General features: G+C 40.3%; 2 protein-coding genes across 6 annotated transcripts; one reads left to right on the forward strand and one right to left on the reverse strand.

Moving 5' to 3' along the window:
- Positions 1-74,057: 74,057 nt before the first annotated feature.
- EEA1 (early endosome antigen 1) lies at positions 74,058-149,608 on the forward strand. Of its 5 annotated transcripts, none has more exons than XM_035551564.2 (30): positions 74,058-74,198; positions 81,006-81,098; positions 84,053-84,175; positions 94,591-94,718; positions 98,783-98,837; positions 98,964-99,029; positions 99,873-99,912; positions 100,756-100,863; positions 100,944-101,065; positions 102,912-103,067; positions 108,432-108,548; positions 112,947-113,285; positions 117,753-117,902; positions 118,872-118,991; positions 119,223-119,426; positions 120,001-120,201; positions 122,193-122,306; positions 123,518-123,673; positions 125,433-125,572; positions 126,184-126,514; positions 127,690-127,791; positions 129,178-129,372; positions 130,176-130,358; positions 136,550-136,735; positions 137,207-137,338; positions 138,776-138,961; positions 139,262-139,500; positions 140,958-141,078; positions 141,375-141,473; positions 142,538-149,608. In XM_035551564.2, the coding sequence occupies exons 1-30, from the start codon at positions 74,175-74,177 to the stop codon at positions 142,658-142,660; spliced, it is 4,353 nt and encodes a 1,450-aa protein (XP_035407457.1). In that variant the 5' UTR covers positions 74,058-74,174; the 3' UTR covers positions 142,661-149,608. The 5 variants fall into 5 exon arrangements, with proteins under 5 accessions (XP_035407457.1, XP_035407458.1, XP_035407460.1 ...); XM_035551566.2 differs by lacking the exon at positions 74,058-74,198 and adding an exon at positions 78,316-78,331; XM_035551565.2 differs by lacking the exon at positions 84,053-84,175.
- A 2,055-nt stretch (positions 149,609-151,663) lies between these two features.
- On the reverse strand, positions 151,664-183,215 carry PLEKHG7 (pleckstrin homology and RhoGEF domain containing G7). The gene is made up of 16 exons (XM_035551904.2): positions 182,511-183,215; positions 180,808-180,827; positions 176,033-176,160; positions 174,063-174,103; positions 172,100-172,189; positions 171,441-171,590; positions 169,847-169,942; positions 167,284-167,379; positions 166,552-166,665; positions 165,046-165,220; positions 163,394-163,509; positions 162,526-162,619; positions 159,041-159,120; positions 158,400-158,559; positions 155,422-155,519; positions 151,664-152,398 (listed from the first exon to the last, which is right to left on the reverse strand). Exons 1-16 carry the CDS (start codon positions 183,213-183,215, stop codon positions 152,291-152,293), a joined length of 2,271 nt encoding a protein of 756 aa, XP_035407797.1. The 3' UTR covers positions 151,664-152,290.
- Between the last annotated feature and the right edge of the window lie 105,143 nt (positions 183,216-288,358).

A 288,358-nucleotide genomic window follows, 5' to 3' on the forward strand; every position in this document is an offset into this window, starting at 1 on the left:
GAGGTTAAATTTCTTTAAATCCCTTTGGGTGGAGGTAAAGCAAGTGCACAGCTTGGGCTGTGTGCTGTGACCTGTAACAGGATCTTGCTGGAATACACTAGCATGGGTGGCCTTCAGGAAGGAAGGCAGATGTTTATTGATATGAGGGGAGCGCAGGGGGGAGTAAAGGGAAGTTTAAAAATTAACAGAAAAAAACTTCAACTTTACAATTCCAAATAAGACCTTTCAGCTGTGACTGTCGGAAAAAAAAAAAAAGAAAAGCAGACCCACTGTAAGCCATGTGAAAAGCACATGGAGAGTAGTGAAGCTGGAGCATCCTGAAGTCTGAACAAAACAAGTCTGCATGCACTGAACTGCAGTATGTTCATATCAATAAGAAGCACGAGGTGGGTGTAGCACAGCAGTTGTTCCACCCACCAGCAATGCTGGTGCATGGAGACACCTCTCAGGTGGGCATGGCAGTGGTTCTGGGAGCAGTGTGGCTGGCAGGTGAGGCAACAGTGGGTTATGGGGAGAAGCCACATCCTGGCAAGATCATCAGACAGGATTCCAGTGGGGTTATGCTGCAGCTTTTGTGGGAGTGTGGCTGTGACTAATACAAAGAGTCCAGCCCTCGACAAAACAGCATGAAACAAGATGGTTGTAGGTTGGCACGCAGTGACTAAGAATAGTGTGCCTGGACATCTGTCCCAAATCGTAGTAGGCCTAGTTCTTGAAAGGAAGAGCGTATAGCTGTGTTAGGGCCTTTTCTTCCTTCTTCTGCTCCCTTGTCCATCATTTTCAGGGATCTTGGTGCTGTCAAGTCAAAAAAAAAAAAAGGCACAACAAAACAAAACACTGAAATAGTCACTTTTCAAGCAGAAGAACAAGGCATGCTGCTGGCATCACTTCGGTACGGCTGACCTTTCCAATTTCCAGATCGATTTGTTGCTCCCAGGAAGTCTAGAGACACCTGAAGAGTCTGGTCCATGTGCTGATGGGATCTTGTGGCTTGTCTACTACTAAATACAATTTAGTTGTGTGACAAGAAATTATCCCAAACCCCAAACCACTTGTGTGTTTTTTTTTGTTTTTCTTAATCTGATTAAGTGCAGTTGGATTAATATATTTGGTGTTAGAGAGATCTAATGACACTAAGCTGCTCATATGGGACACCCCATCCTTTTATAGGACATATCTGTGTGTCTGTAATGCCAGAGCACAGACTGGATGTTTGCTGTCACTGAGGGTAGCTATCTGCTCAGTGTCCCAGGCAGCAGGCAATATTGTTCTTGAAAATGGGTAGGGATGAACTGGTGGAGCCCAAGCAGGGACAGTCTGCACAGCTTGACCTTCTTCTTCCTGGTCTCCCTCTAAGCTTTCTTTTTCTCCAGTGGACAGAAGTCATTGCATTTTGACTGTGAATACAAGTTGCTGGTGCCCTGCATGTGGGTCCCTCACTTCTGGAGCAGAGCCTGGCTTTTAAACACCTTAAATGCCAGCGTGATGGGAGGTTAGAGGACCCTGCACTTTAAAGTGCTGCTTTCCAAACCCTGTGCTGCAAATATCAGCTCTTGGCAGAGCCAAATCATTTCTCTTAACTGAAGGACTGGGAATGCATCTTGCTACTCTTATGTATGGGAACAGCAATGAAAGAAGTCCCAAGAATACTAGGAAATGCAGCACAGGCATCCTGCAACAGGATGGCCAGATAAAAGCTAGAGTCCAGCCAGCCCTCTCAAATTATCTGCTTTTGATGGGAAATCATGAGGTCTTCTTTATTAAGGGCTGACAGATGCCAAAGGAGTGGAGACAGAAGGCTTTCATGGGTAGATTAACATTAGGAAAGTCTGGTTATAATCTGGAGCAGAGACAGTAGACTACAAGGCTTGAGGGCCCTTGCAGATAGTGTTGGTAGAGAGCTTGATCTGAATAAACTGTGGCTAAAGGACTGGCAAGATTCTGTTGTGGCTGGACTGATGAGAAAGGTTGGCTGCATTGTGCACAGGCAGGCAGGCTGTTAGACTCCCAGTCACTGCTGATTTTAAGGCTGGCTTGTCAGACACAGCTTCTGAATTGCATTTGTTACGGAGGTAGGCTCTTAGACCTTGGATCTTGTGTCTCAAGACTCTGATGCTGTCCTTCTGCATGCAGCTGTAGCCCTGCAGCAACTTTGTGGGCATCTGATCAGGAATTTTGCTCCGAAGAGTCATCACAGTGGGGAAGAGTATCTGTCTGTGCAGCTGCTCACCCAGGCACTGAGGAAACAAATGCCTGTCTTCAGGTTCTGCTGTCTCTCTTTCTCAACATTTTGTCTTTAATGTTTGTCAAAGAGATTCTGAGAAATGGAGAATAAGATTAATCCAGAACAAGCTGGGAGAGTACCTGCCCCATTGCAAGGCTGGCAGTGCGGGGCATGTGGCTGCGCAGAGCCCAGCGAGCTCACCTGCTGACACCCACTTTTGTTGCCTTCTCACGGATACATCCCAGTTTCACCCAGCACTGCCAGGTTTCTCCTACTCCTTGGCTCTGTGCAGGTTGTCCATTCAGGTGTTGCTTGCTTGCTGGCTGTGTTTGCCATGTGGCAGTAGCAGGTGGAAAAGCCTGCAGGATATGCATCTCCAAGCCAGCGACTGTGCGTGCTCCTTGTTTTTCAAGGACCCCATCCCATATAGCAGTCTCCAGTGCCACTGGCTGCCCTTTCCCCCCACCGCTGTCAGTGCTGAGATGGAGATGGCATTATAGAATCATAGAACCACAGAATATCCCAAGCTGGAAGGGACCCACAAGGATCATCGAGTCCAACTCCTGGATCCCCAGAGGACCAGCCAAAAAAATAAGACCATGAATGCTATGTTACTCTAAAATGTGAGGATTGATCAGAAATGATGTTCAAAAGTTAATACTTTTTATATAGACAGAGAGAGAATTGCTGTTGAGCAGAGTACTAGGTCATGCTTTCCTTGGCTAAAGAAGTTTTGGATTTTTTTTTCAGTAGCTGGCAAATGCTCCTTACTTGCCCCCTGCTCTTAATGTGAAGCTGGCTTCTTTCCATCTTGCACAGAAGTTTTATTAACAGGGGCTTGGGAGCAGAGAAGATGTGATGCACTGTGAAAAGCTGTGCAAAAAACCATTTTTTTGTCTAGGGAAACTGAGGCACAGACAGACTCAGTGCTAATGGTTATACAGTGAATCATGTAGCAGAACTAAAATTAAACATGAGCTTATGATTTTAAGTCTTCTGCTTGCCTATCAGCTCATACTGCTGTTTTGTAATGTTGATAACACCAGGATGATGGTTTTGGTTGTTTAGAGCTAAGGCATTTGCATTTTCTATGGTTACTTCAACCAGAAATATGTACCAAAGTCGAGTTGCTTGGACTGCACATACATCCGCCACAGACTGATGCAGTATGGTTGGTTAGTATGATCACTGACCTTAGGGGGAGTTCGCATCCTTGTACACAGAGTTTTACAGGATGCTTTTTAGTCATTTGCTGGCTACAGCCTTTTTCTTCAATATATAACAACATTTTTAAATAAAGAGGTCTTCTGCAGCTAAGAAGATCAGAAGGAATTACTGTTCTTAACCAAAAAAAGACATTATCCAAAATAATTGTATCAGATGCTAGGAGGAAAACGATTCAGGGAATCCTTTGTGAAATAATTAGTCATATAAATCAAACCTACTCGATATGCATATGCAGGATGGATCCCTAGATAGAAAATGTATTTCAGACAACCTAAATGCTGACAAATATAATCAGCTTGATGAAGTTTCTTGTGCAGTATGTGTGCTTAATTTCAAATAGTTTTAATCAATATTTTTATTTCTGGAAGGGAACTTTCATATAGTGCTTGTGCTACTGCTTTCAATCAAGTCCCACAATTGTTATGCCAGTCTTGGTAACATCTATCAAGACAACTTAATCTAAGAGTTATTAATTTTGAATATAAGTGTCTTGTAGTTGATTTCAGTGAAGCATCAGGACAGTACTTAGGCACATGCTTAAACACTTTAAAATACTATTTTTACATCCCGGTCAGTAAGGTGTTATATATATACTTTTTTTGGAATGTGTGTTTGTTTCTTTATTTGGCATTCTGTATGATGTATATGCACTGTGTGTCTAGTAAAGGACAGTATTAAAAAAATACTGTTTTGTTTAATAGAATGAGAATGGCATCTGGTAGGTATTATCATAGAATCATAGAGTGGCTTGAGTTGGAAGGGACCTTAAACACCACCCAGTTCCAACCCCCTGCCATGGGCAGGGATGCCACCCACTAGATCAGGTTGCCCAAGACCTCATCAAGTCTGGCCTTGAACACCTCCAGGGATGGGGCATCCACAGCTTCTCTGGGCAACCTGTGCCAGTGCCTCACCACTCTCTGAGAGAATTTCCTCTTAACACCCAATCTGAATGTCCCCTCTTTTAGTTTAAAACCATCCGTCTTTGCCCTGTCATTATCTGCCCGAGCAAAGAGTTGCTCTTCATCTTTTTTGTAAGCCCCCTTTAAGTATCGAAAAGCTGCAATATATTAAAGAAGCTGTCTTCTAGTTCATAGAAATTAGAGATAAGAAGGAACAGTTAATTATTTCTGACAAAAGAGTGTCCTATAATGCATTTTCTAGTACTTCAGGACAGAATTCAAGTGGTTGGTAATACTTCATATTTAGCCGAAGCTTCTTGTGGATTAATTTCTTTTCAAAATTCAGTTTTCTTATTATGCTAAATAACTGTTTGATTGTCATATGCAATCCATGGGATCTCAGAATTGTCTCACAGGGACTAAATGAGTTTTCAGTTCTGCAAGTATACAATGGTAGTGCGATATCTGGGCTATTGGACCGCTGCAACATCATTCAGAATTCATGTTTGAAGTGTATTTAGGCCAGCTTGGGTGTCACTTCATGTTGTAATTTAGATTACACAAAAGGGTGATTTTGCAGGGTGGGGAAGCCAGATGTCTAAATCCCACTGACTTTCAGAAAAAGTTGTGAACATAACTTCCTTTTGTGCTTTTTTACAAACACAAATGTGGAGTTCATGTAGTTTTGCTTTCTTTGTCCCATGCTCATGTGATCTGTTTCTGGTGTTAATCAGAACTATTGTTCTCATCTGGGCTGGTCCTGCAGAGTGGTGAGTTGTTAATCAAACAGTGCATGCCATCTGCTTTAAACCATGTACAGTATTCCAGGGGTAACCAAGGATAAGTGCTCTGGAGTCTGAACTGGTTTCCTGTTATCCTCTCTATTTTATGAAATGGACAGCTTCCCAAGCCTGTTTAAATAAACAGAGTTGAGAAAGAAAAATGCTTGTTTTCATGACTAGGTGTTGGAGATGTATGTACCAGGGCTTGTTTTTCTTTCCCTGGGCATGATGAAACAGTACCTCATAGCCACCTTATTTTGCTTGGCCCTGCTCCTTAGTTTCCAGTTTTATATGGATGCAAAACAATACAAAAGAACCTAAGCCAGATCATATTTGGGAACTTTTCACTTAAAACAAGTCCACAGAGGCACACAGATTTGCACCACACTGTAGAAAATGTGAATTGCAACTACTTTAGCTGTTTTGACATAAAGTTCTATGGGAAATAATTCTTGGACTGAATTTTCCTTGAGGTCCAACAACCCTTTTTAGATTCCTTTTCTTTCTAACATCATTTTTACTCCAGTTGCTGTTGTTGAATCGGTCTTCAGTTCAACTCAGAAACAGCTTGATCAGCCCCCTTGAGGGACAGGCAGTCACAGGAGGGACAGGGACTTCCTGAGATGACTTCATGGCTGGACCTGATGTGTTGTGAGGCTGTGGGATCAGGGTCACAGTATGTGTATCTGTGTGACTGTGCAGGCTTTCTTATCCATCTGGCGTTTTAACTGTTGTGTGCATTTCTTTAGCGCCACTGCCAACTTAATCAACTGCTCCTGGCTTCCCATTCATGTCACTGCACTGCTTCTTCCACTGTACTGTCAGGTCTTTCTGGGCACTTGAACGCCTAATAGTGCTGGGAATGGATCCATCTGCAAATGACCATTTATTTTGCTGGGTTGTTTTACAGATGGATCAGTTCTTTGATCAGGTTCATTACATGGCTGCTCGAACAGCTTGGCTGGCAGAGCAGAGAGGGAGGTAAGATGGAGAAGTTACTGAAACCAGCAGAAACAGCACTGGTGGCAGAGGTGAAACCCATCTGTTATTGCTCGGCCATGAAGTGCTTAGACCACAGGCATATCTTGCTGTCCTTTTCACTAAATCATTTAGTCCTGCATAATGTGCACTGAGTAAAAAATCCTGGTTTATGTTTTTAAGAACACCATTATTTCATCTGCTCCTCCAAAGAACCTTGAGGACTTTTTTACAGCCCCCTTTAATAAACAGCCAAACCATGCCCAAGAGACTCAGGCCAGCTTCCTGCATTTGCTGTTAACAGGAGAATCCAGCCACGAGTGATGAATAAGGGGTATTGGCAGAGGAGCTACTGGATGATATTGATGATTCTGTTTGGATGCAGGCTCTGAATTTTGTGGCAAGTGATAACATGCTGAACGGCTATATCCTCTGTTATTCCTTGGTTTCTCTTGTCGTGCTGTATTTTTCACAGTAAGCAGAACTGAAGTCACTTCAATAATAGCTTTTTGACACTGGAGAATATTTAAGTTGCCGTCTTGCTTTCCCTCTGACCCATAGTCATTATTTGAATTGAAGTAGATGATAGATTGGGGATATCTTCCAACATCAGAAATATGTTTAATCATTCAGATCAGTGGTAAGTTGTTTAAAGATGTGATTATTTTTCAAAACTAAAGAAATTGTTCGAAGTGGAGAGAATAAAATATGCATTTCAGTAGCTTACAATAAATGGAATAGGAAAGAGAGAAGATTGTCTTAAATTTGATTCCCTTCATTGCTCTTTAAATAAGGTACAAATATTTAATTAACTTAAATAACATTTTCTCACTTTTGTCTTACGTGAACACTTCTGAAAGCAATATATTCAGCTGCACAAATTTCATTTGAAAATCTTCTTTTCCTTTGTCATCCTGATCTCTGTGGAAATTTAGACTTCAGATATGACAAGTAAAACAATCATCCTTGAAGTAGTTGCTTCCAGGGTCAAGAGACTAAGCGAATAATGGAAAAGCATTATTTTTCATATATTGTACTTGACGTACAAAAACCCTTGGATTTCTTTTTGCTTGCATATTTTTAGACAAATTTATGTTAGATTGACTAAGAAAAAAGCATCTCCACGAGTAACACTGTTTGTCTCTGCCTACTGCTTGTCCAATTAAATGAGATATTCTTACATTATTTTTAAACAGTTGGTCTTAAGCAACTTCAGACATGTACTTAACACCAGCTACCTCTGCAGGTGCATGCACTACATTTGTTTATACTGTTATTGCATGAACGTGAGACTTATATTCATGGAAGAGGTTGGCATTTGCGCAGTGTGGGTTCTGTGCTCTGAAATTCTCAATACAATGCATTGGCTTCTCAGAAATAAGCTGGTGAGCTGAAAAGGGAGAAAAATGGTTCATGCACAAGCTGGTGGATGTAGTTTCTCTCCTGTTAACCTTGAAAGGACTCCTTATGTTTATAATGGATTATTTTTAAAAGAAATAAGTGGGCTTATGTTTCTTTTTCCCTTTTACATGATCTCAGCTGTTGCAAGTCTATCTAGAAGTCTGTGTCAGAAGGCAGTTTTAAGAAAAATGCTGGTTACTTAGTATTATCCACACTGTTGAGGAAAAACTTGCAACAGCTATGGTGTTCTTCCTGTCATGGCAATGGACTGCTTCAAGTTCAATTTGTGGTTTCCAATAGTCCCAGGTTTTATTTTTCAAAATTTCTGTTCAGCCTTTCCTCACTAAGAATTTGTACAATGAATTATCCCTGAGTATAGCACTTTGAACTTAACCATTACTGAATTACAGACTACCTGTCCTGTGGTTTTTGAAGGTCATTTTGAATTTTGTTTCTACTGCGTGGTGCTTGCAACAGTTTGCAGCTTTGTTTTTCAAACAAACTTTGTTTCGTTTTGTTTTGTTTTTCAAACTTTGTTTGAAAGGTGTCTTCGCCACCTTATCGGCCAAGAGAGTAATAAAACCACAGAATAAGACCAGTATACTTCTGTCTAACACAAAGCTATTTAATGCACTCTTATAGTGTCATAAAGAAGCTTTGAAAATTACTCTTTGAATACATTTTTCCAACATGTTTTGCACATATCATATAAAATCTGTTACGTTTGATCACGTGAATGTCATGTGAGACAGTATCAAAAGCCTTATTAAAGTGATGGCTGTATCATCTCTGCTGTACTTCCTACAGCCATAAAGTATTTTTCCTTCTAACAATCCTAAAAAAATGGATGCTCTTTCCGTGTTGTTCAGTTCAGCTGGCTATTTATAGAAAATAGAAGTATTGACATAGGCAGGTTTTGCTAGAATGAACAAAATGTAAGTTTTTGTTCAAATGCATGTTTTTATTTGCTTAAAATTTTAGGAACAAGCCAAATTGTTCAGTAAATAAAATTCACTTACCACCTGCTGTTCAACCTCGCCATGCCCTCAAAGCTGGTGGTGTTGCAAAATATAGATCTCTCCTGGAATTAAATACTTTGAGGTTTCTGAGAAGACAATATTGGTTGTTTCCTACCAAACAGAAAGGAAGTTACAACTTTAATGAGTGTGTCTGGATTATGGGATGTTACAAGGCAAGTTTAAGTAATTACAAATTCCCTGTTTCAGAGGCATCTTGGAAGAACGCCGAACAAGGATTTTGTTTTCAGTAACTACCAGAATTAGATTTCTCCTGTTGTTTTGATTTTGAATTTTGGATTGTAGAAGAAGTAGATAGTTGGTGTTTCTGACTATCAGGATGTGAGGAGTTTTATGTATATGTAACTTAAAAAAATTTATATTCCTGTTTTTTGAACTCAATGTATTCTGCAATACAGATTAAGCCATAAAATATCAATAGCTACACATTTTCTTCAGTAATGTGAGATTTGTCTGCAACTTTTCTTCATGTGTGAGTAGGCTGATCAGTTTTTTTTATCTGAGTGGAAACAATAAATTTCATGGTGAAAAACTATCTACTGGAAACATGTGAAGTCCCTTTATGGTGGCAGGCTGTGTTAGTTCCTACCTCAGCATGGATAGACTGACCTGGCCACCTTATTTCCTTTTATTTTCTTTTTTTAATACCTCTCCAGACTCTTATGGTGAAAGATTCGTAGTTAGGTCTTCCTAACTTCACATCTTCGTGGGTTCAAAGACATTTTAAATATTTTCATTTGCAGTACATTTAAAGCATAGATCCTTGTATCTCTTCCTCTTCCACTCCAAGCCCTTTGCCAGAAACCTTTGATTTGGTGCCACAACAGCACAGTATCAGGGAGCTGCTGTTATAAAACCCAGGAAGATTTGTTTCTCTGGGTAGTTTTGATTGCTACAGAGCTTGTTTGGCAGTAAAATTAGAGGTTGCTTAAGGCTTTTGCTGTATTGATGAAGCACGCTGATAGATCCGTTGCAACATTTCCTTAGACTAAGGTTATTTTTTAGAACTATGGTCAACTTGAATGCAGTAAAAATGATCAGAAGTCTCTAGAGCACAATCTGTGATGAAAGACTGAGAGGACCAGGTTTGTTCAGCTTGAAGAAAAGGAGGCTGAAGAGGGATATGATAACAATCTTCAAATACGTGAAAGGTTATTGTAAAGGGAAAAGGTAAGGGAAAAGGGAAAAGCCTTTGCTTGTCTCATACTTCTTGTCTTTTAAATCCAGCCCAGCAAAGTTACCAGATCTAAGATTTGTGTTATTACTAGTACTGCTGTGGAGCTGTTGGTGATGTTGTCTGCACTGAGCCAACAGTTATTTTGCCAGCTGAAACTGAAGTCTTGTCTGCAAGCCATTGCTTCTAAATGAGCAACTACAGGAACCTCCGAGTGCTACGTGATTGAGCCTCTGAAGGCAGGTTCTGTTCTCACCCTCTATTAGCATTTTCCTTGCACCTCTCTCTTCTCTCACTCTTCTGGGAACCAGCTAGTGTTGCAGTTAAGTTAAGTTGAGGTTAAGGCTGGCTAAGTTTTAGTGAAAAAATAGATGAGAAAATAGCATAGGCAAGTACTATGGTCGTGCCCATAAGGAACAGGTACAGGTGCAGTTGACAGTTACCAGCTTGTGCTAGAACTCATTTGATGGCTTTCTGCCTGGAGAGATTGCAAAACTGCCCAAGTTTTGCACAGCTGATCGGTAGTAATCTTTTCTTTATTGCTAAAATAAAGAATGACACAACAGAGGGGGACTGATAACCTCTGCTCTTGTGCACAAATGAGGAAAATCCTCCTGTCGGGAGGCACCCACTAATATTTATTTTTCCCCAGCTTCCAGGAGGTAGAGGCATATGCCTCTCCTAAAACCTTCTGGCCCTCATTCACTGCCTCCTGGCAGTTTTTATTCTGGTGAAACATTCCAAGGCAGGAGGCAGATTGCAGGGTCCCACAGGACTCACACCCTGGCTGCCTGTTTGCTGTTATATCTCATTGCTGACCCTGAGGGGTCCCAGCGTTCAGCAGCCAAACTAACAGGAATGTGTTCAAAGATAGTAGACCTCCTTTTATTTTTTTAAACTCACGTATTTCGAAAAAGATCTTTCGGATCCTGAGATAACTTGAGCAATTTTTGTTTTTCCATCCAGTGTCCTTTTCCACATTGTCCCCACTCTGACATCAGCAGTCACCATCAGATTGCTCACATATTTAAGTCAGTCAGGCTGCTGGCTGATCAGTCATTTGGTAGATGTTCAGACATATGCTATGGTTTCAGATCAGCAGGTTTTAGGACAGGAGAAGCTTACCATTATTAGACATTTACAGGAAAAAAGCAGTCTGCCTTTCTTAAAATCCCAGATCATTTCCTTGCAGAGGAAGAGTAAGTTGCAATCATATTGTAAATATTATAGGCTATTTTTGGTGTTCAGACATCTGCTATAGACTCAGCTATGGTTTCACAGTGAGCTTAAGACCACATTGCTGTTGAAAATAGTGGTTCTGCCTTGCAAATATATTGATTAGCCCTCATTTGGATCATCCAGTTGTTATGAATTAGCCCCTGGCTGCATGCATGTGACAGCTGATGTAAGGGCAGGAGCAGACAGGGAGGAAAGGGATGATGGCACCTGTGGAGGACACAGAGCATGGCTTGTCGTGGTGGCTGGGTGCGAGACCTCAGGCTCACGACCTGGCTCAGATCAGGCTGCAGGATCCGTGCCAGCTCTATCTGCTTTGTTCAGTTCTCTGCCCTGCACTGGCAGAGCTGTTTGTCCCATTTGCCCAACACATTGTGAGCTGTTGCTTTCATAAGATCATGGGAACTTGTCCGCCTCATATTTTCAAATTCCCTTTACCTAGGCTAGATCAAAGAACAGCTTTTCCGTCTCTCCTCTTTGCATTTGGACGGACTCCTCTGCCAACTGTGAAGAATTATGTTGTTTTTCAGCAATGCAACTACTTTGCCCTTGCTAATTCTTAGTGCTTTGACATGCCAGGCTGATAGAAGGGCTCTCCTGAATGGTCTTTTCTATCAGCATACTAGGAAACTTTTCCTTGCTTTCCCTCTTCCTGGATTTTAGACAGAGAGATAGTAGCATTAAAAAAGGCAAGAGTGGTGGGTCATCCTCTCAGACTTCATGCAAATTCTGTCTCCTTGTGGATGTTTCTATAGCTGACTTGACTAGATTACCTGATCGTTTTTGCTGACTGAAGTCCATTTAATTACAAATGACCCTGAGCGATAAGGTTCCACAGGTGTCTATTTTCAGAGTGGAAGATCGCATTAGGAAATTATCAAATTAATTGGAAGTGACTGGAGTAAACATGAGAGGTGGTTTATTTATTTGTGGGTTGCTACTTCATTCTATTGCATTCTTGTTGTGTACACAATTAAAGCAAACAAGTGGCTGCATAGCTACAAAGGACAGCTTTGGGCTTGCAGCACTGTAGTTCAATGGCCACACAAACTGGCTAAGCCAGCCTCAGATGGATTCAGTCTTGTGGTTCCTTTTCCCAGGCACTTGCAAGTGCCCTTGCCTTTGTGCATATGAGGTGCAATATGTGGAGGATGCCTCTCTCAAAAACTAACTTGAGCAAAACAAAGGCAAAATCTACTTTTCAGCTGGGTAAGTTCCCCAATCCTGTTTATTGTAAGGCCACGAAAAACATCTTTCTCTGCTAAAAGGAAGTGGAGACTCAGGATGGGAAAGAGCAGGTGGACCCATGATATACGGGACTGCTTCTTGGGGAGGCAGAGCAAGGTAATGCTGAAACAAAGTGGTTTTTGAGCATGAGTTAAGGTATTTGATGGCAAGTCTGTTTAAGCACCTTCTGGGGACCAGCACCATCTTCCAGGCAGCTTATTCTAGTCTCCCAGTTTGCTCTTTGTCCATCTGTGGAATGATCCAGCTGAAAAAAAGCAGGGTTCAGGTGGGAATTGGAGATGTAGTCAACCTCAAACCTGTTTACTCCAGGGCCTCCCAAACCTGCACCCTCAAGAAGAGAATAGCATCAAACTGTGTTTGGTGGGAATTGTTTAAGCTGGCATTGTCACTAAAGATCAGCAAACTAAAGGAGAAATGCATTTGCTCACATGAGGAAAAGCAGTAATTATTGATATAAACACTTTTTTTTTTTTTAACAATCGTTCTAAAACTGCATCTTGAAATGAAAGGACTTCATTTTTCATTGTGAAAGCCAAAGCATTCATTCATATGTGCTGAGAGTCTGTTTCATAACTCACATTTTTAGTCACTGGGCTTCTCTTTACTATTTTTAATTTTCCTCTATAGCTGCTGTGTTTCTGACTCTCTCTACTGAGGCATATGTGAGTCTTCTATTTTATTTTTTTTTCCTACTTTGTTTCATTTGCTGAAACATGTGACCTGTTCTGTTCTGGAGTATTTTAAGTCTCTCATCCATGAACTACAATGATTGGATTCTATTAATCTTACAGGGGGAGAAAAAAGAAAACACATGAAAAGGCCATGATTTGGAAGTGAGGTTTATGTTCTAATATTCTCTCTCCTTGCTTATGTAAAATTCTCTTTGCCAGTAATGGACTCACCATCATATAATGAATAGAGCAGACTGAAATCGAGATCAGAAAAAATAGTTCCCTAATTAATGTTCTCAGTACTTTTCTTTACTAGGTAATCCAACTGCTTTCTTCTTCAGGAAGATGAGCTATCTGTTTTTCAGGAGGCATGGTGCTTTGTAATGACTTGCCATGTGACCTTTCACCATGCAGTAGAAGAGGAGATACGGCTGAGAATTCCTGGTCCCCAGCCCTGGATTTAAACTTCTCCATCTTCAGGCATATTTCTGGGCTCTGTCCTGGAGTTATCTTGCTAACCTGCTGATGCGGTTGGTTAAAATGACAGACTGTGAACAGGGAAAACAAGGGAGGTTTATGGATTAGTGGGATACTTGTGCACTGATCAGTGCACTTACACTTGCTGCTCACAAAGTAATTTGCCTTTTGGCATCCTCTGTGAGGGATTGATTTACACAAACAACATAATTCTGGTCAGCTGAGCAGTTTTCTGTAATGGTGCAGAAGCCAAAATGACACCATTCAATGTGGATACATCCTCTTACCTATCATGAGACCTATTGTGCAAAATACATAACCAGTGTAACCATATACCAGAGTGAGCTGCACATAGCTGGTGTCACACTCTGAAGTCATCCATTATTTTCAGAAGGTCTTGCTTGTCTGGTCTCCTTAGCCTCTCAAAAATAGGTTTATATTAATAACTTTATGGTAGGCATTTTATGTTGAAATATGTTCCTACTATATTAGGATTTTAGTCCATCCAATAAATGTCCACTGCGGTAAACAATAGAACACAGTGTGCGCTAAACTTAGAGGGAAGATTCTTAGTCTTAAGTTATTTGCCAAAATCTCATTTATTTTGGCAGCATCAGCTAGCTTTTAAGTAGTAAATGAATTGCTGAGTATGTCTAAAGAAGAGCCTGTCAAGTGATCGGTATTCGATTCCAATAGCTTCATCAGGAAAGAGATACCAGCACAAATGCAGGAAGTCTTTCTTCATTCATCAGTCTTCATAATCGAGAGTGAAGCAGCTATAAATTACATCTTTCCTCTGGTGGGAGCTGCTCACGGTGGATGAGTGTTACGCTATGGTGTTATCCCTGCTATTGATGGTTTTTCATACTCACTTACTCAGACTTCCTGTGTTACTGATTTTAATTCCTTGTGAAAGTGCAATGGCATAAGAATTGATCTGTGCTGGTCCAGTGAGAAATCTCTCATGAATGGATTATGATAAAGTTGTCCTTTCATAGGAACTAGAGGAGCTATGAAATTAACAATTGATTGCCTCACTTTTCAATTAGTCTGAGCACTGTGACAAGAATATCACTGCTCTGCTCCTCTGTCTTTCTAATGTCGGAAGACTCAGCGACTGGGAGAGATTCTAGCATCAGGTCCTTTCTTCATTATGTGCTAATTCTGCATGTAACCTGGGTTTTCCCCTTCCACATGGGATGCATTGTCGAATCGAATGCCACTGTCAGAGGCCAGAAATGAAAGCACTGTCACAAGCTAGCTTGAGGTGGCTTTGTATCAGCTGTTAGTGCCAGGTGGATTCAGTGAAGGAGTGTACTCACACTGAGGTAATCAGTCTTTTAACACCTTCCAGAAGTCTTCTGACAGTCATTCCTATATACTGCTTACCTGTGCTGACTCTTTTTTTGCATCGTTGGCCAGAAACGGGAGACTTAAAACCTTTGCTTAGCATATATTATCAGGACCTGCCTCTAATCTCTTCATTTTCATTCTTCTCTACATTTTAAGTGGCCCTTAGAAATCCAGAGTTCTGCATACCAGTTGCTTGACTGCAGGAACCCATCAGGTGCCCAGCTGATGATGGTCTGAACTGCAGAGAACAAAAACTGCTACTTTAATAGTGCAGGAGGAACACCAAATATCAACCTGCTCCTGTTTGACCAGAGGGTTGGGGGATCTAAAGATCAGTGTGGAGAAGAGATAAAGGGGCTGAAGGGAAGTGTGACTTTGCTAGGGTTTTAAGTGCTACTTTTTTCTACCTATTTCTGGGATCCCTTTTTCATTTGTGCACTTCAAAATAGCTGGCATATGGAGAAAAAAAGAGGGAATTTGCACTTCTTAGCAGGTTAATTAGTTGTAGACTTAAAACATAGTGGTCACCCCTTGATCAGATCAAAACTGCCAGGTGGTTGCGTGTTGTCCCTACCTGTTCGGACCACTTGCCCGTTTAGACATCATGTGTATTATTGTGCACCAGATTATTGCCTGGTTGATTTTAGTTTCTTTCTGGAGTGGAATAAGACAGAATTTTTCACTTGCTAAGACTTACAGGCAGTAATTCTTCTGTAAGATAAACATCTCGTCTGCTTCTGTAGCTTGCAGTCCCTGTCTAGTCACTCAATTAACTGAGCTCCTTCAGTGTAAAACAAACAAACATTTCCATGATACCAATGGAAGGTGTCACACCATAGATAAATTGTTCTTTCTTCTATTGTTTAAGGATGAGGTCTTGCAGCATGGCTCAGCTGTTGTAATGGTCACTGTCATGTGAAAAAAGACTAGTTTCTTTCACTTCTCCCTCTCTCCCTTTTTCTACTTTACCTCCCATCATGAGCTGCACAGATCCCACCACCTTCTTTTCTGGCACTTGTCTTACCCTTGGCCAGTTCACCTCACCGAGCCCACAAAGAACTAACTCGGCCCAAGAAAGTGAATATTCTTCTGAGGATTTGTTGAGCCAGATCAGCTCAGCTGAGCTGCCAAGCCATGCAAGGTATGGAGCAGGAATGCGCAGAAAGGAATGATGGAGGAGGCAGCCCACCCCCTGTAGCAGCAGTATGCTGTTGGATCAGGCCAGCTGCAAAGTGAAACTTTACCTGAATGAGACACCATGCTGGAAGGTTGCTGAAATCTGGAAAGGGCACAGCGTAACCACCACTGGTTTATTGAGTCTTCTAATAATTGGCCTACCCACCTCCTTCAGCAACTGTTTTGAATAAGTAGAAGTTAAAATTAACTCCCAACTTCTTCCCTGGGAATAAGTCCCTCTAAGAAAAATTCTCAGTAGGCAGAAGATTAATAAAATGAACAAACAACAGGAGCCAATGGACCTCAAGAAGAACAAAGCTAGAACTAATAAGACTTCCAATCCCCAGGAGTGGGTTATTCTCTCTATTATATTTGCACATACTTTGACCAAATTAGGGAAGCTACTTTTTATAACATCAAGGATTTTCAGTGCACGTGGAAAAAAATGTGTTTATTTTTGTAACATGCACATAAGGATTCTATCTGCATACAAAGCAACAACCCAAGAACCGCAGCCCAAACATGCCACTTCATCCTACTTTCCAAGCACTCTGAGCATGTTGGAGAAATCGTATTCCTTGCTGCCTTTGCTCTGGCAGCTGTATTGCCTTCTGTGGCTACATGCAGCCTCAGGGTAGGCATGAAACAGTATGCTAACATTATGAATGTGACCGTACTGTAGCAGGGTAGGCTAAAACACATGGGTAAGCTCTGATTAATTACCTCGAGGACTGGCAAAATAACATACAAGGGTTTTTGCTTTGTGCTTCATGCACTGCACAGCAGGTGCATTATTTCTCTGCCTGAAAGGGATGCTAGGAGGATAAACCCATTAATATTTGTACAGTACTTTTAGTACAATTGCAAAATCTTGAACTGACTAACTCCTGAGGATGAGCCATGAAAGGGGTGAGTATGGGTACAGTCACCTTTCCATAGAGAGGTAGCTCCTCCAAGCAGGAACTAGAAAAGTTTGTTTGCCATTTGAAGGTGTCTGTGTTCCCTCTCCCATACTGTTGACGCCCTTGCCATTTCTGTGGATAAACAGACTTCAGCCATTCCTGTATGAAAACAAAAAGTGCTCATTTAACAGTTAAAATTAACTGTGTTTTACTGTATTCTATAGCACAATTAATCTTTTAGCCTGATGCCCTTGGCAGGTATCGTTTTAGGTTTCTTTCTAACTACAGGCATTTCTCCTCCACTAGATTCTCAACAGACAGGGATTAGGATGTGGTACTTAGCTGAAGCTGTCCTGCTGACAGATTGTGGTGACCTTGCTGTGACTTCTGTTCTGATCTCACTGGCACTGCTGGAATTTGACACACTAGAACATGAGATACTGGCTCCATTATGCTACTAATTGGTATCCAGAGCATTGTGTTCCTGCCTCCTTCACCATCTGATGTAGGTGGCAGATAGTTCTAATTTATCTTTGCCATGTGATTTAGGAGGCTTGAGTCTCTATCATCAACCAGTTGATGCCCTTATCCTTTCATGTGGCTGTCTTTATCATATGCAAGTATAAAGATTGACACGGGCTTCTGAGCGTGGTTGGTCTCCTCCTCTTATTGCTGGGTGCTCTTCTGAAATGGAAGGAAATTGTTTGATCACTGAACATGGATAAAACACAGTAAATATTTTCATATGCACCAGTAGAGGTATATCTTCAAATATTTATTTCTCAAATGTGCAGTAACATCTTTTCTTTTATTTCTGCAAGGCTATGTAATCTTTGGAAAGCACAGATTGGCTTTTATTTTTTGTCTGGGTTAGTGTGAAATGTAACAGTCAAAAAATTCATATCCTTAACCAAAGTATTTCAGTTTGTTCTGAATGACAGTTTTTCTCTGTAATTATATATATATATATATATATTTTATCCAATAATCACAAAGCTAGACAGACAGATCAATGAAATGAACCAGAAAACAACTCCATGTGGGATGATGCCTATAGCACTTTTTCCCATGGACAAAAAAAGACAGTGTTTTTCCAAAGTCCAGTTTTGTCTGTCCTACACACTGGAATTTCATGTTGTTAATTTAATCGTTAGGGAAACTTATGACCCTGAAGAATATGACTTGCAAATGCCTTGGTATCAAAAGGGAACAAATCTGGCCTGGAGGGAGCACAGGGAGTAGCTGTAAGCTACTTGACACAACTAACAGAAAAATAACTTGTGGATTTATTACTGCAGCTTTGCCAGCTGAAAGTAATATAGTCATTTATTTCTGGCACAGACTAGGCCCTGATGGCTACATCTACGGGGAGACTTCAGCACTGTCAAAGTGATGCTTACCTGGTAGGGTCCTGGCTCCCAGGGTGGAATTCACAGCCTGCTGTTTGACCCCATGGCTCTGGTGCAATACATGGAAAGGCACAGAAAGGTGTCTCAGATTAAGATGCAAAGCAGTCTGCAGCTACCTAAAATATCAAACACGAAGTGCTAAATTGCACAGTGTGAACCCCACTTCTTTCTCCTAGCTAATATTGGGTTGCAGGAGTGTGCCTAGACCAAATGAGAATTCATATCCTCTTTCATATCCTGTTTCTAAGTTCACTCTTCAAAAATGGAGTAGATGGCCACTGGTGCCTAGAAATCAGCATATAGGCTGTGGATGGCTGGAGCCAACTCCCTGCAGCGGAGGCTCTTTCTCATCCTTGATTCAAGCACTGTTCTTATATTTCACGCTAGTCTGTCTGCAAGTCTCATTTGCTCCACCTGAAGAGTCCTATGTGGACACAAGAATTTCCAGATCTCAGAAATATGGTCAGGGCAGCTGACAGGAAAATTTGCAGGGCAAACCACAGAGCAATTGTCAGCACAGATATGAAGGCAACTGACAGCCATGTAGTGGGGTTATTGCAACTGTGACACATTTTTCTTTTCTCTGAACAAGGAATGACTGGCAAGGTACAGAGGAAAACTCTTCTGACAATATTGACAAGGTGAATTAATGACTCATAAACTATTCTGACAAGACTGTTACAGAGTGGAGTTCAAGCAGGAATATTCAAAGAATTTAATGCACAGGACATGTTCAGAACACAAGCTCACTCTTTTACACTTTCACTTCCCTGATTATTTTTCAGTGACCTACAAAAACAGACAGGTTTGAACAAGCAGATACTCTTTGTTGGGTAACACTGAAGATTGATTTCCCGGTTTTGTTGTGTTTTTGAATACAGGTGCACACAGCTAAAGGCAGATTTATTTCTTCAATAAAGATGTGAAAGAGATGGGCTGGTGTAAAAATCTTCTCTTTTTTTTGACCTTAGTCAAATGACATACATTGGAGATAGGAAATCCCACAGCAAAATTTATCATCTGCTGAGAGTAGTCATTACAGACCACTGCCTTTTCATAATGACCATACAGCTGAATTCAAAGCTTTAGGCAAACATGATGAATAGTGATAAACTAATGCCCAGTAGTTCTGGGATTTTAGAAAGGACTGTACATGCAGTTTACCTATTTGTTTTTCCTAGATCATATTATGGTTGAAGAGAATTTTGGTCACTATGCTGATTTCTTTGAAGAACACCTACTTGCTTAACAATTTTCTGTTATCATTATTTATTGAAACAAACTTAGGTTTTTATGATCCCCTTTTCCATTGTGTTCAAGCTGCTCCTAAGTATCTCTTGATTTCTCCTCACAATTTCCCTGACATTGCTCCCATTGACATAAGTATTTGTAATTTAGAGAAAAGCTCTTCTTTTACAAAGGAAGTCTTGATCAAGAGACAGTTCTCAAAATCATTACAAATTGGAGGTGTAATTTACCAAGCAACACAGCCAGCAGCATTTAGTAGTTCAGCAAGGGTGCCACATTCAAACCTATCAAGACATCACAAAATGGCATGATTTTTTTTGTTCTTAAGAGTTCCCCCCCCCCAAGAAGTCAGACCTCATAGAGGTTAAGACCTCAGGCTGTGGTTCCACAATATGTGGCATCTGTTGGTAGTGCCACATAAAGGGGTTGCTGTTTGCTAACCCTCCAACCTCCAGATAGAGTTTCCTTCCCTTGTGCTACAGAGAACTAGCCCCTCAGCCAACACAGAAATCACAAACCAGATCAAAGAACTAACACATGTTAAAAAATAACCTTTGTTTTGTTTTTAACTGGGATCGGCTCCTTGGTGGAGGTCACAGCAGGGTCTCAGAAGTCATGGATCAGGGGTAGCATTTCACAGGGCAGCTGTGAAGGACCTGCTTGGCCAATGGGAGGTAAAGGTGGAGTTCTGGATGGGATGTTCCTGCCAAAAATTTGTTACTCTGGAACCACGATCTCAGATTTCCCATCTTGTTTAGAAAGAGCAAGGCCGTTTTCCTGCCTCTGTAGTGCCTTGCTGGCCTTACTTGAAAGGAACCCGAGCCCTGCACAACCACTGCTTAACTGATGCTTTTCTCAGTAAGGCCACTGTGAGAGCTTTCCAGGTGCACTCTGTGAAGAGATTAAAGTATTTTATTCCACTGTTGGGCACTTAGGTCTTGAAAGCAAACTGATTATTCTCTACTTCCTATCTTCAGCTGTTGCTGAAGCAGTCATATTTATTGAATTGCTTAAGCATAGCATGGCCAAAGGTTGGGGAAGCTATAAAGCCAGAGGTAGCTAAAAATTCTCCAACATAAAGACATGTTTGAGGAATGATAACCTATCATCAATAGCTTTGCAAGTGGAATGACAGACTCTGTTAATCATTGTGAGTAGTCTGCTCTGAAGAGTTCAGATATTGTCACTAAGGAGTGGTCCAGTCCACCCCTCATTAGGGTGATGAAACTGCCCTACTTCAGAGGGCTGAGGCCAAACCCTCAAGGTACAACCAGTTAGCCTGCATTGCTGGGGTGCGGGCCCTGCCCTGCACGCTTGGGAGGAAAGCAAACCAAAACTGCTGCTGGGTAGAAAAGCAGAAGTTGCTCCACCAAGCGGCAGTTTCCATGGATCAAGTCATCATCCTGTAATCCGGGGGAGAACCTTCCCCTTCTGTGTGGAGCATGAATTCCCCCAGGCCCTGGTACTGTGGCTGTTCCTGCCCCACATTGCCCCCTGGGTCAGCCAGCAGTACAGACCCGAGCCAGGTGGCGGCTGGGCACAAGACCATGTTTCTGTTGGGCGCTATCTTGTGTGGGTGCTGGCCTCGTGTGTTTGTTCAGGCTTTACTTGGCCATGCGAAGGTGGGTAGAGCTTGATCTGGCATAAAATCTGCCCGTGCAAAATTAATCCATAAAAAATGTTTTACTGCATCTGAACCAGCAGAGTGAATTTATACTGGATGAGTGCCTAATGTCCTATGGCACTCTTTGATCCATTTCCTGTTTGGTCTGATGAGAATTTACCATACTTTTGAAGAAATGTAGACCAGAAAGAGTGGGACTGGGTGAATTTAGGGCAAGGAGTACTGAAGACAATTCTCTGGTAGGTGGAAAGGAGCTATTTTTGGAGCTGATAATCAAGAATCTTCATTAAAACTATGCTGTGAAGAAAGAGAGAGAACAAGGGATCTCTGGATTCAGAAAGGCAGCTGTAAGAAAGTCTCTTATTAATGAATGAAAGCAGAAGCTGAGTCTGTCCTGTATTGCAGTGTGAAGAGAGCTCTTGCCTGCTGTTGAGCAGATCTGTCCCAGAGTAACTCCTCCCGGGCACACTGCACGGAACACCCCACTTCACCAGTTCTATCAGGTCAGGGGTGATGCAGCTCGTGACTGTTACTTGAGTAAAGGGGTGTGTACACCAGCGTGTACAAACACAGGCAGGACCGTGTCATTGTTTGAGAAACTTAATATCTAAGAGTCTAGACAGGCATGATCTATACTTTGAAGGTTCAGATTTGAAGCACTACTCAAAAAAAAATATTAAAAAAAAAATAAAAAATTATCATCCTTGGAGCCTGGTTCTCACTCAGTACCACCTGGTATCAACAGCTGTCTGTTGTCAGCCGTTCCCTGCTCTCTAAAAATAGACAGAGATAAAAGCCATATAAACTGAAGGCATAAAAAGACAAGATTATTTTTCTTTTTTTCGCCAGGGGAAAAATCAACAGATACGTGGACTTTTTCTTACAGCTCTGAGTCTGAACAATAATGCTATACAGTGTGTGGGACTCCAGACAGGCGTAAGGGGGTTGTCTGCATGAATGGCAATGGCAAAGGTGCAGCTTAAAATGCAGGCAGAGAAGTGGAGAGTTAGGCACATTACCTTTACAGGAAAACATTATCAAATGTTTACTCATGGCCTAGATATTTCCAGATATCTTTATCTAGAAAAGGAAGGAAAAATAAAAAATAAAGTCAGAAATAACTGTTTGTAAGTAGGTTAAGAATCTCACGAAGTGACTCAATCTGCCTGGAAAATGTTGCAATCCCCACTTCAGACTTCCCTGCCCCTCCCTCCTGACAGGTGAATGCTCTTGGGAGCAGTGATTTGACCAGCTCCTTTGCTGGGTAAGCAAGGAGCAGCTTGGCTGAGAAAATATTATTCTTAATACTCTGTTTATAACCTTGAGAAGGTCTCCACAGCAACAGAAGCCACTGAATAGAGTTGGTCACGATGTTTTGACAGAAGAAGTTTTCCACTAGAAAATGCTGTTTTAAGGAAAAAATGCTGGGGAGAATGATTTGATGTTGACAGTATTTTGGCCTGAAAAAAATAAGGGAAAAACTGAAAAATGTCTTGGAAGGAAGAGTTTTTTTTTTTTTTTTTCTTTTTTAAGCCCACTGCCTTCCCTCCTGGGACCTTTCATGTGAGGAAACAAGACTACTATCTCTTCCTTTTCCATTTTGGGAATCGTGGTTAATTTCCCAGTTAATCTTCTCTTTTCGACTCTTTATTGTTGATGCTCTTCTGAGAAGACTCTAAATAAAACAGGAGATGGAAGAAGCTGTAAATCCTCAAATATCTAAAGTATTTTGGAAGCTCTATTTAAGGAAAGAGAAACTCTGAAATAAAGGCAAAATAGTCCATTGGAAGAGTGTGCTGTAATTACTTGCCCATTCTGTTTCGAATAGTTGATTTTATACTATATGGCCTAAAATCTCAGATTATAACTCAAGTTTTTCATCTGCTTTGCTCTGAATGAGCTATCTTCATCCCTGCTCTACTCCCAGACATGAATTGCTGGATATAGTGACAGCCGGAGACATGTCATTGCATATAATATCCTCTCACTAGCATTATTCATTTCACTGAGAAAAGGTCTTGGGACCTGCAGGTGCCAACCTAGTGATTTGTCTCTTTTTCCCAGTGATGGCTTTTCTCCTTGTGAAGCCAGTGGAGAAAATGATATGGGTAATAAATGTTTCTGTAGGGGCAGCTTTCACAGTTGTTCTGCCTCATGACTCCTTCCTTGCCCACTTGGTATTAAGAATCTGAATAAAAATGAAGTCATTAATTCCTTGCAGTCAGAAAAGACAGGGAACTACACAACTGTCTTCTTCACTGTCTTCAGCAAGACAGTTATTTTTAAGAGTTTCCCATGGGCTTTTTGGAAATGGATTCGGCACTCGAGATCATTAGTCAAATTTCCTGACTATTTCAGCCACTTGACTGCCTGCTGTCACTAGCTGCCACTTCTGTACCATGTTTCCCCACAGTGCTCTGCTGCCGAGATTACAGTAGCCTTTTCCCCTGTGGCTTCCCCCATCCTCTGTGCCTGCCCGATCCCTGTGAGAACAGTCTTTTCCAGGGCCTCCCAGGTGAAGGTGGGAGTATGGCTGCACCACGCTGTGCCAGGCAGTGCCTGCACTCCTTGGCTAGCGCCAAACGAGCTTGCACTGGGCTCACAAGTCCTGTGTGGTGGGACAGGGGCAGACTGATGTTGGAAACATGGCAGGTCTTCTTCCACAGCAGTGACCTGTCTTACAGACAGGTACCGGTGCAGTCAGCCGCCACCAGCATCCTCGAGCTGGAAGCTGCTAGCAGTACTGCAGCTACATCCAAGTGGTACACATAACAAAACCCAGCCTCCTGTCTGTCCTGGAGATGACTGGAAGTAGATATTTTGGCAACTGTCAGATACCCAGATACCTCCTCCTGCACCTGCCCGTTGGCCAGCACAGAGTCACGAACTGCTGCTGCTGCCAAGGAACAGCACAACTCCCTTTCCAGGAGCCAGCCACCACCACCAAGCTGCACGTGTTAGCATGGCATGGCATTGTCTTGTGTAAATTTGCCATTCAGGTGTGTGCCAAGTCACCAGAGATGATCGTGCCTTGTAAAAAAATGCTGGGAATGGGAACAGGATTGATCAAATAATATATCTGGAGAAAGTGTAAGGTTTCTAACTGGAGTAGCTGAGGTGAACAAAAGGATGGAGGTGAGCAGAAAGACAAATAGCTCAAGGTCAAACAGCATTTTAGGAGCACAGCCGGGGTAAGCATTCAAATTAATCAGGCCATTTTCCTATCACCTAATCCACAGACTCTCTTATGCTTTAGGTTCAGAGGGCTTACATCTGCTTTGGATACATTTTTCCTGGAAAACATCATCTCTGCTTACCTCAAACTACATCACAGCATAGGGTTTGCATGTGCTGTGGCCACTCAGCATCTTGACTCTGGTGTTAAAACTGGCAAAGGGGCAGGTGATATTCCCTTTGTCAAAGCTAACTGACGGAAAAAGGAGCAAAGCCAACAGCAAATGCCAGCTCTGATAGGAGGCTGACGCAAAAGAGGCTGAGGAACTGTATAGGACTGCTGCTCTGGTTATGTAACCTGGAATATTTTTTGTAAATACTCAAACTGACGTGCATTGTGTTTTGGCATGTGTTTGTCAGTGCCCTTGTTTTATAGCCTTGCTGAAGACTCATTGACAGATGGCACTCAAGAGAGTGCTTTTTATAGGTGCCAGTGTCCAACTCAGATACAGTTTCTGAAAGCAAAAGGTGTTTGGGGGCGGAGGAATCTGAAGCACTGCCAAAGTATGTTGTAAAAGGTGCTTTAGTGGTACTTCATGCTCTGCAAAATGTGGAGGTATGTGGGAGATGAATGAGGAACATTGACTCTCATGGATGTTGAGTCACCAGAGGATTCTAGTAGAAGGTGAACAGCATTTATGAAATGGAAGAATAAGAAAAAAAAAAGGATTTTAAAATACCCGGTGTCCCAGGGGCAGTGCCTATGTAACCTTGTATTCAGGAGAATGATTTCTTGTCACAGCTTGACCTAGTTCTTGCCTGGAGACTACGTGTGTTATAAGCAAATCCAAATGTTGGCTGCCTGGTGTGCTTCTTAGCACCGTTCTCCTTTGTGCAAAGGAGCAGCGAGGCTCCCTGGAGGGTATGGGGAGCTTCGGGCTGACAGAGACCACAGTGCAGGCTGTGCCCTCACTGGTGGGGCACTCTCCCATGGGGACAGCATGGTGGGCAGAGCCAGGTGGTGGTACCAGGCTCCATCAACAGCCCCAGAGAGGGGGAGTGAAGACCTGGGTCCAGGGTCAATCCAGGGTGTTCATCCAGGGGGAAAAGGAGAAGGGGCCAGAGACAGGGATGGAGACAAAGCTGCAATGTGGATCTAGAGTCCTTGCAGGAGGCAGGGACAGAGACTGTCACTCCTGTGGCATCACTGGTGCAGGGAGCAATGGCTGAGCTGAGCTGGTGTCCTGTGCCACAGGCAAGGCAGGGGCAGAGGCCCCCAGTGAGGTTCATCAGCACGTATCAACATCGATTGGTAGACTCAGGGCACTGACACAGGCAGAAAAAGGTGTGTTTTTACTACAGGATGACTCATGTGCAATGTCTATCCAGTGTTAGCAGTAGGAGGAAATAGAGGTGATTTTGGCTGCAGGAAATAAGAAGAGTACTTTGTCTCTAGCTATGACTTTGCAGTTAGGTAGATAAAAGTACACAGTGCATTCCTTATTATGGTTTCATAAAGACCTTTACTCACTGGAAGCGTCTGGATCTCAGTGGAGCTACTCTTCCTAGCTCCGGGACTGAAGGATTTGCACGCTCAGAGTAATTCCCACAGTTTCGGGAGGTTGGACATAGCAGTCCAGCCACCTCTGATTCCCAGTCTTCTGGCTGCTGCGTGTTCTGCCTAGCTGGGGCTCAGGCTCTCAGTTCAGGTGTCTGGGAACAAGGCAGCAGGCAGGCTGAAAAACACAGAGTCGAGGGGGTTTATTAACCGCAGGCACTTTGCTCTTTACATGTGCTTGGGAAGTTATACATATCTCTGAAACAACACAGGCCCATAAAGTACCTTTTGTGGAAGTCCGTAACAAAGACAAATATAGAATCCATTTATTCTTGGAACTCATCTGTGGAATGATCCTTTCTCTTCTGGAAGTTATAAATCTACTTTGCCACACACTTTACAGCTTCTGGAGAAAAAGAAGCAAGGCCGAAGAGCCAGTAGTCTCTGAGTTGGGTCTTGTGTGCACAGAGCAAGGCACAGGGTCTTTGCAAAATTAATGTTGTGTGTGCCTGCACCGAAAGGTTATATTGTAGAGCAAATATATTATCATGGGGGGTGGGAGGGGATGAAATAAGGCAATGCAAGCAACTGTGCTATTTCCTAATTCTTTTGTGAAGCATCAGATCTTTTTATTTTATTTGTTTATTTATTTATTTTTTTTCTGTGATACGTTTGTTGTGTGTCATTCCCCAGTGCTTGGAAAAGCAAGTAGAAAATATTTCACAGTATGAGGTCTACTTTATGCAATTTTTAAACACTCAGAAGCTATTTCATCAACATGACAGTGACGCTGATGCCTCTGTAAGCCATTTGAAGCCTTTAGATTAATTGAATATGCTCACTTCCTTAATGAATGCACTCAGAAGAGCTGAGGGGTTTCCTGCAGCAGGAGAATGGTGAGATACCTTCTCTGAAGGGGAGTACGTACTAATAGACTTAGATCCTTCTGCCCTTTGTGGACAATTTTTTCCCGTTCACCCTAACTTTTCTTATGCTGGCCCATTTGTCTTAATTCCAAACTTCAATCCTTAAGATTCCTGTCCCAGCCTACCGTCTTCCCCATCTCCTCTCCTCTCCTCCTGTGTATGTGAAAAAAGGCTCTTCTCTCACACCAGGCTATTCCCTGTTAAGCTTCAAAATCTGTCCCCAAATATGGGCACATAAAGGTTTTCAAAGAAAAATTTAATCTGCATTTTTTTAACATTAGCAAAATATGAGCAAAGCTGGCTTTTCTTTGAATTCATTCTTAGACATTGTTGCTCCATTCTGATTGATAGTTTCTTAAAGCAGATGTCCAGCTGGAAAATTTAAGCTACAGTGATGGAGATCTGGCAAAGTATTCAGAACTAAAAAAAACACCATAGAATGGGAATTGTCAGACAATGCTAACTATAGGTGTGGCAAGCAGCTGTAACAACCAACACGGCAATTTTTGCTGTCTTTCTCTCTGTTTTGCAATTTAATGCTCTTATGCTCTGTTGCCTAATTTTAGAGCAAACACACGTTAGCAGTTCTCAACCAGGTAATGCTTGTTACCATCTGGAACAGAGATTATCTTAAAATGGGAATTAGAGGAAACACTTTTCCATGCGGTTGTGACGCTGCCTGTTCGTGACCTCTCCAATGACTGGAATTTAGGGAAAGCAATCATTAGAGGGAGGAGAGGAAGGAAAAGCAGGGGGAGAAGGTGGAGCAGGACAGAGTGCCAGAGTGTCAGCGCCAGCAGAGTCAGTAGGTGCACAGACAGAAGTAGGATGAAAGATTTACAGTGAGCAAGAAGCAGAGTCAGTGTGTGGATAAAGCCAATGTCAGGGAGTGTAAGGAACATAGGAAGGGAGGAGGATGAAAAAGATGACATTGAAGAAGCAAATATGACAAGAATGGGCAAGAGAAAGTAAATAAGAGCTATGATTTAAGACTAATAAAACCCAACAACAAGCATACATGGTGTTCCAGTTCTGTTCATAGAAGGTGCTATTTATCCCAGAAGTTATGATGAGGAAGATCAGCTGTTACTTTTGAATTACAGTATTTTCTCTGAGTAAAGGGCAGGCAGAGGAAGTCTATCCACAAAGTATTGGACCAAAATCTATGCTCTTCATATAAAAAGAAGAAGATTTGTGTTTGGCCTTTAGTACATGAATCCTGCCTGATCCTTTCACTCAGCCCATCATATCAATCTCTACTTTCTGCATATGAAGTCCATGAGGAGCTTCTGCAGGTTTTTTGGGGAAAGAGACTTCAAAGCTCAAAGATTCTTTGTGTAGCTGCTCATAAATGTCTAACTATGCAAGTTTTAGGATGTAGCAAGAAGAAATAATTTAATATTAGTTCATTGTTTTTAAAATAGTCCTGTAATCAGAACAGTCCTATCACACTGACCAGAACGAATGATAGACAGGGATAGGTTTGGGTCAACTGTTAGTAAAAGTTCATTCACTTTAAAGTCAACACACTTCCAGATACCATAACAATAGGCTGCATTGCATCTGAATGGAGTAAATAACATGCCAAAATTTGTGTGGATGTGTTGTTTGACAGTCACTCTCAAAACACTATCATAGTCCATCACAGCAGTAAGGTAAGGCAACAACATGGTTTGGAGTGGTTTGAGGACAGCCGAGAAGAGGAGAGAGGAAAGGGAAAGGGAGGGAAAGGGAAGGAAAAAGGAAAAGAAAGGGATATAATGTAGTGATCGTTATATTCCTTTCAGGAGCTGCACTGAATTTTGTAGATAATATTTTGAGTGGCAGAAAATCACCATCTCTCTCTCTCAAATATAAGAAACAGAAATAATCCTTAAAAATGTTGATGTTCACAGTCGAACCAGAAAAGAAGTTAGGCAGTACTGTGTGGGAACCTACCCAGGGTCGCAGGCCTTTGACAGTCCTTAGCTGCCTCAAAAATAATGGTGTTATAACAGTTTAGAACAGAAATTTATATCTTGCACATTATTAGAAGAGGACAAATTTAATCATAGTGCAGAAATAAGTATTATAACATTGTTTTTGAAATATGTCAGAAAGGAATGTTGTACAGATCTGAAAAAGTTCCAAACAATGAAAATTTTGGAGAGGAACAATACATAATCAGTTTTGCTGTAGTGCTACAAGAGTCTTATGCTGGTTGAGTTGTAATTCTCCTGTTGCGAAGTTAAACCATGTTTAATACTCTGCTTGCTCACAACATTGTTTTTCAGTCCCAGGAAAATAATTTAAATCAACTTTTATGATTCTGGAAAAAATCTGATATTTAGATTGGCTGAGCAAATGGAGATATTTTTGAACTTGCTTCAATAACTTTCTGTAAGATAACAGTTGGCTTTCAGCACATAAAGCTGGGCAATTAGTCATGACTGAAATCAGAACCATATAGCTGAAACATGTTGTTTAATTAACATTCTCCCACATTTGGAACTATCATGATATGGTAAATAATTATGAGTCTTCTTGAAAAAATAATTCCTGAGCTTTCCATTTAAATGGCTGAATACCTTTAAAGTCCCTTATGTAGCAATAGAGCAGCTGCTAACATTACATTAGCAAATTCGGAGAGCTGGCTTTGCCAGTCCTTTTTGGATTTTCTTGGGAACTTTTCGTCTCAGGCATCTCAGGCATTTCCAGCTGATGATTTAGCTCCCACATTATGTTGGAAGCTTTCATGTCAATGGATTCACTGAAATGAATTAAGTGTCATTCTGAAGTGTTGGGCCTTCTGTTCCTAAAATATTTTATTTTTACAGAGTTTTGGACAGATTGTCTACTATGTTGAGGGATTTATGATCTTTATTCCTACTTTTGACTCTTATATAAGGAGCTTTCATTTCTTCCTTCACAACCTAAGATACATAATGTAAGGCATTTCTCAGCAAGCAAAGCCAGTGCCTCTTCTGTGGAGCATTCCACTTAACAACAAAGGTGCTTTGTAGCACATCTATCAGTTTATCTTTCATGTCTTGAGAACACCTACAGTATTTTTGGTTATGATCTAGACAATTTTATAAATTGCATTTTAGAATTGTGTTTCCTAAATGCTTGTGAAAGCTTCATTTAAGATCACACAATTCTGAATAACATGTAGGTATGAAAAACTCAAGTGATTTCCAAAATCCGTGGGTCTTTGTACCTCACTGTTCCTCCTGTTGCAGTCTTGTTGCTACTCCAGACATGAAACCTGTTGTCTTAGAGCCAGCATCATACCATCGTTTCTGTTAGTTGATCTTGAGATTAGATATAATAGTAGATAATAATAGATTTTTACTGTCTGATTATGTTTGCTCAGCCATATGTTGCAGGCGTTTTATCTCATTTCAGATAAGTTTTTAAGTGGATTTGTAATCCTCTTAATCCAAATCCAGTAATTGGATTTGTGAGTTTGTCTTGGTCACTTTCTTAGTAATTTTGAAACTTTGGAGTTATTTGCTTGCAAATCAAAGCAAAACTCACTCTGTTTTAGATACTTAAAATTTAAACATCCAATTCTGAACTGGTCTTCCTGGGCTTTCTTTGCAGTCAAAAGAGAGAGTTTGCTCTCCAGGGAGCAATGAATCTAACTGTAGATATGTGCTAGGGCAAGAGGGCTTCTGTCTTGAGAACGTACTCGTTTATATTCACTGAGTATGCTTAGATTCAAGAATGACCACCACTTCGCCACTTTGGCATCTGGGTTTTAAACTCCTGGATTAGAATGGGTGAATTCTACACTTCCTGTCACAAACATCTTTTTGTTCTTTTGTGATGACACAAGTATCCTGACGCTTCTCATATTTGTTAGTTTTCCATGAGAAAAACATAGATTGCATTGAAGTCCCAAGTCTTGGTTAAATTTGGTATGTATATGGGAACTGTGTATAACTGAAGGACTGCATCATTCACTTCAGACTAATCAAAACACAAAAAATCATTCAACTGGGATGAAAAGAAAGAATGACCATATTTCACAAAGTTATGTGCTAAGAAAATATTAAGTTGTGGTGGACAAAGTACCTCAGAAATATGAATAAAATGAGGTATTTGGTTTCTGGAGCAGGCAATGGAACAGATAGTATGGTAAGACAAACAACTGTTTGCTGCTGGGAATGTAGGATTTTTCTTTTTTAGTCAGACACTTATTAATTGTTTTTAATGCTTTGAAAATGCAATTTCTGTTCTGAGTTTTTATGAGCTGTGTGTAACTTAGAAAGGAATAGGATTAGGGAGCTGAAACACCTGTAGGTCTCTGAGGCAAACATAAAGCCCACACAGAGGTAACAGCCCATACCAGGCTTTTCATCACACTGGAGACAATCTGCTTTTCTGCTTAATAACCTAAGACTATCAGTTCCTCTTTCCTTCAGTTTCCTGACAAGTGAAAGAAAAATCAAGGAGTAGCTGCTGGCCCACTAGCCTTGAGGAAGATGGAAGTGCAAAATGGCTGTAGGTTATCTGGTCAGTTTGTGCTTTCGTGGAGATTTCACTGGGCTGGGATAATGGAAAAAAGAGAATTGCTAGCTGGGGATTAGCCCAAGAGGAGTAGTGGGATCTGGATGTCTCCCAGATGGAACGTGGGTATCCTGTGGCAGGAATGGGAATGAGAAGCCTTTGTGAGAGGAGGAGGAACAAAAGTCTTGCGGTGGGAAAGCAGTAAGAACACAACAAGAGGACTTACGCTCAGGCTCTACTTCATAACAAAATAAGGAGTGCCTTCACAGCCGAAGAAGAAAGGACCTAGACCTTTCTGCAGCGGAGTTCCTTATCTTAGGGGTACTTAACATTACGTACTGGTTCTTTGTGGGGAAAGAGAAGGACTGGAAACTACAGAACTACAGAAATGTACACCTCACAGGCTGAAAAAGTGGGTATGTATAGACAGTGGCCAGAGGAGTGACTATTAGTCAGGTGTCCATACTTGAGGGAACTGCACTCCGGTTAACTTGTGTGCAGTAGCACCAATGCAGCAATGGTATGGGCTTCACCGCAAGCTGGGTGAGCCAGCCCATGTACCTTGGGGAGTCTCTTCCCGTAGCAGGAGGGATGACCCAAATCACATCCTATCAATCACTGCAGTGGAGACTTAAGCAAATTCTTAGGGAACCAGCCCAGATATAGTAGATAGAGGACTCTGACTATTAGCTTGCTATTTTATAACTACATCACCATTTCCTCTGAGCTAGTAAGGAAAGATGTCTACAGTCCCTGTTGTTACGGTATTTTAGTAAAATGGTAGAAGACGCTGTGATAAGGTGCAGTGCTTGTAGAAAACACTGAAGGATCCCAAGAAAAAAAGGTGGTAATATGGAGAAAGAGAGGAAAAGGAGCTGGATTTAGGGAGTCCTACAGAGGACTTGCTTTTTTTTTTTTTTTTTTTTCCCTGTTATGTGCAAGCTACATTTGTTGGCTGAGTTATTGTAGATTGGGGCCATGTAAATTCATTCTTTCAAATGATAAATTATTCACGACTAGGATTTGGAAAGCCCTGGGTATGGTATTTGCTTCCTTCTCCAGTGGCAGAAGCTGGCTACAGGCACTTTGAAATACCACAGAATTTTTTTGCACTGGACATTTTTTTCAGAGCAGTGTACTTCTAACCAGCCTAATTCCCAGTGGGATGCAGTTATACTTAAATGGGAATTTTTATACTGGCATACTTTATTCTAGTCTGAGAAGAAAAATAAATGCTCCCTGCATAAAGCTCTTTAATGCTGTATGTGGGGTCCATCTTCCCAAATGTAGGCACATACAAATTAATCAGGTATCCTGGGCTTCCTTTTAGTCAAAGCGAGAAATAGCACCTTCAGTAGATGTATGTAAAATATCTGAGACAAATCAGAGAATGCACCCTGGAGATTCCTTCTCCACTGGCTGCACAGGATGCTTAACACAAATCTCATCTGGACGTATAATTTTCAGAAGTCCAGATCTGAATGAGATAAATCTGACCATATGTGTCTGCACTGGAATTTGAATCATTGTGGCCACACCGGTGCAAAACCATGAATTCAAACAACAGAGTTGTATGGGTATGTTTTTCCCCCCCTAACGTAAGCCAAAGCTTACACCCAAGGCACGTGACAAAAGCTTTCATACACTGTGGGTGGGGACTTTAGGAACTGTAAGAACATCAGGCTGAGTGAGCACTTATGTAGGTGGCTTTGCTAACTGTGTGGTAGACGTATTACTGTGATAAGTACCTGGTTGCTTTTTAGCGCACATCCAAAATACAACAGCTGATGACCTGTTTTAAGCTAGTGGTATAGAATTAGAAGCTGCCAAGATAATGCTGCTGATAGTTAAGCTTGCTAAACATGTTCCTTTATAAAAAAACAGCAGTGTGTTTCTTCCCAGTGTAAGTACAATTGATTCTTGACTTGAGTGAAAATATTTCTCATTTTTATGGAATGCAGAATACAGAATTTAGACAAAAAGCATGGGCATTCCAAGAGAACCTCTATCCACCTTCCCCCTCAAATAACAAAGAGATGGTTTACAACAATATTCATCATAGGTTAACTTTCTGTGACTTTTAGAAAAGCTTAGGCTTGGTGTTGGGGTTTTATGTCCATTCCCTGTGTGTGTGAGCATCTTTCTTACAGAAAGCTCTTTGTAGTGCACTTGGTTTTTCCACCTTCACTTGCTGGAAGAAGAGCAACATGGAACAAATGGATTTTACCCATGGTGCAGGCAGCACAGAGAGCACTGGAGAGCTGTGTGTTGAGGCTGTTATATACAGCAGCCTTCACCTATAGCTCAGGTTGCTCAACAGGAGGAAGAGTCTTGCACTCTGCATGCAGAATGCACTGTATGGTTCTCAGCTGGTGCACTGAGCTGAGACCTCTGAGTGCCTGTGCTCTATAAGAGATGATCTAAGTGAGTGGGCACTTCAGCTTTGATGATAATAATTATGAATGCCATTTAAGATACATATCTTAAAGATGTTCTCAGAATTACTGCTTTATCAGTAATCTAAATTTTAAAAATGAACTCTACAACTTGTTGGTGAAAGCTGAAGTGCGGTTTTTATCCCAAAGTGAATGACATTATCCCTAACTTAGCAGTATTGGCACACTTGTACATGTATATCCTTTACGCCCCTGGACACCTAGTCCAGTTTATAAATGGTAACTTGCATGGCTCAAGATGGACATTATTTGTGTCTGAACTCAGTTACTGAGGTCTGGGTTACAGTGGCTTGAAAAGATGCTGTACATCAGAAAACCTTTACTAACGGCTGGTAATTGTCTGGGTACGCACACTTAGCCCCCTGCAGTTGTGAGGTAATGTGACTTTGATTAAGCCTCTGAGAGATATCTATGTGATTCTTGTTACCTCATATTTGGGGTGGTCTAAAAGCATACCCATGGATAGCTGGCATGGTTCATCTAACAGGCTGGATTTTACTCCATTTCTTTTCAGGTGAGTTGAGAGACCTAAATGAGAGCAACTGGCAGACCACATTCTGATGGCCTCCCATGCTCCCTAAATATTTTTTTTTCCTATAGAAAATAGAGTTTATGGAGGAAAAGGGATGACAAGATCTGTAAAGATTGATTTTCCTTGCAAACTGTAATGCCAACAAGTGGCCAAAACATGCCCTGAGCCTTGATATGCCACAGGCCAAGACAAGACATGCCAGGTACACACACACACACCTGGGATTTGCAAAACACTGCTGGTTCCCACTGTATAGACACAACTTGAAAGAATGCTCTGAGCAGATTGCTGAGGTAGCACGAGGGCCAAGAGTAGTATATGTATCTGGACTGAATAGAAGTGATCAAGGGCTGGGGAATAAAAATAATTGTACAGTAAGTGTGTTGTAATAGCAGAAACTGCTTCAGTTCCTTCCTTTTATCCACTTGGATCGAGCTGTCTGAAAGCGTTTTGTGTCTTCTGTTGCATCACATGAAGAAAAAGATGAAAAGAAGTGCTCAGCTCTTGCTCACTGGGTTTATGTTGAACTTACTATGATCTGATGCAGAACTCTTTTTTTGAGTATATAGAATCTGAAACACAGTGGAAGCTATGCTTCTAAATTCTCAGTAAAATGTTAGGCTTATTTATTCTTTTTTTCCAAGCTGATGTGCAAATTTTCTGACAGTTATCATATGGGCTAGATTTTAAACAAATGTTTAGTTTTACTTTTCAAGAGCAAAAATACTTAAATATGTTCACAGTGCAGGCTGTTGATGACGTTTAACATACAGTTTCAATGTTCTGAGTTTTTGCCTAGCAGGCTGAGAGCTGCAATGTAGTTCTTTTTTAAATTGTCTTCATAGCTTAAATGTTAATTGGGGTTTTGACTATGGATGTTGAGGTTTAAATGCTCCTGATATAGCTTTACTTGAAGCAAAGTAAGAATTAGGACAATGTGAAATATGTCCTGGTGTTGCATCAAAATGGAAATATGGAGTGCTATCAACCTTGACTTGTAGAGGGCACTGCAGAAGTGTGTTGTGTAGTATCCATGGAGCAAGATTGTTACCTTGCAAGGCAGACAACAACTGAATAAAACCCACATCAACCCACATTAGCTATTTCCTGTTAGGAAACACTGGATATTGTTTTTCATAGCCACTCTTTATGAAACACATGTTATGATAATTGTCAAGTGCTGTGATACTTCTTCTTATTTGGTAAATCTTGTACATGTGGATGAGATATTATTTTTCCATGGATATGTTTATATGAATTGCAGCCAGTGACTCTACCTAGAAAATTATGTCAATGTAATGCAATGTTATGTAAGTTTTGTTTAGGTTCTTATATGCTGCACGTCACAGGGTCTGAGTGGATTCCAGAACTGAAGTGATGGGATTATCATCTGCTACACATGGTTTTCTCTCTCCCCTTCTTTCCAAAGGTGACTTCTGTGCTCTTTTTATTTTCAGTGTCTTTTAAAATAGTTATTACATTGTCTGAACACTGTTCTGTATGCATTTATGTGACTCACAGAGTAGAAGATTGTGAGCTTTGTGCTGGGGATAATTTCAGTGGGAACTCATCCAAAAGTTTTAGGCTGGCCTACTGAGAAAGCTCTGTTTTCTGCACAGCTTTTCTTGGGACATGGATAATCCTGCTGTGACTGAGCAATGAAACTGCTGTCTATTTTCCCTTGTCCTGTCTCTCTCTGTAGGTGACCATTCATGTAAGTGTCCAAGGTCTATAACTTCTGAGTGCCCTAGGAATTAGGACGCAACACTGAAAGCAAAACTGCAGATTAAATACAGTACTTACACCTGCATTTATTCAGAACTGGTTCTCACAACAGCAAAGGGGTTTCCTTTCACATCTGTAGTGCTTATTCTCTATTCTACTGCAGGGAGGGAGGAGGACAGCAGGACCCAGGTTACAGTGATCCCAGGAGGACCCACAGTTGGCAAGTGGACTGCTGTGAGACATCTGTCCCCACCTTTCCTTTATCATTTCCAGCTTCTTCAGGCTGAAGTCTAACACTGGGTCTTCAAATCTGTGTGTTAAAGCTGAAGCAGCATCTGATATGTGTAACCCAAAAAGAGCGCAAACCCTTTTGGCCAAGTATTACTTCTGTGGTTTTTATTTTTTATTTTTTGTCTTCAGGGGTTTTCCCCAGCTGGATATTGCTTTTGATCTGAAATGATCCGCATGTCTCTTAGGAGCTGAGCTGTCTGGTAAACATTTTGATCAAGTTCCAGCACAGTTTTTCCAAGTGTGTTTCTTTTGCCTTTTGCTAGCTACTTCCTGATGCTGTTTATCCAAAACACCACCTGCTGTCAAGGGCAGTTCTGGCCATTTGAAATGTCCCCATGTCCACGAAGCAGCTGTACCTATTAGGTTTAATTTCTGCAATGAATTACCAAGTGTATGTAATTTAATACCCACTCTTCTTCCCTGCCCTCCTACCACCACCGGTCATCACTTTTAATCTGTGAAAGCAGTGATGGAATTAGGCTGCCAAGAACCTGGAAGGTTTGCTTTCTCTGTAACAAATTTAACATAATACATGCAAGAAGTGGGACAATTTTTCTGGTTTTCTGCCTATAACCCTGGAATCTGTTTTCTTCATGACTAGCAACATTAACTACTAATCTCAGTTCATTAGGAGGAAAAGAAGGAAAAAAAGGGGAAATGAAGACTAAGCTCGGGAGGTGTAGCAATACAAAAGTACAATTCTCTAGTAAATGTTTTAAAATTCCAATAGAATCTGTAAGTTGGGACCGATACACTATGAAACACACAGGATTTCTAGATGGAACAGGTGCCCAAGAAGTCTAAATCAAAGTGGAACTGAGAATACAGTTTTGCATGATAATGGTCTGTGCTTTGGATTTGGATCAAGGGATGAAGGAAGGAAAAAGAATCTGAATTGTTTGTACAGTTGGACACCAACATAATAATTGTTTCTTAATTATTATTATTTTTTTTTTTCAGGAGATTCTTAAGTAAAGATTAATGGAGAAGTGTCAACAGAAGATTGGAACCTTAGCTGCCAGCAAGCTGCTTGCATGATGTGACCATTCCATCCACTGAATGTGTTGGAGCTTTCCTGACAAGGTTTAAATATTCTGCCAGTGTAGACTGATTTTATTTTTAATTTTTAAGAATCATGATATTGGAAAATTTAGAGGACAGCAGTTTTATGTTGAATTTCATGAGCCATGTGATATTATTACTGTCATCTGATAAGATATGCTTATAGTTATAAACTACTTTTTCTTCTTTTGTTCTTCTCTGCTTCCCTCTCCAAGTTCCTGTATCTTTTCTCAACCAACTTTGGCTGCAATAGTAAAACTACTTTTGCAAAATTTTGTTAGAACAGAATTTTGTTATTGGTTCTTGGAATATTTCTGAACAGCTTGTAATGAAGAGGTTAGATATTGAATTCAGTGAGGCAGTTTCAAGCAGGTTTTTAGATTATTTGAATAGATCCAAGACGTGCTTACCTGGCTCCTCTGGAACAAAATAATTGGGACTGTCACTAAATGTTACATCTGGTGTCAAATTCCATAACACTAGCTTATGTCTTTGAAAATCTCTGGACCTCACTTCAATAAACACTTCACAAAAATATACATTGCATATTTAGCAGTGGAGAGATGCCACAGTTAGATGACAGAGCCACTCTATGAAAAGGGTCTCACCACGCATTCCCAAGGGACACATCTTGTTAAAATAAAATACAAGGAAAACAAGAACATATCAAGAATAGTGGTCTGTGTATTTCAAAGGCAACATACTATGCCAAGAAAAACATTGTAGTCATGATTCCAGTTTAAACAATGTTTAAGAAGCATATTGAAAAGCTTTCTACTTCAGTTTCAGTTCAGTGCTAGTTTGAGTTTTCAGGCTTAAAAGACTTTTTTTATATATAATTTGGACACAATACAGAAAGTACAGAATTGAGAAAAAGCATTCCTAATATTGGAACACATTTGTTATCTAGTCTGAAAGTGCATGAAAAATAGGTTGTTTTTTAAGTTGTTCTTGAGAAATAGGTTGCTCTTAAGAACTTGGAGAGATCAGGAAGAATGTTCCAAAAAGTATTTTTTGTTTGCTTGTTTGTTTCTTAAAAAGGAGAATCTAAATTGGAGAAACAAACCAATTACATTTATATGCAATAAAGGATAATGTATTATTAAACTGGTAATGGTTTAAACCTAAGCAAGAAATTAGTCTTTCTTGCAATAGCAATGGCTAAATGGAAAGCTGGTGATGAAAACTCTTGTTTTAGGCATAGTAGTTTCTCTTTAACAACATTACACAGCAGCTTCTACCGGCTACATACTATACGAAATCTGTTCTGCTAAATATTGTTCCTTGGAGCAATTATTAGCAGAATACGAACGGCATAAAATTGGTAAAAACAAATCAAATAGATAGTTTCTCAGAACACATTTCTGTGGATAATCAGTGACAACAGTGAGTAAAACTATCTGGAAAAGGTGACATCTGGCAAAAGGTGACATCCAGAAAATTTAGCTGATTTGGACAGGAATGAGCTACAAACTGGCCAAACTAAGTAGCGCTCAGAAGGGAATATAAAGGCTTGTGTTTCTGATCATTCCTGTGTTGCCATCTGTCCCTGCTCTAAAGAGCATAGCAACCCTTAGTGGCTCTACATGGTTGCCTGCTTAGGCCATTACCTGAGCATCTGTTTCATTTTGTTGGATTTCAGTATTCCCAGGAATCAAAGGGAGTACAGAACTCTAGAAAGTGAAACTGTATAAATTAAAGAGTAACCTAAACCAGCTGTAAAACAGAAGGGGGAGGAGGAACGCTGCACTTCTATTGCTCCTGTACAATATGCTGTCCACCCTGGTCATCTAGACCTGTCAAGTTTTCTTCTCTTCCTAATTTGACTGCATTTATCTTCTGGCAGCACCTTTAGTTTTTTTAGCTGTTTCTGTGTGATAGTTCAAGCTATAAGACTGGACATTATTTTATGTAATCGGTTTGATATAATTCCAAAGATTAGACGTGCGTGCTTCTGGGTTCTAGATGGAGATATCTGAGATGTGCTGGTAGACATGGGTTAAAGCTGTGTGTTCAGCCCCAGTGGAGCAGGAAGCCTAGGACACTCCAGATCGTCCAACTTCAATAGAATAAAACTTTACTTTTTCCTATCTGCACGAGGGTTTTGCAATGTACTAGATAAAACTACAAAACCAGAGAATTGGAAGGGGGCAGTAAGTGGAATTTCTATAATTGCAGAATTGTAGAATATCTGAGTTGGAAGGGGACCCACAAGGATCACCAAATCCAACACTGGGGTCCACAAAAGACACCCCTCCCCCCCCCCCCCAAAAAAAAAATAGACCATGTGTCTGAGAGCATTGTCCAAATGCTTCTTGAACTCTGACAGGCTCGGTGCCGTGACCACTTCATGGGGAGCCTGTTCCAGTGCCCGACCACCCCCTGGGTGCAGAACCTTTTCCTAACACCCAGCCTGACCCTCCCCTGTCCCAGCCCCATGTCATTCCCTTGGGGTCCTGTCACTGTCCCCAGAGAGCAGAGCTCAGCGGCTGCCCCTCCGCTCCCCTCGTGAGGGAGCTGCAGGCCGCCATGAGGCCTCCCCTCAGCCTGCTCTGGTCTGGGCTGAGCAAACCAAGGGCCCTCAGCCTCTCCTCATATATCTTGCCTTCTAGACCCTTTACCATCTTAGTTGCCCTCCTTTGGATACTCTCTAACAATTTTATATCTTTCTTATACTGTGGCGCCCAAAACTGCACACAGTGCTCAAGGTGAGGCTACCCAAGGGCAGAGCAGAGCAGGACAATTCCTTCCCTTGACCAAGCTGGCAGTGCTTGTGCCTGATGCACCCCAGGGTATGGTTGGCCCTCCTGGCACACTAGTTGGCCACCAAGGCACACTGCTGACTCATGTTCAGCGTGCTGTCGATCAAAACTGCCAGATCCCTTTCTGTGGGGCTGCTCTCCAGCCTCTTGTCCCCCGATCTGTACATATAGTCAGGGTTGCCCCTTCCCAGGTGCAGAACACGGCACTCGTTCTTGTTAAACTTCATGTAGTTGGTGATTGCCCAGCTCTCTAATTTGTCCAGATCTCTCCACAAGGCCTCACCACCCTTGACAGAATGAATAGCTCCACCCAGTTTGGTATCGTCTGTGAACTTGCTCGAAAAACCTTGAAGTCCTTCATCCAAATTGTTTATGAAACCATTGAAGAGGACTGGTCCTAAAATGGAGCCCTGAAGAATATAGCAAGTTCCATAACCAAACTAAAACTTTCTGAAAAATAATGAATTAAGCTAATTTCTGGAAATTATTTAGTACTTAAAAATGACATTGCATTTTGTCTTCCTTTTTCTGGAAAGTGTCTGAAGTTTCTTAAACTGCCTGATGGGAGGCTATGATCCTGTTGGCTGCTATGTGAGGGAAAAATATAGCTCTCCTTTAAAGACCAGTTTCACCCTGCCTCTCATTTTACTAGACTGTTTTCTGCATTGGGTATTAATGAGTCATATTAGTCTTCAGAAAACAAAACAAACAAAGGAAAACAGCCAAGACAATTTCAAAACCAATTTGAGAAATAATCTGTGAAGACCAATGGAGTATCTGATTAGAGATGGAGGAAGGAAGACACATTTGCTCAGCATTAGATACTTAAGATACGCATTCATGATGGTTGTAGCCAGCCTACAGCTGGCTGTTGAACCCTGTGGCCTCAGACTTCGCATTAGCCAGCCTTTGTAGGTAGCATAGAGCGAGGCCCCTGCACAAAACAACTGAGAAAGAAAGTCCTGATCTACTGGCAAAGGAAACTCTCCCATATCTGTTGGACATCAGAGATATGTGCTTGGGAGGTGCCTAAGATTGCATGGTGCCAATTATCCTTCGTATGTAAATTTTTAAAGAGCTAATACATTACCTCAAGTCTTCTATGAAATATCATGGAGGCAAATAATTTCTGTTGGCTTCATTAACCAAGAACATTTTGTTTTCTTCTCATAAACTGTCTTTACCTAGTTTTCACTTCCCATTCCTTGCACTGCTACCTTAAGATCACCAAAACAACTCTTCATAGTTTGGCCTTATCATAGGAGAATCAAAGCTGATATGCAGTGAGAAATAGTGCTTACTAAATTTAAACATCAAGGCAAGCTGTTATCAACATGCAAGACAGCTTTATTGTTATGATCATTTATTCATTATACTTCTAGTGTACCAGGAGCTGAGCAGCACATACTGCTAGGTGTGTTCTCTGCCCTTTGAATAATGATATTTTGGAATTCTCCTGAGAATGAAAGGCTGGTTGATCTACTCTTGAAGCTTGACAGGCAATATTCTTATTTACCTTTTTAAAATCAGACAACAAAATGTAATTACTATTCTTTCTGAGCATCTGGAAAAATGTATATAGCAGACATGAACAACTGCAATTCTTTTCCTCTGTTAATCACACTGGGTAGGAATACTTACAGATTTTATGGTCTGATTACTTTCTTCATGTAATGTGATTCACCACCACAGTTGGGGATAAATGCTGCAGGAAAACTGCTGTGAAAGGTAAGGTATACATTATTCTTTGGGATTGGTGCATTTATCTGTTTAGTAAACCTGGTTCATGGCTTCCAACAACTATAGCCAGCCATGAATAATGTAATTTGTGTCAGCCCACAGGGGCCTGGTAGCAGAGCAACTAGGACACCTGACCAAAGAGCCAGAATGGTTAGCATTAGTCCTGCTCCATATATGTGCTGACAGTGCTTCCCAAGGGATCCTGTTTTAAATGAAGGCTTAAGTCATTCAGGCTGGCAAGTGGGCAGGGGTGATCCCTACGGCCTCATGACTGTCCCTGCTGTTTTCTGCAGAAGTGGAGATGCTTTAGCTGCACCTACCTAGGTCTCAACCCAAGACTGGTGGACGGTGGATGTGTTTGGTAGATGCATATCACTGCCCTCTTATGGACAGAGTCGGCAATGATCAGAAATACATCATCAGTCGCCCACAGCAAGGTGCACGGTGTGCTTCATGCCTAGAAAGCCTCTGTGGTTCAAGTAGTGGCAACCTTATCTTTCACAATATTAATATTATTAAGTGCATCCAGTCACCAATCCAGTCTTCACCGTGTTCTGCTGCACAGGCCAAAATCTTAGTCTTGCTGAATATGGCTACCTGGTACCCCCTTATTCAAATGTACTAGCTGCCCATGGAACCTGCTGTAAAAGCAAAATAGATTAGGAAAATGGCACTATTTGTAAGCAAACTGAATTATAATATTTAATCTGGTAGGTTAGTACTGTGCAGTCAATCAAAACCAAGACTTCACAACTTCTGCGCTAAGGAAGAGAGAAAGTGTATTCTCATTAGCTGGCATTAAACCTCCCTGGCTATATTGTAGGGCTGCTACAGTTTCAGTCTCTTTTTAAAAAAATTAACGTCGGGCTGCAGCTCCATTACTCTGTGACCTCTTTGTCAATCAAATCTGTTGGAGTTCTAGCATCAGTTCTGGATCAGGTGTTGAACACAATTCCCTGCAATAAACAGCTGCCTCTTTTCTCTGTACTTGTGTACTGCTACCTAAGGTGCCCATCAATCAAGGGCAGTTACATGCCGTAGCTCCCAATCTAGATGCTGAGGAGGGAAGATCATGCCACCTCCTCACTCTGCTCCTTCTTCTTCTTGTTGCAGAGCTCTGGCTGTCCTCTGCATAATCTCTACTACTCATCTAACTGTGCAGTGAACTGACTTATGTTAGCCCAGCAGTAAAATAACCCCAAATCAAAAACTAAGTAGAGCTTTTTGCTGCTTAGCAATTTGAATTGGCTTTATTGTACAGTCAGAGCATCAGAAGTAAACTAAGAGACAAGTTGAGGCTGTTTGGTTGGGAACAGGAATAGACGCAAGGAAGAGGGAGAGGGAAAGTGGATTAGCAGGACCACCACTTCCTAATGCAACCAGCTGTTCTGTCTTCTCCACTGTGCACCTAGCTGTACTCTTAGCATCTCAGCACCTCTCTCTTTCTCTACACAGGCTTCCTCAAGCCTTGCCTGTCAAGCAATGGTGGTCTATGGTTGCCATTTTACAGGAGAGAAACTGAGGCTCACATAGTCAGCGAGTCTCCCAGTGTTATGCGGATGAGCTGACACATGGCAAGAAATTGGAATTGGATGTTGCAAACCCAAGGTGAGTGCCTGAACCCCTGGCCATTCCTTCTTACCAGGAGGTGCAACCAATCTTTCCTACTCCGTGTTTATTCCTGCTCTTACATGCTAACTGTACTTCTGCTTATAAGCATACAGAGTTATTTTAATACTATGCTACAAAAGCAGAGGTTTGGTATCCTTACGCTAACCTTTCATCTATGGAACTATTGCAAATAATCTTGCCAGCTAGGGAGTAAAATGGAAGTTGCCTTCCATTTGTAGCTGCCCCATTGTAGGCTGACTAGTGAGCATTTGTGGTCCTCTGTGTCTGTTTAGCTGCAACAGTCTTCTAATTTCTAAGCTAAATGTGCTAGCACTTGGATTTCAAAGTGTAGAAAACCTGTTTAGCATATTCATATGCAGGAGTGCTTCTAACTGGAGTTTTTATGAAAGTTGTCTTCATTGTCAGGATTGGGGATATGAAAACATGTCTTGCTGTTTAAAAGTCTTAAGGTAACATGCCCTGAAGATGAACTTGTTTCCACGTAATAATCATGTGGCACTCTTAAAAGTCACTGTGCAGACTGTACATGACACTGGGGGATGTGTTTAAAAGCAGTGTTGCCAACTTCCAGTCTGACGTTCCAGTTCACGTGTATATATAGTAAGTCAGATAGAAGTGTGCTACTCTTAGGTCATACTAAGATCTCCTTAATTACCCACTTGTAAAATCTTCTAGTAGCATGGTATAAAGGCAGTAAACAGCTCATATAACACCTTGAAAATAAAGTAACACATCGGAGCTGAAAGCTTCTAAATTACAACATATTAGTTGCATTTAATATTAGCCTCAAATAAAATTTTTATTGGCTGTGTTTTGCTCAGTGAATGTAGCCTCTTCCACTTATGCAGTGCATGCAAAGAGACTGCACTTTCCTTGTGCATATTCTGTAAGTATGTTTGCAGTATGGAATACTTGGTATCCACAATACAAGCTGTGCTATTTAGCTGTGATTAGTTACTTAAGTCACTTGTTATTATTTCCATTACCTTATTGGGGGAGAAGAATTTATAATTAGCAGGGTGAGTTTGGCTTTCTGAATAAGGCAGTAATTTGTGGGATGAGATTTAGCAGTGAGGTAGAATTAGGATATTTTCCCTTTTCTTAATTATATAGATCTTGTCCATAGAATCAATCCTAGAAAATTAAGTTACTCTTAATACTTTAGGAAGGGAACATATTAATTTTAAATACTGTATTCTATTAAAAAGGAAATGCAAATACGTTCTTGATCCTAACTGAGAAATATTGTCAGTAGAGTTTGGTTTGTGTAGGTCTGTGTATAACATACGTACAATGAGTCTATTATGTACTTATACATTTTTGATCTGTGAGCCTTGGCTCTTGTAACCACCCTTAATTTGAACCTGAAATCAGTGATATAGCTGTAATTAGGGGCTAACAGTTTGACACAGGTTTCTAGTTAAAGCCATTCCTTGCTGGTAAGGCAGCTTTTCTGTGTTGCTTGTGTGGAACCGCTGAAATGTATTAGGAATTTTGACAATTAGGAAACAGGAGCTTATTCTTTCTTCGTCATTTGTTAGGACTGGAAGTCTTTCCAGGGATACATTTAATGTTAAAGTTGAAGTAACAATAAAAGTCAGGCCTAATTGGAGACTTCAGCTTCTGCTGAGTCTATATGGGAATATTTTACTCTGTTTAGGAATATTATCCTCAGATCTGAGTTGTTCAGTGTCAGTCATGCAGTTTTAAATATCAGCTCAGGCTTCATTATTGTGTTGATTTTAATAAACATAGTCTCTGGCACCTCAGGTTTTAGTTTACTCTGTATTTGGCTTGCAAATTATGTTTTCAACTCCAGCCAGCAGAAATGAGAGATTGAGAATGGACTCAAAAGTCTGCTCACAGACTTTTTTTAGGTTGCATGTAGCCTCTCACTGGCCTATGATGAGCATGAGGAGCTGAGTAGTGCTCATAGGGCAGTCTTGAGCTTCGCTGGGCTCATACAGTATCGATAAGTTAGGTGTCAGGATGAATTATCACTCAGGTGCTTATCACTCTTCATGGACTACACATAAAGACTAGTGTGACTGGGATTCCAACTCAGATGTCTGAATTAAATACCTACTGATAGATGGGATGAATCAGGTCTTTTTTTTTTTTTTTTCTTTCTTCACGTTGGCAGTAGTGCTAATGAAGATCAATTGCATAAATAAGTGTTCAGCACATCAGTAGCAATCAAGTACTACTATGGAATTTACTCAGAATATTTTGATCAGAGGTTGCTCTCTTTGTCAGTTATTTTGATAACATTTTGAGTTTTTTTGACAAATATGAGAATACTGTTAAAAATAGGAAAGCTGGATCCAAAGCAGGTGAGTTCATTCCAGCTTTGTTCAGGCTTGATCTAAATCTGAAGAAAGTGCCTTTCCACAAGATGCTGGGTGGAGACACCCTGGGTTCTGTAGCTCAGCCAGTCTGGCTATTTTACTTGGAAAATTCTGCTTCGTTTATGCTTCTGCTCAGGCCAGCTTTATGCTAGCTTCTCCTTTCTAACAGATGTGCAGATTCACCTGGCTCCTATATATTTGGTAGAGAGTTTCCCCATGAGTTCAGTGGATGTGAAAATAGAAAATAAGCAATACTTACCATGCCTTTCATCTATATCTGCATACTCTGTTAAGTCCTCGTACAGAAGTTCCCCTTGTAAAGAAGAGGAAATTGTAGTTGTGAAGGGGCTGGACCAGGAGCTGATTCTTGCTTCTCTGAGGGTTGGGCTTGGCATAGAATTCATTAATCTGCAGCTCTGGCTTAGGTAGGCATTTTCCTCCCTCCTTCCTCCTCCTTTCCTTCCCTCCACTCGGCTGCTTGTCCTTGTCTGGCTCTCACCCCACCATGCTAGCACAGTTGTGAGTAGAACTGCTGAATAAATTGGACTGGGGAACTGTTCCAGCTAAAAAAAGATTATTATATCGGAGGTTCAGATTATATTTCAGCTGAATCACTTCCTTAGGAGACTACACAAATGTTTGTGCTGGGAGGGCAGTGCAAGAAGCTGGATTGGACATGAAGTAGGAATGGCTTCAGCTGGCAAAAACATCATGGCTGCCAAAGCCTCAGTCCCAAGAAAGTGCTCTCAGAGCAAGGGCAAACCTGATCAAGTGACCTGATAGACTATTGGCAATGGACCTGCTTTGAGCAGGGAATTGGACTAGATGACCTACAGAGATCCCTTCCAACCTGAAATATTTTGTGGTTCCACGATCCAAACTTAAATCCTGTTTCAGACATCCTTTGGCTTTGTAAATTTGGCACCTTCATCTTTTGAACTTATCTGTCATGCTTTTGCACTCGTATTTTTTCAAGAGATGAAGACAGAGCTAAGATCACTACTGTTCAAAAGAGATAGAGGCCTTCTGACCATCTGGTATGCTGAACATAGTAAAAGCCAGAACACATCCATCCCTGTTTTTCTTAAGTAAGAGGAACACACTTGTGACTTTCCTTTATTCTTTTTTACTTTCTCTTAAGTAAGAGTTGCGAATGTGGCACTGAGTGAGTACTGTTGTATTTTGTTTTGTTACAGCTTAATTGTAAATGATGCAAAAGCTGAAAGGATGTTGTCTAGGCAGAAACATTAGACAACCCTCTACCTGTTCTATTGTCAAACTCTGTGATACCCATGCTTCTGAGCCTGTTGTTGCATAGCAAGTGGCAAAGCAGGCAGCGCCTTCAGTGGTGCAGGACTGTCCCTGAAAGCCGTTTATCAACTCTCAGGTTCAGGGCCACTGTGTGTTGGTAGTAGATTGCATGGGTATGTTGAATATATACCTCTGTTTCCTTCTTTTGTGCTGTGATGCTGGTGTTGAGACCGATGTTCGTTTTCATTTGCTCAGCCTCATGCACAGAACACAGAGAGCAGAAGAGAGTGTAGCTCTCACTGTAGCTGCAGCAATGCAGATATCAGAGAAAGTGTTGACACCTGGAGATCCCACACATCTGATGCATACCCCTGGGTATCGCAGCTCTGGCAGCCTCTGCTATTTTCCAATGGGATAGCACTCAAGACCACAGTTTACTGCACAAAGACATCCAAGGCCAAAGATGAGTACTATGTCTAAGCACTCAAGGTGCTGTGCCTGACTTTTTTGGCAGTCTGCACAATTTTAGTTTTAAAAAAATATCTTTTTAGTATGCATGAAAATATATGTGGGAGACCCTATTCTAAACTTTTTCTGTGGCTTAAGTGAGAAACAACTCCAAGTATACAAAGGAAACTGGAATGAACAAGTTCGAAGGTGATATAAATGTATCCAAGCGGGCATTTGTAAGAAACGGTGCAAGCAAATATAGCTCTGCTTGTTTGACATCCTTCAGAAGGGGGTTCATTTATGGATTCAATGGAGAGGCATAAGTACTCTAATACATTAGTCACCCCATTCTGAAGTAGATATGTAGATTAATTCATATGAGTTGTACTCCAGAAGTGCCTCTCCACTACATTAAAAAGGTTGTCTAGACGACTAGCTTAGATTTGCCTGTTTACTTTAAAGGCATCTAAAGTTTTAGTGAAATGAATATCACCCCTGGTTTACTGCAGGCCTAACTTGTGTCCAGGTTTAATATGGAGATGTGAGAGCCTCATCCTGCTACTGACAAGAATATGTTTAGCTCTGTCTGGATCTTAGCCATACTGACGGAGGGACATACTGACATGCAGAGCCATGGCAGTGCCAGGCAGAGGGACATCGTGCAAGGGCTTCATGAATTTTGTCTGTCACAACTTGGGGAGCATCCATGCAGGGGGATGTGCAGGGGATTGTCAGTAGCTGGTGCTGCCCAGACACGGGATCTGTGGGTACCTGGTGGTATCTGAAAGGCAGGAAGAAGCACTACGGTAGGATGGTCTGGGAGAGGGATGCTCCTAAAAATTTTTACGACAGCTCTGCCTGCATTTCTTGCATGCCAGCAAACACAGCTTCTGACCCAGAGAGAGGCACGTAAGTTGCATTGCTCAGAAGCCAACAGCAAGTTATCTGCAGCATGTGAAGGATATTTTAGAGCAAGAGTGTTTCAGAGAAGTATCGTGTAGGGTCAGGACCTCAGGGGCAGCTCAGGGATGTAGTCTGAAGAGGAATTCCCTGGTGGCAGACCTGATCCCAACCGAAATCTCAAGCCAGTTGGCCTCCTCCATGCCAGCACAGCTGTTCGTATCACCATGTGGGAGACTGGACTGGGAAACTGATGCCACAGAAATATAATGTGTTCTTTATTATTTTGCTGTGTTGCTTGCTGTCTTAAATGGCTCTGCTGCCAGTTGTCCATGGTGGGGTTCAACCAGCAACCCTTGCACAAAGCTATTTTTCAAAGGCTCAGTGTAACCCATTGTAAAGAATTGCTCGTAAATTGCTTAAAAGAAAGGTCTGATACTTGTAAACATTTGTGCAAATAACATGCTTAGTGAGAGAGTATCTGAGGCCGACCAGGTATCTTACATTTGTCCCCCTATTAGTTTTCAGTTCCCGTCCAGTCAAGTCATTCTTGCTGGTGACTCAGGTCTTTGCGTGTTTCCTGGCTACCCTTCAGCCAGCCCTCAGAGGAGATACAGCATCACGACAAGCTCCTTCTCCTCTGAGCCTGGTGAGCCAGGCAATGTCACAGCGCCTTCGCTTATCGTCAGTGACCTCACCAAAGAGACTGAAATCAATCCTCAAGTAGGACTTGCTCTTTTAAGGGAAGTCAGCGAGCCTTTACTAATTACTGGTTGGCATGATATGTGTTGGTTATTTGAACTAGAGAGGGCAAAATCCCTTGGGCCTGCTGAGTTTTTCTTTATGAGTTTATTTGGGGGTGGCTGACAGCTTGCTGCCCTGGTGCTGTGCCTCATCCTGGTCGTGCAAGGTGACTGAGTCAGCTGCTGCATCACCTCAGTTTACATCATGGTTATGTTCTGTGGTAGAAGAGGGCTGATTCATGTCAATTCACCAGCAGCTCAAATGTCCACGCAGTTTGGGCTGGGCAGAAACCTGGGGCTTTACTTTTCACCTTTTGTCCGATCTAAAGCGTGGGCACCTTCACCACAGCCCTTGGGCGATTTGAATACGGGGAGATTCACTGCTCTGCAGAGCGCTGCTGGCAGTCCTTCCTGCTCACCTCAGCACCCTTCTGCCAGGGGCTTCCTTAGGTCTGCAATTGCAGGAACATACTCCCTGGTGGGCTCTCGCTGTGATGCCAACCCCTTTATGTCTGCAGGTGGACTGCCCCCTTCATTTCTTGATAGCTCACTGAGCGAAATCCCTTTCCATTCCCACCCCTCCTCACCTCCCCGGCTCTGCCTCTGCGGCCATGTGCGAGGCAGCAGATGAAACCCTATCACTGCAATGATGAAAGCTGAAAGGAACTTTATTTCTGAGGGTTAGTTGTTCTCCTGATTGCTGCACTGATACAGTTAGTGGCACAGCCCCATGGTGCAGTTAGTAGTTAGTGGACAGGAAACTGTCTGGTTGCTTTGTCTTGCAGAAAACAAAGTTTTGTGGGCTAAAAAGACTCTGCCAAAGGGGTTTCAATGTAAGAAGGGTGGGACATCCAGAAGATCTGCTCAGAGAGGCCTAAAGGAGACGGTGGGGCAGGGTGAGAAGAATGGTCAGAAAGGTGGAAATGGGTGTGTGACAGCTTAGCGGGTCCAGACAAGACTGTGAGTGCCATCAGAATGGAGACAAGGGTAAGGGGAGGCTTTACTGGGGAGAGCTGTATGTCCACCAAGGAGGGGGGCACTGGAGGGACATCATTATCTTTTGTTAGATATATCTAGAAAAAGTCCAAAGACATTTCTAGGCACACCAACTTTTCAGTGGAGCAGAGATGGACTTGTGGACCTGAAAATCTGGCTGTTTCTCCCCCCCTCCCCTCCCCCCCCCCCCCAAATATACTGCTTAATCTAATAAAAATAAGACCTCTCCTAACAAATGTTGCCTATATCCTGAGACCATCACAGCTCCAACAGCAACACTATTACAGGCAGAAGCAGAGACAGAATGAAATTTGGGGCACCAGCAATTGAATTGGAGGAAAAATTCAAAAGCAGCTCTTTCTCAGGGATATGTTAAAAACAAACCTTCCTTGTGCAGTCTCTGCCCAGCAGCAGATTTTACATCCTCTATAGTTCCTAGAGTTCAAACCAGTTTAACATCTAAAAATGCTTGCCTGTTTGTTACATAGCCAGATCCTGCTCTGCTTTCTCCAAAAATAGCAGGGCTTCTCAAATAGTAGAGATGTCCAGGATCAGTTCCTTCCTGTTGTCTTTGTGCACAATTTCCCATGTTGTTTACTGCATAAACTCCTCAAGCTAAATATGTCCATCAACTTACGTGTCATGGCTCTGTCCCAAAGCTAGCCATGGTACAGACACTGCGTGAAGGAAGTCTCCTAGCGTATGATAACATACTACCTTCGTGTTTCTAGTTTACTGCAGGGTGAGTGATGGTATATGATTTCAGGGAAGATTGCCGATTTGCAACCTCTTCAGGAAATTGTAATGTTCACTTAGACACTATCCTTAGTCTGAATACATTAACTCCCTGCCGAAAAGATGGCCACAATTTAAGTTAATTGTACAGTTGTTGGAAACAATGAAAGAAAAAAAGGTTTCTCATTGTAGTCAGTCCTCCCACTCATGGGATCAGCCAGTTTCATATCCTTGCTGTCTCACACCACAAACCAACGGGGAGGAAACAGTAGTTCCTGACTCTTTTTTTGAATTAGAGGAGACAAAGGAAGGACATTTTTGTATTCTGCACAGCTTTATTTTTTAGCAGTAGTTTGTATTTCACTACAATTTTCAAGTGTTTCACAGAAGATTACCACAGCTATCCTGAGAAATATCTGCACTGGAACTGTTGCTTTATTTTAAGCAAAGAAAACGAGACAAAAATAATTGGAAATGAAGGAACTCATGTCAGGACTTCCTGTCTCTATGCTTAGGCTTAGTTCATTAGAACCTGTTAAATGGGGAGGCGAGCTATTTGCAAAAGGCTTCTTGGTAAAATGCAATCAAATGATAACACTTCCAGACTTTTTCCTCCAATTTTCAATGTAGGGCTGTGGAATAGGTAACCAGGCAGCATTCTCTTACATCAGTCCTCAAATCTGGAGAGAGTGAGATAAGGAGAAATGCTCTGTTTGCCTCTGAAATGCTAGTGGCTGATTCCAAAGGATCCCTGATCTTGTTGATAGGAGGAAGCTCTTCTTCAGATGAAAGGACACTGTCTTGGAGATTATGGTCTTGGCCTCAAATGAGATTGGCAAGAATGAGATATCACTGTGCAAAGAAGTTTTCCCCAGGCATTCAGGAGGGGCTGGGAACTCTGAGTAGCTCTATGCCTGTTCACTCCCCAGACCAGAGGTTTGTATGTGCTTTCTGGGGACAAATGCTGGTGAAAGCATACACCAAAAGGTGGCACCACATTAAGGCCAGCAGAGCTGCTTAAAACAGCAGGCTGTTTCCCCTTGCTTCTTGCAGTCAGCCATTCCTGTTCTTACAGAAAGCTCCTAAAAATTGCAACACAAGCATTTATATGACCCTATGGCATACTATATTGGAAAACTTGCAATTTTTTTTTCCCAGGGGCTGTTTTTCAACTGGATCAGTTCCCTGATCTGGTTCACCACGTGGCCACACAAATATTTATGATGGCACAGTAAAACAGATGATCTGGGAGTGATGTGGGAGTGGGAGAAAGCAGGGGCTGCTTTGTTGGCAGTCTTGCACACTTAGAAGAATACCAAATTGTAGCTTAAGGAAGAAAGGAAAAGTAGTGGGGTGGCGCATCTGAGAAAGGGAGTTGAGGCATGTGCATTCTTCCCCAGAAATAAAAACACAGCTTCAAATGCCAAATGGTGCAATTACAGGAGGTGAAGATCAGCTAGCACAGCCATTTCAAATAATGCAGTCTGCAGACAGGGAGATTTTCAGTATTTCATCCATCCCAAAACCTCACTTGGAGGGAGCTGGGAAGCAGAAGATGCAGACAGTGGACCAAAACAGCTGCAAAAGCAGTGGGTCGGCATGCAGATGAGTCCTACGCTTCCTTGTGATCTGCAAGACCTGTGGTGAGATCCTATGGGAGAATATAACCCACAAATTATTAATCACGATTTTCTTGCTAAGCGGGGCTGCTTGCAGTAGCCTTCTGTGCCTGGCACAGCAACCTGGCCGAGCCCTCACGGGAAGATGACCTGGGGCTCCCTGCTCTACCAGCTGCAGTTGTGCACCCTGCCTTCTGTCACCTCACACTTGGGCTTCTCTGGCCTTGGCATAGGTACCCTGTTCGTACCTGTCAATACCCCTCAAAAAAGACTTTCCTGGGACTTCGGATGTCCTCTGGCAATTGCTTTAGTATGTCTGGTTTTTATGCCAAAACATCCTAGTTCCAATGCATCCGGGTGGAGAGGAAAGAAACTCAATAACCGTTGTTTTCTGTTTTCTGAAGCTCTACTGTGTTATAAAATGCTTCGGAGATAACTCCCAGTCCAGCGGGGAGCTCAAAACACACTTCACCATTGTCAAATTAACACAGTTGCCAAGTCTGTTCCGAGCCTTACAGCTCTGTGTGCTGAAAGGCTTTGCTGGACAGGACAGCAGTAAAAATGCTGGGCTACATCTCTGCTGCAGTCTCAGGCTCCAGTTCATACTTGCTTTTTTTCTCCAGGACCCAAAGTACAGCTTAGACACATCCAAGCTAACTTGTTAACTCAGCAGTAAAGCTACAGGGCAGCATAGAGTTCGGGAAAAAATTCCCGCCAGAACATTTGGGTGAATGAAGCAGCACTGAGTTCCTTGGTGGTGTGGGTTGATGGTCGTCTCTGCCCCCAAAATTTGTGTCTTTCCACACTGTACAGTGCTTGTGAGGCATTCATACCGTTACACTGTAATGGACAGTGCTTCTCACGTAGTAAGTTTAGATAAGTTTTCCCCGTTTACAACTGTCTTTCAAAAGATTTTCAGGCTCCTGTTGTGTATAATCTCACAGTTACACAAGAGGTGAGGTGAGGGCATTTGCGCTCTGCGCGCAGTGTCACAGAGGGATGGGCTCTGTGCAAGTACTGGATGCCAAGCCTGATTTAGTGTAGAGGTTCCTCTATTCTTGTTCCCGGGGACACAAGAGCCAGTTCCTTTCGGAAATGGTTTGTAATAAATGAAGTTCTGAATATCCAAGTGACTTCTCATTTTTCACTGGCACTTTATTTCAGTAGATGCAGTTTCAGTCAGTACTTCCCTATCTTTTAAGTGAATTATGTTATTATACCTCCACTTCTTCAGAGGCTCTCAGGATCTGTGGTGAGATCAAAGATTTCAACTGCTCTTTGATCTTCATTAAAATGGAGAGACAATAGGGAGTGGGCTGGCTCAGGCAGTGAGAAGTTCCTTAAAAATCTTTGTCTCTTCAGGCTGTGATAAATGAGCAATATCCCAGCTTGGTTAAAGGATGAAGGGCAAGAAGCGGAGCAGTGCTGGAATCAGACCACTGGCTCATTTCTTTCTTTTGCACCTGGGGAGGGTCCTTTCCTGAGCATTAAAAGTTCTGTGTTGCCCCTGCATTTAGCTGATGAAACCCGATGGGAAGGAACAAGCTCGGGAACAAGTTTACAGTTTCTGCTGCTACAAATTGAAGAGCAGGATTGCTGAGCTTATAAAGCTCTGAATGAAAAGAAAGCAAAAACATCCCCATCCCCAAGGAGGTGTCCGGTGCATCCATGCCCTGCTCCTAGCTGGGCGGTGGGACAGGCCCTGCCCTGGTGGAGCCACGGGGAGCCCCCAGCCCCAGGAGGCCCCCGGCCCTTGTGGGGCACTGACAGCAGGTTTGCCTCTGCTGGAATCCAGCCAGTGCCTTTCTGCGGGCTTTTTCCCAGTGTGTTCTCAGCTACATGAATACATCTGGGCTGACTAAAAATATTCTTATCTATTATTCAATAATCTCTTCATCTTTCACCTTGCTGCTGGGTTACTTTGTAAAACTTTAACAATAAGCTCAGTTGATTGAAGTGCAGATAAGGAGTCAGCTCCTATGCGCAGATTTTTGCTGGAGAATGGTTTGTGAAACTCCTGTGTATTTGGTCTATCTACTAGTTTCAAGACCTATCGACACTACTGCATGAAAAGAGAGGGTGCTTGTTTGTTTCCACAAATGTTTCAAGTATGCAATATAAGACAAACATGTTATTTAGCTTTTATTTTAAAATATCTATTGCAAAAGCACTGAGCTAGACTCCAACAGCCAGGAATAGCAAATGAGCTGTTCGTTATGTGAAGCAATGTTCTCAACAGAGTGTTTTCATATTTTCAAATATTTTCAATATTTTTTCATTTCAGTGATTCTTTTTCATCAGTGTCAGAATGTTTGGTGAATGTATTTCACAATATTTTCTTAGAAAGTGTGTGACAGCCACACGTTCGAGGCTGGAGGAGGAGGAGGAAGGAGGGAATTACCTCGCATATGAAGGAGAATACTGGAGCAACTCCCCTCTCCCATCCCACTTTGGATTTTATGACACAATTCTGGTTTTGCAAATATACCATTTTTTTTTCTCCTAGAAAAAAAAAAAGGCAATGCATTTTTCACTGTGACTGTGAAGAATTATCATCCTCCAGCCCGCCCAACCTGAACGTGGGCAGTGTAAGACTGTCTCGTGGAGGCACTTGTTCAGGAGTGGCAATGGAAGTCTAATCCAGAGCACGGAGATGTTTTTGGTCTGAAACATGCTCCTACCTACATTAGGAAATTTCACCACAAAGTATCTTTCTGAGCTGTTGCCCAGTGTAGGTAGGTGGATATCTGGCACCTTGTGCCGCTTTTGCCATTGAGGTGGCTGTGATAACGAAGGCTTCTCCACTCTTGCCAAGGAACTGCTTTCGCATCAGACATCCCTCCAGATCTCCTGTGTAAACAGGACTGAAAGCTAACACATCTATATTCTCAGTATTTACCTGAATCCAAATCCTGGAGGAAGGGAGGGTTAAAAGCATTTAAAGCATTAAGAAAGAAGTCTTATTAATTAAAAATTAATGAAACCCATCTCATTAAGCCTCTTTGGCTTTAGCTATGCTGAGAAAAAAACAACACTGAATCAGCACATAACTTGCAGAAAATGCAGTTGCATTTAATGGCGTGGTAGCTTGTCACAAATTTCTGCCCTTGCCCATTCCAAGGACAAAATGAAGTTTAACATTGGGATAGTTAGAAAGCATTTTACCTCATACATTTTAACACTGCATTTTCCCAGCACAGTGTTGGGCTTAGTTATTCTAATTTTATCTTCAGTAATGGGTTCCTAATTTTATTGTTGTGGCTGTTGCTCCCTCAGGGCATTTGGAAACAAGAATCAGCATTTAAAAAAGCCTTAGCTATAACAGACTTTTAATAATGAAATCAATGAAAGGAGTATTCCTGACTATAAATCCTGAACACTTTAAGATGGACACAAAAAACATTGTTACCATTTGTTTAGTGCTGAGTTTTCCAGCCCTGTTGCATTTAACCACGTTTTTGTCCTGAGGATATTCTGCCCAGATCTGCCAAACCCCATTCAGAAGGGCTGGTGGATGGCATTTTTTTTCAACCAAAACATCCGTCAGATGTGGCACAGTCCAGGAAACCTTTTGAAATAAAAGAGGGTTGTGGTAACCAATGTAGAGTTGTGGCATTATGACCAAGAATCTGCTTTGAAGTAACAGCAGGCATTTCCTCTGATACAGAAATAGGTGCAATTTTTCCATCACTTCCGTGGGAAAGTTGGTGACACCAGATGTGGGAGAAGGCATGTCTATGGCTAAGTGGGACTCTGGGTTTCCAGCAGCTCTCTTCACAAAGGTGATCAGTGTCTCTGTATGTGTGCATCCCTGGGAGATGGGCTTTTCTCCTGGGGAAAGTCTGTGGGTCTCCTCACTGGCTGCAGCCTGTCTGCTCTGTCTGCCCTGTGCCTCCCCAGCACCCGTGTCTCAACCACTGATGGCATTTAGAGGTAAAAGGAAAGCCCTGGTGCCACAGCTCTGGGATGGCCAGGTGCTCACTCCCTCTGTTGCCCTTCTCTGCATCAGCAGGGAACATCAGCAAAGGTGTCTGTGGGGCCCACGTCTGCAGACTTCTCAATTCCCATGTCTGTAGATTACTCAAGTAGGATAATGTGTTTAAAAAAGGATTATCTTGCTGGCTCTTGTTTGCCAAATATCAGCCTGGAGCAAGTTTTTACAGCTGAGTTGCAATGGCCTGATAGCAGTGTTTATGATAGAAATTCTGCCAGCTATTTAATGCCAGGAACGCGCTGGTCGCTTAGTCACTGGAAGACTTTGTTGTCAGAATGACTTTTTTTTTTTTTTTTTTTTTTTTTTTGCAAATGGGAATATGTTTGGTGAATATTGCTTGGTGCTTCTAAGAGCAAAGGCTCCAGCTGGTTAGTGGTTAACTGGCCCCACAGGCACTGCTTGCAAACGCCCCACGCAGCTCTGCCAGGAACAATAGCAGCTAACGCTTGCGCAGCACTTTTCCTCGCCAGGCTGATCACAGCAGTGGTGGCGCCCGCTCTGCACAAAGCTGTGGGTGCTGCAGAGCTGCCACCACAGCTCTCTGGTAGTACAGGGCAGGAAGGGGGTGGTGGGATGCGGGACATATGCCGCCCATCACTCCTGCGTGTTGCGTGGAGAAGAAGCAGAGTGCATCCCACCACAGGCACTCAGCACTTACCAGGGCTAGCTACCACATTGTGCCCACCTGGAGACAGGACTCCTCTATTCTATGGACAAACGAGCCTTGGGATATTTTAGATGGGAAATATGGCCTCGAAGTACCATGGCTATGGCTCCCTAAACTCTTTTATACTGCTCTTCATGTCACAGAATCAGAGAGTGGGAATTTGTTCCTTTAAGGCAAATATTTTTTGATTTCTCATCTGATTTCTCACACTTGGAGAACTTCTGGGTAAAGAATACCTAATATGCAAAATTATATAGTGTTTCTACAGTGGAGCTACTAAGCCCCATTCAATCTTGTGCCCTTGAGCAAAAACAAAAAAAAAAAGACAAGGCAACCTCATGGCAGGGGACTTTGCCCTCATGGAACTGCAGGATAACCTTTCTGTGGATATGCCCTTGGGAGATACTGAGAACCAACAGCCTCATGTGTTGGTATGGACAAAAGCTACCTAGAATCTAGATTAAAAGGAAAATGTGTTTGCTGAGCTGCTCTGGGTAACACAACAGCTCCTACAGCAACGTGTTTGTTGTCATTGGCCTGGTATGAGCAGCAGGGTATGTGCAGCTCATACTCAGTCATATAAAAGAACATGAAAAATGATACTGTGATCCAAGACCACGGAGCTTCAGGTTACATCGTACATTGCCTGCTTTCAGTTAAGCTCAATTCGAAGGAAATTATTGCCAGTTGTGTTACATTAGTGCACCGAAAAAAGGGCTGCGTTTATGTTTTCCAGAAAGTTGCTGAATCACATCACTGTGCGGAATATATTCCTCAAATTGTGTCTCTCCAATAATGCAAGGAAAAAAAATAAAAGGCAAATCTGTATCAACAGATGAAACCCATTACATGGGTTAGTTAAATAAAAGTAACACCGTCTTCTTTTAAAGTCTCATGCTGCAGTGCCTGGGAGTTGAAGGGCATAGAGCGTTCCTTTTCTGTTCTACTGCTGCATGACCTGTGCTTAACTATTTATGCTGCAATCCTAAAACCTGCTCTTGCTCCCCAGGAGGCAAACACTGAAGTATTATTAGACCTTAGTGCGTGGGGGGAGAGCTCTTAGTATAATTTTAATGTATAAATATTGTATGATCTGTGCCTGTTCTTAAGTTTTACAGAAACACAAGTTAGCTGGTGCACACTCTGGTGGCCAGTCTTACTGCAGAGAGCTCACAGGTATGACACAGTCAGTAGCACGTGTTTGCCATGCACTGTGTGCCAGTTTCTCATTTCTTCATAGTTATGTTTAAGTAGTGGATGCATATACTGCTCAGTTACACATCCTATAAAAGTGATTACTTCCAAACAAATGTTTTTCAGTTGCTAGTCCTTTGATTTCAAAGGCTGAATCGAATCTGGGTTTGTTTGCTAAGACTGACTTTCTCTCAAACCTTTTTGGTCACAGCTCCCTATCTCTTTCAAAAATAAAACAGCCTTATCCACTCTTTTTTGGACAATAAAAAACAAAGTAAGGTAAAGGCTCTTGGTACAGATCTGTGTCATGCTCAGCAAATGCAGTTCTGGCTAGGCTGGGCCTTCTGGGCTTTGCAGTTGAACAAATAACTAATAACTTTCTGGGCTGACAACTGTATCCATGGGTTAAAGGTTTTTAGATTTTTATTTTTTTTTAATGTCATGTAAATTAGAATAAACATAATATTTGATCTGTTGAAATTCAGGCATATAGGCTGTAGTTACAGTAAAAACTCTGTGCTATTTCTTTATATTCTGTCTTCTGAATGCCACATTAATATTGATTCTGCTTCATACTGCGTCTCTTATGTTTTCTGTGACATACAGTTAGTTATGCATTTTCTAATTATTCTTTTTGTTCAACAGAATAGCAGGCTTTACTTACTGCATTCTTCCCTTATTTCTAGGCAGTTCTCTATTGCTTTGGGGGATGAAATTCTTCTACATTTCTAATCAAGGAAATCTCCATCCTGCAATGTGCAGAGAGGAGGCTGGGATGGGACAGGCCAATGACTTCAGAAGAGGGAAATCACAGCGATTTTTGACTCCTTGCAGGGCTCAGGTGTGAACTTGAAGATGTGTGAAGGAGGAAAATAAGGCAGATGGGCAGCTGCAGCACTCGTGCTCATGCCCTGGGCAGGTAGGTGTTGCTGCTGCCCCCCCTCTTTGCAGGGTAACTCGATCTGGCCCTAGGACTGCTCCCTAAGACATTTTCATCCCCTGTCTTTGGCTGTCCTTCTCTCAGGGTTATCACAAGCTGAAAACGGCTGTCACTCAGGAAAAGCGGGCGACATGCTCCCTCTATAGGCTCTTCTGGTTGTTGCTTTCATGAGCTGGGTGTCCAGGGGATCAGAGCCACATGCAGGCTTTGAAGGCTGATGAAAACTCGTTAAGTGCATTTGTTTTAAATTTAGAGATGATTTTTGACCGTTTATGTGTATACATATGTGGACAAGTGTTTGTGTATTTATATATGTTCTCTAACACCCATGTATAGAGCTACTTTTTCTGCAGGAGCCACATATGGAACAAGTTTTACTGTTTAATCTTAGTCTTTATTGAACCAATATATTATCATTTTTTGGTGTGAATTGTCTGTTTGTTAATGGTATTATGACAACACGCTTTTGATTGCATTTTGCCTTTATTAAGGGAAGAGACCATCCGAACCAAGGCACACTTCCTTGGTGGTGCCAGCAATCCTGACTGCTTTTCTCGCCACTGCGTCCCAGGGCCCAACCTCCTCAGTTGCACCAGCACTGCAGTTTCTGGTGTCACTCTGATAACAAAAGCAATCCGGATCAAGAATATCCTGTAAATAAAAAAGATGGTTTGTAATTTGGATCAGCCCAGTGACCTGCCTAGCCCCAACAGCAATTGCAGGGCTGCATGAGTGTGCAGAAGCAGCCCGAGGCAAGACAGGAGGAAGATGTTCCCAAGCTGGTGTTGCAGCTGAAGTCCCCCTCTGTGAAAGTGCACCTGCCAGTGTGCTTCTTTTCTGGTGTGGATATCAGAGGGAATTCCCCTGCAGTGCCTGAAATAACATGTTAGGGAAGAACTACACATCTGTGAGTTATATATTAACAGTCACAGGTGACCTTTCAGAGAGTGGCGGAGTAACCATCTCATCGAATTACTGATTAAAATAATGGCACTTTTTCCATTATGCAGAGCACAGGTATTAACTCCTAGGAAAAGACTGACAAAATCTTTCAGTGCAATGGTACTGTTTTCAGTTCCTTCTTACTTTTGCAAATGTAAATAAATTGTTCAGAAGTTTTCAATGATAAATAAATGGCTCTGGCTGTTTATTGCGGGGAGCAGAAGGGAGAAGGCAGGAAATGCTTTAGCTAAAATGTTGAGGGCATTTCCAAGGAAATGTCAGGAGAGTAACATACAAGCTTGCTTGAGTTACAGAAAAAAATCTTAGCAGTCATTCAGTGTTGTGCTCATTTTTCCTTCTCCAGGTCTGACCTTGTTCTGTGTTGAGCACTACTGGAGATCTGCTGCAGTGAAGTTTATGTACTTATGTCACTTAGGACACAAATGAATTGCTTTAACTTAAGCTTAAAAGCAAAACCCTGCCAAAGATGACAAAACTATATACCACTAGTTAAATGACTAACGATTTATTTGTCTTTGAAGCTTCTGGTGAAAGCTGAAGCATAACGAAAGAAAAAATAATGTAAGTTACATAACATCTCACATATGGAATTTATAACTCTGATTTAATATGGAAAAAAATGTTCTTCAATGGTTATATAGATAGATATTATGAGGATGATTTTATGCACAGTGCACATTGGACACCAGATATATTCAGGAGATTAAGCTTTTTGACTAGAGAAGAGACTTTCACAGAAGAGCCTTCTTTTGGTCAATATATTCCACTACTTAATTAAAAGAAATCTTGGTCATGTTTCAATTCAATTGTTTGCTTTTCAAGAGACATTTTTGACCTTCAAACATAAAAAAAAAATCCTTGTTTTAAACTAGAATATTATCTTGACATTCATTAAAAATTGATATATATATATATTGTTTTTTTTCCAAAGAGCTTCTTGTTTGCCTAGTAATATATTTGCTTCAAATTGCACGTTTGGAATTGTATGGCATTTGTGTAGCCAAGGATTTAAGTACCCTTACATAATTAATAATATGAAACAAAGTCCTTGTGGTATTGAAGCAGTTATTCTACCAAGAACTCAGCTAGACAGACACCTGCAGAGACTCTTCAACTCCATCAATATGGGAAGCACGCTCTGCACTCAACAAGGCAAAATAAGAAGGGATTTGGGTAATGAAAGGCTGGTAATAATTGCCAGCCATCACAGGAGATTTAAGGGTGGACCATGTTCAGGGCAGTATATAGCTATAATTATAGTTGGGGAGGGAAGGGCTATAAGTTAGGGATAGGGATATAAGGGCTCATATGTAGGGGTAGTTTATCCACCCCCTTGGAGTTGCTACCACTTTACATGGGCCAGGGTTCTTGTGGGTGGTGAAGGCTATATCTCCTTTCATCCCACCCAGACTGCTCCAAGAAAATTAGAAGCACGAGTAAGGGAGAAGAATATAAATCATTCTGCATAAATAGCTGGTGCTGTGGCAGCCAAGGAGGCAACCTGTGACAGGGGAGAAGGGTGAAAGGCATAGAGGATAGCCAGGATTAGGTCAGAGTAAAGACTGAGTAAAAGCAGAGAGAGAAGCATAGGTACAACAGGTTACCCATGGATAAATGATGCAGGGTTTCTATGCAATTGGTGGAGTCCAGGATGTAAGTGTGCTTAGGAGTAGAGTGGTGGTTATGTTTGGATGCAAGGGCATTGTACGTATACGTGCATTGCAGACACTGAATGTCTTTAAGCTGATGCCAGAAGTCTGCCACATACATCAATCTTGGAATTGCTGCCAGTTTGCTGAGTACAGTGTGTCCAAAGGATTATTGTATGAGACCGCAGTTAGTAGCATGCAAAATGAGCTGCATGTAAGTCATACTTGCATCTGCCGTTTGGGCAAAGAAAGGGGGAAGGAGATTACATGTGACAATTTTGATCAGTCTTTTCAGAAAAAAAAAATGCTTTGTACTTGGCCATAGATTAAATTTGTGTTGTGATGAAGAGACAGCAACACCAGTTTCCACTTGCTGGAGTTGTTTCACATGCAGGCTTTGACAACCTCATTTCTCCTCATGGGAGGAAGAATGTTAAGAAATTCCAGCGTTACCTTTCAAATGGTTATGCCACCATGCTACTGTATTGCACCACCAGGGCGTTGCAAAGTGCCTTACAATGCAAAGCCACCCAAACTTAAAAATACTTGGGAGTGGCATATTATTTACTGTACACATGACACCATCTCAAAAAGGAAGGTTATGCTTAGCATGCTTGAGGTGATGGGAAGTTGGGAAGAGTTGATATAAATTTCATTTCAGCAACTGTATGGTTCAAATAAGAAGAAATCCATTATTGCCATTGTCCTCTTTGCCAGTTCTACCTGTAACTGTTTTTTATTTCAGAAGAGGCAATCCCCACAAAGAGCAGAATGAACAAATTTCCTGTGTACGAGCCAGGGCAACATCAGAGAGGGGTGTGCAGAGCAACTGGTTTGGCTGTTCGGGCCACTCGGCAGGGTCATGAGGACCACGCTCCGGGCTTGCTACAGGGCAGAGGAGGGAGCTGCCAGCAGCCACCTCTGGTGTCAGACTTACGCAAATCAAACCATGTCACAGCTGCATAGAAAATTCCCACATTTCTTTCTTGCATTCATGAGAAGAGCACTGCAGATGTGAGGATGTGGACAAAAGTAGCCACTATTTCCTCTCCTCTCTACATGCTAATCAGCCATGCTAATGGGACATTGGCTAATCCCTCTGGCTTTTGAATTGAGAAAAGAAATGCTCCTCTTCCCAGTAACTAATGAATCATCCCTTTTAGTACATGGCATGCATGACTGCATTGTTAAAAGCAGTCTTAATCACTCACTGAGAAAAATGATATTGATCATTTCTCCCTTTTAGAGACGTTGTTAACTGTAAGCCTCGGGAGCTCTGACTCACAGCCTGTGTGCTGCAGCAAGCCCAGAATGACTACAGTAGATTTGTAGCTAGTTATAGAAGCCCCCTGAGTCTTATTCTTTGTGTCTTCCTATTATGGCTATAATTTTGAAAGATGGTAGATTTCTTGGCTTTGTACCTTTCTAGGGATCTCTGGTCTGCAGACAGACTTGGACTGAACTTTACACCAAAGTTCAAAGAGGGGAGGTGCTTCTGGTAGGCAACTGACTTCTAGTGAGAACAGAGCAGAACAGTTCCTGAACTGGGGGAACCGTACACTCCATTTTGCCTTTAGTTTTGCACATCTGATGGACAAGCTACACGTACAGCAGTTCATCCTGCTTTATGAGCATAGGACTATGTGTCAACAAGACAGTGGAATGAGGAAAAAGAACTAGTAAGAGTACATTTAAAAGTCTTTGATGGCTTCCTGGAAAGAGGCTGAATGGATGTCAAGTGAGAAATACATTTCTGTTGTCGTTGTCTAGGAATTGCCAATGGCAGAGCAAAGTAAATAGATAAAAAATTTTCAGCCTGACAGGAAAAAACGTATCTGCTGTTGTTTCAAATATAGACAGATGTACTGATAGAGGTACTTGTGTATTCCGTGCATAGAAAATACCACACTGAAAGATCGAAGATCGTTACCAAAGCCAAATGGTCAAGTTTTCAGCTGTTGGGGAATGCAGGAATCAAGACAGCCCACATCCTCTTAAATCAGCCCTTTTGTGCATGTATATGCATTATAAGAGTATGGTATGGCTGAATTATGTTATTACGTCCAGGTTATTTATTAGACCAGGATGTCAACTTGTTAATTGCTCCACAAATGCAAAGGAAGCCCTGGGGCCTCCATGGGGGTCATGTAAGGACAGTTCTGACTGTCAGTGACTGAAAGTATGCTTGTTGTTACCAACGCTTTCTGTTATCTCCCCTAAATAGCCCTTCTCATTCACTCTGTGCAGTGACCGCCCCCATTCGTTGCCCAGTTCTGACACTGAGTGACACGCTGCCATCCTGCAGGTCCCTGCTGTCCCACTGCTGCCTTCCTCAGCTGCTGGAAAACGCAGTTTGCTTCTGCTCACAGCAGACTCTCAGGAGGCAGGAAGAGGGTAAAAAGGCAGCCGATGAACTAACAATTGCTTGTGTAACGAAAAATGCACGTGTGACAAGACCTCATTGTGTTTGAATGTAGCTGGGGGCAAAGGTGATGTGAAACAACGCTGACACAAGCGGTTGGGGTGGAGATGCCTGGATGCTGCACATGATGTTTGCTCGCCCGTGCTGTCTGGTAGGCTGAGGTTGGTGACACGGCAGCCCAGTGATTTGTTGGGCACTGTTCAACTGTCTCAACTTTCTGTAACAAACGAGTGCAGGGCACAATATCCTCAGTCCCTCAAGTCCACAGCAAAGAGGTCTCTTCAAAGGGACCAAGTTCACCCACAATGACTAACGGCCTTTTATTTTCTCAGCAGGCCTTTCTGGCAGCTCCATCCCCGCTCTCTGAGGAGAAAGAACAGGAGGCACTCAGTCCAGGACCGGTTCAATATAGGATAAGGATCCACTTGCATGCTGCCCAGATGCCGTTGAGTATTTTTTATTTGCTGCTGTGAAACATCAGCCATAAAAATAAGTGTAGGCTACTCATTAAATGCAAATTGCTAAAGACAATGGGGAAAAACAGAGAAAAAATATCTCCAGATAAATGGCATGCTAAAAGGTACTCAATAAAGGCACTAGTTCTCATCATGTGGTCTTCTCTTTGAGTTGCGCTGGTAGAGGTGGAAGGGTGAGGATGGCTCAGAGATCCCGTGCTTTAGCCGGGACCCCTGGGACACATTTGCTCAATCTGTATATCAGGCAATCATAGTTTTCTTTCAGCATCTTTGCTTGGCATTGGATGATTGGATTTTTGTTTCTTGGGCTGCCTTTGCTTCAAAAAATTTCTGTCTAAGAAATATCCTTCGCTATATGGCATGGAAATGGGATTTATCTAGTGACAGTCTCACTCCCCTTGCGGGTTGCCTGATGGACGTTGTCACTGGATGGAGGCATGCTGTCATGGGGGAACAGCCCCCAGGATCTGCCCTCGTTCAGCTCTCAGACATAACCCACCATGGATGAAGCAGGTGTTCCCAGTGGTACCACGAAGAAAGAAATGACAGAGGGAGCCTCTGGAAGAAGAAAGAAATGGCTGGAGGATACCTCTGGAGCAAAGCACAGAAGCCCCAGACGCCTGCCCCAGTGACCACAGGCTGACAGAGGTGTTGTGAGGTCTGACTGCCCTGTGGGTGCAGAAGAGTGTAACTGGTAGAGCCACAAATCCCAGCCATCCTCTGTGGTCAGTGAGAAATACCAAATAGTAACTGTGCAAAGTTCCAGCCTCTACATAGCTTTCTCTCAGTAGAAAATAACCTGGCTCTTGGCAAAGAAAAATGGACCGACCTGTTTTAATCATCTGTAAATGTTTTCACGATGCAGCGACAGTTACAGTAGCCAGCACTTGTTCTTTGTAAGTAGGGTAGCAGATGTCAGGAAACCAACATCTTTAATAACAATCTGCAATGTGATGTTTGAATTCCTGACTGCAACTTCAGCTTAAGGTCTCTGTAATACTCCTAAAATACACTTCCGGTTAGTAACGTCATTCAGCACCATCCTTTCTGCTCAGATCTGAGAGTACTTTTTAATACTTGCTTTTTGTTACATTCATAAAAATAGTAATTAAGCATCAATGGGTCCTTTATAACACAAGACTCTTGGATCACTTCACTAAATTACTCAGTACAACTAATTGCCCAGCACTTCACAAGGCCCCATTTCTGTTTCAGCGGCCTTCTCTGCAACCCCCCAGTGAGACTGAGAAAGGTCCCCATCTAGTATCCCAGTACTTAAGGTGTAAGATTGTGACTCTCAATAGACTTGAGCTTTTTCCTCCTAGATCCCATACATGTCTATGGGCAGGCCCAGGCCTTCTTGGAAGACCTCAGAACTAGGCCTTGGGGTCACTCTGGTTGCGACACTCACCCAGGCCCACTGCTGTGGCCTCACACAGTCTGTGACATCTACATGTACGTACTATCTGGCTTTCCACGAGAACAGAGTCCTGAACAATGTTCCTACCTAACAGAGACCCCAGTCCTTAACGGGGATCAAAAGTCAGGTTGACCGGAAAAGCCCTGAATCACGTGTAATTGTTCTTTTCCCTTAGCGTGGACTGGAATATTGATTTGAAGGAATATTGACTGAGGTCAGAAGTAAAACTCTCACTGTCTGCAAGGAATCCAAGAGGCCTGACTTAAATATCTGACACCTATTGAAAGATTTATTTGAATGCCTTGAAAAGAAACACTGAATGCCTGCTCATCGCTTCTGCCTTGGGCCAGGCTATAAAATGGGTGATCTTTCTAGACTCACTGTGGACATCATGTTGCTGGGTAGCTGACAAATAACATACCAGGAGACGACCCTCACCTTCATCCTAAAGACAAATGACATTTTTAACCTTATATGTTTGCAACTATGCTGTTATTATAGTTTCAAGGTTTGTGATTATAGTAGACGGGCTTAAAAGGAAGGATTTTTATAAAAATAAGAATTGTCCTGAAAATCTCAAACTCAAATTTCTACCAAAAAATTCATTGTTCTTCATTATTCTTTATGGGAAATCTCTATATTTGATCAGAAATTTCTAATATGAATAAAATATGCCACCTTCAAACAGCACACCTGATTTTCCATTTCTTGCTTCTCCAAATCACCTGGCGAACTCAACAAGAGATTTTGGTGTTCTAATCACATATTCTAGCCAGTTAAACCACCACTGAGACATTTTGCAGGTTGGATGGTTTTAATTGTTTTTTCAATCTTTAATGTTAAAAAGATCTTTTCTTTAGAATATGCTTTTTCTTGATTATTTGGTTCATAAACATTTTTGAGGCAGAGACTGACCATGCTATAGACTTCTACAGTATATGATATCCAGTTTTGGAAGAGCCATTTTAGTATCATTACAATGCCAAGCAGTAAATAAGGAGTGAACACTTCTTTTCTGAGCGTATGTATCAATGCCATTCCTTCAAGTGTTCTCAAGAATCATCTATTTCTCTTGCATTGCTCTTGCTATTAGAGCTATCTAACAGCCATTCAAGAAAGGACAGGTATGGAGGCCAGGCCACTGTTCCATGGGGTGGTAAATCTGGCTTCAGGGTACTTAAATACAGATCAGAAAAGTTACCAGCACAAATTATAAAAAATACAAGTCTGGTGCAAACTCATCCCACCTAATAATTTAACATTGTTTTAAAGCAGTAGCTTTTTTTTTTTCTGGCCAGCTTTATAATGGACATGATGATTTAAATTTATTTATTTATTTATTTATTTATTATTTTTGCTTGCAATCAACTTATAGTAAGCTAAAAGTATAAAACTTCTTTAACACTACATCCCACACTCCTGGTAGTTCAGAAGAAACAGTAGCACATTGGTGCATGCATATTTGATTCAGATTAAAATTGTATTGTCAGTTGACCCAGTAATGCATATAGCTGGCATTAATGAAAGGAAAGCCTCAGCTGTTGAAGGGCTGATTCTTGAGAATGATGTAGCATTTCATCATCCCACAGGAAATGCATTTGTTACTTTTCCCTTCATTGATTCCCAGTGCCTGTTTGTCCTAGGCTTTGGTAAACACTCTTAATTTTTCATTTGTAAATTAGCATTTTTTTTTTTCCTTCCCCCCCAAACTTTATGTAGTGTTTATGAAATTGCAAAACTTACCTGCTGTATGCCAGGAAAGGCAGATCAAGAATGAAAGGTCCACTTCATTATTCTTTTAGCACGCACATTTTAACATTAAAAAAACAAAAAGGATTAACTAAGAGATTTTTAATCCTGCTTTGCTTATTCCCATCATTCTTCTCATCTAAATCATTACTACAATTGCTACATAGACAGGTTTGGCTAGTACTGCAAGAAAATCAAGGGTTGGTCAGCAGGGCTTTTAGCAGTGTAACACTGTGCAGCTTAAAAATAGCATTTTGGATCCTAGATGCAGTAAATTTCTAACAAAATACAAATTCTGAAAGACTTTGAGAGGTTAAATTTATAATAATAGATGACCATTAAGCATTGTGTGGTTACTCTAAGCCTGTAGGAGTATTTGTTTATTGTTTGAAAGCCTGGAAACCTCCTTTTAGAGTTAAATTTTGCCCTCTGTATTTAGCAGCCTCTACTCTGACCATTTAAAAATATTTAACTGAGCTGCTGATGCAATGCATGTACACAGTGACACCCAACAAAGCCAACATTTATTGCAACTGCTTACTTACAAAGCCATGAACAAATCATGCATTAATTTTCAGAGAGAGTGAGGACAGTGTTTGAACCAGTGCTATATGGACCTCCATATATTTAGAAAAAGCTTGTTATTATATTTGGTTAATTTTGTGTTTGAAAACTATTGCAGACCTTCAGCTTTTTTTTTTTTTTTTTGCAATTATTCAGAAGGGTTATCAAAACAATGCACATAACCATTATTGCAATCTTTATACATCACATTGAAAATCCATCTTCTGTTTCAGCTACAAATAAATGAGTCCTAGTAAGATTAATGTAAATGATCAGTCGTACTGGCATCCCCTATAATCTGCATAACTAAGAGCTCCCCTGATTATTTCATTTGGAATTTTAAGTATTTTGCTGAAAAATCTTTGAAATAGCCTCAAGCATTCCTAGAATAATGGAGAATAATAAGCTTGTGTCTAACATCCTAAGAAAGAGAAATTATATACATATATGCGTATGTATAAATATATATAAAAGCACATACCAAAGTGAGCAGGTGAGTAAGCCCAAAGAATGTGTTCTTTAAAATATTTATGTTTTACTCTGCAGTGGAATTCCACCAATCCCCTTTCTTTTTCCTATTTATCCATTTTCTGTGCCATTTACTTGAAAGTGCCTAGGAAACTTGCCAGCAAGAGCTAACATCTCTTTGAAGTAACAGAATGAAGGATCAGAATGTCATGGTATCACTGCAGCTTTTTAGGGTGGAATTTGGAAGTCTTTGTTTTGTGGCACGCTTTCAACTTCATGCAGAATACTTTCTTAGCTGAGGCATTTGGCAGAGTGCTCTGCATGACTCAGCAGCAGATCTCCATCTCAGATTTTGATCATATTAATATCAAGTTTATTTTTTACATGAACTCATACATATTTATCATTTGAGCTCTCTTTCATGCTGCTGGGCTTTCTCTTGTTCCAATGCCTCTCTCTCCAGCTACTCCAGCAAAGCTACAAGGCATACTCCACACAGCCATCCAGTCCTGGGGGATGGGAAAAGAAATCAATTACTGCAGCCTTTTTGTTGTTGTTGTTGTGAATAGAGATAATTCTATTATTTCTGTCTTTAATTTGGGTTACCCGTGGAGAGCAGCGCAATCCTACTACGTTCAGGTTCTGTAACACCAGGTACAAGTCTGGAAGGCTGTTGAATTTGTTATTAATGCTAGCCATGCAATCTTTCTTAGTACACCCACTCGTTACTCATGCAAGTAATTGCACTGATTTGAAAGAGGCTTTCTGTAGCACTGGACCTGGCCTGTAGTCACCTCTTTGTTACAGACTTCATCACAGATTCAGCCTGACTCTGAAGAAGCTGAGGAAACACTCACCCTGGCACATGCAGGCTGAAGTACTGATGCTCTGGCCAGCTTCTTCAGTACCTCAAGTTAAGAACTGAAGAGCCATTATTTTTCTCTGTAGAGGGAAGGGAATGGGTCAGGAAAGACTGATGAGGAGTCTGAACAGCCTTTAATCACCCTAGACGTTTTGCCTAGCTCCTTAGGGAAGAGGGGACTTGTGTGTCTTTCAGCTTCCTTGCCTCTGCTCCCCACCAGCTATGGACTGACCACAGCACTTATGTCTCCTGTGGAGTGACTTTTCACCTTTATGTGTCACTTTTAAAACTGGTTTTCTTGATGTACTGTGAGTCTCCCTGATGTCTTAGCCCAACTGTCTAACACGTACTTCTCCGTATCACAAATTTCACCAAGAACTTCTGTTTTCTACCATTGGTGCCACCTGCAAGAATGACAAGTTTCAACTGGAGTTTCTCAGCAAAATGAAGAAAATATGAATTTGAACAGCACTCTGCATAGTTAGTTTGCAAATATTTTTAATGGGAGACAGGAGTAACAATAGCTGAAATGTTCTTCAGGGTTGGTTGTTCTTCCTAGATTTTCATTTGTCCAGCCATGTTCTTAAATGACAATTCTCAGAAGGTGTTTTGATGGAATGGTGCTTTGATTTAGGAATACACATATCCCTAATTTTCTATGGAATACATGCTTCTAAACCACTTGGGGGAATTTGCACATTCCCGCTGTTTCTCCTGGTTTCTACAACGTTATAAGTTACAATGTACTACTCACCCATGAATTACACTTCTGCACTTACAATGCTTCCTTCCTTTTCTAGTCACAAATTTACTAACTTAATCTGTTTATGAAATGTTATATACTTAACCTACACATATATTTTTTGCAAGTGACTGAAATAGTGTGGCAAACCACTCCATGATGCTGATCTAGCATTTTAGAACCCAAACTCCAATTGACAGGTTTTCTAAATCATTGAGGACTGAATGGAAGATGGTGGCTGTAAACTTTATCTGTATCTGGACTCCTTGGCTGCCATTTCATAAACATGTACAGTAGTTGTACAAACATTATAAACAATTTCCAGAGCTAACAAATTTGTTGTGTTTATTTGTTTTAAGTACTTTAAAATAAAAGACTTAATGTGACCAATAATTTCCATATTGTAAGTTGTTTTTTTTTTTAATATATATATTTAAACTCTGTGTAGAATCCATTTTTTTTCCCATTACCTCAAACATGCATTTGTTGGAGGTGCTTGGGTGAGGAAGATAAAGGGGAGGTTATGGAAACTTTTAATCTTTGAAGACAGATGGTTGGCAAGTTTTTAATACTCTTAATCTTTAATCTTATTATTTGTCTTTGCCTGTTCCATGGTCTGTGATGTGGATTTTTAACATATTACTTTTACCTGCTAGCCATTATGGTTTTTAACATACAAATCCTTTAAACCATCTGTTTTGTGCATTCAACTTAACTTCATAGAGTTCAACCTGAAAGGAAGAGCCTCATAAAAAGATGTGTGCAAATCTGAGACACTTGTTGAAAATACATGAACAGCATACAGTGACAGTCAAAAATGTACAACTAAAGAGCTAGGAAGAAAAAGAAAAAAAAAGAGAGACTTTCTAATGCCTTTTATAAATTGGAAACTTGAAGGCAATGTCTTGAAAAATGTATACTTTACTAGTGCAGCACGTCATGAACCCAAATGAGCTAGTGACCAAGAGATTTTGAGGTCAGGAACCTGACATAATTGAAAACAAACATCTGTATAAACCTTGATAATACGTAGGACAGCAGCCCAGAATCTTTGCAAATTTATAGACCACAGGTCTAAGGTAGTGTATGTGATGTTGACATTATCACACATTTTCCCTATCATTTTGTAGAACATGATGTTGGCTCCTTGTGCCCCTCAGGGATGGCAGAAGATTACATGGGCATAGTGTCCTGTGTGCCACAAACCAGGAATCATTGCTTTCATTTGGCTATATGCGTAGCCATAAAACCAAAAACAAAACCATAAGAAAAGGCAACTCTCTGTTCGAATGTCTGTGAGGTGCTACTGCATGCTGGGCCATTCTGAATACTGGTTATACAGTCAAAAGATTTATTTTGATTGTTTGCTGAAATAAAGGCCTGCCGGGTTCTGCAGCTAATGGTATGCAAGAGGTTGATGTGAGTTCAGATTTTAAGTCTTTGACTTCTGTTCAGAGGATGAAGTACCAGCTTCCAGCTGGAATGTCCATGAAAGTCTTTGCCATGATCCTGGTCCAAGACTCTTTTTGTCACCAATGAACTCCATAAAAAGGCACCAAACCCCTCACAGAGTTTATGAGGTTGGATGAAACGAAAATTTGCAACTCCCATGCCCGCGGACATAAACCATATTCAAACAGCATGAGAGTGCTGCACCTATTAATTCATAAGCATTACTATACATGTAATAATTAAAAGCAAGGAATTCCACTGGAAACAGAACTGATGAATTTTTTTTTTTTTCCCCTACACGTCTGCCCCAAGGGTGAATTCTTACGTGCATTCTTGGTATTTAGCAAAGGCAGTCAAGCTGCAGTCTTTCCTTTACAAGGGGAAATCAGTAGGGTCTCTATCCTTTCTGGTTGGCTGTTGAAATTTGTAGGAGCTCTGTACCTTTGAGCCTCATTTGGCTCTGTCATATTTGATTGAAATTGGCCATTGGATTCAGAAGTCACTGAGGGAATGGACAGGGAGACAGATGTGTATGTTCACACAAACGTCCACACAAAGAAACGATCATGCATTTCCTTGCACTACTCATCTGAGAAAATCCTTCTCTGATGGACACTTTTCATTAGTGTCATCAAATTTCTGTCACCTTTCTCTGAGGATGGAAGAAATGCTAACTTGGGAGAGTAAAAAATGAGCCGCTTAAGTTACCTGGCATGGCGAACTGAGCACTCCAGCAGTTCATCATCTAAGTTGCCAAGTGCTCTTGTTGAAATACCTAGTAAAGGGAGTGACGTATTAAAATTTGCAGTCATTTTGAATAGATTTAGAGTAAATGTCTGCAGCTTGGCTAGACGTTTAAGTAACTGTACAGCTGTGCGTGAACAATTTTGTTCCGATTGTCAATCCCAAGCAGAAAATTCAGAAACAGATCTAATTACCATATAGTACAGCAAATGTTAAAGCTCTTTCAAACTGTGGACACAGAAATGAAAATGATCTGATGGATGTGACCAAAGAAGTCACCACGCAGCAGCTGAAGCCACCACCACCTCGGTGCGTGCCCTTAACCTGCCCCAACTGAGGAGGAACAACAGCAGGGAACACACTGGCACCTGGAGCCAGAGAAAACTCAGTTCAAACACGTAATGCTACGGTGCCTCAAGTGTTAAGCTGCTGCAGCTGAATCCTTCCTGTCCTGTGCTCATAACTCATGCTAACTCTGTGGAGTTTAGAGTACTTAGAAATGTCAGCTTTTGAGTGGAAAAATGTTTTCAATCTTTGTATCACAAGTGGCATTTAGTATTTTCTATGCTCAGGACAGTGTATCATTGATCAGGTGTATTATTGGTCATGACCCTATGCCTGGCATCACATATGTAAAAATTGCAGCTTTAGAACAGGAAAGGAAATTATAAACGTGTTCAAATATATTCTGGAGGCTACTGGTTTTGTAGCAGCTCTCCTGCCAAAAGCCTCATACAGGTTTTTGCCTCAGCACCAATAAGCACAGGCTCTGTCTTGATAGAACCACTCTTTTTCAGCTATTTTTGTTTTAGGGTATGTGTGTGTTGGCCATAGTGCGTGTAAGCGAAGTATTAATTGCTGGTATGTTGTAAGGGGTTATGTGACCAGGCAGCCTCTCCAGGCTCTAAGGCAGCACGGGGCCATTCAGAATGCAGTCCCCAGCGGGTTTGGCTCTGTAAGTTATCCAAAGGAGCGCGCTGTGACAGGGTTTAAGTCCTTCAGCGCAGCACGTCCCTGCCGGGAGGGCCGGGGCGGCGGGGAAGGCCCGGCCAGGCCAGGCCGGGCAGGGCGGCACCGTGCCCGGCAGCTGCTCTCCCGGCGGGGCGGCGGCGCAGGGCCCCGGGCGCGGCTCCCGGTCCCCGTGGGGCAGCGCCCCACGGCCCGTGCTCTCCCTCCGTCTCTCCCCCTCTCCGCCCATCCCCGAGGCGGGCTGGGCCGTGCCCTGCCCGGCGCGGCGCGGTCCCGCCCCGGCGGCTGCTCCGCCTCCCGGGCCGCGGCGGCTGTCACGGGGCTCGGGGCCGCGCCGGGCTCCTGCGGGGCGGGGGCGGCGCTGCGCGGGGCCCCGCGGCTTCCCCTCGGCGTGGCCGCCACCGCGACCGCCCGGCGGCACCCGGGCCCCGCCACCATGTTCAGGCGGATCCTGCAGCGGGTAAGGCGCCCGGCGGGGAGAGGCGGGGAGAGGCTCGGCTCGGCTCGGCTCGGCTCGGCTCGGCTCCTACGCTTCCTGCTGCCGGCCGGGCTCGGGGCGGGGGACACCGGCCCGGCCTGCTTGGCCGCCGCCGCTCCCTCTCCTGCCGGCCTGGCGGCGCCGCGGGGGCGGCCCCGTGCCGAGCCGTGCCGGGTCGGGGCCTGCCCGCCAGGCGGGGGCTGCGGGTTCCCCGCCCGGCCCTGGGCAGAGGCCGCGGCTCCGCCGGAGGCTCCCGAGCCGCCCGCGTCCATCTTGCAGCTGCCTGTCCGCCCTCCGCGATCCTCGGAGCCGGCTTCTCCCGGGGAGCCCCGCTGGCCGCACGGCGTGCCCCTGGGCCGAAAGGCTCCCCGGGCGTCTGCTGGGGAAGGCTGGCGTGCTTTCCTCGCCTGCTGCAAGGATGAGAGGGTGCTGCTTTGTTGCGGAGGGGAGGAAAGTGCATCGCTGCGCGCACCGCTGGCTCCTGGCGTGAAGCACGTGTCCCAAGTTGTCTGCTCTGTTCTGCCTCAGTGGGTGAAGGTTGCCCTTGGTGTGTTGGGAGCTTAGCGTTTACAAGGAGGAACTTCTTGAAATCTGGTGGAAAGACGTACCAGCGAGCAGGGAAACCTCAGTATCAATCTAATTAAATACCGTTGGCGTTTAACCAGGTGTTTGTTGGTTCTGAGACATAACGGGCTTTTGAGGAAAGCTTATGTGATGTACAAAACACCTTGGTACAAGGGAAGTTTGCCTCTAAGTGTAAGTTTAGCTAAAAACCGAAAGTCGGTATAAAAGTTTTCAGGTATTAGGAACAGCCATTTTCACTGAAAATTTTAAACAAATAACCGTTCCCTAGTGGTTCCCAAAATTACAGGATTATAGTAGAGCCAATTGCTAATAAAGGTGAAACAAAGATGTCCCAAAATAAATAGGGAAATGGCAAAATTTGTAAAGGTGTTTTGATTGGTGCAAATAACTATGCTTTTAAAAAATCCCTCTTTCATAAAACGCCTAATACCCTTACAGTAGAAGTAGTGATTGTACACATAACCTCATACGTACCTTTTTGACCCACAGTCTGCAGTTGGCAAAGTGGGAAAATAACTTCTAATGTGCTTTGGTGCTAAAAGTGAGCCTTTGGTTGCTGTCAAATTTGCGCACAGAGAAAATAAGTATTAAAATCTTTCCCATCTCAGAGGCAGTGATTTGAAAGCCAGAGGATCCTCCTCTTGGTCCTCACTTGTGTGTCATTAATGTAACTGGCTGAAAGAGAAAAAACAAATCCTTGAAAAACCAATCCTTGCAGTCACTGAAACATAGTTTCTTATATAAGTCTTTGGTTTATTATTTACTTGTAGGCAACAGGTAAACTTCTCCCTTACGTTTCTCTTTTTGTAGTTCAGAGATTGGCATCAAGCTGGAAAGGAGGAAGACAAAGACTAAAAAGATGCTGTTTGTAGTTTCAGTCACTTACTTGACATTCTGGTTCCTGATGTTTTGAAACGTCAGATACTTCTTTTTACACTCTTCCTGTTGCCTGATGACCTTTTTATTTCCTCCACAGTTGTAATTTTTGTTTTTAGAAGAATACCCTCAGTAACTTGGGCATATTTCTAAAACAGAAAGTATTATGTACTTGTTACTACTGAACATCACTCAGTTTCTTTTTGAAGTTAGTACCTCAATGCTGTCTTGAACCAGGGCCTCCTTTTAGGTCCTTTCCCTGCAGGCTCTTCCTACATTTTATGCATTTTCAATGTAATATCTCAAAGATCGATCTGTTCTGTGTGTTTGCACTGTAAAAAAAAGTCTAGGAAAAAGGTAGTCTTTCCTGAAAGAGATCTGTGTGGAATGACTGACAGACAACTTTCCTGTCCAGATATTTTGATTTTTATCAGCCCTACTTACACGTATTCCGTGGAGAGCTGTCTGATTATGTTCAGCTCCAAAGGCCCTGCGTGGCCAGTGCTTCCCCTCCCAGTTGTTCATTTACTGGTGGAGCGGGTGACTGCTGCCTCTGGTCTGCTGAAGCAGAGAGCAGAGCCCACTTCTTAAATTCACCAGATACCAAAACTTGAATGGGGGCGAGCATTTCTATAGGGAGGGTGCATTTATTTTCAGTTGGTGGAAAACTAATTACTTTGGCCTTCTTCTCAGCTGTCCTCCCAGCTCTCATTTTGTGGTGAAGTATGCCTCTGTTGGGCCAGCGTGACTACTGTTTATGTTAGTGTTTGCCTTAATGCTTTGTGTTTAGCAGGCTATCTGTACCTGTTAGCCACTGTGCTGTGTTTGGGTGGTAAGATGCTTTTGTTCTGTTTGTAACACCGCTTGGTACGCTTAGGTTCTAGGCGGGTTTTGCAGGCATTTCTGTATCTCAAGTAGCACGGTTGCCTTTTCTCTTGCTCCATCCTCAGGACTGGAGATACTGACGTGTCCGGGGTGCATTGAATCTCATACAGTGCCTATAATTCTCTTTGTTATGTTTATAATTACAGGGCTGGCGTGTTTCCTTGGGTAGGCGCTGAGCCGTGGCTGTGCTGGTGCCCTCGCACAGGGTGGTGGGGAGGCCTGTGCCTCCCCTGGGCGTGAGGCCTGCTCCGTGGGACAGGTCAGGCGGCGTGGCGAGGGGAAGGCTTCGTGCCCCCCGAGCATGGGAGGCCTTGCCTTTAACGCAGCCGAAAAACGGCTGTCACGCTTTTGAAGAAGTAAACACTACTACTGTTCTGTACCACAGTGTACTCTGACTCTGGCATGCGTGCTAATTACTTTTAAGTGACGGTGTTATCAGGTGTGCTTAATTAGATTTACAGTGTTTCCAGAGCTGAAAATCTCCTAGGGAGGCCTTGAAAAGATGCTGACTGCAGAACATTATTTTGAAGTGTGAAGTAGAATCTATCCAAATAAAAAAAACCTTATTGGGAAGCTTCTGCAGAGAAAAAAATATTTTGAGTTTGTTTGGGCTATAATGTCTTTAAGGACAGACAAGAGCAAAACAGAGGGATGAAAAATGCACTGAAAGTTGTTTAATACCAAAGGCTTTGGCTGTCTTATCTTTTTGTTCTTGCATCTTGCTAGTTGCTTCAAGACCTTAATAGGTTTGGGCAGCAATACCCCTATGTAGTATTTAAACCTGTGTTGGAAAAACTGTATAGATCTATATTTGTTAAGGCATTCTTGAGGCTTAACGTATTTTTCAAAGGTTTAATTTATTCTGAATTTAAAACTGCTGAAAGAGCTTCACAAGTGAATGGAACGTCGCTATAGACAGATAAATGACTGTGCAAAAATGAGATGGTAGAGATCCATATTTATACTCTGTCATTTTAATGTGTTAACTCAACTCATTCATTATATAATTTTCTATTCCTTTACAGAAAACAAGCTGCACTCGTCTTGCTTTCTGTTGTTAATGATGTTTCTTTATATTAGCTTGCAGTTTGGAGAAAACAGAGAACAACATTATGAAGTTTAGCATGTCATTTCCACAGCTATAGCGCTACCAGTAGAAATGCATGCTTCTCAGCAAAATAAACAAATAGAACTTGGACAACTAGGAAAGAAATGTGTTGGGTTAGAGACTAATTTTGCGTCAGTCTTTCAACTCCATGTGTGGCTTTAGGGATCAAATGTTAGTTATGTTAAAATACATATACAGAAGCCTGTGTAATTCATAACTCATTTTTCTGCTCCCCTATATAGCCCAGAGTTTTATTAAGTAAAGAATAAGAAAGGTAACTGAAAACAGAGAGCATCATCCTGGGTGTTTCCCTAGTTCACAAAGTCTGCGCCCCATTTGGTATGTTGTTCAATGTGTTATTTATTTTTTTAATGGAACGTGGTATGGCAGTGGTGTGGGAGCCAAGCTTAAACATGTTTCTGAACGTATTTAGTCATGGGGTGCTCAACAGAAGGAAAAACAGTCCCGATGTTTCAATCCTCCCATTCTTTATTTGTCTGTCGAAGGACGTTTAAATTATAGTACAGCTTTAAAGGATAAGTTAGTTGCATTTATGGTCTTGGTCTCCATAACATCCTTCCAAATTTGTATTAAATTTTTCTTGACAGTTTGTATTACTTATCAGATGGATGCTGTGGTGCCTTTCTCCTGATGTGGAAAGGTACTTAATGACCTTTTTCCTTCCCACCCTTCTTCCTTGTGCATGCCACTCAAGAGAAGTGTACTAACCTTTCTAAATCTAGCTTTGAATCATGCTTTCTGTTTTAAAATGAGCATGTTGTGTTTTTTTTAAAGCGTTAAAAGGATTTTACTAGGTACTGTTTAGTAATTTCTGTCTCTCATATTACATCTAATGAGACAAACCATGCAGCGCCTTTTAGTGTGATTATAGCATGTCTGAGGTGTTTCATAAAGCAAGTATTTTAATCAACCTTATAGTAATAATACTGTAATATAACATCTTTCATCCTGAAGGTTGTAATAATCTCCAATTTGTAGTGCTAAAACTAGCAGAACTTAATATGCAAATCTCATTGTGAAACGCAGTTCTGTCACGCGATAGCTGATGAACTATGTGCTATAGTGTTGTATAAGAAGTTACAATATAAAGTGAAGAAAATGTTCTTCTGTCTTAGTTGTCACAGAAGGTTCTTGGTTTTGGGAAGAAATGATTCATTCACTATACTGAAAGCGTGCTGTCAGGTATTGCAAAAGCAGAGATATATTCTGTCTGCCTCAATAGACGGTCAGACCATCTGTTACTCTCATTGTCCAGGGAAACTTTTATTCAGTTTCCCTCTTCTGCTGTCCGAGGCTAGGTATGTAAAGGTATATTCTTCAGTTTTTGGAACTGAAGAGAGGAGCTAAAGGCTTCCATTTGTTGTAAAGGATTATTGCAGAAGTGCATAGCTGTTAATGCTGACGCGTTCTCATCCCATTTCTACGTGTGGATATAGATATTGGGACAGATAGGGGTTCAATTTCTCAGCTTTCTGGGGGACAGAGGATCCTTTGTAGCTAATTGCCATACAAAATTCTTCTTATTGTGCTCAGATTTTTAAAGCCTTTTGAAAAATTCTTATCAATAAGAAACTGCTTCTAAGGTCGTGAAATTTCAGCTCCTTTATGGGAGAAAGCTGTGGCACTTGACTTAGTCATGTTCCTTTATGTAGACGTGTATATACATCCTCTTTGGATTTGTTGTCCTCGCACAACATGGGTTCACAAATGCGGTCCAACCTCCTGCTGCGGGCAGGCTTGGCTGCGAGGTCAGAGCAGGCCGCTAAGGCCTGTCCTCTCTGTGAAGAAACTTTTTCTTATCTTGAGTGGGAACCTCCCATTTCAGTGATGACCCCAGGAAAGACCAGAATGAGGAGAGATGTTCTCGTCATTACTGTCACTAGCTCCCGGTAGCTTGCTTTTGTCACCCCTGCTCACTTCCCTTTAGTCAGTCTACGGAGCCGTTCTAAAATTTAACAGTATCTCACTGGGTATGAAGTCCTTAATCAGCAAACTTGACCTTTTTGTTATGTTTGTTTGATTACAAGGCTGTAGTCTTTATAAGAGTTGAAAAATAGAACCTTCTTTACAAAGCACAGCAGGAAAATGTACCTCAGTTTCCAAGTACAGAACAGCTTTCATGTTGTAGGTATGTTGTAAATCAGACTGATTTGTCTGAAAAGAAGGGATATATTCAAGAAAGATAATCCTAAAACAAAATTTTGGAGACACCAAGGTTTAGAAACTAAAACTATTTATCAAATTCTGTTCCTCTGTCTGTGGATTTCAATCTCAATATTTAAAATTCTCTGTCTTTAATCCCCCTACATTAAATTAGAAGTTCCTTTATAACATTACATGTATTTCCAGATGGGCTGGAAATGCTGAAGTGGCATTACTTCATCCCATTTTCAGTTGTCATCATGGAATTAGATAATGAACTTTTGTTCTTTGTAGAAACTAGGATTGAGTATCAGTATTAAGATAATTTATTTACCAGTGTTCGCTTTACGAATGCTAAATCTTCTGTCATTGGTCAAATGGTGGAGTTGTGGAGATGAGTAAGAGAAGTTAAACTTAATTTAAAACAAAGTTAGATTTAAATAAGGTTTATAAGCAGTGATCCATCCATCCAATTTTTGAGTCAAGTAGTATTTCAAATTTATCTGGAATTTATTTTCTCTAAGTCTGTGGTTTCAGTCAGTAATGTTTTAATTTCCAGCATATTCACGGGAATTTATTTTTGTAGGTTGTCTTACTGATGACATGGTTTAACTTAACCATAAGCTTGACGCTTGATTTTTTTTTCTACTTCAAATTACAGCACTAGTGTACCTTCATGTCTGCTTATCGTACCAGCAGGGTCCTTGCTCTTTAATTTTCTTTAGTTTTTTGTCTTTGAGGTTGTAGATAAGTTGTCAAGAAGGCAGTATGGTGTTGCCGGTTCTGAAAATGTTTAGTTTGTAATTTCTTGTGTTCTGTTTGATAGAGAGACCTAATTCAACATCAGAATGAGTGATGTAAGGGCAGACTTTAGCTTAATTCTTTGTTTTGTGTTGAGCGTTCATAAGAGGAAGTGAGTTAAAATCCTGGCCTTTGCATTTGGTGTCTTCTTGTTGTATGATATGTTGAGAGTCTTGGATACAAGCTTTGTTGAAGTGTTGCACTGAAAATTAGCTAATTGGTTTGTCAGCTTGTTCATTTCATTACTTTTGTGGAGGGAAAATACTTCTCTGTTTTAGTAAATAGAAGAGAGGCTTTTCCACAAGTTGCATACCATGCTTTGTTAAATGCAGTCGGCAGACATTCATCTTCCCCTCCCCTTTCTCTTCCAGACTCCAGGCAGAGTTGGGTCTCAGAGCTCTGATTCTGATTCATCTGCCGCACCAGGAAATGCTGTGGATGTGAACAATGAAGGCTCCTCCGAGGTACTGTGCGCTGACGTGGAGTTGGAGTTGTAAACCTTGTTTCTCGGGTCCACGAAGTTGCTGGGCATTCCTTTTGATGCCATACCTCAATAACAGCTGTACGAAGTAAATACTAGCACGTGTCATTGCCTAAGAATAGGTCCTTATTTAAATAAAAAGTGCGGATAGATGACATAAATGTGTGACTTTTGATTAAATTTATCTAAATGGTCACAAGCAATCTTTCCTGTAATCATAGAGATGAATTATTAAAATTAAAAGCAAGGAGACATCAGCTTAACACTCCTAATTTATAAATGTTTTATGAGTTTGGAAAAACAAGGCTCAACATTTTTACACACTTATAATTCCTTTTCACCTTGCTTGTGCTAGCTGTAATGTATATTGGAAATTTCCTTCTCCATGTGAAATATCAAATGTGTTGATTTTTGTCTGGTTTTCATTTCAAAAAGCTACCAGTTACAAGTCCAGTCTATTTTTTTAATGTGTTGTATGCCACGCTTAGCCAGCAGAATAACTTGTTATTCTTGCTTCAATCCAATATTACGATGTCTTTAGATTTACAGTGTTGTCAAATATTAACTTTTAAAAATGCAAGCTGACTTCACTGGCTGTTGAAGCTATTTTGTGCTAACACAGCTTGATTACCTGGCTTGCAAATGTGTATCAAGTTTGGCATACAAATGCAGTGCAAGGTTAATTACTCCTATTACAGCATTAAGGGAGCAAAGTGCTCTTTCTTACACCGAATGAAGTGTGTGATGATTCAAATACTCCTATGTCTGTTACGATAAGTGATAAGAGAACTTTTCTCTGTACTGTTTAAAATCCAAATTGCCTTCTGTGCATCTGCTTATTTCTTAGCTCTCAAAGCCATATTACAGTCAGTATAATCAGACGTTCGTTAATTTCTTGCTGCATGTTATACATGTAATGCATTTGTGAGTTCAATTCTAGTTTGTATGCATATTTACACTGTCCCTGAAGCAAGTAAATATTCTTAATTTACAGACTAAAATCTCATTACTTTCATAGTTAACTATGGCATAAAAATATGCAATGAGATGACTGTTTCTTTCCAAAGTTTGACTAAAATTGCACAGTTCTGTTAACATGAGTGTAATATCACTGGCTGTACAGCTGGTGGGTGTCACAAGGTACCTCAGTACTAATGTGGGGTTATCTTCTTGACGTAGGACGTGCTTTAAAAGTGTTGTTGTGCCTGCACTACTACACCATTAGTTTTTCTTGCTACTGAGTTGAAACTCAAGTCAGGCCAAAGGCTGCCGTGTCACTTTTGGTTGATACTACATAACATATTAAAAAGTATTTTTTAGTTGTCAATACTTCCACCATCTGCTGCATTAGTTACAAGTAGGGTGTTCTCTTTAGCACACAATTTCAAAATCTGTTTGAAACTGAATTCTGAAGCTGGTGATGGTTTCTTATTCTCCTGAGATTCATGTATTTTGGCATGCAACTTGAGCCTTTCTCTTGGCCTTCCTTTTCCTGTGCAGCTGGCCTAAGATGTTGTCTTTCAGAGAACTCTCTCTCCAAAAGCACCTTAGCCAGGCTTTGCAGAATGTTTTCTGTCCTTCAGATAGTTACAATCCCACCTGGTTCTCCAGTATTGCATAAAACCAGAGATCTAGTTGACTTGTTTTCATTCCAATTTCTTAACTAGATTTTCTGATTTGTATTTCTGTAAGATTCAAAGGGAGAATAATTATTAAATCTGGGTAGATTCTCAGGCTTCCTATTCCCTTCAAACCTGGTTGAAATCAGTCCTGACTTTTGAGAGTTGTAGTACAAAACAAAAGGAGTGAGGAAGGTTGGTTAAATTCAAACTGTTTATTGCTCAACAAGAGAGGAAAGCTCATTTTAGTCCCTTCTGGGGCTGTTATGTCACACCTGGACCTGTAATTAGCTCTGGATATGTATTTTATTCACTCTGCAGTCTAAGAAGGAAAAGTTAGAGCCTCTTCTTTCTTTGTACCTTAGGTCCCAGTGCAACTCCATCTGCAGTGAAGGGTTGCTAAATATTGCATGTTTGCAGTCCACCTGTGGTGTACGCTTATGTTAGTATATACCATGGCTGCATTGGTTAGACAGATCTGTCACAGACCTCCTTTGTGGACGTGCACCTCTGCAGGGGCTGTGTTCAGGCCATTCTGTCTGCCCCTGCAGTGGTCTGCCAAGGAGGTGCAGGCATCCTGCAGCCAGCAGTGTGGACAGAGACCCAGAGCACGTTATGCTACACCCAGCTTTTTCCAGGTGGTTAAGGATGTTTCTTGAGGATGTAAAGCTGCTGTTCTTCAGAATCTCATTTAACTTCTGGCTTTGGTGAATCCCTGGTTGAGTATGCTTAATCTCCACCCCCCTCCTTTTTTTTTTTTTTTTTTTTAATTCTACCAAGAAAGAGGCTTCTTTTTCCCTAAGTGGGAATGCCAGTTGGGCACGCGGTTGCACTAGCACCTATGCCTCTCATTCTGCTGTAAATTTGCTTATTAATTTACAGAGATATTTCTGCAGTCTTGATGGACCATCCTGGTCTCTTTCTGTCACGCATCTGAAAATGCCTGTGGGAAACTGCATGATGGATCTGATCTGATGCCTTTAATGGTCCATTCATGATTTGTTACACTGCATGTTCCTCTGCCACATGAAGGGGGTCCCAAGGGTGTCTGGAAAACACTTAATAATATGCAGCATGGTACTAGCTTTTAAAGTGTGTTCTAGATTTATTTTCATGTTCTTAATAACTGCTCTTTCTTGTTTTTTTTTTCCATGGTATTGATATATAGTTTGCAAAAATTAACCTTCCAACAGGAAGTAGCTGCAGACTTTGCTTTTAGTGATTGTAAGAACTTTCAGCATAAGAATTTGAACATTATTTGATTCCAGATCTTTTTGTGTCTTTATTAGTTTTTTAAAGACCAATATACATTTCACAGGGCTTCATCTGTCCACTCTGTATGAAAGTGTGTGTAACTCCTACTGATCTGTGTGAACATTACCAGAATGAACACACTGGGACAGAAGGAAGACAGGAGCTTCGTGACCTTCCAGCTGTTACTGTGGGTCTTGTTTATTTTGTTTCAATAGCTTTGGTAATGGACTGTTTTAAATGAACATACATCTTTTCTCATGGCTTGGATGTCAGCTTTTTTTTTTTTTTTAAGTATGTTTCGTTTGATTCTTCACAGAAAAATAGTTGATCTCTTTGCAGGATTCAAAAGTATACATTCAGCAGAAGAATTCACTTATGTTTAGCTCTCTGGTTTACAGTTTTGTCTCACATGAAACACTTGCAGTATTGGGAGACTCACATTCACTAATGTGTTCCTTTCAAACAGCTTTTACTTGTCTTTCTTGTAAATAAGGCTTGCATTATTTGATATACTTCATTTGATATACTAGAGTCAGTTTCATGATAAATACAGTATTAGATCTTGTAAATCCTTTGTGAAAATACATGTTTTAAGCTTTTATTAGCTAACATTTTAAAGCAGATTTCTAGAGGGACACAGATACGTTGCATACAGGATGGAACTGAAGATAGGAATTTCAAAAATAGTTTAGAAGCTTCTCTTCTTGAACATTTTTAGATCCTTATAGGTACAACAACAACAACAAAACACCCACATCATACTGGAATTGTTTTATATCTCCAACAAAATGCAAAGGCTGTTTCTGTTAATAGACTGTAAGTAGTAGTGTGTTTCTAAATTCTTCCGGTTGTAGGTCGTAGAATGTAAAATAACAGCCTAAAGCCTTCAGCTATCTGATCTCCCCCCCTTGGGAACCTTCAGAGAGTAGATTTGACTTCTAAGGGCAGGCAACTTTCCATGCACCAAATGAGCCTGAAAGAACATAAAAATTGTTTTGCATTCCTTCTGATGATCTTACTTCTGAGTTTTGGAGTCAGTGTTTACTCTTAGTTGTATAAGCTAGGTGATTTTATTCTGTTTGTTGCTATATGCATATGCTAAGTAGTGCTTTTTTGCCAACCTAGAACCTAATGCGTATTTCTGCTTTATTTTTAAAGGGAAGACTTAAAAGTGTGGGACTTTATTCCCAAAGATGCTGAACACCCTCATTACAGAGATTATCTCAAAGTCACCTGAGATCCCTTTTAAAGGACGAACTGACACCTGTTACAGTGAGCAAGAGCTGTGGTAAAACTGGCAGCTGCTGCTCTCCAGGTGCACAGAGGGACTTCCTCATAGCCAGCAGAACTGGGAACTGGCTTCTGATTAACTCATCACCGCCACCTGTTGAAGCAAGGACCCTCTGTAGTGCTGTGTTTGCGGTCACATTGCTTTTATTTTGTCAATTTTCTGGTCACTATGCTAGTGCCTTAGTTGAATAAGCTGTCACTTACAGTGGCAGACTGTGGCGTTCCTGATGCAATGGTATCGATAGATAATGGGATGTGAGCCATTAGAAATGTCTTGGTTACCTGAAGAAATCATTCTTTCATTTAATCTGGGCTGTGTTTAAGATAGTTTTGGGAGTTGACTGTGGGTTCTTGCCCAATAAGAGTTTTTGTTTCGCCACCATCAGTTACTTGTCACAACTTTTTAACCTGATAACATTGGTGTGTTAAGTGTAGCGTGCGAAAGGCAAATTCAGTTGTTGCTAACTTTTGCTGTTTGCTGTTGCTAAAGCTGTATTAGGTCAGTGATTTGATAAATATCTGGGAGAGGTGAGAAACAAAGAATGCTAATATATAGGGAGTTATTTATCAGTTTCACCTTTATTATGTCAGTGTTCATAGAAACATTGAAAAATTGGGGCATTTGTTAATCATCATCAGTGCTAGAATGTAAAATTTTAAATACTTGACTACTGAGAAGCTGGTGGTTTGTCTTTGCTGATAGAAAATGATAGCTTGTATTTACAACAAGCACATTCTGATCCCAAAACAGGAACACAACCAAGCTGTCACCCTTCATTGCATCTTTGCCATTCCTGAGGCAGCATTATAAGAAGAGTATAATCTGCTGTCAAAGTCATCTTTTGTATCAGACATATGAAACATTGCTGACTTTGGCATACTCAGACTGATGTATGGCTTAGTGTGGCTTGTTGATACTCCTATGAGAAGCTCAGGTACATTTTGCTGGAAACAGTGCTGCAGAAGCTCCTGATTTATTATTATTATTATTATTATTAATTATTATTTTTTTTGCCAGTGCATTGTCCTCGAATATGGAGACAGGAAGCATCAGAATGCCAGTGTTTAGTCTCACGTTGTGTGACCTGAAAAATGGCTAGTTGGTTGACAAAAGCATTAATTAGTACCTTACTTTTAAGTTTGCCTATTGCTTTCTTCGCTAACCTGTCTTTTGCTGATTCAGCCTCCCTGCTGATCAAAATTTTAGTAAGTCAGGCCGCTTGCCACTCTGTTCTCCTTGCCCTTCCCTCCCCTCCATCCTCCGTGGAAGGAGAGTTGGTGCCATTCTTCAGGCAGAGGTGTCCTCCCCTGGACCTTCTGAATGTGTCTGATGGCCTGCTGCAGGAAAGGATCCTCACTGCTCACCTGCAGCATGATTTATGGTCTTTCCCTTAAATAGCTCTCTGTGCAGCCCTCATTTTTCAAACTAGGGATTGCTCCATGTGATAACTGGTGAAAATAGCAGTGAAATACTTTTCCCCACTCCTCAAGCCCTGATGAAGCCTTACCCTAAAAGGTAAGGCCTACGCAGCTGCAGGAACAGGCACCATAACGTTGGCAAGTGTATTTGTCCATATATAGTCAGCTTGGCCAAACAAATTCCTTACGGAAGTGAAACACATCGCCACGTTCCCAAACAGGGACATTGTTCCCCAACTTTTATATATACACTGGAGCCACTAACAAAAGCCCTGTGGTTCGTTCTGTTTTGTTTTCTTTTTCCTAAAGGAATGATACATTTCTAAACTGTTTCCACCATTTCCTGACTGTCTATGTTGGATGTTCAAGATGTTTAAACAGTAAACCAGTGAAGCTTAATTTCAGACTTCCTGGTTTCTCCAGGGGCATCCAGAAAACCACTGTGTGGCACTTTTGCAGCGTTTAGGATATGCTGGCTGTTAATGTCTATTGTCTGAGCTACGATGCAGCTAAATCTAAGTCAGTTTTTAACTGATCTTGGGTTGTTTTCATGACTTTCCAGATGCTTAGTAAATAACGCATTTCTTGGCTAATACAAGCAAAATATGACGCTGTTTTCAGAAAAGGCTTTTTATAGCTCATTTGCCTAGAGTGTAAATTGGAAAACTGTGCAAGAATATGTTTTCTGTCTTTGAAAATACCTCATTCTTCTTGGTGTTTTTTTCTGCTTGTCTCTTATCTCAGTTGATTACATATTCTTTTTTTATGGATGTCCTTGGAATGTTGCAGACTGCTTTTTTTTCCTTTTCCTTTTTTTTTTTTTTTTTTTTTTTCCACAGAGCATCGTATCAGTGCTTTCATGCTGATGTTATATTTTATCCTCTTTGGCTGCTCTTTCAGCTGCTTCTCCAATTAGGTTGCAGTTTTCACCTTGTTGGTACTTGTCTGCTTCGCACAGGAACAAAAATAATTGGCTGAGCTGCGTTACTACATTAATTTGCTGCAACGTCTGAAGAATACTAAGAGAATGAAGAATCAGAGATACTGATTTGATTTGGCTTGGCCATTTCATATGACTTTATTTTAAGTAATAGATAATCCACTGAATTTGAATTTCTAATTCATGACAAAATTGTAGCTTTGTATGTTGTGACAGAACTGTAATCCTACTCATCAATAGTAATAAAAACAGAAGCGAACAGAACTAGAGATTGTTTCTTTTCATGTCAAGAAGAATACAGATTCTTTTCTGGAAAGACATTGAGTCTGCAGTATGTTATAAAATGAACTGTAGCAAGGCACCCTTTTTCTTTTCGATGAGAAAGTTAAATACCTGCTTATAAAATTGAAATGGATGGATCTTAATTTTATGGAATGTGACCTTTTAACCCACTTTTCTAATGATTAGATGTCATCTCAGGAAGGTGCAGTCATCTTAGTGTGCACGTAAACACAGGGGAAAGAGCTTTTTTGGTAGAAGACACGGGGGGAAAAATCTGTCAATAGTATTCTCCTTTTAAGAATATATAAAATGAATGACCTGATTTATTTATTCTTTAACTTCAAATATCTTGTAATTTTATTTTTATTTTTTTGTCCGTATGTCAGACTTCTGAAATAAATTACAGGTGTGGTCTTGCCCTTACTCTCTAGGCAGGCAGTTTAAATTACCTCTGAGAACTTCCTGAGGATTCAGTTAATTGCTTCAATGTGTATTCAGGAAACAAAACGTAGAAACTACGTGATACAGCTTTCAGCTCTGAAGCATTTTTGTCCTCTGGCCCTAAGCGTACACAGTTCCTAACCTTCTGTCCTGTAAAATGTTTCAGCCTTTAAATCACTGTGTAACTGGAGAATATCTGAATTTTAGTTGAGAGTTACATGTTTTCACTTAGCATTTAAGTAGTATCAGGGAAGGTTGTGGAGGTTCAGCTTCAGTGGAAAAACATGAATAGTGAATTTGGAATCTTTCCAAATAATTGGCACACTTAAAACTAAAATCGCCTCCAGAAAGGTGTTTATGCATCTGAGTATATGAACAGGTTCTTGAATGTGCTGAAGAAGTTTTTAAACCTGCATAACATTATTCACAGCATCAGCTTGTCATACCAATGCAGTTCTGAGGGTTTTTAATGTAAGTCTGAGTTCTGAGACATTGGCAAACATAGATCATGACTGGGAGGTATTACAACTTTGGACTTGAGTCACAGCTATCACTTTTTGTTCGTGTGGCTCACTGTAAATAGGCTGTAGGCTTGAGTGCTGGCCCAGTATTTCTGGAAGGTCAAAGATGAAGCCCAGAAAGCTCAAATTTATGTAAACCAGAACCTGGTCATGTAAACGCCAAACATGCTAAAATATGTACTGGACTGGACTGAGCTGTTCCATAGTGTGTATGTGGTGGACTATCCACTCACCTTTTCCAAATTGGTAAAAGTAGCAATTATACTGCAATTCTGTGGTGTTTTTTTTTTTTTTTGGTTGTTATTGCTTATTTTTTGTTCACCACAGTACTTAAATATTTTCCAAGAAGAGTGTTTATGGAACAAAATCAACTTCTCAGTGGAAAATAGCAAAGTTCCTTGGTTCTTTAAGCTTGACTCATGATGTAATTGCTGGGATAAAAATGCAAGATGTTGCAGAAGTTGTGTTTACATTAACAAATAGAGCTCCACATGCACAATTCCTGTTAGATGTCTCTCTACCACAGACAGCTGTAGATCAGCAGTAATTACAGCAGCCATTTGTTTAGTTCTTTGCAGTATTAAAATGTGTTGGAGAACAGAAAGTTACCCCAATTTTAAGGAAAATGCTAAGGAAGCAGGGTAGCTATGTCTGTGACTTCCAAACTTACCTAGAAGGCCTTCTCTCTTGTACTCCAACTCTTTAAGCAAATCTGAATTCCATTCCGTAAAAGCTGTTTTTGCCCATGGGACTGTCCCTTAAGAAGAGGTGGCTTCTTTTTGCCAGATAGCTCCAATTTTAGTTTGTGAAAAAGGAGTCTAGAGTCAAGTTTGCTGTGTTTTCACTCATTAATTACAGATTTCATACTAGCTTTACATAGACTACTTCAGTAAAACTCTGGGAGAAAAGAGCAGTTGGTAGAAGTTTAGATTTAGATTTAAGGCATATATATGTAGTTGTTTCAAGCTCCAGTTATCAGTGAGGGAGCCTGGGGAGCTGTTATGCTGACCCTACTTACAATGTACGCATTTGTTAGGTCAGCTGATGAGTTTCTTGATCCATTAACTGTGTTGAATAGCTCTCTGTTGACGGTGATCGGAGAGTTGGACACCTCTGTGTAGATGTGTTGCTTTTTTTTTAAATTGCACGCTGAAACCTTCAGTTTGTTGAAAAATATTTTTGCATATCTTCAGTTTTCTTTGCTCCTGAGTAGGGAAAATATTGCTTATCTAAATGTGTTGTCACAGAACATAACTTCATGTTTAGATCAGGTTTGTGCAGAATGGTGAGGAAAAACATTTACAAGGTCATATTCTGAAAAGGTTGAAATTTTCAATGATATACTTTCACTTCCCTCTCTACTCAGTCCTACAGAGTGATACAAGAAGCCAGAGAAGCAGAATCCCTTCAGTCCTATGCATGCTGTTTTCTGTTACGTAAACTACTTCTGAATCAGGTCTAACAAGGCTGAGGGTTAGGACTCCATGGCTGTCTGGAGTCACTCTGGCCATGTTCAGTGTGCCTACGAGTCTGTGCCCCAGCTCTTGCAGGGGAGTGTTCCTGTGTGGGAGGCCAAAGTTCTTCGAACAGCTAATTGCCCTGTAAGTTATATTGGTACAATAAAAATAAATACGGTAGCTCTTGTTGCAAGAGTTCCCTTCTAGTGCCACTTTGAGCATTCTGGCTTAGTTCCCCAGAAGTGCTCTATTAATGATTTGTAAAAATATTAATGTTACCTGCAAGAAATTTTTTGCCTCGTATGGCTTTTAGGAGAGAGAAGCTTAACTTTATCAGGTCTGAAAGTAAATCTTAACTATTAGAAGATGTTTGTAGCTATTTTTCCCCTCTACAGGCTTGGCTATTAGTCTTTCTTGACAAAGGCAAATAAATGAGCATCTGGTACTTCCATGGATTTCAAGATCACTGGTAAAATTTGGCATTATAACCCAAGCTGAGACAAGACACCTTCCTATGCAATTTCTACGTTGCTATGCATTTCTACTGTTCCGCTCTGAATGAGCTTGTCTATTTTGAAGTCCGCGCTAAGGAAGATCTGTCCTGCAGAGAACAGAGTGATGCTGTGGAGGTGCTTGGTGCTATGCATGGCTCAGAAGCATCTGCCTGGAAGAGAAGCTTTTCCCTCTGAATCAGAAAATTGGAATTTGAAATTCAGTGCCTGTCGCATTCTCATTGTAGTGCCTTGACCACTAGGTCAGACGCTACTTTGAGCTCTAAGTTGTGTGCTGATTCTTAGTGGGCTGTTCATGCATGTATACGGTGTTTTGGTTTGGACTTCTTCTCTTTTCAATATTCTTGCTCTATCTTGCTTCAGAAGGTCTGCGGTGATCCTGAGAACTCTGTCCTGATGAAAGCTTGTGAATGTGGCGGTTTTGGTTTTATTTTTTTTTCTTCCTTAACCGACAGGTATCTGCAAAACATATTGGATTCAAAAAATTGTCATTTAGATTTATATTTTATCTATTTATAAAAACAAAAAGCAACTAATCATCCTTTAACTTCTTTCGGGCTCTTTTCTCCCTCCATAAAGCAAAAGATAAAGCCCAATTAGAAACATCAGTTAGGGATTTAAAACTTACGGTGCAGCACTGCAGGGGTTATAAGTGATATCTTTACTTTTATTAAATGAGGAATATTAAACTCCTTCCACTTCTCTGTGACTGTGCCTTATGCAAAGTAACTCGTAAATGTGTTTTTAAATGAAATCTACCAAATACCTGTTGGCAAATACAACCTTCTGAAAACTGTAATGGTGCATGTTATGTGTGGCAGCTATCTTCTTCAAACTGAAAAAGAGTGCTCTGGTACTTGCTCGTTCCGCAAAGGAGCCTGTTAGTTAAGGAAGCCAAGTGTAGACTTACTGAAATGGAGACCTCCCTGCCCTCCCCTCCCCAGCTGTGGTGACCAGGGTACACCTCATGGTTGTAACGGTGCAATCTGCTCTTTATCCAAGACAAGACCTCACAACTTGATATAAATTCCTGGAAACTAACAAAAATGCTTACAAGATTTAAGCATCTCAGACCATCAGTTTTTCTTCCCTTCCTCTTCCTTCTCACTCGTTCATCTTTAATTTAGTGCAGTATACTTTTGCGTGTTTTCAAGATACATCTCAAGACAATGCTGAGAAAGAGCTTTTTTATGGTTGCACTGAAAAAAAAAAAGAAAAAGAGAGACCCACCACCCCAGACAAGATGCTCACCTGGGGCTAACGGTTGCAGGCCCAGGAAAGCTGTATGCTGCTGCCTGTTATTGGCGGGTGCCCAGGCAGGTCCTGATGATTCTGGCTTTCTTACTGTAAAGAGAGCTGAATTAGCATTCAGATGTCAGCTCTGGCTTCAGCAGCAGTACCAGCCTGCAAGAAGGAATCCAGGCCCGAGTATGTAGGCGTAAGGCTTTTCTGTGGGAGCTGGGGCGCACGCAGCGGTAGGAGCTGGTGGTCTTTCCCACCCCAGCTCTGGAAGCAGGGGGAAGGTTGGTGTCTTCCATCCTTCCCCAAGGCTGCCCTTTTGCAGAAGGGTAACATCTTTCTCAGAGCTCGTGATTCACACCTTTAGGAAATGCTGTGTTAGCGTAAGGGCGTGTATGCGAGCCGTAGCCGGCGCCGACCCCAGCAGTGCCAGGCCCCTCAAAAGCGAGGCCAACCCCGGGTTTGGCAGTGCCGGTGGAGAGGCCGGGGCGGGTGGGTGACGCGCTCTGCCCATGGAAGGGGAAGGTGGCTCCTGGTATTAGAAGATTCTGTTATTATCTGGTGCCAGCAAGCCTGGCTCTACAGAGCAGGAGCTCCCGTCCACCCCAGGGGCTCTCACTCGCAGCCCGGTCCCTGGACAGCAGCAGCTTTCCTCTGCCTTTGGCCCCTCGGCCCTGCAGTGGCTGCAGTCACTTCTGCTTGCCTTTCTGGAAAATCTGGGGCTGGCTTTGCTTAATAACCAGACAAATGATCGATTGCTGTCCCCTTGGGCTAATTGCGAACATAACCTATTCTTTGCTCTTCTCCAGGGCCCCTCTTTCCACAGAATAAAACCCGACCCCACACCAAAAAAAACCACCACATCATCCACCCCAAAACCAAACAAAGAAATGAACTTGCTGTTTAAGTGGAAAGAAATAAAGGGCAAAATGAAGGAGAGGACAGAGCAGTTTTCTACTCTCGTTCTTTCCAGATGCTCTTAATTGTGCAACAAGGAGTCTGCTTTTCTCTGAGAACTGCAGGCATTCCTGTCACTGGGAGACTAAACTGAATGCTGAAAATCGCTCGGTAGCCTTTCATCCAGAAGGATTCTGTTGCAGTGTCGCTGTATGAGACTGTCTACTTTCACCTGCTAGTTAAAATACATTCCTTGCTCTTTTGGACCGCTCCTATGGTTCACTGCCACTGCTATTTGCCAGGAATTTCCTAGAATTTCCCTGTGGTACTTTCACTGCCGTCAGATAAATGTTATTGGGAACTTAGTACTTTAACCATCTTTCTGTACCTGTGTTGGTATGTATGCCTATATGTAAGTTACTTGTTTTAATCCGGAGTGAAACAGTGTGGATCAGTTCTGGAAATAAGAAAATGTTTGTTCAAGGTAAATGCTTGTTGTCTGCTGATGGAGTATACTGTTCTCTTTAACAGAGTTGTGCTAAAATTAGTCTTTAAAATAATATGTGCTGGATTTGACAAGCAGCTATATTTAATTATTAATTTCTGAAGCAGTAAATAAATAATAGCAGTTGTGAAGTCCCTGCTCAATGCTCTGGAGCTTCAGCCACGTTTGAGTTCCTGAACTTGGCAGTTCTCTTGCAATAAATCCATGCCAATGTTTGGTTATTTAAGACTTAGCAACCAGGGGACCTTAGTTTCACTTGCATGAAGTTCTCTTTACACAGTTTGGAATCATAAGGAGCCTTTAACGGGAGATTAAATTATTTGCTTGCACTCTGAAATTTCTTTGTTTTGTCACCATGGTGTATATTGGCTATGGTATAAATGAGAATTAGTCTTGGAGTGGGCATGATAACCAAATGAGTGAAGAACCAAAACAAAATCCAGCCCTTAAAAGCAGGTGTAGGAGGTTGCTAGATAAAATGAGATGGATGAGACTTATGGTAAGTGTCAGTCTGGACACTCTACAAATATTTAGGGGTGCATAATAATAACTGTTTTCACTTGGCCGTCATTTAATGGGTGGAATGACGGTATTACTCTGATAAGTTTTTGCCTTGGTCAGCTTGTAGTAGGTATTTTGGAATGAAAGTGGATGACTTCAGCTTCTTTAGGCTGTTGAGGTGTGATTTCCTTGAGATAGTATTTTTCTGAATTGCACTTACTAATTAATTATATGTGATGTAAAAAGTGGTTCTTAATCTCCTGGTCTTTTCTGAAATCAGTAGCCTAAATATGGTGGAAGTTGCAGTGCAGTCCTTCTAACTCCTTATTTTTCTAAATAAAGGCCTCATTACTGGTATGTAATGCTACTGGAAAAGAAAGCACTGAATAATGAAACATGAATTATTTAGGCATTTTCTAAATTTTTAATTGCCAAAGCTGCTATCAGAGCAGGAAAGAAATAGTATGAATCTTTTTAAAATAACAATTTTATCTGCTACCTTTTAGATGCATAAAAAGCACTTAAATTTGGGCAGGTGATGAAAAAAAATATTACTTCTCATCTCCTTTTTTTTCCGTTTCCCCCCTTTTTATAATAGGGCTTTATCTGTCCTCTCTGTATGAAGTCTCATGGATCAGCTGAGGAGCTGTTCAAGCACTATGAAGCGGTTCATAATTCTGGCATTGATTCAACTCATGGAGGAGAAGGTCATCTGTCACCGGAAAGGTGGAACACTACTCATTTGTGCATGTGCTTTTGTGTCAGTGTTGAGCTGCTTCTAATTACACTGAAGGCAGTATTAATTTGAACACTTAATTACGTACTGAAGTATTTAAATGTTCGTGTCCTATTTCCAGCTATAATTAAAAAGCAGCTTGAAACTTCCATTGGTTGATATTAATCTGACAATAAATGAAAACCAGTTGTTTAGGTTTAAATTGTTAATTCAGTCATCTGTTTTTCATGCATCTGAGAATGTAGTGTAACAAACTGGAATGATTTTTAGGAGTGTGGCAGAAAAATACTGGCTTATCCTTATTTGCATCATAGAGCTGAAATTTCATCTTTTGAGCTTGGGGGGAGGACAACCCTGACTATACAGGAGAAACCTGATTTTGTCCCCTAGTGGTTAGAGTACTTACTGGGTAAAAATAACATCAGTTTTTGCCTGAATAGCTTCCCATATTACCTAGCTACCTGCAAATCTGAGAAGTCTCTGTGTCACTCAGTCCCCTTCCACGTTCCAGAAACTCCATCCTCATTTGCAGAAATTTTCTCTAATTTATTTTGTTTAACTCTTTGGTCAAAAGCAAGCTGTTGAATATATTCCTAGGAAACATATCAGACTGTTTTATTTCTGAGACCAGCAGACACTGATGAGATGAAATTTACTCTTAGTAGAACAGTTTAGAGTAGTCTGCCTGTGTTTGAGTAATCCCTCATGTTGGTATGGAGAACTTTTTCTTATGGGTAGAGTTTACACATGGTTCATTTTGCTTCCTGCCGGTTCTTTTTCTATTTGAGGTTTATCGTGGATGGTTGTAAATGACAGTCCACATTGCTGTTTGGTCCCCCCTTCTCCCCTGGCCAAACTCTCTCTTTTGGTCTGTATGCAACAGTGTCACAGTGAGCAGCTGACTGGCCTCATTCAGCAAACGGGGGTACCCACTTCAAAACCCTGCAAGGTATCCCCTACTAATGGAGCTGGCTTCTGCTGCTGCTGGGAAGTAAACCATTCAAGTGTTTGTGACTAGTAGAAACATGACCCAAAATGATAAATGATCACACTGAAAAATACATGCATTTATGTAACTCGTGGAAGGTTGATACTTTGGTGAGAAAAGTGTGTGGAAGGCAATGTATTTCAGTTACTACCCAAGTGAAGATCCTTGCCTCCCCAGTGTTGTGCAGACCAAGCCAGCTAGACCCAATGTTATCAGAGAGGTCTTGTCTTCATGCACGGATGGGCCCTTCCTCACGAGCTCTGTTTTTTTCCAGCTGCTGTAGGTTTCTGGCTGTACTCCCTGAAAAAGTAAATTGCTATGCTTTTTAAAGTGAGCATGCTGCAGCCTAACTGTTCGAGGGGAGTAGAATTTTCTTATTTTTTTATTTTTTTGCAGTGGTGCTATTTTTATGATCGCTTTTATCCACTGTATTCTCCAAATGTATGAAAAGCCAACAAGAAGTTATAAGATGTGGAGGATAGTTTGAAATAAAAGGAATTGTATAGCTTGGGGAGAACAAAAGAAATCGAAATTCAGGCTTTATATATGAGGAAATGGTATGGTACTAGCAGAGCTATTTTGGGTTTCCTATGTGCACATTTACTCAAGAATGAGTATTTCTTCTTTGATTTAAATCTTTTCAAAGTGATATAACTTGGACCCAAAATAATACTTGTAGTAGAATAATAGCATTCACATGGGGGAATTATTGGTCGTAACTATATTGTTTATATAGTTTATGAAAGATTTATTTTTATGCCTGCAAGTTTCCAATGTCAACCAGATGTTGGCTGGCGAAATACAATTTTTTTTTCTGACTCTTGACAGTTTAAGAACAAGTGGTTTTGTTTTCTCTCATGTAATTGAAAAAGTGGACAAGGTCAGGGAGCTTGGATGGAATGAAGGGAGTCTGAGAGCTGTTGTGTAACACGAGCTATTTCTTCCTGTTAGAGTGGCATTTTTTAATGTTTCTCAGTTGCATGCCTGCTTGAGAAAACTCTCATTCAACATAAACATGTTTTTTCAATACTCAGAATACTGCATTAAAAAAGTATTCCAACCTGCAGCAGGGGGCCACTCTGCTAGTGGTCTAGCAGCAAAGTCTGCACGTGGTTCATAAGCTAAGTTTGGTCCATGAAGTTCCTTATTTAGTCAAGAGAGAGAGACAGGTATGATGAATTACACTGTGTCCTCCCGCCCCACCTTCAGTCAAGTACTGTAACTAGGGCCAGGAATAAATCATGTAACTCCCCAGAGCAGCTGAGCTAGGCCACTGGATGGAGGCACCAGCGTTGCCATTTGGGAACAGAGCAGCGTAAGGAAAAGGCAACAGGGGTTTGCTGGATGGTGAGGCACAGATGTGCTGAGAAGAAGACAGAACTAACAGCACTACCGGAAAGGGAGATTTGGTGAGGATTTGGATGGCAGTAAGAAAAACAAAGTTACAGTTCTAGAGTGATCCGTTACAATTTTCTTCTTCTTTCCTGTTCATTTTCTGCTGGGCAGTTAAGCCAAATTTAGGTTTTGTCTTATAAATGTCAAGCAAGACAGCGTTGGGAATATTGAGGCAACTATGGTAGAAGGGTGTTTCCTGTTTTTCCCCTTTCCTCCCCTTCTTCTTCCCATATATTATAAGCTATTTTTTGTACAGTTCAAAAACTTACAAAGAACAGAGCATATTAAATGGTTTAGTATTGCAGGTCTGGTATGTGTTCAGGCCAGGCTTTAACATAGTTAACTGTTTCACCTGCCTGAGATTTCATTTCTAATCTGCTGTGTGAATATTAACTGATTTACTTAATACTGGTGAGAAAGCTGCTCCTGCTTCTCCACCCCCAAGCAATGTATAGGTTTTGAGTTGCAGTTATACCTGTCTCATTAAAATTACATTTATGAACCTCCAATTTATGTTGTGCAGGCCAAATAATGTATAAATAGCAGAAAATCTTCTGAAAAAAAACAACCCTCCCAATATCACGTCTTCATTTCACCATTAAAATTGGTCATTCTTGAAGTTTCTTTTTTGTTCATTCAAGTGAACGTATTTTGCTTGCTTCTTGGTGACCCTGACCTGTTGCTAACGTGAACTGTAGGTTGAGTCTATTCCTTCACAGTTTAGCTAAGAAATAGCTTACTTTGTTTTGTTTTTCTCCAAAGTATGAGACAATTTAAAAGAATGCCTGTGGAGGAGGGGATAATGCAGCACATGAACAATAAAACTGTATAGTGTAAAACAGAATATGTTGGTATTGACACCCACACATACGTATTCTGTGTGCCCCTCAGTGATGCCACTGCACAAGCAATAGGAAAGGATATGTTTGCATGATTTTAATGACCTGTATATCTACATTTGAAGTGGCTATATCTCAGTGATGCAACATTATTACTGTATGTGTAGCTATCTCCTTCTGTAAGGAGACCTGAGATTTATAAGGGTGCTGTCTAAACTAATTAGTAACAATTTAGCCTTGCATCTTGTGCTCTTGCATGGCTGGAGGCTTGAACATTAAATTTGAGAATTTTAAATCCCATCGCTTTAGGCATTCAAACTATTAAGTGAGTGTATCTGAATTGTTGTGTGAATGAAAAATTATGTAACTACATATTTCAAAAGGAGTAAAATAGCATGCTGTCTCTTAGCATTGTTCCTTATGTGATATGGGAAGTGAAGGAGAATAGACCTGTCCTTTTCGCGACATGGCATGTAAAACAGTTAAACGTCCCAGTGCACAGCTTTGCAGTTCTGAACTCGTGGTCAACCTGATGCACTGAATTAGATTTGCGTTTTGTTTTTGTTTTCATGAGATTTTTTGCAAATCTATTCCTTTGCTTATCCAATGAATGTTTCAGCGTTTTTTGGGTGATGTGCAAAATGAACTAATAAGTATCTGTTATCCACTTTGTTCCAAATTTCAAAAAATATATTTATGTAAGTTATATTTATGTAGTGTATGTCTATAACTGTCTTGCAGTTATTTAATATACATTATAACCTGTACATAATTGACAAAAATATAATGGCTGCATATTAATTTTCTCCACTCCATGGATATATTTATTCAGAGATGAAGTATCACTGCTCCGACAAGAAGTACAAGACTTGCAAGCTTCACTGAAGGTTGGAAAGATATTTTACTTGCATGTGTTTCTCTGTTTCAAATTACAAATTAAGATGTTCCAGTATCTTAATTAACCAAATTTACAGTTCTCTTTCCCCCATCTCTTTTTTTTTTTTTCTTTCTAGGAGGAGAGGTGGTATTCAGAAGAGTTGAAGAAAGAACTAGAAAAATTGCAGGGGCAGCGGCAGCAAGTAATTGCTTTAAAATACTTGAAGCAGGTTTATCATCAGCATTGACATTGAAGATTAATACCTTTTTTGTAAGGCACGTGGCCTGATTTAGTTAGTTCCATAACTTGAATATTGACATGTTCTTGGAAATAAAGCTAGTTATCTCTCCACAGTGTTAATTATATATAAATATGAAGAAAAAAGCTAAGAGTAGGTAATGATTCTTCCATACTACTTCCAACAAGTTCAGTTCAGACTTTTCTTTCTGTTGGGCTTCTTCAGAACTCAGTTTATTAAAGACAATAAATTGAATGTAGTGTTTCACCTGTAACGAGAAAAGTCAATGGGGTCTTTCTTGTAAAAACAAAAAGCAAAAAGCATGGGGAAGAATAGTAGTGTGATTTCACAGAAGTCTGTATGAACTGAACAAACAATTGAAAAAAAATTTGTGTTGTGCCCTAAGGAAACTCACTTAGGTACTATAAGCTACTTAGATAACTATAAGCTACTTAGATAATGGATAGTTATAAACCTCAGAAATTATATTCTGACAGAATGCCGTCTCAGATGTATTTAATAGTGTCTGTAACCTGTGTTTTAGGTCAGATTTCAATATTAAGGAAAGGAAAGGGGGGGGGTTGTGAGTCTTGCAAGTCTGGAAGTTTGATAGCAATACAAGAAATAGAAGATCTTGTCCTTTTCCAGTCTTTCTGATATAAAAATACCTGATTTCAAACAATTATACTGCAGTATATGAGCATAGAAATCTTAATTTTTGTCTTTTCCAAAAGTGGGATGAACTTTTGAAGTAGTAGTTTTTATTCCTTCTGTCTAATGAAGCATTTATCCTTCTGTTTTCTTAAGGATTCTAAGTCTGATGGATTGACAACATCTACATCTACAGGTGGCTAACATTTTATTGTATTAATTTCTGAATTGTTTTGGGTTTTCTAAAGTTTTGTTCAGTGTAGCTTTTGGGTTGATGAAAAAGCAGTTTTGGTAAGCTAAAGACATAACATGATGAAATAGTTCAATTACTGAAAACAAATAACACAAACAAGTGCTTAAGACAGCTATAGAGTAGGGAAATGTTACAGAGGCTTGGGGTCTGTGATTTGTAGAAGTGAGACAATTTTTCTAACTGTAAAAGCGGTTGTGTATTAATAGTTTTAAACTTATTTTAAATTGTTTCATGTATTCAAGCATTCAATTCAAGTCTTTTGCTGAGAAAAACCATGGCTGTATACATTTAAACTGTATCATTTGTCAGTGCTGGTTTATTCAGTGTTCTTCTGTACTCATTGCTAGGAAAGAGAACAGTGAATTTTGTTGTTTTAGTTGTTTTCTGGGCCAATAATTTTTGCACAATGTTTCTTTTCCTTGAAGTACTCATGGAATAAGGTTTTTCTAATGTACCCATGAGTATCCGATCATGATTAAAGAGCTTTTAATCACAGTTCAGGGCTCTGACTTCAGCACCATGTTACAGTGATCTGAAGGGCTATTTGTGACTGGTGAAAACCAATATGTACTTAATTTTGCATAGTACTCCACTAGTAACAGGTTCCACTGTCATGCTCATAGATATTTAACTTGAGTGAAGTCACTCACTTTATTAAGGTAATTGGATTAGCAAAGTGAACTTAGATTAATTTTTTATCTGCTGTGGTTTGATATTGATGTGAGTAACTGTATAACCTTGTCCTAGCAATTCTGGAAAGTAATACTGTTCTTTTTATGGAAATAGAATCATTAGAACGACAACTAGAAGAGATCCAAGTAGAAAATTTTAATATTAAGCAAATGAAAGACTTATTTGAGCAAAAAGCAGCACAACTGGCCACTGAAATTGTGGGTGAGTAATGAGGTCTGATTCTGTTCTCTTTTTATGTAGCTTGTGCAAGTGATCATTTATTCAACTTCCTTCTTAATTAGATCTTAAAGCAAAGTATGATGAAGAAATCAGCCTTCGGGAAGGTGCAGAACAGAAATTGACAAACCTAACACAAGAACTGCTGAAGGAGAGAAGTACAGTAGAAGACTTAAAGACAGAGCTGGTATTCATATCACACTATTAATGTTTTTATAACTTTCAAGTCAAGGGGGAATATACCTACCGTATAAAGACAGCTTTAAAGTAGACAAACTGTTGAAATTGCAGACATCTGATTGTGGGTTAAAAGGAAGTTCAGAACACCATTGTTTCTGCTTTTTTTCAGTGACTTAAATTTTCAACATTTTTCCAGTGTATATTAAAATTTACCATATGTTATGTTGTAGTCTGCTTGTGTGATGCTCCACATTTCAATAATTTTGCAGAGTATTACAGCTCTAGATATGTTACACAGCCCTGCACTTGGTGAATGCCATTGTTGACTTCAGGAGCTGTCTTTAGATCACCCTTTTTCCATGAGGTGTTACGCTATGACTGTCGCTGGACAGCTGCATTCATAAGGAGTGTTCACAGACGTGCTCTGTGACATGGTGGCTAAAAGTCTGGCAGCTGTCATCTGTTAATGTTTTCCCTCTTGCTTTTGGCTGATGATACTGATATGCGTGTATTCCAAGATTTTGGCTCATGGTGACTTTTATAGATAGCCATGGCTTCTGGAAGTGATCTTCATGACTCAGCAGCTGTGCTGCTTCCAAAGCAGTGGCTAAGGGACTTCATAACTTCTTGCTTGTCTTCCACTCAACCACTGCAAAGACTCTGGAGGACAGTAGGGCGGTGTTTATTACCCTTCTTCCCTGTAGTCAGCTGTCCTCAAGTGTCTACTGGTTCCTCTTGGCCATGACCAGCCACTGGACCTATCCATTCCTCTCTACCTGTTTAGTTTTATCTTCCTTTCTCCTTCTAAACTAAAAGAGGGTAAATTCAGGTCAGATATAAGGAAGAAATTCTTCCCTCAGAGGGTGGTGAGGCACTGGCACAGGTTGCCCAGAGAAGCTGTGGATGCCCCATCCCTGGAGGTGTTCAAGGCCAGGCTGGATGGGGCTTTGGTCAGCCTGGTCTGGTGGGAGGTGTCCCTGCCCATGGCAGGGGGTTGGAACTAGGGGATCCTTAAGGGTCCTTTCCAACCCAAACCATTCTATGATTGTACATTCCTACCCTTTTTCCTGTATCCATTCTCTATGAACTGCCAGCACTTTTCTCTTTCTTCAGTGCCCAGTATTGTCTTCCCTCTTCCTTCACTCCATCAGTCTTCTCTTGGAAGGACTTTATGGTGCTTTAGATGTAATTACCAGCAGATTTTACATATGGGTCTAGAGTGAAGTGTGTCTGATGGTGCCTTCAAACATCTCCTTCAGTTGCCTTTTTTTTTTTTTTGTCTGTTCTTGATGTTTTCTGAAATAGAAGTTCTTGAAGACAGAAACAATATCATTCTAGAAGTCTGGGTTGTAGTGGATTGTTATATGTCTCAGTCATGAGAGGGGCTTGTGTGTTTTACCGCAGTATAGCATATACAGTAATTTGTTCCATAGAGTAGTGGAATCAATATAACCTACTTCTCATGGAATTATGACTTCAGATAAATTTATTGCATGGATTGCTTGTCACTTCAGTGTTTTCTCCCAGTGAAGGTCTCCCTCCCGTACTTAGCCATTTACCTACTTGAAAATTATAGGAATTCAATCTTTGGGTCCTTATCCCTTTTTGTCAGATTTGGTTGATATTGGAAAACAAGTTCAAAATCTAGAAGGCAAGAACTGACAAGCAGCCATGAAATCCTGTTTCCTTTGGGAATGATACATACTTTCCTTTTTCTTTTTTAGTTCTAGCTGTAATACTGTGTATGTCACCTTGTCTATATCTTGGTTTGAAAGATTTTGAGAGATGAAATTTGATGCTGGAAGCACGTCTGCCAACATCATATTGCTCATTCCTACTTTTCTACTTTCCAGCTACAAAGGCCTGGCGTGGAAGATGTGGCTGTCCTGAAAAAGGAGCTGGTCCAAGTTCAGACGCTGATGGACAAAATGACTTTGGAGCGTGAGAGAGAATCTGAAAAGCTGAAAGATGAGTGCAAGCACTTACAGGCAGAGCAGGCGAACTCAGAGGTAGTAGTCATACCAAAAGATGTGTGTGTTAACTTTGCTGTTATTTTTTCATATGAAAATGGGAAATAATTATAGTAATGAAAAATCTTCTTTCTTAATAGGATCTCTTCTAACTTATCTGAGAGACATGTTTATTCAATATTGACAGAATTATGGGATTTACTGTATTTACCCTCAAAACACCCCCATGCTTTTTGTTGCAAAACCTTTTATTGGCAGAAAAGTTATTACAAGAGCCTAATAGCAGAGCAAAAGACTTTCTGGTAGAGCTGTGTTCTTTCTACTTGGAGAGAGAAATAGAGCAGTACTTGTGTGATTCAGAGAAGTGTTTCTGATAGTGAGATAAAACAGTTACTGAAAATGATGGCTTTAGTTTAATATTAGAGTTGATGTGTTTGAAAATGGATGCTAGAGTGTTAAAATATATGAGAAGAATTATTAATACAAAGCAGATAATTTGAGGACATGTAATTATAGGACATGTAACTCTTAAGCTTACTGAAGATTTTAAAAATCTCAATGGATATTATGTATATATATGATATATGGTTTTCATTTTTCTTTATCTACCTTTTACTATTGAATTTGGAAACCTTTCTACTGATAGTATTTATTGTAGATATATTTTGTGTGTAAGATACAAATCTCTTCCCCCTCCTTGCGAAAATCTACTACATAATAGCCTCCAAATGTTGCTTGTTATTCACTAGACGAGAAAGTGAGTGATTCCCAGGCCTCACCATGGCTTAAAGTCAAGATGGCAGTATGTCACTCATGGTCTGTTTCAGGCAACAGCACTGTAGTTTTCTTCCCTCTTTGCTGCAGTCTAAAGTAGAAAATATCTTGTTAGTTACTTTTAGTTAGTTACTTTTTTGTTAACATTTTTTTCTCCATAGTTCCTTGGGTTTAAAGCTTTTACATCCCATCTGTAAATAGGAACCTCACTGTTTATTTGAGTTGTGGAATATGCTGGTTTCTTCTCAGAATTACTTTCTGAAGGCTTGCTTCTGTTTTGGCTGAGTCAGTGGAAGAAGTCTTAAATTGCTGATGGGAGATTTGAAAGCATTTGTCCACTTCTGTTATTCATGTATATACAACTGATGAGAACTCTGTGTAGGATGCAAAACTACCTAGCTTTCCCATACCAAATGTTTGTGGTTTTTTTTGTGTGTGTGTGTGTGTGTTTTGTTGTTGTTTGTATGCTTGTTTTTTCTTGGTTTTGGTTCCTCTGCTTTTCCAGTACTGAATGCTTCCATTTCCATGCAGGCTAGAGTAAAAGCAATGCAAGAGCTCTGACTTGGATCTTTTAGGTGGAATCTTACTCCTCAAACTGTCCTGAGATAGAACCATCTCACATCTCTCCTAGCTAAGGCCTGCTTGATGTTGTTTACCATAAATAGTAAGGGAAATCTCTGATAGAGTTGTTGGCAAGAAATCCTAATAAAAATACACTGTCACCAAGAAGGCTTTGTCTAACGTAATTTATTTATTCTGCAGAAGAATTCTCATGCTAGGTGTTGCATCTCACTAGTGGGTTGGTTGGTATAGCTTTACTAACAGTTGTTCCCCCACCACTGCAACAACGCCAGCAAAACAATGCAGAATTATGGTCCCTGGTTAAATGGGTTCACTGCAGGATTCTGCAGCTTACATGAGGAAATGAGTAGAGTTGCTGTAGGACTTCTAGTATCCTCCATCCTGTTGAGACTTCTGAACATGAAGAATTCCTGACATCTTGTTATCCTGGGGTTTCACGTGTCCTAGATTTCAGAAATGCAATTTTGAATTTCTAGTTCTTAATTTTCACTGAAGAACTTCAGAAAAGCTCTGCCCTGTATTATTTTAAACTCCTTAGGGCTTTCCATCCTGCCTTCCCCTGAGCACTCCAACAGATATGCGGAGCTCCAGGAATTGTACAAGTGTACAGTATAGAACTAAATATGAACCTACCATTGTTTTCAAGTTAAAATTATGTGTGCCAAGAGCTTCATCATACATGAAAAAAGGAGTATCACAGTTGGAGTTATGAATATGATGTGGTTATGTGGCCTTGTAAGTTGCTGCATAATTGTAATTTGGTTTTAACTGTGAGATCCCACAACTATGCTGCAGAATTTAAATTTCTTTTCAAAATACAGTCTTTGTACTCTCTTGTGGTTTTGGATATTGTAGTTAGTTTTCATGTGAAGATAAAATGACATAGTGACATAGGTGTAATGAAAATCTATCATCTTGAAACACTCACAGCAACATGAATTGTTCCTGTTTCCTCAAATTAGGTATGTTTTTCTGACATAACTAGCCATTTTAAAATTTAGCTTTAACGTGCAGCTTTTAACGGGAAAAAAGACAAACGAAGAAGGCTTTTCAGTCCTGATGGGAGTAATGGCAAATGGAAGAGAAGGCTGCATGAGAACCCTGGCTGCTCCCAGAAGAACAGCCTAAGAAGTCTTAGATGTAATGGAAGGTTTATAAACTACAGTGCAGTAATTATAAATTGTGTACCTATGTAGTATCATCAGTATGAGTTGGTACATGAAAGAATATGGTATGCAGGGGCAGTCTGTTTCTTCTCAGAAAAGTTACTGTCTTCTCTGCTTAATTCAACATATGACAACAGTAGCCTAAGGCATAGGTAGCAAGACATATTCAAAATAAAAGCTTTTCTGTCAATGCAAAGTGTCAGTAGGTTACACTTCAAAAAAACAAAACAAAACTGAGGTCATAGTGGTGAAAACTTCTCTACTTTAAAACAAACAAACAAACAAAAACACATCTTTGAAAAGTATTAGCCATAAGAAAACAAGAAGTGGAAATTCTTTGTTGGTCAGAATTAGTGCAGTTCTGTCCATAAAAGTTTGGCTGTGTTACACCTCAGCTTTGCTCTTTAAGTCAACTTCAAGGCTGAAAGAGTAAAATGGTTCTTGGGTCATCCTTGGCCATTTTGCTGGGATGGCTGAGACAACGTATATTAATATTGGTTTCCAGAGTGACGCTTCTTTAAAATAAGATAGATTCAAAGTCTGGTTGAAGAGAGTAACAGAGGTCTTCCTAACTCTATATTAGCATCATAAATGCTACAGGAAAGGGAGAACATGAAGAATAGCGTAGCTCTGCAGTTGTCACCTAGAAGTTTTCATTATTGTCCTTTCCTTTTGTTGGGTGTTACACCCTTATTTCAGAGTTGCACCTGAAACTCTGGTGTCTGATTATCTATCTCAGAAGAACGTTCATTCTGAGGTATTCCTTCCATGTATAGATTCACTATAGGGAATCCTGTATAATGAACACATTATGAAAACAACTGCACTGCTGTAGAGCTAAGCATTTTTATGAATCTCTGCAGACTGGGATTTGTTTCAGTATCTGATAAATGTTCCTACAGATTGTTATGTTGAGTGTCTAGGTTATTAAACAAGATTAGTAGATTAAGTTATGGAAAAATATGATAAAGCCAGGACTGTTTTTTTTTTTCCTTCTTTCTTTCTTTTTTAAACTAAGCATAGGCATTAAACCCAGCAATATTTGACAACAAATTTGAGGAAGCTTATCTGCTAACAGCTTTTGTCACTGCTTATTTCCATCTTTCATCCATCCATTTTATTTTTTTTTTCTGCTTTCTAATGGAGACACTTAAATTTGAGGTAACTTTTTTTGAAAACTTCTTATTGTTATGTTAGTTTTCTGTCTTACCAAGATAATTTTAGGAGGTTGTTAAAGAGGTGAGTTCCTATTTGCTTATTGTTCTATTGCTTATTTGTTCATTAATCATATAGACACATCAACCAGACAGTATCTGGAATGAATACTCATCCATGATATATTCCCATTTTAAGAATGAAATATGGGACAGCTCTTTGATTTATACTTGAGAGAAATGTATCTTAATGCATATAAATTATGGTTCTAGTTTGAATGGTTGCAGTGGTAACCTTAGCAAGCTTCTGCATATTTTCTGCACCATCTTCTCTCAGTAGTGAAAACTGTTTTCTAAGAACATCCCGGAGTGTTTGTCTGCCAAAGATGTTTGTCTGAGATATTTGATATTTGAGATATTTGTCTAAGATATTTGTCTGCCCAGGATATATTTTAACTAACAGCTGTTTAATGAAACAGCCTTGTAAAGCACAGGATTACAGAAACTCAGTATTAATAATGATAAGTAGCCACACAATAAATGTGTTCATATCTTCTCTTTGGTCTTCCTTTTTATGTAGGAAGGTTGTGATGTTTGTTGTCTACTACTTCTGATTTTCTACTTTAGTTCATTCTTGAATTCAGCATTTATACCTTTGTGCTTAATCTGTGGTTGTGAGAACAGTAGGAAAAAAAATGAAGGTCATTGAAATAACGTATTTAAAGTGAGTGGATTCATACAGAACATTTCATTTTCTGTATTACAAATATTCAAGGAAACTTCATTGGTGTGTTTGTCAAAAAGAAGCTGAGCATTAACAGCAAGTACATGTCAACTGCTAGCTTCTGGTAGTGTGCTGCAAATATGTTTTAATTAGGTAACTCAGTATTCATTAACCTTCTGTAAAAACAATTACCTATTCTGTCCAGCATAAGGATCAGATTTTACTTTTTAAAATTATATATGGAGAGATCCCACTTTTGAAAGAATCCTTTTTTTTTCTTTTTCTTTTACTATTTTTTACAAGTTCTCTGATATCTGCAGAAGGAATGGTCACAGGGTGACTGAAATACATGATATTATTTCCTATTAAATCGAGCACGACATGCTTTAGGGCAGCTTTTGGTACTTATCTAAAGTGCTTTTTTGTTTGTTTTCCTTACTGTATACAAATACTATGTGGTCATTGATATATTCTGTTTTGTACCAATCCTGTTTGATAGGGTAGTATTTGTTATCCCGATTATGCTGACCTGCAAGGTCGATGTATCCAAAAGTCATACACCAAGTTTGCATCAGATGCCAGACTTGAAGTTTCTAGTGCCTTTTCCAATGCTTTGTCCTTATGAGGCAGACAAAGGTTTTGGTAGTATAACCCCAATGACTTGGGGGGGGGGGCCTTCACCTCGAGCTAGAGCTGTGATAATGATTAATGGATAATCTGTTGTGATTTTCAATGCTTGTGGGCCCAACGTGGTGTTTTCTATTGGGGCAAATTTTTGTCTTCTGAAATAGGATATGAATTAATCTTTACTGGGAAATTATGCTCATTGGTACTTCTGTAGCTGATGGTGCTCTGAGATGAGTTTGCAGGTGTTTTTCCCCCCCTTCCCTTTCCCTGTTTATGTGTATACAAAATGCTTTTTATTTTGCTACCAGACATATTGCTTCAGTTTGGGTTATGCACAACTTTGCTTTAAATGTGGATTTTCTATTTGTCTGTTCAGGCTACCATTAATCAGTTAAGAGCTGAACTTGCCAAAGGACCGCAGGAGGTAGCTGTGTATGTTCAGGAGCTGCAAAAACTTCAAAGTTCAGTCAAGGAGCTAGAACAGAAAAACCAGGTGAGAATACTGTTATTTCCTATGCTTGTCAGTTCACATTAAAATGGAAACATACTACACATTGCCTTGGGAAGTGTTGAAGACTGTAACAAAACACTTATTGGTGTTGCAGAAGTTGAGAATTCCTTTACCATTTTGCCTAACATATGAAGAATATTGTAATGTACAAGCAAACAATGTTTTTTTAATGATCACCAGTACATTTCAACTTAGCTCCTCAGGGTTGTTGTGTTTGCAGGTTTCTAACTGCTGTAGTTTACGCAGCATTGCCATCTCACACATTAGAAGAATAAAGCTATACCCATCAAAATACTGCGATGTTTCCCTAAAAATCAAAAGTCAGAAGGCATTTTGAGATATCGTTGTTTGTCTTACACTTTCTTTGCTTTTATACCAGTGTTGTATTTTCTGACCTTCTTTAGAGTCATGAATGGTGGAAAATTGAAATAAACTCCTGAAGCTTCTTAGCTGAAAGCCCCTGTGAGCTTGCCGCATTTTGTATTTGCATTAAGAAAGCATGTGTTGTTAGGTAATACATAGAGGTAAGGAAAGAAAGGAGACAAGGAGAAAGATGCATATTGGTTATTGGGTAATAAATAGAGGTAAGGAAAGAAAGGAGACGATGAGAAAGATGTATATTGGTTATTGTTGTGCGTGTATATATAACACTGTATGTGTACTGTGAACGTTACATTTGTATTTAGCAGCAACATTGTCAATCTTGGGGAAAAAATGGAAAGGACAGGGACCAAGCAGTGTATACTTAAAGTAATTTAATATTTAAAAAGCATTTACAAAGATATAATAGGGTCCAATTTGGTAAATTAAACTTGCCTTTGGTAGTATGACTCTTGTTTTGGCTCATAAAATAAAGTGTAGAACTGAGATGGTGAGAATTATCGTGCTGTTCTTTCCACAGACCAGCAACACTGAATAAAGCTTTTGGCAAAATTATTGCTATAAAGCACAGGGCACTTGCCTGAATGTATTGCTGTCGTATTTACAGCATGAAGTGAAACAGATCGATGAATAAGATTACCATACTTTAAGAGAGTTTCCTCTGCCATGTCAGGTTAGCTCCAAACACCACTTGAGGAACAGAAAGAGCAGAAGTGGCAGTGAGCTACTTTTCTTGTTTCAGTGACTTAAAGCAGTTTACAGCCACCTCTTTATGCAGCTTATGGTATGTTAACCAAGGAATCTTGGCCTTGGAGGAGTTGGACCTAGAGTTGGAAAAGGTAAAACTAGCTTCCCAAACAACAGAAATTGCTCCACCTTCAGTGTGTGCTCCTTGAAGAAGCTGTCAGAAAGGGAAGACATGCTATTAGTTGCATGCATACATGACATTTTGCTGTGTACATCCTGGTATAATTTCATTCTAGTGTAGGAAGATATTTCTGTGCACTGATGCAGAGTTTTCCAAGATCATGTACAACTCAAGTAAGCAAGCTGTTTCTTGTATTTCCGGGAGCTATACTGAGAAGAGCAGATGACAAGTACAGATCACTTTTCTGAGACCAGTAGGAATTGACTTCCCTTCATTTATAAAACTCTGTAATTATGGGGCTTGGCCTGCTTTGCACTGCCAGGCAATGCTTTGGAGGCCAGTAATGGCCTGTAGCCCAGAGGAGACCTAATGTGAAAAAACAGCATCTCCCCGAAGTATAAGACTGGCTATAATTTCCAACTCATTGCATGTGGGTTTTTTTTGTTTTCTTTTAGGAAATTTTTGATGCATTATCTACATGGAAAAATGCTTAGTTTCCAACCTTCTACTGACATAACTGTTCTGAAATTCAGCTGGTTACCACAGTGTTCATTCTTTAATGCCTAACCATTGTGACTACACAGTTTGTGTTACATTCTTCTTGCATGTTTCCATGGAGCAATATAAAAGAAGGGATCAGAGTTGTGTTTCAGCTTATATCTTGTGAGCTTCGAAGGCTCAGGGCTTTGTTGCAGGCTGGAACACACTGACAATCCCTTTTTCTTTTCTGTGGAAATGAAACCCAAGCCATGGGGAAGAGAATGTGATACATGCCTTTTTTAAAATCTGGGATGCAGCTGGGACATGCATCCAAACAGGAAATGCTACTGGGTTCCCTGATAAAACCTGAATGATGATACATACATTGGCAGCTCTGTGGCCTCGAGTTTACTTGTGGGCTCCAGACACGAACAGAGGTAGAAGACTGTCAGACAAACACAGCTCTTCTCTTGAGAAAGCAGCAGTAACTGTTTGTGGCTTTGTCAAGCTATTTGTGACTGCAGAAGGTGTTCAGCTTTCAGGGGCAGAGGCTCTGAGTTGCAGCTTGTTGACTCAACCTTGCAGCTTTAAACATGAATATTCACTGTTGTGGTGCTCACCAGAGCAGGGAAGAGAAGAGAAGCGCCAAATACAGGGCATCGTCTTGAACCATGTGTAGCTGCTGCTCTTGGCTGTCCTTTGAATAACTTGTAATGAGGTGATGAAGAAGCTTTGCTTCTCTTTTGTTTTAAGTAAGGTCCATGAAAGCTTCCCAAAGTCTCATACTGCTTCAAGACAATGTTGGTTGTTCCTTTTTTTTTTTTTTATTTACCTCCCAACTTTACTTGAAAATTTGTGTGCTCTGCACTGACTCGTGATGAAGTCGCTCACAGCAGTTCTACATTTGACATGTGGATCTAATTATGAAGTATTAGTAATACTAATATCTTTTTTCTAACTTGTCCAGTTCTGATGAAAAAGCTACTGTGGTGTGTTAGTATTTTGGGAACATGATTCAGCATAAACGTTAATGATCCTGGCTGGCCATTTCTTGTTAATGAAAAGGGAATTGCAACTTTATTTTAGATTCAGAGTGTGAAAGCAGTAGGAGCCTTGTCACTGACTTCAGGAGGGTAAAGGTGACAAATGACCTCATTATGTCCTTGAAGTTTTCTATTACTTCTTGTTTTATACATTTATATATGCCTGTACAAAAACTTCTACATACCTGTAACAGCAACAACTTGTTTTGTTTTTCAAGAAACACTTTAAAATACACTACTTCAGGGATACAGCATAGTGGATAAACTTTAGTCTCAAGACAGAATTTTTGGATGAACCATATGCTTTAGAAAGTATATATTTTTAAATGGACACTTAAGGTATTAAATGTATTTATTCTCACATGGGTTGCTAGACTGCTAGAGTTGTCATTTTAAAGATTTATTGCTGTTTTCTAATGTTTCTTTTAAAAAAAGATACTCCCTTTTATCACTAGTGTAAAATAAAAGTACTGATATGTGGTTTCTAATGGCTGATATAGCTGTCATTGGTTAAAATCTGTAAAGAACAGATGCAACTTATTTGGATAATGCCCTTTTTTTTTTTTTTTTGGCAAAACAGATTTCATCCCTGGATACTATGTGGAAGTGTGCTTTTAAGATGTTCAGCATAGCCAGAATTACAGCTCTGTCTGTCTTCTCTTGGAACAGTGTTGCTCCAGAGTTGCAGAACTGTCTGAAGTTTTCATGCATAAGATTGACCTCAGTGTTGGCATTTTTTCAAGCTGACTTGTTAGAAATATTCTTTCTTTTTCTGTGCTTTAATTGAAATGGTCACTAGAGAATGTAGTAGTCATTGAAACTGCAGGAAGAACACAAGCATTTGAAAGGTGTGCATAGTAATGCTCCTCTGAGATACTGCAGTATCTTACTAATATCTAAATGGAACTTGCTAACACGTTTCAAGAAGACAGAATGAATTACCCAAGCTGGGTGGTGACCAGGGCCTCCTTGCAATTGCATTTCTGTGCTTCAGAAAATTCCAGTGGAAGATCGAAATGGTTCTCATGGCTTCTTTGTCATGCTTGGAGATCTCTGAAATTGAAGTTAATGCTTAACGTAAGCTTGGGAGAAAACATAAACTTTTTGAATTATATATTGTCCATTAAGATACTTAATTTCTATCTGAACATAGTTTTGATTAGGTCATGAAAAATTGGTTAAAAAACCAATGTAATAGCTGAAAGTTATCTATAAATATATATATATATGTATATATATATATATATTTGGCGTGTGTCAATGTGTGTTTTCTCCAAGCAAATACAGTTGTAATAGCCTGCAATTTGAATTTTCTGGGAAAGCAAATTATTTTTCAGGATACATGAACAGAGCATGTATGGTGTTCTCAGTAAGAGGAGGTGGATTTATGTGAGAATTTGAAAACCAATACAATCAGGTGAAATTCTAGGCATTATGGTCTCCAGAATTAACTTCTGTAATATGAAATAGAGATCAGAATTTCCTTTAATGAGATTTTTGAGAGAGTTCTTTGCTGTTGTGCATCGGCACTTGAGAAGACATTTGTATAATGTATTGAACGGGTGTAAGCAGAATTGCAGTTGAACTGCTGTGTAACTTTGTTTGTAGAGCCTGAGCGAGAAGCTGCTGAAGAAAGAGCAGGAATACAGCCAGCTAGAAGAAAAACATGATGAGATATCTGTGAGTAAAAAGAATGTGCAGGCAAGCTTTCACCAGAAGGACCTGGACTGCCAACAGCTTCAGGCAAAGCTGTCTGCATCTGAAGCCTCGATACAGAGATTACAGACAGAGCTAGGTGAGAAGGGAGAGGCAAGCCAGAAGCTTAAAGAAGAATTGTCCGAAGTAGAGACAAAGTACCAGCATCTCAAGGCAGAATGCAAACAGCTCCAGCAGCAGAGGGAAGAAAAAGAACAGTATGGCCTGCAGCTCCAGAGCGAGCTCAGTCAGGTAAGGTCATTAAACCTCCCAGACCATCATCCTATTAGGACTGTTCCTTAAACCATACCATTAGGTTTTATTAGCTGTGCTTTTCCTTGTTGAAGGGGAGTGCACAAGTAGCTAACTGGTATTTCAATAAATCACTTCTTCTTAGAGAACTAAGTAGAAAACAGGCAAAAAGAAGAGTCTGTGATATGAGTGCTGAAAGCCTTTGCTGTTTGTATGTCATAAGAATCCTTTTCATAGGCCCAAACGCTCGTCAAGGGCAAATGAACACAGTTGTAGCCCCTGTGGCACAGTCAAACTCAATGAGATCTACAATTCCAACTGTGTTTCTACGTTTTTACTTCTGGGAATACTAATATAACATCTAGATATCTGTAGTATAATTCACCTTTTTCTGAAGGGGAAACTGGATTTCTGTTCTAGTTCTGTTCTAATTACCTGTCTTTACACAAATAGCTTTCAGTTTTGAAGATGTAGCTTATTTCTTGTGTTCTGAGAATTTACAGGACTCTCTTGCATATGAATAAATAAGATTTTATTTATTTAGTGAAACAGATTTCTTGTTCATTCTCCTTCTCTTATGGTGTTAAATGAACTCTTCCTTCATCCTCCATCTTTTTCCCTCTGCTTTTTTTTGTTGATGAAAAAGGCATAAAATTCCCCGAAATAAGGGGTGTATTGTCAAATGAGAATGCAGCCCAGAATATTTAGTTTCCATGGAAAATATGGTAATGGGCAACTCCTAAGAAGTCAGCAAGATTATTTATTTTGGTTCAGTAATATAGCTGAATCTCTAAGGAGTCGAGGCTATGAAAAAAAATCAGGTAGAGTATCAGAAGTAGTAAGATTACTACTTGAAGTCAAACTACTCCATAGGAAGTGTGAAAAAAGTGAAAGTCCTCTTTTTACATTAGAACTGAACAATTGCTTGATTTGTTTTAAAATTGAATAGTGAATGTAGTAGAGAATACTTAATGTGAAGAGCAGGGATAATAAGGTCTTAATGTTGCTTCCCTTGCACCTATCCACCAACACATTCTCTTTATGTTGTCTGTGGCTGTGAGAACGCCCAGAACAGTCATGCCTCCACTATCTGCATATTCTTCTGCTGTGTACGATGAGTTATGGAAGCAAGACTTTCATACAACATTGAGCATGCTGACTTTTGAGGCTGCCTTCACTCTGTTTTATCTAGTGTCTTGGGGAGTAATACATTAGACTGAAGAAAATTTGCACATCAGGAGTCATGTTCAGTTCTAAGATAGAATTATTTATTTTTATTTTTTTAAGATGAAGCACTTCATTTTAAACTTTTGCTATAACTTTATTACTTTCAAGTGAGTGTTTCTTAGTTTTCAATCGTTTGTCAAAGTTGCAAGCTCTGCATGTATAGTTTATTTTTCGAGAAAATAAACTATACAGAACTTCATTTATCTATTTATGACATCCCCAAAATGTCTTTCCTTCTTCCATCAGTCTTTTTTTGGTGGGAGAAGGGAGAGAGAGCTGTATTCTGCTTAGTCATCTGCTTAGGAATCTTCGTTGGTAAAACTGCCTCAGTCTGTCTAGGCAACACATATGCAAGCTTCAGAAGCAAGTAAAAAAATTAGTGTTGAAATCTGGCTTCAGATTGTTAGGGCATTTGGAGAGGGATTTTTGAGGTGGGCAGATGAAGAAAGATTGTGAATGATGCATGGCTGAATGAATTCCTCTGAAAGGAAATGCAGGCCTCGCACGTTCTCTGGGGATACCACTGGGAAGGAAGTCAGTCTAAGAATGAAAACCCGAACAAGCTGCTGGATCTCAGGGTGTGTTTTAGAACTGTGCTGTAAAAGAACAGTTGTGGAAAGAAGTCATTCACACATTCATTTTACATAGTGTAAAATCAGGATTGAAACCAAGCAAAATTTTTTTTCTCTGTCCCTCCAAACAAGTAACTACTATGATGGAGAAAATAAATTTTTCTTATTTGTTCACATATTACTTCAGTGGAATTACTTTTTTACAGATGTAGTCTAATAGCTTATGTTGTCACAGTGAAATGCTTTTTATGAAGACAGATACAGAGGTATTTAGTCAAACCACGTTTTCAAAGAATCTGCTGTCTTCTCAAAAATCCATTAGATAGATGCAGGTCCTGGTACCGATGTACTTCTGCAAAGTGCTAACCCGCCTAACTGCTGTTCTAGCCAGCAGCTGGGATTCTGTAAATGTTACCAATTTTTATCCCACAGTTTTCATTGAGCAATTGTCATTGCTCACAGGCTTTCTGTCTTAAGTAATAGTAAGAAAGCCGATACATATTCAAGAAAAGCAGACTTGTATTTTGATTCTTTGAGTAACAGGAAGAGGTGAGATGCATTTTTTTTTTTGTTCTGAAAAGATGGAATAGTTTTTCAGTTTTATGTGCCCCTTTCTGAGTGCTGATTTTAGAAGTTGGGTGACCTGATGGAAGTGATCTTCACAATGGAAGGAAGCTCTGATGATGACGTTGGTTCCAGCACTGGGATGGGAAGAGGCTCGCACAGGCTTTTGCAAATTTATTTTTTTGTTAAAGTAAACCAGAATATCATATAGCATAAGTATTTTGCTTAAGTGTTTCACAAAGGGGAAAAATGACAAGACTTTATGGGTACTCTTTATGTTTCATAAATGACTTGCTAGACAAGTTATTAGTGGATAATGGCTGTTATCTTTTTTTGAGGTCATAACTTGCATACATGGCCAGTAACAATTTAAAACACACAGTAGCATCTGTAACTTAACATTCATCTGTTAACTTATTGACTGATTGCAAGTTATTTCTTAGTGTACCTACAGTAAAAGTGACTTTTGTAGAATGTTGTTTGCTGATTTCCTCCCTTCCAAATATTTTCTCTCTCAGTATCAGCATAACCGTGAACTCTGTAGCCATCTCATTGCACCTTTCCTTTGATAGATGTTTTTTCCTTTGCTCTTGTTCATATTTTTAGTGAGGAAGTATTGATAATTCAGCAATTCCTGCAGAAAAAGACAAATGTTCTTGATTACCGGTATGGTCTCTTTCCATGCCCTGTCCTCTCTCTTTTTCTGCCTCTCATAACTGTGCAGTCACAGTTGGGAATCAGCATCTCAGACACATGCCAAACAGCTTTTCATTTGCAGTGTTGGTGGTTGTGGACGTATAAACAAATTTGTCTCTCTGTCTCCATCCCCTGTAACTTTTGCACTGTTTGATAACTTCAGCCAATTTTGACAGATGGTGCAAAGGTCTTCAGCATTAGGTTCTTCAGTGTTAAATCTTTGTGGAAACAAACAGCTGAGTGAAGGAGGGAGACTTATGTTCGTGTCTTACCCCCTCCATGCCTGGGGGGAGATTTAACGTTACCAGAAGCCCTGTTCCTTTTTTCTATCCCACCAGGCAGCCAGCTGGTGTGCATATACGGCCAGCCAGTCAACAAGTGGTAGCTTGCAGCGAGCAACAAGGTTGTGCTGCCTTTTGCCTAGGTATTAGTAAGAATTTGAGGTAGGCATGAAAAGGGCTTAGGAATATCAGAGGGAGGGCCTAGAGGTAAAAGGTGAATGGTACAAAGGTCTTGGACATAAATTAATAGGAAAACAAGCTTCATTAATCCTGACAGCTTGTAGAAACTTCTTGCTGTGCTGTAGGGTCTGATTCACTCCTTGTTTTTGCATTAAGTTGAAAGTTCATTTGTGTATCCATAAATTTGTTAATGTGGAAGTAGGTAGGAGATAACCCAAAGGGAAAAAAAATTGATTTTATGGAGCAAGCTTTTTATAACAGTGAATTGTATAAGGCCATTCTTGCACTTTAAAGATGGTGCAGTACTGCTTTTGGTGACCCCCAAAATTACAAGGGAGATTATTTTCAGCTGGAAGAGCACTTCCCCTTCTTACCCTCTGCTGCTGGCAAGTGCTGGAATATAAGCCACCCAAGTTACTGTGTAGCCTACAGTGAAGGTTCACGCATGTCTTCTCATCAGAGAATGAATGCCGTCGATGTGCCTAACAACTCTTACTAGTCTAGCAATGCAGAACTGTGTGTTGTTGGAGCCAGTGCAGCAGGTAAAGACATAGTGCTTCTGCCACTGGATCTACATGGCTGAGATGTAAGATGAGATCGCTCTAAGCATTACTATTTTCCCTGATAGTATTAGAAGGATTACCCTATTTGTTTTTCTGTTAAATCTCTGTAGCTCATATGGAAGGGCTTTTGTAGATAAATGAGGATTTTTCTGGGTCCCCCTTACCTACTGCTTTGAATATTTGTTTATGCTTGTGTAGTTGATGCTGTTCTATAATGTGACTTATGCTTCTGACGAATATGATATACATGCATGAATTCAGGAGTTCATGTAGTTATTTTAATCTGAGTAATGAAAATTTATTTCAAACATAGCCAACAGTCCTGTATTTTAGACTGACTTTGTGCCAAAGAATGACTGAAAAAATGGATTTCTTTTTTTGCAGTTGCACAGTAAACTTCTAGAAACTGAGCGCCAGCTAGGGGAGGCACATGGGCGGCTTAAGGAACAGAGGCAGCTCTCCAGTGAAAAGTTAATGGACAAAGAACAGCAGGTGGCTGATCTGCAATTAAAGCTTTCTCGTGCTGAAGAGCAGGTAGGACATTTTCTGCAGGCTCTGATTTATACTGTTTCTGATAATAGCCTTTATATACTCATGTTATTTTGTTGCGGTTTATAAAATGTGTCCTTATGAGAATTTCATTCGACTAATATTGTTGAAATCTTACAGTGAAATTGTGAATATCTGCCTAAATATCGTTTGTATTACAGATTTTGTAAGGCTAAATGCTTGTCTCATGCATGTATGTTCATGGTGCTTTAGAGGTGAATGAAAGGTTTTCCTTTTGCATTTATGAGCTTTGTGTAAGGATTCTATGAAAGATGTAGGTGCACCTGAGCCCATATGAGTAATGTTTTCTGTATAGATGCTGTGGGATGAAACCCAAAACCAAATGATAACCATTGGTAGTTAATAAACTGTGTGGGGTGGATGGGTAGAACTTGCTTGTTTTATTAATTTTCATTTATTTTAATGAACATCTTGTATATGTTGCTGATTTTCTGCTACCTCTATGGGGATTGGCCAAATATGTGAGTGGTATGTTGTCAAAGCTTTAAAGCTTTTCTGTAGCTAATTTGTAAAGCCTTGAACAGTATAAAAGTGGAAATGCTACTAAACTGAAGTTTCTACTAAAACTGCTAATAATAATAATAATGCTGTTTGTTTTATGGGTACCTATATTGTTAGTCATGTTATATCTTAACTGTTGGAAAAAAAAACATGCTAAATTCTCTATTTATCTTTTATATTTTTGAGAACTAAAATACATATATGTCTGATAGTGTCATAGTTCTTGCTTATGATATCGGATCTTACCTATTAATAATAAGGAATGCGTCAGTTAGGTTTTGATTCTATAACTTAGCATCACATAGTTCTGTTTTTATACCAGTTTTCAAATATTTATGTTTAGAGTAGACTCGTCTGACACTAGAGTAAACATTGAATGCTATGAAAATACTGAATGGTGCTTGATCATTCATTAGCCTCTTTTTTTCCCAGCTGAAGGAAAAAGCGGCAAATTCCACGGAATTGCAACATCAGTTAGATAAGGCAAAACAACAGCATCAGGAACACCAGACACTTCAACAAAACACAACATCAAAGCTACGAGAAGCCCAGGTAACATAGTTATATATCCTCATGTGAAAGTGTATTTCAGAATTTCATTATTTTCAATGCATTTTCTCTGTAAAAGTGGCTTGCATGACTTTATAGTACTTTCAATAATTTAATATGTAAATTTTGAACAGAATATACAGAGGATGTTTAATAAATTTATGCAACATTTTATGCGTTAGGAATAACTTCTAAGGTTGCTATAATTAAGGAAACTACTGTGTGATTTTCTAGAATGATTTGGAGCAAGTACTACGGCAAATTGGAGATAAGGACCAAAAAATTCAAAATCTTGAGGCCTTGCTTCAAAAGAGTAAGGAAAATATCTCTCTACTTGAAAAGGAAAGAGAGGACTTGTATGCAAAAATTCAGGCTGGTGAAGGAGAAACTGCAGTTCTTAACCAGCTACAAGAGAAAAATCATGCATTGCAGATACAAGTAAGAACTCAGAGACCTCTTTCTTTTTTTTCTCATCATTGCATCTTTTATTCTTTCTTTTTGTTTTCTTTTCTTTCTGTTTCATTAAATATGGCATTGGTCTTTTCTATACATTGTTTGCTGTTTCTTTGATACTGTGAAGTCTTTACTGCTTAAATTTCACAGTATGTATGCTTTGGTGACCTCCTTGCTATCAGAAAAGAGGAAGGAATTCCTAGATGTTTCCTATGTAAACATGCTGGCAATATATGCTTAAAAAAAATGGATACATACATGTTTGTTTCTCTTATTTTAAAAATAGGTGTAATTCCTGCTTTCAACACCAAAATTCAGTCTGTTGTTTCTTCAGTGTGTTGTTTTTGTTACTGTATGGCCAAATTGACCAGTCACTTTGCTTCAGTTTTCAACTGGTACCCTATTCAAACTGATATTGCGTGCAGTATAGCTTCATTGTAATAGTTAAAGTTGGGACTTCAAAGCCATGATAGGATGCCCTAGAATTCAGCAGGTTTATGACTTTTTTGGTCATCCTGTTCCAGTCTTCCCTTCTATTTACCTCCTTTTTTCACTGCAGGTAACTCAGCTGACAGAGAAGCTGAAGAATCAATCAGAAAGTCATAAACAAGCCCAAGAAAATTTGCATGAGCAAGTGCAGGAGCAGAAGGCACATCTAAGAGCTGCTCAAGACCGTGTGCTCTCCCTGGAAGCAAATATCACTGAGCTGAGCAGCCAGCTAAATGAAAGTAAAGAGAAAGTATCACAACTTGATGTACAGGTAATGGAACTCTGTTCTGCCTGGTGATGATAAATCCTGTCTGTGATTTCTGTATTCTCTCCAGAGAATGTACAAAGCAATTTGGGAAAAATTGCATGTTTCTACTAACAGACAAATGAAGTAGAATAAGGCAGATAAACTTGAGGATGTAAGTGGATTCAGAATAGGAATAGATGGCAAGGTTGGTGTGATTTTTTTTTTTCCTTCTTTTTTGGGTGGGTGTTTTGTGGTGGTGATCGGAGGTGGTGGTCGGAGTTTATAATCAAGTTGTGCAAACTTGTCCTTGAGCATCTTTTTTGTATTCATAATTCATTTATGTATTCATATTTTTTCATAATATTCAAATATCCATAAAACTCCTTTTACCTGTTCTGGATTCTGTGCACCAGAGTCAGTCTAAGTCATTAAGATCTTGCTGTTGCCTAGAAATTTCCTATGCTGGTGGCTTTTATCAAAAACAAGCAAACAAAAAATTGCAGGCTGCCTTTTTGTCAATTTAATTGAACTAAACAAGGAAAATCCACAGTATAGACTCAAGGTGGACTCTCATACTAAGTGCTGCTTAAGCTAAAATCAGCTAATTATCAGTAACGTATCAGTACAGGCTGGGGGGTGACCTGCTGGAGAGGAGCTCTGAGGAGAAGAACCTGGGGGTCCTGGTAGACTGCAGGTTGGCCATGAGCCAGCAGTGTGCCCTGGTGGCCAAGAGGGCCAATGGGATCCTGGCGTGCATTAAAAGGAGCGTGGCCAGCAGGTCAAGGGAGGTGATCCTCCCCCTCTACTCTGCCCTGGTCAGGCCTCACCTGGAGTACTGCGTCCAGTTCTGGGCTCCCCGGTACAAAAGACAGGGATCTCCTGGAAAGAGTCCAGTGGAGGGCCACAAAGATGATACGGGGCCTGGAGCATCTTCCCTATGGGGAAAGGCTGAGAGACCTGGGTCTGTTCAGCCTGGAGAAGAGAAGACTGAGAGGGGATCTTATCAATGTTTATAAATACCTGAGGTGTGGGAGACAGAGGGATATGGCCAACCTCTTTTCAGTGGTTTGTGGGGACAGGACAAGGGGTAATGGCCATAAGATAGAGCACAGGAAGTTCTGTGCCAACATGCGAAAGAACTTCTTCACAGTGAGGGTGACGAAGCACTGGAACAAGCTGCCCAGGGAGGTTGTGGAGTCTCCTCCTCTGGAGATATTCAAGGCCCGTCTGGACGCCTACCTGGGCAGCCTGCTCTAGGGTACCTGCTTTGGCAGGGGGGGTGGACCCGATGATCTCTCAAGGTCCCTTCCAACCCCTACAATTCTGTGATTCTGTGAATTATGTTCAGATATCATAAAGAATAAACAACACTTGTTCAGAAGTTTAGCAATTATGTTCCTACATAGATACACTTGGTGCACATAGTACTGCTGTTGTTGGATTAATACACTGGGATGTCTTTTTAATTAGTGTTACTCAGTACCTTCTTGTGATGTAGCTCTGATGTTTTTGCTGGGCTTTGCTACAATATCTGGGGTGTATATCTCAGGCTACACACCTGCCCTATAGATTTTTAGCTAGTTAGGTATTTTGGGAAGAGTAGGAAGTTGCTCCCTGACGTGCAGATAGGCACAGAGAAAAATATACGTGTGGAAGCATGTTTTACTAGTTTCTTTTTCTTTTAATGATTTTATGTGCATGTAGTGTGAGGTTACCAAAGTATGCAGGAGTGTGAGTGCAGTAACTCTCTCCCATTGTTCCTTGCTTGTGAATAAAAACACTTTCCTAAAGGAGAATGAGTGGGACTGTTTTTTTTTTGTTTTTTTTTAATTTGTGTTTTTATCTCAAAGAACAAACTGTGGCTTAACATCCTGATTATTTGCTAAAACTTGAAAACAATTCTTTTTTAATTAGCACATGAAAAATGCTGAATTTACTAGTAAACTTAATTATTATATGAAAAAAATCAGCTACAGTAAAATAGATGTTTTAGTGAAGTATGACTTGTCTTTCAGGTAAAAGCAAAAACTGAATTGCTGCTTTCAGCAGAAGCATCAAAAGCTGCTCAAAGAGCTGACCTTCAGAATCATCTGGACACTGCCCAACATGCGTTGCAAGACAAACAACAGGTTAGGAGCAACATACAAACGTAAAGATTCTACCTTACCTAAAAATCTACTTACAAACCTAAGAATAATGTGTTTACAAACTAAACATGTGACTATGCATTTGAAAATAATCATGTAGGATATTTTAACCATGTGATAGGTATTCAGTTCTTTCTGCTGTAATCTGGACCAGATACATTTTATAGTGTAAAGAACTTAATTAAGAATCCAATCCTTGCTGTATTTTTGGCTATAGTTTGGGATCTAAGTTTCCATATTGGAGTACAACTCAATTCTAATCCATATGTTATGAAAAAAAGAGTTTATAGAATGCAGTGGGTACAAGTGAAAACTCTTAACTTGTATTGCATATCCAGATAAATTCAAAATCAGATGTCTTTATTCAGAAATAATTATCTGCATGCCAACTGACACAAAAGCTAGAAGGTGCTTGTTAAAACTGCATGGTTTAGTTTACATTAATCCCAGTGAAGCATGCTACCAGGTACTGAATCAAATATTCGTATTGTTAGGATTAGTGCTGCTCCGATCTTAGTGGAAATGTCCAGCAATTCTGAAGAGCACTGGTTTTTAGGGTGGTAATTAATTTGGGTAATTAATTGCTATAAACAGAAGACTTCTTTTTGTAACTATTAATTAAATACATAATTACCTAATAATTAAACAAATCAACTTGCTTGGAGAGCAAGGAGGTTGGATGTAACTGTCATCTTAGTGGTTACTAAGTGAATGAGTTTGTGTCTGTTGCAGGAATTATGTTGTTATATGTTGAACAAAATGCTTTGTAATCATCTTTTGTATGTGAAGAGCATACTCTTCCCATGATACTGGCTTTCTTCTCCAGTGATTCCTTGATTTCAGGAAGACAGCAAAATTTTCTATGAAGTCTTGTAGTGTTACTTTCTAGTTATTGCTGTATTAACTTCAGGATCTTGAGCATTTATTGCATACAATTTCTCTTCTGTTTATAAGGAAAAGCCACATTTCTTAAGATTTAGCTCACAGCCTATAGAGTTTGAGGGGGATATGTTTAACATAGAGAATTTGTTTCTGCTTTTCCCACTCAATTTCCTGCCTCTCAGAATAAAAAACATTATTTTCCTTTTTAATTTCAACACATTAGATCATATAAAGCATTTATTCAGAGGACATCAGTCATTTTTGGAAGCTATTTAAAAGCTAACAAACCTCTTATTTTTATTTTACCCCAGGAGTTAAACAAGGTCAGCAGTCAGTTGGATCAAGTTACCGCTAAGCTGAATGATAAGCAGGAATACTGTGCTCAGCTGGAAGCCAATCTCAAAGAATACAAAGAGCAATGTCTTTATTTAGAACAGAAAACCGAAGAGCTGGAGGGACAGCTTAAGGTTTGTATTGAGCACAGCATATGAGCTTACTGCAACTGATGTTCTCCACTGCTTGGTAGTATTTCATAAAAGCTGTGCTCAAATTACAGTGAAAGGATTTTATCAATATGACTTCTGTAGGTTTTCTTTTTCACCGGTGTTTCCTGATCTGCCCTTTAATCCTATTCTCTTCTTCTGTGCTAGTATATCATACTAAGATTTAGGATGTTGCCCTTATACTGTCACTTTCCACTATGTGTGCTTTTACCAACCTCTGTGCTACCTGGAAAGTGCTATGAGAAGGACCATGAATACTTCTTGAAATTAGAGTCTCCAAGTCTATACATTTTACAAGTGGTACCAGCGAATATGTGTTACATTGGTTAGCCCAAGTTAATACTACCTGTCTGTTTTGATTTAATTCTGAAGCCTTTCAGTAGGCCTTTCTGGGGTCTTTTTATCGTGATTTTTATGTATGAGAAATATTTTTCCACAAATTTGATCATGAGTTCTGTATTCCATTTCTGGATTTGGATTTTCTCTTAAATTGCACATAATTCTGACGAGTTTGCAGAACCTTTTGTTATTTTGCTACACTAATGTTTTCCATAAAGGATGAATTACTTCACTGTTTTTAAATTTGGGCTTTACATTTTGTTCAATATTTGTTAAGCATTCTTAGTGGTCAAAATCACGGTATATAAAATCATGTAATATATAGGTCTTGGGAGCAATGCAGAATTAGTTTTGCAGTGTTGTGTATCTGTTTTGAAGGAGATCAGCCATCTAGAGTGAGTTGTGTGCTTTTTCTAGTTTATATGCTTTTCTGCCTGGTTTCATTTGTGCTTTTATTTTTCATTCTTTTACTAGTGTATCACAGGTAACCAGTGTACTCAAATGCTTAAATACTCAAATGCAGGAATACGCTGTTTGCTTCCACAAGATTTTATGAGGTCCGTATTAGATGAAGTGTGAAACTGAGCAGGGTTGTTGATGCTATCAACAAGAGTGCAATTCTGTGTAAAAGTCTTGGTGTCATCACCATTGTTAAGGATTATTCCAGTTGAATGCATGGTATTAAAAACGAGAGAGAGAGGAGGGGAAAAAAAAAAGAAACCCTGAAACCCTCAGGAATGTTCTCTGAGAAACTTGACCATGGTGTTTTATGGCCACTGCGTGAAAGCAGAAGTGTCTATAAAACAGCCAGTGTGTTGAAGAGTCTAAGCAGTGCCCGGTTGCTGAGGACTCCTGTGTTCTTTATATTCCATGCAAATGAACAAGTATCTTCTATAAACAAAACAAAAGAAACCTTCTGCCAAACAAGCACAGGGTTTCTTTATAGCTGTAGTTCATGTCTTTGTTGTTATAAAGAATGGCAGAGTTGGGGGATATGTAAATCACCAGTTATTTGAAACTGCTGAAACTACTTGTTGGTGGCTGAGAACAGGGCCCCAAAGCTGAACGCTGTGTATGTCCTTTTAAAGATTTCTGCATTTTATTTACTACTTCGCAGTAAAATGGCTGCTTGGCATTTAACTTAAAGGTGATTTCAGAATGTTTTACCAAAATGGATCACTTCTGGGGGAGCAAAAGAATTGCAGGAACTAAATAATGAAAGGCAAGTGGCCAGCTAATGAAATAGATAGTGTGTGAGAACTGTGACTGCTTTCTGCAGTAAACACTTTTTACAGTAAATACTGCTGGACGACTTCTGCTTTTTATTGTTTTGTTTTATTGTCTGTGTTCTGATGGCTCTAACTTTTTTGTTTTTCTGTCTCAGAAACTTGAAGCTGACATTCTTGATGCTAAAACAAGCAAAGAACAAGCTCTTCAGGAATTACAGCAGCAGCGACAGCAATCTACGGAATTAGACCTCCGAACAGCAGAACTGAGTAAACAACTTGAAGCGGAAAGAGAAGTGTATGCATACCCTGTGTTATAATACTTTTCAAAGTTAGATATAAAGCTAAATTAGAGTGGTTTGGACTACAGTTGAAATTTTGTTCTTCTCTCTTGTGATTTCTTAAAATCATAGATAAAAGTGATGTATTCCCTCTGCTATGAGAACTGAGTTATATCTCATCTATTTTCTTGCACTTTACCTGCCATGCAGTCTCCATCTGCGACATCATCTTCTGTGAATCACTGGCTGATGTGATTTAACACACTTTGGTTTATTCACTGTGCTTGTCAGCTAAATATTTAAGTAGGCTGACGCGCTGAGGTCTGTCTCTAACTATCCATAGCTCTGTAACTTTCAGAGATTAATTTGCAATTTATGCATAAGCAGCAAAGGGGTAGCTTCTGTTCACAATATTTGAGGAAGGAAAATCCATCTCAAAATAGCGTTTATAGTTGCTTATATGTCTTCACTGGAGAGACAAATGCCTGTATTCTGGAAGGAAAAGGTATTCTTTGAATTAATTCTACAGTTAATATCTTTAAGTAGAGATGTTTAATGATACAAAGAAAACTGTGAAGAAGAATAAAAAAAATGTTTTATTTTTCTTTATTTTGCTTTGTATTTGCAGCACGTCTAGTGCTAAATTGGATTTACAGAAGAAATCTGAGGCCCTTGAACAAGCAAAACAGCAAATTTCAAAGCAGGAAGAGGAAAATGCCAGCCTCAAACAAAACCTTGAGAAATCAAGTCAAGATACAAGTAAACAACTCAAGGAGTTAGACTGTAAAATAAAAGTAGCAACATCGGAGTTGCAACAGGTGAAATTAGAGAAAGATGCTCTATTAAAGGACCTTACAGCTACCAAAGAGAAGCTCTCAAAAAGTTCTGAATCCTTCAAAAAAAAGAAGGAAGAATTAGAAAAAGAAATACAACAAGAAAAAGCAGCTGTAGCAGAAATGGTTAGTAGGCTTTTTTGATTAGACCTTAAGTTTGAGGTATTTACAATGTGATATTAAGATTTTATTTTTGTTCTGAAAACAGTGCACATATGATAAGTGCGTGAAAGTTAATTTCCTTAAGGAAAAACAAATTTTGATTTTAGCCGTTTATACATGTGTCCTAACTTGAATTTTTGTCTGGATGTTTACTGTGGTAAACATCTGTTCATGTCACACAACAAGATCCAACTGGCTGTTATTTTGGGAGATGCCTAGCTTGAGGTTTTACAAGAGCACTAGAACTATTTGAGTTTCGGAGAGGTCTCTCACATGATGGTATAGTAACAAACACTTGACCAGAGCAACCTGTTATGGTAAGAAGAGTGTACTCCTGGTAGCCTTAGAATGCACCATTTTTTTCTTTCCCCTTTTGCTTTGTTGGTAACATGACTGACTACTATACAAGTATATATTTTATAAATTTTCTTATACAGGTTTACTGACAGCCTTACCCTCAGAACATGGTAGAGGTATCTTTCTCATTCCCTTCCCATCTTGCATGTCAGTATTTGAGTATTTCCCAGAACCCATGTGTAGCTGCTTTTATTCTACTCTTAAAACAAACAAAAACAACAACAAAACAATAACAACAAAAACAAAAAATCCCCTCATACTTAAAAATAACACTTTCCTACGTCACCTTCTTAAGATGAACCTTTCTGCTTGCTTTAGTTTAGTTTAGTTTTAAATATTTGTGTTTTTCCTAAAAGCTTGAAGGATTTTCTCCCCAATTTATACTCAAATATTATGTTTGCATATGAATCCTGCAAATCTATTTACTCATGAATTTTAGAACATCGAGAAATTTTGGATCCTGAGGAGAGCAATGAGCCTACTGCTTGCCATAAGAAGAGGGGCTGCCAACAGCAGCTTCAACCAAGGACACTATCCCTAATCAGAAAAACTTCTTGGCACATGGCTGCCTTGAAGTACAGGATATCAGCTGAGTTCAGCTTAGATTTATCGCTGTTAACAGCTAGAGACGTTTTTAGCTGAAAATGTCTGCAACTGAGAAGAAAGGCATTTTCATTAGAAAGAAAAGCATTCTTTTTGAATGCTTTGTAGCTTCTGTGAAAATACATGTCACTTGGTCTTAGAAGCTCACAAAAATACTTGCTTGTCTTCTGTTTTTTTAGGAAAAATCTTACCAAGAAGTAAAACAACAGCTCCAAGTACAAACAGAGTCTGTAGCTAAAGAGAGGAATGAATTGAAAAACTCACTGGAAAAAAAGGAGGGGGTAAGCCGTCCACATAGTTTCAAAAATCAAGAAAAGAATAATAACAAATGCTTAAAAAATTCATTTTCATTCTCATATGCTGGGATTAATGAGGGAAAAAAGAGGTTGCAGTTCTCAGACTGTAACCCATCTGGGACACTGAAATTAGGTGATACAAAATTGCCTGGTAAAAGGTAAATGCTGTATAAAATTATGGAGAAAATTATTCTGGGAGTTACTGAAAAACACCTCAAGGACAATGTGGTCGTTGGTCACAGCTAACATGGGTTCATGAGGGGAATGTCCTGCTTAACGAACTTAATTTCCGCCCACCTAGTTTATGAAGGGAAGACAGTTGATGTAATCTTTTTGGATTTCAGTAAAGCTTTCAATACAGTTTCTCACAGTAACTTTCTGGACAAAACGTCCAGCATAGAGTTAGATAAATGCATAATACAATGGGTGAACAACTGGCTTGAGGGATCGGGTTCAAAGGGTTATAGCAAACAGGATTATATCAGGCTGGTGGCCAGTCACTAGTGGGGTATCCCAGGGCTCCATTTTAGGGCCAGTTCTCTTCAATATTTTCATAAATGACTTGGATGTGGGACTAGAAAATGTTTTGAGGAAATTTGCAGATGATACTAAATTGGGAGGAACAGTTGACCCTAGTAAGGGTAGAGAGGCCTTGCAGAGAGATCTTGGCAAATTAGAGAGCTGGGCAATGACCAGCTATATGAAGTTTAACAAGAGCAAGTGCTGGATTCTGCACCTGGGAAGGGGCAACCCTGGATATATGTACAGACTGAGGGATGAGAGGCTGGAGAGCAGCCCCACAGAAAGGGGTCTGGGTGTTTTCTGCATAATTTTGCCAAGTTGAAAATGAGTCAACAATATGCCCTGGCAGCCAGGAGAGCCAGCTGTACTCTGGGGTGCATCAAGCATAGCATTGCTAGCTTGGTCAAGGGAAGTGATCGTCCCACTCCGCTCTGCACTGGTGTGGCCTCACCTCGAGCACTGCATGCAATTTTGGGCACCAAAGTATAAAAAAGGAAAAAGCTATTAGAGAGTGTCAAAAGGAGGGCTACAAAGATGGTGCAGGGTCTAGAGGGGAAGACGTATGAGGAGCAGCTGAGGCCCCTTGGTTTGTTCAGCCCAGAGCAGAGCAGGCTGAGGGCAAGCCTTTCAGGTTACTGCAACCAGCAGACACTCCCCAACTTCTAGCAGTCCTTTGAGGGTTGGACCAGAGACCATATCTTCAGCTTTAACAGTTTTTTCGTTTGTGAACTTGTCTGTTTGCTCCTTGAGCTTTGCAATTTGTCATACACACGGTTTACATACTACAGCATGTACAAATAATGATTTAAATTAAAATTATATACAGTTATTTAATATGTTTGAATATAGATCTCTAAGCAGTTGTCGATAGAACTTGATTCAGCACGTGCACAAGTACTGGAAATTCAGGGTCTTCTGAAAGACAAAGAAAAAAGTGAGCAGCATCTTCAGGGAAAGCTGAGAGACCTAAAGGAATCTTTTGAGCAGAAGAAAAAACACAGTGAAACACTACAAGCTGAGTTAAAAACTGCCCTTTTAGAAAAGGTAAGGCTGGCCTCTCACTCCTGTAAGAAAATTAATATAAATTTCTTTGATATATGCTGTGGCTTTTATGCCTGTGTTTTTGGAATAAACAGGTATTTACTGTGGTCTTGCTGGAAAGGGTAAGGTCAGGATGTGGAGACAGTCTTCAACAGGCAGTGCTGAAATATACAGATTCTCTAGGAGCTGAGTTTCAATAAAATGGTAAAAATGGCTAGATTGTATGTCTTTATTTTGACGTAGGAGTATACTGTGAAGTAAGAGCTGCTATTTTCTTGTAAAGCAGTAGACAGTTTTGTGAGAGCAGTTTAGACAAACTCTGCAGTGTTTTGGAATGTCCATGGCAGTTTTAAACTAACTCTTTTATTATAGCAAAAGAATTTATCTGAGTGACAAAATGAAACTAATAAACCATAGTGGAAATAGTTCAAATGTCTTACATTCGCGAATGTTGTGTTGCTGTTAAATGTTGTACCAGCTTTGGCTGCCCTGTACAGTATGATCATACTTTTGCTTGAGCCAGTCTAGGGAAACTGTAAGTTTTTTTTTTTTTTAAATATATATATGTATAATTTAAATTTTAAATGTTCGGTCTTGCTGCGTTTAACTAAGTCTCATGATGTGGATTTAATTTTGTTGCTAAATTAGCTACAAAATATTGCTATAAAATCTGTATATGTTAGGTTACTGAATTGCTATTTCATAAGTGGAAATGAATCTAGTTTTGCAGTAAAAATATGATTTATTGAAATCATAAAGCATACTGTCTGTAACTTTAACTGACACTTCTTATGCCTATGTTTCAGGCAGAACTGGAGAATAAGCTGCAACAGCAGACAATTTTGTCAGCTCAGGAGCTTAAAACAGAGAAAGGAAAACTAGCAGACTTACAGAAGACCTATGAAAAATATAAGGAAAACATGGAAAAGCTGCAACTGGATCTTTACGGGAAAGAGTCTGAGCTGCTGGCGACCAGGCAAGACCTTAAGGTACTTACAGACGCTTTAATGTTATTTGTGACTTAATAGATCTGTCTGTATCCATTCTGAAGACACAGAAACAGTGCAAAAACTGTATGGGGAAAGAAAAAAAAAAAAAGCTCTTTGCTATATATAGAATACAGTGCTGTTCAATCCCTTCCCCTGGGACAAAGGATATACTGACACTAATTGAAAGCCAAGTGTATTTGCCAGCTTACCTGAACTACCCTTCCATTTCCGCAATGGCAATCTGACGTATGGAAGCAAAGTGAAAGATGATTTATTTTCATATTCTTTTTAGAGTTATTTTTTTTTGGTGGTATATATTGTAGCTTTCAACTAATTTAAATAATGTAGCTAATTAGGGCAAAGTCACAGATGGCGTGCAAGTAACCACTGCTTTCTAGATTTAACTAGAACTGTAGTTGTCAGTCTGCTCCTATGCCCTTGCCCCTTCTGCTTCTTCCTGGCTCGTTACAGACTTTGAGAGATGTCATACTGATAGAAACAGTAGGTTTAGGGACCTGCCTGGAGTGCAGATGTCTGAATGTAATCCTCCAAGTTTTTGCTATTCCTAAGCAGAATGTACCTGATTTGGTATTCAGGTGTAATGCCTTCAGAAAGATGTTGCTGGGAATTGAGTCAATAAGAAAAGGTGTTTCTTTATCCTTTTTCCTTTTTTCCCCCCTTCCCTCATGTCAGTGCTAAACAAATGCTCAAGTTTGTACCAGGACATACTATGCTGCAGAGATGTGTGGCTTTGGCTCTTTTCACTTGCAAAGCTGGAGTGGGAGTCATCGTCTGTGTCTGACGCTGTTGTTTTAAGCTTTAGCTTTTCTGAAGTTCTTGGAGAGAAATAGGTGCTTCTGGAGAACTGGTCATCCAATCCATTTTAGCTGCTGGCTTCTGTTTGCTTCGCTATATATAAAGGGAGCTTTTGGTGACTGCTTAGATTTAGTATGTCCCTTCCACTTCTCCCAGTGTAATCTTTTCAGTCCCATCCTTGAAATATTAAAGGTTTTGTGGCTATTTCAGATAGCTCCATGTGAGCTGTGGAGTCCTAGCCAAACTCAGTGTTTTGAGTTCCTTTAAGAAAAAGAAAAGTAGCTCCTTTATGTGTACATCATTGGATTCCTCTTAATCATGCTCCTCCTCTGTGACATTAGATTACCTGCCACATTTTCCTGCAAGTCAGAGCAGCTTTATTTTTGGTGCTGCTTGATTGAATTGCTGTGCAAGGGTATTAGTTACTATAGCTTGCTAACCTCCTTTCTGAGTTAATTTCCCAGAATGCGTTTAGATCAGCACATTGGTAATTATGGTATAATTTAGATTGGTAATGCAGTGACCTGTAAAAGCATTGGATGTTCATTTAAATATTGCTTGTTGCAAAGATAGCTTTGAATAAGTATTATTAAACCAGCTTGATGACTTCTAGTTCTGACAAATATAAAATAGGACAGTAGGCTTCCCACGTGCTTTTAAACCTGAATTGGGATGGTAACAAGGGAGAGATGGAACATCAGTGCAAAAAGGTAAAATAAGGTGGTAGGAACAGGTGACTAGCAACACCTGTAATATATAGATAAGGTGACTAGCAACAGGAGAATAAGATTGTTAATATGAACAGGTAACTGGATTTATTATGTAAATATCTGTGGAGCCTAGAGAACCTGTGAAAGATTGGTGTCCTCAGTACTGAGGTGATGTACCAGTTTGGAGGCTGTTTGCATGGTTGTTTATTTATTCATAGTTATTTATGATAGTTAGGGATAGTGAGGTCTGCATGGCACCGCCTTGCTTTTTTGCTGTAAAATCCAGAGGAAAAAGGACAGGACCAATATATGTTTAATCACAAGCGTGCCGTCTCATTGCAATGTTAAACTAAAATAGTAATGATTTTCTTTGCTGCTTTCTCAGACTACTTACAAAAAGTGTCAAGGAAGACTAACGCTAGTTTGGAGAGCTGAACACAAAAGTACCACTCAAATCAGAAGAACTCTGTGGCAAAGTTTCATAGTCAAGCAAGTTCTGTGCATTATGTTTGTCCTTAGGGGAGTTATTTAATTAAGGCAGATGATTTGAGCCAGAACTACAAATTTTGGATGGTTTGGAACCAAGGTTGGTAGGAGGGCTGGGGTCCAGAATGGTCTTGATATTATTGGTAGACAGTAGAAGTTTTTAGAACTTGTGTATAAGATAAGCTTAGGTGTCTTATTGCAGGATTTCTAGTGGAAGTTTGAAGTCCCTGCACAGCTGTGTTTAGTGAGCATGGTTTGAAGCCCAGTGAGCGGGGCTGTACGCAGAGCACCATCTGCTGGCTTCTGGCTGGAATATCACTGCCAGGCTGCCTGGCTGCTGGTCACCTCGGGCTGAGGGAACTGCGAGACTGGCGTGTGATAAAAAGTGAGTAATGCTTACATGAAGTTTTGGAGTTGGGGATGCAGCATTGCGTGAGAGCTAGCCATGCCTAGCTAGAGGCAGAGCAAGCGGGCAGCTGCCTGGCGCACCAGCAGCACAGGCTGAAAAATTGAACGCCCCCTTAACACTTCAGTTTCTGGTTCAATAACAGAAGGTCCAAGTTATGTAGTGTTAACCAGATGCAAACTGTGAAGCTGTAAGTCTCCCAGTGCAAAAGTGAGAAGCGTTGTAGCAAATTTTAAAGTGAGAACATAGTTAGAATCTTAGGGATACTATATGCTGCACATTTAGTTTAACTTAAAAAACCTGCCTTCTGTAACAGTGAATAAACTCATATGTTTTTGTCTCTGACAGAAAAAAAGAAATTGGGTAAGATTTGAGTGCTTGTAAAAGCTATATTTTTATATATATATATATATAGATCATTTATATCTATAAATGGGATTCTTTTTTTTTTGGGGGGGAAAGCCTATTTTTATTTACAAGACTTAATGAAAATGAAGAGCTGTTATTTCTGCCTTGATTTTGAGTTAGTGCAAACATACTTGTGCATCTTGCTCTTTTGAACTCTGCCAAATACTCTTCAGTCTTGGCATTTGTGCTTTTTGTAGTCAGTCCTGTTTTTTTCTGTGTTCTCAAAATAATGTTTCTTTGCCTCCGATATTGGCACCACTGTCTGTGCATCTTCAGTGGATGTTCTGGATGGTATTTGTGCTGCCAAACCTCAGGCCTCTAAGTTAGGAGCCTAAGTTGCCTACAGTCAGTCTAATCCTACTACTGAGGAAGTGAAGCGACATTAGGTTAGCATCTGTGAATAACTGCATGCCCCTTCTGTGAACTGGGTCGGGGGAGAGGGGCACACAGACTAACATGGCTCATTTGTGCACCTCACTTAGATGGATTGAATCCAGGACCTAGCACCCGGCTAGTTCTGCTGGTGGCTCCATGTGGCCTATTTGCAGTGCAATAACCCAATTGTACTGGACAGGGCTGAGATTTCCTTTTATTTGGCTAATTAGTTATGCCAGTCAACCTAACATCTGGTTTTATTTACAGTTAGTCCAGATTGACTTCTTTTGTTCTGTATGTTTTCCTTACATTTGGTTTTCACTGTCATCCTAAAGAGTAATCTCATGACTGGGGTTATATTACCATTTTCGGAGAGTGATGTCAAAATTGAACAATAATTAAGGTGAATGGCATCAGATTTTGGAGAGATGATTTTATGTTAAAGATGTGAGCTCCTCAGGAGTCCAGAAGAATCTGTCTGAACTAGTCTTGTTGGAGACTGAGCCAGGAGCAAGGACAATAACTGGAATGTTTTAGCCATGTGCCGGATTTCTGCTGATTTCGAAAGGGTGCTGTGAGGGACTTTTGAGGAAGGCAGAGAGAAAGGCATAGATAAATAGAAGGTGGATTTATTGCCAAAGTTATATTGAATGGTTTCCCAATTAAGGCCAGGAGCATTATTATTAATCGCAACACAGTTAAGAGCCACTTGCTGTGCATTAGCTGTAGTAAGATAAATTGTGCTCAAAATTCGGAGTCCCTTATATTGCAAATATTTATACATTGCAGAGCAGGCTGAATACTGGCTCTTCTTTTAAGAACATCTTGCTTGTCTTAGTTTGGGCATAGGCCAATCAGATCGCCTGTCCTGTATGGACATGTTGGGGGTGGTTGAGGGAAGAGTATCTGCTAGGTGAAGCTTTTTGTTGGGCTGCCCACTTCATAGCCAAATTTTATCATCCTGTACTAGTAAATTGGCTACAATCATACTTCTGCAAGAAACAAATCTGAATAAAAGCCATGTCTTCAGTATGCCTCATTCTAAATTTGCAAAAACTATTGTGTTTTCCTGTGAAGGTGTTCTGTGATGATGCTACACTTCCCATCCTTTCTCAGCTGTAGGAAAATACTGTACTCCACTGCCCACAGTGAAATAGAGAGGGCTTATTTTCTTTTCTGAAGGACCCACTCTGCTACAAACTTGAAATTGCAAAAGCACCTCCTATTTTGCTTCAATTTTTGCTTGAGCTAACACCTTGTGAAGTTTTAAATAATAAACTGTTATAGATCAGATGTTTGGCCTGCAAATTAATTCGAAAAGGCAGTTTGAATTTTTTAAGAGACTGAAGCTGTAGAAAATGCTATTGAATCAGCAGTGTTCCATCAGTTGTACTTCAAACTAAATCTCATTCTACCAGTAAAACACTTTAGACTCTACAAGTAAGGGTTAGGAAACAGAAATCGGTTTGTTTTTAAATGAAGACAGGAGCGGCTTAAAACAGATGTATAATCAAGTGAAGTCAAGGTTGTTGAAGTTTAGTGATTTTTTTTTTTTTTTTTTTTTTAAGGAACAACAAGTACAAGAGGTTTAATTAGGGTTTAAGTAAGAGGAGTAACAGCTAAAAGAATGTAGTTTATTCTGAAAGAATTTAAATCCTTATTGGTGCCCTGAAGGTAATAAATTAATCGGTAATAATAAATCTCCTCACCTCACATTGTGTATCTTAGCATAAAATGTTTCCATCAAGTACCATGATTTTGGTGACTTAGAGGATGAGTTGTTTATTTTTTTTCTTTTTGGTTCTTTGTGAAATGACATGCTTCTAAATGTAGCTAGTCCATGGCTAAACCAAAGGCTTTAAAAAAATCAACACCCCGCCTTCCAGAATATTAAATTAAGAAGAGCCTCAAAGTTTGACTTTGCTGTGAGTAAATAGAATGAGTCTTGGGTGTGAGTTTGAGATTGTTACTTGGGTTTCTGTGACCTATTGTAGAGAGAGAGATTTTTCTGTGGAACAAAATCATAGAAGAGCTTGTATTGGAAGGGACCTTAAAGATCACCTAGGTCCAACCCCACTGCCATGGGCAGGGATGCCACCCACTAGATCAGGTGGGTGCCCTATCCAAGCTGGCCTTGAACACCTCCAGGGACGGGGCACAGCTTCTCTGGGCAACCTGTGCCAGTGCCTCTCCACCCTCAGAGTGAAGAATTTCTTCCTAATGTCTAATCTAAATCTATCCTCTTTTAATTTAAGATCATACCTCCTTTGTCCTATCGCTATCTACCCAACTGAGTCCCTCTCCATCCTTTTTATAAGACTTCTTTAAGTATTGAAAAGCTGCAATGAGGTCACCCCAGAAATAAGGAGAGTTGGAGGCCAGTTAAATTGCAGTATGTAATAGATTTTGAATGGAAGTTTAAGATTTGATTGAAATGCTGATACACATGAGACTGTGAAACATTTTGTTCTGATTCTAGCATTTTTAGGTTGTACGTTTCACTTCAGGATTTTCAAAAATTTCTTGACTGTGCTAGTGCTAGCTTCATTAAGTCATTGGAAAAAAAATAGTAATAACGAATCACTTCTGGAAACTTCACAGTGTAGCTTCACTGCTGCTTATATAACAGCTGTATAGAGTTATAAGGTAGTACATTTACCTTGAGAATAAAATCAGCTTGTGTAAGCAAATTCAAGTTAATTTTCTTTTTGTCAAACAATCACTTTTCCTTCTTTGCCCTCTGGATGTTTTCACGTTTTGTCTGTGGAAGGCTGTAGTAGGTACTGCTGCTGGAAATGTTTCTGGGGTACTTTGTTTTTGCTAGGCATAACCTCGAGACCCAGAAGTTCCTGTAATTATGCTTTGTCAATGTTTGAAGTAAAATGTTGCATGCTACGTGACAGTTTTTCTGTAGAAAATGACTAAATGATTGTCAAGTATCTGAAGCTCTTATACTGACAGATAATTTGCAGAGTTGTCTTTGTAATTAGTCCACAGAAGAAAAACTTGCTCTTGCTCAAGAAGAGGTAGTTTCCAGCAGAAATCGGATTGCTAATAATAATCAGCAGATCCAGGAACTGAAGAAAGCAAAGTCTGCGCTGGAACAGGATGCATCGAAGAAGGAGCAGCAGCTGGGTGAGAAGACCAAAATGCTACAGGATCTTCAGAATGATAGGGTAAATGTCTCTGTCTTTTGAAATCTTCCCACAGACCCACACAGCCCCTCTCACCGTCTCCCCGCCCCATTAATTCCTGGTAGATCTCTAAACAGGGGTCGTTATTGGGGCACAGCACTGTTGTAGAGCATAGCAACAGCAATTTTATTGAACCTCCTGCTCGAAGACTGTTAACAGACAGCTGAAGTGAATTTGCTTTAAAATAGACTGATAATTTGTACTAAGTGGTTAGACATGCAGGAAAACAGTAATAATTTTAAATATAAAACTGTAAACATGCTGCTAATTGTTTGCCCTGCTAACTGTGGATAGAGATATAGATATATGGTGGTTGTTTTCCTACTTAGAGCTTTTGTAATTAAGGATTTGGGGTCCTAGATGTTTGTTTTTTTTTTTGTGAACTTGGAAGAAGTTACTTTTCTAGCACCTTTAAAAAAAAAAAATATATATATATATATATTTCTCTTCAAGATTTTGAAAGAAAAAGACTTGGCTAATGAAAAATGCAAAACAACAGAGCTCCAGGAAATAAAGAGTAGACTTGAAAAAGAAAGTGCCAAGCTAGGTGAAGAGCTCAGAGTCTGCAAGCAAGAATATGAGAAGGTATCGTGAAACAAAGTGAATCTTCATGTGCTTGGTTATCTGATCAGCAATATGTGTTTATTCAGTAGACATTATCTGGAATGGCTTTGCAAAGGTGGTTGCTGTAAATATCAGTATTACAGACAGGGGAACCAAAGCACCGATTTCACTGAGGTTCCTGAGTAATGCTGACCTAATTAGTGATAGTCCTGGAGCTCCAGTTCCCAGTGTGCTTGGCCAGGTAGACCACATAACTTGTCTTAGTTTCAGGGTTTTTTTTCTGTTTTACTGTAGATTCACTGCATACCCTTGCTTGACAATTCTGAAGTGTACAAAAGATGTCCCGAAGTGTCATGAATATGAAGTTTTCCAGATATTCTAGGAACATCTGGTACTTCTCAAATATGTGTCGTAGAGTTTGAAACTCCCTTGATGTGCTGTGGTTTTTAAGATGTCTTAAAAAGTCACACTTGGGGCGGGGGGAGGGACACAACATTGGGAGCCTCATAAAAGACCGTTTTCCAAAATCATAACAATCAAATGAGATGTCTAGAGGGTAAAAATCTGTAGACTTCAGTCTTCAGTAAAACAAGCTATTTCACACTATGAAATGTGTGCAGACCAACGGCGGCTTAATATGTTCGTCTTTTGATCTACATACAAGGAGTCAGACTAAAACAGAAATTGTCTCCTACAGGCCTACTCTAATTCCCATTTCCTGTCAGGAAGTGGATAGATGCACTCTTATAGGACATCCCCTTGTCCTCAGGTTATATTCTCTCTCTGTCTTTGGTTTAGTTTGTGTCAAAAACTTTGATTTCTGGAAAACTGGCAACCCCTGTTAGGCTGTTAGTGCCTGTATGTTTGGCTGTGTAATTTTAAGGAAAAGGATTCCTATAAATTTAACTGAGTATTCTACTTCAAGATTTTTTTCATTTTTTTATTACAGAAAAACAAACAAATGTTTAAAATCAAATGTATCATCCTGCTTGCTTAAAACTTAGTGTATATATTTATACCTCTAAGACTAAGAGAAGCCAGCTTTTTTCCATCAGTGTTTGTTTTTAACTTGGTCATTATTATGCTTTTAACCTGATTATTACAACTAAAGAACAAAGTGAAGTAAATTTTAGAGCCAACTCTAGAAAATGACAATGGTCATTTATTTTCAAAGAACAGTAAAAAATAATCCAACACAGCCTCTGCTATTTTAGTAGAAAAATACAGTAAATTTAAGTTTATTTTTAAAATTGAGCATTGTTCGTAAAAATTGTTTAAGTTTAAAGTCTTTGATCATGAAAATCACTGATACTCTGTGCTGTAAAATCATCCTTTCTTCCAATGATAAAATGCAAAATTATTGCTGTGCTCTCCCTGGAAAGCAGTTACATTAGTTTTGAATTTGTCAGCAAAACTTTCAATGTTGCCACTTTAACTTTGAGCTCTGTATCCTAACAGGAGGTAGCAAATCTCAAGGATGCAAAACAACTATTGATTCAACAGAAATTAGAGCTTCAGGGCAAAATAGATCATATGAATTCAGCTCTGGAACAGGAGAAAAAAAACCAACAAGCTGTCAAAGATCAGCTGAAAAAGAGAGAAGAAGAACTGAAGAAAGAATGTGTTGAAATTCAAGATAAACTGGTTAGTATGTTAGAGACTTTAAGACTGTTTTGTGAACGTGCCTTTGGATTCTTTCAGGAGCAGAGAGGAAGCATAGAGTTGTCTTGAGTTTTACATCATATTCATTTTTAAATGACAAGGTCAGAAGTCTTTGAGACATTTAATAGCATAGGAAGTTTCAGTAGGATGACAGTCTTGTGTAGTAGGGTTCATTGGATAAAAGTAATGATTCTGGTATTGTAAAGATTCTTTGCCTCATTTAAATATACGGAATACAGAAAGAATACTTGGTTGTTTTTCACTATTTTGTGGTGTTCTTAGCACACTGAGGTAAAAGAGAAAGAAGAAGAAAACCGGAAACATGAGGAAAAGGAGGCCAAGCTCACCATGCAGGTCACAGCTCTGAATGAAAACCTGGCTACCATGAAGAAAGAGTGGCAAAGTAGTCAGAGGCGAGTGAGCGAGCTGGAGAAACAGACGGACGATTTACGTGGGGACATTGCTGTCTTGGAAGCGACAGTGCAGAATAATCAGGATGAGAGAAGAGCATTGCTGGAGAGGTAAGCAGTGGTCATGATGATGTGAAAGTGTAGTTTGGGAAATGGATAGCCTTGCACTGAAAACCACTTCCAATTGACTCAGGATCTGCATTCATGCTGTCCTTAAATCCATGTTTGTCTGGGCTGTGGCTTCCAAACTGGAACCTTCTGTTGTCCCTGCCAAAGCACAGCAAGCGGTGTTGTGAACGAGCTGTACTCTGTGGGCTTTGACAGGGTGACCATATTGTAGGAAATCAGGCAGGCTTATCAGAACCTTACTTTGTCACCAAAGCCACATATCTGTGCCTGTGCTTAAATTTATGTCCATCCCTAAGAGCCTTCTAAGTCCATTGGGCGCCTCGGAATTTTAAGGTGTGTAGGTTGTGGCTTTTCATGTCATCTGTTGCGTGAACCATGCAAGGCCTGGCTCTGTTACTGAGTAAACTTTTATCTTCTCTGTCACTCTGACTCTCCTTGGAACTCGATTCATTTGAATGAATCAGAATAGATGCACTTGTCATCCAGAAACCTGGATCGGACTCCTTAGTGCCGCCAATAACACAGAATTTGCTTGTGGACTTCTAGGTGTGTCCACTGCTCATCATTAGGGTATTGAACACGTAATTGGCTTAGACAGACTTTCTAAGGTTCACATGAGGCATTTTCTTCCTCCTAAAAACATAGTATCTTCCTTTCTCCAGTTCTTTTGTTGTCTTTACAACATATTTATTAAGACTTAAGTAAGCAGAGCTGCTTTCCTTCAGGCAGCAAGAGGCACATGCAAGCCAGCAGGAGTTGCTTGAATGTAGAGATTATAAGGTTTACGACATCTGTGAGACTGGAAACTTCTTCCATCCTTATTTCCTGAGATGTTTGGTGAAGGCAGAATGGAAAACTTTATTCCATCCTGTCAAGCTTGCTGATTGGCTTTTAAGCAGTAAGCCTTGGGAAAGGATGGGATCAATTCAAATGAGATTCTTTCTCTTTGGCTATCCCTTGTCATACTATGCTGAACTCATCCAGTAACCCTTTTACAGCTTAGTAGAAAAACACCCTTCAAAATCTGTGTTTCAAGTTAACTGAATTTCAGCTGATGGGAGGTAGCCTTGCTAAAAGAAAAAGGTTACTTTTCTGCTTTGTTGTTTGAAGTGATTTGCTGCAGATGCTTTGTGAGAGTGTTCTGTTGCACAGTGATGCTCATCAGGGCGTGCTGATTAATGGGCTGCATTCAGTACTGTCCCTGGTGTTGGGAGTAACTCCAGGTATTAAAAAGCCCCAGATATTTGGGAGCAATGCCAGATAATCTTAAATTGGTTGTGACAACAGAACATTTTTCCAGCCAAGACATCCAAGAACTTTTCACAGCAAGTGTATTTTCAGACGGATTTTATGAGGGTAACTCTTCTCAGTCATGACAACCTGCCCAAAGAAGGCAGAGTACATTGCCTTTGGACTGACTATTCACTATTTATCCTCAGGTGTATAAAAAGTGAGGGAGAAATTGAAAAGCTTCAAACCAAACTTGTAGAAATGAAGAAAAAGCTGGACAACACTACTGCTGCAATGCAGGAGCTAGGCCGAGAAAACCAGTCATTACAGGTATCATTTGATTTGAACCAAACCTGTTGATTCTCTCTGTGGGTCTTGTCAGAATTTCAAGTTTGCATCATATTTGTGGTGGGTTACCTTTCCACAGTGATTAAGATGTTCCTGTGGTGCACAAGGACCGTATTGCTGTCTGTAGGTTAACTCTGCTTTTAGGTTTCTCTCTGAATTATAAGCTCTCAGTATCATGGCAGAATTGGTGCTTTTATACAGCGTTGGGTAGTATATGCAATGTAATAGAGCAAATTAGTAAGAATTACATATGCTTTTTTTTTTTTTTAATTAAATAGATCAAACACACCCAAGCTCTCAACAGGAAATGGGCAGAAGACAATGAGGTACAGAATTGTATGGCCTGTGGAAAAGGCTTTTCAGTGACAGTGCGAAGGGTAGGTGTGTTTTACTGTATCTGTGGGGATTTTCTTTTTCCATTGTTTTCAAACTATTTTTCATGGGATTCAGACTTTAGAAAATGGCTTTAAAAGTGCTGTGATACTTGGGACATCTCAGAATACAAATACTGCTTATGGTGCCTTAAATACTAAAAATAAAGTCTGTGGGGCTTACTTTATTCATGCTGCTTTTGTCATTTTAATGATAGCATTTTATAAATGTTGTTAAATAGTTCAGTCCCTAAGCAAGCAAAATGGTACTGTTGTAAGGGTATTTACAGTAAACTTACTTAAAACCAGCCTGGACTGAATTTCAAAGAGAAAAAGGAAGGTAAATTTGTTGAAACCACATATATGTGAAAATATAAGACATCAACAAGATCTGGAGCTTTGTGATCGTAAATGCTAAGCAGACAAAGAACAGAAGAAACAACTGGGTATGTTTTAGGTCTGTAGTCAGACCTTCTTTGTAAAAACAGCTGTGGTCAGTTAAGATGTTAGCATCCCTTCATTGGCAGGGCCTGCCCTTCATCCAGAGATTATCCACCAAGTGACTTGGCAATGAAGTAGGTGAGGGATGTTGATGAGGTTCATTTTGCTTCCTGACTTGGTGTTAGGTGGCTCTCCCTGTCCTGCATTATTTGTTGTGATGTCCTTTGGGTAGTCTTTGAACGAAGGCTGCTGGATCTTTTGATTCAAGGGTGTACTTCCCAGTGTGAAAGCAGCTAGTTACCTATAGGAAGAACATGTTTTATGCAACCAAAATAAGTTCAAGAGGAAAAATTCAAAAGGAGAATGAATTTCAACCAGTTCAGATCTGAAACTGGTATGGTCTTCCTTCTCAGTGAAGCAGCACTTGTAAGTATTTTATTCCTATACCCTTTATAAAGGATGTACTCCTTTGCCCTTCAGTGTACGTGTAAGGTGCTTTGTAACTGTTATTTTAAAAGTCTGAAACATGAGAGTGTTGACTTGACATGGTAATTATCTCCATTAGTAATCTATACCCATAAGCCTGTAATTGATGTTCACCATATATGTTTTTTTTTTTTCTTTCACAGCATCACTGTAGACAGTGTGGAAATATCTTCTGTGCTGAGTGCTCAGCAAAGAATGCCTTAACTCCTTCCTCTAAGAAGCCTGTTCGGGTCTGTGATACTTGCTTTAATGACTTGCAAGGATAACTGGCTATTGTGGGAGACAAAGAAATGTTACGCTAAAATTTATAATTTCTGTTGATGCACTTCATTCTGCACTCAGACTACTATTCAGTTTGGACAATGATTGTAACACTTGGCAAAATTTAGTATATTTTAAAATGTTTATTGATACCAAGTAAAACTATTGTATTTTTTGTGAGATATGGGCTCAGATCACCCATAGCTTATTGCCATTTATCCTGAAAAGAGCTTCTATGTCTAGATTAGAAATACCCAGTTATTTGTAAATAAAGTTTAAACAGAGGAGTAACAATGTATTTTTTATCTTTATTTTTTTTGTTCAAGAGAAAATGCGTTTATGTGATATTGCAGTGTATTCTTGTTTCCTTCAATGGAAAAGGAAGATGCAAAAATTTGTGAGGATTTTGTGTATCAAATGTTGCTGTAATAGCATAACTAATTGTTGCATTTGATTACGTATCTCATGTTCTTTATAACCCCTTTGTTTTGCTTTCTCTCTCTCTGGTTCTTGGACTTTTCTCTCTAAAATTCTAACTCCGCAGTGAGGGTAATTGGCTGGACTCAGCTCTGTTTTATTTGCCCGCTTAGAACTTGTAGTATCAGCACCTGAGTTCTTTCCCAACTACCGCACTTGGATACTGGAATATCTTTACACATTCTGTATTGCATTGTGTGTGTGTGCGTGTGTCTGTGTGTCTGTACGTGTGAACTAATGATGTGACCAAGTTTAGTGGGCATTGTAGGAGTACTACACAAAGCTCTCCCATATTAATCGATTTCACTTTTACATGTTTGATGAATGGATATTAATATTCCAGAAACCCTTTATATGCAGGTTTTAAACAGTAAACAAGGCAGATAGTAGCCTATAGCCCATCTGTCCCCCTGCCCGTACTCTGGAAGCCCCAAGAAGTCCTTGTGGTTCTCAGGGATGTCCAGAAATTCCACGCTAGGTATCCTACTAAGAAAAGCTCTTTTTTAGAGGGTGCAGTTTAGCTGACCTTTGCTCCTATCCCTTCCTTCAGCTTTTGGTGGAACAAGTTGAACTCCTGCTACCCCTAACAAACATCATTTTTCCATTGTTCCTTCTGTCCCCCATTGCTAGGGGTTCTTAGATGGTGTGTTAGTTCTATGATTTAGTTTGCTTAGGATGGTGATTTAACTCTCCTGGTGCTGGCTTAGTTATAAGCAAACAACTCTAAATAAACAGGCCAATATATATGATTCTAGAGCATAGAAGCACAGAATGGCTTGGGTTGAAAGGGACCTTTAAAGGTCATCCACTCCACCCCTCCTGCACAGGACCCTAGATCAGGTTGTTCAAAGTCCCATCCAGCCTAACTTTGAACACTTCAGTTGATGGGACAGCCACAACTTCTCTGGGGAACCTGCTCCAGTGTCTCATCACCTTGGATTTGTTCATATTTCCTTTCTGTAATTGCAACAGAAGTTTCCTGCTGAGTTCGTATAGACTGCTCTTTTTGTTGTGCTTTTATTTACACCTGTTTTTTCTTGCCTGCCTGTGTCTAAATTTTCCTCCCTTTGAAAGGAGTATCTGGTATCTGGCCTCAAAACCATTAAGGTTATTTCTTCTGAGCTGGGTTTATGCCTTCCAATACTTAGGGACCCTTAGTCTTAATTATCCTAATAAATCCCCTAGAACCCAAGCCCTTCTCTGTCTTACAAAATTGTGCCAGCTGTTCAGAGAAAAGGACTATGTCCTCAATTCCTCTACTCCTTGCCTTCCAAGGTAAGGAAACAAATTCTGTTACAATGATAGATGCTTAGCCATCTTTAGGCAGGTTTATTTACTTTTATCTATTGACAGCTTTATATGTGAATGAAGAGGAGCCTCTTTTATGAAAAATGTCTAGTCCTGACTAACTCTCAAGTGAAAAGACTTTTTAATCCCTATTCCCCAGTAATGATCTATATCTTTCATATCCCATCTTAGCTTACCTGTCTAGTTCTAAATTTGCATCCTCAAGGATTCTTCCTCAAGAAGTCATCTTAAAATTTAATTCTTGTTATTCCTTATGCTTGAAATACATGCATTGTTATCTGCAACACTTACCAGTTTTTCTAGTTTGAACTTTGAGGGTTGTTTGCTTGAAAGAAACAATTGCTGTAATGATTCCATGTGAATAGATCCTCTGGGCTTGCTGCTTGTCCTTGTCAGGGTAACTGCTTGGAATAAGAATTCTTTGAATGGAAAGTATGAACAGAATCTCTGCCTCTGGGGATTTTTTCTGTTCATTTGTTTACTGAGGGAATCCAAAGAGTTTGCTTTCAAGCCTTTCTTTGTCTGATACATGGCTTCAGAAATCTGGCAAAGGTAAAGATGTCACAGTCTTGCTCCTGCCTAGGTACGCACCATCTGGTTGTGTAACACACAGAGTGTACTGCTTTCAGGGTGAAGGACAACCACGTGGAGCAGAAGAGATTTTAAGAGGGAAGAGAGAGACTTCCGACAACTTCATGAAGGACAAAACGTATGTGGTGAACGAAGATGGAAGTTTCTCAGGGGGAGCTAGGGAAATGTTTAAAAGACCCGCTTGTGTTCAGATGTTTTACTTTTGAACAGGAATGTCTGAAAGCTGAGGAGAGAGCTCTACAGCAAAGAGGAAATGGTAGAAGCTCTGCTATCGTTGTTCTTGATTTTGGGATGCTTTGCTGTAAAGACAAGCAAAGCTCAAGCAAGCTGTAAAGACAAGCAGCTCGCTCAGCTGGCTGCTGAAGCAGTGTGTTTGGTTGACCACCAGACAACTCAGGAGTTGGACTCGATGATCCTTATGGGTCCCTTCCAACTTGGGATATTCTATGATTCTAACTCAGGATGGAGCTCCCCAGCTTCAAGGTGAAACCAGCTCAATTTCTGAAGGCTTCTTTTTGCTGACTGATGGTGTGACTGACTTTTGAGGGGACAGAAATGCTTTTCAAATATACATTTGAAGAAAGAGGGATTGTTAAAATCAGGAGGAGCGGTGCTGAGGTAGAAGCTTTGAGGTTTGAGTCCGAAGCAACGTTAGGAGTTCTACAGCTTTTCACTGGAATAAATTAATGGCTTCATCATTAAATCTTATGCTCCTACTCTTGTGTTTATGATTCCTAGTGCAGGTCTGTATTCATTGACAATTTGTTGGTATGATAGACCACATGATGCTGGCTGCCATGTTGAAAGTTGTGCTCAAGCTCAGTAAAACAACCTATGAGTATTACTATATATGTAAGGAAAACTGGAAGGTGAAAAGTGTTGTATTTATAAATGTGCTTGTAGATTCTGACTACTTTGAAGGGTATGTTGTCAGTAAGATGGGGGTTTTTTGTTGCACTCCTTTAAAATATAAATAATAGGAAAAACCTAGTAAAAAGTCTGATAGGTTTTAGCATGCTGAGTTAAAGGACTCTGGACAAGGTAGTTAAATGCACTGATTTTTTCAGGCTACAAACATAGAAACATAAAAAAAAAATGGCAGAAGAGACCAGAACATGGAAACAAGAAGGTGAAAACGTGTGGTGATGTGTTTTAGCACGCTTTAGCAAGAACCACATAGCTCTGATTCACTGAGGAGAGGCCATTGTAGAGTAAGATGTCAAGGGGAAGAATGGTGAAACCAATGCTTGAACCAGAAGGTATGTGGGATCCTCGAGCTGCCTTTGATTGCTAGCCGTTACTGTGGCATCAGAAATGGGACAGTGAAGTGTGGGACTCATTCCTGGAACTGTGGATAGAGCGTCCTCAGAGGGACATTCAGCATCTCTGGTGAAGCAGAATCTGAAACACCAACTGCTGCGTGGGCTGAGACAATCTACCGAGTCATTTGAAGAAGCATGAAGGATGGTCTTGTTAAGGGTGGGGAGAGGTTCTTTTAACTTTTTGGAGACGCTGCATCTCTTCCCAGTCAAACAGCCATGATCCCTTGGGCTGTTGTCTCCAAAATGCTAAATCCCCACTGTTTTATTCTGGCCTCATGTCAACAATGCATACTTCATATTTTCATACTGCAGTCCCCGTGGAGGCAGAGAGCATTGCAGGGTTCAGTGGCAAGCTTTTGATCTTAGCTTGATATGCTTCACTGTTATTTCTTCTCCCCATGTATTCCTTCCCTCCAATAACCTTCCCCTTTCTGCAAAGGTTTAACAAAGATTATAAAATTGAGTCACAGTAGGAAAAATTGCTGTCTGCAGATGAAGAGGCAAAGGGAAGTTTCTGCTGCTGCTTCCAGCAGAGACAAGAGGTTTAGAGAGATCTCATTTTTCATCTGGCTTTGCTCTGGCACAAGAGTTCAATGCTCTAGAATAGAGTGCAGTTTTTTTCCTCTGTTTTTGGAAGGTATTAAGTAACCAAGTTGTTGTGGAGTGTGGAGTGCTAGGCATGCAAGAGCAATGAATGTTTTTGTTGGTTTTGGGGCCATTAGGTTTATCTGTGAATCCTTACTAGAAAACCTTTCTTAGTGAAGCAAGAGGGTATTTGGGAGCGGAAGCATGAAGTAACCTTGCTGTTTGTATCACTTATTAGCAAGAATAATTGTTTCTAATATGCTAGATGTAAAAGAAGTGGCATTCCTAAAGAAGGGACTGGAAGAAAAAAGTATTTTTCTAGATTGTTCAATGTCAGTTAAATGGAAAGTTGCAACAAATGCTTTTTGCAAAACTTAAAAATTTATGACCAGTACTCAGTGGCAGACAGAACGCTGCTGAAGCTGAAGTTCAAACAGAGCATGAACTATGCCAGGAAGAATGATACTATGGTTTGAGTATGCTAAAACTGTTAAATTACTTCTCCAAGTACCACCCCTTCCACTAATATTCTTGTGGCACTAGGAAATAACACTGTCATTTGCACTATGCACTTTTTGCTGTCTAACTTAATATAATCTACAGGAAGCGGAATGGCACTGCTGGCATTGCGTGTGTTAGCTGTAACCAGTGGGCAGAAGGTTTATCTTCAGCTGGACTTTCACTGCATTACATTTGGCCCCTTGCTATGTAAGGAGAATTGCACTCATAATTACTTTGTACCAAAAATCAGGTCATCATCCGGGAGCACATGTAACAAGAAAATTCATGTAGTCACTCACATGTTGTCTTTGTAGAGCTTCATTTTAGGCTTATAAAGTGAGAATACATTAATTTTATGTATTTTCAAGGTTCTTGTCAGTTGTCCAGTCCTTCATTTTTGAAGTATTGACCTCACCATCCCTTTTAGGATAAGTTTAAAATTATTGTCCAACCACAGCCTCTCTTTGAAAACACTAAGTGGTCTACTTTTCAAAAACCAGCAATAATTGAATAGTAAAGTCCCTCCACAGAAACTCAGTTGTGTTTCTCTCTCTCTTTTTTTAAAGTGGCACTGAATAAAGAGCTTTGTATCTTTAGAGAGAACACGAGATGCCACTTAGAATCACAATAACAAAGAGAATAGGCACTGGTTAATGTAATAAACTCTGCCTTTTGTCTGCAGTGTGCCATATACTATGCACTTGCTGTGCAGCAGATACAGGAGTACCTGCTCATGTGGAGATTACTGAAGCCCTGCTAACCCCTTTAGATCAACGTTACTATGAAAGCAGAAGCCTGGTAGGCATGTTTTCCAGCTCTGCCTCCCCCTGGGACCTAAACTGAAAAACAAATTCACCCGTTTCCTGCCTTTTTAGGGTAAAGAGGGCTGGGAACAGTGTTCGTTGTTAAATGTCGACAGGCCAGCACTGGCAGGTCCGGGCTCCTGCTGCTGGGTTTATGGCGAAGTGCTCTGCTGTATCACGCTAAGTCTTGATTCCTGGCACAGGAGGGATGTTTAGAAGAATGTCTCGCTGAGTTAGCAAACACCAGAACTTTTTATAGTAATGTGTCCAAAATGCTGCTTGTATAGGATTTGTCACTTTTGTAAGAAAAGGAAAAAAAAAAATCAGAAAAAAAAAATCATGAAACCCCACCATTTGGTGCCGTTACGTAAGATATCATTTGAACTACCTCTCAGTGTGAAATTCAAACATTAGGTAAGTTTAATAGGGTTTGCTCACTGTCACGTTATGTAAAAGTTATAGTGAAAGCCAAAATTGCAAAAGTTTATCACCAAAAAAAAAAAGTTGTCTTTTTTTTTTTTTTTAATATGTTTGGAAGTATCCAGTAGTTTCAAGTTACTGTAAACTCTGTTGAATTCTTTTAACCTCTGTAGTTTCAATCTTGCAAACTCTAGCTGCTGGACAGGAAATAAATCATAACCACAACCTTTCATAATCATGGTCTGCTGGGTGAAAACAATTTTGTATACAGCTATGTCATTTGGCTATGGATAGCCTCATTCACCAAATGTACCATTAATTTAGCATTTTTTTCCTTCAATACGCAAGATGTGAGCTTGATGAATGGTTTCTGTAATGGATGTGTGCCACAAATAGCATTGTGCTGTTTGCCTCTTTTCAGCATTTTAATGATCAGTTTATTATTGCAGATGTGAATATCACACATAGAACTTATTTTCTGTAGAATTGTATAAAATATAAATGGAAGAAGTTTTAAGTTCTTACCCAGTATTTAGAGGTAATGTATTATAATAGCCTTATGATGCAATTTTACCTACAGAGTACTGCACTTATTTTAAACTGGATCATACCATCTTGGTAGGTGTAGATAAATTTTGCATGAGTGTGTTTGGGTTTTGTTTCTTTTTCATTGGAGTTTGATTCTTAAATTCCATTTTCAGTGTTTGTGTTTACTACTTGTGATCATGTAGTTGTGCCTTACATTGTGAAAAAAATTTAGTCCAGCGTGCACTGTAATTCCTAAACTCTGCGATTTGGAAGGTGGCTGTGGATTTGGATGAGTAAATGACACCATGCATCAACCAGTTCTGTATAAACTATGATGAAATGTTATTGAAATGTAATTTTTGTTTTCTAACCTGTTACAGGAATGATGAATGACAATAAAAGAAAAAATTAGACCTTTCTAACAGATCTTTCTGTCATTCACTTCAGACAGTAAAGCTACTTTGAATTGGGGAATATATCATCGTATAAGTGAACTCTTGGGAAGTCACACATTTGGGAACAACTAAATGCTCCAGTTTCTTAGACTGGTGGGAAGCTGCAACAAAAGCTTTCACTTTCATGAGGAGGCAGTGCTAATGACTGGTTTTCACAAGTTAAATTCAGAGTGGTTTTTCCTTTCCTAATAACAGTGCAAGTCTGCTGGGTATACTGGGCTCAGTTATTCTTTCTGTCATTGACCACATTCCTACATTGTGTTCGGTGCAGTCTAACAACTGGCATAACTGGAAGGCTCAAAATTCGTGCTCGTTTTAGTTCTTCAGATTATGGGAGGTTTCACTTATTGGATGAAAACCTCTGAAAGAGCTGAACTTCACTGCAGAGAGAACCCAGGTGATCAATGTGTGCCCCACGATAAAGCCACTATTGAATTATGGGGGCATTTACAAAAAAACTACATTGCAAAACCAAAGTAGATCTTCCTAGGGGCTTGGTGTAGACAATAGAAAAGGTTTGAGAGAGGCTTTCTTGGAAAGGCGGTTCAAGTTGAGAAGTTGATTTCTGCTTCGCTTGTTTTCTGGGGCATCTTCCTCTCCAGACCACAGAAGAGCCTGTTGAGTTTGTCTCCCTAAAGACAGCCTGTGTGTAAGTACTTCCTTCCCCTAGGGTGTCCCCCTTGGAAATACTGACCTCTGGGAAATACTGAATCTCCAGGCAGGAGAGTTGCCTGGTAAACTGAGCAGACCTGTCTTAAAGGTCTTTCTGGCAAAAAAAATATGCACAGGTGCAAAACACCCCCTTCCCCTCTGCCAGTGCACAAAGCTCGGGGCTTAATCTGACAGGTGTGACTTCTCTGGGCTTAAAAACCTTTCTTTGGTATCATCGCTGATTGCAAGATACTGTGAGATTCTGGAGAGGTGCTGGGGATGGATGGGTGCAACACAGCACACAGCTGAGCATGGCATCGGTGGAGATGGAGCACAGCTGTTGAAACCAGGCTGTGGCCAAGTGTTTGCAGATTGCGTGGCTTCTTGGAGCAGCTGTGCTGTGTCTGCTCTGTTCTGCTCTTCTGCCATACGCATTCACCCCTGGGCACGCAGCCTGGGTAGCTGTCCCTTTCTCACTAGGCTGTGACAGAAACTTGCCTATCGTGGGCATAAAAGGGAAGAGCAGGAGCATGTGCTGCAGTGGCTCTGGGAGGACGATGGACCAGGTAAGTACACACAGCCTCCAGACCAGAGTTTGTGTGTAGATGTGAACCGCTCAAGTGGAGAAAACATACCATAACATCCTGATGGGTGGAGCTGGATTAGACACAACATCTGAACTCATGACTAATTTGATGCCAGAGCAGAGGCGAAAGATAGGGAAGTATGCTGACTTAACTGTGAGTAATGCAAACAACTGGAATGGCGCTCCTAAATTCTTCAGCGTAGTCTTGTCAGCATAGTCCGTGCGGTTTCTCTGTTCAGTTCACCCTGAAATCATTTCTTGTACTGAAGGGATATTCTAAAGGTTTACTTCCATGCTTAGGGAGAGACTGACTGGGCACAACAAGTGGGAGAAGTGGCAGGATCATTTAGAGTGGCTTTAGAGAAGTCTCTCTTCCTCTGGTGACTGTGCTAATCTCAGATTAGCCCAGGCTAATGGGGTGAGAGCACCTTCCCTCCTCAGGAGTAACCTGTACGAATGCTGTGTCAACCAGTTACAGACTGTGATGTGGGGCTATACCAGCACCTCAAAAATAGTAATAATAATAATAAAAAAAAAAACAGGCACATACTTCTACTATATGGACCACAGATCTGGGATTGCAATGAAGTATTGAATGTTTTAATGTAAAAAGAACGTTCAAGTTTCTGAAGAAAAGTTGAAAAGACAAGACATAGCAAAATTGAACTCTGAAGGCTGCACCAAGCATAAATAATGCATAATGACAGATCTGCTGATAAGAAAGCTGTGAAAGACTTTGGATAAAGAGTCGCCATTAAAAGGGGGACATGGTTGCACCTTTGTTCTTTGTTTTTATATATTCTGTAGCATCTATAATTTATCTGAATGTTAGATGTAAGGATGACCATTTTCAAATAAACAGGGCACTAAGCAACCTTTTCATTTTGAAAATTAATGGCTACTCAAAAAAATATGTTTTTACTGATCTGCCCCCACAAGCTGAGTGTGAGATGTTATAGTTCAGTAGGTAGGAAAGCAGTAAGTACAGGGAGCTATGGCTAGGCAGTTCCCTACAATTTTAGTTTTTGTGAAATTTATTAATACAATTTGAATGAGCTCAGAAAAACCCCTCTAGACTTCTGGTGAATGATTTCTCCTCACCAACATAGGTGTTTTCCCTGTCCTGCTTTATAGGAAACAACAAGTTGTGTTAACGCTTCCCTGGGTGGCAAGAGCCTTCCCCTAGCTGAAGCAAAGGAGCATCTAAGAATGATGGTTTGGTGCCTGGCTCGTTCTCCCCATTCTCCCCCTCCAATTTATTCCTACGTTCTGTGGTCAAAACTCATCGCTTCTGTCTAGTCAAGTCAAAAGTTTGCTAGTGTCAGAAAGTGAAGGCATGCTGGAAGAAATAACTATGTTATCACCACAATAGTCTTCCACTGGATCTGTCCATGCTGTGCTGGCATTATTAAATTTCAGAGGATTCAGCTGGGAAGCAGAAAAGAGTGCTTTTCTTGGTTTCATCTTGCTTAGTGTAATTGGAGATTGCCATTTCTATCTGTGACATCCATGTTTTCTGTAACAAGAAAAATAATCTGTAAATGCAGGCAATCTGAAAAGTTCTGGTAATTCAGACAGATGAACACCCATGAGCCTTCAGCTGTATTTGGTGTTTCTTCAGGCCCTTGCTCATAATTCCTGAAACAAATGTGAGTTTTCCCGGAGCCTGAACACTCCCCATTGCTAAGGCCACAGCACATCACTAGAGTCTCTGTCTGGGGCCAGAGATTTCCAATGAAACTTTACTTTTTGATATGAAGATGGGACTTTAATGCTCTGTTTGCATGAATTTTTGAAACTTGCTGCAGGCTATTTCACCCATTTTTGTGTAGCATTTATTAATTTAATGCTGTCCCTGCAGTTTGGGCTCCCTGCTACCCTGATTAAGACAGCTCCAGTGCTATCAATATTGCAAGTTGTTGGCCCCTCTGAGGTCTGTCATGTGCTGCCACATGAATTTCAGTTTCCAGCACCATGCTGACAGCATTCATCTCTACATCCCCTGTCATCCAGGTACGAAGGCAGGGGGTAGTGGCTGGAGAGAGGGGTTTAAATACATAAATGTAACTTCCCTCTGTGCTAGTCCAGATGGTCTGGGTCACAGAAGCTGAGCTGTCTCTGAACTGCTGTGATGAGACATTGCAAATTGTTTGGCAGCAATACAAGCTGGAGGTCTAGCTGTGCTTCTGCCACCCCAGGGTTTTTGTTTTGCCTATTCAGTGGCTGCTCTCCCTGCTGTAAGGCACAAAGAGTCACTGGGCTTTGATGCAGGGAGTAGAAATGCATGAGAGGCAGCTCTACTTCATGCTACTTTAGGATTCATAAATTTTGTTATCGACCCATCTGATTGCTTCTTACGTGTGTTTAAACCCCAAACAAGACAAATGCATCACTTTGAAAAACAGAAAGCAGAGGAGAGAGATTGCATGCTGGCTTCAGTATGGGTGGTTCCTCTGGCCCCTCTGGAACTGCCAGCGGAGGAGGGGATGATGAGCGGTGCATGGGTAGTTGCACACGGTTGGCTGGGCAGGAGTGGTCCCTTATGAGTCAGGATTTCAAATGTTTAGGTTTTTGTGGCTCAGAGAGGAGGACGGGGGACAGGGAAGAAGGGCAGGGCAGCTGCATGGATGGGCTAAGTAAGAGCAGCGTATTTCAGTTCTGTGTTTTCGTGTGTCTGAGAGGGAGGTGAGAGTGGGGACAGGTGTCCAATGCATCTCCATTATGTACATGGTGAAAACTCAGGCAGCAAAATCTGGAGCATGTGCTCCCTGTGCAGTCAATGCAGAGCTGTATTCTGGTGAGTCGGTGAACATGGGCCTTGCGAGGGAGCCCAGAGCCCAGGCAGGCCCTTCACAACACCGGGAAAACTTGGGGGTCGCCTGCAGCATAGCAGGCCTCTGCTTGGGATGGCTCAATGGGAATATGGCACCTACGCCTTCATTCAGCTTACCATCTCCCTTGTGATTTGGCTTATCTGATTAGATGATCTGATCAGAGCTGGCAACACTTGGATGTGCAGGGACGGGATCAGGAAAGCTAAGGCAATGACTGAATTAAACTTGGCGAGTGGTGCAAAGAATAACAAGAAGGGGTTCTACAGGTACGTTTACTCTGGTAGATAATGGTGGGACAAAGGGGGAATCGTCTTAAACTGAAAAAGGATAAATTTAGATTAGATGTTAGGAAGAAATTCTTCACTCTGAGGGTGGTGAGGCACTGGCACAGGCTGCCCAGAGAAGCTGTGGATGCCCCATCCCTGGAGGTGTTCAAGGCCAGGCTGGATGGAGCTTTGGGCAACCTGATCTGGTGAGAGGTGTCCCTGCCCATGTCAGGGGGTTGGAACTGGGTGGTCTTTAAGGTCCCTTCCAACCCAAGCCATTCTATAATTCTGTCTACCTCAAGGTCCTGGTCTGATGGTCCTCACAAATATCAGTCGTCTTAGGAAGATCATCGTCCTTTCTGTCTTGCAGATCATTATCAGCTAAAACTGTGGGACCATCTTGGCTAGCTAAGTTTGTTTTAAAAAACATGCTGACTGTGCTGGGATTGGGTTTAGGAGCTGAAATATAGTAGTTTATCCAAAACAGTGATGGATGGGGTCTACCTTTCCTAAGAATCAGGGGGACCTAAGTAAAAATGCTGTAATGTTACTGCATCCATGTGAAAAGAGCCTTTCAGTGCATTGATAAAATGAAGCTGGGAGACACTGAGAAGGTGATTGTGACCTGGCATGAAGACTTCAAAAGGGAATGTTAATATTTCAGTCACGGGAGATGGTAACTACTTCTTAAGTAGATACCTATTCCAAGTAGGAACCAGTGGCTTGGAAACGGAAAGAATTCACTCATTGTTTTTCCCTGAAAAAGTCTGTCTACTGTGATTTATTTTTAAGAATTAGTATTAGTGGTAGTCAGATTTTTGTGCGTTAGGTATTAGAGAATGAAATTCAACTTGCAGGAAAAAAAAATACCCAAGCTGTGAAGTGCCTAGCACACTTTCATTTCAGATGTTAAAAACAGCACTGCTGGTAGAAATGTGATATGGTGTGAAAGTGAGGGGTAAATTTATATAACAGTGGAATTAATCATACCATCTGTTCAATCTGAAACTGCAAGAGTGTGCTGCGCATAGATGAACACAATTTTCTGATCTGGATACTACAGATATGAATTGGGGGGACTGTTTTGTTTTTGACTTCTCTGGAGGGGCTGACTGTCTTCATTTCTGTTATGCAAGAAGTGTCTCTCTTTTTTTTTTTTTTTTTTTTAGCAAACAGAAATGATGTTGTTTTTCAAAAAGATATGACTTGCTATCAACCCTGATAGAAAGTTGGTACATGTTCAACAGTAAAAATTCTGTAGCAAATAAAATGTGTGAACCAGAACACTTTTTTTTTTTTTTGGTATGTTTGTTTTGGTTTTGGTCAAATGTCACAACTTTAATAGATTCTTAGCACAGCATGGCCACTTTCAGGCTGAGATCCTCCTCTAGGGCAAGCGTAGCTGTGTAACTACAGAAGAAAAAAGATGTATTACTTACCTTGGCAGTGTCTGTTTGTGCTTGTAGCAAGAAGACTGCTATGCACTGCCGATACCTATTTTCATGCTGTATTAGGAAAGCATTTCTCAGGCTGAAGACTGGAAAAAATGTGAAGAAATGGTATAAATTTCCTCATGCAGCTGCCACTCCAATTTCATATCACAGTCTAGTAATGACCGAAGGCATGATATGTGTGGTCATCTTTCCTGATTCTTAATAGGGCAAGGCACCCTCTTGGGGTTAATTTTTTGTTATGTAGGAAGCTTTGTTATTTCAAAAAATTAATTCTGCTTGTACTTGTTTTATTTTTAATAGAATTTTTACTCAACCATTGTGTAGCTCAGCTGCTTTTGAGTCTTGCTGAGGATTGTTAAAAGAAGCTTCCATTCAGAGTGGACTAAAGCATAACTGAAGTTAGAGAACAGGTATCAACAACTTTTATCTGTTTTCAAACATGTCCATTTGAAGGCTTCTGTGTAGGGAAGTGGTTGTGCTTGCACTGGTGCTGGGCTTGGTCTCTCCCTGGAGTGTGTGCAGGGTGTAGTTACCTGTTGCAATGCAGCAGATTGATTTGGCATTGCTTTTTGTGGCCAGTATACACTGCTGTAAATGAAACAACAGTGAGCGAGGTGAGGGACTGCCCCCTTGCAAGTGGCGGGCCTGAACCCACACAGCCAGGAGACAGTGCAGATCTCAGACCTCAAAACATTTCTGGAGGATATAGTGTCCTCTAATCCTGGTATTATAGAAAAAGAAAGGTGGAACATAGACCATGTTTAACCATAGACTGCTTAAATTACTGCGGCAAATCAGTTAGCAGCAGAAATTTGCAGCAGCAGAGGGGGTACGTTTCAGAACTCATGCCTTATGTCAGCCTGTGAACAGATGAAAATACATTTTGTTTAGGACAAGTCCTAAAAATGAATTTTCTGGGTAGTGCTCAGCATCAGACTCTCAGCAATGTTTGTCAAAAGAGATTCTGCAGCTGTAATGATTACTGGTCTTATATACAGTGACAGACTGGTGGGTCTGGTGCCATCACACTTAACGTAAAGCATTCTTAGTGGGGCCATAATAATGAATTGCAAAGATTAAATCTAGACCAGAATGTCCAAACGAAAATAATTTCCAAGTCAGAAAGTATGTTTACTGCCTTCAGAGATGGATCCTTACTATTACATGTAAAGTTGCATCTCTGGTGCAAGGTCCTGCCATTCACAGATAGTAAGTAGGAGCACAGCATTGTACCTCTTATCCCTTCACTGAAATGTGGAAGGCTTTGGGCTTGCAGTTTTGCTTGTTGCTTTACACAAAATGGTGAAAATGTGAACTGCAGCCTCCCTGTAGTTATTTTTATCAATATTTTTACTATATTCCACTCCAACATGTGCTGTATTAGGATGGGGCTTCCAAGGTGTAACAAGACTACAGGTAAATAATGGAGACTTCTGTGGCTACAGCCTGTAATAAAATTGGTAGGAACATATGGGGAAGAAAACCAGCAATGAGGTCCAGAGTACAGGGAAGGCCATAACCAGTGTTTAGAGCCTGGCTGGGATGCAGCAGGTGATTTTGTCTGTTCTGCTGGTTGTGGCTAGGTCACAGGGAACCTGTTTAGAAATCTCTGAGTATAGCAAATGGTGGCTAGGAAAAATTCCTCAGATCTTATTCTAATATCCAGTGTGGCTTTTATGCCCAGTGTTGTACGTGCAAGCCAGAGGGCTGCTGCCCTGGCCCCCAGGCAACCAGAAGCTGCTGATCCTGCATTGGGCCTGGGCTTGGACAGGGCTGTGGGGCTGCCAGGGTTGCCCTGGCTGCCACACTGCAGGTGAGGTGCGGCCACTGGATTCATGCTGAGTTGGCAAGGGGGCACCTCAAGCAGGCAGACGGCATCTGGAGGACATATAAACAAGGTTATTCTCCTCTGTGTTCATCCACTTCTCATCTTTCTTCAGTTTCCTTTTACCGCCTCTCTTTATTTCCTGTCAACATTGTTGCTGAATGCTAATTACCCTGAGTGAATATGTCTCAAGGTTATCATAAATTTTATGGGCTCTAGGTTTCTTTTCCACATCTATTGATTTCCTACAGAGTGCTCTAGCTTCTTGAGCTTTTCCTCCCTGTCCTTGGGGTTAGGATGGCTGGCAGGCCCTGGAGCCCAGAGTTTTATATTTCTGTTTCTCTCTGATAGAGGAGGCTCCTGGGGTCTTGGCAGTGTCAGGTCAGTGTCACTGAGGTGTGTGAGAGCTTGTCCCAGTGGATCAGACTTGGAGGCCTGACCCAACCTCTTATTTGATGACAGCAGGGATACTCCTTAGGCAGGGCAAAGCTGGACACTCTCTGTGGAGGCTGGTCCTCATTCCCACCTCACCCAAGGGCACACCAGATGTTACCGGAGGTGGTTTTCCATGTCAACGTGTTTGGAAGTCTATGAGCAGGGAAGCGTTGACTTAGGGTGTGTGATTTCCATCCTCTCAAGGGCCAGCAGGGAGGTGAGTCAGTGCAGCAGCAGGAGGTAAATCATCTCTCCAGCCTCCTCACATTTTGCTGCTGCACACATAAGGACACCAAGGAGAGTAGTGCACTGTAGTGTTGGGAATTGGGATAACTGAAAAAATGTTTCATAACTACTTTGGGATTGATGGTGTCCTTTGGAAATAGCTCCTGGGATTGATATAGCATGTTAGGGTGGTTAGGGTAAGAAAATACTTGGCTCATGAGATAGAAGTCATTGGAGTCTTTACACCTTATATGTGGCGAATGTACATATCTGAAAATTGCCAGTATGCATGTGAAAGTCACTGTTACAGAAATTGCAGCACAATTCGATCTGTGAAGCCAACCAGTGCAGAGACATTGGCACTCCACGCTTCTGGGGGTGGTTTGTGGGCAAGCAGTGTCTAATCCTTTCACCACTACATACACAAATGTGTGAACATGGTATTTATGAAAACATTCAGATGTACCTAGTCACATACCTGTTATGTGGATAGGGTCAGTGTTTTTCAATATCAGTCTGTCCAGTGGGATAGGCTGGTCAAGGACTGAGCAAAACCCACCTTCTCTTATGAGTGACTGCAGCTCGGGAGCGAGGGAAGGACAGACAGGGATTAAGCCTGTATCTGAGCCCCCGTATTTCTGGGAATAGAAAATGAACTTGATTAGCGGGTTGTCTGCCATCTGCTCATGAAGTATAGGCAATAAACAGCCCTAAATTATATGCTTTGTCTTATCAAAGGTGTACAGAGAGCTTATTTGCCTAAGCAACCCCAGAAATCTTTTTTCTGAAAAACTTATCAGTATCTGGAACTCTTTTGTCAAGGTCACGGCCTGTATTAAAACAACACAGATAGAAACACAGTATAGGTACACAGGCAGGAAACAGTCAAAGGTGTTCAAAGGTCCCCCCAGCCCCATTCTTTCAATATCAGGAGGTCTTCTCCCTTTCTTGGAAGTTATTTTGCTATTAGCATAAGAAAATACCACCTGTCTTTCATGCCTATTAGTCATCTTGTATTTTTCTTGCTGAAGATCAGTCTTCCAAAGTACATTCAAAATATTCACCAAGCTGGAAAATACAATAACATCTGCAACCACATGCATCTCTATCCATTATTACCTTTTTGTTACGTTTAATTTTGGTAATTAATAGGAAATCAGTAAATAGGAAGAGGTAGACATCAAGGAGTCTTGTGCTTTCTAAGGAGGAAAACAAAAAAGTCAGTTTGATGACATGATTATTTTAAGGAATGCTAAGGAATTTCTAAATTGAGGCACATCTATGAATCATCTTACAGTAGTCTTTTAAAAAAGAAGCATGACTTCCAGCATAGTACACAACTACTCATCCCCTAGTCTGCACTCTCAAATACAATGCTTGAAAGTCATATATGCCTTTTGATGAATTTGGCTCTTAATATTTGTACTTTGTAGCAGCTACCACTTCATTATGCAAAAATAACTACTTGCCTGCCAGTAAAAGGGATCTGAATCACCTGCAGTACCTATGAATACAGCAGCTGGCATGCTACAAATCAGCAAATCCTAACCAGTAAACAGTGAAACTACTGAAAATGTCAGAGAGAAAGAAGTAGTGAAGTACTGGTACCTACAGATATCTGTTTGCAGCCCTCTGCACAGACTTTCACATTGATGAAATGTTAACTGACGATATCACAAAGGCCTTTCAAAAACTATACAAAATAGAGTTGGCTTATCTTTTCTTCCTAGTCTGGAGGTCACGAGGATGCAAGGAATATAACAACAGATGTCTGTGAGAATGCTTGTAAGTCTTTAAGGTTGATCTCCATGCCTTGATGAAAATTCAGGTATTGTTATTGTATAAATAAGAGGGAATAATTTAACAGAAGCAAGAGTAATTTTTTAAAGCAACTTACTGCAGGGAATCTGGCTTTTAGGGCTACCAAGAAGTTCTCTCCTGAACTGGTTTTGCAGAATTTGGTCCTTTGATCTCTTCCCTGTTTATAGTTCCTCCTTTCCATGAACCTATGTTTCATCTCCCTGTTTGGTCTCAACTTACAGCCCTACGTAACTTCCAGAATCACTTCCTTTCTCTGCTGCAGGCTTTATCCTTTGTAATATCTCCTCTGACTGCTCTGTACTGATAGAGCACATCTGGGCGTGAAAAGCCTAACTACTGTTCACTGCAAATAGGGATGCTCAGAGCTATTGCTTCCAGGTAATCTGCAGGATGATAAAATGTTTTCTTGCATGCTTGACTCTGAAAGGCTTTGGCTTGAAAACTCATCTCACTAAGGTTGTTTAAAACATTTTCTATGAAAAGGAACTACCTTGAAGTACTTATGTGCTAATTGAGATTCAGAAGACCAGTTATGTATTAGAAGTCTTTTGAAAAATACCCTTCTGTAAGTTTCTGTGAAGTCAAAAACTTGGTAGGGTGTTTTCCACAGCATCTCTTGTACAGCAGTAGGCTTTTGTGGGCATTACACATGAAAGAATTATTTGTTGCAAACTCTCTCTACTGCTGCAGACCAAATTTTCTGTTTCTTTGATCTATGCTGTACTCAGAAAACCAATGAATGGCAGCAGTCAAAAGAGACTTCTGGAGGTCCCTGGTTGAACCCAGTGCTCCAAGAGCAGGTCGTTCAGTGTTTTATCCAGTCAAGTTCTGAATATGTTCAAGGATGGAGACTATGCAACCACTCTGGTCCCCTGCACCAATATTTGACCACCCTAATTTTAGTAAGGTTGTCCAAATATCTAACATGAATACCCCATGCTGCAGCTTGTGTTGTTACTTCTCATCCTTTCACTGAGCAACTCTATAAACTTTCAAAAACTTTCCCTGTTTTTCACAGAATGACATGACAGCTTGATCTGGTGGAATGCTGAGCTGGAGCTTTCTGATTGTCTTCTCTGACTCCCAGTACTACCAAACATCATTTTTTGATTGCACTATTTTTAAATAGAAGTTGACAGCAGAAACACTTGCTCCCTGAAAATTCTGACAACGCACCCGTGTTTCTTCAAACAGAAGATTTCTAGCATTTCCTATGTTATCTTCTTGATGCTAGGATTATCGAAAAACCATGCAATTGTGGTCTCAGTGATTGCAGTTTCATTCGAAGAAACACGGTTCACCTCAAAGACAAATTTGTCTGAATCAGTTCAGAGGTGTGACATTAGGACACACTTCTTTTTGTTGCACAGCACTGTGTTTGAATCGTGATTTCATTTTTGTCTTGAAAGATATTTCATCTGGACAGGCGGCCAAATGTCAGGCACTTTTATATTGCAGATTGCAGGCACCTGGCTGTCTTGTTGGGTAAGATTTATGCTTATACCTTCTTCTCCATTTTCTAATTATGTACTGCAGGAAGAAATGTAGCCCCCTGAAGGCTACCCTTACCTTACTGCATCGTGTGCTGGTGTCTCATCAGAAGGGCAATGAGTGCAGAGGGGAACACTAGCAGAAGAGGACTCAGTGGCTTTCTTCCTCCTCTGCCCACCATCCCCCAAACATCACTAACAACCTTATCTTCTGCTTTCCATGTGCCTGATGTTGCATCTTCTCCTCTGCCACTATAATTCTCCTCACGTGGGAAGAAAACCAAACCCACTGATCCATGGGCTGTGCCCCTTGGCTGCTCCCTCTATGACAGTGACGGTGGGGGGCAGAAAATATCGGGTGCTCACTCCCTTCACCTCTGCTCCTGTTGAGGTAGTGAAGGAACTGTAAGGCAGCAGCTGGGCTCATTTCTGCCAAGCCCTGCTACAGCCCTGCTGCTTCCAGCGCCCTTTCAGACGCTGGTCTTCTCCAAGCAGGGAAAGCAATCAAACTGCCTGGGCTCTGCTTCCTGCTCAGGCAAGGAGGAAAGGCTCCTCTCTAGTGATTCTGCAGCAGCTCCCCAGCGAGTGGCCTGTGCCCTGCCACAAAATGGTGCCTGTGTGTCCAGAGATGTGAGCCCTGGCTCTGACAGGGTGACAGATAGCTGCAAGAACAGCTGTAGGAATCAACACCCCCAAGTGGGACCTCTGCGCTACACGTGGAGTTAGGGGCATGTCGTGGGAGCCTGCTGGTAATGAAAGGGAAGCTGCTCGTCTTCTTTACACATTACCTTCTTGTTCCAAGCTGTCTGCCACAACAGCAGTCTGAGCAGAGATAAGTACAAAATAAAAAAAAGGAAAACTGTCTGGACTTTCCAGTACTTTTAAATAAAACATGTAACAGATGAGGTGCCAGAGAGGTGGGGTTTGTTGACATCAGTCCCCGGTATGTGGGGCAGTTTGTATGGGACAGTCTAAACTTCCTGATGTCCTTTTGCCGCATTCTTGAGCTTGAGAGTAAAACTCTCCCTCTGAGTGACAGATGTAGGCAAGTCAGTCTGATTTCCTCTGCATCTGGCAGATAGAATATCCAGATGTGACAAGAAACAGTCATGCAAATTACTCATCCTTTTTGCAGTTTGGTTAATTCTTGGCCTCTCTCTGACAAGTTGTATGTTTCCTTTTTCTTCCCTGCACCTGCCCAAATACTATCACAGAGGTTCGTTCCGGCCCTGCCATAACAAAGCATAATTCTGTTAAGCCAGTGTCCACTACAGAGACATTTAGGGACATTACCTGCTAGTGTTAGCCTCCCTTCGTGGAGGAGAAGTCTGCTCGCTGAAGACAAAATGTTTTCACTGCTGTTTTCTCTCAAGTTTTGTTTCAAGCACTTGACCACAAAAAGAGAAAGTGAGAGAGAGAAAATGAGGAATCTTGCATATCTGATTATGAACCGGGAGGCATCCAGCAGTTAAACAGAGACGACATGTACTGTTTGTCATATCAGACTAAATTTACCACACAGCTAATAACTGATCGTGTTTCTTCAGCAGTGCCTCTCTTTAATTGTGTTTAAGGTTTTGAAATGTTAAGCTGGATTTTTCTTTTCTGGAGTGAGTTTAATGTGTTTTGCAGCTCTGCACATGAATAGACGTAATCCTTGAGGTGAGGCTCACTTGATGACGTTACCGTAACGCTGGTTAAAGTCTGTCTGTCTGTCTGGGTAAGGGAGCAACCACAGTGGAAAGGAGCATCTGTTCCCAGGAACACTGTAATTTTTTGTAATGGTATTCAAGTAGGAACTTCTTTAGGTCAGCTTGAGGAGTGGAAGAGGAAAATAATTTCTGTTTGCTGTGCTGCTTATAAAAATGTATTAATAGTTATATTTATCCTATTTCATTCTGCCCTCTAAAAGTAAACCCTGGCAAGTCCTCCTGGTTGTACTCTCTCTGATGCTAGCAGAGAGCAACCCATGCTGCCATCCAGGGGACTGTGTGCAGCCTGCACCTTCAGCTTCAGCATTTGCAGTGCTCAGGCTGCTCCTGCTAGAGCAGAGACACCCACAACAGCTAGAGTATAGACAACCAGAAGTCTTTAGATAACACTGTAAAGATAGGAAGCTATGCCTTCCTTCCACAAGGAAAAATGCCCTTAAAGTGCTTACCTCTGGGACAAAGAATCTCTTGTCACGATCCCAGATTTGAGGCCAAATTATGACCTCATGCAGCTGCCGGAACTTCTGAAAGTTGTCCAGCCACTTGACTTTGCCTTCCAGATCCCCTGAAATATGTAAAGCATCAGTTACTGCCAGTACTGGCAAAAATAGGCCTGTTTCTAGAAGATGTTGAATACTGATTTTCTTCAGTGGAAGCCAAAGATCCTCATGTATGAAACCCTGGATGAAGTCCTTGCCTCACTGAAGACAATGACTAAACTCTTCGTAGGTCAGCAGAGTTTCCCAGCAGAGTCACATCATATAGTGACAAAAAACACTTTATTTTTCTGAGACCTGTTCTGTGCTGGGTCTGTTTGTTGTGTGGCTGTAAGGCCAGGCTCCTCACATCCTCACAAAATCTGTCGATAAGAGAAAGGATTCAAGTCTCTCTTGTAGGTGGTAATTCTGTCATTGGAGTATTTATCCAGGAAGCAGGAGCCCTGTGTTTATCTATGTCTGGAAGACATGTGCTTTGTCTCATCTCCCGAAGAGATGTTTAAACCTTCAGCCTTCAGGATGGGGAGAAGAACAGCAGCATTCAGTCCTTCACAGGGTCACTGCTCTGTGAGCTGTCATTTTTTGGACTGGACCCTGATTTGCAAGGAGGACCAGAGCTTTAATCCTTGCTCCATTGTCACACTTAAATTTGGTGGGTACTGGGGAAACACCTGGAAAGAGCCCCTGCCCTTTTTCCTCCACAAAACTCAGCAAGAGCAGGAAAAAGGGTCCTTCTCTCGCCCAAAGCTCAGCACTTGGAGGTCATGCTGAGGAGCTGAGAGGTCCAGACTGGGCAGCAGTGGCCCCTTGCCATGCACCTCCCTGTCCCTCGGGGTGTGCAGCACCCTGCTCTGCAGGTGGGGATGCAGTGCTGCCAGGCGCCTCCTCCTGCCAAGATTGGCAGGATGGGCATTTTCCCAAATGCTTGTCTTGTCTTTGGTTTGCGTGGGCTGCAATATGACTTTAGAGAATAAACCTGTCTCCTGATAGGAGACCATAAGGCACTTACAGCTGTGTTTATGGCTTCCTGAACAAGACTGAATTAATAATTTAATTACTTAAAACAGAATCCAGGAAAGAAAAATCTGCCTGGACCAATCCTTCCTTTTCCTACAATAAGTAGGAAAAATCTGTAGCTGCGATAGCTCTTCTTCTACTTTACGTGGTAGGACCCTGTCATTTAGCAAAAGGTCACTGGCATAATATCCCCCTTGTGAGTGGTATTTCATCCTATTAAGGGTTAGCCCCAACAAATCCTCCCTAGACATAAATCCAAGTCAAAGACTTCTTTGTTTGAGATTTTTCTTTATTTGTTCCAATTTGTGATCTGCTTTTAATTGTTTCCATGTCACTGCAGATGATTCTGAGCAAATACAAGTGACTCACTGATTTGGGAGTCCTGTGACCTTGCTCAGAGAGCACAGGGGCAGCACCAATCATTTCTCACAGAATGAGGAAGGACTCAGGATTGTAGAAAGGCATGCGTGTCCTCATTGCATCTCTGCAGGGAGACCGGACCCGTTTACACTCAAAGCACATGCACAAAAACCACATAGCTTGCTAATTGTTAATTGCATACTTGAATTTTAACCTTAGCTACTTACGTATGGACTTTTCCACCTTCTCTTTAACTGACCAGATAGAGCCTTTCTCCATTTCATCAGTGCTCCTCTTCCAGATATTGTTTAGGAGGAGGGGATAGCGGGTCAGTCGATGCAAAGGAGCGACCAGCAGCTCCGGCAGGTGCAGTCTCTTGCAATGTTCGTTTTGTTCACACCACTGCCGAAGACAAAGAACACTGCTCTTAGGCCTCCTTTTGCTCTCTGGCAGGTAGGTAGCAAACAGCTTTATGCATCATCAGCTGTAATGAGACAAGGGCTAATTAAAGACCAACTTCTTACACAGTGAGAGCAAGGGCAGTGTAAAGGCTCCACCTCTTTACAGGGGGAAACACGCTGCACCTTCCCATTTCAGATGCTGTGGCCACGCTGGTGGATGAAGCTGTGTTCTTATTTGTTTGCCATTTTAATTTCATCAGGAAAACCTCAGTCTCATTTGAGGGCCAATTTTTATGTTCAAATGCTACTTTCCACTGGTGACCTTTCTCCTAGGCATGAGTGTCTGAAACCCTTATCAGAGGGAGTGATGTCCCTGAAAGCTGCAGCGTTTGAGGCTTTTATGAAAAGAAAAGCCCTCTTCTTTAGGTTTCTCTTGCTAAGCTTGTAACGTTGAAGATCAGTCTTAAGCTTTTACACTGGTCTGCTTATGATAAGTCAGAAATAGCAGAGCCTCCTCCCCACGAGCCCTGCAGCTATCCTGGATGCAGTTAGTGCTTTCAGGCAGACACGGTGTCAGCAGAGACAGAGCCTGCGCTATTGTTTTAACTTTACAAAGACTTGCCTGATAGCTCTTTTCAGCCTTACATGAGGGACGTAAACATTCATCTACTGGTAGTGGTTTGATACCAAGTTCTACATTTGTCTTATCTGTAGTCAAGCCAAACCATAGAGCTAAATCACTGCCATTGCAGAGTGGTTGCTTGCTGTGCTGTCCAGGATGCTGCTTCCTCTATGAGGGGATGTGGATTAGCGAATACCCTTGAGCCCGGTCATCTTCTAGAGCACGTAATACCCTATACACTGTGATCCCATTCAACATTTAAACCAAGCTGATACGCTGGACATGTATCAAAGGAAAATACATTAGAGTGGTTTTACAATGTGGCTTTTTTTTTTTTTTTTATTTTTCTTGTATCCGTTTCACTTTGTTAAAGTGTAGGTCACTGTGTCAATGGATTATGTGCAAAACATCACATGCTCGATGCTGGCAGTATGTATTTTCTGCCTGCAGAAATGCAGCCAGATTTTCCCTTCTAGCTTTCCACTCTTGCCTGTTTTAAATTACAAATATGGACTTTCACATGCACAGGAGAACATACACTTTGAAGGACTTCATATGCGTGATTATTCCCTGCAGTTTAATTATCTGTGTAAAATGCTACTTAAACAGTTTTGCTTCCAGTGAACTTTTCTAGCCTGCTGTTAAAATCCTTTCATAAGGCAGAAAGCCCAAAGACAACAACAACAACTAAAACAAAACCATCACTTTACTTTCAGGTAGATGCCAAAATCTTCTCTCTGTCTCAGGTTTTCCAAGTAGAAGACAGCGGATGTATAATTAAGGCAATAAATCTGGTGTGTCTGGCAGAGCTCACCCTGGAAGAACTGCAAAAGAGGCTTGGAATCTTGTCAAGAAAGAAAAATGTCATGATAAAGGCAGGAACAACCCTTTTGGTTTTGTAACGTGGTTTTACCTTAGATTTCCTTGTACCTAGGGAAAGGGTCTGTGCCCGCCTTTCACTTAGCAGACACAGGCCAAAATGCATATCCCATTGAGATCTTAATTAATCACTTAAATACATCTGTGGATCTGGTCCATGAAGTAAAGGAAGGATTCACATGATGACTGGAAGGAAGCAGGGTACATCTGGAGACAGGACCAGGGTCTGGTCTCAGGGAAACCTCTCCCACAGAGTGAGAAGCTTGGCTCTGTTGATGGCAATGTCTCCACAAGGTCTGGGCTGTGGTTCCCCAGGAAGGGAAAATCTTTCCATGCTCTGTTCCACATACAGGGCAGCTTTCCATGACCACCTCAGACATTTCAATGAATAAAAATAAAAATGTCCTACTGACAGGAGGTACTTGAGGCTAAGACCAAACTGCCTGTGACAGATGGCATGTCCTTGACTGACTTGACTGCTTTAAGGCAACCTACATGCTATGACAAATGGTCCATTGCAAGGATCTGCTGAGATTAAACAAGAATGCTTCTGATTATGTTACCTTTCTGAGTATGGAGATGAAATCCGTAGGCGACCCTGACTCGCTGACATGTTCCTTCACAATTTCAAAAAAACTTTCCACAAAACTGAGACTTATCTAAGCAATGGGGAAAAAAGAGAAATTAGTATGACTGATCTGCCTAAGTTTAAGACAACTTTACTTCTCATTCCTGGTCTCTTCAAAGGCTTCAGACCTCATGAGGCACCTATGCTTGTCTCCCTGATGTTGCCAGAATTAGCATCAGAATTACACCCAGAGCTTTTTAATCAGTCAGAAGATAAAGTAAATCTATACAAATACCCAGTTGCATCATGATAATGCCATATGACAAAAGCTTTGAAACAGGATTGTGGTTATTTCATTTGAACTTATTTTACAGTAGTAGCTGTATTTGATAGGAGTCAACATCGTAAATTACAATGGATGAATGGTGTCTACTGGAAAACATTGTGTGTGACAGAGCTGTGACAACTGAAGGAGACCACATTCTTTTGAAGAGGACGCCATCTTTCATACTTTGAATTTGTTTCATGCCCTGGGATGTGTGGGAAATTTCTATAAAATGATATAAAATGAAACCCCCATATTTCTTGTAAGTTAAATTCAAACGTTCTGTGTTCCCACACTGTCAGTCAGAAGTGGGTGAAAGCGTGCTCCTAAACCCCTGCTCACCTCCCAAACTGTTTGCACTCATGTTCATGACCAGACTGAGCTTTTGGCCAAAGTTTTGGTCAGTCTCAAAGACAGATCTGTATACGTTCAGCACATTGGCAGCAACCCAAACTCTACACTGCCCATGGTTAGAGCATACAGCAGCCTCGGATGTACAAGGGGCTTCAGAGGTGTTTGAAGGATTTCCCAGGTGTTTATCAACCTTGTCATCTTCTTCAGGCATAGTTCTCCTGAAAAATTTTCTTATGTTACATTGTTACATTACCTGGTATTTCCCTGTGACCCGAAGGTAACATCACCCTTTGTGATACTGTTATGAGTTGTTGTTTTAGCTGTATTCATTGCTTTGTTTGGTGAACTTATGGGGGCAGGGTTGCTTATAGGACAAGGGTTCTTCTTTCATTTTAACAAGGGTTCATTTTGCACCTTTTACAGCATGCATTTTTTCATGGATTCAGCCTGCTCTCAAGAAGAAATGCGTACTGTAAAGTGCATGAAAAAGGCATAAAAGGCATTGAGAGAAGCTACTTTTTCCTACATTAGACCACTCTTTTACGAGTAGCTATGCACAATAAATGATCCTTTCTCATCCTCATTAATATGGACAACAAAATGAAAAAACAAAATGGAAAATTTATTGAAGATAGTTCTCCCAAGTCATTATCAAGCTCCAGCCAAGCTCAAAGTATTTGTGTTCCCAGAATGGCACACCTTCTTTAAGTAAGAATGAAACAGATCAGAAACTACACATCAGCTGAACTCTAGTAGATGGCTGCTTGTATGATTTTTGTCCACGACAAGCACAAGGTGAAACATATCAGCTAAAACCTCTTTCATTCTACTTCTGAATATGTCCACCTGGTGAGTGGTCAGCTACTGAGCAAAGGTGACTTACTCATGTGTTTGATCTCTAGTTAATTGTCCCTGCTCTGAAGAGCTTTCCTGCTCTTTTTGTTTTGCCTAAAAAGTGAGATGTTAGTGGCTAAGGCAAGGGTGTAACAGCAAGGGAAAGAACTTGAAATAGGCAATTTGTTTAAGACATGATTATGAGTAGACATTAAACTTTTGCAGCTGAAGAGCCCCTTCCAAAAATCACTTTGCTGTTAAGGTTGAGGTGCTTGTTGGGTTTATTTTTGTCCCATAAAAGAGCTCTAAAGACAAGAAAAACTCCCACATTGCTAATAAAGCTCTGTAAAAGCAATTCTGGACTTATCGGCTGCTTTAACTTTCAGGAGCTGAAAATGATCTCCAAGCACCTGGCCACAAGTGGCAAAGAGTGAGTGCACATCACAGCCAAGCCTCGTCTTCCCCTTCCTTCCTCCTGGAAGCTGGAGGGTGAGTAGTACATGGATGCAGAGCATCAGCTCGGTGTTGGGGATAGCCAGGCCGGGGGAAACCCTGGCTGGAGAGGGATGGTCATCATTTTCTTTTTCCTTGCTCTACAAGAGTGGCTTAGTAGATAACAAGGTCTTTGTGCCCACGTTTGAGAAAGGAAGCTTGTTATTGGAGTTATTTTATCATTCTTAGTTTTGCAGTAAGAACTGTGTAGTTGATGTTTACTTTCACAAATCCTTTTAAAAGGACTTTACTTTTGAGAACTTGTCTCAAACTCCTGTTTACTTCAGAAATAACTGTTGAATGAACTCTCCTCCATGCCTGTTTATCTTTTGCTGGAGGCACGTGGGAATTTGCACTAATGACCCCCATAGAAATACCAAGCAGAAATGATGGAAAGACTGATTATTTGAACTCATTTCCTATCACGGGCATTGAATCTGAATAAAGACCTTACTGATGGATCCTCATCTCCTTTTACTGGACTGATTGGTTTCTAATCTCAGTAAGATTCCCCACCTTTTTTTTTTTTTCTTTTTCTTTTTTTTCCACTCACCTTGTTTAACTCCTCCAAGTTTGCAAAGAGTTTCCATATATCTACATCCAAGAGAAATTCTTTACTCTGGAGGTATTTTAGAGTGTTCATAAATATCTTTAAAAACAAAACAAATGCATGTTATTTAGCAGTTTTGCCCATTATATATATGTAATTTTATGTATGTGTATATATATATATAATTATTTTAATGAAAAGAACATGTAACTCTTTTGAAAAGATCTTTTGATTTTGGAGAGAGCAGAAGATGATGCTGTGAGAAAATTTTTCTGCCATGCCTGAAGGCTAAACAGGGATTTGTGTAAGGAGCAGGGTACGAGTGTTGGCTCTGAGGTCTTCTGCAGCTACCACATAAGTAGCAACGTCCCTGCCATGTTCTCTGTCTGACATGGGCTGCTGATCTCCCTGCAGGTCTGTGTGAAGAAATTAATAACATCAGAGTTCTAGTGTGTAGGAATTAATAGCATCAGAATTGTAGAATTACAGAGTTCTGTGACTTTTCTAAATGCTTTCCTTCTTAACCCATGCTACACAAGTTGAAGTTACTATGGAAAAGAAAAAAAAATGTTGGAATAGCATAAGCAAAGGACTTGTGAAGGCTTTCATCTCTTTGGATTGTTCTATTAATCTGTGTTGAGTGAAAACTGCATTTGTATTTATTGGCTGCTAAGATGCTATATTACCTAAGCTCTGACAGTGATCTTGGAGCTGTGCTGAATCTGGCCTGAAGCTGAAAAAGGCTTAAGAAATGTAGATTATTAAGTGGAATTTTTAGTATGTGTGTGAAAAGCATTAATGTAAGAAAACCCATCACCTATGTGCTAAGACTGAAGAACTAGCGAGAGTGTTTGCTTAGCCTTGCATAATTCTTTAGCTGCCACAAACGGTTGACCTGAGAACTTCAAGGGGACTTATGGCGATAAAGTTCCCTATGGGTATTCATTAAAATCAGTGAAATACTTGAATGCTGGGAAATACTTAGAATAGCAAGTATCTGTAAAACTGGACACCTAAATTCAGTGTATTTATTTGGCAGCAGAGTTTGGGAAGCTGGTGTGGACTGAACACAAGTCATGTGGGGCTGGCTAAGGTTCATCTTTGAGGTGCTATGTAAGACTCAGAAAGGGGGCTGCACGTCTCCTGTTATTCTCATCCTTCCCAGGATTCACCTTTTTTACCTTCTCAGATCGCTAACCAAAGCGTCTATAAGTAAGGACACTTCCATCCTACCTTGGACCTGTTGTTCCCTTTCCCGTCCCTTTCTGTGCTGCTCCACCAAGGAGGAATTCAACACACTCCCTATTTATGCCCTTTACTTTGTAGTACCTATTGTACTGTCTAGATTACTTACTCAGCAACAGATAAGATTAGTGAAACATTTTCTCTGTTTTTCCTTGAACTAATAATAAAACTGAGATTTTTTTTTTTGTTTTTTGGGGGTGTGTGTGTGGAAAGTGAAGGAGGGTTTGGGAAGCAAGAGCCTATCATTCCCCTGTAGACGCCAAGTGAGACGTTACAGATGGCTTTATGTCTGCTGTGCTGCAACAGGGCAAATAATGTTTCATCATTCTTGAGAAATGAAATCTTAAGTTACCATCTTGAGAACCAGCAAATGATCCAGAAAGTAAGTGCATTCACTTGTGAAAAGTTCCCACACCGCTTCTTCTTTTTTCACTTCCAACCGGCTGTTGACATCTTTCTGCTCAGTCTGTTGAGCCTTTATAAACTCATGCCAAGATTTACTCTATTGATTGAGGAAGAAGAAAAAATAATTGACTGTCACGTCAACTCCTTCAGACTGTATGAAAAGAATCTATAATCTATTTACCCATGTACATAGTCTGGCTGACAGTATTAGCAATTCTTCTGCTGAAAGTTTGAAGTTTTCATTAAAAATATTAAAAAACCTGACATTTTCCTCCAAAATATTCATAACATAAACACAGCGAATTTGAAAGTAGCACAGAATGATAGCTTGTGTTTGTAGGATGCTGTACCAAAAAATAGTGGGCAGCTTGCAAAGGCTAATGAATGTAATATGTTGTACTGGTGCTGCTGGAAAGCAGAGATGGAAGATAGCCTCCTGTTTTTCAGATAGTAAAATCAAGGTACCAAAGGACTTTCAAAATGCATTTCATATCCAGATTAACGTAATAAAATATGGTAACTTGAAAGTAAGACAAAAGTTTTATCTCTATCTTTTAGAGCTTAACAGATAGCTTTCATGGTACAGTATACTGAATATTTTGATACCTTGAAACAGCAGAAATCATATGTGCCGCAATCTATGATCTTAACAGTTGAAAGACAGTTTTCCAGATCTTGCTTGTGTTTGTCTTTACCCTGTTTAACAACAACAAAAAAAACACCCCTGATTCATACAGTGTTTTGAAGACCAATAAGGAGTTTACTCAGCTCAATAACCTTGCTTTGATCTGTAAGGAGCTTGCCCTTAACCACGTGATTTTCTTATATTTCCATGCTCTCCTACTCAGAGATGAGACAGCGATGGCAGGTTTATTTGTGGTTATGGGTGGTGTGTGTAGGTGGCTTTGAGGTGTGGGTGTGTAAGATCTTATTTATGTAACACAACGGTCTTTGGCAGGGCAGATCATTGGTATGGCAACAGACAATGGGCTACCACCACAATATGAAACAAATAAAATATTTTGTTTCCTCCAGCACAGCCAGAATTATGGGACAGCAAACTCATATCTGAAATCTTCTTCCTGACGTCTTAGGTATATAAATCTCGGGAGATTATTTATTTATTTATTTTAATTTGAGTTTTGCATTAAAAATAACTTCTTTGGTCAGCTGCATAGCAGTGTCTGTAAAATGAGATTTTAGAAAACTTAAAGAGCAACCGGATTCTGTCCATGTAAGGGATCGTGAAAGAAAAACAACCGCTTTTGGTTTGGCTTTATTTTTCAGGCCAGCAGTGCCATATAAAATGTTTAAGCAACGTTTAGGAACCCAAATTTAGTTCTGTGAACTTAGATTTATAAGGAGTATCGCTAAGTTTTATCTGCTCTCTGGAACTATGTATTCATACCTTATGGATTTCTATTGTCTGAATTTTAGGCACTGAGCTCAAACCAACTTTGAAATATGTATTTAACTATATAATATTTGAAATTCACAATTTAAGCTGAACTCTTAGTTCTGCAAGATATCTTGAAAAGCGATGCACCATGCTTAACCAACACACTAAAAGTGCATTTATATATATTAAATTTTATGCCGTGTAATAATATCAGAAATCACTTGACTAAATATTAACTGTATTTTATTGCAAATTTCAAATATTTCAAAGTCTAAACTGTGGTTTAGGCTGTGCTCCTTGAAATTCTATATAAATGCTGTCAAAAGAAGTGGGAACTCATGTGCTAATCCAAGTATTTGGTTTACTTGCATAAACTTTTCTTTGACAGTAGAGATTTAGAAAATAAAATATTAAAAAAAATGGGTAGGGAAGGTTCATGATTACATCTTCAGGGGTAGAAAGTTATCAAGACACTTGCGAATGATTTTGAAAAGAAATTTAGATACCATTGCAAGTGAAAATTTTCATAACAGAAGACAAGGGAATGTGTTAGAAAAGGAAATTAACTGAAGGGTGTTGGTGTGTGCTTTCATTGGAGAGCATCAGGGCACCCATGAGGACAGGAAAGGTGTAAGAATGCATCTAAAAAGCCAGCTGGAAAGGTGAAGCTTAAATACCTTCCATATCAGGCAAGTAAAGTTTGGGCTGGCATGCAGAAAATGCATAACACAATGAGTCTGAAACAAGAATGTGACTGAATTACCAAGGCTTTTGCCTGGAGCAGCCTCTCAGGGGTGCGGCTCGGGTGGATGAGATGCAGGACAAGATGCAGGACCATGACCCTAGTGACATTACCCATGGCAGAGCCTGCCACAGCCACCATGTGCTCCATCACCTTGGTGCGGTTGGGGGATGAGGGTGCTAGCTGTCTTCTCACACGTTACGTGCAGTGTCACTGGAGGCTGTGCTGGAGTCACCCTACCTTCATTGCAGACGAACGACCAAGCAGGTGCTCGGTCCCAGAGGTAGCTGAGAATTCCATGCTCAGCTCACCTGCTGGCTGCCTTTCTTCAAGGGAAGTACAGTGAAGAAACTCTTTTTACCCAGGTTTGAGTTAGTTGTGTGAGAAAGCAAGGTCAGTGCAAGGGAAAAACATGGTGAAATACTCACAACTCCTCTTTTGGCAAACGGCCACCTTGGCTTTTTGGACTCTAATGGGTAAAACAAATGTATTATCAGTAAAGAAACAAATAGCTAAAAATAAAACTGTTATTTATGTTTTTTCCTCTTAATGAAGACCGATATACCATACTTTACTTGGCTCAAATTTAGTACTTTTTTTTCGTCAGTTTGTGCACCAGACTTAAAAGCCATTAAGGCTGTTGGGATGATGTCTATCTTTGATGGGATCTTGGCTGATGCTGAACTTTCCTGCTTGCTGCAGATGATCAGTTTGTGACTGACAATTTTTAACATGGGGAAATGCATCATACCTCAGGCCAATTCTTAAAGATATCCATTGTTTTGAAAGAAGAATTAGCCTACATCTTCTCATTAGTGGTGTCTTGGAATTATGCAGGTACTTATGGTACTTTGTACGAATCTTTTAAATGTGCTATACTGTAAAAGTATCATTGGCTGTACAGAGTACTCTCTACAACAGTAGGAATGAATATCTTTGTGGAAAGTAGTGTCCATGGGATCACAGCTGTAAAGCACCCATGTATAAGCAGTCCTAAAATCCCCAAGCCTCAGAGCTGTCATGGGGCTAGCACAGTGGTGCATGCTGTAACTCATGGTCCTCAGAGAGGCCCAGGGAAGGCTGGGAATCCAGATGTAGGAATGCACTGGTGGGAGGCTAGAGATGGCTATGGTTGTACAGCAAGAAATATGGAAGGATTTTCTAAATTTATGGTACCTACCTTCAGGCCTGTGTGTCACTGGGAATTGCAGTTGAAACCTTCTCCTTTTGAATTTTGAAGGCCTTGGCCATTGTTTCTGGGGATGGCTGTGTTATTTGCTTTTGTGAAACTGCTGGTTATTTATTTTTATAAATAAATATTTATATAAATAAATAAATATATTTATATTTATAACCCCCATTTATTTATTTTTGTGTGGAAAATTTTGATCTCTGGTCACCAGCATATTCTAGTCTTTGGCAATCACCTGTGCACTATACCGTATTCCACAAGAGAGATTTGTAGAAACTGCTCACAGGTCTACACTTCTGTGTTGGAAGGTCTAATGAACAACATGTAGCAATGAGTTGGGTTTGCTGCCTTTGTGGTTAAAGCACTAATTGAAAGGGTAGCAAGGGGCTCTCTCTTTCCTCTGCTCAAACATCAAGGCCCTGGAATGTGTCCAGAGAAGGGCTACGAAGCTGGTGAAGGGCCTGGAACACAAGTCCTGTGAGGAGCAGCTGAGGGAACTGGGGTTGTTTAGTCTGGAGAAGAGGAGGCTCAGGGGAGACCTTACTGCTCTCTGCAACTACCTGAAAGGAAGGTGTGGGGAGCTGGGGATTGGCCTCTTCTCGTAGATAACTAGTGATAGGACTAGAGGGAATGGGCTCAAGTTGCACCAGGGGAGGTTTAGGTTGGAAACAGGAGATACTTCTTCTCAGAAAGAGCAGTCAGGCATTGGAACGGGTTGCCCAGGGAGGTGGTGGAGTCACCGTCCCTGGGGGTGTTCGAGGAAAGGTTGGATGTGGTGCTTAGGGACATGGTTTAGTGGGTGACATTGGTGGTAGGGGGATGGTCTGACCAGATGATCTTGGAAGTCTTTTCCAACCTTAATGATTCTATGAGATAAGCATTTGTAACTCGACTGCTTGCAGATGGAAATCCTGACTTGGGCACCGGATTCTCCTGTGGAGGAGGGACATAATATGTCCCGCCTCCCTCAACTACCTCTTACATTTTGCATTCAACAATAAAATGCGGAAGAAAAATAAATCAAGAGAAAATTTTATGAGGACTGTAGGCGCTTTGGCTTTGCTTAACAGAATCCCCCATTTTGGCTCTGCTGTCTCGCGTGTCATCACTGCACCGAACCTCCCTCCCTTCCCAACCTGCACGCATACACATGCCTGTCACAGCTTTTTCGGGGCTCAGACGAGCAAACCCCACCCTGTATCTGACCTGCATTTAGCAGCAGGGCTGCGTGGGGCAGGTAGTCCAAGGCACTGTCTGACACCAGGAGGTCTCCAGGGAACACCTCGAGTCCCGGCAGACTCACTACGACAGAGCTACGCCTGCGCTCGGCTGATCTGCAAGAGGCAACAACAACACGTGTCATCTCCCTCCTCTCATGGCTGCAGAGGAAATTCCTGAAGTGCTCCTTGCTGATGTGGGAGGAAATGAGCTAAAATCTAAATCACTGTGGCTATGACATAAGGTATTATAGGAAAAATGAGAAGAAAACTTCAGTGATCAACAGCAGATATCCCGTTATCTTTCCAAGTGCACAGTGCTGCTGAGATTGAGGTGTTTGTAGTCACGGCCTGCCTCAGAAGAGGGGTACTCAGAGAATTTAAATATGAGAAACTCCTGTGTTTTTCTAAGATTAAACAAAAAACAAGGTGAGATTTCAGGATATTTTTGGCACTGGAGTTCAAAGGAGTAGTTACATACTATGCTTCTAGTTGACATGTGCCAGTACTTTTGACCTTCGTATAACTCAGGAGATATCAGGAAAAGATAGTAGAGTCTTACAGTTCAGTGTTTGTTGTTGTTATTATATTTAACCTTGTAGCTAGTTTGTGTCATTCTATTTCTAAATCTTTAAAGATTCTTTTTGCTAATTCAGATATGTTGTATTTTGAATATAATGTGAATTAGCAGCCCTGCTGATCTGAAACAAATAATTCTTTCCAACTATTGTTGTTATTAATGGAGGGCATTGTCAGTGGTGTAGATCCATCAAGAGAAATGACACAGGCATTTTGTATCCAACGGTGTGTTTGTGCCAGAGGCTGCTTGCATTCAAATACAGAAATTATTGGTGCATATTAAATACTTTCTTGAATTTTTCTAATAATTCACACCCATACCTAATTAATGGTGTTAGCATATGGTTGCAGAATGACTGGTGTCTGCAGCTGCTATTCCGCTGTCTACCATTGCCTGATGCAAGCAGACTGCATCTGATTTCAAAGGGTCGGTAATAAAGTAGCTGAGGAAGGAGATGTGAAGTGTGTGCACACATAGAAAAATTATCTTTTTTTAGTCTCCATTTATTGTATGTAATAATTTTAGTTAGTTAAGTATCATTGTTTTATATTCTTTGCCTAGGCAGATACCTTACTGGGAATATTTAGCCCTTTTCCAACAGTTGATGTGAAACCTTGCATGCGTGTTGTTTTTTTTTCCTCCTCCCCTTTCCCTCTCCTTTCCTTCTCCTTTCTTTTTCCCCGCTTTTTTTCCCCTCTTCCCCTTAAGTGCACAAATAGCTACTTAACAATTTAGCATCTGGCATGTGATTTCTGAGGTAGAGAACTGGTATTTTATTTGCATAGTAGGAAAGGGAGATTATGTTGATTATGTTTTTTGTTATCATTTGATGGTGACACTGCTTGCAATTGTCTTAGATAAACCAACTAAATTGTACATTGTAGAGGAAAGGTCTACTCCCAATAACTGACGGCTGCAGGCTGTCGGGAGGGCTAGGTCTGGGACTTTAGCACTTGAAACAAGTATATTAGGGCTTGAAAACTAAGAGTTGAGGAGTTTAGAATGTGCAGCGTATGACTTCTCTAAAAGCTTTTCGTTTTCTGGTAGTCCTTCTGAATGGGGAACATAACATCTTTTTATTTATCTTGAGGGATTTGCAGTGAAACTCTGAATTTCACCATGAAATTAAACATAGCCCATGGTTTGAGAGCTTTTATGGATAGGGTCTGTTTCTTGGTTGTCTGCAAGCCTGCAACAGTGCAATGGAGACTGCTTCCTGATGAGGTACTCTGAGTGCTACCCAGTGCAATTTTATGTTTTGGAAACAGTTGTATTAAGATACTTATGAAACCACTTGTGATTCCACTATGTAATCTCTTGGTCAGCTGGATTATTATATAAACTGGATGCTGCAATATAATACAAGGATAATCCTAAAAGTTGTCACTCCTGTACTGGATAATTCAGGAGATTTATTTCAACTTGGCAAAATTTTATTGCAAATTCAATGTATTACTGATCTTTAAAGTATCTTGCCTACTTCAATTTCATAATATATTTTGGAGGTTGACCACTTATGTAGGTGAATAATGGGAAGCACAGTTTCATTGTAACAGAGTTAAATCTTGTTATTTCCCTAGATAAAAAAGGCCTTCAACTTCAGAGACACATATGTCTAAACAAGCTCTTAATGTAGGAATGCAAGCCTGTGATGTGTGGGAGCATGCTAAGGTCACTTGGATGTGTATCTACAATATACCCTTGCATTCTGACATGTCTGGTGTGATTAATGACTTACATGCCTAAATTATGTACTCATCCTTCAGGGATTAAGGTACAGATACAGGTATCTGTGATCATCTGGCCTGATGCCTGTAGATATATTAGGTATATTAAATGCTTTTGTTGATTTTTACCGGAGAAATGAAGCTACTAAAGTGCTGCGTGATGCAATTTATCAGCGTTAGGGTCAGTATGCAGTGTTTTACCATCTTTTCTTGCCTGCTGACCCTGTAGCTTTGCCTTTTTTCATTAGCTTGGGTTTGATTTTCTTACTAAGGGCAGGGTGCTGAAGTGCTTGAGTGGAAGGAATGCTTGTACTTTAGGGATGAGTTTGATCACAAGAGGAGATATCATCTGTGCAATAATTCCTCCTTTAAATCTACTTGTTTTATGAAACAAGATAATGTCATGGGTTCATGTTACAAAGACATGGAAAATTATTAAAGATGCTGAAGCAGCTCATGGTCTGGAAAAATAAACACCCTGGGTATAGTTGTTTCTAGGGCATGGAGAGTTTCAGAAGAGTGCTTTTTAGAGGTGTGTGTCCCGATATGTTCATAATCTTAGCCTAAAAAGACCTTTAAATGTCCCAGAGAACAGACATCTATATAAATGCCCATACTTAAATCACATGCCTGTGATTTAAATGAATACCACATAGAAGCATTTTAGGGTGGCCACGGTACTGAAGCAGTTGTCAGTTGATGACACTATTACCCAAATGGCTCAGGAGGGGTATTTGGACTCCCTGCTTTAAAGAGTTTGCAAGACACCTTATGGGTATATGAGACATTGAAAGAGGAAGAGGAGTACTTCAAGATGGCTGAGCCCAGCCGTCTCAGCTCACTGAAAATGTGCTGCCTTAGCAGGTACTGAGAAGACTCTTCTCTAGCAGTATGTCTGTAGGAAATCAATCCAGTTTTGTACCCAGTGCCTGATATACTGAACAGGGTAAAGAGAAAATGAGCTCAGAGTAAATTTAAGACTTTTTGAATCAACATTTCCTTCCACTGCAGTGTTGACTTTAGCTTCTCACCCTGTCTCCACCACATACACCTCTCCGTCTGCTGCACCTCTGATTCTTCGGTTTGTTTGTTTTGGCTGATTATTTTTAATCAGCATCAGTTCAGCATGTTGCCATGTTAACAGAAATGTACTGACATTACTGAGAGCTGTGTGAGGGAAGGCTGCTTAAAATGAGTGCTGCTGCTTAAAGAAAGATTTTTGAAAGTACAACCTGAGGGTGGGGAGATGTTCATTAAAACTGAGAGACAGCAGCATGTTTTCACCCTGGATGATATATGAGGCAGTGTTGGAGGAGGGTTGTCAGCTGTCCCAAAGTTCTTCTAGACAGAGGGAATAATCTGACACTTCAGCAGTTTTCTCTGGCTGTGATAATAAGGGATTAGCTGTTAAGAAGTTAGACTAATGGTTTGGGTAAGGGAGGAGCTGCATACAGTCCTTGCCCAGACCGCGGATCAAATTCAACTTGACAAAAAAGTGAAAAGCAGAAAATGGGGATTATTGTTTTACATTTCTGCACATTCAAACATTGGTCAAAACAAGAAATAGAAGTTGTAGTCCATCATCTAAACCTTTTTTTTTTTTTTCTTTCTCTTTCTTTCCTACTGGTAGACAAGGAATAAAGCTTGCAATGTTCCCTGTGTGATTTCTTAATTTTTTTCTTTGAATGTCTGGATGGAAGTCCGGAGGCAATATCCTAGCTGACATGCTGGTATACACTGGATTCCCTCTGAAGCTGCCAGGCAAATGGCACCAAGAGAAGGTGTGTGCACTAAATGTTTCATATTCTCCTGTTTTTAGCCATTTGAAAGTGGTATTCTTCAAATTTTCACCTGACTTGCTACTAATCACACAAATCTTCACCCTATCAGTGAGCCATGCTAATGCTTTATAGTTCTGCATGGGATCAGAGCAGGCTGTTCCCATAATAGTCGCAGATAAACTTTTTTTTAACAAGTAGACACAAAGATCTCTCACCCCTCCCTGCCACCCATCTCCTCCTCCCTTTTTCTACTGTAAATTCAAAAGGTTAATGAGTGGGTTGGAAATTGCAACAATCCAGAAAATCTAGGAAGCCTCTTCTACAGTGAACGTGTTATTTCAGGTGCATGCACACATTTGTTAAGCTTTGTCTAGGGAACTGTGTTGCATGTTGATTCATGGACTGTTCCAGCCTTCTCCACCCCTCAGTCCCAAACATAAACATACTTGATACATAAACCTGTTGGCAAACTGCTAGTAATAAAAGAGCTCGTACCTCAAAAATGTGTAAATATGGGGAAGAAGAGGAGATACAGCTCAAATAATGATATATGCTGCCTTAAGAAGTGAAACACGTTACGGTAGAGTCACAAAACCAATGTACTGCTGTTTGTTGTGAGGTTCCTCCTGTCTTCTCCAAGCCTTGCTCATCAATGCTTTTAATGTACCTAACTCACCTGCATACCTTCCTGAAAATCTGCGAGGGAATCATGCAATAAAGTGAAAACTGCACCATCAGTGGGAGAGGTATTTTGTAGGATTAATGATCAGCAGCAGTCCTAGATCTGCTTTGCTTACATCTGAGAACAATATTGAGCTATTGTGCTAGCTTCTTTGCTCCTTTTTCCCTCCCACAAAGTTTTGAAGAATGCCACTCAAGATTATGAGATGTTTCACATTCTTCAGGCTGAAATTTGACCCTACTAATCCAAACAGCCAGACCTTTTCGCAGTTAGTTCCTAGTGCAGAGCTCTCTGACAATCCAGCTGAAATATTGTGTGAAATATAGCTAAATATGTCAGGGAGAGGGCCACCTTCAAAAGAAAATCTCATTAAAAAGTTTAGTATAACAAGCTGGTGACAGGCACATCACAAAGTAAATCTACAAATTAAAATAGAATTTCACATACATGCCTCATTGTTCAGATTGTCTTAGTGACGTTGATTCATTAAAATATACAGAAGTGAAGCTTCGAATGAGGTAAAACAAATATATGCATACCTTTGTATAGGCAGTCCACTCTTCTGAAAAAAAAAAGTAAGATATCCTTGTTACTTGGTCAGAAAGCAAGCAAGTAATCTAATGTTGTGAAAAAAAAGTACTGATTCATTAAGAAAAATATACTACATACACCTAGACGCTGGCTAATTATTTCCATTATTTTGGAGAAAGGAGCAGAACTCATTTGATATCCAAAATGTTTTCAATATTTGATGAGGAGAAAGTACCTTTGGTTTGTGGAACAACACTGACCAGTTATAAAGAGACATGTAACTATTTGACGTCATCCACGTTCAGTGAAACCTGTCTGTGCTTTGCATGAGGAAGGGGTCAAGCATGTGTCTCAATATAACTCGTGCAATTGTTGCAAGGTCTTTGACAGTGAATATGGCAGCAAAGCTGGCTTGTGTAGTGCCTCTTCTTTTCTCCTCAGGGTCTGTTATGCGGGAAAGCTGAACAGGAAAAGCTGACAAGGAAAGGAGGAGGGCTAGCTCCTCTTTTGCTTCTTTTTGTTTACTGACTCTGGTACTCACTACACCAGTTTCTTTTTTTCAGAAAAGATTGCACATTTGTCTGCATACAAATGGAGGGGGGCAATGAATGGCAGAACTAGGTAAGAGGATGCAAAGAAAGGGAATGGGACCTCTCTTAAACCTTAAGGTTTGCTTCAGTAGTAGAAAACCTCAAATTAGGCTCAACTGTATTGAGTGACTTAATTCTCAGTTGTGCTGGGATAAATAATGCTATTTAGTAAAACAGAATACAGAGCTGCCTGGGCTTATGGAGAACCCTGCTGAAGGACTCTGGAAAGAATATAACCTTCTGAAACTCAAGCCTGTCCTGGATAAGTTGCTTAGTTTTGTTCTTTCCTAGCCCCACAAGCAGTTATACTGGCCCATCAGGGCGAATGGACAGAGGTAGGAAGGAGTGGCCATGCCACTAGCAGTAGACTAGGCCAGCGTGGTCACTAATGGCTGGAACTGTGCTCTCTTTTTGATTTGGAAAGAAAAATTTCGCTTACTGATGAGTGTAGAAGTTGGTCTGTTATAGTAATGGAATATGGACTGGGTGGCAGTTCAGGTTAAGAATTAGGCCATAGTGGCTCAACACTGAATATGCAAGACTGCAAAGGAGGTCGCATCATCCCATTCCTCTTACCTGGATAGCCTCCTGTGGCATATGGCTGGGGCAGGGAAGTCTCCTAGGCAGCATAACAGAGTTGACTTGGCAAGAGTTTTGGAGCATCTCATTGGGACTGCCATCACTGAGAGGATCTTTTTGGATTGACAACTTTAATCTGGGGCTGGCAGACTCTGGATCTACTATGGTTGTTTCAGACTTTGCTTTGGAAGACAATAATTTTGCATGGACACAAGAAGGCAAAGACAGTGAGGAAGATTTGATGCACCGGGGTGGACTTTTACAAATGTGGTGGAGAGAGCTGGTGTATTCCTTTTGATTCCCTAGCTGAGCTGTGTTAGAGGAGTCCTGAAATGTTGATGCTTGTGAGGCAGAGGCCATCCGTAGACGCCTTAAAGTTGGAGAAGTGGAAATTCTGGCCAGAGCATGCCGGTCAAACTGGAAAGGTGTATGATGGCTCCCAGTGCACTCCTCTGTGGGAAGCTTCAGGAGAAGAGAAGACTCAGTATACCCACGTCTTCGAGTGTAGTCACCTGTAGGCATGGTGGTGTCCATACAAGCTGATACTGGTTGTGTTTCACAGGGTCTGAAGACATCTTCTGGACTGCTGCTACACAAAACAGTATTTTCTTTATGAAGCTCATTTTCACTCTTTAGAAGTTCCATATTGATGCAGGTTCCTTTAACTAAATCTGGAGAATAATCGGAACTTTGTTGTTGCATCTTTATTTGTAGTGTGAGGATTTATAGCTGTGTGCACCAAGGAAAAATGATCAGAAAAGGTTTTTAGAAACTTGCTGTATGTATTTTTTTTTTTTTAATGAGACAATATATAAATTGAAAAAGTCTAAACAAAATAACATAGATATGCAGACAAGTACAGAAACTATTGCCTGCAATTCGAGTCCTGCTTAAATGCAGGTTTCAACAGCTCCAGGACTGTATTTCGGTGAACTGTGAGTGTGCAAGCAGTGTCAGCATCAGTCAGCAGAACTAATTAAATTGTAAAGACTAGCTGTGTATTTAGGAACTGTGCTCATCTGGTGCTGCAGCCACCTAATTTCCTGTTGCTACTCCCCCTAAATGAGGCTGTAATACTGCTGTACACGGGATAAAAATGAAGTCGCTAGCTCTCAGGACTCCTACTGGTTGCTAAACGGTTTACATACAAATGCTAATTACTTGCTGAAAGATTAAGCAAATACAATTTATCATTTATGTAAGGTGAGTCCAATTATTCTTTTCATCAGGAAAAGTATTTTGTAGTAAACATTATGTATATGTAATCAACTAATGAAGAAAACAATTTATCAAAGAAAATTATCTTTTGATTGAGGAGTAAATATATTCTATGACTCATGAAGCTATTTTAAGGTATTTTGATGACTAGTCTCTCTAAAACTGGACTGACATTTCAGATTATAACTGATGATTATTAAACCTCTTCAGCTTCTTTAATTCATCTGCTTCTTTTGCTAGGAGGAATCTTAAAGCTGTTCATGATTGCTGGCTTGGCTGGGCACTATTATTTATTAATTTATTAGAATGAGTTTATTCACACATACGTTGGCTTTTTCCTTGAGCTATTGAGTATCAAATGTTGAATACTAATTTTAAGTGACTTTGTAGTCCTCTAAGATTGATTTGTCAAATGATAAGAAAAAAATGCTTTCACCAAGTTTGCCAGTTCAAAATACTGCTATCTACAAACTCTTCAGCCAGTAGAAGACAGTCATTCAAATGCTTACAGGAAGCAAAAGCATATATTTATGATGGAAATGGCTTCATTCACAAGTGTAGTGAATAGCCACAAATAGATTAGCATCTGCTCATTCTCCTTTAATAAACAGAGGTTAATTAATGCATATGCTCATTAAAATGGACATAAAATCACATTCAATATATATCATGAGTTACAATAATGAGTAATGATTACTATATTCCAATTTTTAGTAAAGATACAATCGCATACCATTGCTGTGAACACATTATTGCTATGTGATCTTTTAAGACTTCTTTTTTGTGAAGTGCAATTACATCTAGATATAATAAGGAAAGAAGATTGCACGATTTTATAGACAGATATGGAGTTTCCAGATATTTATGTAGAACTCTGTTGTAGAAATAGAAAAGATTAAAGACATATTTTCATGGAAGTTTCATATTAAACTTAACAAACAAACAAAAACAAAAAAAATCCCAAAGGTAAAAAAAAATAAATTTTAAAGTAGAAACTCAAGGAATTGTTCTTAAATGTCTCAGCAGCAAAATGTTTGTAAAGAAAATACAGTGTAAAAAATGCAGAAATATCCCCCACACATGCAGAAAAATTAGTGTATATGATTAAACTTACCAAGCTAGCCAGGTGAAGATTTACCAGCTTCCAGAATGTCATGTCCTTTTCATGTGCAATTAAGTCAAATTTCCAACAAGTGCTTGATTAACTGCATATTAGGCTTAGGAGCAGAGACAGTGTTTTCTTTTTTAAAGCCTCCTTACTGAATGCAGTTATAGGGAACTAGTTTTTCTTCTTGTAGATTTGTTTCTAGGGGATTTGTTTATCAGGTCAGACGGAAGTGGCTTCAGGATCAATGCCCATTTACAAATGGTAACATGATCCACACATTTTATTAAACTTAATTCCCTATATAATTCTTATTTTACTTTTCATATTGATAAATTTGGCAAGAGAGATGTCAGTCAAGTACATAATAAACAGAAAGGGCAGATGAAATGCCTCCACCCCTCCAATAACACATTTTTTGCTTGTCTTGATTCATTCAGCTGGATCTAACTATGCATTGTTCATCCTTCATGGAGGAATAGTGGTGATAAATCCCTCGGCTACATTATTTACAATCAGATTTTTATTTTAGCAAGTGTGCTGTCTGAGTAATTCTGAACACAGACACATTTTAGCATTGGAGTACTTAGGAACTCATCTTAACATCTATAATTCATATATCCCCTGTGCCTGGCACTCTTTACAGTTGTGTGTAGTGCATAAGCAGACTCATCCACTGCCTAACTGAAATCTTCAGAATGTACTTTAAAGCTGATACTATGATTTTACTTCCATGCATTCTTATGTGAAGGTATTTAGGTAGCCCTTTGCAAGCACCAGTCCCCAGATCAGTACAGGGTCTACCAGACCAGACCTTAGTCCTGCTCATGGAAACCTCTTCCTAAATCTAAATCTAGCCCCAGGTTCCAAATGCCTAAACATTCAAATATTACTTTTCTTTTTGCCTACATGCAATTCAGAGGATGACAGAAATGGTTAGGTGTGAAAGAAGGCTGTTGGTGGGACAGAGTAGTCAATTTGGTGCCTAAGAAACTGTGCCCGTTTCAGGAAAATGACAAGCCTAAATTATGGACTGGTGCTGGAAAGGGATACAATGAAAAGTAAGTATTGCAAATGTTCCTTTTTCAACTTCATGTTTAGTTTTCTCACCTCTCAACATCTTCCTTGGTAGAAGAGGGTTAACTTCTTGCTTTCTAATAGTTCACAGAACATCAAAGAGTTTTTACAGATATATATATATATATATATATATATGCATTTTGCTACTGTCAGAGACAGAATTAAGACAGAACTTAACGGAGGAGTATTCATTTGAATTGCTTAGGAAACACTGTGCTGGCTGATGGACTGCATAGTGAGAGGGCCAAAGCAGAGGCTAGAATTTGGGTTTGAGTTAGAGCTGGACTTTAGTCCACAGAAATGTATGAAATGTAGTATGGTGGCTTTGTCATAAGATCGCTATGGTAAAAAGGGCAGAACCTTTGGCCATTTGTCCTCAAAAACCTGCATCTTCTCTACATTGAGACAAAAAGCTTTCTGTGCCCCACTCTTCTTCCTATATTTTATTTCAAATGACTTCCAAAATTTGGTGTATGCTGAACATACTCACCTAGCCATTATACTCTCTGAGCACTGCTCCCGACTTTGCTTTTAGTCCCTCGAATAGATGCATGTTTCTGAATTCATAAGACATGTTTATAGGTGCTTCAAAGCCCTTCCAAAGTGAGAGAAGCAAATGGCATGTTTTTGTGATTCTAGCAGTAGCCCTGTGGGCTGTGGCAGCTTTGCAGTAAGACCTGGTCTTAAAAATCAGGCTGTGTGTTCTCCGTGGTCTGTTGCACTCTTGAAGGAACAGACCAAGCATGATAGATTACTAATTCAGTGAGAATTCAAGTCAGCGCTGGGAGCTGTAGTGCAAGCCAAATAGAGTTGGTCCTAAGGTCACATAGTCTTCGCTGTGTGTGTGGGCATCCTAATGAGGGGTTAAAACTTTAGAACACACTTGGAGTCTTATCCTCCGGTCTGTCAATGAGACTCTTCTGAGAATGTTTCTGTGAGGAGAAGGTCAGCAGTTGTGGTTTCAGCAGAAGGCAGTGTAGATGTAGTCGCGCTGACTGAAAGTCACTGGGAAAAAATAACTCATTCTTGCTGTCCAACTCAAAACATCTGAGATCCGGCTTTCAATATATTTAGTTCTGAATAACTCATAACAGGCTCAGAGCACAGATGCTATTGACATCAGCTGCAGCTGTAAGTACTCAGCTCCCTTGGGACTCCTTGAGACTTCAGGTCTGAAGTCAAGGACCCAGATAATAAGGAACCTGCATTTAGTGACCCCTTGTGAAAAGTTCAGTTTAGGCAGTACCACAAAGAAACCATGAAATAGATGGAAAGACAGAATTCACTTCTCTAGGTAAATGTTCACATGAGAACTCCCATTTGTCTCCCTATGAGCGCCAGCATCCATCACCTTCACTTCTCAGTTTTTGAACAAATAAAGAGCAGTGGTCCAAAGACAGCAGTCTCCTATGTGCCTTAGTGCTGATTCATTCCCTGAGCTAGGACATCCTGTACCCTGAAGAAGGGTCCCATCCAATGTACAGCATGTAGGTGCTGTGCAGCTGGTGTAACCAACACTTTGTCATCTGAACTGGAACCCCCTCCCATTTCTTCCCCTAGGAGGCCTAAAAGGCTACTAAAGGGGATTTATGCTCTGGTACATTCTCATTTCTTGGCACTTAGCTTTGCAATAAAAATATTGGTCTTCTAAATTCCTACAGCGTTCTCCCATCTCTAATTAAAGAAAATAGAAAAGAAACTTACTTTTCTCAGTTAGAGAGGAAAGTTGTGGCTTTTCTCTGAGCTGCAGGTACAGAACAAGAAAATTCAGATGAACATCTCCATGAGTGTGGACAGAATCCTTTAGAAATTTAGCAAGAGACGCAGGGTTCACCATTTTTCCAAGGCTTTACCTTAGCCAGAATTTGATAGACTTTCATTGGACCGGTATGAAGTCCATAAAAACAAACAAAAAAACAAACAAAAGAAACCTGTTTTCCAGTAAAATTCCAAATGGCTAATCCAAAACCAAACTTATAAAAGAAGAAATTTCCACTTTGTTATAGTATAAACATTTTGTTTCTCTAGATTTTCTCTAAAAAAAAAAATAAGTATTTTGCCTGAGAAGTTTCAAAATCTTTAGTTAATGGCAAACACCCATTACATGAAATCTCTGCCAAACGGTTAAAATTTGACAGAGCAAATGGGAACTTAATCACGAGAGCAAGTACTGGACCAATTTAACATGCATTGCCAGTTCTGCCTTTATAATACAAGTACTAACAGTGGACAGTAATACTTCTAGAGAAGTTAACAAGAGAGGCAACACCTTCCTACTGATACACAATGATTTCTGTATAAAGCATTTATTATTTACCTTTCTTTGGAGTAAAAGAAAATATGATTCATATAAAAAAAATAAAGCAAAAGATAAAAAACAGTATTCATAACAAAGCTCTCTAAAATACCATGAAAAGCAGAGGCCTTTTCTGTTCTTAGAATGAACCCGTATGGAACTTAAATGGTAATTTTTCTGCGTATCCAATAGCAAATGGAGAAAAGCTTCTTTGTCTTCTGAAATAGAAATTCAGAAATAAGTAACACCCACAATATAACTAATAGCCAAAAGGGATAAAAGTCAGAGGGAGGCATAGAATAGTTAATTTCTTAAACACTTTTCTGTAGGAAACATTTTATTTGATTTGAAATCATCTCTAGAAATTTGTATTAGGCTAATGATATGTAAACAAATAATGAAGGAGCAGCTTTGTTTTGGGCTGAAGTAAAACAGAAATGACTTGACTGTCTTAGCAAAATTTCACTCTACCTAATTTTGATCTGGGCCTAGTGAAGCATTGTTTCAGATGGGTAATGCTTTTGACCTTAAAGACAGGTCACTTCAAGAGTCAAAAGAGTCTTTCCATTTGAAGAGCTTCTTCTTAAGAGTATATTTAGAAGAAAGCATTTATTGAATACAATTACACATAATATGAGTTACTTTCAAACCATATAATTCAAGAAATCTACTGTTTTTAAGAAGTCTTTAGCCAGCTTTATTTATACTCCCTTTTATGTTTCCTTTTTTCTCCTGAGAGTTTCTTTATGAACGCCTTGGGCATCAGCTTGAACTTTAGTTGTTCAATCACAGCATTAATAGCTCTTAGCAATCTAAGTAATTGCCTTTCCTGTCAGATACTGTGCCTGGTTTTCATCTCTCAGCACCTAATCTAAAAACTCATCATATCATGCAAATTAGAATACCGAAACAGAGGTAGAAGACAATGGCCAAAGGATCAGGTCTGAATCTCACCTGGCAGATCAGAGAGCTTTTGGCCTGCTTTCTTCAATTTCACATCAAGTTATTTGGAAGAGTAATTCATCTCATCTATGTTTAGACAGGCATGCATCTAAAGCAGCCATTCTCGTGGCAGTGGTAATGCCTATTATATACACAATGTGCTTCATCGGATAATTCATCTGACCTGTGTTAGGCATCTGTTCTAGGATCCCAATAAGATGATACTATTATTTTATTTTTTAAGTGGTTATTAGTTTTTAATATTATTGGTAGACCTTGGGCTGCCCAGTCCTCTGATTTGGTGGACCATGACTGGTGGAGCAGTGACTTTCCACTTGTGGCCACCAGAATTTTAAGGGGCCAGCTCTATCTGTTGAATGTTCATAAGTTACGAAATGTTATATTACGAGAAGGAACTTGGGGGAGTGGCTTACTCACCAGAGGGTCATGCAGCCATCCAGAGGGAACTTGAGAGGCTCGAGAAGTAGGCTGACAAGAAACTCATGAAGTTCAACAAGGAGAAGTGCAGCGTCCTGCCCCTGGGGAGGAATAATTCCAGGTACCAGTACATGCTGGGGTCACCCAGCTGGAAAGCAGGTCTGCAGAAAAGGACCTAGGAGTCCTGGTGGACACCAAATTGAACAGGAGTCAACAATGTGCCTTTGTTGCTAAGAAGGTCAATGGTATTCGTGGCTGCATTAGGCAAAGTATCACCAGCAGGTCAAGAGAGGTGATCCTTCCCCTCTACTCAGGTGAGGCTGCACCTGGAGTCTACTGTGTCCAGTTCTGCTCTCCCCACCGCCCCCCCACCCCCGTACATCAGGAAAAATTTATTGTGAGAGTGACAGAACGCTGGAACAGGCTGCCCAGAGAGGTTGTGGAGTCTTCTTCCTTGGAGATCTTCAAAAGCTGTCTGGACATGGTCCTGAACAACCTGCTCTAGGTGTCCCTTGGGGCTGGACCTGATGACCTCCAGAGGTCCCTACCAACCTTAACCATTGTGTGATTCTGTGAAGTGCACGGGGCCTGATGGGATTCGCCCCAGATTGCTGAAGGAGTTTGCAGATGTTATAGCTGGATAACACTCAACAATTTACCGAAGGTCTTGCGAGTCTGGGGAGGTCCCTGCTGACTGGAAGCTAGCCAGTGTTATACTGATCTAAAAGAAGGGCATGAAAGAAGATCCAGGAGACCACAGACTTGCTAGTCTAATCTCAGTATCAGGAAAAGTTATGTAAAAGATTATCCTGAGTGCTATTGAAAGGCATTTAAGGAACAAAGCTATTATCAGGCATAGTCAACATGGGTTCCTGTGGAAAGAAAGTCCTGTTTTAGTAATTTGATCTCTTTCTACAATAAGGTCACCCACCAAGTGGATGAAAAGAAGGCAGTGGTGAATGCAACCTTTCTGGATTTTTGTAAGGCCTTTGATACCATCCCTTGGAGTAAACTTCTGGACAAATTGGCCAGCTGTGAGTTGAACAGGTTCACGCTGTTGCAGGAATAGAGGTGGAATGAAGAGAGCTGTAGTTTTCTGGCTGAAGGCAAAGCAGCATCGAAATGGAGAAAGGAGTCGCTTGGCAAATCATCAGTCAGGAGTACAGAGCCGAAATCTATATGCTTGAGTGTTGATAAATGAGACTGATTCTTTTGCTTTAATGTGGTTCCCAGGACAGCTGTCATAAAATTGAAAGTTGCAGACATTTTCTCCCAGTGACTCTCATAGCTATCTTTTCGGCATCTTAATGTAAAAGCTATAGGCAGAAGAGTAACACTGAATCAGAAGAACCCAGCACTCTTATCACCACAAGCACTATACAAGGCTCTTATTGTAACAGGTATTGATTGGCCAGCTATGGGATAAATCAAAGGATAAATTTGTAGGTGAAAATCATAACTTTCCATTAACAATCCATTAACTGGCTTTTATTCTAGCCTTATGGATTTTTATTTTTATTTTGCTGGGTAGCCCTCTTTGGCATACCACCAGGAAATGTAATACTGTAGAGAAAAGTTTTGAAACACCCCCCACCTCCAACCCACAGCACTGTTATACTTTGGCAATGGTTTATCCAGATAGCTGGCTTTACTGGATACAGTAGTCCTGCCAAGACAAGACATACTGTAAAGAGTGACATCTGTATCTGTTCACTCATCAGTGGCTTCCCACATGATAATCATAGTAATGAAAATGACAGGATTCCAATCAAATATCTACAGATATTTTCCCATTCTTTGTATGCTTTTTAGGACCTAATGTGCTGTGAGGGGAGATTACTGTAGAACAACAACAATAAAACAACACATTCTGTAAAGCGAAAAACTCATATCTATTCTCATGAAGCTAATTCAAATTTATTATAGAAATTCAATATATACACCAATTTTCTGTCAGAAGAATGTACCAGCACAATCGAAGGGCAAGGTAAAGAGGACTTTGGCTGCACTTCCCTAGATGGTTGTCAGATGTTGCTCTGCTATTAGTTGGACACAATGTTAACTCATCCTCTTCACAACTTTTTGATTCTGTAGGACATATCAGTCTGTTGTTTGGATATACAGATGATGGATCATTCTTTTCTAATAGTGGCATTTGAAACATTAAAAGGTGATGTTCACATGTTATCAGAGAAATGAATGTGGAATGTGATTTTATGTTAGAAAGTATAAGGTACAAAACCAGCACTGAGCATTGAACACTTGTAAGTTTTTCAAGTGATGTAGTCAGTTTGGTTCAGCAAAATCACTGGGATTATCTTGTGCTATCCTGGCTGAGAATTTGTCATGTTTATTTGTCTGACTCAACCATATGTGGTGTTATCTAAGTACAATTTTGGCTTACCATCCGCAAAACTGTGAACCATTGCTTTGAATTTTAAATGAATTTAATTTGTTATTGGCTTTTTTATTTTTATTTTTATTTTTTTCAATGATGGAAGTGTAGATCACTGCTCCTGATGGATGTTCACGGAGATGAGAGAAAATTCATCTCCACTATAAACTCCTAAGATTCATAAGATATTTCACCTGTGAATTACCATGACTACATCCAGCCATATGGCCTATTTCTTTTAGGTTTAATTTAAGGAGACAAGATAATGGAATAGAATAGGGATGGTATTTGTTAAAATGAAAACATAGGTAAATGTAGAATAGTTGTGATATTTTGTCTTTCTGCCACCTGGAAATTTTCTTACCATCCTCTTTAGCCACCTAAAAGCACCTTGGAATTTACTACGGTACAACCAACTTCAGAGTTATTTTGGAGTTGACAGTCAGTAGGCAGCTATTAGTTCTCCAGTGACTGCAAGATCAAAGACAGGCAAAAGAAGGCAGCTTTTTGTTACATTCATCCTCAACGTAAAGCAAAACACCCTTTGACTAACCTATTAAAAGAGCCTTGTTCATATACAACATAAACGTATTATTGCGTGACCACCTCTAAAAATCTCTGATCTGCATCCACGTGTCCTCCAGAACAAATCCAGAGGTTCTACTGACCATCTGAGAGAATCAGAAAAACAGGCAACAATTTCCCTAGAGCTGGAAGTCTTTTCCTTGTTGCTGTGTTTTCGATATGTTAGAAACAGTTATTGATTTTCCACTATAATGGAAAAAGACACAGATTCATTGTTTCAATAGGATATTCATATGCATTTCTGTATTTTAGATTACTGATAACACACTATGGTAACATATAGGTACAGCTACAGACTACTATGAATAGCAATTTCCATGGACTTGATGTCAGCTATTTTGGTAATCAACACATTTAGGTGACTTATACATCCGTCTTAGGAATAAGATGTGAAATTTTAGCAGTATTGCTTAGACCAGAATTGCACCCACCCCCTCACACACATGTTAATCTAACAGATGGATTAATATAGTCACAATGTAAAGATTAGTACAGTTGCAATTCTATTCTCTTCCCTTGCAGAAAGAATGAAATATTTCAGAGTATAATTTCCTAAATGGGAAAAGAGCAGAGTAAGTGCATCAAGTGAGTTTACTTTTGCCCTGGATTTTCTTTTCTTCAAAAGCTGTGATGGTTACAAAATGTATTCCACAACCCTTTAGTGAAAGTCAGAGTTCGCCAGGTGGACTCAGGCTGAGAAAAAACTACTTGGTGAAAAAGTCCAAAGAGATCAGCAAAAAAACAATGCAGATACAGATGGGTATGTTCCCTGATGGTAGATATTGGGCAGTGCTGAAGACAAAATGTTTTATAAAAAAAATAATGAGTGCTGTCAATAAACAAGCTTACAATTAGTTATCAAAAAAGTACATAGAACTCAGTTGATAACCATACTTACAAAACATTTACCCTTAATATGTAAGTTATTATTTTTCAGAAGAATAATACCTCAAGCAGAAAACTGTAATACTAAGAAAGGTTATCTTTATTTTGAATTGGAGTTTTGTATATAAGTTCAAAACAGAGAAAAAGCAGAACTATTTATTGGTAAGTGTAAAGTGGCAAGCTTGCAATATATAGATTTTTTATTGAAAAAAAAAGAATAAGATTTTTCAATTTGTTTGAAAATTTGAAACATTCAGATAAATTAATAGGGTGGTTACTGAGTTATTTCATTGGAATACTGTCAAGTCACCAGTGGTTTCATGGGCTAGTTTCACATCCCTTGCATAAAAAAGTGATTGCTTTCCACTATACGAAAGGGCTGTAATCCTTATTTCAGTGATGGTGGCAGTGGTGTCACCATTAAAATCAGTAAGCCCTGACATTTTTGGTTGAAAATAATGCCTAGAATAAAACTTTCCAGTGTAACATAACTCTATATGTTCCAGTTGGTGTTCACTCCATCCATTTGCTAAATAAGACCTCCTAGGACCCCATCAGTCCTTGCCTCTGAAAGGCACCTTGCTTTGTGTCAGGGCTGGAAAACTGAATCTGGAGCTAATGGGAGATTATTTATGACTCATTTCTGGTATTGTCTGCTTTTCCTGAGATGCAGCACCACACATTGGTTGGATTTGTATGATCTGAAAGAGTATGGACCTTCTGCTCTGTTTCTGTGGGAGAATGATCCTGGGTCTGTGGAGCTGCCAGGCTGCAGGCTCCCTAGCCTGAATTACTGTGAACATATCAGTCACTAGAATTTCTGATGGCTGTGTCTTCAGATCACTGCGTCGTTTAGCTTTTGATTCTACCATATTTAGTTCATACGTGTTCTATATGGTTCTACCATATTTATTTCATACTTTCCTCTTTCATGTTAGCTTTTAACATATAAAGTGAGCTGATAAAAAATTCGGGTAAAAGATTTTTTTTTTTTATGTTTAGGACTGAAATTTCAAATTCTGTGAAATATTTTTAAGTGCCTTAAGTTTTCAGAAACCGGAAGCAGTCACTAAAAAAGCACGGGATACATGAGTATTATTTTCACAAAATATTTCTGCATTGCTAAACAATCTGTCTTGTTAAACAGTTCTTCCTATGTAACTCTTTATTTCTATGTTATGAGGAACACTTCAATATAGGAAACAGAAATATCTCATGAGTGTGTCATTTCTGAAGAAATGCCTGAAGAATTTTCTGAAGAAATCTGAAGAAATAATAGCTGAAAATGATTATTGTGAAATTTTCCTTCAATAGAAAACCTTTCTTCTGCAGAAACTAAGAAGTGTTTCAATTAAAAAAGGTGGCAAGTCTTTAGTAACTTAATCTATATTTTATTTACATTTTCTTAAATAGGATTTTTTTTTAAAGTAGCCCTTTAGCTTTCTTTAAATATTACCTAAGTAGCTCTCAAAATTATCTCCATAAAATAGACTCAATAATTATCTAATTGTATCTGAAAGCTGTTTGAAGCACGGTTCAGTTCTAGATCACCTCATGAATAAATTTTCCAGTCGGCAGATGATGCCATCTGCAGCATGCCAGCACCATGTTCATCTCTGTAAAAGAAAAAAACAAATCTATTTAAACTGCCAAAACAATCAGTTGTAATAACAACTGATATGAACTGATATGAAATGATAATAAATAAAATGCCGTATTATTAAAATGCCTACCTACTAGTCTAAGTACATTTTACATTAACTCGTTTAGATAGTCCACTGCATTAAAACCATTATATTTATTTAAAATTAGTGAAAAGATATTATGCTTGAAAGCCAGGTGGAATTTTTGAAAGCCAATGAAATCAAAAAAACTGTTTTTAACCTAAAGAGGAGAATAATATTAAGTTCTGTTTATTTAGGATTAAAACCAGAGGAATACATCCAGCTTTATGAACCTTTACAGGTACAACAAGCCAGAAGACATGTATGCCAGAAAGAAAAAAGACATGATCATATATGGGAAAGATCATATATAGATCATATATAGAAGTAGATCACAAATGGGAGAAAACATCACACTTCCAGAGATCCCACTGTTCCATAGTGGCACCTGAAGCACAGCCAGGTCTCAGGATGAGTAGTCCATAGCAGCCTCACACATTGTTACTGGTTTTCGTGCACTCATGTATTACTATTTAAGTTATGTTGATTGTGGGTCATAGCTTTGATGTGGACACAGTGTTGGAACATCTCACATGTCAGTCCTCTCTCCTGGTTTACAGCATTTCTCAGAGCAGTAGTAGAACTTCTAATACATGGTGTAGTCAGTAGTTTAGATTGGAATTTGCTTGGTCTGACTGCTTGAGTCTGCACTGAGCCGTTTTCATAATCTGGATGAGCCTCATGACCTGTGCATCCCTGTAAAACAGACATCAGTCCTCCTCCACATACTATCCATCAACCTTTAAGGGGGCTGGAAGAAGTTATCACTAAGAGAGTAGCTTCTTTCGTAAACAAATGACTTTTCTTGTACCAAAACTATTACTCTGTTTGAGGAATGGTGGAACGTTGTAAACTTTTAGAGTCAAATAATAATTTAAGTTAAATGAAACACTTGGAAGTCATCTGGTTCAAGCCCTCACTAAATATTGAAATAATTGACTTTGATCAAGGAATATTACATATTCCTCATTCCTCATATGCATATTACTCATTCTGCCTTGTGATATGGACAATTCAGCTGTTCCCATGACACCTGGTAAATATCTTGACTCACTCAAAGAATCTGTGCAGAGACTATGCATGTGTTGGTGAATATAGGAAAAATATATATGTTAGTGAAAAAAAATAATGGAAAAGCTACTCAAGGGGAAAAAGCATGAGGTCCAAAATAAGAACAATTCTTTCTCTTCTCATGAAGAAAACAGAGGGAGACAACTCCTTGTGAGAAAGGAGTGGCTGAAGCACACAATCACAATAACTGCACTTTAGAATAAAATATATCATAGAGTAATAAGTAGATATGCTGTCTGAAACCTTCTTTTCAAAAAACTTACAGTGAAATTCAGTCTACTGAAAATGGTAGCTTTGACTACAGTGGATGAAGATATTACCGTCCACTTAAAATCTTTTCTTTTTCTTTTCTTTTTTTTTTTTTTTTTTCCTTCTTACCAGTATTTATTGGCTCTCAAGCCTTTTCTTCATTTCCTATAGCTTGACTATATAGGTAATTACAGCAGTGAGCTTATAAAGCATGCAGGTGAATTAACATTGGAGCCAAATAATCACAAGAGGCACTAATCTGCAGGATGTAACTCTTTCATATATGCATGACACTGAAGATTTGTCAGTGCTCTGGACATAAAACCCAACCTAGCAATACCCACGTACATGACTGTACAAGTTTTCTCTGTATGTATATTTTTGTGTGTCTATGGATACATACTGTGAAGACTTGGGAAATTTTCTGGCCAGAAATATGTTGTTAACATTGTAATATGTGTGTCATTTTCAGTAATCAAACTGTATTCAGTGGTCCTAATTAGTTCTGTCACTGTATATACTTTTCAAGTTATGGGTCACTGTTTCCACTGACTTCATGTTTAAAATTTATCAGCAGTCATGTACCTCAAATCTGTACATCAAAACTGAATATTATGCAATATAAGTAATGAAGGAGCTAGCTATAGCTCCACAGTTAAAGAAGAGTTAAAATTTTTATTTTAATAAATTTATTTTTCCAAGTCTGTTGCATATACTACTTACGTCATAGTGATGTGCTTTGGAGATGTCCCTCTCTCTCCATTGATTGCAGAAAGACTACAGTTTGTTTGGGGAATAATCCCTAAAAGTCTACCCTACAGCAGGAAAAAGTTTTCTGAGTCATGTAGCTGCTTGGTATGTAGACATTACTTTTATTTTGCTAACTTGGCTTTCATACAGAGTTTACAGTTTTACAATATCTTTTTTCTTTGATGCATTTATCCTAAACAAATAGGACTGTGCTTTGAGCTAACTTCTTGCTCACTCATTAACTCAGCTTGCATTGCCAGGAAACAGAAAGTTGTCATGCTTTGGCTTAAACTGAGGCTTTTTAGGATGATGACCATGAATTTTACAGACTTCATTTGCAGCCTGAATGGACAGTGGTATTAATTCTTGCCCAAGCAAAACCAATGGCTAGAGATCATTGAATAGCCAGGAAGGGGTCCAAAGTGCATTTAGCTCCCCAAGCTATCATAATAATAAAAACATGAAAAAACCCTGCACCCAAACCCAAGTTCCATTATAGTAAACAGCCTAGTGGACGTATATATATATATATGTATATATATATATATATATATACACCATAGCTAAATCACTGATGTTTTGAGGGTAATGAAATTCACAGTCCTTTTTCCCCATTCCCATGCATTTTCCAGGACTTCTGGAAATGTTCCCAAGTCCTGTGTATCTGTACTTGTTTTGTTAGTGTACAGTTTTTAGAGCAGGAAACCAACATATGGGAAAAAGAGGGCAATTTGCACCAGGACCCAAATTATGAGATATTAGAAAGAAGCAATGTTCAGTATGTTATAAATCATCCATGTGTAAAGAAAGACAGTGTCTTATTTTTACCTTGGCTCATGGGTGTATTTATCCTTGAGGAATTTAGGTGTGTGCAAGAAAAAAGCCGGCATTATTCTGTCAGTCAGCAATATAAAAATGCAAACCAGCATGAGATTTATGCATTTATAAGTTTCTTTTTTTTTTTTTAAAATCAATACCCTCTTACTCCTCACTTTTAGAGACCCGAGCACAGAGCTAAACTTTCTACCATCTAATACCCACTGGAGTTTTTTTTGTGAAAAGACAATTGCTTCTGAAAGGTTTAGAAATATTGCCTCAGCTAGTGATATTGGATGGAGTAAAAAAAAACAACCAACCAACCAAAAAAAACCCCAAACCAACCCACATATTTACAACTGAAAAGGTACATTATTTTTAAGCATAACAAAATCTAAAAATTTATATTGGAATTGGTATGGTAATTGTCCTCCTTGGACTGCAGGACATTATGATTTTGCAAAGAAAATCAGGTTTTAATTGACTAAAATATGAACATTTGGAAACCATGCTACTAGAAAAAAATTAGTTGGTATTTTGAAAGAAGTACCGTGCACTTGCATAGTATAAACCAAACTCCCTGAACTCTAAAACAATTACAAACTAGATAGGACATAATTTAAAAAAAAAATATGGGAGTCCACAGTAATGAAAGATAGTATTCACAATTCAATTATATATTACTTTTAAGGCAGCTTGGTTCCATGAAGTGGAATAAAATGATAGGATTGGACTAGCGTCTAGTCAAACACCAATGACTTTTGCGTGGTTGCTCTGTAATTATTGTCCAAATAGCATAGCTTCTAAGCAGTAGGGATTAGCCTTTTGAAATGTTATCCTCAAAGGAAAAGTACAAACAAACAACAAATCCAAGTGGAATCAAATACAAAAGTTGACATTAACTCAAGAGTACGTTTACAGAGTTAACCACTAAACATCATGAAATGCCACAGTTTGATCTGGCTGTGTAATTTGTGCTGCTACTGCTGCTTTGTGTGCATTATCTCACAGGCTGATCACATGGATATCTGAAGTCCCTCAGACAGATAGAATGGCCCCATACAGATACAAACCTATGCATATGTTCTGTGTTCATTATAAATTTGTCAGTAACCAGTGGCAAATTGGTGAATGTGAAATAAGAGGATAGGAAGGTATTCAAATGATGACTAAGAGTAATCAAAGTCCTATAAAATAAAAGTTAAAACTCTGTCACCTCAAGCTCCATGAAGGCCTCTCTGTAAGGGGATTTCTAGGTGAAATCTGGGATATAATCTTAAAATTAACATGAAGGAGTATGAAAAGCTCTCTGCAGATTGCAAGTTAATGCGTTGCTTTTCCTAGAAAATCGAAGTCAGAAGTTAACATGACACACAACAATGAGATCTTGCCTCAGAGACCAGCAGCTGAGGCTTCGGAGGTGGCCTCCAGCTGAGACCACACATGAGATTTCCACATGATGTTCACACTGGACACAGGTCTCTGTATCTGTTCTTGCATCAGTCAAAGCCACTTCCCTCTATGCCAGTTTGATTTTGGCAGGCTGCAGAAGGTTCGCTGAGCTGAATCTCTCACCTGTAACTTCCTGAAAATCCTTTCTACTTTCACCTGACCAGAATGAGAAGTTCTAGTTGTGAAATCTGGAACAGAGAAGGAGCTCCCCTAATGCATACTGGTGTAAGTCACAGTTTTCCTGTGAAAAGTCCCTACCAGGGACTGGTAGGAGCAGTATCTGTGGTCATCATCCATCCCCTGAAGCATGTGGATGCAGAAAAATCCACCCTTCAGCCTTGTAGTCATTCTCTCTTCTTTTCTGAATTTCCTTATTTTCAGACTGTCTTTGATAGAGAGAATTCAATAGATAGAGTAGCAGTTTTACAGGGGTATGTAAAGAAAGGCTATCACCTTTCTCTTCCTCTGATGTGGTAGTTCTGTGCAAACAACAAAAAAATGCACAGCTTAATCCATTACCCTGTGACTTCTCACCAGACACTTTGTCAAACATAATATATCGTTTACCATCATTCCCTGCATATGGTACCACAGCCAGACCTTTCCTTCATCCAACTGATTTATCTCAGTGTAAGCTAATGTGAATGAACAGCTGGGCAAGACTTCCCAGAGCAATGTAGAAGTACCTTACTGAAATTTGGGTGGAAGCTTTCACTGGCACAATTTTTCCTGTCTTCCAGCTGCTGACAGTGTAATATTAGCAGTTTATACACAGTCTGCCTACCTGCGAGGTATTCTGGGTGCTTGGAATAAGAAGTTGGTTGAACAAAAGGACTGATGTATCATGTGAAGGTGCACAGGTGTCTGGTTCAATTGGACACATGTGAAGCCTGTTTGGAGTAATTTCAGGAATTACTGGAGAGGCAGGTCATTTTCATCCACTTTCCTTCCTTTCAACATTTAACATCGATGTTTTCCTAGAAGGTTGGTTCTGATAATAGTTACTTGGACTGTCAGCTGTATTTCCACCCTCCTTCTGTCAGACAGGCAGATTTTACATGAAATCCTCATCTCTTTGTTTTAGAGAAGGCAAGTCGTGTATTAAGACTCTTACTCAAAATAACAGTGGAGGTCTAGTTTATGCAAGCAATATAAAAATAGCTTCAAAGGCTGGAGGCATTCATAGACCAGCTTCTGCAAATGAGAGGTGTGCTCTGTTGTGTATGGAGGTAGAGAGCAGAAGTGTCAGAGCCAGGACATATGATCCTCCATTGCTCTAAAACATCACTACAGAGTTTGATAGTAAGAAGTACCATCTTCAGCAGATTCGTTCTTGCTTCTGGACAGACTGGGAGAATGGTCCATCCTCCTATTAACATTAGAAGATCTATTGATAGAGGAGCTATATGGCAATCTATCTATATTCCCCCCTAGGCATAGGGCTGAGGATGAATGAACTTTTATGTCATTCACCAGATGCTTTTACCAACAAGTCAGGAGCTATGCGATTGATGGGCAAATAGATTGCCTGGGAGGAAAGGGGAATAAGCCATTTCAGGAACACTACCGAGCAGAGGATGTGCTAGGCCCAAAGGGACTGTTTCTCTCTTGTTTTATCTCAGTAAGCCAGAGGGAAATGCTTATTCAAACATGTTAAAATTCATTAGATCTTGAGAGAGGAAAGCAAGGCCTGGGTAGCCAGATGTTTGGATGGGGCAATTGCTAATAAGCTATTATAGACGTTGGACAGGAAGTGGCAGTCTGGTCACAATAAAATAATAATATGCTGATCTTTTCTGTCTTTTTGTGTCCTACCCCCCTGTGGCTGACTGCTTGTTCCTTGGAGATATCAAACCCTTGGCCACAGCAGTTAGAAATGTGGTTTAATCAGCTGTCATTTTGCATCCTGCTGGCTGCTTGGCTCCCCTTTATCCTCTGTCCCAGATGGGGGGCTCTCCTTACACTGATGATTTACTTTGCATTGTTCCTCTGCTTGAAGTACCGACTGTCCTTCCTGAACAAGTTCTTCCTTGGTGTTATATAAGGCAGAAAACAAACCAACTCCCCCAACAGCAACTACATTTATTGTCAAAAAAATCTCATTTGTTGATGTTTGTTTATTGTAAAATACTGGCAGCTGAGCAGCCATTGTCCAGGATAGTGTGGGTAAATCTACACAGCACAATGGGCTGCTGTGTGAGCATACATTTTCTCTTGTGTTTTCTTTAGCATGGGCAATTAAAAGCAATATAGAGCCATTTCAGCCACAAACCCTGGGCAAGGAATTAAGATTTTAACAAAGAATTCCTTCAAACTCTTGTAAGAAAAAGCAGCTGAAACTCATTTTCATAATGAAATGAATGACTTCTAACCTTTTGGTTGTGCAGACTGAACTGGGAGAAAATACTAGCCCGTTAAAAGTTACCAATAGCTACCATAAAACAAGGCTGACTTCCAAAAGCATAGTTCATGCGCTAGGGCTTGCAGCTAGACTTTTCTGGGAGCAGCAGCAGGAGGAATTAACGGACCACTTTCAAGGCAGTCAAGTTTGCTGAGATCAGACACCAACAGTAAGATTTCCTGTGGATTTGTAATCCCAATACACACTACAGAACCTTGGTGTTGATGGACATTTAACCCCTGGCATGGATGACTTTTCTCCCTGTACTGTGGAAGGAAGGAACATTTTCAGGTTCAAGCCACCATTTTTTCACTAGATTTTATTTGTACCCACATCTTACCAGAGGAAATCATGGCAGCTAGATGAGCACTGTTAACTTGACAATGCTGTGATAGAAGAGGCCGGTGCAATTACTTTTCTTTTGGTCTTAAAGAGATTTCAACACATGAACCTCCAATATTTTGCTGGTATTTGGCCTCACAGATATTTGTGTTTATAGGTTGGCACACTAACTAAAAATGTACTTTTTGCAGGATCTAGAATGAGACCATGAGACATTTCTGCCGATGTATACAGGGAATAAGGCACACTAACTGAGAGAGACTCATAGACATATGTAGCCATAGTACCCATTTAGGAGCCCAGCAAATGACTGAGACTTAAAGAATGACAGAATGGAAGTTGTCATGGATAACCAAGTCTGAGAAACTGGCCCATTACTACTCTCTTTATGGCCTGTGGCCAGGAGGGGTCTCTGATTTAACCTATCTTGAGCTCTTTTGGGCCTAAAAAAGGAGTGTGTCTTGCTTTTTCCTTTATATCAAAAACAGGAGGTAAAGTGCAGAGGATGAAGATAAGAAAAGGAAATGAAATGATGGCAAGGATAGTAACAAAGCACTGGTAAAAGGAGCGCAGCCTTCTAATGTCTCCTTGACCGACAGAAGTGAGACAAGAGGATGTGTCTCTGTCCCTAAATCTTGAAAGACTCCTGAGAAAACAGAGATGGCTAGGAAGAAAGGAGGGTTTGTGGCAGTGGAAGTGCTGTTGTGGAACTTAATGGAAACCCAGCATGGGTCCTGTAAGAAGTCACCCAAGACTATGAGTCTGATTTGAAAATTTCTCTCTTAGCATAGCTATTAGCAGGAAGGATGATCTGTGGCAAAAATAACATTTTTTTTTCCCCCTTTTTCTGATTCTCTTATCTGTATTCCTGTCTTTGGGCTATTTTTTTTTCTATTTTTTTTTTCAGTCTTTTCTGTTCAGCAATCGCAGGCAGTGTGACTTAGGTTGCTCACTTTGATATAAAGCAACCCCTTGATTTGGACCTCTGTAGCTGTGCCAGAATATTTTCTGTACTTCACTATACCTAGATCTTGCTAATATGTTCTCATGATTGCCTAAAGCACAGCTTTTGCTAGTAAGAAATAATAATTGCAAATAAAAAATTATTATTATGAGAAGTCAATATGAAAGTGAGGAGACACTCTAGTCACAGACATCAAAACATGAGTGGTAATTTATACTATACACACTTAATTTATTATAGTTCTATTTTATTTATTTATTTTTTTATTGCTGTAGAAGCACTTTCATCAGCCCTTCAGATAATGACAGACACTGCAGTGACTGAAGTCAGTGAACCCTCAAGAGGCAACATTGTGCCTCAGTCAAGAACATTAAACAACCCTGTTTTTATGACTTGGGGTTAGCAATGGTCATAAATGTCTGAAAAGTTCTTTACCATCCACACAAAATTAAGTAACTAGTTCATTCATTTATCATACTACACGAAGGCACAGAATTTCTGTTCTTTTGTGCTGGGATTCATGGCATCAATAGCATTGCCTTTGTAGGAGGTGATACACATGTGAACTGTTTGATGATGATGGAAGTATTTGAACCACTTCTCGCTAAATAGTATTACCACCCCAAGATACTTTCTGATTTACTGGAGACATTTCTAATAACCATTATTCACTGTACTAATAAAGTCTATGGCCATGTTGGCATGGCCACCTTGAAAAGAATCAAGCAGTCTGTAGCTGGTGCCTGACGTGGTTCTAAACAGTAAAGCTGATATTGGATTTTTAGTGGTTTCAAAAATTTTGGGGATAAAAGTAGGTGGCATCCTAAAGCAAATGTTGTGCTTTTGAGTGGACCCCAATGTTTTGAGGTCAAGTCAGGGTTTTAATACTGTGCTTTCCAACCCCTTCCAGTTTGTAGATCTTTGAATTTGTGGATAGTGAATGTAGATGTAGAAGTTTCTGAAAACTGTATATACATAGTTAATTATAAAAAATATATTAACATGCCTTTCATAAAATTCTTATTTTGTAGGCATCTTAGAAATAGCCCACAGGACTTTGTGGATCTGTAAATGACAAGTTGCAAACAACTAATTTAAAGCATAAAGGAGAGTGTCCAGTGAGCCATCAGCAGGGACAGAAGTGTTTATTGATGATGGACAGAGAGCAGAACTGTAGTAATGCTAGCATCTTTAATACATATTTGATTAACTCTGTTCTTTGATCATAATTCTGCAAGGTAAAATGTTTGCTGCAGAAGAGCTTGCCATCTCTCGGCTTTATACATGTCTATGCGTGTGTGAGTGTACATACATGTTGCTGTGTAGTGATTGCTTCACAATGAAAACTGATCTCTGTGGAGCTACCAGAAGAGAGGTTTTCTTTGAGTGATGATTTTGAAAGTTGTTAAAGTGCAAGGACCAATCCTGTCATTGTGTATGATTTATCTGGTGGGTGGGAAAGTTGTCTGCAGCCCAAGGATTTATTCCAAATTGTAAAAAGCTGCAGCACTGTAGGAATTTTTCATTACTTGGATGTACCGATGTGTGAAAACTTGTTTGCAATATTTGAAAAATAGCCTTAGAGTAGCATAAAATCTCTCTAGCTTGTAAGAAATCCCATTATTCATGATGTAACTGTAAAAAAAAATCTGCACAGAGAACAAAATAATAAAAGACCAATAATTTTCCCAGGAAAAAATAATTGTCCTTTTTCAGCCTATAAGAGCCAAAAAGCTCTTTAGCAGTGGACATTCATTAGTGGACATCTGTCACATGTTTGTGAAGACAAATTTGAAATGAAAATCAAGCATTTTCCTCTTTTTATGATCTCAAAACCAGTTTTACAATATTATATATGTATTCTTATAGACATGCATACCTTTCTGAAGGTTTTCCTTCATGCTTATTTTCTGAATATCTTTTCTGTTTTGTTTTGTTGAGAAGTCTATGAAATATGAGCTATTCATATTTTTGCTCAACACAAGGTGGCAGTAAGACATTGCCCAGTGACATACAATAGCTTGGGCTTCTTGATGTTTTCCCTCCTGTTTACTTAGCAGTCAGATAACAAAAGCTCTCCTGATGAATGAACTTTAAAAGCGAAAGAGTTTGTAATAAGACATTTTAAAAAGATGCATAGATGAAGAAAACATCCCAGTTAGCATCCAAAACAATTTATTACATTATAGCAAGCCACATTGTATAACATTGTGGACAGTATACAAAATGCTGTATTTCTCTGTCTTTTTTCCTGGTATTGTTTCCTTTGTATTTGCATATTAAATAAAGGCTTCTCAGGGCAAAGGGGGAAATTTACCAGGTTTAAAGTTTTAATGTAGCAATATTCCTAATATTTGTTGAGATTATGCATTTTGAAAAGGAGAAAGCTTTCTACCTCAGTTCTTTGTTGTCTAGAAACCCCTCAGTGTCACTGCATTGAATAGTAACTACACTGATGAACTCCCTTTGAAAAGCAGGGGGAGGGAGGAATGAGGAGAGAAGTGCTATTAGGAGAGGGATCTTTCTTGTTCTGGGCAGATATAGATCATATGGTAACAATCTCAAGTGCACACCAGTGAGTTGCAAATGTAGCTGCTGTTGCTTTTATTTGTATTCATATTCATAATTCTGGCAAGCCCAAAGTAGATTCAAAGCATGGCGGAGTTACCAAACATGTTAATGTGATTAAAATTCATCCTTGTGGGATGGTTTATTGTGTTTTAGGTCCATCTCACTCCCAGCATAGAAGAATACCACAAAGCATTTATACGCCATGATTTTGGCTGGCTGTTCACCTAAAATAGAGCTTCAGCAGGATGACCGTAACCTCCCAGTGGCCACTTGGTTTGTCTGTAGCCTCTCTATACACTCACATACTTGTTGAGAGCCAAACAAAAATTATAGATGTTTCAGATGAGTTGATTTAACAGAAACTCTGCCTCCTTGTTTCACAAGTTGTACACATGTGGTTTATTTTCCAAGAACTGGTTGGCAGAAATCCTATTATTTTGTTTTCCTTCAGAATGATTTACTTATAGCTTCTAAAATACATTGCCACTGTTGATACCGTGAGCTCCTGTGCATATTAGTCATACACACAACTCAGAATGAGTATCCCTTAGAATCTTTCAAAGATATAGTTTTCTGTTGTTAAAAGACTGCTAGATGACAATGTAGACCTACCTCTTCCTTTACTTACCTGTTATACTTCTCTCTGAATACTTGCCACTGTGAGATGAATTAATGGCTTTTGAAATAATAGAGTTTTCAGAAAGGAAATTCTCAACTATATGATCATGAATTTATATTAACTTCCACCATAAATAATAGTCCTTGCAAAACACTTTTAAACTGGTATTCACATTGTTCTTAATGTGTAATTCATGTACGAGCATGTGAAGTAACAAAATGACATACAGTAAAACTCATCAGCTCGATCAAATATGCATGCTTCCTTGAGATAATAATACAATTATGGGTCAGAAGGACTCTTCTGGAAATCTTCTTAGGTTTTAGCTATTGTCCAAGAACAATGTTGTCCTAAATGTTTTGTGTCAGTTTCATGATTCTGAGTGCACCATAAAATCAGTCTCATGATTCTGAGTGCATCATAAAATCAGTAAAGTGTTAAGTATTGTTATTATTAGAACATGAGGTGCTGAACTAACAAGCTAGATGTCTTCTTTTTATAGCAATAAAGATGATAAATGCTACATTATTTTGCTACTATGTGATAATTATTCACAGAGAATCAGGGTTTCTGCTGTGATATATGTCTGCAGTTGTCTTGGATGGAACTCCAACAAATTTGAGACTGAAAAGTGATTAGTAGATTGAACTGTGAAATGTAAAATGTGAGCTCTTCTATAAAGGAACCTTCTCTGAAAATCTCCAGCAAATAGTGAGGTCTCCCATTCTAGCATCTGCTGACATTCCTTTGAAGTTTTTACTTTGTCTTTATTTTAATAGTGCCACTTAACAAGCCATTTGGTGAAGCTTGTAAACCTAAAATAACATTACATTTTTGTCACTCTTATTGTTGGAATGGCTGAAACACTAGTAAACAGTGCTATTCCACTGAATGCCCAAGGGAGAGACATGGAAAAAAAAAACAACAAAAAACAAAACAAACAGCTGCGTGCTTCAGGAAAGAAATCGGAGGTCAAATGGTTTTCATGGGAGACGAACTACGTGGCTGGGACAATCGTGGCCAATTATGGGTTACAAAATCTCTCTTGAGGCTTTATCATGGCCAACTGCTGTATTGGCTTTCCACTTGTACATCTGTTCATGGGTGTGGATATCCATCAAAAGGGTTCTTTTTCTTGATTTTTTTTTTTTTAAATAAGAAAGCAAGGACAAGCTGTCAAGATAGGCTCTGTTGGAACAGATGTACCATGCCTCTTGCAGACTTGCTTGTGGTCTTCACATGAACAGCACACAGCTTCCTGTTCTTAAGCTTCTCCACACAGTGAGCAATTTTCTAGAATAAGCCATGTTTTGTACACACATGATATACAGACAACGTGATTTCCACTGAGAAGCAGGATAACATGATGGTTAAAGACACTTTAAGGAATTTGAAAGCAAGATAACTTGTCTACATAAACAAGGCCAGTCTATTAGTTCTGAAGCATTTCTTGCTTTCTGCTTCTAATTCACTCAGTTGCTTCTATTTTCATGCAAACTCATTTCTAGCTCTTTTCCCACACTTATTAAAGCTGGTACTACAACCATTAGTTACAGCTGAGTTCAGACTTGAGCATGTTATTAAGAGTAGCTGTGCAGCTTAAGGCAAACCAGTCTGAAAAGATTTCTGGCTTAAACACTAGCAATTTCTGGAACCCAGTAACAATTATACCTCTTTCTTTTCTGAGTATCCAATTAAGTAACTAATTATAAGTCTGTATCTTGGTGTGCCATGAAGTATGGACTATCTTAACATGTTATGCTTATCATGGCATTCACCTCCTGCACAGAGGTGGGGCTTTTCTTTTGGAAGTCAGGGTTGTGGCCAACAAGCAGCTGAATAGTGGGATGGCACTTCTTGCAAGCAGTCACTACTCTGTTTTATAAAGCTGGACTCATGAGTTACAGGTTCAAGTTTTACTTACAAGTTCTCCATGCCTTCATGCACAGAAAAACATTATAATTTTAAGTGTTTCTTAACTGAAAGCTGGAGGAGTTGTGATGAGTTTTTGTTCTTACAGTAGGTCATGAAGCCAAATAAACCTCAAACAAGTGGAGAAAGACATGGACTTTGTACCAATGAAGATCCTGGTGTTTGTTATCCCAGGATAACGAAAGGGACTTTGAAGTTGAATTGTAAAACTGTAGCATGCTATGAAATGCATGCTCCTCTTAAATGATAGGTTGCTCTGAAGCTCATTTCTCATCCTTGAGAGCTGGGCTCCTCATTTTCTATGCAGTGTTCATCCTCTGCAGTTTGAGAACAGACAAGACTAAGACATAGATTTCTTCTGATTTGACAGGAGAAAAATCTTAGACCCACACTGAGTGCCATTTCCATCTTGTCAGTGATATCTTGTCAGTGGCTCTGGCTGAAAAGTAATAGAATTAAATTCCTGTTTCTTTGTTAGAGTAAACTATTTTAAGGAGACTTGTTGAGAAAGCATTTCAGATCCTGTATTTTACCCTATGAAACCTTTGTTTTTATTCTTAACTACATAAATATTCTTGTAGGAATATGTAGATAACACCACCTAGCAAATACCCATTTCAATCCACAAAACGGGTTTGCAAGATTCCTTGATGAGGCTTCTTTATGCAATGGTGTCATTTTCAGCATCTCTGTCCCTTGCTTGGTCCCTGGACTGGCAAGGACACCTCTAGATTAGAAACCTATAATTGCTATACATAAATAAATAAATAAGTAAATAAAATGTTTTAGGTATTTCCAAGTGGATTTAGAATGAGCATAGGAAGTAAAGGAGAGAAAAGGAAAAGACTTGAAGTAACCATAGGAAATGTTGAAGTTAGAGATACTGGCATGCCTAGTCTTGCTAACAGATTTAGGTACCTACTTGCAAGCCCAGGCTGAATCTTCTGAGGGAAGGATCAGACTCCAAAACTGCTCCAGGGACATGGACTCCTATCCCTGTCACTTCTGTGTTACTGAATTCCTAAGAGAGAGATCTCTGAGAGTGAGAAGCAAAGGAGAGAAAAGAGAATATGTGAATGACAAGACTAATGACTAGGGCATTTTCCTTCATGTCAAGGTAATTTCTTTTTTTTGGTCTGGATCATAGGCATAGTTCTGCCTTCAGTATCTCTATTTTGAAAAACAGGAAAGCAAGAAAATGTTACTGAGCTCTGAGAAAAAAAAAAAAGTATGTTTGTTTGCCTGAGGCCAAGAAAATGAAACTTTGTATTTGATTTCACCTGCATTACTTGAAAGATCAAAAAGTTTGCTTGACATGGAGGGCAGAAGAAACTGGGGATTTGGTTTGAGACTCAAGGTAAAGAGATTATATTTTCTCAGCTTTTCCTGCCTTTTACTCTTTGGCAGAGAATCAGGTATACAAGAATAAAAGTTTATTTGTGGCAGGGGAGGAAAATTAATGCTAGATTTGACTGAGGTTGCCATTGATATTTTACATGGAGCTCTAATGAGATCCCCAAATCTAGGACTAAAATCCCTGTTCTCACAGAAAAAATCAGCCTATGTTCTGGTTCATTAAGCAGCTCATTACATATTCAGGTAAGCTTTTTCCACATTTGGCTGTTTCTCCAGGAATTAATGACTGTCATTAATTTGTTTTCTGTCCATGTATCATCTACTCCATTCAGTTTTTCTTCTATATTTTTCTAGTAAGAAGAGGTCACGAAGTTTGTTCTGTTGTATCACACTATTGTTAAAGAGTTTTTATTGGCTTTACATGAAGACCATGCCCACAAGTTGAAAGTCTTGGCTTTAAATAAACCAAGAAAACAGGGAGAAAGAACTGAGGCCTCCTATAACAATCCACCCACTCAACCTGTTAAGTTTTCAAGAAACTTGTGGATGTTAGGTCCATGCTAGAGAACAGAGCAGTATGGATTTCTTGTCTCCCCTGGTAGCAATGCCCCAGAACTTTACCTTTAATTCTGGCTTGTTAATAGTGTTAAAAAAACATAAACAAAAAACATTAAAAAGCTGGCCAAAGCAGAATCTTTAAGCTTCAGAGATTTTTGATCTTATTAAAACTTCAGTAGTGGTAGAACACAGAATTTTGCAGTTATCATTGGCGCTAGAGAGACCACAGAAACTCCATGTGAGGCCTTGTGATTGCTCTAGATGGGTCACTGCAACAAAACTGGTCTGTAGTAGGCTTCATTGAGCTCTGTGAATGTGTCGTTTTGTTGTCAGTACTTTGAATAGTTTGAAGCCCTGGTTCAAAACTTCACTTTTTTCTTGGCTGGAAGCGATGTTAAAAGCCTTCCCTGGGGAAATCATACTGCTGGGCAATGAGTTAAAAATACTGATTTATCACATCTGATAGGTTAAAAACAAACAAAGAAAATGTATCTGTGCCAGTTTTAAAGTACAAGTTTCAAAATTATAAGGGGTGTGAGTTCAGAGGGACCCCAATACCTGCCATTCCCAGTTACCTACCTCTACATATTTCACTACACAGAAGGGGAGCTTCTGGGTCTGTGATCTCCAATGCTACCCCTATATTATAATGGGGACCTGAAGAATGAACTGTGGGTCCCAGATTCACCATGGAGACCCACTGTCTAAACATTAGCTGTTCTATTAACTAGCTTGTACATCTGAATTGACAGTATAGGCACAGGGGTTTTAGCTTGGCTTCCTGGGTGTCAGTCAACCCTGTCAGCCCTTCTGACCGTCTGGGTGCTGGTCAAGCTGAGCACTGGCTGTCTGCAGGTCCCAGGGTGATGGCCTAATGGCTGCTGTGTCTCCACAGCATTGAGCTGGTACCTGCCCTTAACCAAGGAAAGAAGAAAAAAACACATGCCTGCCTTAGCTGGAGTGTAACAGAGTTACAGAGATATCTCCTGAATTAAGTTCTAGGTCAATAACAGAACTTGGAAGAAAATTGCATAGAATAGAATCATAGAATCATAGAACATCCCAAGTTGGAAGGGACCCATAAGGATCTTCGAGTCCAACTCATTATTTATTATTGCAGTCTAATACTTTATTATTACTTTATTATTTATTATTGCAGTCTAATACTTTGCATTAATGAGCTTAATTCTCTGAATCAGGCATCCATCCCTCATAGATGGATTTACAAAATGAAGGTAGGATCTACTGGTATATTGGTAGGATGCTTTTATTTATTTATTTATTTGTTTACTGATTGATTAATTATGTTGAGGAGAAAATAAAATGTGCTTTCAATCAACAGAAGCCCTTAGAGATCCAATTCTCTGTAGACTCACAGGAGGATGAACTAATGTAAATGACTGTTAACTTTGGCAGGCCTACCTCACACTCCAAAAAAACGATCATGTTGTATCACTGCTGAAGGTGTTTGTCTAAAAATGTCCTTCTGTTATGTTAGATGATGTATGAAGGTACCAGGAAAAGATGATCACATCTTCAGTTAGAACTTAAAGCCTCTGAAAGTGAGAACATCCTTTCCTTCCTGCAATAACAGTACAGAGGGTCAGCTTTTGCTCTTTGCATAAAAAGTACTGCAGAGAAGCACATGAAAGAAAGTGTTTTAAAAATGCTCCGTTACATGAGGCACTTCATGCTATCAGCTCAAGTGCTTCTTGTTTTCTGATAAGACAAGTGAGCAATATGCAATACTGAAGAAACAGTGGAAGCAGTACAGTCCTTGAATCAGGCTTTCACGTTAAAATGTAAATAAAATGCAAATGTCTATCTTGCTGCTGCATGCATTAAACCACAATGATAACACCATTGAGCTGAGTAGGAAATCATTTTATGATGGATATTATTAATGGAATATGGTACAGGTAGATCAGCTAGATTGATGCATATTTTTATGAAAAATTGTCAAATTTCTTTTCTTCCTTGGGAAGTTGTGGGAGACTTTTAGCAGCATTTACCAAATATTTTCTGTAATAAGTTCATATTACAAATCGACAAGCTACAGTGAAGCTGTGTATAGTGGTGTATTTTGGTGAATTAGGATTCATGGCCCTGAATTAAAAAGTATCTTTTAAATGAAGAGATGATTGGACCCAGTATTGACCCCTAGGATATTCCAGCCTGTATTTATGTTTAGGATTGCCCTGACCCAGCTGCAGAGCCTTGGACTTGGCTTTGTTGAGCAGCATATTGTTCACACAGTCCCACCTCTCAAGGTCCCTTTGGATGACATCCCTTCCCGCCAGAGTGGCAACCACAATATGCAGTTTGGTGTCATCCACAGACTTGCTGAGGGTGGACTCCATCCCCCTGTCAGTGTCACCGACAAAGATGTTAAATAGTACCAGTCCCAATACTGACGCCTGAGGAATTGTCACCGGTCTCCACCTGGTTGACTGCAACTCTTTGAGTGCAACCATCCAGCCAATTCCTTATCCATCAAGTGGTCATGAAAGGTGAAGGGGAAGGTCCAGCAGGTGTTACTGCTTTTAGCAACAATGCCTCTGCTTCACCTTGAAATTCTTAGCTCCTGTCTCATCCCTCCCCTTTTTAGTTTCCCCACCTTTTAGATAACTTCTTTCTCTCCTCCTTAAACCCTCTTCCTCTTGTGAGACAGCCTCTTCCCTACTTTGCCATTACAGTCATTAGCAGATAGTCAGCCTATGACAGAGGGCCCTGACTTACCATGCTATAAAGAACCCTTTACATGAAAACAAGCAAACAAGTTTTCCTGGTTTCCTGTCACCAGTGGAGGGAAAAATCATACTTTACCATTGCAATTCTTCTCCCACCTCCTGTAAAATGCTACCAGCCTCATACACAGATGTGCACAGATGCCTCTCTCCCAGAGGTGTAAGTCAGAGGAAGGTAATACCAAAGGGCAGTGTATGAAAAGACAAGGGGTAAGGGGGAAGATGAGAGTTACAGAGCTATGAGACCAGAGAAGCAGGGTGACAGGTACAATAGCATATTGTGAGGTGTAAGAGCACATCATTTTTGTCAGGTATGACATGAAAATACATGAGAACACCCATGCCATGGTTTCCTGGAGATGTGGGGGCCCTCGAGTGCTCTAGAAGCAGTATCGCAAGGCTGGCAGCATCCAGGCTTTAAGGGCTGTTGGTAGCACTGCATGAACCAGGAGTTCCCGACGTTTTCCTTCCCTGTCTGTAGCCACCCTTTGGTACTCTGGGTATGGTACAGGGAGGATTATTGAAAATGCAGCCCAAAAATTGATGCTTGTGGGAGTTGCTGGGAACATGTGGCAGAAGGAGGGAGTGATAGCCATTCTCTAGCTTTTGCTTACAGCCGGTGAATTGTGCACTGACGTTGCAGGCATAAAGGACAGTCTGTCAGAAATCTCTTCCCCATACAGTTACTCACTTATCATGGCAAGACCCCCTCTGACCTTTTTCTTAGAGAGGTTCAATCCGTTTTGCTTACCAGCCTCTCTGTAAGAGATTTTTCTGGAGAAGCTGTTTTTGCAGCCCTCTTCCGAACTTAACATATTAACAGTATCTAAAGGATTGAGCAATTAAAGATATATTATTACTATTGCTATTACTATTAGTACTACTATATTACTATTACTATTACTTTTACTATTATCATTATTATTATTTGTGTGTGTGATTTGGGTGTGTGAATCCTTGCAATGCTGGAAGTGGTTGTAACCTGATATCAGCCGGAACAGTTTGTAACATAATATCAGCTGGAACATGCCTGTGTATGTCACTCTGCCGTAACGACATCGCCCTATATTTACAAAAGCTGGTTAATGCTCAACGGATGAGATTAAGATAAATGTTTGTGGGGCAGAACCTGAGGAGAATCTTGTAACAGCAGCACATGAGGGATGTATTCACATATAATGTAGCAATAGCACTTTTTACTAAACAGCTTTCTTTTGTTAAATAACTTTGTGCTCAAGCATGATCTGATTGAACGGATTAAATAAATTCTCAGAACCTGTAATTGCATTTTCTTTAGGCACGGTAAGTCACAGCAATGGCAGCATCAAACAAATAGAATGATTCAGACCCTCTGAATCATGAGATTTAATAAAGAATGATCCATTAAATGCAATATTGGCTCCCTAAGAGCTTCTCTTACACTTCAGGCCAGCAAGCACCTATCCTTCCTCCCTCAGCTTGGATGGGAATTCATTACAGATCCAATGTGCCATCACAGCAGACGTGCCTGCTTCTGTCTGAGGATGTCCCTGCACAGAGTGAAGCTTCAGGAGGGGACTAAGTCAATCTGAATGCTCAAGAAAATGTCAGTACTGCCTCAGCCCTGACTCCCAGCTCTCATAAAGTCATCTTGCCCCGTCTGAGCCTGGTGGTCCAGCAAAAACAGACTTAGCTGGGGCTTTTATGAGCTAAACTGCCTTCTAGTGTTTAGTGAGGTGAACTGCCTCACTGAGACAGTGCCAAGTGCCAGAGCAGGTAGAAGGGGGGAAAAAGAAGAACCACTACCAGGAGATGAGGTCTGGGAAGAGGAACCACTCCCTTGGCAGCAGCAGGCTGTTAGACCATTGTATTTTTTCTTCCATTTTTCACTTTCTACTTCATCGCCTACCAGGGCACTCCCTTCCTCATTGTACCAGATTCTCCAACATCTCAATTTGCCTTTTACCCTCTATCCTGTCTCTGGTCACATTTTCTGGCCTTCTCCTCCTCTCTGCCGGTTCCTGTGGCCAACCCAGAAACCTTCTGCTGAGGTCAGTCAGGCTTCAGCCACAGAGGAAAGTATGGAAAATGGCAGGTCCTTTTGGCAGGTACCTTATTCTTCCAATGACTCAGAGATGTTTCCCTGTCCAGTAGCCCACTGCTGCCTGAATAATCCCTTCTTGCCTTAGCTGTGCCATGCCACTGTAGACCTTAGCTGCTAAAGACCTCTTGCTCCTAATGGATGTGGGTTCCAGTATTCGTGGTCATGAGAATCCCAGCAACCGGACTCCTAGTGCTTGTGCAGAGCCCTTTGTCATGGCCATGGAATAGTCACAGGTGTGTCCCGCCTCCTCCCTAGAGGAACCCTATCCCACAAAATGTGTCACCACTTTGACCTCTGCTGGCAAGCTGCCGGCTTGGCTGTTTTGACATGTAGGTTGCAATGATCTGGCAACCAACTTACAGTGGCTCTAGGTTCAAGGCTGAAAGTCCCTATTCTAGGCCACTGGTGAGAGTTCAAAATAAATAAGAAGAAAAAAGTGACTTCAGCTGTGGTACTCTGCATTAATCTCACAAAAGAGGGTCAGAAAATGCTTCAGCAAGCAAATAAATTTGCAACGACACTATTCATTTAAATTTACGTATTTATGTATCTCTACTTGTCCATCTCTTGTACACACATGCATTTTTACTCAGCATACGCAGAAAAGTGAGCAGTAGTTCATGATGCCAAACCTTTTTCTTTGCAGAATGTCTCCTGAAACACAGTGGTCTCTGGGCAAGAGCAAGAGCTGGTCAGTGGCAATGCGCATGCACTGCAGGAAACATAGCCTAAATATCCACTTGCCAGCAGTCCTAACTTCATCAGTGGCTGCTCTGTGCCCTTCAGTAAGGCAACCTAACCTCTCTTCATCACAGTCCTTCACACAATACCTGGAGATAATAACCCTTAGACCCAGTGTAAATAGGTTGATGATTTAAAGATGAAAAATTTATAAAATGACACTGTATTGCTTTACTTTCAAAAATTACAAAGCATTCTGCACAGTACACTGCAGCCAGCTCTAAAAGCTTCAAATTTCTAATGGCGTCTTTTAAAAGCTTAAAGTACAATACTTGTATAACGTATGACCTATTACTGCAGTCCCTGACATTTGGGGAAGTTCTCACTTCTTTTAATATATAATTTTGGAACTATGCTTTCTCCAGCTGGAAAATATCCCAATTAGAGAGAGTTTATTTTTCCTTTAACAGTCCCCACAGCATTAAGAAAACAGGGCCCAAATATCCAGACTAGGTTCAATACGCAAGAACATGTCAGAAGCTGAGGAGAGGATGGCTCAGTGCCACCAGTAAGAGAACAGTACATCAGTTACAAAGCAGGGAAAACAAGCAGAAAGCATGCCAACTTAGGAGAATTTCTTTGCTATGCCTTCAGTTTCAGGGCCATACATTAGAAAGTGTCCTGGCAATTATTCTGAAACTTCAGGTATGCCTCTTCTAAGATCCTCTAAAAATTCTTTCTTACCTAATAATTCAGAATACATATTTTTTGTGGTACAAAGATGACATATATAACCAGCAGTCTCTACGTACCTGCTGAATGGAGTCTTGTGCTTGTTGGATCAGAGCCCTTAGTTCAACACTAGGAAAAATGTTGCATAATTTCTTTCACTTTATGAAACACATCTGTTCAAAAGCCAGTTCCAGTTGTTTGAGACTGTTCCTCCCCAGTTTTCCTCTAGTAACAATTTGTGAGTTAGGGAAAACATTGGGTGCAAGAGGTTACCTCTCCTTGGCCTAAGTATTTGGGTTTGTTTCCATGTGTCTACTTTTATATGATAAAGACTGTCAAGTTTTAGCAACTGTCTCCTGACAGAAGAACTGTTTACATGGGAGTGTACCAAAGCAATTGTTTTATTTGTCATTGAGCCCATGCTGTTCTCTGTAAAAATCTAAACCTGGGGCAGAAACATGACCATATAAAGAGTTGAAAACTCATCGCAAACAGAAAGCCTTGAATAAATAGGTTATTTTCAGCTCACTGTCCTGTTTTAATAGGTTTTATGACAACTACTAGCCAATAAGAAATTATTTTGATATTGTAGAAGTCTTACCACAAGAAAAAAGGCAATAATTGTTTAATATTTTATTTTCATTTATGGCTAATGTAAACCCTACACCAGTGTTGTGTTAGAGGTAGAAGACAAAGGAACGAAACCGCTCAGAATAAGGCTGATGAGTAAATGACACATGCAGTTTTCTGGTCTAGCAAGGAGCTGTTTTAATGCAGTTTTTCACATGTTAGTCTCACGGTGAATCAGATCTCTTTATAACCTTGCTCATCCCTAATGCACTGTGGAAGTATAACTTTTCCTTTACAATTGGTCAGGCTATTTCTTGGAGCTGTTCTGCAAATCAGGCTGTGGCGGTGCCTGGCACTACCCTGTGTACCCGGACACTCTTCATGGGGGGCTGCTGGCACCTGTGAGTCCTTTCAGTTGTGCTGCCACCTGTCCCCCTGAGTCGCACTGCTCTGCCAAGCTGTACACATTGTTCCCACTCCTATCCGTGTACCTTTGCTTCTTACTTCTACGTTATATCAGCTTCTCTCCAACCGTGGTCACAAATGGTAGGGAGTCATGAAGAGACTCAGAGAAGGTCATGAAAAGATTCAAAAGAGACCACAAAATACTGGAAGATGTACGGTTAGTTGGCAGCAGCATGGTACTTCTCTGGGTGAGGAAATGAATGCTTATGTTTGCATCCAGTAATGACAGCCTGTTCTTCCTTTCCTGAGCTGGAGGAGCAGAGCTTCTGCCAGCTCGGAGGGAGCAGAGGGACAAAAGGAGGTGCCCAGGAAAGCATCTGAGACACAAAAAGAAGAACTAAAAAGCAGGGTTGTGGTGGGTTGTCATGCTTTCAGAAAATTCTAGAAAAACTGCTTGAAATTTATAATGCTTTCTCTGTACCCCAAACTACTGAAAATTCCCTCTCTACTTATGCTTTCCAAAACAGGGAAAACCTTCACAATGGAAAACAACAATATTAATGAGAAATAATTTTCTATCTATCACCTGAGTTCCTTGGTATGCCTCGTGGTCTCTCTGTTTGATAAAATAAAGCTCTGCATGACAGGGTCCAAAGGTTCTAATCAAATAGCACTCATAAATCTAATAAATAGTGCTAATAAAACAGATCTAAAAAATAGACCAATAAAGTAGAAGTCATCTCAGTGCTCTTGAACTATAGTTTTATGAGCTTATTATTTGAAAAAAAAACAGACTTGCCATGTTCACCAACAGTCACCCACAAATCCCTGACTATTCGGGGAGGTCTATAAATGTAGTAATGGGGTGGTGACTATCTCCAACTCCTTGCATGGATCCATACAGCACTCTCACAGAAGCCAAGGGAATATGGAGCAGCATCAAGTCCACCATCCTTGTTGCTGCCCACAGTGGTATTTCCAGAGCTTCATGCAGATTTGTTAAGGCAAGAAAAATACTGAAATCTTACCATTAACTGTACTATTTAATTGTTTTATGTTTAAATGAACTTTTTTTTTTCATTCACTTGGCACTCTGCTATTACTGTTATTAACAATAACTGTGTAAGCCATCTGGGTGTATTACGGAAACACAGCTCACAGCATAGACCGTGAACCTTGAATAGCACCGAAATGTATCATATGCTCTTTTCTTCTTGTGCTTATCCACCCAACTCACATTTATACTTCTCATCTCCCCTCTCTTTCCTTAGTTTCAGGGTGTTTAGCTATGGCAAGCTCACACTGCATCTTTCTTCCTCCCTTATCTCAGGGTATACCTGCTGAGAATGTATTTTGCCTCTGCTGTGGCTCAGGGGTTGCTGAAGGGGAGCAGGGCCATGAGGTGCTGGGCTGGAGCTCCAGCAGAGCCTAGAGGAGGCTATTGGTATGGGTGTGCCTGTGCTCTGTCCTCATGCCCAGCAGCCCATGGCACCTCAGGGTGGACGTCTGTCCTTGCCGGTGCCAGTGCCAGCGCCTGGGAGAGCTGGCAAACCCCTGCGAGCCTGGCAAGGGGATAGGCCCAGGCACTGAGCCCCAGCGACGCCGCTGACAGCCTGCCTGCCAGTGCTCTGAAATATTACCCTCACGTAGTTTGGCTTCCAGGTAGCATGTGGGTAAATATTTACACAGGCAGCCACAGTCATAGATGATGTTCACATCAGCTTTTTTTGATCCTGATGGTACCTTTCCTTCCCTTTCACACCTCCGTTAGCATATTTGGAGAACCTATTTTTACTCTTCCTTGAGCTGTGATAAATGCATATGTACCAGCCAGATAACACTTGTTTATTGTTAATAATTGACTTTGAAAGAAGGTTCATTATAAATGAACAATTCTTGCAATTCTTAACTGTAAAGGAAGCCTGGCTTTGGATAAACCAAAGAGAAAATTAAAGATCACATTCCTTCCTTCCTTCCTTCCTTCCTTCCTTCCTTCCTTCCTTCCTTCCTTCCTTCCTTTCCAGAAAGGAACAGAAAATAAAAGATGGCCTTGTTCCATCCTCACATCCTTTCCAGCTGTCTGGACTCTTCTAGAATCTTTTGAGTTTGGGCTGAGTGTTAACTTATACCACTGATACCCAGCTTACCCATTTTGAAAACAACACAGTTCATCTTAAATACCACTGTACACATTCTTGTGTTTCTTGAGTGAGTTTGGTGAAGAATAATTTCTTTTTCAGTGGAGCCAGTGCTTGAAACTGTAATGAAGATAAACAGGAATGCCTTTGCTAGAAGTTAAAAGCTAGCTCAGGAAGATAAACTCTTATTGTTATTATATAGCCTTCTCAGAAACTTATAAACTTACTAAATACTTGAGTGATGGGACTAAATCTGTATTTCACCAGTATCTGCAGATAATGAATCAGCGAGAACACTGCTTTCCCAGCTGTGACTTCATCAAAGGCGAAGCAGAGGTGAAAATGCCTCGCTGTGGCTCCCCTGCTGCTCCATTAGCAGCAGAACTGCATTCACCTCACTTACATCCAGCTATTACATCTCTCTGCCAGCAAGCCTTTGTGTTGCTTTTCCTCTGCCTGCTGAAGAAAAGCAGGTGCCGTGCCGGTGAGTGCTGGCATCCACCTCTCTGCCCACAGGCACGGGAGGGCGTTCGTGTTTGTCTCGTGCCATCGGCCAGGCAAGACCATTCTTGCTGCTCTGCCTGGCAGGCTGGAGGAAAAGTGTCTGGAGTACCTTGCTGCTCTGGGAAGCCTGCCTCCAGCGCTCTCCCAGGAGCCCAGCCCCACCCTGAGGATGGATCCCTCCTGCTTGGGTGGGGGCTAGGGGAGGGAGGCCTGATGCGTACCCAGCTATGTGCGTGCAGTAACGCCCAGAGGTCCTGCATGGGGATCTGGGCCCTCTTGGGCACTCACAGCAAACAGGAGGATCGACATCTTCCTTACGCATCAGGGAGCTGAGGCAGACTTCGGTCGGCAGCACTCACCTGTTGCTTCCCATGTGGGAAGCGGTAGCCATGGAGCTGGATCAGACCCATCTCTGGCGTGGCGGGGTGAGCTCGATGTCTGTACCCTGCACGTCGTAGCACGCAGTCTAGTTAAAGCTGATGGGAGCAAAGACATGCATGGTGAAGAAGAGATGGTAAGGGTAGCAGAATTAGGCTTGGTAAAGCTAAAAACAGAGATTGGTGAAGTCTTAGAAAGAAGAAAAAGAAAATAAAATGATCAAGCTACTGTTGTACGGACTATTTGCCAGGTGATAACATGGAAGGATGTTGTTCATAACAAATCATAAGTTGGTTTTCTCTTAAAGCAGCCATTTACAGAAATGTTCCCAAAGTTGGGTAGTATATCTCACATGAACACCCAAATATGCTTTGAGACTTCTTACAAGTTTTTACTCCTTCAAACTTCTATTCGTCCATCCCTCTCTATTGCCACAGCTGGAGGATACCTCTGTGAAGAGCATGCTGAATCTTTTCAATTTGTATTCCCCTATAATTTCATGTTTACTTTTTATCTTGGTTCATTTTCATGTACAAAATGTTTCATCTGAATGGAAAGCTACAAGCTAAAAACTAAATTATTAGCTTTATTTGTTGTATTAGCTCTCTTGTAGTAATGTGTACAGAAATAATTATCAGTGCATATAAGTTGTACCAAGCCCTGAATAGATATGGACAGGAGAATTAAGCCATATTGAATATAATCTCTGGCTGTGTTTAATTAAACATTTTAAATAAATATAGCTAGTCATTTAACAATAGGCAAATTTGGATGTTTTCTTACCCTGAGAGAACCTTTCAGTGAGTTTATTTTTCAAAGATAATGCTTTATATTTACAGTGAAGAATAAGTTTAACTAAATTAACGACATTTTTGTCTAAGCCTGGAATTGTTTAAGGAGGTGCAATAAATTTTTAAACACAGATTGAGGATCCTATCCTTACTGTGAACGGAGAGGTTTTTGTTCCTGGCTTGGTTTGTTAAGTTCCAGTGAAATCAAACCCTCCACGTGTGACTCATGCTCTGATTGTTGCTGCTCTACTAGAAATTCCCCATGTTGGCATTTATGTAACATTGGTCAAAATGCCTTTGTCATATTGACATCTTGATTCCGGTGTGGCATACGGTACAGAGGGATGGAAAAAAATCTTCAGATTTTACAGAACCAAATGGAAAAGCTCCAAATGAGGAAAGCTTTAGACTACTTGAAGAATAAAAATGGTCAAGCTCTAGTGCCAGATGAGCCTCTTTGCTTGGCAGTGGATATACTCCAAAAGCTGCCTGAGGCAGGAAGGCAATCCACTTACCAAGCAGCACTTACCAAGGCACTTCTAGGACACATAATTTTCCCCCCTTGGAGCTAGGGGAAAGGTTTCAATTAGAGATGGGTGAACCTGGTGGTGTGAGGTTTTGCAAACCTCTCCAGCAGATTTATTTTTTGCTTCACAACCATAGCCTAAGTTTCAAACTCTTCTATTATGCACTTTGAACTCAGCTAATTCTATCTAGAAAAACAGGTAATTTTTCTCTCTTTCTTTTGGCAAATGTGGAACCTATGTTATTATATACTGCAACTGAGACCAGCAAAACTGAATGTCTGGTAAATGTTACATATGTACGGGACTTGCAATTTAGTTATGTATTTCTTTCTTCCCCACCCTTTCACAATGAGGTTTCCTATTGCCTCTCTTAAAGGTATAGCAGAGAACAAGAAACACAGGGGAGAACCGCATCTGTGTGGGGGTGTTGCATAGAGGGAGTCAAACCACCCCAATGCCCTTTCTGATGGGTTTCTGTGTGCAGGTGTAGAAGTGTCTCTAGATAGAGCATCCCTTTGTAGAAGCTGACTGGACATGAGGGCTGCCTGAATAATCCCTGCCCTCCTGTTCTGGGGCTCAGTGCAGACTCTGTGACCATGGTAAGAGAATCCAGGAGGATCCCCATGCAGCAGCCTAGCAAAGTGCATTGCCAGAATCCTTTTGAAGCCTCAATGAAAATTAGTACTCCTGTCTCCTCTACTCTGCCCTAATGCTTACCTGCCCTGAAGAAGCTGGCTCATGAGGAGAGGAAAGAGGGAACACTTTAATTTCCCCTTCTGCCTTCTTACCTTCTAAGCATGTAAACTAGAAACAAGCCCCAAATTTGAGTGGGAATTCAGCTCTCAGAAAGAATCCTGCCCACCCACCCACTGCCACTTACAGCTTCACTCGCAATAAATGCAAATGGTAAGTGACTTCATTTTCTCACTTGCACTAGAAAATGGTTAAGTAAGATTTAACAGGCTCTATGGAAGGCTTTGTTGATTCAGGAAACTCCCACATTATTGACAGTATTTTTTTTCAAGAATTTTTCAACATTAATCATTGAGTTAGGTGTTATTTTCTAGTAGCATTGCCCAATGCTAAGGAACAAATCTTCAATGATGTGGAGCATCTGGATAGAAAATATCTCAGTGTTTGCAGAGTGTATTTTATAAATTGGCTTGGAAAATCCTGTTTACTGATTTGGTGGGGTGGAGGGGAGGAAGAAGAAGAAAGGGAAAGACAAGGGATAGACGGAACTCTGTTCTAGCTGTTGCTGGTCCATCTGCCAAAGCTGTAATGAGATACTTGTAAAGCAGTAATCAACTGTATCAGTGCTAAATTTCATTTAAAGTAGGGATGCATGGTAAAAGAATCTATAAAGGATTAGAGTGCTAAATTTCTCTGTTAGCTTTCCAAAAAATGTTCTGGTTGTCATGAGATAATTCAAAACTCATTTAGAATTGCTTTCCCAAAGGAAATATTAGGTAACTTGGCACAAGTATATTTTTCTGACTAAAATACTTGACATTTTGGTTGATGATGAAACACGATCCCCAGGGCTGAAGAGTCTCCTCAGAGTTAAGTTCCTGGATGTCAGTGACTCTTTGCCTTTCACTTTGCTACCTTTGCCTTTGGTCTTATTTGTGAGTGTGTACATGCATTTGCCTAATTCATGGCCTCCTAATAACCTTCCGAATTAAAACCTTGTCCCGCCCACGGACCCCAGATGGTCTGTAACATCACCACAGCTGTTCTCAGCAGCAAGTAGGCTATGCACCTCGCCCCATCTCAGCCTCCTGTAGCACTCCTAGGCCTGCTCCCAGAAACACTGCAACCTGCCCTTTGGCGTTTGGGCTCCAAGTAGTCATTTCCTCTTCATTTTGTCACTAAAACATCCTTTTATTTTTATTTTTTTTTTATTTTTTTATTTTTTTTCACCCCAATCCTCAGTTTTAGATGGCAATGCTTTCCAAGTGGAATTAACAGTCTGGAGTGGAGTTAACAGTCTGGAATTCAGATTGTAGCAAGTTTCCAAGCTGCTGTGTCTGGCAGGTCTGATCTACTTCAGATCACTTGCTGTGGCAAGGTCATGGGCACTGTACTTCATGAACAGCCCTGTGGAACCAAAAGGTGTGCCACAGTCTGCAACACATTTGCAAACATTTTAGATCATCTCTTCAGCATTTCTGCCAATTATCCCAATTACCACTCCCTGCTGATTCTTGCAGCTTTGTGCCATAATCTCCGCTTTCAGGGCAGAGTCAGGAGAGCTGCTCTGTGAAGCTAACCTACCAGTACTTGAAGGCCTTTGTCCGATTTAAGGCTACTCCTCCTCTTGCAGATAGTAGCAGAATCCAGAAGACCTCTTTCCTAGGTGGCCCCAGGACACGATTTCCTGGGTCAGCTCAGACTCAGTTACAAGGAGGGAGGGATGTCTGAGAGCCTGCCAGCCCAGCAGTCCATTCAGGACACAAGGTGTGACGTGGAAGCACAGAGACATGCTCCTGCAGTGCCAGCATGTTGTCCTAGTTTCAGTTAGGACAGAGTTAATTTTCCTCCTAGTAGCTGGTAGGGTGCTATGTTTTGGATTAGGATGAGAAGAGTGCTGATAACATGATGATGTTTTAATTGTTGTAGAGCAGTGCTTACACCAAGCCAAGGACTTTTCAGCTTCTCGCTCTGTCCTGCCAGCGGGCAGGCTGGGGGTGCAGCAAGAGCTGGGAGGGGACAGACTCAGGACAGCTGACCCAAACTGGCCAAAGGGGTATTCCATACCATCTGACGTCATGCTAAACAACATATAGGGGTGGCTAGCCGGGATGGGGGGGCTGGCTGCTTGGGGATAGACTGGGCATCGGTCAGCGGGTGGTGAGCGAACGGCTGTGTGGTGTTTAGCTGCTGGACGGGTTAAACCACAACACATGTGCATGTGTCTAAGGCTCTCACCTGTGTTCACCAAACAACCAGCACAGCCAGATGTTGCCAGCCCCTTTACAGCTTTGACCCCCTCATCCCTTTCATGACCTGACTGCTTAATATTTGGTGACTAAAGCTCCTGTGCCAGACAGAGTTGGTGCAAATCAGGCCCTGCTTTCTTGCTGTGCATTTACCTAAAGCAGAGGGGCAGAGCAGAGAGCTGGGGAATGCCGACATGTTAAACCACTGCACTTAGCTTCCTCAGGGCCACGAACTGAAAAAAAGAGCATCTCGTGTTCTTCAGGGCAGTTTATAGCAGCTCAGATGGAAATTAATAATCAAGCAAAACACTGTGATACTGGAATAGGAATGCCCACACTGTACCTGGCATCAGGGAAAGGGATTTACTTGTCCTGTACGTAAGATCTTTCTGGCATGAACTTTCTTTGTCTTATATTATAAGAAAATGTTTCAGGGTCCTTTTCACTAAAGGGTGTATTGGCAAGTGGAACATAAACAGGCCCTTTTGGCAGAAATATTAGCTGAACTATTTTTTTTCCCCATTCTCAAAGGTTATTCTCTCTCCTCCCTCACATCCTCTACCCCATGCACATTTGCAAATCAGATTTGCAAATCAGAGCTTCTTTGCACCTGGGAGCACCTCCCCAAGTCCTGAACTCCTCCTGGAAGAAATCTCTAGTTCAGAGCTTCTTAAAACCATCTTTTGTTGGTAGCACAGCTAAGTCAGTCTCCATTAATGACACATAAGCACTGATGAAAAACAACTAAGACAAAAACTATTTTCTGACTCTTTTTACTCTTCGAAGTTGAATGCACACAAAATTTCTTTAAGTAGAGAGTATTTGAACGTCAGTATCTCCAGCTTGCAGGAAGTTATTACCTCTTATGGAAATACTGCACCAATAGCCCTAGATAGTGTTATTGACAGTCTGCTGTGATGAGTTTTGAAATGCAGCAGACTCAGTGAAGGTGTGACATCATGAGTGAAAAGACTTGGGGCTGCTTCAGTTTCTGTTACAAATTGAATATGATTCCTTCTACTTTCTCTTTCTCTAGACTGCTAAGTTTTTGAGAAATGGTGTTAGCATAAAACAGACCATAGAGTAATGCTGCTGGATGCAGTTCAATGACTAGAGCATTTCTTATTTCTCTTCTTTGCTCCTGAAGGGTGTCCGGCATGATAACTTTAGATTTAGATTTTCAAATCTAAGTTATTATTATATACATATTTTATGTCAGAAGTATGTATTGTGTTTGTATATACAGGTCTGTGTATATGTATGTATAAATAAATACCTGCATGTGTACACACTTATACACACATATGTGTTCTTGTAGCCTGTAACTCTGTAAATTACGTAGGCCTTATAATTTTAAAGCTGAGAGCTTTTGGCCAAAATCAAATCCTTATATTATATACCCTATTACATTTTCAGTAAGAGAAATTCCCTGCTCTGAGCAGTTTGCAGTCTAAATAAGCAGAGAATGGGAGATTATGCAAGTGCCAAAATAGGTAAAATGAGCCTTGGTTAACACTGTAGTACTCGGATGAGTTGATAATTCTGCAGTGCAGGTGACTTCATGCTGATGGAGATATCTCTGCTTGTCTTACCTTCCTGAACAACATTAGCTGAGCTGGCACAAGCTCGCTCTTGCTGTCACTGTTGCACTGTGCCTAGGTTTCCCTGTGGTGGAAGCACCCAGGAGAAGTTGGAATTTGCTCTGAGCAGACTAGCTAAGCTGGTCAGCTGTATACTGTGTCTCACAACTGTGCACTTGTGTGCATACCAGAGATTTGGTACCACATGTAGGAGAGTGAGCTTGGAGCACTGCACACGTGCAGACCATCTTCTGTTTACATGCACATGTAGTACTCTCAAATGCTCAAAATGTTAATATAAGCATGGACTGATCAAGATTATTATTTTATGCAGACTCCAGGTGCTTTTCTCAAAAATTGTGAAATAACCTCATCTTCCACTAGGCAGTTGCTGCAGAGCAAGAGTGGCAGGAGTATAGATCTACACTAAGAACAGAAATGCGTTTATTCATTCCTACTAGCACCACTGAGCTCAAGGAATCGTAGGATCATAGAACATCCTGAATTGGAAAGGACACACAGGGATCATTGTATTCAATTCCTCTGTCCTCCAAGGACAGAGTATAGTTTCTGGGGACTCAGTCTAGAAGTTTGACTTGAATTTTGCAGTTGGCCCCAAGAAAATGAAAAATCAAAGCAATATCTAGCATGCCTCTTCTGCTCCTCAATGTAAATATGTGCCCACTGTTGTCTACAATAGTGTATATTGTGCTGTCACACAGCGCTTACATGTGCTCTAGCTAGGGTGTTAGCTTTTCCCCTTCCTAACATGGCCAGGGCAGAAAAAAATATCTTTGCAGTTCTACAAAGCCAGGGAACACAGATTCCTGCAAATCCTAACATGACCCAAAACAGTACATCCGTTGCTGGTCTCCTTTTGCAACACAATTGAAATTCCTTTTCACAGGAAAACACATTTCCTACATCCTATGCTCGCTAAGTCTCAGAGAGTCCCATTGTGCGGAGCTACAAGAGGAGGTAGTACAGAGTATTTCTGCTAACAGCATTGCAAAAGCATCTGGACACCTCACTGAAGAAGGGAAGCAGTTAGTGTGAACCACTTTATCAGCAGGTAGATTGCAACATGAGGTTTTGTTTATGGTGAATGGTAGCAATAAGTGTATATTTAATTAACAACAAAAATATAATGTCATAAACCCATACACATCACTAAACTATTGCACTACAAAGGCTTCTGACTTATTACAGAATTTATGCATGGAGTTCCTGAGAAATGTTGAGTCTCTTACTAGGGAAAATTTCTCATAATTTTTTTCCTTAAAAAATGAATCTTTAGCTGATAAGAGATTTACTTCAAATTTCTCAGCAAACTTACGAAAATTAGAGAAGAAGTGATGTATCTTGCAGGCAAAAGTGTGACTTACTGGGCAGTGAGAGAGCAGTGGCCCAAGCACAGTGCCAGCTCTGCAGGGTAGCTCTCTTGATGTAAATTTGTATCCCACTATGCCCAGCAGCAAATCCATCAAATATTCACAGTCCACTTTATTCCTATTTATGTGCCCATGTCATTATGCTGCTTAAGAAGTTCCCAAACAGGCAAACACTGGGAAAATACAGTGATATTTGTGAACTGGAGAAAAAAAGAAGAAAGGTCAGTTGGTTAAGGCCAAATTAGTACAGTGTTTATCAAATTTCATCAGAAGTCAAGGAAAATTTGGTAGTGTAAGGAAAGGAAGTGTCAAGTGTCAAAAAAAATTTGGTAATGTAAATAACAACTCTTATGACTTTGCAGAGCAGTCATATATCAGCCAATAGTTGCATGTTAGCTGCAACACTCTGTCATGTATGGTATCTCCACAGAGACCTTTATAACATTAACATTGCAGTGTGGGAGACCTGGAAGACATCATTTGACAAGTTCTTCCGGCTAGGAATTTCCTTGATCCTCTCAGAGATCAAACTCTTCTTCATATGGTGACTTGTCATTATCCTTATTTAACTTGAAATGAAAACTCAAGCTCTGTGTCAGGGCAACATTGGCAAACTTGAACTTGATGTGTGTTGAGCTGTATAGCATCCACGGCATATCATGTCCATGCTAAATTTGTTTCTCCTTCCACCCTAGCGGAGAAAGAACCAGGCAAAGCATATAAAACAAGTCATGGCTGGCCCTTTAGCTGTTTGTGGACAACTGCTTTGCAGCTGGCATTCACATGAACCCTTGGAAGATATACAGGAAAAGGAATTTAATAAGCAAAGTATTACAAATTCTGAAAATGTTTTTGGGTATACAAAAGACTATTTTTGTTGAACTTGGGGAGCCTTGGATTTAAAGTGTTGAATAACTATTTTTAAAGATTTCTTTTGCTAGAAAAATAAATAAATTATTTTTGCTCCTCTTCCTTTCTGTCTTCAGATTTTATTTTGTTTATTTTGCAAAAACAGAAAGCTGTGCCTCTGTATACATAATACATTCTCTAAGCTTTATCATGAATGATAAACTTGGAAGCATGAATGATTTCAGATGATCATATTTATTTTTTTCCACTCTGTTTACTCTTCATAACTCTAAGGATTTTTTCAGAACAATGTTAGTGACATTTTTCTTTTGCTTCTTTGTAACTCCCTTGTGCCATCACTTTATTTTCAACAAACCTTTACTTTTGAGTTGAGGTTGAAAAACTTTAGATCAAAACAAAAAAAAATCTGTAATGTGAATTCAAGAATTTTTCATTTTCTACTTTGTTCAATACGCTTCAAAACTGAACATCCTTTTTATTTATTTATTTATTTTTTTTCCCCTGGAGTTATGCCAGCCTTCAAAGACCGTTGTTTTGACTATGTGTTTGGTGTTTGACTTGATTGTGCTCCCAGATAGAAATAGACTTTATTTATTCTTGGTTTAATTGCTCATACAGAGCAGCTCCTCATTAAGGAAGAAGCATGCCAAATTGCTACCTTTCCTCTCCCTGAAAAAAAAAAAAAAGAAAAAAGAAAAAAAGAAAATTCATGTTTGAAAGGTGAATGTGAAGGCAAACCTGCAAAAGAAAGCTGGTCTTTTTCAGATTTCAGTGCCTATGACCTTTATAACTTCTCAATTAAAAAAAATCCTGCTGAACTAGCCATCCCTTCACAGTGCTTTCTCATGTGTAATAATCCACATCCCTTTGGTGTAGATAATTACATCTCCTGTGGAACTGGATTACTGCCTTGAGAAATTAAAAAACTCTGTAGTTGTATCTGAAATGCCAGGCTAATATTAAGAACAATACAAAAGGTATTAAAACCCTGCATTGGAAAGCTCTAAAAATATACATTTTATTACTATTTGCTCAAAATAGTTTTTCCATTGATCTCAACACTGGGGTAAGTACTATAACAATTACTGAGCAATTACTGAAGTCAGTGACTTACATGCTGTCTTCACCAGGCACGATAACTTAATTCATTAGAAATGATGATGCCTTTGAGCCTATTTCTGTTGCCCTAGTTGTATAGCCAGGGGTTTGGTAGAGGCAATCTGTACCTAGTACCATATTTCATGGTGACTTCTGGCCTTTTAAGCTAGGTGTAGATACATTTAGAATTCCAGTCTCTTCTTCCTATATTATTCATTCAATAAAATCCAGTGAATTGGAAGATTTTCTGGAGTTTGCTTAGATAATGTAAACTGTATCACACTCTCAGGGTTTCATGAGACTTCATCTCTATTCTGTTGATTTACAACTATTATGTACATTTCCATGACAAATCTTTTATTTCTGCCCATTTTTGCCTCACCCCATGAGACACATAGGAGAATCCTGATGAGAGAGAATCTCTGTCCTGCCATCTGTCAGCCAGGAAGGCACTGCTAGAAATTTAGTTATGTCTTTTGGTCTGTCTGAAATGTTTAGCAATGCTTTATATATACTATCAGGAAAAAGCTCTACAAGTGCACTATAGTCCCCCCAACTGAATTACTGAATCCTAGTAAACCTAATAATGTCTGGTGGGGGGAAGCAAGTGGAGGGAGGAGGATTTTTCTTTAAGCCTGGAGACAGTATTGAAATATTTAAGTTAATGCTATAAAGAGATATCACAGTATACATAAAACATGAAATGCCATGCAGGAAAACTTCTAATATTGCTGTAGCTTTGCAAATGCAGATGGTGTAGCACAGACAAAACATAATATTGTTTGGGCATTTGGTAGCTTGCAGTCCTTCCCTAAACAATATGGTTAGTTTAAAATCTATTAAAAATAAAAGGAAATTCTGTCTGCCTCCTGCCCAGGCTGGAAGGAACAGTCAACTTCTTTTAAAAATGCCTTGTAGCATATCCTGTGCAAGGTATGTTAATGCTGTCCTTTCAAAAGAGGCAGACCTCAGATTTGCCTCTAAACATGTTTGTTTTGTGAATGCTTTTTTTTTTTTTTTTTCTTTCCTTCTTGAAACAGCCAAGCAGTCCTCATGAGCAGTATTTCAGATGCCAAGAGGAATTAGACTCAGGCAGCAATTTTAAAAGAAAATTATTTTAAATAAAGCATATAGAACCATATGTTCAAGACTACTCTGAAAAACCCCTCAAGAGCACTAAACCTAATGCTAACATATGAAACTTTCCTATGTAGGAGCTTAACATGACTGTAGGATTTTTTTTTTTTTAATAATTTTTAACTTGTAGAGAAGGGAGGTCAGTTCAAATCTTAGCCTTTTCCTTTGTCTTGCAAATTGAATGAGTGTTGCTGAAATAAGGAAAAGTGTCACAGCTGGATCTTATAGCCTAAATAAAACCTGTGTAAATTTGTCTTGATAAATGTAAACAGTTAAGCAATAACCTTTTTCCATTAAGGCATTCTGGAGAATTGTAAACCAATTTGTGTTATATTTCTGTATTTTCCATTGTTAGGTGTTGCTAGCTGTTCCTGTGCTTGCCTGTGCATTTTTTAATAAATGAAGGTTGGGCCTGGTGTCTCATATCTTTGTTAATATAAGACTACTCAGAAATAGCTGGAAAGAACTTTACAGCAAAAGATGATCAAGCGTCAGCTCTGATAATATTCACTGTCATGGAAACCTCCTGGTCTAAATGTATTACATGGAAAAATTGTTCATGAACAGCAAAACCTTTCCCCTCTCTTTCCTCATCAGTGCCCACTTGGGGTGTTAATGCCTAGATGAGATGCCAGCTCACTGATATCCTGCCAGAGGAAAAGTCTCAGGAAAGAAGCTTTCAGCGCACTCTGCATTTCTGAAGTGCAAAGGAGTGATGAGGAGGGCTGTGCTGAGGCTGCCGAGGTCTGGCTTAGCAGAGCTAGCTGTTCACAGCACAGCTGGGCCCCAGCTCTGCTGCTGAAACCGGTTCGGCAGAGCTCTGCTCCCCTCTGATGCACCTGCCCTTTGGGAGCTGTGTTGCTTAAGCTCTGGGTAGGTGGTTCCTTTCTACCTCTCCCTGGCTGTAAGTCTCAGATCTTGATGCCTTTATCCCCAGTCCCAGACTCTGTCCCAGTCAGAGCTGCTGGTGGTTTCAAAGTGTGCTTTTGGCAGTGGGTACAGGAGCAAGCAATTATTTTCCTAGATAAAGATATTGGACACTAATTCTTAGCCATTCCAAAAGGCAACACAATGACAGTCATCAATGGTTTTGATGCCAGCCAACATGTCCAGGTGGACAGCAGAACCCTTAACTAACACCAGGTTATGAAATGAACAACTGTGACACTGACGTGCTGGCTGGTGCAAGAGCACCAAGGCAGTGTGTGAGGTATTTTATCGTTGAAGAACAGAGTATCCCTGCTGACAAGGCCCAGGCTCCCAAACTGCAGTGCTCCCACTCTTGCTGGAAGGGCTGACAGTTCTCCTAGGGTGACAGATGAGTGTCCTCATGGCACCTGGTTGTTCTTGCTTGTCACCTCCTCAAAAAGAGCAGCTTCTCCATAAGGGGAAACAAAATCCTGCTGGGACTCATGGCCATAGATTCAGAGAATGGTTTGGGTTGGAAGGGACCTGAAAGAGCAGTTAAGATGTGCATAATCCCCCCCGTCTGGCTTCGGTAGCACAAAGCCTATCTTGAACGTTGAGTCTTTCAGAAAGGCATCAATCCACAGCTCCTCATCACCTGCCTCTGTCTGAGCAAAGAGCTAAGGCCACCTCCCAGCCTGCAGCTTGGCCAGTGCTCAGCCCAAGGCCATGTGCTTCCCTGCCTTGAAAAGTGAAGGAAGAGTGGCAATTTAACAAGATTCAGCTGCACTCAAACACACTTTAAATAATGTAATACATTTTCAGAAACCTCATTAAATAGTTATAGGACTTCTCTGTCTTTTCCTTCCCATCATTGCTGAACAATTAGCCATGCATTTGTACATAAGTGGGAGTTCTATCCTTTCTATAATTAGAGAATACTATAATTATAGATGCCTCCAACTCTAATTAGCCTTGGGTGGCCACCTCTGAGATCAGCCTTTACATATGTAGATGCACACAACCTCAGCACCAAGATGCTCAGGGGCATTTTTTTCCCCTTTAACAAAGCAAACTCACCTTTGTCTTGCCATTCTTGGGAATCCTAAGAGATCTGTTATGCACAGAGCGTGGGTGAGGTGATTTTTTATTTATCTGGTGAGTACATCCTACATCTCCATTATCTTCCTATTTTGTAGTGCAAGAAATGGCTGGGACAGGGAGGTGGGATCACAGAGCAGTAGATTCTGCTCTTGACTCTGCAAAAGATTTATGGAGTAGTTTTGCACAAATCACATCACCTCTGTGACACTGTCTGTAAAAGCAAGATGATGATTTTTAATGATTTTATGAAATGTTGTCAGCACTTTTGTTGAAAAATGCATAGCATTCTTAATAACAGGTGTAGATCAGTGGGAGAAAAAGGGCTGATTAGCAGCAAGTTTGTATTTATGCATATTTATCAACCTTAAAAATAAAAAAGAAAATATTATGTCTGATAATTTTTATTTGATGAAATTTTATATACTGGTTCCTTAAGAGTGACTGAAATGTTTTTAACACCAAGTAAGGTCTTGCAATTCATCTCATTTGCCTTATGTTGTTAGAAAGATATCTCTGCCTTTTCCTGATGGCTTTTTCTGCTGTTTGCCGGTGTGAAATGATCTTAGAAAATGAAAGAAATAAGCAATAAGAAATAAGCAAAAAAAATAATAATCTATCTCAACATACTGCATTACCCAAGTTGAAATCGTTACTACCAGTACTCCACTCTCTTTATTCAAATATCTGCTGTGAAGTCTGTTCAATTTTATTTTATTTTATTTTATTTTTTGTCAGTGAAATGAAATTTAAAGGTGCAACCTATGACATCCTCGGAAGGGATGTATGTAGTTAGTATATCAAAGGGCTCAGTGAAGCTAACTAAAAGGGTCTGAGAGTGTTGGGGGTGGAGAAATTATTCTTATGTGCCTAATACCCACTCTTAGTCTTACAACAGTACCATGTGTGCTTAGAAATTAAGCTTAACATAAAAGTATGAGGCTTTATTAAGTAGAAAGACAATGATCTAGAGAGGAAGATGTTTTATAGGAAGACATTTTTCCATACTATGGCCTTGGTGCCAGCATCTCATGTACCACAGGTAAGGCACCATGAGTTGAAGTGGAACTCGCTTACCAGATTCATACTTTGTCTTGTAACCACAGAGATTTTAGCATAGCTGTTGGTTGTACGGGAAAAAAAAAACTTCAGCTTTGTCTCCATGGCACAGAAGAAATAAAGTGAGCAGGTATGAGAGCCAGGGCCTGCTCCCTCAGGTGGGACAAGCTGTGTTAGCCACTTGCTCTTGTACAAGCCAACAGCTCAGAGTGATCCTGCATATACCCTGCCATCAGCTTGACTCCCTGCACCTTCCACATGACATAAGGCATGGATGGGCCCTGGCCGCAAGCATGGTTCAGGGACTGGCGCTCAGAAATCAGTCTAGGCTGGAGCCTGATTTAGGAGAAAGTGGGGTGCAAGGGGTCATGGCTCTTATCCCTCTCAAATTTCTTTTAGGCACCTCAGAAAATTAGGAAACTTACCCAGTTTTCTGTGATACATGGGTTATAGGGTGCTCCTCTCTGCTTGTCACAGATATTTTGATGTTAAAAAAACAAACAAACCAAAAAAAATGTCATCTTCTTTCCAAACCTATTGACTAAGTTGCATTATTTTCAGAAGAAATGTTAGAAGTTTCATTTTTTTAAAGGAAAATTTTCATTAAAAAGCTCACCATTATGAGCTTCTCTCAGTTCTTTTTTCTTTTTTATTTTTATAGTATGTGAGGAAAAAACTTTGTTCTCTCTTTCTAGCAGTGACCTCATAGGCCTACAGTACAAAGAAACAGTTTTAAAGGAATATCTATCTCTATCTATCTGAGGTTTGACTTGAAAGCACTAGAAAATGACCATATTGAAAATATTAGCTGACCTTTGATTTAACAGAACTAGTTGCTGTTACTTCCCTGAATAGACTCTGAAAAAAAATCCCTCTTAGACCAGACAAAATTACCCAAAACATGCATGTAAACACTAGAAAAAATACCTATTCTATCACAGTTAAAAGCTTAAACGAAAGAAACTGTTTGGCTAGTCTTATGGCATGGGAAGAAATTATCTGAAATATACGTGTAGATACATCTTCAGTGTCTTTTTTTTTTTTTTCTGGAAGGGTGATTTCTTTGCTTTTTTGTAAGATGTAAATTTGGATGGAGCTACTTCAGCCTTCTGAACTAGAGCCATTTCCTTATAACCTTGGAATATTTCAGTAATGCATAATTCTCCATCAAAAGGTTGAGAAAGAAGATGTGCTTTTCAATAGCTTTTGTGGGTCAAGATGTAACAGATAAAGTCTGAAATAAGAAAACAGATAATGTCCAGCAATATTCTCCAGTGGCATCAAGACTGGCAAATTAACATTAGAGTTACCTCATTTTCTGGAAGCATTTTTGTTCATTTTTAAATTTTGGGGAGCATAGAAGGACTGAACCTTGCAGCATGCCCTGAAATAACTATTTCAATTCAGAATATTAAGGAAATCCTAAAGCTACTGAGTCGTAACAAAAATCAACTGTCTTCCACTTACAAGACATCTTGCTCTGCCTTCATAATCTCTGTTATGTCTTGGGTGGAGAAGAGGCCCTTGCAGTGAAATATGACTACGTCAGCTCTCTGTATGAATAGATCACTCCTTGCATGCTCACAAGCTGCTAGCACAAATCCTGGTTTGCTCTCATTATGTTTGCTCTGAGATGTTTGGCTCAACAAGTGGACAGTGGCACAGTGAAGCAGATTCCTGAGGTGTAGGCTGTAGAAGGGGGATGAAGTTCTAGGGGATGAAGTTTGGTGGCTCTTAAATATACTGCATCTGAAAAGATGAGTCGCAATAAAAACAGGTCAGAAATTCCACCTCATGTGTTTACTCTTTGAGAATTCTGATCCCTTGGTGCTGATAAGGACCAAGGACATAGCTTCATTTCAATACAGGTCCTGTAGAAAACAAGCGTACTCTTGATAGTCCAGCTACTCACTTCCCCAGCAGCCAGCCTCTGCTCTAATGAGTTATTATCCTTGGATCATTTACAGCTCCTGATTTCCTCCTAGGAAAAAGTCTGAGGAAGTGTATTTAAAAGCTTACAATTTGCTGTGATCATTAAAATAGTATGTGCCTTAGGAGCCTTTTTTAAACCAAAAAAATAACTTTTTTTTTTTCTTTTTTTTTTGTAAAAGAGTTGGCCACTATAATGGCATTTCATCTGTTGCCATTAAGAATATTTTCTTAGATTCCTTTTGAGTGGGATCCAAACAAGGGAAAGAAAGAAAGATTATAAACATTTTTGTCTCAGATAATTTGGAGCAGAGACATAAAACTTTTTCACAAAAGTATTCACATTTTTCCATTAGCTTGAAACTTGCACATAACTCATACAATGAAACACTTTGTAGCTGCCTTGTTTTTCTCAGTACAGCTGCAGAAGTGAGCTTCTGACATAAATACCAAACGAGAGATTAAAATTGATGAAGGAATGGACACTAGACACCCACTTTTCCAAGGGATGAAATTTTGAACAAGAAGGGAATCAGCCAGTATCCATATTATGGATGCTGTACAATGGAAGAGGTTGACAGTCACACTTTATGCTCTTGAATTTGGTGTGAGTGTGAAGTATGCTAGAAGCGTACGTCTCACTAGTTGTGTTGATGATGGCCCGTATTTTTCCAAAATCTCCTTGAGCCTTCTTGGCATTTCTCAAATGGCAGCAATAAGTCACTAGTGTGATACAAATTTTCACGACTGCCCTTACTGTTTAAGTATGCCCTTTCCAATATTGTTGAGTATTAAAAGAAAACAAATTAATGCCCCTAACCAGCCTCTTTTGACACTAGGCCCCATTCATTTCTTTGTGACCAAATGGAAAGCGACAAGTGCTTCTTCACAACATGCTGGCTATATGAAGAAGTGTTGATAACATGGGTTGAAAGACACAGTCTGGTGCCACCATGCCCAGCTGTTTCTTCACTAGTTACTATTGTGTTGACTGTCTTTCTTTTCAGGTTGGCAAGTGCATTTCCAGCTAGCCTCACATTTTGTCTCCACGGTACTGTATCTTTGGTGCCACTTGCCAGGACAATAGATGAGCCTCTTTACCAGTTCTGAATGAGATGCTTTTGTGTAGACTTAATCTTTGGTGAAACAGGTTTGTCCCTGCTGCTTACAAAATTTGCAGCACTAAGTGCCAAGAAATGCATCTGCTGTTGGCCCTGTCACTTTGCTTTACTGAAACAACACTCATTTCGTGTTTCTGGGCTCTGCCGTGCTGATTTACTAAAGATGCAGTTTGAGGAGAATAATTTATTTTTATGCATTGTTATGGTGATACCTATTTAACATTATGAAGTTTCACTATACAAAAAAATAAATAAATCACAAAACAAACAGACAAACAAACAAGTTGATTCCCTGATACAGAGCCCTTCCTAACACAGGGTGTACAGCCCAACTTTGGGGATAATCAGGTTGAACTGACTTAGAAGGTTAACTTAGAAGGTAAACTTCAGGTTTAAGCCCTGAATTTTGCTGTGGCCTTCTCTGGATATACCTGTGACACTTGGAGCTGCTGTGCTGGCAGTTTTGGGAATGGTCTGCAGGCATGTGTCTTCCTGAGACCAACCCCAAACATCCCCATTTCTTCATAGATTCAGACCGTGTACGAATCTTTTCTGATTTGCTGGTAGGTATTGTTGGGGATCCTGGACAATATTATCTGCATGAACTTGGACAGGGAATGCCACTGCAACACATGCAGACAACGAGGGCAGGCAAAGCCTGATAAAGCCCAAGATAACATATTTAGCAGGCTCAGATTTCTTGAGATTTCTCCTAGGGAATGCCTTATCTCAAGCCCATTCCTGTTAGGAGAGCTGGCAAGTTTAATGTCATGTCTGGTCTTGATGCAACTTGTAAAATTTACTATACGCATGGGGGGGGAGGGGGGGGAGTGCTTTCCTGGGGAAGGTGTGAATTAACTTCTTCATTAGATGGCAACCTATCCATATATATATGAACTGCATTGCCCTTTAGACTGTTTTGTTTTTATTTTTATTTTTTTGTTTTTGTTTTTATTTTTATTTTTGTTTTTATTTTTTTAATGTCAGTTTGCATTAGATGTTTTGGTACCTAAGTGAACAGATTACATACATATTTGTATGTTATTCACATACGCTGTGCAATCCATGATTTTCTTGTCAAATGGCTATTCACACTACATTTTGACTGGTGTGAGCCACGCTAAAGAACAGCCATTTGTAGTCACCTTTAGAAGCTCTTACAAAAGCAAGAACTCTACACAGCTGTTCCTAAATCAAAGTTTAACCCTTTTCCAAAGGACAGTAAAAACATTTCAGGTACTGCTAATTGGTTGAGCTTTCCATTACCTTCAACACATTCAGCACTCACAATCAAGAAAAGCTGAGGCTGATGCCAAATGCTGTGAAGCAGAGAGGATAATATGTAAGGAAAGGATATTTTCTGCAGTGAGCTCCACCTAATCTAGGCTCTGAGCTGACATTCTGACCCTGTGTTTCAAGTTACAAGCAAGGATATCCTTGCGTTGGCTGTGCTTCAGTCTCTGCCAAGGACAGCAGTCTGAGAGCAGCAGATTACCATCCTAAAATAACAGAAGTCAGAGAGGGAAAAGGTTGCCTGTCAAGTCCAAGCACAGCAGAGTTGTCTCCTGCTACACAGTGCCTGGTGCTTTGTACAGACTGTTTATTAGAGCTTCAAGTTCTTGCTGGGTCTCTTGAGAGGCAAGTTTTCTGTTTAAAAAATCTCAGCCGACAACCATCCTAAACTATGACTCCTTGCTTAGCAGTTATGACCCCCTCCAGTAAATGCTTAAATGGATGGCACACCATATAGAGGATTTGAAAAAGAAAGTGGGACAACCTGCTCTGTACAGGATAATGGACACTGGTGTCTCAAGCTTGAATGAAGACATGGTAGTTAATGGAATTTCATGTCTCCTCCCTTAGCTTGAAGCTGAAACAAATAGTTCCTTTGCTGGTCCCTGTCACAGTATCCCTGAGCAGCAGCAGAGCATGATGCAAAACTAATGGATCTCCTGACATATGCTTCTGAAATAACTGTGGCATATCTGCCAATTTGCTCAGTTTCCAAGAAGGCCAAACTTTTGATTTTATTTACTGTCTGGCTGCAATAAATTAAAGTCTGAACCAGCTTCCATTTTAAGCCCTTTCTTGTGGAAAGCTGACTCTGAGGGCACAGTTGCAAACAGGATTACGTAGGCTGTCACCCACTGCCTTTTGATAACCACTGTTCTGGAAGTGCTGAGTCTTCTGTAATGCTGTCTGGAGACTGAAATTGAAAGCCATGTTCTCCCACTCCAGTGGACATTTTCTCTATTGGCATGTATAGAATAACACCATATTTATACTAGTTAAAGTGGGATTAGAAGAACATATGGTAATTTTTTGTTTTTAAAATTTATTTATTTTAAATTGAAATGAAGATTGAAAGGCACCTTTCTTTCATGATACAGAGTTATAATTGTTATAACCATGGACTTAATCTCTCTCATATTTTCTCTGTTTTTACATATTTCTTATCAGCTACATTTGTAAGTAACATAATTATATGCAGATCTGGTCTTCCATTCTTTTCCTGGTGCCTTTTCTCCTTATGACATGCTTGTACTAGCATGTCCTTTAGGATTTCAAGCCTTGCAGGGTAGGGCCTTCTAAATGGGATTAATTCTTCCCCAGGTAAACCACCTGAAATCTAGCCCTCTAGTCTAAGCTTATTAGCTATGCTCCCTCTATAGTCAGTAAGGTATGACAGATACCAGGAAAGACGAGCCAACTAGCCTGGCTAAGACACCACAGCGTGGGTGGGCAGACCCTAGAGATGGATTCTCCTCTATATTGTGTAGCATATCTTCAGATACTTGATGTCCGGGTGTAAATTTTGGTGTCATGCTCTGGATTGCTCCTTGGAGTCTAACAAGTCAGCTAGGTTAAGCGGGAAGTTCTCTCTCTCCTGGGACAGCAGCAATGAGCTGGGAGTAGGATCTTAGAAGCAGGCTGGGCTTTCTTAGGATGAGTGCTGTATTCAGTAACATACAGTGGTGAAACATAGGACAGCATCTGGTTGGCACATTGATTAACAAGATAGTGTGTGGCGATGATGATATACCCTGTCACTGTGTGCTGCTGGCTGGGGTGTAATCTAAGGTAACAAACCAGCCAGTCTCCAGCCTGTTCCAGTGCTTATACCCATCTTACTAACCTGGAAGATGGATCTTTTTGACCTATGATACTCAACCAAATCCCTTGTCTAATTCTTGACAGGGATGACCCCTGTTCGCCACAGAGCTACTCTGATGCATTGACAAATTTTTAGCATCTGAACCTCAAATATATCTGATGGTAGCATCAGATGGTAAGAAGGCAGATGGGCTTCCTAATACTATGGACTGCATTTTTATAGGTACTGTCCTGCTGACTTCATTAAAAAGGATCTCCCATTGAACTGTAATGCAGTCAGGATTAAAGGCTAGGGCTTAACACTTCTTCAAACAGTCACTTAATGAGCACGTTCGTTACTTTTGATTTTGTTCTATTAGTTTTTTCTCATGCAGATTTTCTGTGTGGTCTTTTCCTTTACTTTGGCATCTTCTCCCTTCGTTACTTGCTTGTCTTACTGCACATTGTGGTGTTTCACACCACTGTAACACAGCCAGAAGCCCTTGCCCAGAGCATTTATAGGAATAAGACAGTAGAGGGTGCAATGTGAGCAATAAATTTATCTTCCAGATACTGTCTCCTTGGATCATGATCACCTTTCTGACTCACCAACAAAAACAAAACCACAGTCAATGCCTGAGCAATGGTACCATGAAGACAGACCTCTTGGTCATGAGCCTGATGGGTAGCTTTAATGCTAAGGTTTCAGCAGTGTTTTGCAAGTAATACATCACATATTCTTTCCACCTTTACTCAACATAGTTACTATATAACCTCTGGATGCTAATATGAATAATCTAGATAGAAAGTGAAGCCTGTTCTTCCCAATCCTGAACTCTTCCAATATTCATGCGCTTTTCATAATTCTGGCTGTGGTTCAAGACCATGAATCAACCTATTCTTGGTTTTGTTAAAGAAGAGTCATGAATTATTCATACCCTGGCAAAAGGCACAATGAAATAATTAGGCTTTAACTATGCTCTGTAAATCAGCCATGAACACAGATCCTTCCAAGCTGAGATGATATTTCAAAAGATTTATATCCATATATATCATAAATATCTGGCAATTACTTTGTTAGTTTTCTGAAACAAAAACAAAGGGTATCTTTTTTGGCCGCTTGTGATGAACTGGAGATGTAGAATGTGAAGAGAAGTTATAGTGATAGATACTCTGCATCTTTTCATCTTAACATGGGTCCCTGGGTTTGAGAAGACTAGGTTTAGACTGTCTGACAAAATCAGTCTCTAATCTGGCAAATTCAAGAGAATTACAAAACAGGTAAATTACAGTTTAGTGATTAGTTAATATAAACACTTGGCATGACAACCATTAAACTTTCTATATGCTTAATGGGAAGCATCAATTAACCTGTTAGACTTCTTTAGACCAAGACTCTGAAGACATCCAGTGTATTGTGGTTTCTTTCAGCTAACACAACTAGTGCAGTGTGGCAGTAATGGATTATTATTTAATTTCCTTTTTGGTAGATGAATTGGAAAAGATACTGTTTAATGGAGATTTGCATAGCCATTTGAGGGAATATACTTATAAGTAGCTGGTCCTGTAAGCTACAATACATTCCACCTACAGTTTGATTGTTAAGGGGTGATCAGTGCTCTCTGGCCTCTGTTATTAAATAAAAGATGAATCATGAAAAAAAAATGTAAAAATAACCACCAAACCCCAAACATGTTTCTCTCATTTGTGAACTGCGTGATCTTGAAACATCTTTACATAAGGCAGAGGAAGTATGGTTGTTATAGTACAGTTTACTTGGGATAGACAGAGTGAGAAAGAACACATGCAAGGAAATGGGCATCAGACTGTACCAAAGGTGTTGACCCATTCTGAATGCCTTAGAGTAGCTAGTGTACGCACCCGTATCTACCTACTGCCCATCTCCAACCTACCAGACATCAGAAAAACAATGATCTGCAAAACACACTGAAACCCAAAGCATCCACAACCCAGATATATCAGAGCTGTTGTCAGACTGAAACCATAGACAAAAGTTTTCTTTTAAGAATTCAACTACTTAAAAAAGCTAACCATAGGCTAAACATCTGGAAATACACCTTTCACAGCTCTGTATATATATGAAAAAAGAAAAAAACACCTACCTGCAGGAGAAGTTTGAACATTCTCCAATGTAGACATGAGAGCACAAAAAACAAGTGCAGAAATCATGTTATTGTAACAACAGAGTTGCATGCTAATGTAAGGAAACACATCCCCTATAAACTCATGAGCCTGAGTGCTCTTGGAAGAGTACCATAATACCAAAAAAACTTCCTAGGGCTATAAATTGGGTCATAGCTGTACTGTATTTGGAGCAAAGTACAACTGTGTTGAAAGGACATGAGAAGGGAAAGCTGTTCACCTTAAACAGTAGCAAAAATTAACAATGTTTACTGGTAAATTCATAATGGAGTCTGAAAACCTGTCCTTATAAACAGGAAAAGAAAGCTATCGTGGGTTAACACAGCCATTTGGGGATATACACAATCAGAGAACAAAAATGAAAGTGTTATACCCAGGTGCTGGAGTCTACAGACTACCAAAATATGAGAGGCATTACTTTATTACTTGAACACAGAGGACTTGGAGTAATTCTGCCTTTGCAATCAGGCATGGTTTTTAAAGCTACCTCTTCATTGCCCTATATGCTTCTCATACCATTCGTACTGCATATCTAGAAAAGGCAGTCTTGATTAATAGTGGTAATAGATGCCAAGCACAGTGGGCGTTCTCTGTCATTTGATCAGGATTTAACTAAAATATCTGTTGACTAGGTTGCTCTGATGCTTTCAGAGAGGAACTCAACGGCAAAGCCTTTCCATCATATATAATCTCCATTTCTAGTACTATAAGTGTATGCTGAAGGATCAATATTAAATCAGAAATAAAATTAGCTGCCATATTGACAACGTTAAGGCATTCCTAAAATCTTTGAAATGACTTTTTTTCCTCTTTTTTTCTTTCTTTCTTTTTTTTTTTTTTTTTTCAATCCGTTCTGTCACAAGAATTCATGAGCTGATTTTTTAGAAGGACATTTAAAATCTGTAAACAGCTTAATGGGTCTACATACTGCAGGTCGTGTAAGAGATATCTAATAATAAGTCCTAAACATATCAATCGAAATCTTCTTTCCTTCTATCTGTGGCAGCTATAATAGCGCTTGCACAGGATTCTGAAACATTTTCATTTGAATAGCAATGTATGTGTTTGTTTTTTTGACTCTTTATTTTGGAAGCTCTGGTCACTCTTGTCAAATTTTCCTCACAGTCTTCTCTACCAGCTATTAGATTCATATTGGTTTATGGCATGGCTGACTTCACGCTTCTTTAACCCTCACCTCTGAATCCTGATGAAAGGGACTGTGACAAATGCCTTCCAATCAGGTATTCAGGAAAAGATGATGACAGGATTCTGCAATTACATGTTGTCATATGATTGAGACAGTATCCCAATTGGAGAGAAAAGAGTGCTTGTAGTAAGAGGAGCATGACTGCAATGATCCAACTAGACAACCAGCTCTTTTGGAGCGAGCCTAATGTTGATGTCTGCTAGGTAAGAGACAAGTGCCGCCTTCTGCTATGTTATACTGTCACCTTCAAACTCTTCTGCATGGCCTGGGTGGAGTGTGTGTGGGCCCAGTGCCAGAGCAAGAGCCATTGTTCCTGCATTGCCAGGGATCTGCAAATAAGCATCTTCCAAGTGCAGTATTTAAATGGTTTCCTTGGCAGGCAGTGTCAGGCTGGACTGTTGAGACTGACTTTGATCACAAGTTCCTCTCAAGAAGAAACTGGGCATCAGTAAGAACTGATGGTGTAAGTCCATCATGTAAGTCCATGTCAAGGAATCAAAGTGTTTGTATTTGATGTCAATATACCTCTGAACTAATTGACAGTGAATATTTACCCATGAGCTTGCCTTCCTTGGGGCTGTCCAGATCCTGCAAACAGCTGGCTGACAAAGATGGGGAGACAAAACCCGGATTTTACAGACTAGGAAATGTCTCCAGTCCCGTTCGCAGGCAGGCTGCAGTCCTGGATTGGGAGTGTCCGAGTTGTGGGCTTGCTTACTTCTCCTGCCCTCCTCCTTTGACACCATGGCTGCCCATGGGAAAATGGTGGTTGTTGTCCCCCTGCTCTCAGGGACCTCTAAATGCCCACATACGCAGACATGCATGTACACACACGCCACAAACTCTCACTAGGGGGAAAGAAAAAGAAAATTAAATATCGGTGCTTGTCTCCTTTCATTTCTGCTTGTTCTGCCAACATTATGGACTGTGTCTAGCGAGTGTTTTGCTTATGGTGCTTTCTAGGGTGTTGTTACTGGAGTGACTGAGCTATAATCATGTCCTTACCTAGAGACTGAAACACAGTAATTGGCAAAATACCGTTGTAATGATAAGACTGACTCTGAAGTATCCCCAAGAAGAAAACTCTGTACTTTGCTTCACTGTCTAACATTATTCATGGCCTGCCTTTGGGAATTCACACAAATATGAAAGGCTTTTCAGGCAAAAAAGAAGAATTTGTTATACACCAGTAGCCAGGACTGTGGCTGGGCTTGATGGGTATTACTTCTTTGGAAAGTTTTACGTACCTGGTAAACAGCTTCTATTTCTTGGTAACGCAAATTACACAGGTGAGCTCATACCTCCTTACAATAAATACAGAAAAGGAAGAAATAACTTTTAGTGGAGTTTATCATAAAATCTGGTGGTTCTGTTTACACAAAGCTTCTATAAATGACCAGGGAGGCACACTGGATGCAAAGTTCTCAGCCTCACTGGAGAAAGGAGCAGCTCCTTCCTTCTCACCCCTGCACAGTGGCTCTGCCAGCTCCGTGGGCAACTCTCCTATTTGTAGTCTTGTAACAATTGATTTTTACCATTACAAAGCACACACGTTTCTCATAGTGGTGAGGAAAATGCCTTAACACACTGTGATTGCTCTCTGGGTCTTTGTTTGTTATGGTACTGTCCTGAAGCCTTGGCTCACAGAGAGGCCCTTTTCATGCTGAACTCCCCACAAACACAGGTCAGGATATTTTCCACAGCCTGGAGGGCCAACATCTGAGAAATATTGGCTATGTTTGTATAACAGCTGAGCCTTCTGTCAAAATCCAGAAATACCATAAACTATCTTGCATCCCCACATAGAAGTCTCTGGCTCACACGGTGCAAATCCACAGCCTGGGCTGTGGCCCCCTATAACGTTAGTGGATGTGTAAAGAAAGAGGCAGTATCTACATCCTGAGCAAAGGTGTATTGTGTCCCAATCTGTCCATGGAAAAGACAGGTGACAGGGTGCTGCTACCAGGCTGTGGGCTGTGAGGCTGTCAGACAGCTCTCCCTGCCACCTTTCCCAGTGCACCACAAAGCTGGTTGTAGGACCTCTGCTCTGCCTCGTGTGTGGCTGCAGAGTCATGTCGCTGGTGGAAAACATGTTCTCTGGGACAAGGAGAGCCGTGTGGCTGGGTTGCACTAAAAACATGGATTTTCCCATCATTTCCAGTCTCAGGATGATGACAGGGTGACACATAGTGGAAGGGGGCTGGTGTGGTGTTCAGCACGCAGAAAGAAGTAGGACCCTGGGATGTCCAACACCACAGATTTTTTTTTTTTTTTCCAGCTCAAAAAGGTGGAAAAGGCCCTGGAAAGGGCTTTCTCAGCTCTGCCATAAATGACTATAGCTTGTTTTCAATACTGGTGAGTGTTTTCAAATCAGCACTGATATTTGGATCTTGCAGTGAATCAGAGTTCATCACTTTTCCTTCTAAAACTATTTTAAAACCTCTCCCTCAATGGTCTTGTCACATCTTGAAAGCCCCAAGTGTTTTGTAGATGGTGCTGAGTCACCAGCACAAAACTTCCCGTACAGGCTGAGATATGGGAAGGAGAAAGGCATATCACTCTTAAAACACAGTAAACCTCAGTGTTCTCGCAGCCCTAATTCAAGAGTGCTCATCTCCCTTAAGGCAATATCTCAGAAATAAACTGGTTTAAATTCCCTTTAATATTGGTCTTGCTGTCTCCTTCCAAAGATGAATTCCTTCCTATGTCCTTCCTGCAGCTCTGGCTCAGCACGTGTGTCCAGGTGGCCTTGCTGTGAAACCAGAGTGCTGGTAGTGCTTGAGAAAGTGGCAGGCATGCATTTGAATTTCCCCTAAAATGAAGTTGATATTCGGCTGCAGCCAACAGCTCAGAATCATTTGTAGGTCCCTCAGTCTGTACTTCACCTCCTTCTCTCACTCAAACCAGTCCTTGCAGGGAGGAGGAGATAACCGTAATACTTGATGTTATTCCTACCAAACAGATCTGACCTTGCTTAATGATGATCAATGGCAAGGTCAGGATCTTGTGAAGAGCATGTGTGAGGGTTGGCTTTTGCAAGGAAGCAAGTTTCCAAAGTAGTGTAAGGAGGCATCAGTAACATAAGAGTACTGGCTAATGACAAACACCTCAAAGGGAAGAACAGGGTCACTAGGCTCATTAAGCTCCAGTCCTTGAAGGCACTATTTTTTGGTACAGCTAAGTCTTTATGAGAGTAGAAGGAGGAACATTTATCTACATGGTGTGTAGTCCAGCAGTGTTTGAAATTACTGGGCATATCCCCAATGAAGAGAGAATTGGAGGCCAGGAGAAGGGAAAGATGTAAACAGCTGCTTATTTAAAGGCACCAAATTCTTAACAATAAAAAAATACATAAGAAACGGGGAGTTTGACCTCTATCTACAAAGGAAATACATATTTTTTAATTTCTTATTTTTTTCAAAAAGGATGATGCTAAATGTTTTCATATGCTGGATGTACTGGGAGGCTGCTGGCAGGTGCCATTAGAGCAGAGGGTTTTCACATTCATGTTCCTTCCCAAAGGTGTGCTGTTCTTCAAGCTCCTGTTTACATTGGTTTTCACACCTGAGTTGTTTCAGCAGAAAATGCAACAAGTCCTTGATGATCTAAAGAGATATTTTAATCTATGCAAACATAACGGAAGAACATGACCAGAGGCTCTGAGCAGCTCTGGAAAGAATCACATTGGCTGGACTAAACCTAGACAAACAAAAATGTACATTCTCTGTAGCAAAAAATAAGGTACCTAGAAGAAAAATCATCATGCCCCAGAGTACAAGTAGATAACTATAAAGCTGAAGCTAACACCTCACACTTGTACCTGCAGGCAGCAAGGGGCACAACAGTTCTTTGGAGCAGAATATTGGGATGTCTATGCCTAATGCAGCTGTCGAAATCAGCAACCTGAAGGTACTACTGTGCAGAGGTATCTAACTGCTGTGGGGCAGAGTTCTCTCATGGATAGGTTTTGAGAAATTGGAGTCAGTTCAAGACTTTCTTGAAAGGTGGCAATATGGAATAAAAAAAAAAAGGGACTTGGCCCTGGAAAACGTCAAAGACAATATTGGAACATTATTCCGAAACAGCTATTGCAATTATATGTAATTATATATACATATATATATATAAGACATTATATATGTATATAATATGTCATATATATAATATGTCATATATATATATATAAGACATTTACTTTGGTAAGAGTTTAGGTAAAAATGTCTACAATTCTCTTTTGTCTTTGCCAAAAGGGCCTGGTAAACCTCTGTCATGGATATAGAGGTTACTTTCTTCAAGTACAAACTGAATACAGACTTGGGAGACTTGGTTTCAACAGATAGATGTATTTAAGTGCCTTTAGGGAAACTGCAGAGTTGTATTTTGAGCATGTCAAGTTTATAATATCCTCTTCAAGTCTCACAGAAATGATTATAGGAGATGTCATTGAGACAAAGTTCTTCCAGGAAAAGCTGCCCAGGTCAGTGTATTCTCAGATCTTCTGATCAACTTCATGTTAATCCTAGACAGGAATTTCTTTTTAGCACATCTTGTAATTACCAATGTGCCACAGTAAAATATGTTAACGTGTCATATGAAACTCATTTAATAATGGGAAAAAGCCATGTGCAGGGCTGGATATGCTTTATATTGGTTTTAAAATTACAGTGAGAGACTGGAAACTATTTAGATGATGCCTATGGCAGAAATATAGTCCAAATAAAGCAAAGGGGCCTACTTGTTGGCAAAAAAGCTATTGATCTATTGAAAAAAAATATAATTACCAATTTGTTTGTTAGTTAGATATAAAATGAATCTTGGCGTTGTCCTAAGCTGTTCTCATTTTCCTGAGATACATTTAAGAGGTGGTACTGTCATACATATACAATTCTAGGTAGCTAGACAGAGGTTTCATGAAAAGTTCATGTCTGACATTAAATTGAATTTAGGTCATTTGGAAGGAAATACAACTTTAGATGAGTAACCACTAGTCCCTATTATTTCCCATCAAACAGTTGGAAAATATTATCAAAATAATAAAGTGCCTTATAGAAGATTGCTGAATCAGACTGTGATTTGAGATGGGAACAGCAAAACTGCAGAACTGCACTAATGAATCATGAGTTATCACCTGCTGACAATGTTTTCAGGAGAAATCTAGATATAAGAATGCCTGCCATGTTAGAAACATATTGCAATTGCTGGGAAATTGCAATTACACAGGAAGACAAACAAAGCTGTATGAAAATCCAACATGATATGATCCTGGAGCTGCCACAATTTCACGTAAATTATGCCATGCCCAGACAAGATAGGAAATATTGTTCTCAGACAGCAGGGATCTAATCAGCTTTGCAGTTTAATGAAGTTGTGACTCTCTTCTTTATACAGTGACATGTCCAGTGATGGTGGAATAGCTCGAAAAATGGAGATGGGGATGGAAATAAGGATGTTGAGCTAATTGCTTCATCTGAGAATGTCTCAAGCAGATGACAACCCTGACAGGCTAAGTGGGAGCTTGAAGATGAAGCAAGCTGAGCTGAGGGCTGTCCAGCTGCTCAATAATGTTCGGAAGACTTAGGAGAAACCTGCAGGTTTCCTAATGGCATAAGGCGTTTGGATATTTTTTGTCATTCTATATTATTATATATGACTTCATATTATTATTTAGACATTCTGAACTATGTTAATGCTTATAGAAACTGCTGTTATTTGGGGATGTAGGAAGGACGTTGTGGTCAGGATGTCTCCCAGAAGAGCGAGCTAGAAGAAGCCGTTGCTATGTTGTGCCGGGCAGAGGTCTAAAATTACACACCACAGATCCCTTTGACCTGACCCTTCCTGTGAAGCAGACCCTGCCAGGCTCCTTGGCACTGTGCAGCTATTGAGCAACACAACAAGTACCTTGTTTTTAGCTCTCCTTAAAGCTTTAGTGCACTGCTGTTGCTATATAGTCAGCGAGCTATTCAGGCCACAGCCATCTGTGTAAAAGCCCTGCAGCTTGTCCTGGAGGCCGTGGGGTCAGGCCCACTCTTGTTCTTATTTAGCACCCAACACATCACATGAGTAGCTGGGGACTGCGTGTGCTCGGCGAGTGGGAATCCATCCCCAAAACTGATGCTTTGTTGGGTATGGTTTTTGTGTGGGGACAGGCTGTGTCTGGACGAATCTACCCTGCAATTGCTTGCTGCTGTATGAATGGTTCTACTGATAAAGCTTTTGTGTTTATGTGCTTGCTAACTTCAAAGGACACTGTTGCCTATATGAATTCAGATCAGATTTCAGGAGCTGGATTAAAATCCAGCAAGGGCCAGATGGCTGACTGTTTGAAGAAGAACTTTCATGCTTAGCTTTTAAAAAGGAATAAAAACAAAAAACAAAAACGACAAAAAAAAAAAAAAACAATTCCAAACCCATAAACTATGAGCAATGTCAGAATGACATTTTTTGTTTCGACCACTGATGTCCTTTTGTTTCCAGCTCCCTTCTTAACTCAATGGTAATTCATACTCCCAAAAATTGTCTCAGCCTCAAATTAAAATTCTTGAAACATTTTTTTTTTCCTTCCTATATATCAAGTTTCCTCGGCATCGTCCTTGGGTGGTACTGTTTGTGGTTTGGTGAGGACAGAGCTATTCTCTATATGCTGGCAGGAAAAAAAAAAAATAACCCAAAACCAGCAAATCTTGTCTGGCAGTTTTACTTAGTAAGCTAAATGATCCAGTCTGAATAGACAATGGTACACTGTTGCTGTGAGTGTAGGTCCCATGAGCAGGACAGACATCCCTACCAGCCCTATCACCAGCCCACAGAGACTCCCTCCAGTCTCTGCCTGTCCTTCAGCTCTTTCTAGCCACCCCTCAAGCCTTCAAAAGCTCATGGCCTAGATCATGGGGGAAGGCATACTGCACTTGGATTTTTACTTGCACTTATATTTGTTAGGGCACCCATTCATCTGAGAATCCCTTAAAATAAGCTCTGGTGGTTGAAGAATCTATAACAGGCAGCCAGCAGAGTAAGGAACTGAAAGAAAAGATATTAGTCACTTGACTGACACTTAGGAGAGGCACTGATGTGGTGGTAATGAATGTCAGAAACATACATTTTATGGAAATAGGGGAATTTGGTATTTGGGGTTGGGCATACTTCTGTGGAAAAATCAAAATAGAATGGAAATGTATGAGATTCTGCAGAAGCTTCAAAGATTACAATACAAATGACATTCACCTAAAGAATACTGTTTAATTTAAAATCATTTTATATATAGTCTCCTATATCTAATTATAGAGAAAACACCATCTAATTCTATATCAACTTTAAAAAGTCCAATTCTGTATCTTCTGGATTTTTCCAGAGGATCAAGGGAGCAAAGAGGTGAGGTGTGAGAAAGATGCTCCTGTGATGACTCCTGGCTAGATGTAAAACTTCCTACAGTTTTACTACTATTTAGCTACAGATAGATGAATACCGCACAACCAGTAATTGAGCAGATTCTATTCTTTTCTGCACATGGAATTAAACATAAGATGCTGTTCTCCTTCATCATCCCCTAAACTCATTGCTTGATAATTTTGGAGAACTTTTTATCAGTTCTTATACACTTAAGGCATGCACTGTGCTAGCAAAATAAGGCCATTCTCTGTAAGATTGTTGTAATGAAGTTCAGCAATGCCTGTGAGATATACAGATATGATAGAGGGCCAGGAAAGTTCTCTGCTGCTGCCAAATACACCTCATTTCATGTTAATTACCAGTTTCTCTCAATAGTTGGAATTACTGGGTCTTTTCCCTGGAGAAATTTTAGTGAAGCTACTTTATCTTTTGATGTACTTGGATCTGAGTGTACCTCCAGCTGGAAAAAAAAACCAAACATTCCAAATAATGTGTTCAGACTTGTGCATTTTTAAATCAAAATCATATGCAAAGCTTTGGATAAAACATATTGGTTTTGCAATGTGGTATAATTTCATGCACATTTACACTTCAGAAGGTTATATGGGGAAATCCTAACTCAACTGTTGATGAAGTTTCTCATAAATCAGAGTCCTGAACATATCCTTCAGTGCTCAGTTACAAAAACTGACTCTGCGCTACTTGGCCAGTCTGTTGATATTTGTGTTGCCATGAAATTGCAGACTCAGCAACATCCAGCATGCTGCCGCCGACCACAAGTTTTGAACTACTGTAATGACCTTGCTCAACAAACACACTCGTTATTTTTGACAGAGGCAATTTACCAACCAGCCTGTACTCTTTTGGGTTGACATTCCCAGAAGTTATCATGTATTTGGAGAGTTGCTTAATGTATAGCTAGTAGTTATTTTTGAACTGAACTGAACATTTTGTAACACTCCTATTGACTTTTTTAACCCGTAAATGAATCATGGAAAATTACATCTGCTCCTTGATGTGAGGTTAGAAACGTGATCTTTTTGGATGTTTATATGGGACACTGTGATAGGGATCTCTTTACACTGTACCAAATCAAAACAGAGCCTGGCCCATGGCACATAGCCCTGTGATTTACAAGCTGAAACAAGTCTCAGTTCCAGCCTCCCTAGTAACTCAGGCTTTCAGCTAGAAATACAATCTCTGTATCTCTGAAGCTGGGAGAACTTATTAATCAGAGAACCTTCCCTGAGGTGATGTGTCCTTGGGAAGGAAATAAAAAAGGGGGGGAGGGGGCAGTATTGTAACTAATTAGGTCAGTTAGAGTTCCCTAACCTTGTCAGATCCTCCGCAATTCTTTACTGCTTCCAGCACGTGTGCATTCCAGCCGACAAGCAAGAAGAGTTAAATTTATCCACTGACATGCACACACAACATCCTGTAACTTTTAGAGTGGAAATTTGATGATATGATATTAAATAGAAAAATGCAGGTTTCACACACCATGTTTTAATGCCATGTGCACACACACAAACACACAACTGTTCCTGAATGCTGGTTGGACTATTCCTCTCAAACTTGGGAACTGAATGAACCATTTCCTACGTGCCTTCCAGCTACCAAGAGATATTCAGGGCCCAGATTTACTTTCTGTGGCTTTTTTCATCCCTCTCCCTTGTGTTGACAAAGGTCTTTCAACATTTTATTTAGAAAGAATTGGAGAAATATTGTGTACTGTGCTTGTGGGTACACCTTAAAACCACCAGCTCAGACCCTGCTGGACTCCGCCTGCGGGAGTGCTTGCCGTGGGTTGGCACCCTTGGGCAGGGGGTGTCCCAGCCTGGGAAGGGGCCTCCCTTAACCTCTGCAGCTCTTAAGAATTAAGAAATGAAGTGTTCTGCAGACTTTGATCAGCACTGCAGCTCTACACACAGGCATTTCTCCCAGTTTTGTTGCAGTCATGACCAAATGCATGCACAGACTTGGACTTTGGTGTTTCCAGGCTCTGCCAAATGTCTACTGGTGGCCACTGGTTTGCATCCCAGTATGGGCTGGGTCACTACACCAGGGGCATATTTATTGGAGTACCATGTCTGCTGCTTTATCAGAGCTCTTCTTTTGGTATCTATGTTCTTACCGTTGCCAGTATACAGTTCATAAATTTTTCTTTTCAATGTATACCTTAGCCTTTTGAGGTTCAGTTTATGGGCTTAAGTATGTGTTACCTAAACACGTTGAGAACTAAGCGTCAGCCAGTTCAGCTATAAAATTAGTCAAATAGAGACTGGGTAATTTTTTATTGTGAGGAAGGGGTATTTACTGTTGAATCACAGAATATCCTGAGTTGGAAGGAACCCACAAGGATCATTGAGTCCAACTCTTCGACTCCTCCCATATTTCAAAAAATAATTCTGCAATTTATTTATTTATTTATTTATTTATTTTGGCCTAGTTTTGAAAATAACAGCTTACCATTTGGACAACGACCTTGTCTGGAAAAACCCCGTGGGCAGCTGTTTATCATAGAAGCAAGCACCTGAAAAAAAGAGGTCATGACACAAAGAAGGTTTGCAGCCACACAGTATTTCTTTTCTACTCAGGCTATGATTGCCATGGCATCCACCAGGTGTGGATGCAGACAGTGCTGCATTCAGAGTTGAGTGTGACCTAGGACAGGTCGTACCTTTTCTGTCTGTCTGAACACCACAGAGTGAGCTGTGATGCCCCTGGCTCACGGCAGAGCAGACAGATTATGGCTGAAGCAAGTGTGTGTATTAATTCAGCTGACATCCCCAAATTATGAGATTTCCTTATGTTCTCACATGCTTATCAGCCTGCAGCCAAACCTCTATCTTTATCAGGCAACAGAGGGAAGGTGGACAGGAAAATGAAGTCAGTGCCAACACAGCCAGCGATTTGCCTTTGGAGAAACCAATCCTAGCTGGGGGATGAGTTTGGTTTCTGGTCTTTGTACATGCTAAGTGTTGTAAATGGAAGAGAGAGGAGTACGGAGTCTGGACAGTATCCGTGGGCCACTGAGCAGTGTTTTTTTCAGAAGATGTCTCTTGTAGGAGTTTCTGCAGGCCTGTTGAGTGTCAAGGGGATTCGAGGTATCAAAATGAGCTGTGTGCCTGTTCCAGCTGTATTTCTTAAGTTTTGTGGTTAATCAGAACCTATCAAATTAAAAGAACATGAAACTGCAACAGAGACGTACAGTGCAAGCAAACAAGAAACAAAGAACAGCTGAGCTTATTGCAAAGCGAGAACCACACTGCTTTTATGGCTTTTCACTGAAAATCTGCAGCCATGTGAGTGGCTCTGCAAACTGTGAATATTGCCTGAATGGAATGCTTGGCCGTTACAAGAAAACATATAAAACGTTGAGCACACAGATGACCTGCCTCCCGTCATTAAATAACACAGCTGGCTTATGTTCACACTAATACTTTCCTGTGGAATTTTCTCCCCGCATCACTTGAAGCCCTAGCCATCCTGTGTAGTCCTTTTCCATTTTGTGCTCAGTCTGTGCTTTCAGTGGAACTGAACTTAATGTGCTTGTTCTGTTTTGGTTACGCCCAGAGGTGGGCACGACCGGTTTTGGATTCACCACATTTCAAATTAAACAGTTCTCTGTCCTCTGTGCAAACCCCAACCCCCCTCTGACCATGGAAAATGTTTAATTTTTTTTTTTTTTCCTGTGTGTGTGAGCTTTCACCCACCACTCTACTTCCTGCTTTCAGCCAAAACATTGAGGCGAAGACATCAAAAGGAGAGGGCAAATGCAAAGCAGCAATTTTATAAAAGGGGCCAATGGGCATGAAAAGCAGAACTTTTTCTGGCTTTCCACATATGCACTTGACCTTGAAATGAATGTTGAATGTTTCTTTGGTATTTCAAGAGCTAGATTTCTTTATTTTTCTTCCTTTTCCACAGTAAAATCTGCTTGATCTGGACACTTTGCTAGAAAGCCAAAATTATAATCAGTATCCTAAACTTTGTACAGCTCTGTACATCACCACAGCTACTGCTTTCACAATTAAGTTCAATTAAAGGAAGGGGATTCCAATTAGAGAAATCACTTGCATTGTAATGGTATAAAACTGGGAACAAAGCCCTTACAAACTATGCTGCAAGCCTTCATCAACAAGCCAGGGCAATGAACAGTCTCATTTGCAAGAGCGCTATGCAATGACACTTGGCACCTTCAGTGCATCATACATCAATATGCAAATGTTCATCAGCAACTAATGAAGCCCCAGAAAAATCCAACAGTGTCACAGGGTCCAGGGAAATACTTAGTGGGACTCAGTGATGGAGCCCAGGATTTTTCTGTCACATAACCCTGTATCTTAGTGAATGTTTCTTGATCACTTATGGGAAACATGATCCATCTTATTTTTCTGAGGATCCACTCACTCCTCATCAAATGAAAAATATAAAATTTCTATCTGCCATCAAGTATTTGGCAAGGTGCACAGTATTTGCTTTCTCACTTCCCTTCAGTATTTGACTAAGTAAATGACAGAAATGTTTGTTACAAATATAGCAGCGTATCTTTGTCTATATTACTATAACTTCAAAAGTTATTCTTTTGAGATCTGTTCCTGGGTTTTCCACCCAGCACTTGATTTGCATCTTTACACTCTTTCCCTACACAGTGTGTGTACACCACATATTTGTTGCTCAACCAGGAGAACAAATTAGATTTTCTAAGTCAGTTTCTGCTGACACTGAAAACTTACCCTTTTTGCAGTGCTTTCCAGTAGTTCCTTCTGAAGCTTTTCAATAGTTTCTCAACACTTTTCCATAGTTCTTTCTGATGGACAAACATACCCCTCATGGCATCTGATGAATACTGAAATTGTAAGGACAGCTTTCAGGTGGAAGACTCTCACTTGTGTAAGACTAATTTACGTTTGTGGACAACATATCATTTATGGTATGATGTCTTGAATTAAGATACAGGTCTTGCACACAAAAGCGAGGTCATTTTTCATTTGTTTTTCAAGTGAAATTGCTTTACTTACGGTGTTTTGGCCTCACTGCATATGCATAAAGAAGAGATCACTACATTTTATAGGTGTTATTTTGATATGTTGAGTGGACAAATATTCACACTCCCCAGTCTCTCCCAATAATTTGAATAGGGTCTTATCTTTAAAAGGTACATGTTACCAGATGAATCATAAATGAATCTAGTGGTTATCCTGGAAAAGAAGATGTTTCTAATGTTTTGTAATTGTTTTTCTTGGTAATCTTTTATCCCAGGCTGTTTATACTGCCTTGCTGCTGGCTCAAAAGGAACTTTTAAAAATATGTTTTATACTTCACTCCACGTGTGAATTGAGTCTTTATATGGGAAACCTCTCTAACATATAGTACTCCCTGTTGACTACACTGCTGTCAGCAGCCAGTAGAGAATTTTATTTGATTTTTTTTTTCTTAATTTTGCTTCAACTACTTTTTCATGGTAACTAAGCCAAACAAAATGTATTTGAAAAAAACACTAGGTCAACTGGTGACAAGTGGTGTACCTCAGGGGTCTGTCCTGGGACCAGTGCTTTTCAATATCTTCGTCAACGACATAGATAATGGGATTGAGCACCCCTCAGTCAGTTTGCAAATGACACTAAGCTGAGTGGTGCTGTTGATACAACAGAAGGAAGAGATGCCATTCAAAGTGTCCTGGACAGGCTGGAGAAGTGGGCCCATTTGAACAACATGAGGTTCAACAAGGCCAAGTGCAAGGTGCTGCACTTGGGTCGGGGCAATCCCAGACATGAGCACAGGCTGGGAGAAGAACTCATTGAGAGCAGCCCTGCAGAGAAGGACTTGGGGGTTCTGGTGAATGAAAAGTTTGACATGAGCCAGCAGTGAGCACTTGCAGCCCAGAAGGCCAACTGCATCCTGGGCTGCATCAACAGAGGAGTGGCCAACAGGTCAAGGGAGGTGATTGTTCCCCTCTGCTCTGCCCTTGTGAGGCTCCACCTGGAGTGCTGCATCCAGGTCTGGAGCCCCCAGCACAAGAAGGATGTGGATCTGTTAGAGTGGGTCCAGAGGAGGGCCACGAAGATGATCAGAGGGCTGGAGCACGTCTCCTGTGAAGAAAGGCTGAGAGAGCTGGGGCTGTTCAGCCTGAAGAAGAGAAGGTTCCAGGGAGACCTGACAGCGGCCTTTCAATACTTAAAGGGGGATTGTAAAAAGGATGGAGAGGGACTCTTTACTCGTATAGATAATGATAATTTAGTCTTAAACTAAAAAAGAGTAGTTTTAGATTAGACTTTAGGGAGAAATTCTTCACTCAGAGGGTGGTGAGGTACTGGCACAGGTTGCCCAGAGAAGCTGTGGATGCCCCATTCCTGGAGGTGTTCAAGGCCAGGCTGGACGGGGCCCTGGCCAACCTGATCTAGTGGGTGCATCCCTGCCCATGGCAGGGGGGTTGGAACTAGGTGATCTTTAAGGTCCCTTCCAACCCGAGCCATTCTATGATTCTGTAATAATGTGTTGTCTGCAGTTTCAATGAAGCTGATTTGTGTTATCTATAAATCATATACCAGCAATTTAAAAGATCAAATGAAAACAAAAGTTTCAGCTCTCTGTCTATAGAGTTAAGTTCAAGGCTGTTTTCTGCTTGATACAGCACAGGAGCTGGAGCAGAGGTCTTTCATTTGTGAACTGACTGCCCCAAACACTGCTAAATGTAATTCTTCTCTTACTCAGGATCAATAAGCATTCAATGCATCCATACAAAGAGCTGTTCCTTTGGGAAGAACAACTCCGTGTGGGAAGAGAGAGGAAAAATAGCACACATGATGGTTAAATTCCTAGGTTACTATCCTAATAGTAAAAAATGCGGGTCCATATCCCCTCCAGCAGAGGAGAGAATGGAATATAAGTTCTTTGCCAGGGTACGAGGAAACCTTCTACTCCTTGACTACGTAAACCTGCCCCAGATTGATATTTCAGACAAAACCATGCGGTGCATTGGTTCCAGCTTCATCCCTTACAGTAAAATTTGCTTTCTCTCTCAAACTAAATCTCTGGATGATCTATGCATTGCCTCAGTTTTCTGATATTAACAATAGAGATGTGCTGACAATGGGAGGATTTGATTGCTGTGTCTGTTCATTGCAGTTGTAAAGGATGGGATTCAACTCAGGTTCAAAATTAAATATACTGTGTACAGGAAAGTATCTGTATGCAGGGCAGGTGTATAAGCTCCCTGTGTAGTCAACAGAAATAAGCTCAATGCAGCAGGAATAATCTGGAAAGTGATTCATCACAGCCTAAGACAGAGTTTAGGTTCAATTTGGATGCCAAACCATAGCCATCTAGAGCTTTTGGAGAAGGAGTAGGGAAACCCACCCTGCCTTTAGCTGCTGGACAAGAGAGTCATAGGTCTCACACAGCTGAACTGAATTCCCACTGCGTGGTGAGCTGAGTAGCTCTTTCACTTCAGTGGCTGTACTGCTTACACACTTGATCCAGTTGCCTGCACACACCAGTATCTGGTGTAATAGCACGTGCCCTGGGATGACATGTTGGGGCTCCAGAAAGAGATGGATCTCCTGCGGGCTCTGTGCCACATCTGCCAGCCTATGTGAATGTCTTGGGTCTCCTAGGACATAAGTGAGCACAGAACTGAGCATTAAACCTGACTTGACTATAATGCTCCACTGCTTAGAGGATTAGCAGACATCTGCAGACACAAAAATTGGGGTCTAAATGTCAGACTGTACTTGAGAGCCCCATCTCATTACATTTGAAATAATCCATTTTGATGGAGACCAGATTCATTAGTTAAGCCAAGTGCTCAGCTGCCTTGTGTCATAGACATACAGAATAGGTGGAGTTTACTATTGAATATGACTGAAATTGCAGATAGTGCCAATGCGTGAGAGAATGGCAGGGGGCTGAGCACAGAATCTGTGTGTACTGATGTATGGCTGGGGTGTTTTCTTCATTTATCATGTTCCTTCCTCTTTGCTGAGGAAGAACTTTGCTGAATTGGCTTTTTTATTTTTCATTTTTTGTGCTGGACAAATCAGCCTAGTTCTTTGCATCATAAACAAGAGGCTTGCCATCCTTGAACTTAATTGAATGTCAAAGACACAGTTTATCTACCCTCCTTGAAAGAAGCTGAGGTACAGTGTGACAGAACAGTACCCTGACTTCAGTTCATTTTATTTAAGCTTGCAAAATGTCTTTGCATGGTGTTTCTTAGATTTATTTGAAATGGAATTTTGTGTGTGTATTTCTTCACCAGAAATTTATTGGAAAAGACAGAGAATCTCTTAAATCATATTTTAAAATATGCCCTATGTGTTACAAATTTATGCTTTACAGTAGCCTGTGAAAGGAGATATTTCTTGACACTCTGCCCAGTAGCCTCTCGTGCTGTATATAGTAAAATAGTGAAGTGGTAAACCTAGATCAAAATTATGTCAGCTTAGTCCTTTTCATCATGTTTCTTCCTCTTTATTGAGAAAGAATTTAAACATATATTTTTTGAAAATTCTCCTGGCTACTGAAATTACTTACATATACATGCATACACTTATATATACACACACCTATTTAAGGAATACTTCAAAATATGATATGTTGTGAAACTATACATACTTCCTTAATTCCTTAACTAATGTTAAGAAGTTAAGAACACCAGAATAAAAGAAGTTAAATATGGGTGTCAGACTGTTACACAGAGAACTACCTCTATGTGTTCATTACTTCAGAAAAAGACAGAATAAAAAGAGGAAGCAAAGCGTTAATGCTTTTAAATTTTATTCTGAAGTCATTTAGATGTCAAATCAGTGGGGCAATTGTATGTGAGTTTGTAAACTAAATTCCCTGAAGATTGTGACGTAGATTGTTTAAATAATCTAGCAATTTATGTTAAAAGAAGCCATAGAAATAAAGTTCCTGATAATAGATTGCTGGCAAGTTCTCTATTTTGCACTATAAGAAGTTAGGTGAACTAGCTTGTCTTTTCAGTATTAAACAAACAAACAAACAAAACCAAACAAACAGTATGTTGGCATGTGTATTTTATTAGATTTATCTAAGATATATTTTGCAAAAATTCCTTAAAATGTATCCAGAAATGTTTGTTTTGTCTTACTGCTTCTGAATTTCTTAAAATGGTATAGCTCTTCTTATAAGTAGCATTCTATTGCTGAGACTTACTTTTTTTCTTTTCGTTTTTCTGACCTATTGAGTAATGAACTTCTTGAACTTCCAGAAGTCAGGAAATTACTCTCCTGGAGCTGGATCTATTTTCCTTAGCATTAGTTTCGAACATTTATTTGTGAGGAAGAAGACCAAGAAAACAGAGAGACGTACTCTGTTCCATTCTATCCATGGTAGCAAACTGTCCTTTGATATTCACTCTATCCAAATCATGCTTTTGCACCTGAACAATCCACTACTTTTTCTGGTCGTATTCACAACTCCAAAGTCTTATCTTTGTTTTATGAGTATTTCAATCTCTGGTAACTAGCCTCTGCACAGATTTTGAATCACTGTATCACTACACGTCATTTGCCTTTCCTTCTCTGCTCTTGTCTGCATCCTCCATGGCTTTCCTCGTTGTTTCACAGTGATGATGCAAATAACAGTCCTGTCACACCTAGGCTTAGAGGAAATAACACTTGTGCCTGAAACTTCAGACAAAGTTTATCTGAAGGTAAATGTGCCCTTGTCCGAAAGGAAAACGCAGACATTCCTACACCTTCTGCTGCATTCACTGTGGTGTCTATTTATTTAGCTCGGTCTATTATTTTTAAACCAAAGCCATACAAGTTCAAGCCCCAGTGGTGTTCCAAAGTGCTATTTGCAGCTCTGGAGAAACTTTTGAGATTTCCCTGGGGTGGTGCTCCTGCTCCCCTGTCTATGGTGCATCCCTGTTGTTTGGCTTGGCCATGTCGCATCCTGATGTGCCACACTTGCCAGCTGGGATATGTCTTCCAGCAAGAGGGCAACAAGAGGTGTCTGCCTGTAGGCAACTCTCTGTGATTAGCTGAGTGGATTATAATTAGGGGGTGGCAAATTGATTCCAGTCCAATAGTAAAAGTCAACAATGAAGAACCTTAGCTTCCTTGTTCCCACATCCCATTGCAGTTCTCAAAGAGCCTAAAGGCTCCAGGCTGTCAACGCAGAGATCAGCAAAAGTTTCCCTGAGGTCTTGACACAGAGCCAGGAAGTATTGCCACTTCTGAGGCTGCGTGGACCATAACCCCTGGCTGTCTAGCTGGTGTCATTCACATCCCTGTTACCTCTGAGTAGGAACAACACAACCTTTGTCATTGCATATACAATGCCCAGAGAAAATTAACCAGTTGTAAGACTTTTGCTGGCCTCGCACTGCTTGCTGCCCTTCCATGGCATGAACTCTTTATCCTCTGCTGAGTGCAATCAGTTTGTGTTCAATATTGTGAGTGTGATGCAGGAGCTGAGGCAGCAGGTCTACCAGGAACTTGTCCTTTCATTTAGTCTGTGACTCAGTACACTGGAGATTAAGGTTGAGCAAGGCAGCAGAGAGACTTTTCAGACGTGTCTCTCCCTCAGTCCCTCATGGCTGTTGTCACTTCTCTCCTGGGGCCCAGCCAGGCTGTGAGGGGTCTGTTCCCAGTCACGGAGGGGCAGAACAGCTCAGATGGGGAGGAAAGATCTGGAGCAGGGCCCGTCTGGACTGGTAAATTTTTTCCTCCAGGGACAGGAACCTTGAATTTTTAGCTCTCTCCCAACTATGTTGTTACATCTTCCAGTTGCTGTGGAGTAACAGCTTATTCACACATTCATGTGTAGGAATGTGTTACTGCATGAAGTGTGTCTGCCCTGCTGGGTACCTCAAGGCACTGCAGAGTGACGGAACTGTGCCAGGGTAAATGCTGGTGAGGACACAGGATGAACAGCTTTAGGAAGCTGGCAATAAGGAGCAGAAAGTGTATGGCGGAGAGTGGGAGAGGATACCAATTGTACTGACATATATTCAGTGGTGATGGGGGAGACAGAGCTGGAATCATCGTTTGGGTAACTGGAGATATGAAACCAAAGGATTGCAATGGAGTTGTGGAAGTTGAAGATGAAGGGTTACATGGCTGTGAATCAGGGAGAATCAAAGGTGTTATCTGGAATAAAATGGCTTAATTTTAAGTCTTCTTACTGCCTGCAGCATCTGTGTCCCTGTGAAGAGGAACACAGCACCTCTTATGAAGCAGTGATGAAGAGGTCCAAGGATGACTCATGGAAGCTATGGTGCATTGCATTTCTGGAAGATTTCACACCTTCTTGATCACTGGGAAGATGTGAGCCATGATGACCCCTCACTTCAGTTGGAGAAAAGCAGCCTTCTGTTACAGAAATCTCAATTGTAATGTGTACTGAAGAATTTATATATATATTTAAAAATAATATCATATCTATGTACAGTGAGCAGAGCACTCCAGAAATAGTCCAGCACAGTAGAGGACAGTGAGTTGCTATTGGAAGGTGAAAACAAAAGAAAACAATCAAACAAACAAAAAAGGTAAGTAAAGGGTGAACTATATCATCCTGTCATCTTTCTGAAAGCACTGTATGTTAGATATTCAAGAAGAGGATCCAGAAAGCTGATGGAAAGTATTGAAGCTGGAGTAACGGGGATCAAGAAAATCATGTTTGCCTGTTAATACTATAGAAGAAAATATCTGCTCTGGGATAGTAGTGGTTATCTATTGGGCATATACAATGCTGAAACATTGAAGTGAGTGCTGTCTTGTGCCTCCCGGGCCTTCAAGTCCATAAATCTTGGATTATTTTACATTGTATGTCTTAAGTTCTTTCTTGGTTCTTCAGTTAGGATTTGCTGCCAAATGGAAGGAGAGGGCTGAAGGGACTAGGGAGATCAAATGTCTAACTTTGACAGATATCCCATTAAAAAGAGAGAGCTGACGAACTGTCATTTTTGACTGCTATTTAATCAAAAATGCATCTAACTATTTTCTTTCTAGAGACTGATATTTTAATTATTTTAATTCAGATGAACGTAGGTGCACTTTTTTTTTAACTTCTTAAGCCTGATCAGCAGAACAACAAAACATCAAGACAGATTTGTGTACATTTTCCCAGTCTGAAATTGAGAATGCTTGGATTGCTCTTGAATCTACAACAGTGGGTCTGGGTGCTAGGCAGAAAGCCACTGGTTTGGTTTCTTCTTTTGGCCTGGCTATATTTCTAGAAGGGACTGCCACTAATTTTAGAGGCAATTCTCTGAAAAAACAACACTATAATAAAAACAGTAAAGAAAAGAATACAGGTTCTGGCCTTCAAATTTCTGTTTTTCCTTGGTGGCTGCAGAACAAGCACATTTAAGAGTCTCCTTACTTATGTGGATGGTTTCATAGGGCACTCAAGGAATTTCTGTATGTGAAACGTGTGTGTGTGGCATGTATAGCAACTTTCAATAAACCCCATATTAAGGTAATGGGAGGCAGTGAGGTTTCTGGGAGGAGGGGAAAGGGAGGGCAGGAAATCAGTTTCAGGTGGGACTGATTCCAAACACTGACCACTTTTATCCTGACTGCAATTTTGCCTTGACCTTTCCTGACTAATGTAAAATGAGACTGGCTACGTGGAGAGTTTTTTTGCAGTGTTTATACTGTAAGAGTCATGCTGACTCAAACAGAACTGGGCTTGTGCTCTTCCACTGAGCCACATAATAGATCCTTTGAGAGGAGCAGTGGATGTAGCGTGGAAGGTCATTGACTCTCAGTCTCTGTACATGCCAAGAGGATGCAGACGAATGGTGGTGTGAATTCACACTGCTCAAAAACACCTGATCACAAGACATAACAGGGCAGCTCACAAACATACAGAAGCAGCAAGGTTCTGGGACTTCCTACAGAAAGCCATAGGGACACATGCAAACACACACACGCTTCACCTACCACAGCTTCCTTCCCTTCCCTTCCCTTCCCTTCCCTTCCCTTCCCTTCCCTTCCCTTCCCTTCCCTTCCCTTCCCTTCCCTTCCCTTCCCTTCCCTTCCCTTCCCTTCCCTTCCCTTCCCTTCCCTTCCCTTCCCTTCCCTTCGAATTTATTTACAAAATTTCACAATTTTATTTGATCTCTTTGGGGCTACAATAGGTTTATGGACTGTGTTTTACCTCTGCCTTTGGCTGGCCCTCTGTGGGCTTTTGAATCCCTTCTCCAAAATGCATAGAGTGATAGTAACCATAATTCTTATTAGAACTGCTGGAGATGCTGGGCCATCCCATCTGTGTGAATGATTCAGTAGTCACACCTGTGACAGTGTCTAAGATCAAGACAACAATAAGTGCTTTGAGCCTTGTCCTAGCTGGAGCTGCCAGGCCCTGTCACTGCACAATCAGCAGCAGGAAGGAGACCGAATATCAAAGTCACACACCCACTGCAGGTAGTCTGTTTGCCTACAGGTCACAACTACTTTCCCATAATGACTGAGCTCTGGCAGCCCCAGACAGCAGGGGTTTTACTCATCTCCCACTTCACTTTCAACACTGCAGGAGGCAGGATAAATCAGTTGGCCATCACAGTGAGATTGTTTTCACCTGACATTAGTCATCTGAAAATTGGAGATCAGTGTAAGCAAGTCATCCAGGCTCTTTTTGTCCTGCAGCTGCCTTAGTTCACCACAGGTCCCTTAGGCCTCAGGATGGCATGAATCAGTCCAGCTCCTCTTCATTTCCCCATGGGGAGCAGAGGGAGCTGAGATAGCAAGAGTTTATAAGATGTCTAAAATTCTGAGATCTTGTTAGGGAATGCAAAGATGGCTCTACCCCACTTTGGTCTTCTCTGGTGTCCATCAGTTACTATGTGGGTGCTGTTCCTTTTGTCTTCAAACTCCTCACTTCTGGGGAGAGCTTGTGCTGTGAGAGAGGACAATGCTTACAGCTTGGCTGTGCTTCTTTAACAGCTATAAGGTCAGTAAGGCTATTCACATGCATTAGTTTAGATGTATAGTACATTGGGTATGTGACTTGTTAGTGTTAATCTGCATCTGTTTCTTTTTATTGCTGACTGAGGACATATTTGTACAAAGAATGGCTATTTCAGCAAAGTCTACGCGCTCCCTAAATTCAGATCTGAAGTCCTGCCAAGCATCTGTGGATGGAAAGAAGTCAGTATTGCGAATAGCTTGTCCCTTCCTCTCATTGTCATTTGTATTAAATTAGTGATATTACTGTTGTCTGTAATGCCTAGGGGCTGCTAATTAGATTTAGAGTCTCATTCTGCTAGGTCCTGTGCAGGCAAATATGTTGTTACTGGGTCTGCCATAGGGAGCTTCCAGTTTTGCAAGTCTGCCACCCAAATGCACTCAAAACTCCCTTTTTTTTTCTTGGGGAAAGGCACAGGATGGAGGAATGTCAAGGTGGATTTGGTTTGCTATTTGTAGCATGATGAAGAGCAAGTGGTCATGTTACAGTGGTCAGAGATGAGGAGAGCGAGCTAAGTTCTATGAAACTGCTGGCTGCTTATTTTTGCACTGTATCTACCTGGTAAGGGCATACCTTCCCCTGGCATGCTGGGAGCTCCTGCAAGCCCAGAATAAAGGGCTGTACCCTCCACCTGGCAGAAGTCACCCAGCCCTCCCATGGACGTCTTCTGCCATGATCCGTATGCTCTCTGAGAAAGCAGGAAGGGACGCACTGGTGTGATAAAGGTCAGCCACCTAATCTGCTAAAACCGAAATGATAACATTAAATGATGCGACATATTTTAAAGTAGAGAATGAAAATGTTAATTCAGCAGCAGTACTGTTACTGTTCCTGCCACCAGTTTATTTTGGAAGCAGGTGTCTCAACTGGACCAAAAAGAAGATTTTAAAAAGTGTTGCACTTATTAATTTTGGGAATGCACTGTTCAGTGATAATTCTCTCATCTTCCATTTATCACAAACATTTCAATTTCTAGGAATGAAATTTTTGTTTGTTTGTTTGTTTATCCCCCCCCTTTACAATGCATTGCAGTATAATGTATGAAGTCTGTTATATGATCCATTATTTTATCACAAATAAGTCAAAGAGCTAAAGCAGTATATTATCCCTCCTTTTAAATACAAAATCTGAAGCCTGCTGCATTTGAGAAGGTGCATGATGTATATTTCCCTAACTTTTAAAAAATTGTTTTCTCATTGTCATTTCTGCAAGCCCAAATGAAACTGTTCCTTCCCTAAGATGTCTTCATCCTCTCCCCCTCTTTGTGTGCATGCACTTTGTGCTGTTCTTCCCTGGTGTACTCACCGGACTTGGACAGTTACTGATTCTGACATTGATACTGACCTAGAAAAGTATTCACTCCAAGCTGTTCCCGGAAATAAAACACTTCTATATTGAAAAGATAATGTAGATTTTGCAAACAAATGTAGACAAGAGAGGACAGATAAGGTTTTAGGCCTGCCAGTTTGACAGCATCCCTTTGACGTGCCAAGCCTTTCTAGCTGCAAATGGATTTCCACTCCAGCTCTGTGCAGAGCAGAGCTGGGAGGCTGAGCAGCACAGAGCGATTGCCAGGCTGGCACAAATGTTAGGTGTTGCTTTTTACCCGCTCTATGAACCTGCAACTATTCCTGTGAAATGGAAACCGAAGATTTCAGCCCTCATGGTGTACACAGCAAGCTTGAACTCTCTCTGAACTTGGCTTGTGTTGAAGTCTGGAATAGTTCAAATGGGAAGAATAGATGAATTGATAAAGGGGAAAACTGTATAGCTTCATGTTCTGGGTAACAGTGCCTGTATTGCTGTGCTGGTACAGCCAGATTGGAAAGCTGTTACAGCCTGAAAGAAAGCTTACACACATGATTTGGGTTTTTCCTGAGGCTCTACTGGTTAAAGTTATTGCTACCTTGCTGGTGCTACAGGCCAGATAACCAGACATATCGTAAAATCAAAAACAAACAAACAAACAAACAAAAAACAAAAAACCACTATCAATTAAGGTAGCAAGAACCCCGATTCAAGAAGTCATGGTATTATTTTTTTTCTTTCTTTCTTTTTATTTATTTTTTTCTTCTATCAGTTTCTGGCAAGAGCTGTGGAAAGAAGGAAACTGATAGATGCCTGTGTTTGCTCCCACTGGAAACAAATGGCTCTTCTGATAATGTTATCTCTGGGGCTGACCTTAAACTGCCAAGTTCACTCCATTTAACATATCTGCTGGGTTAACAGCCTGTTGGAGCATGATCCCAGGATGTGCCAGGTGCCTGGGACAGTCTGTTGACGTCAGTGCTCGGGGGATGACTCTGTGCCCTGAATGCGTGCAGGAAGAACAGCTCCAGTGTTTATCCAGAACTTGTCCACTGGCAGCACCGGTGGGAATGGCAGCTAAGTCTCTCTGAGGGTACTTCCAACTCCAGCAAGGAGATTAACCTTCCAAAGACCCCTTTCTCAAATTAGACTTTAGCTTTTCTCTCTCCTTGTGCTGGCCTTGTCAGAGGAAGTTCTGTGGGGGTGATCAGTGGGGCAGAGCTGAAGCCTGTTGGAGACTCCTGCTCCCTTTCCTCTGTAAAGCCCTTTAATACATTACAGTGATGTTTCTTGGGAAGAAAAGACAAACAAAGAAATAAATGTGTATGTTTTGGCAAGGCAAATCAGGGAAGGATAAGCACTTTCTATCTGCTATTTTTTTTGCCATGTGCATAAATATTCATAATTGAAAACTGCATCTATGAGCTGTTACATGGTCAAATAATTTACTATAAATACTTTTTATATTTATATTTATTGCATATTATATGCAATAAAGCAGCATATGTAGGAAGTTTTTCTTTGAAGAATTGTGTGCCTTCCGTTCTCATTTCCATCAAATATTCCTCAGTTGTGCAAAGGAAACTGACAGTCTTTCTGGATCAGCACTATTCATGTCATTTTAAGGGGTACATCAGTTCCACTTGCCCAGACACTGCCTCAAAATTCACAGCCAATAACCAATCAGAAAGGAGCATTCATTACAAAGTAAGTAGTAATACAGTGACGTGAATTCTGAAGTTTAAAATTATATAATTTTATTTCATTAAATGAAAGCTTTTTGGCAATTTTCTTTATATCAGTATTCTTGCTCCTGTGAGGGTCTAATTCTCTGATGCGGGGTGGGGGTGGGCTGCAACCCTGTCCATTCAGAATGGGAGGAAGTGAAGAGTTATTGCAAAAAAAATATTGAAAGCGCAATATCTCCACACCAGTTTCTATTTTGGATACTGGTTGTACAGCATACAGGGCATCATGGAAAACAACTTCTCTATTTTTTCAGCGCTATGGCAAAATGAAATCCTGGCATGAACTTCAGGGTTGTGATGACCCCTTATGTCTAGATTTGCCTTACCTACTCTCAGCCATATAAAAGCCAGGTATTTGGGCTCAGCTAGCCTTCTGTAGCCTATGAGGAGAGTGCAGCCCCAGAGGGCAATTCATCCACCCTTTCTCCAAAAGCAAGCTTGGTAGCGGGGCAATCCTCCTCTGGAGGTACACATCTCTCCTTCATGGTCGTTAGGAGGCTTAGATGAATAGCTTCAGTTAGACACCTACCTTTCCAATGACTGTCATTACATGAGACAAATCTGATGCTGATCTAGGTGTAGGGGGAGCGCAAAGGCTATGGCCCTGCCCTGCGCTGCCCACGAGCCTGGAAGTGTAAGAAGAAGGGAGTTTGAGTCTAGACTGACTGTAACAGGGCAGCCTCCATGCAAAGAAACCTGTGACTTTCCTCTTGGTACAATTTTATGGTACCTCTGTTGCCAAACCAAACAAATTAAAGGCCACGGTCTGTATACGAAAAATGTAACTGTATAAACGCAACAGAGATAAGAAATAAGCTTCAGATCAGAACTAAAGACAAGGCTGAATATATTAAGGTCATATTGCAGTAGATTTGTTATGTGTATTTTTGTTATGTGTCTTGGAAGTTTTATCAAATGCTGATAGGCCATATTGTTAGAGCTGATCTCAGAAGTGATGTAGGTCAAATGAACATTGCACATTCAGTAAAACTTCATCAGCATGGTCTACCTCGCAGTAAAAGAACAGTCTTTATTCACTTCTGTAGAAACAGAATCAGGTCCTGCCCGATCTTGAAAAAGTGAAGTGTAAAGAGATGGGTTTCTCCAATCACTGGTAATTGTGATGTTGGCATTCAGAACCCAATGCAGGAAGGGGAGTCCACAGGAGTTTCACTATTGACTGTAATGGTGAGTGGCTGGGATTCTTGTTTGAGCCTTTCTCAGCCCACAGTAACCACTGCCATGGGAAACCACTTTGTTCGGCTGGATTTTAACCCCCTGCTGGTAAACAGTAGTTTGAAATACCACCAGGAATGGCAATCCTTGGCAATGTCAGTGCTTCGGTGAGATGTAGGGGAGTGGCTAAACATTTGATTGACTGAAAACATGATAGCATCCTTCCACAGAAATGTATTAAGATGAATGGCGTAGACAAATGACCAGTTCACACCTCCTGCCACTTTTTGTGATGAACAACCTAACTCAAACATGGTGGGGAGAGAAAGGGGAAGGGAGAAGTGAGAATGAGAACAGTCTCTGAATCAATATCTGTTTTTTAAGGATATTTCTGAGAACTGTTGGTTTGGGAGTTATTCATTTCTCTGACTTATTCATTTTCCTCCACCTGGAAAAAAGAAAAAAATAAAGGTATTGTAAGCATCAGTGGGAGGGTGAATAGCAGGACAGCTCTTGCTGGACTCTACAGCATTTGTCCCTGCCTCCCCCAGCTGGAGAATCCAACAGCTGTCTTCATAAATACTGTCACTCAGGATTTGAATAGTTTTACATAATCTGGTCTGGAGTGGGGAATCCAAGCTTTTTACTGGTCAAGTGGCAGGTGGGGAATTTAAGCGTCTATAATAGAGCCACAATTGCTGCTCCCACAGGGATTTTCTTTTACTGTCTATTGTTTTATTATAAGCTCCGAAGTAAAGACCCCAGGATTAAAGTGGGGGCTGGGGGAGATATACTCTGAAGGTCGGAGTGTGAAGATGGAGAGGAAATCTGGGTCTATCCTGCTGATGCTGCACTGGCCCAGATGGGTGGCCTGCGTGCCCTGTTTGTGACCCCTGTGCTGAGGAGGAGAAGCATTTATAGTGCTGGGTCACCAGCTGACATGAGAAAAGGAGAAGCAGCTATTTTAGTTATGGGACTTTGGTTTTAATTCTCGCTCTCTGTCTCAATATCAAAATACATGCCTGGCTCCTCTTCTTTTCCCTGCTCTGACCATGGCTCATGCCTCTGCCACCATGGTGTCACCGGAGGGATGGCCATTCCCAGGCAGCCCAGAGGCCCTGCTGGCGCAGCCCCTCACGGTCCCACAGCTCATCCACCCCCACTGAGGGCCTGGCACAAATCTGATGGCAGCATCTGAGGGAAATCACAACTGGGGAGATGTAGATCTAAGACAACATCAAAGGAAGTGCGAAGTACATTGCTTTATCATCACACAGGTGCAGTACAGTGCGGGTTTTTCAGAATAATAGCTCGCTGGTGCTGTGTAAAGCATGCCAGCCTTGAGCAAACACGGTAAACTAAACAGTGCTGGGATTAAAGCGAAAAGTACATATTCCCTTGCTCACGCGTAACTGGCCATCCCCGTTGTTTGCACTGGCTGTGACATCAGCCTTCAGGTGGGGGCATGTTAGAGCTAATGGAGCTGGGCTGCAAGGGGCCTGCCTACCAGCCTCCTTCTTCCTCCGCGGCACTGGTTCCAGCCAGCGTGCCCAGGCCAGCCTGCCCCACGCCAAGGCCAGCAGGGTGATGAACTGCGTCCACACAAAGCAGACTTTCATTCACTGGGAACAGGTGCAAAGTGTCCTTTTGTATGAACAGCTGGGAAAGCTGTAACCCTTCCCCTGCCCACACTTTGCGTTGGTGCAGGCTCACGCTGCAGGAGGAAAAGGGTCAGAAGATTTCAAGCAATGTTTTCTACGCCCACCCGCTTGCCTTGGAAAAACTGCCTTTTTTTTTTTTTTTTCTTTTTTTCCCTTTCTTTGTCTTCACTGTGTACAGAGCTGCTTCACAATAAAAGCTGATTTTAAATGCCTCGCTACACAAAGTAATTTTCAGAAGCTTACCTTTGCCTTGCAAAGGAGCTGCATACACGTTCTGGCATCTGCTGCTGGGAGTCAGTCAATGGCTTTGAGGTTGGTCTTTGGCTATGTCCTCCACTGGACTCTGGAGTTCAATGGAGAGTACTAATTGCTCTTTTCTTGCCCTAACGGTGAGAGATATTGGTAATGAAGTCCTCACTCCTGTCAAGCATGTAACTACATACTTAAGACACATACCAATAGTTCAGTGAATTCAAATTAAGTTGTAGGCTGGCCATTATCACAGGAACAAAAGGAAATAGGCACCCAAGATCCCATGCATCTCAGTGGGGAGGATGATTTAGTAATAGTAATACAGTTGAAACCCAAAGCAGACCATTATGTTTCTTTGGTAAAAACCTTTCTCTTATATTAGATTCAATGCAAGAATATTTTTATCAGATTCTTTGCATTTAAAAAAACTGCAATATATTTTTATTTCCATAAAAAGGAAATAAGGAAGAATAATGCCAAGGTAATGCCAAGCACATAAAAAATGAATGCAAAATGACCTAAGCTAGTGAGACAAGTTAAGGAATTTAGTAGCAGAGCAGTCAGTAAGTTACTGGTTTTGAAAAAGCATATTATTTTGTGGGTAACCATCTATAACAATTTTCCTTGATAGTTATAAAATGGCTATATGTATTCAGCGGGAATTTCATAGCATCTTTAAAATCTAAAAGATCCTCTAAGTTAGCTGAAATGACATATTGAAAGCCAATGTAAGTGCCAAGCAATTGGTTATATGACAGAAATTTAAAATTAATAGACTTTGGTAAGCCAAGAGAATTATCGACTGTTCTCACTCTTGCAGTACTTTTTCTTACAAAATACTCTGCCTTGTACATAACAGGAAGACAGATACATGTGTCAGCATAATATCTCACATCAGTCTGGGAAATCATTGACATCAAAAAGATGGTTATTAAAATTGGTGTATTTCTGGTGGTATATCAGAGTCAGATGCAAACAGTGACAGCAATTGGGGAGATAGTATTTGCATTATTGATCTGTTTTGATCATGCTTGGACAATGTGGGGGGCTTTGAAATTTTTACTGCGTAAGGAGCATGTTTCACAAATGCCTATTGTTTTTGGTTGGTCAAGGCTGTCTCGAATGAAATCCTTCTGAGAACATGGGGAATTTTGATGAATTCAACTGAACTAATTGCTGCAAGTTCTCTCTTGGTATTCTGCTGAATCATACTTTCCATAACTTTATACAACCAACCATGGATTAAATTCTGTCTTTAGGTTAGATCAGTGTTTTTGTCATCTTCTCCTCTCCCTTCTCACTCAACTTCAGCATCTGCCCTTCCAGTTTTCTAACACATTGCAAGTAGGAAAAATTTGGTGGGTTGTGCTAGGTGACACATGCACGGGAGGAGGAATGCAGCTGGATTTGTTGTGTTTGTAAGTTGTTCCCTGTTCCCTGGCATGAAGAACTAGGCTGGATGGAAGTGCTCTGTGGATGAGGGGATTGAGTGCAGCTGTTTTCAGATCACACCAAGTTGGGCAGGAGTGTCAATCTGCTTGAGAGTAGGAAGGCTCTATGGAGGGATCTGGATCAGCTGGGCTGATGGACCGAGATGAACTGTATGAGGCTCAACAAGGCTAAGTGCCTGCACTTGGGGCATAACAACCCCACAGGTATGGGCCCTGGGGGTATTGGTTGGTAGTTGGCTGAATATGAGCCAGCTGTGTGCTCAGGTGGGCAAGAAGGCCAACAGCATCCTGTCTTGTATCAGAAATAGTGTGGCCAGCAGGTCTAGGGAAGTGATTGTCCCCCTGTACTTGGCTCTGGTGAGGCCTCAAATATTGTGTTCAGTTTTGGGCCCCTCACTACAAGAAGAACATTAAGGTGCTGGAGCATGTCCAAAGAAAGGCAACAAAACTGTGAAGGGTCTGGAGAACAAGTGTTATGATCAGTGGTTGAGGGAACTGAGGTTTTTTAGTCTAGAGAAAAGGAGGCTCAAGTAAGACCTTACTGCTCTCTACAGTTACCTTAAAGGACATTGTAAAGAGGTGGGTATTGGACTCTTCTCCCAAGCACCAAGTGATAAGACAAGAGGAAAAGGCCTCAAGTTGTGTCAAGGGAAGTTTAGGTTGGATATTAGGAAAAAATTCTTCACTGAAAGGGTTGTGAGGCATTGGAATAGGCTGCCCAGGGAAGTGGTTGAGTCACCATTCCTGGAGGTATTCAAAAGATGTGTAGATGTGGTGCTTAGGGACATGGTTTAGTGGTAGACATGGCAGTACTAGGTTAACAGTTGTACTTGAATGATCTTAGAGGTCTTTTCCAACCTAAGTGATTCTATGATTCTATGTTAGGTCTCCAGCAGTAAGGTGTAAAACAAAGAGGTAGTACATACAGAAAATGAAGAAAGCACTGTACTAGAGGTACAGATACCAGTAGTATCTAGTACACAGATGTACTAGATACCTTAAAAGAGACCCTGATTTCTACCTCTTTTGGAAAGAGACCAACCCCCACATTAGTTCTGCAAAACCTTTAGTGTGCCTTAGTGAGACAACTGACTAGCCTAGAGAACTGTAATCCCATTAACCCCCCAGAGGCCATAAAACCCCAGCTCCTGCAGAGAAGGGTGGAATGAAATGCAACTTTGCAGAGTGAAGCTCTCCAAGGAGCTGTGTGTATGGATGCTGATCCAGAGAACTGCTGACTGACCCTGAAAGATTTTCACACTGAAACAAAATCTGTTTTATGTTTGGAATCCTGATTTTAAACAGGCAGGTCATGTGTGACATTTCAGCAATTTCAATGGGCATGAGGAAAGTAGGGAAACCTCAGAGAATTATATGAACAGTACAAGAACTATATGTACAGTATTAGGAAAAATAGAATCAGTTCAGTGTAATATATAATTTGCATAACATAACTTACCCCAGGCCAAATGAAACTTGGTAGTTACTGTTTTAAAGTATTGTGATCTGAGGTCCTCTGAGTGACTGTAAAACAACGCAAAGTCTGTCTGTTCCTGTGAAGGTTTCTGCTTTCTTTGTGTTGGTCTTCACTGAAATCAAAGAGAATACAGAAAGGAAAAAAAAAAAAAAAAAAAGAAATGTATTTTACAAGTTAATAGACACAATAGCTAGAGGAGCTAGTGGAGAACTAGCCCCTGTGGTTATCCTTAACTATTTTATATTGGACTTGTCTTCAAGGTATTTGGGATTTTGTTACTGCTTTTTGGATGTTTGAGCAGGCAACTTTAAGCATCAAAGGAGAATCACTCAAATTGGAAATGTGAAACTAAATGTTTTCTGTTGATCTCCAGTACAGTGGTGTGTCCACCATGGCTTAACGTGTGAGAGCCCTTAGCAATGCGATGTGAACTTCTTGTTTATGAAGAATGAAGCCAACATTAGATTTGGTAAATTACATGTCACTTTTCATATGTTGAGGGCTTTTCTTCCCACAAAACTGAACTAGAATGTAGGGATGGGTAACCCTCAGCTCGAGTCTTGCCAGTGTGCAGGAAGCACGTGTGAATGAAGATTAGCTGGCATGTTAATATCATAGAATCACAGAACGGTTTGGATTGGCTTTCTGGGCTGCAAGCAAGTATTCACAGCTCATGTTGAGCTTCTCATCAACCAGCACCCCCAGGCCCTTCTCCTTAGGGCTGCTCTCAATCCATTCTCTGCCCAACCTGTATTTGTGCTTGGGATTGCCCCAACCCAAGTGCAGTACTTTGCACTTGGCCTTGTTGAACTTCACGAGGTTCACACAGACCCACCTCTAAAGCCTGTCCAAGTCCCTCTGCATGGCATCCCTTCCCTCCAACATGCCAACCACACCAAACAGCTTGGTGTCGTGAGCAAACTTGCTGAGGGTGCACACAATTTCACTGTCTATGTCACCGACAAAAACGTTAAACTGTGCTGATCCCAATATTGACCCCTGAGGAACACCACCTGGATACTGAGCCATTGACTGCAACCATTTGAGTGTGACCATCCAGCCAATTCCTTACCCACGGAGTGGTCCATCTGTCAAATCCATGTCTCTCCAATTTAGAGACAAGGATATCATGTGGGAATATTAGCTGCTGCAGGAATATTATGACTTTAAAAATCCCCATCCCTAAAATATCAGTGCAAAGAGGAAACCATATAGGTGTAATGTTTTCTGTCAGAATCATGTTTTTATTAGTAGAGCCTGTAACACTGTAGGAGGTGGCTTGATTAGATGAGCAAAAAAGCTGGAGCAAATGCTCCATTTTGAAATGAAAAATGGAGTATGAGATGTCTGCATGTGGAAAACTAAAAATGTATCAAATCAGCTGCCTTAGGAAGCTCTCAGTCAAAATGCAAGTGGAAAGCTAACCACTGCAGCTGTTGTCTTGGTTATGAAAGTAAAATCAATAAGACATCAGGGAGGTTAGGAGCATCAGGTAGGACCCAAGATCAATGAGCATGAGAGGCAGACCTTGGAGCCCTGACATGAATCAGGGTTTTTAAGGATGCCAGGCTCCCCTCTCCACTAGGGGAAAACAAGTCTTCAGGAGGGATTGAGATCCACAGGCTTTGTCACCATTGGAAAAAGTTCAGAAGTCTGGAAAGCTGCACATGAAAACCACCAAAAGCCCGAAGATCCCCGAGGCAGTCCTATCATGAGGTTCACAGATGCTCAGTGGCCAGTCAAGTGTCATCACAACACAACCCTATGTGCACTTGCCAGAAGGCTGTGATTCCACAGCCTTATGAAACATCTTTTGATTTTGGTGTATTGGCATTTTTTCATGACAATCTTTTTCACCTTAAAATGTTCAGCCATATCTATGATCTCCATGGTGTACACTGCCTACCTCAGACAGCATTTCACTGAATATCTGTTCTGCATTGCAAAAATAAATGTGGGTAGAAGTTCACCCCAAAGTGATGAAGCCAGTTCCAAGGGGAAGAAAGTTACAATGGGAAACTTGTAAGAGGGCACAAACCTGGCTATAATAGTTTCAGACACATCCAGGATTTATGACCAGGGGGTTAAAGCTGTCCTAAACTCACTGGCTGCAGTCTGTCCTATCCATTTTCTAAAATACTTACAACTTCCCCATTCACTCACACTCTGTGTGTTGCACTGCTTCACGTTTGTCACCAGAAACTCTTGTCCCTCAGGGTGTTTCTGTCTGCAGTCCTTGTGCTTTCTCTGATTTAGTGTAAGTGAATTGATTGATAGAAATAATAGTTCAGCTCTGTAAATGTGGTCTGGAAAGCCCCATACTTCCTTCTTTCCTGCAAGTCAATCATCACAGTGATCATGTGGGTTCACTGGGGATGTTGTACAATGCATGAGTCACCGGCGGGAATTTTCTATCAGATGTATAGGAGCGATGCAAACCAGGGGCTTTTCCTCTACCCTTGCACACTAAATTGCGAAATATTAGAAATCCATTCCTTTCACAGGAATTACAACACTAAACTTATTTATTTTGGTCTGAAAGTAAAACGAGAAACATATTGAGGAATCTATTAGGTATGTAGCAGCTGAAGAGATGGGAAGTAGCCTTGCTAAAAGTTAATTTCTGAAACACTGCTCCTTCCAAAGAGGAACTGATTCTTATTTTCTAAGTACAATAATAGCAGCAACGACAAATCTGAACATAGAGAGAAAGACCTGAAGAGGTTGTTTATAATTGGTTTTGTACTAAAAATTTGCCAAGACAATTTACTAGAAAGCAAGCAAACAAGACTGAATTTCTCCAGTTGTACCAAAAAACATTCTGGAATAGAGAGCCCCAGAAAGAAACTGTGAGGTGTCTAAGATAAGACTGAGAGAACAGAGCAGAGGTATTGTGTTTCATTACTATTCCAGTGGTAAAACATTTAAACTCTGTGTTTACTTCCCATTTACAAACCTGGAGTAATGTTAACACCTTGCTTTGTGAAAACCTCCAAGATTCAAACACTTCAAGGACTAGATTAGTATCATTAATAATTAAAAAATAAAATAAAACAATAATTATAATAGTAATAATAAGGAATAAAAATAATAAGGAATATTGTGTCAGTAGTTTTAAATTTAACTATACTTATTTTTAAATATTTCAATCTTCCCTCTAGTCACATGAGAAAGAATATGTCTAGGAAACATTTATTTTGAAATTTAATATTTCTATGTGTTCTTATGTTTTGTGTTGAATTTAAATTTGAATTTATTAATTTAAAAATAAATATTTAAATATAAGTAGAGAATTCTTGTAATAATTTTCATTTTAAATACTACATTATGTAGGCTTCCAACATTAATACTGTTTAAGATTTTTTTTTTTTTGGTAGGAAACATAGTTTTGGAAAATGAACAATAGGAAACGCCTGTATGTGCATATACGCGTGTACATGTGTCTTTGTACAAGTTATATATGCACTCAAACTTGAAACATCTACCAAAAAAAAAAAATCCCAATGGCTATTGCTGAAATCCTGTTTTGTGTAATGACCAGTGATGACTTAATAAATTCAGATAGTGGCTTCTCAGCCCTAGAGGCTCTTGTCCACTGTTTGTTTACATAGTCATCATATATATGTATATATAGAGAAATCAACTTTCAATCATTTTATCTTCAAAGGTCTGCACAACTACAAGCTGCCACAACTCTTCAGCTCTGTGAAGCTGTTAAGTATTATAGCTGGAGTTTATAATAAATTTGTAGCTAAGGTTGCACATTTCTGCACATTTACGTTTCTTAGAGCTTTTTCAGTTATCTTGAAGAACAGTGAAATATTGGGGCTGAAATTTACTGGGTTTCTGGAGTAACTATGTGATGTAACAACTGCTCATGGTGCTCGAAGAACAAACTGTCTTCTCACAAAAATCTGTGTATAAATGAAGGCTGCTAAATTCCAAGGAAGGAAAATAGTTTGGGTGTTACTTTTTGATAGATCTATGTGGAAGACATTTAAAGGGACTATTTTGGCGAAGCATGAAACAGTAGTGAGGCATAAGTCTTCCTGGGAATAATGTTTGTCTACTTGGGACTTTGATGACTTGGCAAAACAGTAGCTGATGACATGCAGGGAAGCATCTTGTATTAGCAGAGAATGGCAGGAAGATAAGCTAGTAAGTCTTTTAGATGCTGCATTCTGGACTCTCCCTTTCCTCCCATACAAGTAGAAAGGAAATTAAAAAGAAAAAGGTGATACTGAAAATATGAGAACATATTCCTCTGTGACACTCCCATTACTTCCTAATATGATCTCAGCAGGAAGTTCTGCAGCAATAGCTTTTCTAGTTAGATTATTGATAAAAAGTGGAGGTGCTAAAAGAATAAGAAAGAAATAAATTATTAAGTTTGAAGAAAGAAATAAGTTTCAGTGGAAGTGTGGAGTAGACTGAGGTACTGAATAAAGATTCTAGCTTTTTTTTTTTTTTTTTGTTAAATCAAACTTCTTCAGCTCATGCTGACATTATTTAGATTTCTAACATAGCTATAGGACATTGAATAGGTACCAAATTAAATACAGTGAGTAGAAGTGTTATTTAGGCATAGCTGGGTGCACATCTGAACTGAATTTTGCTAGTAATCCTTATCAAATTACTAGTGTGCTATTCAGTGAGGAGTTCCTTCTTGTGGGATACTTGATCAGATGCAGCAGCCTATCTGTCAGGTGTCACCCTGGCAACAGAGGTCTTGAAATGATTTGTCCTAATAGAAGTTACTTCTGAATATAATTACTATGAATATAATTTTATCATTGAGATACTTTCTATTTCATCACTTCATATTGTTTTCCAGTTTCTCTTACTTTCCTGTGAGGGTAATCTGATTCTCATTTAACCTCAAAAAATGAGGTGAAGACCAGGGCACTCAGCTGTGGGCCTGACAACTCTCATTATGTGGTTAGTAGATAGATGTATTTAGCTTGTATCTACTCAGAGAGACAGTTGCATGGCTATATCCCCTGTTACAATGATGAGACTCCCACTGTGCATAGGGAATTGGATGAGGCTTTTTTTTTTTTTTCTTTTTTGAATATCCCTGCAAACTTTCTCATGGTGAAATTCAATCAGATGGCAATTTCATACCCTATCTCCTTCTCAGGCTATGAATAATCTTGGAAACAAAAATTCTGAAATGTAAACACAACTTTTGTCGATACACCACAATCCTATTCTTAGGCCATAATTAAAGAAATCTCTGAGCTGGTGTTTATAACTTGATGAGACTTCAATAAAGCAAATGTTGGTGGGATGAGTTTTGGAGCGGGGTTAGAGAGCAGTCTGTGTGCTTTTCTGTCAGGCAGCTATTAAATGATTACTGCAAATAGGTTCAAAGCAAAATTTTCCTGTATTCTGAAAGCACCACTTAGTACACTTTCAATGACCATATTTTCATATTACCTTATTTATACAGCATGGCAATTTTGTTTTCATGTTGATGGAGACTGATAGAAAATGGCAGAACAGGGAAATAATAATTTCCCATAGGCTGTTGCTGCTTCTCCTGGAATAGGAATACATGGTCTGGGAAAGAGACTGCATTTAAACCAAACTAGTTCGGATAGGGAGCAAGCATGAGTCATACCATTTCGTTTTAAACAAATCATTGAGTATCCCATTCTGTTTTGTAGATTGAACTAAACTGCTGAAGAAAAGATCTCTCTTTTTTTTTTTTTTTTATTTTTATTCCTGCAGTCATAGTCCTTTTAAATGGATGTAACCTCTCAACTGCCCACAGGCACTTCTGTGTACCAACATCTCCTTGCCTTACACAAGCTCTTGCATGTGTTTGAATGACTGCATGACTGGTTACGTCAGTAACCTTGGGCAGGAATATCTTTGCTGGGAAGGAAAATCCTTGGGAATGAACAAATGCCAGCTAATTCCATGTGGCTGAGCTTGATATGGTTATGAAAAAAAATATGTTTAAATGGTCATTTAAACAAAACAATCAAACACTTCTCATTTATACAAGAGTGACTCTTCTAAGTACAATCTCTACCAGTATCAGGGAGAAAGAAGTCTTTCCCAGAATATTCAGAAGAATCATCTGTTTTTAAAGATTAACAGCTCTAATTTGTGCTTGGTCTTTGGGGCTTTTTGTTTCTTTCTGGTACTGAGATGCTAAGCAGTCTAGTAAAATAATGAAATATCTTTATTGAATAGCTGCACTGTGGTTGGTCTCAGCATAACTTAGCAACTAATGAAGGCTTTTAAAGTTCAGTACAGCCCTCAGCCTGTTACCACAGGAAGAAATTTAAGACACTAGAAAGAGTATTCGCCTGGAAGTAGGACACTATTGTGTGAGCAACTGCTCTCTCTCACACACACTTAATTCCTCTGCTTTTTCTTTCTATGTTTACATATTCCCTCAGCCCAATATACTGGCCCAAGGGTAGCTGTCTGTCTAATAACTTATTCAGCAGTCTTCTGAAAAAGAAGCTACCCGTGAGTCATTTCACACTCCCCAGGCCCTCTATAAGGAAAACATGAAAGCCCAATCATGCGTGCAAACTGTTTTCTTTCCATTAAAGTAATTGGTATATCTCTTGTGAGGATATATGCCACACGACTTGGGTGTATATTGCCAGGCAGTGCTTACTGTGAAGAGCATTGTGCCCGTGCAGTCAGCCTCTGCAGCAGGCGCCACACAGACCTGCTGTGACAGCACTGGCTGTCACCCCATCACGCCTGGAAGTGCACAGCTTCATGATAGACGAGAGATATTTGCCTTGCTACTGCCCACTGCTTCTAGACAATCTTAGGCCTGTTGACAATCCTTTTACCACCCAATCTCACAAGAATCCTTTTTTTACCTCAGCCTTTATCTGGTTTTCAACAAAGCAAGCAAAGATCCCCCCCAGCCCCTGGTTTCTAAACCTTCCAATGCATTGCCAGCAAAGCTCTTGGTGATTATAGAAAATGAAGCAAAGCTGCTGTGTACAGATAAAAAAGAAGACTCTCTGAGTCCTTACTACCTGATTTCATGAAGAAGCTGAACAAATAATAGTTTTCAGGTTAGAGCAAACATAATAATTCATGTATTGCTGCAAGGTGTATTTTCAGTAACTTAAGTAGCACTTGCCTTCTTGATCTTGTTTTTCATTTCATTTGCACAAGCACATCCTGGAACACAAGACCCTGCTGGTGCAGGTAACTGTGTCATGTAATCCCTTTTGTAGAGTGATCTAACTCTTCTTAAAGTCAGGTGGGTTGCTTTTCCCCACTGTTCTCATTAGAAGGCTGTTCAGGAATTTCAGTCCTCTAATAGATAGAAAGATGCTAATTTCAAGTCAAAAATTTACTTGTGACCATCCTTTGCAATTAGCTCTTATACCACATTGTCCTTTAACTTAAACAGATCTTCTTCTCTCATGCAGTAATGCACTCTGGGATATACTAAATAAACTGATCTGTTCACAGCACTCATTTTCACAGGCTAAACAAGACTCTTGAATGACAAACTTTCCAATCCCCAACTTTTCTGGTAATTCTCTTTCTTTTCCAGTCTGAATTCACCTGTATCAAACATGTGAGACCAGAACAACACACACCACCCCACAGGTGGGTTCAATGGTGCCCTGTACACCTCTGTTAATGGTGATAACTGACCTGCTCCACCTTAGATAATTTTGCCTGATGCTTGTTACAGCTCCATTTGCCTTCTTACAGCCAAAAGACAGTGATGGTATCTGATGGTATCTGAGCAAGTGGTGATGTCTCTACACCAAAATCACAGCTTCTACTGCTGAATTTCTTTCAATTTGCAGCAACTCATTCCTCCAAGTCACCCAGAATTTCTTATGCATCAACATTCTTCCTATGTTTCCAACACTGCTCAGTTTCATGTTGTCAGGGAAATTTTCTAGCCCGTCTCTAGTTTCTCTGACAATACAATGAAAAATTTTGCTTAAAGCATAATTATTTAAAAATGGATATCTATCCATTCTCTCTCTCTCTCTCTCTTTTTTTTTTTTTTTTAACGTAAATGTTGTCTTTATTTAGCACATACCTAAGTAGACTTGTATTCCCATATCTAGTATGTTTCTACATACTAACGAGATGGTCAGAGACCAAACTTTTTCTTCACACTTGGATATGGCTGGCATTAAAGAATACATTAGATCAAAGTTGTATTTTTCTCCCATCTGGTTTTGGTGATCAGTTTTCTACTTTAATAGCTTTTTCTTTTTTTTTTTTTTTTTTTTTTTTTTTTTCCACTGACTGATGTTTGCTTGCTGCAGTAGCAAGTCCCTGATAAGTACATTATCCCACTGGGCTGGAAGGTGGAATTATTGTCTTCAGTTGTTGTCTCCTATAGTAAGCACTGAAGAGGGTTTACAAAACTAGCAATGGGGGTAAAACGAGAAAAAAAAAAAAAAAGGCAGATGCAGGGGCTTATTTGCAAATTTCTGAAAGTGACCTGCAGTTAGGAACTTGCAGACAGCTATGGGCCATGCAACTGCCCTCTCTAATCTTCTGCAACTGGTGTTGAATCTTGTGGCTCCCCAGCTTGAATAACATTTTCCTGAGAATTACCTCTGTTGTAGAATCCTGAGTAAATGTCAGGTTCTCCTTTTCTGTCTTCTTAGGGAATTCCCTTTCTTTTCCCGTTTCTTTTTGGTTTCAAGTCTGAAATGAAAAAGTTATTTTTTAATGTGCCCAAGAGATATGTTTGAGTAAAGATGACTTTCAAAGCTGGGATTTTCCCTTTCTCACCCTCAATAAAACCATAGCATTTCCAGTGTTAAATGATGTAAGAGGTATGCCCCATTTGGGGAACTGATAGATCCCAACACTACCAAAATCCAAAGTACATGTTTCTGAAATGAAGGCTTGTTTCTTCTTCCCTTAAAAGTACCTGCCCATCTTTAGTAAAGGGTGGACCCTGCCAGGGAGGGTTCAATTATAACATGAAGAGTGCACTGACTTAAGTCGTATGTCACTGGTAGGATTAGATTCACTGGAAGAAAGAACCTGAAACTTATGTTCTTTCCCTGATTTTATTAATCTGCAGATAAGAGAAAGTGAAACACTGTGTTGCAGCAGGATCAAAGTTTATGATTGCACATCCATTCTGAAGGAAGACTTTCAAAAAGAAAAAAGAAAAAAGTCTTAAAATTCTGTCACAGGCAAAGTTCAAAGCAAATTAGAACAATTACAAAATAGTATGGTCTAATTCAGAGGAGGAATGTGTACATGGGCAATGTATTCATCCCAAAGGAGTTACAGAGAAAGCGGTATCATGGCTGTAGTAGCTGTAGTTCAGTCCTCTAACAGGATTTTGGAAAGCAAACACACCAGGCTAAGAATCTTTGTTGCTACTAAAGAAGTGAAGCAGGTTTCTACCCTTTCCCATCGCTTCATCTGGAGGGGATGTGTCTAATTTCACATGAGGCCAAAACACGGTGAATGGGGTGCCAGATACATGACAGTGTAGCCGTAGCTCATTGTCACTCATTGTGCCCTGTTCTGTCCCAAATATCCCAACAGAAGAAGGAAGAGCATACAGGGAAAACAAGAGTAGATTGTCTCCATCACCTATGCTCATGCAAGAGTACCACAGGCTATGTTTCCAACATAGGATTCATGTTTTCCTGCCCCATGTGCAGAAAGGGGTTTGGGGAGCATAAAAGGAGACCAAGTGTACCTAGTCCTGTGGATCCTTGTGGTAACTGAAAACACTGACAAAGAGATTTATTTCTGTAAATGAGTCAGGATGTAGAACTTTTATCCACATAAGTTTTGTATAAATAAAGCAGAAAATTAATCACAATGCAAGCATATGATTGAGAAAAAATACCTATATCGTTGTCTGATATAGGGTATTCTGTCATTACTGTGTGTATTTATGGCATTTTTATAATCCTTATGATGGTGATGACTGCAGACCTAAATGTGTTCTGTACTGGCCAATGTACCTGTATATCACAGCTTCTTTTCAACAGCCCATCATGCTTATTGGAGAGTTTCATTGCCTAAGGGGATGCTGTATTCTTTAATAAAATATGTGAGCTGAAGCTTGGGTGCTTCTTGTAACTGTCCTGCAGAGACAGCTTGGCTCTTAATTTCACCAGATGCCCAGTACACAGGCTGAGGGGAAAGAGAAGAGTGGTGAAAGGTACTGAGTCCAGACTTATGCAGAAGGTAGCTGCTAGTTTTTCCACTAACCTTGGAAGAATCCCCCATCTGACCTGAATTGAAAGCGATACTGTATTTGCTGCCACCAACAATTTTGCTGTGATGGCAATGATCAAAGGCTCTCAGTGTTGCCATTATCAACCAACTGAAAGAAGCAATGTTTGCAGCAGCACTGGCACACGGTCTCTCTATCTTAACTAAGATCAACTTTAAATCACTCAATGAAAAAGAACGTACAAACTGTCACGGGCACCACAGTACAGAGTGACTTCACGCAGCTTGCTAAGGGGTTCTGGCTGCATTTTAACAGAAGGTCTTAACAGGATGCAGGATGTGGCTTCTTTCTTTGACAAGCATATCTAGAAAAAAAATAACCTTTGATTACCCATAGTCTGTGCACATGTGCATATTTATACACAAACAAGCACCAGTAGAGGAAACCACACTGTTCTCAGTTTTGCAGATCAGCTGTTTGACTTCATTGTGTACCTATCTACCCAGTAATCTGAGATCACATAGCAACATAAGTGTTACTGGGCCAAAAATAGTCCTGCCTTCAGCAAACTTTTCTCATACTTACCCCTGAGCAAAAGCATGTGTAGGAAATGGTGTCTGTCAGATAACAACAGCCAATTATCAGAAAATGGGTGAATGCATGATTAGCTTTCATTAGAGCTATGTGCAGTTAACAAGTCAATTGCTCATATGCATACAGACTTTATACAGTGTATGGTCTCCATTATACGCTATTTAAATATTTCAGTAGTTCTTAAGGTGGTTAACAGAGTTATTTATGATAGGAACTACCTTACAGTGAAAAACAATTCAACTTTTATTTTCCATCATCACATTCTTTGCTGAGTTTTGTCCCTATAGAATTTCAAGGAAATGAAACCGTAATAAAAAATCAGTTTGTGAGATTATGTTGAGAGCAGCATGTTTCTGGCCTGTAATCTATATTAAGTTGTTTTGCCTAGAATACATAATAGAATTGTGCAGTGTTTGTATGTATATGTATGCAATATATATATACACACACATATACAAGTGTGTGCCATCTGGGGGACTTATAAAACAAATAGCAAAGCTTCCACTGAACTCAATGGATTCTGAAGTCCTGACTTCCAGGACTAATGCAGCATCAGTTACTACTATCTCCAAGTGTAAAATGCACAGAAAGTACCCATGGTATGTATATGCATGATGGTGTAATTTTAAATTGTCTCAAAGATAATGCACATTAGTATATACTAAAAGTCGAAATACAGTTGATAGTCAGATCTAAACTTGTAACTTTTTATAACTTTACACTCCGGTATAAGTGATCTACAATATATCAGCTGAAACATTCTCCTGTTAGTTCCATGAAATAGAATATATATCCCTGAAATTAATTTCTTCTTAATAAATACCCAGAGACATTTTTTTGCAGGACTTCAATGAAATTCACCATTCAAACAAGGAAATCCCCTAGCGGAAGAAAGCTTTCGAAAAGGATAGGAAAAGATTGCAGATTTTTCAAAATGTGAATATGCATATGGAAATATTGGGAGAAGATTTGATAGTTCAGTGTAAAAGGAGTGCAAAAGTCCCATGAGTAGTACCCTTTATGATTATCAGAGTCAAGGCAGAAGAATATTTACTCACATTTACTCATTGTGTCTGTAATACATGGGAAGAAATCAATGCGCTGTACAAAGATATATGAAAGTGAGCAATCTGAATTTCAGTTAAAACAAAATTTTACATGTTAGGCAGATGACACAACCGGGACACAGCCTGGGATTAGTAAATAAATGTGGAAGAATGTGAAGATTCAAACAGTTCATTTACTTCTGAGAAACAAACCATGCTTGCAAACAACTAAGATGCTCCCTTCCCTTCCCTTCCCTTCCCTTCCCTTCCCTTCCCTTCCCTTCCCTTCCCTTCCCTTCCCTTCCCTTCCCTTCCCTTCCCTTCCCTTCCCTTCCCTTCCCTTCCCTTCCCTTCCCTTCCCTTCCCTTCCCTTCCCTTCCCTTCCCTTCCCTTCCCTTCCCTTCCCTTCCCTTCCCTTCCCTTCCCTTCCCTTCCCTTCCCTTCCCTTCCCTTCCCTTCCCTTCCCTTCCCTTCCCTTCCCTTCCCTTCCCTTCCCTTCCCTTCCCTTCCCTTCCCTTCCCCTCCCCTCCCCTCCCCTCCCCTCCCCTCCCCTCCCCTCCCCTCCCCCTCCCCTCCCCTCCCTCCCCTCCCCTCCCCTCCCCTCCCCTCCTCACACCATTTTGGTGGATACTTCAAGAAGAGTGTAAGCACCTCAGTAGAAGAAAAAGGAGGTTATCCAAGCACGCAGAGCCTTTCAAGAGGTCCCATGTATGATGCCAGAGTAGTAGGGAAAATGCAGAAGGTAGTCAGACTGAAAATGAAGTTCAGAAGGTGACAAAAGAGATACCTTCCAGGAAATAAAGTGCTGTATGAATCAGAAACAGTGGGAGTTAATAACAGACAGAGTGCTACAATAATAGATGGCAATGGGAAGCCATTGCATACAATAGCAAATATCAAATGATAGGTTTTTAAAAGAGCACTGCATGCTCCCAGCTGCTATAGCTCTAGTGAATTTCTAACCTGCTCTGTTATGTATCTTTATAGTTATTTCAGTAAACATACACCATGGCAGTCTGAACATTTAATCTGGGAACAGCAGAAAAACTTGTAATTTACAGTATTTTGCAGGAATGTAGCAAAGCCTGTATCATCTGCCTGGTGCCTCAATCTGGTCTTTTCTACAAGTCTGTCTACATGTTAGCCACTGGTAAACACCTGGAGAGTTTTTGAATTTGGCACCATTATTTATGTATCGTCTACCTTCAAGCAGGTGTTGTGGTTTTTTTTGTTGTTGTTTGTTTGTTTGTTTGTTTTTCTGACTTCAGAGAACTTCTGTAGTTAGGAGGCAAGCTATCAGTCTTAGTACACTGAAAAAATGTTTCCCATACATGGGTTAGCACACTGATATTCTGAGTATTCTACGTCTAGAACTGAAGAATGGAAATTGCAAGTTCTATTGCAATGCTGTGGCTATTAAATAGAAATTTCACTTTCAGTTTATTGAACTTCAAAACATGTATTTACCTGGTTTGTATACTTAATGGACATGGTTCCATCCTGACATTTCCTGGCTCCTGGTTTTCTGTTCTATAACTACATTTTCGGTTTGAATTGCACATTGAGTGCTATTCCAGGTTATGGGCTTTTATTTGTGTTGGTATTGCAACTTTTTAAAATCCCCTTTTTTTTTCATAGCACATTAAATGAACATATCTACCATCTTCATATATTCACAAATATTTGAAAGCAAAATAACAATTCTGGTATTAATCTAATTAGTTAATCAGATTTGTTATAGCTGGCAGTTCTGAAAAATGAGAAATTACAGATTGTTTTACTCTTTGTGGTTAATTGTGTAGAAAAACAATGTTTTGGGGTCTATTTTGGAGCTCTGCATCCTACCTTACTAATTTGTCTATTCTTGGTATGCTAAAGTAAAACTTCAGAAAAGAAAATCTGCGAACTGTGCAGAAGGATGTTCCACCTGAGGAACTGAAGCCATGAGGCTGAATGGATATATAGAAGACCTATACTTCCAGGGGACTAACTGATTCAGATAACTGTTGCCAGTTATCTGCCAGTATATGCCAGTTATATGCCAGTATATGGATATGAAGATGTTCATTTGTAGTTCATGAGGAACACAACAGCTAAAAAACTATGTCAGGTGAAGCATGTCTGCAATGCTGTGTTACTGCATAATATCTTGGCCTGCCTTTGGTCAACCTCAGAGAAACCATACAGCACAAAGGAACGTGTGTGTCAGTGAAAAAAATACTTTTTACCTGAAGATGTTTTAAATATATTTCAGGTCCAAAATCATCACTGAATTTCAGAAATGCCTCTGTACAGAGCTGTCAATGTAAAGACCCTCTTGGTGTAAATAAGTGTTATTGTCATGTATCGAAACCTAGGAAGAAGAAACACTTCTCCCATGAGTCATTTGTTAGAAAGGTGAGGAAAGGAGACCACAGAGTTCCAGAGAAACAGGGCTGATGCGTTCTTAATTTAAAAAGTGAAAATTGAAAGTAACATATTTGTGAACTGACAAATCTCTCCTTTTATTTCTGTAAATGGTGAAGGAGAAGCCAGTTGCTTAAAAATGTGATGTCTGTAACCATTTAATCAAATTATATGTCACTTGCCTCTTGATGTTGGCAAAAATTATCTCAAGTGTCTTACAGTTCTTCGTGAATAAACTTGCTTTCTCCCACTCTCTTCTAAAAATGCTTTCTCATTGTTTTTCATTGTGGAATCTGAAGTGCAGTTATTTC

Source organism: Cygnus atratus, chromosome 1 (assembly GCF_013377495.2).
Source record: "Cygnus atratus isolate AKBS03 ecotype Queensland, Australia chromosome 1, CAtr_DNAZoo_HiC_assembly, whole genome shotgun sequence".
NCBI lineage: Eukaryota > Metazoa > Chordata > Aves > Anseriformes > Anatidae > Cygnus > Cygnus atratus.

Coding starts and splice junctions, on each gene's coding strand:
- PLEKHG7 (XM_035551904.2), bottom strand. CDS start 183,215: ATGCAACAACAAAGTTCCGATTATTCTCCAGATTTAGTTAAAGGAACC. Junction 171,591..172,099: donor ATGATTTCTGCTGTTTCAAG/GTATCAAAATAT, acceptor CTCAATCAATAG/AGTAAATCTTGGCATGAGTT. Junction 165,221..166,551: donor ATTTTGGCATCTACCTGAAA/GTAAAGTGATGG, acceptor TGTCTTCGGCAG/TGGTGTGAACAAAACGAACA.
- EEA1 (XM_035551564.2), top strand. CDS start 74,175: ATGTTCAGGCGGATCCTGCAGCGG. Junction 120,202..122,192: donor TATCACAACTTGATGTACAG/GTAATGGAACTC, acceptor CTTGTCTTTCAG/GTAAAAGCAAAAACTGAATT. Junction 139,501..140,957: donor AGAAGAGCATTGCTGGAGAG/GTAAGCAGTGGT, acceptor ATTTATCCTCAG/GTGTATAAAAAGTGAGGGAG.